This window comes from Phocoena sinus, chromosome 1, assembly GCF_008692025.1.
Source record: "Phocoena sinus isolate mPhoSin1 chromosome 1, mPhoSin1.pri, whole genome shotgun sequence".
NCBI classification, from domain to species: domain Eukaryota; kingdom Metazoa; phylum Chordata; class Mammalia; order Artiodactyla; family Phocoenidae; genus Phocoena; species Phocoena sinus.
In genome coordinates, this window is record NC_045763.1 from 127,774,864 (window position 1) to 128,007,044 (window position 232,181).

Genomic DNA, 232,181 nt, shown 5'->3' on the forward strand with positions numbered 1-232,181 from the left:
TGAGCTACATCCATTCTACATCTGAAGAAGGGCGACCCTCAGGGGTAGGGCATAGTGGTTTAATCTTTTACTCATCAGGTACACATCAACACTATAAACACACAAGTTCCAGTTAGTGGTAGTCTATGCCAAAGGCATGGCAGCCTGCCACACCATCCAAAAACACTCTCAGAAATAACTCAAGTGTTTCCTGTCAGGAAAGCTTTTTTCTGTGCTAAGTTTTAGATATTCAGCTTAGTGTGGATCTAAAACAAAAATGAGGAACAGGAAAAATTAATAATTTTACACTCCACCCTCCAAACTCCCTTTTCCTCTCTTAGCAAAGTTTCTTGTCTCAATGCTCTTTAATTCTCAAACTCTCTTCAATGAAATCATCTGTATAGCAAAGATTTGAAACTTATTAACACGGAAGTGCAAATGAAAGACAGGAGTGTAAACGTTACTTCTCCCAGGGGCATTTTTAAAAAAAATTTTAACCTCCATCCAATCTTTAAGCTAAGCAAGATTTAGAAAATTTTCCTAAGGGGTGTTCACCAGACAAAGATGCCTAGATGTTGGACGAGAAGTAGGGAGTTCCCAGAGGCTGAATTAGATCATATGGTGTGTGTGTGTGTGTGTGTGTGTGTGTGTGTGTGTGTGTGTGTGGTGGTGCACATTGGTGGGGGGTGGGAATCATTACAGCAGGTTGTGTGTTCAGCCTGATTCCCACCCTGATTTCATCTTCTTTCAGCACCTGCAGCAGGATTGATAATGCATGTTCATTCCTCCCTCCTTCAAGTACTCTAAAAGAGGGAAAAACTTTTACTTGTAAAAGCTTAGTACTGCTATGCAATGGCATCCCTCTCTCTCCCCCGCTCCCCCATGAAAACGAAACTATGTATCCCACTGTTACACCCTGGAAATGCAGGTTGTCCCCAATGCCCCATCTCTGCTCTGCTGGCAGACCACCTAGTCAGCTGCAGTCTCGTCTTTCAGATTTCTCAGGTGCGAGCCAGATGCCACTCTATGGGCTGAGCACCAGAGAACACATAAACACATATCAAACTCTCCAAAATGCCCGTTTCCCTAGAATTACTGTTGGAGACGTGGTGAGGACGGAATACACAGTACACTAATAGCACTTTCAAAAATCCTTTCTGATTTTACACTCCTCAGACACTTTAACTTCAAATGTTTTACGCAAACAAGTGGGTGCCAGGCGACGGTATTGAAGCCTGTAATTAGGCATCTTCTTGCAAACCCTGTTTGTATAATCTTACACTGGGGTATGGGAGGAGTTGGAGCCTATTTTCTTGGAGCCATGGGTAAAACTAAGACTGGAATCATTTCATTTTGACAACCTGTTACTTGTGGGTATGTTGGGGGTGGCACGGGGTCCCATGACTAGAAGCAGTGTCCACAGGAGACAAGAACCAGCCTATCAAAGCACAGTGTTCGGAAGAAATCAGTCCTGGAAGAACCATGGCTCCTTCTGGTTCTTTGAAAAATAGGCAAACATTTAGTTTACACCTGAAGAGGAGGCTTTCCTCGTCTGCATTTTACTGTTTCATGTTGGCTTTCCTCGTCTGCATTTTACTGTTTCATGTTGGCAAATTCAAGAGCACATGCTGCTTTCTTTATTGGACACTTAGAGTGGCACATCCCTGTTGATGGGGTACACATGGTGGGAAGGAGAGGCTGAAGAGCCAGAGGGGAAAAGAGGCAGAGGTGTTCCCAGAAGTTCCTTTGGAGAAACTTTTATGTTAGCCAGCAGGAGCAACAACAACGATAAACCATCCTGCAGGGGACTGACTTAGGTTTCTGTTCTAAAACAGAACTTTTGCCATCAGAGGGTTTTTAGTATTCCGGTCTGCAGCAGGAGTGGCTTGTGGTCAGTCTCAACATTGCTAGAGAAGCACAGAGTTTTCTTAAAAGTCCCAAATTGTTTGTGTTCTTTTTAAACAGAATCAAATATAGAGATATCTCACTTATCCAACCCCACAGGGAACTGGATAAGGCCATTCCACAGAAATGCATTTATTCAGATAATATTTAAGTCTGTGCCATGATTTAATAAAGTTTGTAAAAGTGGTTTTGGTGGGGTTTTTTTTTGTCCTCCCTATTTTATTCTGGTCCTTACAACAAGCCATAAAATAAGGCATGGGAGGCTTTATTATCCCACTTGTAGCCTGCCTTGCCCCCATGACACAGGCAGAATACCTCGTGTTTGCCTTCCATGGCTCTGGGTCTTCTGATCCCAGGTGTAGTTTAGAAGTCTTTTCAATATATCACATATAGGATACCTTGGTAAATCCCATTTTTATTCACTATTAGTGAAGAGAAGAGTTGAAGTAAATTCATTAAGTGTTTTCAGCCAACTTTTTAAGTGCCAAGTTCTATTAGGTACTGTTGAAGTTATTTAGGTTTAATCAAGAATAGAGAGAGAGATATTGGATTTAGAAAACTCTGGGACGCAATTAGTGGTGTGGCTGGAATGCCACTGGCTGTGGCAGAGGCTGGGAGGCAGGTCACTACTAGGGGGGCAAGTTAGGAAGGAAAAACAGAAGTGAGAATTGGATGGGCAGATCAGGAACCTGAGAGAGGGGGGCAGAGTAGAATGGAGTCTTTATTAAGACAAGCCAGAGCTTCTGGAGTTTTAAAAGGATACTAATAGAATGACAGACATGGCTCCTGATGTCAAAGTTTTTACCATCCTAGGTTGACCCAGAAATTTCTTATTTCCTATGACTATATCATCAAGTTTCATTAGCTTTTGAAAAAAAATGAAATTATCTTACTGGAATTTTTGGAAGTCTCTTTCTATTTTAAGTATTTTCAATACCCTCATTTGGAAACATGTAAATCCTACTCTATCAAACATTTAAAGTTGAATCTTGCGTTCTCTATTGCCCTTTTGAGAGGTGGAGAGCAGAGACATTTGCTGAAAAGAGAAAAGGCAGTACTATATCAGACTTCAAAAGCAGCATATTCCAGGGAATTCCCTGGTGGTCCAGTGGTTAAGACTCCTCGCTTCCACCGCAAGGGGCTGGGGTTCAATCCCTAGTCGGGGAACTAGGATCCCACAAGCTGTGCAATAACCCTCCCCCACCGCCACAAAAAGCAGCATATTCCTGAGATAAATGTCTAAGCAGAAGGAGAAATAGGCGCATCCTTTGAACACCAAAGAAAGTCTGCCTTCGTCACACTTGGTATATTTCTTCCACATAAAGAAATCCATGTCTGCCATCTCCTGACCCCTCTTCTGTGCTTTTGCCTTCTCCTTTTCCTCCTCCCATGGGCCGGCTACATTCTTGAGCTGACTTAATCAGCTCCAGTGTTGACCGAAAGAGTTCCTACCTTAGTTCAGGACTCCCAGCTCCTTCCAACAGTGACTTCATACTGATGATGGAGCTTTGGGAGACTGAGGTTCTTGTTTTTGAGTCTGAGTCTGTATCAGCACTTTAAACACACCCTCCCAGCTATTATACTCTCTCGGAAACCTACCAGCTGTCCCAGTTCACTCTGGAGCTTCTGTTCTGAGCCTCCTACTGAGGAACTAGTTTCCCAGGTCCTTTCTTCAGATCCTGGCTTTTTCTTCTCCAGACAAAGGAGTTCTTCCCCTGAACCCAGGCCAGGGGCTAGTGCCTGGGTACCCAAGTACTCAGCCCCTGACAACTGTCTGCAAGTTGGTCTGTATTACAGGATCTGAGTGTCACATGTTGCCAGGATTCCCAGCTGTTGGGTCCTACAGGGTGCTGCATTATCATGTTGGGTCCTTGGTGCCAACCATGTGTCTGAAACTTCACTGAAGATCAAAATAATTTTTCCCTCCCCTATTTCAGTCATGATAAAACACCCCTTTTAGTCCCTGACAGTGGCATACCATCATCTGTCTACTGCCAGCCCTGGACCCTTCTCCTTATAGTTCCTATCTTACTTGTTTACTTAGAAATCCTGATGGAAAATAGTCTTTATGGGTTATTAAAATCCTCTCTCAAATGTCTTCTTAAAAATACAAAGACTTTCAGGAAAATATAAAATAGGGTTACTTTAGTGTTAACCGACATAAATTATTTTCACTGGAAAATTACAGGCAGCATTGAAGTGTAATAAGAAAGCTGGGTTTATGTTTGTGTTGAGGGATGGAAAGAAATCTGAAAAGATGAAAAATTGCAAGTATAGAAGATTGACTTTTCTCAATTTTGCCAACACTGGCATGAGCGAGTTAAATTTCTGCCTAATAAATGTATTAAACCATAAAAATACTTTTCTTGTCAGTTAACTTAGTGCTGGAAATTCTAAAGGGAGACTTTCAAATAAGCACAATTAATCACTCCCAATTCAGCCATTCTGAAACACTTAAAGTATTTCTGAAACAATGGAAGAGTCAGGTAATATCTTCTATGAAAGTTTTTTGATATAATTTCCGTACCCTAAATTGTAAACTACTTTAGAAGAGAGATAATTTCATGAAGATTTGCATCTTGAGAACTCTGGAATTGAATAGTACAAGTTCTATGTTGGGAAATGGGAGCTGTTTGTTTCTGGTTTCTAGTCTATACTTTGTCTTTTACTTTTTCTCTGCCTTCTATCCACTTCTGAGCTGAATGCTCATTTTAAAAATCCCCTTAGAGCACCTAGTTGTATGATTAAAACTTGGTAGGTGCTGAATAATGCTTGTTAAAATGAATTGAAGACAACATGACTACATATGGACCCATTTTACCTATAATCCTAGGGCAAGACTGACTTTTTGTGTTTCTGTTGTGTGATGAAAGCCAGTTGGCAGAGAGCTAGCAGCCTTTCATTCCATGGAATCACTTTTATTATTTATTTACTATTTGTAGCACAAACATGTTTCCAGGAACTTAAGCAACTAAAATGTAGTTTTCTACTTAAATTCAATCCCTCTGTTTAGAAACCGTCTATCTATCAGGGAGAGTTTGGCAAAATTCAGAAACTAGGAAGAAAAAAATGACTGCAACTATTCTTGGGATAGAGGAGAACAGAGAGAAGAAGTATTGATTGAATCCCTTCATGCTTAACAGACCCATAACTGTTTCCAGAACCAGTTCAAACTAATTCTGTGTCTTGCACTGTTTTATTTTGGGTTTAACAAACTTTAGGACCACAGAAGGGAAACCTGGTTTGGCAAAACATTTTAGACTATTCTTTTCTCTCCACTCTTATTCTCTCTTTTTCTTAAATAGTTTGGGTCTTGGCAAAACCAAAAAGTGTTTTTTCCTAGTGCTTTTTAGTTTTTTGTGTTTAATTTTTAAGTAAATGTACATTTCAAAGGAAATGTAACCCAGCTGTTTCTTATTCTTTTGCCCTCAACAAAATGGTACTTTGTAAAAGCCATTCAATGTCCAAGAAGCCATGAGCCCCTTTAAAAAAAAAAGCAAGGCTTTCCTTTCTTTGAACCAAGAATGTAAGCTTCGCCAAAAGAGAAGAGCTGGAACCAAGAAAGACTTGGATTTGGTTTAATTTAAACTCAGAATTTATAAGTGAGAGAATGATTGCAGCCTTGGCCTGATGTAGGTATTTCCAGGTAACTGAAATTTAACTCTTTTATTTATGAGCCCCGACCACATCCAATAGTGGCACTTCTATATTCCCTTCCCTGGGGACTTAATAGTCTATGTGTCTGTGGATGCTGGGGGTGGAGAGGCATGGGAAGGAGGGTGTAGCGGGAGGGGTAGTAATCCTACATATACAGTTGCACTGGGGAAAAAGAAGTAGAACGAACCCTGATGATTATTATTTGTGTTTATTATCTTTATTTTCACAGAAATAAAGATAAAATTTACTTTTAAAGAGTTACAAGTAGTTTACTAAACAAATGTAACTCAATAAAAATGCAAAGAGATATGCTTAATTTACTTATGAGAGAGGAAATTTCCAAATTTTGGAAAGACTTATTCGCAATACATAAATCTGTATTTTGATTACAAACTTTTATGTTTTTACTAAAGTAGTTTGCTGAAGTTCCTCCACTTGGCAACATTTTGTTGTCCTAATTAGAAGTTATTGAGTAATTGGGAGAAAAAAATTATTTCTTCAAAGACATTTTATAATTCTAACTTTCACTCATGGAGAACAAACTTTCCTCATTTTCCTATTGCTCTCAATTAAATTTTGAGTTAAAAAGAGATGTATAAAATATTCTTGCAGACTTTGCTTTGAAAAAATGTTGTTCACATGATAAACCCAAGTTTAGTAAGAATTCTGTTGATGCTGTGGCAAATTTTGCCAGCACACATGATTTCTTACTGGTATAATATAGGAGCACTCAAAAACATACCACTTTCTACTATAAGACTACTTTGCATCTCGTCTCTAATATTCTTTTAGTATCGTCTGATAACGTCTTATACTTGTTCTTACTTGTAAAACTTTTATTCTAAATGAGGTTCAGCACACATGTACTGAGAGGGCAAAGAGGTACCAGGGCCTCTAAATCATTAGACCTTTTGTGGGAAGTAGGAAAAGGTTCCCGTTCAGGGTACATGTAGCTGCCAGGCATGGTTTGCAAAGTGGACAGTGCCTACGTGCAAACAGAAAGGAGCTCATTCTTTTTGGTGGCTACAGCCCTCAGCTTTGAGAGGATTTCAGGGCTGGACTTCAGGCTTTGCTTACCCCACTGCTGAACTAGCACAACTGCTCAGACCTGAGAACTGCATTCACTGTCTGGGGAGATGAAAGGAATTTGGAGAAAACCCCTGTCTCATGAATAACTTTAAGAAGTTCACTTGTGGGCTTTAAGATTTAAACCCCCATATCAACCTCTCCTGCAAAAACCTCAGGAAAGTCTCTATTGTTCAATAACACTGTTGGTGCTGGGGATTCCTTTCCTCTGGGGAATATAAAGTAGTATTAAAATTTGCATCAAAATGAACTCAAAGTTTCAACTGAGGACAGGAGACATCTGAATCAGAAAGTTAACTAAGCCACTTTCCTGCCTTGGAGTAAATCACTGTCTAGTGATGGGAGATGGACAACCTAAACAAGTAATTTGAATCAACCTGGTAATATTCATATACTCCATATGCAGAGGGTATGCTCTCTCAGAGAGCAGAAGCCAGGTCTAAGCTGTGTCCTGGGCAACCCCTAGCAATGTTGCAGGTGTGTGGTAAATACTTACAGAACTGAATAAAAGAAATATTGCCATTCTAGGTCTATGTACTAATCCATGTTTCTTACCTTCAAAAAGTTTGCTTGAAGTAAATGAATTATCATTTTATTTACTTTCCCTCAGATCCAAAGGAAATGAAATATTTTGAGAAAAAAAGTGACTGGGCAACTCTGAGGCATTTTTGGAAACCATGTGTGTTTCCTTCTTTCCTTATTGCTTAAGAAATAAATACCTGAATGAAATTTAAATTTGATAACATGTGCAGATTTTTCTTAAATTAGAAATAGAAAGCACTATGGAAGCTTTGCATTATGAGAAATTTGGGCTATTTTGGGCATTTATTTCATAGTAATGAGTGTGTGACAGAAGGAAAAGGATAAAAAAGAGCTATGACAACATGGACTTATCATCCTTCCAGCCTGGTGCACGAGCTCCCAGAACAGCTGAGTGACAAATGTAGTGAAGGATGGAATCTGTTAGTAAAGGGACTAGGGTCGGTGGGGCCACATGAGGGCGGAGCAGGTTGGTGACAACTGGCTTGAGCAAAAACGGAGGATCTGGAAAATTTAGAGCCCTCGGGCTATCTGGCTAGTTGATATTGTGGAAAAGATGGAAAGGCTAGAAAGGGTCTGCATATAAAAAGTCTTTCTAAAACTTTTCATTATCATTATAGTGCCCATAAGTCTTTAAGACTTTCCTTTCCTCCTTGGGGTTTTAAAATTCCAGTACCCTTGGTTTTCATAACCTTTTCAGCCATTATGAGTTAACGACTTAACCAAGTGTTGCTTTTTACCTGTGACATCAATTCAAAAAGGCAAGTCTGTGTGGAGGCTGGAAGTAGATGTGGCTGGATGGAGAAAGGAGGCTAAGAGGCAACATGGGAGGAAGCCAAAGGAAATCTATGCCTGCTTCACAAATTTATGCAAGAATAGACTTACTCTGCAAAACTGACACCACCCTTGTGATGTGACACTGTGATAATCAAGATTTAAACTCTAATTTTTTTCTGCTTGCTTGGAAAGAAGGAAGAAAATACACATATATTTAGCAGCTGCCAAGTATTAGGTGCTTTCATAAATGATTTCTTATGTATTTCTCACAACAGCCACACGGAATGCATGTTTATCATTTCCATAGCGAGCAAAGAAGAGCTAGAAGTTAAACCAGGACTTCAAACTCTAAGCCCAATTCTCTTTTTGCTCTTCCAAGGTTTTCTGAGGCTAAAAACAAGCTTGTTCACCTCTGCTTCTACTTCTTTTTTCCCCTTTTGATTATTCTACTACTGGAATTTTGGAAATTCTTAGAGTGAAATTTTCTCAGAACAACTCCCTGAGTTAGGTATTATTGTCCCAATTTTTAAGTGAGGCAGTTGAGGCACAAAGATTAAATAATGGGCCCAACGTTGCACAGCTAGATAACAGTGCAGCCAGGACGCAGTTTCAGGCATGCTGACTCCAAAGCCCATGCTCTGAACCACTGGGGACTCCTCCACATTGATGTCTCTAGGGAGCCACCTCTCAGTGTTGACTGTGACCTCCCTGGCATCCTGGGGACCCACTAGCTGATTGGTTGTGTGTATCAGCACAGACTCGAGAAAAGTATCTAGTGACCTTCACACTGAGGCTTTCTGCACCTAGATGCACACAGCATGCCTATTGCACATTCCCTTTAGCCAGGTCAAATCAGTGATGGGAAAACTGAAGAATCTTGTCTGGTGTTGAGTTCCTATGACTGCTTTCACCCTTGTCTTGTCCAAGACGGATCCAGAATTTAATGGGAACCAGAGTGATTGGAAACATTTTGCAGAGAAAAGGGAACTATTTCAGACTTCTCATTTTATTATAATGAAAAAACTATCAAGGAAAAACGTCAGGGAGTGAACATTGCCATCTTCTCTCCACCCCCATGGAAAGCAATCCAGCAGCAGGATACAGGGTGTCTCTCATAACTCTACCCCTCACTTGCACATAAATCATCCTCCAATTGCAGATCAGGCATAAATCCTTCCGAAACCACGGTGCTCACTAAATGTTATTGTGTTATTAAGACATAAATACTGTGTCAGCTTGATGAAATGTCTCAGGCCATCGAGTTAAACAAGTCAAGGCAGCTACCTAATGATTTCCAAACATTCGATTATTAAAGTTCAGACAAGAGGTTTGAGAGAAAAGCCATGTTAAGATGGACTCTACCCAGCTGTTTATCACATTTGTTCAGCGACCAAATAGCCATAATGACTCCCCAAACTCTGAACTCCATCTCAGAAAAAGGGTCTAGAATGGACAACATAGGTCACCAAGGAGAAGAAGCCCAGAATTTGGGGAGCCTTTTTTGACCTTTGCAATTTTCATTACATGAATCACAGGCTTGCTGCCACTCTCAGATATCTCTCTTTCTTAAGTTTGTCTCTAGGGCATCTTCTACAAGGTGGAGAGTGAAAAGTACTCATTTTGCCAAAGAGATGCGATCCTAATGAGCTGATTATAGCCCCAACTTACATAAGTACAAAATGGTGCCTTATAGCTGGATAGCTCCTTAGAATTTTGTCCACATCTTCTCCTCTCTCCCTGATACTTCACAGGAAAATTGAGATGATCAAAAAAGAACCTTCCTGACATCTTGCCTCCACAGTACAAATTTATCTGCATCTCCTTTTCCATCCCAGATGTCAGGATGGGAGAACTCTTCTTCCTCCTCCACCTGTTCCAGAATCTCATTATTTTTCCCCTTCTCTTTCCTGAGATAATTCACTCTATGAAAGAGTTTCTCTCCTGGCTCTATTTGCAGCCTCTTCTTTTTACTGGCCCCTTCCCATTAGCATTTTAACAAGCTCAAGTCATCCACATATTTGACTAAACAATTATACTACTGTCAAACTCGATCCCCATCTACTGCCTTATCTATGTCCTTCTTTCTCTGCTAAGCTTTTTGAAAGAGGCTCTCTCACTGTCTTCTATGCTTCACCTCTCATTCAATCCTCACACCACCCCAGTCTGACTTCTGCCCCTAAAAACTCCTCTGGAACTGATCCTGCCAAAGTCACTGTGTAGGTTAGAAGTCTCTGGATGCAGGTAACAGAAAATCCAACGCAAACTGGGTTAAATCACAAGGGAGATTTGAGACTCATGTAATTGGGAAACCAGGAGTAGAACAATGGTCAGTGGCTCCAGGTCTATACTCCCACATGAATTAGCTGGGTGCAAAATGGCTGCAGTAGATCTGGACTTCACATCAACACACAATGATATTCAGACGAGGAAAAGCCATCTCTTCTTGCATCTCTCTTTTGGAGCACAGAATGATTTCCTAGAAACTCCTAGGAAACATTTTTTGTTATTTCTTAATGTGAATTTTATGTGTGATACTCATTCCTGAAACAAGCCTTAAGGCCAGGGGACTACCATGTGAATGCCTTATTTATACGTGCTGAAATTCTTCTAATATCAGTGGTTCTCAACCTGGAGTTTTTTGCCCCCAAAGGGACAAATGGTCATGTCTGGAGTCAGTTTTGATTGTTATGACTGTGACTGTGATGCTAATGGTATCTAGTGGGTAGAAGTAAGAGATGCTGTTAAATATCTTATGGTGCATAGGACAGCCCCCAACAACAAAGGATTATCTGGCCCCAAATGTCAACAGTATCATCATCTGTCTTTATTTTCCCACATCTCATCAATCACAGCCTCTGTCAATGCCAAATCCACAGAGTAGAAGGACTCGAGCTCACCTCCTCTCAGGAAAACACCAAAATCACAAGTAACTGCTGAAAAACTACTGACAAAAAAGACAGAACCTACCAAAAAAGGTACAGTCTACATCCAAAGACAAAGAAAAAGCCACAACGAGATGGTAAGGGGGCGAATTTGCGATACAATCAAATCTTATACCTGCCTGGTGGCTGAACCACAAACTGGAAAAAATTATATTGCAGAGGTTATCCCACAGGAGTGAGAGTTCTGAGCCCGACGTCAGGCTCCCCAGTCTGGGGGTCTGGCATCAGGAAGAGGAGCCCCCAGAGCATTTGGCTTTGAAGACCAGCAGGGCTTGATCACAGAAACTCCATAGGATTGGGGAAAACAGAAACTCCACTCTTGGAGGGCACACACAAGGTCTTGTGCACACCAGGACCCAGGCAAAAAGCAGTGACTTCATAGAAGCCTGGGCCAGACCTACCTGCTGGTCTTGGAGTGTCTCCTGGGGATGCGGGGGTGTGGCTGTGGCTCACTATGGGGACAAGGACACTGGTGGTGGATGTACCAGGGAGTACTCATTGGTGTGAGCTCTTCTGGAAGCTGCCATCTTGACATCAAGACCTGGCCCCACCCAACAGCATGTAGGCCCCAGTGCTGGAACATCTCAGGCCAAACAACCAACAAGATGGGAACACAGCTCCACCCATTGGCTGACAGGCACCTAAATTCTTCCTGAGCCCACAGCCACCTCTAAACACACCCACTGACATGACCCTGTCCACCAGAAGGTCAAGATCCAGCTCCACCTACCAGTGGGCAGGGACCAGTCTCTCCCACCATGAAGCCTGCACAAGCCTCTTAGACCAGCCTCACCCACCAGAGTGCAGACACCAGAACTAGGAGGAACTACAATCCTGCAGCCTGAGGAATGAAGACAGCAAACACAGAAAGTTAGAAAACTGAGATGGCAGAGGAATATGTTCCAGATGAAGGAACAAGATAAACCCCCAGAAGAACAACTAAGTGAAATGGAGATGGGCAATCTACCTAAAAAAGAATTCAGAGTAATGATAGCAAAGATGACCCAAGATCTCAGAAAAAGAATGGAAGCACAGACCAAGAAGGTACAAGAAATGTTTCACAAAGAGTTAGATTATATAAAGAACCAACAAAGAGAGTTGACTAATACAATAACTGAAATGGAAAATACACTAGAAGGAACAGCAGAATAAATGAGGCAGAAGAATGGATAAGTGAGCTGGAAGACAGAATGGTGGAAATCACAGCTGCAGAAAAGAATAAAGAAAAAGGAATAAAAATAAATGACAGTTTAAGAAACCTCTGAGACAACATTAAATGCATGGACATTCGCATTATAGGGGTCCCAGAAGGAGAAGAGAGAGAGAAAGGGCCTGAGAAAATATTTGAAGAGATAATAGCTGAAAATGTTCCTAACACAGGAAAGGAAACAGTTACCCAAGTCCAAGAAACACAGAGGTCCATACAGGATAAATCCAAGGAGGAACATGCTGAGACACATATTAACCAAATTGACAAAAATTAAAGACACAACAAGGGAAAAGCAACAAATAACATATGGGAGAATCTCCAAAATGTTATCAGCTGATTTTTCAGCAGAAATTCTGCAGGTCAGAAGGGAGTGGCTTGACATATTTAAAGTGATGAAAGGGAAAAACCTACAACCAAGAATATTCTACCCAGCAAGGCTCTTGTTCAGATTCAATGGAGAAATAAGAAGTTTTATAGACAAGCGAAAGCTAAGGGAATTCATCACCACCAAACCAGCTTTACAAAAAACGCTAAAGGAACTTCTCTAAGCAGAAAAGAAAAGGCCACAACTAGAAACAAGAAAATGACAAATGGGAAAGCTCACCAGTAAAGGCAAACATACAGTAAATGTAGGGAATCATCCACACACAAATATAATATCAATACCAGCAATTGTGAGGAGAGCACAAATGCAGGATATTGGAAATGAATTTGAAATTAAGAGACCAGCAACTTAAAACAATCTTGTATATACATAGACTGCTATATTAAAAACCTCATGGTAACTGCAAACCAAAAATCTACAATAGATATACACACAAAAAAGAAAAAGGAATCCAAACACAACATTAAAGACAGTCATCAAGTCACAGGAGAAGAAAATAAAAAAAGAAGGTAAGAAAAAAGACCTACAAAAACAAATCCAAAACAATTAATGAAATGGCGCTAAGAACATACATATTGGTAAATACCTTAAACGTAAATGATTAAATGCTCCAACCAAAAGACACAGACTGGCTGAATGGATAAAAACAGGACCCATATATATGCTGTCTACAAGAGACTCACTTCAGATCTAGGGACACATACAGATGAAAGGGAAGGGATGGAAAGAGGAATTCCATGGAAATGGAAAACAAAAGAAAGCTGTAGTATCAATACTCATATCAGAGAAAACAGACTTTAAAATAAAGACTGTTACAAGAGAAAAAGAAGGGGACTTCCCTGGTGGAACAGTGGTTAAGAATCTGCCTGCCAACACAGGAGATACTGGTTCGAGCCCTGGTCTGGGAAGATCCCACATGCTGTAGAGCAACTAAGCCCGTGCACCACAACTACTGAGCCCACGTGCTGCAACTACTGAAGCCTGCACACCTAGAGCCCGTGCTCTGCAACAGAAGCCACCACAATGAGAAGCCCACACACTGCAATGAAGAGTAGCAGCCAAAAATAAATAAATAAATAAATGTATTAAAAAAAAAAAGACCCTTCCTCGTTAAAAAAAAAAAGAGCAAAAGAAGGACATGACATAATGATCAAGGGATCAATTCAAGAAGATGTAACAATTGTAAATATATATGCATCCAATATAGGAGCATCTCAATATATAAGGCAAATATTATCAGACATAAAGTGAGAAATCTACAGTCACACAATAACAGTGGGGGACTTTAACGCCCCACTTGCATCAATGGACAGATCATCCAGAGAGAAAGTCAATAAGGAAACACAGGTCTTAAATAACACATTAGATAGATGGACTTAACTGATATTTATAGAGCATTCCATCTGCAAACAACAGGATAAACATTCTTTTCAAGTGTTCATGAAACATCCTCCAGGATAGATCACATGCTGGTGACATGAGCCTTGGTAAATTTACCAACATTGAAATCATATCAAGCATCTTTTCCAACCACGACACTATGAGATTAGAAATCAACTATAAGAAAAAAACTGTAAAAAACACAAACACGTGGAGGCTAAACAATATGCTACTAAACAACCAATGGATCACTGAAGAAATCAAAGAGGAAACCAGAAAATACCTAGAGATAAATGAAAACAAAAACATGATGATCCAAAAACCTATGGGACACAATAAAAGCCATTCTAAGAGGGAAGTTTTTAGCAATATAATCATACCTCAGGAAACAAGAAAAATCTCAAGTAAACAACCAAGCCTTACACCCAAAGCAACTAAAGAAAGAAAAACAAACAAAACCTAAAGTTAGCAGAAGGAAAGAACTCATAAGGATCAGAGCAGAAATAAATGAAATAGAGATGAAGAAAACAATAGAAAAGATCAGTTAAACTAAAAGCTGTTTCTTTGAAAACATAAACAATTTTAGCCGGGCACATCAAGAAAAAAAAGTGAGAGGGCTCAAATCAATAAAATTAGAAATGAAAAAGGAGAAATTAAAATAGACACCACAGAAATACAAAGGATCATGAGATTACTAAAAGCCACCATATGCCAATAAAATGGACAACCTAGAAGAAATGGACAACTCCTTAGAAAGGTACAATCTCCCAAGAGTGAACCAGGAAGAAACAGAAAATATGCACAGACCAATCACAAGTACTGAAATTGAAACTGTGATTAAAAATCTTCCAACAAATAGAAGTCGAGGACCAGATGGCTTCACAGGTGAATTCTATCAAACATTTACAGAAGAGCTAACACCTATCATTCTGAAACTATTCCAAAAAGTTGCAGAGGAAGGAATACTCCCAAACTCATTCTATGATGCCATCATTACCCTGATACCAAAACCAGACAAAGATACCACACACACACAAAAGGAAAATTACAGGCCAATATCACTGATAAACTTAAATGCAAAAGTCCTCAACAAAATACTAGCAAACCAAATCCAACCATACATTAAAAGAATCATATACATGATCAAGTGAGATTTATCCCAGGTATGCAAGAATTTTTCAATATCTGCAAATCAATCAGTGTGATACACCACATTAACAAATAGAAGAATAAAAACCATATGATCATCTCAGTAGATGCAGAAAAAGCTTTTGACAAAATTCAACACCCATTTATGATAAAAACTCTCTAGAAAGTGGGCATAGAGGGAACCTACCTCAACATAATAAAGGCCATATATGACAAACCCACAGCTAACCTCATACTCAATGGTGAAAAGTTGAGAACATGTCCCCTAAGATCAGGAACAAGACAAGGATGTCCACTATCATCACCTTTATTCAACTTACTTTTGGAAGTATTAGCCATGGCAGAGAAGAAAAAGAAATAAAAGGAAACCAAATTGGAAAAGAAGAAGAAGCAAAACTGTCACTCTTTGCATATAACATCATACTATATATAGAAAATCCTAAAGATTCTACCAGAAAAGTACTAGAGCTTATCAATGAATTTGGTAAATTTGCAGGATACAAAATTCATACACAAAAATCTGTTGCACTTCTATACATTAACAATGAAAGATCAGAAAGAGAAGTTAAGAAAACAATCCCATTTACCAACACATCAAAAAGAATAAAATACCTAGGAACCTACCTAAGGAGGCAAAAGACCTGTACTCCAAAAACTATAAGACACTGATGAAAGAAATCAAAGATGACACAAACAGATGGAAAGATATACCATGGTCTTGGATTAGAAGAATTAATATTGTGAAAATGACTATACTACCCAAAGCAATCTACAGATTCAATGCAATCCCTATCAAATTACCAATGGAATTTTTCACAAAACTAGAACAAAAAAAGTTTTAATTTATATGGAAACACAAAAGACCCTGAATAGCCAAAGCAATCTTGAGAAAGAAAAACAAAGCTGCAGAAATCAGGCTCCCTGTCTTCAGACTACACTACAAAGCTACAGTCATCAAAACAGTATAGTACTGGCACAAAGACAGACATTTAGATCAATGGAACAGTATAGAAAGCCCATAAGTAAACCCACACAACTATGGTTAATTAATCTACAAAAAAGGAGGCAAGAATATACAATGGAGAAAAGACAATCTCTTCAATAAGTGGTGCTGGGAAAACTGGACAGCCACATGTAAAAGAATGAAATTAGAACATTCTCTAACCCATATACAAAAATAAACTGAAAATGGATTAAAGATCTAAAGGTAAGACTGGGTACTATAAAACTCTTAGAGGAAAACACAGGCAGAACACACTTTGACACAAATCGCAGCAATATCTATTTGGATCCATCTCATACAATAATGAAAATAAAAACAAAAATAAACTAATGGGACCTAATTAAACTTAAAAGCTTTGGCACAGCAAAGGAAACCATAAACAAAATGAAAAAACAACACGTGGAATGGGAGAAAATATTTGCAGATGATGTTACCAACAAGGGATTAATCTCAAATATAAACAAGCAGCTCATACAGCTCAATATCAAAAAACAAACAATCCAATCCAAAAATGGGCAGAAGATCTAAATAGACATTTCTCCAAAGAAGACGTATAGATGGCCAACAGGCACATGAAAAGATGTTCAACATCGCTAATTATTAGAGAAATACAAATCAAAACTACAGTGAGGTATCACCTCACATCAGTCAGAATGGCCATCATCAAAAAGTCTACAAGTAATAACTGCTGAAGAGGATGTGGAGAAATGGGAACCCTCCTACACTGTTGGTGAGAATGTAAATTGATACAGCCACTGTGGAGAACAGTATGGAGGTTCCTTAAAAAACTAAAAATAGAACTACCATATGACCCAGCAATCCCACTCCTGGGCACATATCCAGAGAAAACCATAATTCGAAAAGATACATGAACCCCAATGTTCATTGCAGCACTATTTACAATAGCCAAGACATGGGAACAACCTAAATGTCATAGACAGAGGAATGGATAAAGAAGATGTGGTACGTATATGCATTGTAATATTACTCAGCCATTAAAAAGAATGAAATAATGACATTTGCAGCAACATGGATGGACCTGGAGATTATCATACTAAGTGAAGTAAGTCAGCCAGAGAAAGGTAAATATCATATGATATCACTTATGTGTGGTATCTAAAAAAGTTATACAAATGAACTTATTTACAAAGCAGAAAGAGACTCACACTTAGAAAACAAATTTATGGTTACCAAAGGGGAAAGATGGGAGGGAAGCATAAATTAGGAAATTGGGATTAACGTATACACACTACTATATATAAAATAGATAATCAACAAGGACCTAGTGTATAGCACAGGGAATTCTACTCAATACTCTGTAATAACCTATATGGGAAAAGAATCTAAAAAGGAATTGATATAGGTATATGTATAACTGAATCACTTTGCTATACACCTGAAACTAACACAATATTTAAATCAACTATACTCCAATATGAAATAAAAATAAAAAACTACACCTAAAAAAAAGAAGAATTCAGGGCCCTTTGTGAAGATGATTTTCTCCTAAAATAGTGGTTCCCAAACTGAATCCCAACAGAGTATTGAGAAGTGTTCAGCTCCTAAAATAATGGCTCTGTTCTCACAGTTCACTGAAAAAAAAAAAAGAGTGAATAGAATGTTTTCCTTTTTAATTTGCCTTAAGCTTTTGCTCTCTTGGAAAAACAGAAAGTACCTATAAACAACCACAGGTGCTTAGCATAATACCTTGTTTTTCGGTGGACAGTGTCTTGTGGCTATGACTTCACATTGCTTATATATAACAGAGTCATTTCTTCTGATAGCAAAAATGTTCATATATGTTTGATGGAATGAGATAGATCAGTGTACGCTGGTGCTTTCTTTACACAGAGCATCATGGTTTCTAGGTATTTCCCTGAACAGGTTTGAGGATCACTACTCTACTTAAGAATCTAACGGATGTGGCTACTGAGTTTGCATCACACCCACCTCTTCTACCATCAAAGAGGTGTAGCTAAGCTCTTACCCAAGAATATTGCAAAGTACAGAGCCGGAGACAGCTCTGTGCCTCATTATGCTAATGCGACCTTGCACCCAGGATTTTTCCATTAGCAGTAAACTTGCTTCACCTGATAATTAGAGACTGTACCAAAGCTTCATGTGAACACTATCATTTACCATCCTACTTAATGGTTGTCTAGTATAAAGACCTGCCTTTGCCTTTCACCAGTTCTCTCACTCCTGTTTTCATTTGGAAAGTTATTTCTGACAATGTCTTTAAGTTTGAATTTGTGACTTTGAGCTGAGTATTTACTAAAGGTCTCTTTTTTTGTTGCCTTTGCTAAATTAGAGGTTTATTACTCTGTGTAAACATTCTGAGTAATTGCAGCTAATATAAAAACATAAAAATTTTCAAAAATAAAAATGGGGACTTCCCTGGCGGTCCACTGGTTAAGACTCCATGCTTCCACTGCAGGGGCCATGGGTTCGATCCCTGGCCGGGGAACTAAGATCCCACATGCCCCACAAAGCAGCCAGAAATAAATTTTAAAAATGGAGGTTTATTTTAAAAAAATAAAATAAAAATGGAAAATTTCAAAAATGAGCTTGACAACTTATGCTATGCTATTTAAGTTTGAGGTTAGACGTTGGAATAACCCAACTTTGAGACACGCACATAAAACAAGTACAGGGAGACTTGGGGCTTCATAGATTAGTGGCTGGAAGATAAGTGGGCTGCACAGTCAGAGCATCAAGGGAACACATTCCCACTTTGGTCTTGATGAATCCCCTGTACACTAGAAGAGAGTTCATGGTCCATAGGACCAAAGTTATATACCGCCACCAGGCCTCAGCCCATAGAAGGGCAAGGTAGTGGAGTACAATAGAAAATGGACTGGGCCTCAGGAGGCCAAAGTTCTGGACCCAGATCTGGTACAACCAGAAAAATCATGGAATATCTGAACCTCACTTTCTTTATGTGCAAAATAAGGAATTTGAGCTAGATGATTGTAAGAGTCCCTTCCAGCCCTCAAATTCTGTGATACTGTTTTGTGATTTTTGACTGGATGCCGTTCATTTCTTATCTGAACCTAATTCCATGAGAATTAAAAACAGAATTAATTGCCAATTAATTAAATTGTAGTGAACATGTTTAGAGAAGACAAACTAAATTTTTCTTATAAAAATTCTCATACACTGTTCAAAAAAGGAAATTAGAAATTGGCCATAGAACACTGAGTCTTTTCTTATAGATCACTTATATCTTTTTAAGAGAAATAAATTATGGATAAAGACAATTTTTAATTGCTATTTCTGTGTCCTAAACTGGTCCAATCTCCAAGTGACCTGAAGTTTCACTTTCCTGCAGGTATCTTTCAACTGACTTGAAACAGATACCTAAAACACCCACTACGCATCTCTTATTTGTGCACATTGACTTCAAAAGACCTGGGTTGAATGTGTACAAGTTCCTTTCTCATACAAATAGTATGAGGATACATTGAATTGTAATTGTTTAACTTATAATGCTATCTGATGCCCATTAACAAGAGAATTAATAAACAGATTTATGGTTTATCTTTATAATGAAATACTACTCAGCAATAGAAAGGAACAAACTGCTTTAACAACATAAGTGAATCTTTAAAACATGCTGAGCAAAAAAACTCAGAAGAAACTCTAGAAAAGACAAGTCTAATCTTTGTCAAAAGAAATTAGCATAGTGGTTGCCTGAGGTGAGGTGGACAGGGGGCAGCTGGTAAGGAGCATGAGGGAATTCTCTGAGGTGATGGAAATGTTCTGCATCTTGTTTGGGGTGTTGGTTACACAGGTGCACACATTTATACAAACTCATTGAACTGTGTATTTAAAATCTGTGAATTTCACTATTTGTAAATTATAACATTAAAGTTGTTCATACTTTTTCAAAATGCTATCCTAACAGTCTCAGTGAATACATTCATACCCATCACTTTAATTCTACCAATGAAATTTTCTTTTTGATTTATCATATATTTATCCCACTATCCTTTGAAGTTAAAAGTCAATATGTGGAAATTTGACATTTTTTACAATATTGAGTTCTACCATTCAGGACTGGAGGAAATATTTTGAAACTCTAACAGATTTTTTTTTCTTCCTGTGTAATAGGATTCCACAAGTTTATAAATCCTATCATAGGTGACCAAAATATTTTCTTTTTTTTTAAAGGAAGGAAATTCTTTAATATTTATTTATTTTTTTGAAAAAATTATTTATTTATTTTTGGCTGTGTTGGGTCTTCGTTTCTGTGCGAGGGCTTTCTCTAGTTGTGGAAAGCGGGGGCCACTCTTCATGGCGGTGCGCGAGCCTCTCACTATTGCGGCCTCTCTTGTTGCGGAGCACAGGCTACCGACTGCGCGGGCCCAGTTGCTCCGCAGCATGTGGGATCCTCCCAGACCAGGGCTCGAACCCGTGTCCCCTGCATTAGCAGGCAGATTCTCAACCACTGTGCCACCAGGGAAGCCCTATTTATTTTATTCTTGGCTGCACTGTGTCCTTGCCACTGCGCGCAGGCCCCCTCCAGCTGTGGTGAGCCGTGGCCACTCCCCACCATAGCGTGCAGGCCTCTCATTGCAGTGGCCTCTCCCGTTGCAGAGCACGGGCTTCAGGTGTGCAGGCCTCAGGAGCCGTGGCACATGGGCTCAGTAGTTGTGGCTCACGGGCTCCAGAGCTCAGGCTCAGCAGCTGTGGTGCATGGGCCTAGTTGCTCCACGGCACGCGGGATCCCCCCGGACCAGGGCTCAAACCCGTGTCCCCCGCATTAGCAAGCAGACTCTTAACCACTGCGCCACCAGGGAAGACCCCAAAATATTTTCTTAAATGTACTTATGGAAGTAGAACTGAATTTATCCAGAAAGAGATCAAGTAACTATCTCTGTGTTCTAATATAAGGGAACGACGAAGATACCTTCTGCATTCAGACACCCTCTGTAATCTTCCCTGTTTCCTCAAAGTTACACTAATAAGTAGTCATTCCTTTGAGTTAATGCATTAATTCTAGAGTTAAAAATATGACTACTTCTAGGAGAAAAAAACACATTAAGCCACTCTTGCTATCTACACATTTATACATTCAAATGAGCAGCTAGCTACTAAGCAGAAGGGGTCAAGGGAGTTGGGCAGGCAAGCTTTAAATTGGGAGGATACAAAGAAAGCTTGGCCTAGCACTGGTGAGTCAGAGTGGGGTGTTGGGCAGTAGGATTAAACCTTTTTGGGTTTAACCATTTTGGGGGTGGGGAAACAAGGCATCAAAGTTCATGTAAGTGCTGAGGACATTGTAGTGTGGAGTTGGCTCTGTATTCTGGAAGGACCATCTGCAAGAATGAAAACATGATACCTAAACTTGTAGCAAAGGGTTTGTGGATAGTTAAATAAAGCTTTTACTTCCTTTGTAGTTACTAAAAAGTCTGGGCTACCTCCAAATGCTAAATAAATTATGGCTTGTGTTAGATATTTGGGGGTGCCTAGAGGTTGCAATCCATTTGGCTGAGTATTTCCTAGTCTGTATGTTATGTCATCTTGATTTTCTGTTGAAGGGCTGTGGGGACTTGGAATGGGCATCCTCAGGGGGTTCATAGGGATTTTCTGCCAATCTAATCAACAATAGCTCTGGCTTGGTTAGCTTGTTTTCAAAATTGTAGACACTTTTGTTCCAAAATTAATATTTTTGAATATTCAGCACATCCCTGGGGGAGAGCAAAGGGCCTCCCCACCTTTGTTTCCCCTGCAAAACAAGTTAAGATGAAGTCTTTGCTGATGAAACTCTTGGCTTCCTCTTATTCAGCTGCGCTTCATCCCTGCAGCTTTCCCTCTTGGAAATCCCAAAATAGTCATGGAGGCTGGCCTCCAAGTCTAGAGTTGACCCGGCCTGTCTGGCTGCCTTCCAAAAAAGATTTTTATGAAAATGTTACTTTGTTTTTTTTTTTCTCATCAGAGACTTTAAAAAAATTGTAACCCATGCAAAGCTGTATCCTTCCCCTCTTTACCATTCTTTCACAGTTCTAAAGTCTTTTTTTACTTTCTTTTTTTAATCAAGGATACAAGCTTCCTTCTCTAGGCCTAATAGTTTCTGAGAGAAAATTGCGCAGTAGAGAAGCATGATTCCTTGATCATAAAGATGTCAAGATATTTGAGGTAACGATAGGAAGATATTAAAACCCTGAAAAAAATTGTCCTTCTATCCAGCAATCAACTCCCTCCTTGCTTCAGTGGGAACTTGGTTATACTTTACTTTTCACACATACAAAAAAAAAAAACATTGCTGTTGACAAAGCCTGGGATATAATAAGGAGTCCTACGACCTATACCTTTATCGTTCTGTTAAGGGAGACTTCATTTCCAAATTCCCTATCAGAATGCTGTGGTTGTGATAACTAGGAGGAATAAGGGCTTGGTACCTCCCACTGTAATTTTCTGGTGTATTTGGCTGCATCCCCTATTAGGCTATGAGCTCCTTGAGAAGCAAATCTGGGCCTCATCAACCTCTACATTCCCAGTCCTATCACAGCGCTTGACATATAGGAACTGCTCAACAAATGTTGAATTTGATCTACAGTTAAAAGATCAAAAATGTGGCTCTCCTTCATGGCTAACTAGTTAAGTATTATAGGGAGAGTCAGGTAGCCTTTCTGAACTTCTTTTTCATGTGAAAAATGGAAATAATATGACTGAATGCCTGCATGAGTTGTAAGAGGCTTAAATGAAATAATTGTATGTGGAAATGCTGTAATTATAAAGAGTTGTGCAAATGTTGATGTCATCATGCAGGCCCAGGGCAAGGGGGCTAACTGTTCTCCTTTCTTCCTGTTTGACTATCACTCCAGGAAGGTTGGGGCTCAAGAAAAATAGGGCGTTCTGGTGCTGACCTCAGTATGTACCCGTTGTGTGAGCTTAGGCACGTCACTTTTTAAGCCTCCTCTTCCTTCTCAGTGAATTGAGGAGATTATATTAAATAGACACATGGCCTAACACACTGCCCCCACCCATTGTAAGCTCTTAGGAGTTCGTCACGGAGGGGACTCAAAGTAGTGTTGTGAAAGTTACAGACTTTGGAGTCAGGCATACATGAGTTCAAAGCTCTGTTCTGCCACTGAACTAGCTGGGTAACCTTGAGCAAGTTACTTTTCAGTTTCTTCAGCTGTAAAATAGAGATAATATCAATATCAACTTCATGAGATGGCTGTGATGATTGCATGAGACGATGGATGTTTAGAGAGTTTCCTGTTTCCCCGTCCTTCCCCCCAACGTCAACAGTCTGTCGTCCTCTCAGACCTGACTTTTCCTGGCAGAGTGTTCTAACCCCAAACACAGTGAACAACAGAAAAGAAAGGCTGAGCCCCACCCACCTCAGGTTTCCAGATGTGCCTCCTTACTATTCCCAGGCCTTCATCTATATTCTACCTGATACCAACTACACTGTTCTCCTTTGGACCAAATCCCAACATATGAAATGATTAATGGCTCTACCAATTTGACCCGCTATATTGGTAAGCACCCTTCTCTTGCATGGACCAATTTCCTTGCAGCTGCAAAAGTCAGTAATCCCTTCCTGATTCTTTTGTCAGACCCTCTCAGGGCAGTGGCCAGGGCACATAGGGAGGTGGACAGGGAACACGACTGGCAAGTTCCCTTCTGGGTTTGATTTCTGCAGACGAGCCCAGGAGCTGCCGTGGAGGACAGGCCTACTCTCTCTGCTGGGGCATCTTCCTCTGCTGCCTGAGAATCCTGGGCTCACTAACTTGTAGTTACCTATTTTTGCCTCAATTACAGTTAAAGGCAGAAATTGCCCAAATTGTCTGACTTCGTTTGCTTTGAGCAGATTGACCCAGGAGTCAATTACTTAAACTGTACTATCTTTTCACTTACATTCTGATATTCCACATACTTTTTAAGCCTGAATTAATTGCTTAAGCAAAGGACCACTGGGATTTTTATCTAACTGGTTTCTGGAATGTAAAATTATGAAAAATCACAAGGAGAGAAGAACTGAAATTCTGATTATGATGGTTTCATGTTAGTCCAGGGAGGGCTGTGTATGTCAATGAATAAAAGTAATAAGAACAGCAACAATAACCATAACTACTATTCATTGAGTGCTTATTTTGTGTACCACATGGTTTGAATAAAGCCATATTAAAGTAGTTGCCAGGCAAAGTACCCCAAACCTTTCCTATGTGCTCTATCAATAGTTTGAAGATGGATTTCAAAAAGGTCTGATAATTGTGCTATTAGGCTAGCCTATATCAGTCAATGGGAATAGGAACATATGGTAACAAGACAATTTTAAGTATTAAGAGGGCCAATGACAATTTTGTGGGTTAATGAAAGTTTTAATAGAGTTTTATTTTTTAGCACAAATGCTGACCTATCTTATCCATGCCAGCCAATCATTCCATACTCCAGAACTCTTCATTATCAGCAAATGCAATCCTCTGAAATTTCAATCTCAAACATACCATGCTTTAACCTAAATTCCTACTCTTTTCCTTTAGTACCCAAGTCAACCATCCTTCAATGTCATTGTTCCTTTAGTTTATTGACGCTATGAACTTCTCATTATTCTCACTCCCCTCCACTTTCCTTTGTGTAGCCTTAATTCCATGATCTATCATTATAAAGAGTCCCTTTCACACACTCTCAAATCCCCTGCCCCTCTCTTACTTCAGCATACTTGCTTGGCAAACCACAACCTTGGTTCTACCTAACACTCTGGCCCCTCTTCACCAGCACCCATGCAGCTAAGTGTGGCTGGAGAAAGACACAAGCCACACTGACCTGTCTTTGTTAAAGACATTGCCACCAGGTCGAGTGGATCCTTAATGCTGCTCAACAGCCATATTTTATTTCCCTTTTCTATTCCCACTCCTGGTCTCCCAAACAATGATCTTAACACTCTCCTCCCACCACTCCACTAAAACTGCCTTATCAAGGTCTCAAATGACCTACAAGATGATAAAACCAAAGATTCTATCTCAGTTCTCATCCTACTTGATTAAGCAGAAATATTTGACACAAATTTTTAAATTGGGCTTTTAGAATAGCTTTGATCCTTATAGCTATTCCTCCTCAGTTTCTTTTGCTGTTTCTTCCTCACCTCTCTGTCCTCTAGACATTGGAGTGCCCCAGTCTTCAGTTGTTGGCTGAAGTCACTCCCCAAGTGATCTCATTATCTCTAAAGGCTTCAGATGCCATTTATATAATGATGACACCCAAATTATTACCCCCTAACTTCCATCCCTGGCAGAAACTATCGTCACGTCCTATGTGGATGACTTCAGTAACTTCATAACCCCTCTCCTGCTTCTGCCCTTGTGGCTCCTTAGGCTAAAATCACCATGGTGGTCAGAATAATCCTATTAAAATGTAAGTCAGATGATGTCATTCCTCTGCTTAGAACCTTCCATACTTTCCCATACCATTCAAAGTAAAATCCAAAGTCCTTATTGTGGCCTATATGTCCAGTCTTCCTGCCTGCCTCACTCCACATCCCACACTCACATTAAATCTCCAATCCTATCTACTACTTTTCTCAGGCAGAGATATTTTTCTGTTTTGTTCTTGCTGAATTCCCAGTGTTTTGCATGTAGAGCATAATTAATCAATAGTTGTTGAATGAGCTAATCAATGGATCGGTGCTCAATCCTAGAAAGCTAGGTAAAGTGTAGGTTTAGGGCTCTTTGGGGAAATAGTGATGAGGTGCAAAGAGGCAGTGAGTTTTCTTCCTCTTCCCATCTTTACCGTCCCACTTACTTTCAAACACACAGTTAGTCAAGGAGCCTGAGTGTTCTATAATACCTGCTGCAAAGTTCTCTTTCCATTTATTCTGGCTAAGCTTCACTGACGTGTTACTGTGACCCTGCTTCATACTGTCTCTCTTCCTGTAAAAGAGGAGAGAGCAGTTGTGGGGAGGGAGAAGTACAAACATACTGTGACGTGGCTGCTGCTGTGATACAAAGGTGCCATTACAGACAGTAATTCTTTATTATCCTGATATAGATCCAAGGGCTGTATTAGCTCATAATTGGACTCCTGGTAAGAAACGGAAAGGAATATGTAGAGACCCAAACATGTTGTCTCCCCGAGAGAGAAGCAGCTCACCTATGACCAAGCCTACCATGGGCATCAGGTCCATGAGCCTTAGGTTGAGTGTGCCAAATGATACTTGTACCACATGGCACCTATATTTATTGCCACCACGTAATGACATACTTCTCTGCAAATAGGCTGTACAATTTATCTGATATACTTTCTTCTAACACAATTACCTGTTACATGAAAACTATATTTTCCCCCAAGTTTATACCGCTCCCTTTTGAAAATCAAACTTACTTCTAATCTTTCCTGATCACATGGTAGGCAGCGATAGGTCAGTGTCCCAGGCTGAAGGAAAGGAGAGCTGCTAGTCCTTTGAACTGCTGGTAGCAATGTCTGCATGTTCTTGGTGCACAAGTGAAGGATCCACTCAACACTTCTACCTGTCTCTCTGTACCCTGCTTTTTGTCTGTCCATACATAGAAAGGCAGATGAAAAGATCCTCTTTTTTTTTCATGCCTACACCTTGATTGTGAATTATGGGTAAGTGAAATTTTATTCATAAACCAAGATTTGTATGCATTTCAGCATCAGGATTGGCAAGAAATGTGGAGGAACAACAGTCTGTTGTCATGGTGTTGTTCTTGGCTTGCTCTGCTTCAGATCTACTCCTAGGCTTTTTCCTGTTCCGGGTCTTGCCTTCAGTCTCAGCTGTCTATTGGATGGTGATATCATGATAGAATAATAATAATATTTGCTAGTATTTATTAAGCACTGACTATATGACATGTGCTGTGCTTAGCACTGTATTTAATCAATCACAAAACCTACAATTTGGGCACTATTATTATATGTATTTTACCTAAGAGATATGGAGATTTTGCAAAATCAGGCAATGTGTCCAAGCTCAGGCAGCTAGTAAGTGAGTAGGTCATTAACACAGTGACCAAAGTTGCCACCATTAAGCCTGTTCCCCTGCCCCCTTTCACTGCTGGCTAACCACAAATAAAGGAGGGGAGATGGGTGCCAGGGCAGGAATAGTGGTGCTGGAAAAACAGGCTTGTTTTGAATGACTAGAAAGTCATGGGACAGATTTTTCAATTCCTTATATGTATCATTTGTGACAACACTACAGAATAGAATTACACGCAGATTCAAATTATGCCCATGCTGGCGATCTGCTGGAATGAACACAATTAGCCAATCCAAATCTCTGCTGACCAGGTCCTGGGGAAACACAACTGTATCCATTTCAGCATCAAGGAAAGAGAAGGGCTGAATAGGATTCCTGAAAATTGAATCCCAATGTGGGAGAAAGAAATCCACCTCAAGCAATCAGATATTAAGCCTGATACTTCCCCCCCACCAGGAATACAAATTACTCCCCACTGCAGTTCTCTTTTGAAAGGACTATTGTGTCATTCATCACTCTATCTGCATTAACTCCTGGCTCTCACAACACATATATTTTCTAGGGTTGCTAAATTGTGATAAGTTACAGTGTGTGTATAGTAAACACTGGATAATAAAACCAAGAATAAAAGTCTCTGATGTAGATAGCTCTAGGATACAAGGGCAGTTAGTGTAAAGAGTACATATGGGACCTGTGAGATATGCCAAAATGAATAAGAAGAAACATTACAGATAGCAAGAAAAACCTCCACCTTTTCCTGTCCTGCCCCACATGAGACCATCATGATTGCAATGCAATCAGATTTTAACTGTAGTGAGCAAAGGCACACTGGGAACCACCTGATAAAACTGTAGAGAGGTGAAATTACCTTTTTGATGTCTTCCTTCTGTACTCAATTGTGAACTCTTTGGCACAGGGGCTGTTGGTTATTAGATTCCCAGTTCTTTGAGTTTAGTTTCCTCATCTGTGAAACAGATTGAATAATATCTCAGAAGGTGGTCGTAGGAGAAGACGAGCCCCCAGAATGTTTAGCTTTGAAGGCCAGTATGGCTAACTTTGGGTAGAGCCAGAAGGCTGTAAGAAATAGAGACTCCTCGGACACCCCTGGCAGTCAAATGGTTAAGACTCTGCACTTCCAATGCAGGGGATGCAGGTTTAATCCCTGGTTGGGGACCTAAGATCCCACATGCCGCACAGTGTGGCCAAAAAAAAAAAAAAAAAAAAAAAGAAAGAAATAGAGACTCCGCTCTTAAAGGGTGCACACAAAATCTCACATGCTCCAGGGCCCAGGGCAGAAGCAGTAATTTGAAAGGAGCCTGGGTCAGACCCAACTGCTGGTCTTGGAGAACCCCCTAGAGAGGTAGGAGGCAACTGGAGCTCACCCTGGGGACAGAGATGTTGGTGGGCAGTCACTTTTGGCCGCTTGTTCTACCACAAAGACAGTGGTGCTGGGAAGAGCCATTTTGGTATTTTTCCTCTAGCTTATTAGCATCGGGGCCTGGTCCTGCCCACTAGCCTATGTGCACCAGTACTGGGACACCTCAGGCCAAGTAGCTAGTCAGGCAAGGACACAACCCCACCCACCAGCAGGCTGGCTGCCTCAGGACATCCTGAGCTCCCAGGCACCCCAGGACATAGCTCCATCCCCCAGAGGGGCCAGACAGAGACCTGACTACCAGCAGACAGACACCAATTCTGGGACACCTAGGGTCCCACGGCCAGAGGTGCCAACACCCAGCTCTTCATGCCAGTGGGACAGCACTGGCCCCAGGACCAGCCTCACTCATCAGTGGGCAAGCACCAGTCCCAGAACCTCCTAGGCCTTGGCCCTGCCCACCAGTGGGTCAACACCAACTACGGGACCCCCAGGGTCCTGCAGCCAGAGATCCTGGGACCCAGGTCTGCCCATCAGTGTGTCGGCACTACTTCCAGGACACAGCCCACCAACCAGCTGGCTGGCACCTACCCTAGACTCCAATCCTGCCCAGCCAGCCACCCTGGGATCCAGCCCCACCAATCAGTGGGTCTACACCAGCTTCAGGATACCCCAGAACCTGTAGCCAGCCATGTCAGGAACCAGCCCCTCCCACCAGCAGGCCAATACAGGCTCTGGGACACCCACGGCTCTCTAGCCAAAGACCCAAGGACCTGGCTTTGCTCAGCTGGCCCTAGCTCTGTGACGCCCTGGGCCCTGGCCTCATCCACCAGCAAGTCAGCAGCTTCTGCAAAAGGCAGGGCTTGGCAACCAACAAGACCAGGGTCCAGCCACACATACCAGACCTTCCACCGAAGTCACCCACTACAAAAGGAAGGTTCATGCAGCCCACACAGGGGCACCCCTAGAGCATATAGCTCTGGTGACCAGAGGGGCATGCACTGCTGGGATGCATAGGACATCTCCTTCAAAAGGCCACTTCTCCTTTGATCAGAAAACATAGCCAACCCACAAAATACACAGAATTAAAAACAGTGAATTAGGCAAAATGAGGTGATAGAAGAATATGTTTGAAACAAAGAAACAAGATGAAACCCAAGAGCTAAGTGAAGTGGGGATAAACAATCTACCTGATAAAGAGTTCAAGATAATGATCATAAAAATGCTCAAAGAACTTGGGAGAAGAATGGTTGAACAGAGTGAGAAAATAGAAATTTTTTAACAAAGAGAAAATATAAAGAAGAACCAAACAGAGGTGAAGAATACAATAACTGAAATGAAAAATACACTAGAAGGTATCAACAGTAGATTAGATGATACAGAGGAATGGATCAGCAAGCTGATAGAGTAGTGAAAATCACCTAAGCTGAACAGAAAATAGATAAAAGAATAAAAAGAATTGAGGACAGTTTAAGAGACAATATCATGTGTACTATATTCATATTATAGGGATCCCAGAAGAAGGGGGAGGGGGCAGAGAACATATTTGAAGACATAATAGTTGAAAACTTCTCTAACCTGTGAAAGAAAACAGACATCCAGGTCCAGGAAGCACAGAGTCCCAGATGAGATAAACCCAAAGAGGACCACACCAAGACACATTGTAATTAAAATGGCAAAATTTAAAGATGAAGAGAAAATGTTAAAAGCAGCAAGTTACATTCAAGGAAACACCCATGAGGTTATTAGATGACCTTTCAGCAGAAACTTTGCAGAAGGGAGTGACATGATATATTTAAAATGAAGAAAGGGATGAAATTAAAACCAAGAATATTCTACCTGACAAGGCTTTCATTGAGATTTGATGACGAGAGCAAAAGTTTTACTGGCAAACAAAAGCTAAGAGATCAGAAACACCAAACCAGCTTTATATGAAATATTATACCACAACTAGAACTATAAAAAGTATTAAAGGAAAAAATATTATCAGCAAAGGTATGCAATAAATCTTATACAGTAAAGGTAGTAAATCAACCATGTATAAAGCCAATAGGAAGGTTAAAAGGCAACAGTAGTAAAGTCACTATATCCACAATAAGTCATTAGGGTATACACAAAACAAAAAGATATAATATATGACGTCAAAAACAGTAAACATAGGGGGAGGAGTAGAGTAAAAATGTAGGGTTGTTGAAATGCATTCAAGCTTAAAAGATCAGCAACATCATCATATCTCACTATATCTATCTACCTATCTATCTATCTATCTATCTATCATGGTAACTACAAACCAAAAATCTGTAATAGGTATACAAACAAAAAGAGAAAGGAATCTAAACATAGCACTAAAGATATTCTTCAAATCACAAGGGAAAAGAAAAACAACGGAACAAAAAAGGACTATAAAAACAATTAACAAAATGGCAATAAGTACATACTTATCAATAATGACTTTAAATGTAAATGGACTAAATGCTGCAATCAAAACACATAGAGGGGTTGAATGGATACAAAAACAAGACCAGTATATATGCTGCCTATAAGAGACTCACTTCAGGTCTAATGACACACACAGACTGAAAGGGGAGGGGGTAAAAAATGGTATTCCATACAAATAGAAATCAAAAGAAAGCTGGGGTAGCAATACTTATATCAGAAAAAAATAGATGTTAAAACAAAGACTGTAACAAGAGACAAAGAAGGACATTATGTAATGATAAAAGGATTAATTCAACAAGAAGATATAACAATTGTAAATATATATGTGCCCACATAAGAGCATCTAAATACGTAAAGCAAATATTAATAGACATAAAGGGAAAAATTGACAGTAACTCAATAATATTAGGGGACTTTAACACCCCACTTGCATCAAAGGAGAGATCATCCATACAGCAAATCAATAAGGAAACACTAGCTTTAAATGACACATTAGACCATATGGGATTTAACAGATATATAGAGAGAACATTCCATCCAAAAGCAGCAGAAAACACATTCTTTTCAAGGGCACATGGAACATTCTCCAGGATAGATCACATGCTAGGCCATAAATGCTAGGCTTCTCAGTAAAATGAAGAAGATTGAAATATCAAGCATCTTTTCCAGTCACAACATTATGAAACTAAAAATCAAGTCCAAGAAAAAAAAATTTCAAAAAACCAAACATGTGAAGACTAACCAATATGCTACTAAACAATCAATGGGTCACTGAAATCAAAGAGGAAATTTTAAAACACCCAGAGACAAATGAAAATGAGAAAACACAATCTAAAATCTATGGGATGCACCGAAAACAGTTCTAAGAGGGAAGTTTACAGAGAAACATGCCTACCTCAGGAAACAAGAAAAAGCTCAAACAACCCAAGCTCACACCTGAAGTACCAGAAAAAGAAGAAACCAAATCCAAATTTAGTAGAAGAAAAGATATCATAAAGATCAGAGCAGAAATAAATGAAATACAGACTAAAAAACAAAAACAATAAAAAAGATCAATGAAACTAAGAGCTGGTTCTTTAAAAAGATAAACAAAATTGATAAACCTTTAGCCAGACTCAACAAGAAAACAGAGAGGATTCAAATACATAACATTAAAAATTAAAGGGAGAAATTACAACCAACAGCACAGAAACACAAAGGATCATAAGCTATTACTACAAACAACTATATGCCAATAAAATGGACAAACTAGAAGAAATGGAAAAAAATCCTAAAAATGTAAAATCTCCCAAGACTGAACCAGGAAGAAATACAAAATATAAATAGAACAATTATCAGTAATAAATTTGAATCAGTAATTTAAAAAATTCCCAACAAACAAAGTCCAGCACCAGATGGTTTCACATGTGAATTCTACCGAACATTCAGAGAAGAGTTAACATCTATTTTTTTCAAACTATACCAATTTATTGCAAAGGAAAAAATATCTCCAAACTTATTCTATGAGGTAAGTATCACTTTGATACCAAAACCTAAGACACCTCAAAAAAAGAAAATTATAGGCCAATATCACTGATGAACATAAATGCAAAAATCCTCAACAAAATATTATCAAGCTAAATTTAGCAATACATTAAAAAGATCATATACCGAGGGCTTCCAGGAAGATGGCGGAAGAGTAAGACGCGGAGATCACCTTCCTCCCCACAGATACACCAGAAATACATCTACACGTGGAACAACTCCTACAGAACACCTACTGAACGCTGGCAGAAGACCTCAGACCTCCCAAAAGGTGAGAAACTCCCCACGTACCTGGGTAGGGCAAAAGAAAAAAGAAGAAACACAGACAGAAGGATAGGGACGGGACCTGCACCAGTGGGAGGGAGCTGTGAAGGAGGAAAGGTTTCCACACACTAGGAAGCCCCTTCGCGGGCGGAAACTGCAGGTGGCGGAGGGGGGAAGAAGCTTCGGAGCCACGGAAGAGAGCACAGCAACAGGGGTGCGGAGGGCAAAGCGGAGAGATTCCCTCACAGAGGTTCGGTGCCGACCGGCACTCACCAGACTGAGAGGCTTGTCTGCTCACCAGCCGGGATGGGCGGGGCTGGGAGCTGAGGCTCGGGCTTTGGTCGGAGCACCGGGAGAGGACTGGGGTTGGCGGTGTGAACACAGTCTGAATGGGGCTAGTGCACCACGGCTAGCCGCGAGGGAGTCCGGGGAAAAGCCTGGATCTGCCGAAGAGGCAAGAGACTTTTTCTTCCCTCTTTGTTTCCTGGTGCGCGAGGAGAGGGGATTAAGAGCACCGCTTAAAGGAGCTCCAGAGACGGGCGCGAGCCATGGCTAAAAGCGCAGACCCCAGAGAGGGGCATAAGACGCTAAGGCTGTTGCTGCCGCCACCAAGAAGCCAGTGTGCCAGCACAAGTCACTATCCACACCCCCCTTCCGGGGAGCCTGTGCAGCCTGCCACTGCCAGGGTCCCGGGATCCAGGGACAACTTCCCCGGGAGAACGCACGGCATGCCTCAGGCTGGTGCAATGTCACGCCGGCCTCTTGCCGCCACAGGCCCGCCCCACACTCCGTGCCCCTCCCTCCCCCCCGGCCTGAGTGAGCCAGAGCCCCCGCATCAGCGGCTCCTTTAACCCCTTCCTGTCTGAGCGAAGAACAGACGCCCTCCTGTGACCTACACGCAGAAGCGGGGCCAAATCCGGGAGCTGTGAGAACAAAGAAAAGGAAATCTCTCCCAGCAGCCTCAGGAGCAGTGGATTAAATCTCCACAATCAACTTGATGTACCCTGCATCTGTGGAATACCTGAATAGACAACAAATCATCCCAAATTGAGGAGGTGGACTTTGAGAGCAATATTTATGATTTTTTCCCCTTTTCCTCTTTTTGTGACTGTGTATGTGTATGCTTCTTTGTGAGATTTTGTCTGTATAGCTTTGCTTCCACCATTTGTCCTAGGGTTCTATCTGTCCGTTTTGTTAAACAAATTTTTTTTCTTAATAATTATTTTTTATTTTAATAACTTTATTTTATTTTACCTTACTTTATTTTACTTTATCTTCTTTCTTTCTTTTTTCCTTCCTTCCCTCCTTCCTTCCTTACTCCCTCCCTCCCTCCCCCCCCTTTCTTTCTTTCTACTTCTACTAATTCTTTTTTTTTTTTTTTAAACATCTTTATTGGGGTATAATTGCTTTACAGTGGTGTGTTAGTTTCTGCTTTATAACAAAGTGAATCAGCTATACATATACATATGTTTACTAATTCTTTCTTTCTACTTTTGCTCCCTTTTATTCTGAGCCGTGGGGATGAAAGGCCCTTGGTGCTGCAGCCAGGAGTCAGTGCTGCACCTCTGAGGTGGGAGAGCCAACTTCAGGACACAGGTCCACAAGAGACCTCCCAGCTCCACATAATATCAAACGGCGAAAATCTCCCAGAGATCTCCATCTCAACACTAGAAGCCAGCTTCACTCAACAACCAGCAAGCTACAGTGCTGGACACCCTATGCCAAACAACTAGCAAAACAGGAACACAACCCCACCCATTAGCAGAGAGGCTGCCTAAAATCATAAGTCCACAGACACCCCAAAACACACCAACAGACGTGCACGTGCCCACCAGAAAGACAAGATCCAGCCTCATCCACCAGAACACAGGCACTAGTCCCCTCCACCAGGAAGCCTACACAACCCACTGAACCAACCTTAGCCACTGGGGAAAGACACCAAAAACAACGGGAACTACGAACCTGCAATCTGTGAAAAGGAGACCCCAAACACAGTAAGTTTAGCAAAATAAGAAGACAGAGAAACACACAGCAGTTGAAGGAGCAAGGCAAAAACCCACCAGACCTAACAAATGAGGAGGAAATAGGCAGTCTACCTGAAAAAGAATTAAGAATAATGATAGTAAAGATGATCCAAAATCTTGGAAATAGAATAGACAAAATGCAAGAAACATTTAACAAGGACCTACAAGAACTAAAGATGAAATAAGCAATGATGAACAACACAATAAATGAAATTAAAAATACTCTAGATGGGATCAATAACAGAATAACTGAGGCAGAAGAACGGATAAGTGACCTGGAAGATAAAATAGTGGAAATAACTACTGCAGAGCAGAATAAAAAAAAAAAAAGAATGAAAAGAACTGAGGACAGTCTCAGAGACCTCTGGGACAACACTAAACGCACCAACACGTGAATTATAGGGGTTCCAGAAGAAGAAGAGAAAAAGAAAGGGACTGAGAAAATATTTAAAGAGATTATAGTTGAAAACTTCCCTAATATGGGAAAGGAAATAGTTAATCAAGTCCAGGAAGCACAGAGAGTCCCATACAGGATAAATCCAAGGAGAAATACGCCAAGACACATATTAATCAAACTGTCAAAAATTAAATACAAAGAAAACATACTAAAAGCAGCAAGGGAAAAACAACAAATAACACACAAGGGAATCCCCATAAGGTTAACCACTGATCTTTCAGCAGAAACTCTGCAAGGCAGAAGGGAGTGGCAGGACATATTTAAAATGATGAAGGAGAAAAACCTGCAACCAAGATTACTCTACCCAGCAAGGATTTCATTCATATTTGATGGAGAAATTAAAATCTTTACAGACAAGAAAAAGCTGAGAGAGTTCAGCACCACCAAACCAGCTTTACGACAAACGCTAAAGAAACTTCTCTAGACAAGAAACACAAAAGAAGGAAAACACCTACAATAATGAACCCAAAACAATTAAGAAAATGGGAATAGGAACATACATATCGATAATTACCTTAAATGTAAATGGATTAAATGCTCCCACCAAAAGATACAGATTGGCTGAATGGATACAAAAACAAGACCCATATATATGCTGTCTACAAGAGACCCACTTCAGACCTAGAGACACATATAGACTGAAAGTAAGGGGATGGAAAAAGATATTCCATGCAAATGGAAACCAAAAGAAAGATGGAGTAGCAATTTTCATATCAGACAAAATAGACTTTAAAATAAAGACTATTACAAGAGACAAACAAGGACACTACATAATGATCAAGGAATCGATCCAAAAAGAAATAACAATTGTAAATATTTATGCACCCAACATAGGAGCACCTCAATACACAAGGCAAATACTAACAGCCATAAAAGAAGAAATCGACAGTAACACATTCATAGTAGGGGACTTTAACACCCCACTTTCAGCAATGGACAAACCATCCAAAATGAAAATAAATAAGGAAACACAAGCTTTATATGATACATTAAACAAGATGTACTTAATTGATACTGACAGGACATTCCATCCAAAAACAACAGAATACACATTCTTCTCAAGTGCTCATGGAACATTCTCCAGGACAGATCATATCTTGGATCACAAATCAAGCCTTGGTAAATTTAAGAAAACTGAAATTGTATCAAGTATCTTTTCTGACGACAACGCTATGAGACTAGATATCACTTACAGGAAAAGATCTGTAAAAAATACAAATACATGGGGCCTAAACAATACACTACTTAATAATGAAGTGATCACTAAAGATATCAAAGAGGAAATTTAAAACTACCTAGAAACAAATGACAATGGAGACATGACGACTCAAAACCTATGGGATGCAGCAAAAGCAGTTCTAAGAGGGAATTTTATAGCGATACAATCTTACCTTAAGAAACAGGAAACATCTCGAATAAACAACCTAACCTTACACCTAAAGCAATTAGAGAAAGAAGAACAAAAAAACCCAAAAGTTAGCAGAAATCATAAAAATCAGATCAGAAATAAATGAAAAAGAAGTGAAGGAAACAATAGCAAAGATCAATAAAACTAAAAGCTGGTTCTTTGAGAAGATAAACAAAATTGATAAACCATTAGCCAGACTCATCAATAAAAAAAGGAAGAAGACTCAAATCAGTAGAATTAGAAGTGAAAAAGGAGAAGTAACAACTGACACTGCAGAAATACAAAAGATCATGAGAGATTACTACAAGCAACTCTATGCCAATAAAATGGACAACCTGGAAGAAATGGACAAATTCTTAGAAATGCACAACCTGCCAAGACTGAATCAGGAAGAAGTAGAAAATATGAACAGACCAATCACAAGCACTGAAATTGAAACTGTGATTAAAAATCTTCCAACAAACAAAAGCCCAGGACCAGATGGCTTCACAGGCGAATTCTATCAAACATTTAGAGAAGAGCTAACACCTATCCTTCTCAAACTCTTCCAAAATATAGCAGAGGGAGAAACACTCTCAAACTCATTCTACAAGGCCACCATCACCCTAATACGAAAACCAGACAAGGATGTCACAAAGAAAGAAAACAACAGGCCAATATGACTGATGAACATAGCTGCAAAAATCCTCAACAATATACTAGCAAACAGAATCCAACAGCACGTTAAAAGGATCATACACTATGATCAAGTGAGGTTTATTCCAGGAATGCAAGGATTCTTCAATATACGCAAATCAACGTGATACACCGTATTAACAAATTAAAGGAGAAAAACGACATGATTGTCTCAATAGATGCAGAGAAAGCTTTTGACAAAATTCAAAACCCATTTATGATAAAAACCCTCAAGAAAGTAGGCATAGAGTGAACTTACCTCAACATAATAAAGGCCATATATGACAAATCCACAGGCAACATCCTCCTCAATGGTGCAAAACTTAAAGCATTTCCACTAAGATCAGGAACAAGACAAGGTTGCCCACTCTCACCACTCTTATTCAACATAGTTATGGAAGTTTTAGCCACAGCAATCAGAGAAGAAAAAGAAGTAAAAGGAATTTAAATTAGAAAAGAAGAAGTAAAAGTGTCACTGTTTTCAGATGACATGATACTATACATAGAGAATCCTAAAGATGCTACCAGAAAACTACTAGAGCTAATCAATGAATTTGGTAAAGTAGCAGGATACAAAATTAATGCACAGAAATCTCTGGTATTCCTATACACTAATGATGAAAAATCTGAAAGTGAAATCAAGAAAACACACCCATTTACCACTGCAACAAAAAGAATAAAATATCTAGGAATAAACTTACCTAAGGAGACAAAAGACCTGTATGCAGAAAATTATAAGACACTGATGAAAGAAATTAAAGGCGATACAAATAGATGGAGAGATATACCATGTTCTTGGATTGGAAGAATCAACATTGTGAAAATGACTCTACTACCCAAACCCATCTACAGATTCAATGCAATCCCTATCAAACCACCACTGGCATTTTTCACAGAACTAGAACAAAAAATTTCACAATTTGTATGGAAACACAAAAGACCCCGAATAGCCAAAGCAATCTAGAGAACGAAAAACGGAGCTGGAGGAATCAGGCTCCCTGACTTCAGACTATACTACAAAGCTACAGTAATCAAGACAGTATGGTACTGGCACAAAAACAGAAAGAAAGATCAATGGAACAGGATACAAAGCCCAGAGATAAACCCACGCACATATGGTCAACTTATCTTTGATAAAGGAGGGAGGAATGTATAGTGGAGAAAAGACAGCCTCTTCAATAAGTGGTGCTGGGAAAACTGGACAGGTACATGTAAAAGTATGAGATTAGATCACTCCCTAACACCATACACGAAAATAAACTCAAAATGTATTAAAGACCTAAATGTAAGGCCAGAAACTATCAAACTCTTAGAGGAAAACATAGGCAGAACACTCTGTGATATAAATCACAGCAAGATCCTTTTTGACCCACTTCCTAGAGAAACGGAAATAAAAACAAAAATAAACAAATGGAACCTAATGAAACTTGAAAGCTTTTGCACAGCAAAGGAAACCATAAACAAGACCAAAAGGCAAACCTCATAATGGGAGAAAATATTTGCAAATGAAGCAACTGACAAAGGATTAATCTCCAAAATTTATAGGCAGCTCATGCAGCTCAATAACAAAAAAAACACAAACAACCCAATCCAAAAATGGGCAGAAGACCTAAATAGACATTTCTCCGAAGAAGATATACAGACTGCCGACAAACACATGAAAGAATGCTCAACATCATTAATCATTAGAGAAATGCAAATCAAAACTACAATGAGATATCATCTCATACCAGTCAGAATGGCCATCATCAAAAAATCTAGAAATAATAAATGCTGGAGAGGGTGTGGAGAAAAGGGAACACTCTTGCACTGCTGGTGGGAATGTGAATTGGTACGGCCACTATGGAGAACAGTATGGAGGTTCCTTAAAAAACTACAAATAGGACTACCATATGACCCAGGAATCCCACTACTGGGCATATACCCTGAGAAAACCATAATTCAAAAAGACTCATATACCAAAATGTTCATTGCAGCTCTATTTACCATAGCCCGGAGGTGGAAACAACCTAAATGTCCATCATCAGATGACTGGATAAAGAAGATGTGGCTCATATATACAATATAATATTACTCAGCCATAAAAAGAAACGAAATTGAGCTATTTGTGATGAGGTGGATAGACCTAGAGTCTGTCATACAGAGTGAAGTAAGTCAGAAAGAGAAAGACAAATACCATATGCTAATACATATATGTGAAATTTAAGAAAAAAAAATGTCATGAAGAACCTAGGGGTAAGACAGGAATAAAGACACAGACCTACTAGAGAATGGACTTGAGGATATGGGGAGCAGGAAGGGTAAGCTGTAACAAAGTGAGAGAGAGGCATGGACATATATACACTACCAAACGTAAGGTAGATAGCGAGTGGGAAGCAGCCTCATAGCACAGGGGGATCAACTCGGTGCTTTGTGACCTCCTGGAGGGGTGGGATAGGGAGGGTGGGAGGGAGGGAGATGCAAGAGGGAAGAGATATGGGAACATATGTATATGTATTACTGATTCACTTTGTTATAAAGCAGAAACTAAAACACCATTGTAAAGCAATTATACTCTAATAAAGATGTTAAAAAAAAAAGATCATATACCATGATCAAGTGGGATTTATCCCAGGGATACAAGAATCGTTCAATATCTGCAAATCAATCAATGTGGTTCACTACATTAACAAACTGAAGAGTAAAAATTATATGATCATCTCAATAGATGCAGAAAAAGCTTCTGACAAAATTCAACATCCATTTATGATAAAAACTGTCAACAAAGTGGGCACAGAGAGAACATACCTCAACATAATAAAGGCCATATATGACAAGCCCATTGCTAACATCATTCTCAATGGTGAAAAGCTACCATCATTCCCTCTAACATCAGGAACAAAACAAGGGTGCCCACTCTCACCACTTTTATTCAACACAGCGTTGAAAGTCTTAGCCACAGCAATCAGAGAAAAGAAATAAAAGGAATCCAAATTGAAAAGGAAGAAGTAAAACTGCCACTATTTGCAGATGACATAATACTTTACATAGAATATCTTATAGATGCCACTAAAATACTATTAAAAATAATAAATGAATTCAGTAAATTTGCAGGATACAAAATTAATATACAGAAATCTACTGCATTTATATGCACTAATAACAAGCTTCCAGAAAGAGAAATTATGAAAACAATCAAATTTACAATTGCACCAGAAATAAAGAAACACCTAGGAACAAACCTAGTCAATATAAAAGACCCTAAATAGCCAGAGCAATCTTGGGAAAGAAGAGCAGGACTGGAGGTATCACATTCCCTGACTTCAGACTATACTACAAAGCTACAGTAATCAAAACAATATGGTACTAAAATGTACTGAAAGGGGTTTCCCTGTTGGCACAGTGGTTGAGAGTTCGCCTGCTGATGCAGGGGACACAGGTTCGTACTCCGGTACGGGAGGATCCCACATGCGACAGAGTGGCTGGGCCCGTGAGCCATGGTCGCTGAGCCTGCACATCCAGAGCCTGTGCTCTGCAACGGGAGAGGCCACAACAGTGAGAGGCCCACGTGCTGCAAAATAAAATAAAATAAAATGCACTGGAAAACGAATTTCTTTTAAAGCACAAAAGGTGGGCTTCCCTAGTGGCTCAGTGGTAGAAATCCACCTGCCAATGCAGTAGACATGGGTTCGAGCTCTGGTCCAGGAAGATCCCACATGTCATGAAGCAGCTAAGCCCGTGTGCTACAACTACTGAGCCTGTGCTCTAGAGCCTTTGAGCCATAACTACTGAAGCCTTTGTATAGAGCCTGCGCTCCACAACAAGAGAAGCCACCACAATGAGAAGCCCGCTTGCAATGAAGACCCAACACAGCCAAAAATAAAATAAAATTTAAAAATAAATAAAGCACAAAAGGCAAAACAGTGTAAATTGAAATGCAAAATTTCCATGCAAGAGTAAAATGTTAAATCACTTTTGCAGGAGTATAAGTTACCTATAGAGAATTCATCCATTATAAGTGAACAGTTCAGTAAGCTTTGACAAATATATACAGTCAAGTGATCAGACCATAATTAAGATATAGACGAGTTACATCAACCCTAAAATTCACTTAAGACCCTTTGGAGTATGGGTTATCTTTGATCGAATCGTATTCCAAATTCTATTCAAGAAAAAGGCACAGACTTGCTGAAGGATTGGGTGTAAAGTATGGGGTAGGTGAAACAAGGATGCCTCCAAGCTTTTGCCCTGAGAAACTGGGTGCATTGAAAGGCCACTATTTGATAGAGATGTTGGAAGGCAGAGCAGTTTTGTGGGTAAAGTCAATAGATTAGTTTTGAACATTAAGGAAGAGTTAATTTATGCAAGACAAAATTTAAAAAGTGGATAAGCATTTAGTAGAAGGGTCACAATAAAAAAGAAGATTCTTACTGAAATAACAATGGGGTGCAATTTTACACCTGTTAAGTTATCAGTCATTGAAAGAGATGATGCTCTCCAGTACTGGTTGTGTTGGGAGAACTTGCACATGCAGAAACTGCAGGTGGCAATGCAGATAATAACTGTCATTTGAAGAAAAGTGGTCCAGAGATATGAAATGTCCATGCCTCTTTAATGCTCTCATTCCAGTTCTGGGACTTAATACTTTTTTTTTAAAACATCTTTATTGGAGTATAATTGATTTACAATGGTGTGTTAGCTTCTGCTTTACAACAAAGTGAATCTGTTATACATATACATATGTCGCCATATCTCTTCCCTCTTGCGTCTCCCTCCCTCCCACCCTCTCTATCCCTCCCCTCTAGGCGGTCACAAAGCACCGAGCTGATCTCCCTGTGCTATGCAGCTGCTTCCCACTAGCTATCTATTTTACGTTTGGTAGTGTATATATGCCCATGCCACTCTCTCACTCTGTCCCAGCTTACCCTTCCCCCTCCCCATATCCTCAAGTCCATTCTCTAGTAGGTCTGCATCTTTATTCCTGTCTTGACCTTAGGTTCTTCATGAGAACTTTTCTTTTTTTTTAGATTCCATATATATGTGTTAGCATGTGGTATTTGTTTTTCTCTTTCTGACTTACTTCACTCTGTATAACAGACTCTAGGTCCATCCACCTCACTACAAATAACTCAGTTTCGTTTCTTTTTATGGCTGAGTAATATTCCATTACATATATGTGCCACATCTTCTTTATCCATTCATCTGTTGATGGACACTTAGGTTGCTTCCATGTACTGGCTATTGTAAATAGAGCTGCAATGAACATTTTGGTATATGAGTCTTTTTGAATTATGGTTTTCTCAGGGTATATGCCCAGTAGTGGGATTGCTGGGTCGTATGGTAGTTCTATTTTTAGTTTTTTAAGGAACCTCCATACTGTTCTCAATAGTGGCTGTATCATATTACATTCCCACCAACAGTGCAAGAGTGTCCCCTTTTCTCCACACCCTCTCCAGCATTTATTATTTCTAGATTTTTTGATGATGGCCATTCTGACTGGTATGAGATGATATCTCATTGTAGTTTTGATTTGCATTTCTCTAATGATTAATGATGTTGAGCATTCTTTCATGTGTTTGTCGGCAGTCTGTATATCTTCTTTGTAGAAATGTCTATATAGGCCTTCTGCCCATCTTTGGATTGGGTTGCTTGTTTTTTTGATATTGAGCTGCATGAGCTGCTTGTAAATTTTGGAGATTAATCCTTTGTCAGTTGCTTCATTTACAAATATTTTCTCCCATTCTGAGGGTTGTCTTTTGGTCTTGTTTATGGTTTCCTCTGCTGTGCAAAAGCTTTCAAGTTTCATTAGGTCCCATTTGTTTATTTTTGTTTTTATTTCCATTTTTCTAGGAGGTGGGTCAAAAAGGATCTTGCTGTGATTTATGTCACAGAGTGTTCTGCATATGTTTTCCTCTAAGAGTTTGATAGTGCCTGGCCTTACATTTAGGTCTTTAATCCATTTTCAGTTTATTTTTGTGTATGGTGTTAGGGAGTGTTCTAGTTTCATTCTTTTACATGTAGCTGTCCAGTTTTCCCAGCACCAGTTATCGAAGAGGCTGTCTTTTCTCCACTGTATATTCTTGCCTCCTTTATTAAAGATAAGGTGACCATATGTGCGTGGGTTTATCTCTGGGCTTTCTATCCTGTTCCATTGATCAGTATTTCTGTTTTTGTGCCAGTACCGTACTGTCTTGACTACTGTAGCTTTGTAGTATTGTCTGTAGTCAGGGAGTCTGATTCCTCCAGCTCTGTTTTCCTTTCTCAAGATTGCTTTGGCTATTCGGGGTCTTTTGTGTTTCCATACAAATTGTGAAACTTTTTGTTCTAGTTCTGTGAAAAATGCCAGTGGTAGTTTGATACGGATTGCATTGAATCTGTAGATGGGTTTGGGTAGTAGAGTCATTTTCACAATGTAGATTCTTCCAATCCAAGAACATGGTATGTCTCTCCATCTATTTGTATCACCTTTAATTTCTTTCATCAGTGTCTTATAATTTTCCACATACAGGTCTTTTGTCTCCTTAGGTACATTTATTCCTAGGTATTTTGTTCTTTTTGTTGCAATTGTAAATGGGAGTGTTTTCTTAATTCACTTTCAGATTTTTCATCATTACTATATAGGAATGCAAGAGGTTTCTGTGCATTAATTTTGTATTCTGCTACTTTACCAAATTCATTGATTAGCTCTAGTAGTTTTCTGGTGGCATCCTTAGGATTCTCTATGTATAGTATCATGTCATCTGCAAACAGTGACAGCTTTACTTCTTCTTTTACGATTTGGATTCCTTTTTTTTCCTTTTCCTCTCTGACTGCTGTGGAAAAAACTTCCAAAACTATGTTGAATAATAGTGGTGAGAGTGGGCAACCTTGTCTTGTTCCTGATCTTAGTGGAAATGGTTTCAGTTTTACCATTGAGGACAATGCTGTCTGTGGGTTTTCATATATGGCCTTTATTATGTTGAGGAAAGTTCCCTCTATGCCTACTTTCTGGAGGGTTTTTATCATAAATGGATGTTGAATTTTGTCCAACACTTTCTCTGCATCTATTGAGATGATTGTATGTTTTTCTCATTCAATTTGTTAATATAGTGTATCACATTGATTGATTTGCGTAAATTGAAGAGTTCTTGCATTCCTGGGATAAACCCCACTTGATCATGGTGTATGATCCTTTTAATGTGCTGTTGGATTCTGTTTGCTAGTATTTTGTTGAGGATGTTTGCATCTATGTTCATCAGTGATACTGGCCGGTAGTTTTCTTTCTTTGTGACATCTTTGCCTGGTTTTGGTATTAGGGTGATGGTGGCCTTGTAGAATGAGTTTGGGAGTGTTTCTCCCTCTGCTATATTTTGGAAGAGTTTGAGAAGGAGAGGTGTTAGCTCTTCTCTAAATGTTTGATAGAATTTACCTGTGAAGCCGTCTGGTCCTGGACTTTTGTCAGAAGATTTTTAATCACAGTTTCAATTTCAATGCTTGTGTTTGGTCTGTTCATACTTTCTATTTCTTCCTGGTTCAGTCTCGGAAGGTTTTGCATTTCTAAGAAATTGTCCAGTTCTTCCAGGTTGTCCATTTTATTGGCATAGAGTTGCTTCAAGTAATCTCTTATGATCCTTAGTATTTCTGCAGTGTCAGTTGTTACTTCTCCTTTTTCATTTCTAATTCTATTGATTTGAGTCTTTTCCCTTTTTATTCTTGATGAGTCTGGCTAATGGTTTATCAATTTTGTTTATCTTCTCAAAGAACCAGCTTTTAGTTTTATTGATCTTTGCTATCGTTTCCTTCATTTCTTTTTATTTCTGATATGATGTTTATTTCCTTCTGCTAACTTTGGGGTTTTTTTGTTCTTCTTTCTCTATATGCTTTAGGTGTAAGGTTAGGTTGTTTATTTGAGATCTTTCTTGTTTCTTAAGGTAGGACTGTATGCTATAAACTTCCCTCTTAGAACTGCTTTTGCTGCATCCCATAGGTTTTGGGTCATCGTGTTTTCACTGTCATTTGTTTCTAGGTATTTTTTGATTTCCTCTTTGATTTCTTCAGTGATGTCTTAGTTATTAACTAGTGTGTTGTTTAGCTTCCATGTGTTTGTATTTTTTACAGATTTTTTCCTGTAATTGATATGTATTCTCATAGCATTGTGGTCAGAAAAGATACTTGATATGATTTCAGTTTTCTTAAATTTACCAAGGCTTGATTTGTGACCCAAGATATGACCTATCCTGGAGAATGTTCCATGAGCACTTGAGAAGAATGTGTATTCTGTTGTTTTTGGATGGAATGTCGTATAAATATCAATTAAGTCCATCTTGTTTAATGTATCATTTAAAGCTTGTGTTTCCTTAATTATTTTCATTTTGGATGATCTGTCCATTGCTGAAAGTAGGGTGTTAAAGTCCCCTACTATGAATGTGTTACTGTCGATTTCCCCTTTTATGGCTGTTAGTATTTGCCTTATGTATTGAGGTGCTCCTATGTTGAGTGCATAAATATTTAACATTGTTATATCTTCTTCTTGGATCGATCCCTTGATCATTATGTAGTGTCCTTCTTTGTCTCTTGTAATAGTCTTTGTTTTAAAGTCTGTTTTGTCTGATATGAGAATTGCTACTCCAGCTTATTTTTGATTTCTATTTGCATGGAATATCTTTTTCCATCCCCTCACTTTCAGTCTGTATGTGTCCCTAGGTCTGAAGTGGGTCTCTTGTAGACAGCATATATACAGGTCTTGTTTTTGTATCTATTCAGCCAGTCTATGTCGTTTGGTTGGAGCATTTAATGCATTTACACTTAAGATAATTATCAATATGTATGTTTCTATTACCATTTTCTTAATTGTTTTGGGTTTGTTATTGTAGGTCTTTTCCTTCTCTTGTGTTTCCTGCCTAGAGAAGTGCCTTTAGCATTTGTTGTAAAGCTGGTTTGGTGGTGCTGAATTCTCTTAACCTTTGCTTGTCTCTAAAGATTTTAATTTCTCTGTCAAATCTGAATGAGATGCTTGCTGTGTAGAGTAATCTTGGTTGTAGGTTTTTCTCCTTCATCACTTTAAATATGTCCTGTCACTCCCTTCTGCCTTGCAGAGTTTCTGCTGAAAGATCAGCTGTTAACCTTATGGGGATTCCTTCGTGTGTTATTCATTGTTTTTCCCTTGCTGCTTTTAATATTTTTTCTTTGTATTTAATTTTTGATAGTTTGATTAATATGTGTCTTGGCGTGTTTCTCCTTGGATTTATCCTGCATTGGACTCTCTGTGCTTCCTGGACTTGATTAACTATTTCCTTTCCCATATTAAGGAAATTTTCAACTATAATCTCTTCAAATATTTTCTCAGTCCCTTTCTTTTTCTCTTCTTCTTCTGGGACCCCTATATTCGAATTTTCACGTGTTTTATGTTGTCCCAGAGGTCTCTGAGGCTGTCCTCAATTCTTTTCCTTCTTTTTTTCTTCTCTGCAGTAGTTATTTCCACTCTTTTATCTTCCAGGTCACATATCCTTTCTTCTCCCTCAGTTATTCTGCTATTCATCCCTTCTAGGGAATTTTTAATTTCATTTATTGTGTTGGTCATTACTGTTTGTTTCATCTTTAGTTCTTGAAGGTCCTTGTTAAACGTTTCTTGTATTTTCTTCATTCTATTTCTGAGATTTTGGATCGTCTTTACTATCATTATTCTGAATTCTTTTTCAGGTAGACTGCCTATTTCCTCCTCATTTGTTAGGTCTGGTGGGTTTTTGCCTTGCTGCTTCAACTGCTGTGTGTTTCTCTGTCTTCTCATTTTGCTAAACTTACTGTGTTTGGGGTCTCCTTTTCACAGATTGCAGGTTCGTAGTTCCCATTGTTTTTGGTGTCTTTCCCCAGTGGCTAAGGTTGGTTCAGTGGGTTGTGTAGGCTTCCTGGTGGAGGGGACTAGTGCCTGTGTTCTGGTGGATGAGGCTGCATCTTTTCTTTCTGGTGGGCAGGTCCACGTCTGTTGGTGTGTTTTGGGGTGTCTGTGGACTTATTATGATTTTAGGCAGCCTCTTTGCTAATGGATGGGGTTGTGTTCCTGTCTTACTAGTTATTTGCATAGAGTGTCCAGCACTGTAGCTTGCTCGTCGTTGAGTGAAGCTGGGTGTTGGGGTTGAGATGGAGATCTCCGGGAGATTTTCACCATTTGATATTACATGGAGCTGGGAGGCTTCTTGTGGACCAGTGTCCTGAACTTGGCTCTCCCACCTCAGAGGCACAGCCCTGACTCCTGGCTGGAGCACCAAGAGTCTGTCATCCAAATGGCTCAGAATAAAAGGGAGAAAAGAAAGAAAGAAGAAGATAAAATAAAATAAAATACAGTAAAATAAAATAAAGTTATTAAAATAAAAAATAATTATTAAGAAAAAAATTTTAAGTAAAAAAAAAAAGGACAGAACTCTAGGACAAATGTTAAAGCAAAGCTATACATACAAAAATCACACACAGAAGCATACACATACACACACACAAAAAGAGAAAAAGGGAAAAAAAAAAATATATCATTGCTCCCAATGTCCACCTCCTCAATGTGGGATGATTCGTTGTCTATTCAGGTATTCCACAGATGCAGGGTACATCAAGTTGATTGTGGAGATTTAATCCTCTGCCCCTGAGGCTGCTGGGAGAAATTTCCCTTTGTCTTCTTTGTTCGCACAGGTCCCAGGGTTCAGCTTTGGATTTGGCCCCGTCTCTGCATGTAGGTCTCCTGAGGGCATCTGTTCTTCGCTCAGACAGGACGGGGTTAAAGGAGCCGCTGATGCGAGGGCTCTGGCTCGCTCAGGCCGAGGGGAGGAAGGGGCACGGAGTGCAGGGTGAGCCTGCGGCAGCAGAGGCCGGTGTGACGTTGCACCAGCCTGAGGCGCACCATGCTTTCTTCCGGGGAAGTTGTCCCTGGATCACGGGACCCTGGCAGTGGCGGGCTGCACAGGCTCCTGGGAGGGGAGGTGGGGATAGTGACCTGTGCTCGCACACAGGCTTCTTGGTGGCGGCAGCAGCAGCCTTAGCGTCTCATTGCCGTCTCTGGGATCCGCGCTTTTAGCCACGGCTCGCGCCCGTCTCTGGAGCTCCTTTCAGCGGTGCTCTTAATCCCCCCTCCTCAAGCACCAGGAAACAAAGAGGCGAGAAAAAGTCTCTTGCCTCTTCAGCAGCTCCAGGCTTTTCCCCGGACTCTCTCCCGGCTAGCCGTGGTGCACTAGCCCCCTTCAGGCTGTGTTCACGCTGCCAACCCCAGTCCTCTCCCTGTGATCCGACCAAAGCCCGAGCCTCAGCTCCCAGCGCCTCTCGTCCCGGCGGGTGAGCAGAAAAGCCTCTCGGGCTGGTGAGTGCTGGTTGGCACTGAACCTCTGTGCGGGAATCTCTCTGCTTTGTCCTCCGCACCCCTGTTGCTGCGCTCTCCTCCGCGGCTCCGAAGCTTTCCCCCTCCACCACCCACAGTCTCCGCCCGCGAAGGGGCTTCCTAGTGTGTGGAAACCTTTCCTCCTTCACAGCTCCCTCCCACTGGTGTAGGTCCCGTCCCTGTTCTTTGTCTCTTTTTTCTTTTTTCTTTTGCCCTACCCAGGTACGTGGGGAGTTTCTTGCCTTTTGGGAGGTCTGAGGTCTTCTGCCAGCATTCAGTAGGTGTTCTGTAGAAGTTGTTCCACATGTAGATGTATTTCTGATGTATTTGTGGGGAGGAAGGTGATCTCCACGTCTTACTCTTCCATCATCTTGAAGCTCTTTGGGACTTTTATTCTTAAGGAATTATATTTTAAAATTAAACCAAATAATCATAAAGAAAAAGTTTTATTTGCACCAAATACTGACTGCAACTTTTTTATAGTAATAAAATATAGGTACAACTTAAATGTCTAGGAAAGGAGAGTATATAAGTAAGATGCATTTAAGTAGAATGCAGTAAAAGTAGCTAACATCTATTGATTGTTTACTATGTGCTTGCCACTGTTCTAAGGATTAATTTACATCACTCATTTTATCTTCATAATAGCCTTATGGCATAGATTCTATACTATCCCCATTACACTATAAGTTATATTTTAAGTAACTTCTATCACAGGCCAATAAGTAGCAAAGATAAGATTTTATACCACTTTTTATCCACTTTTGTTTTTTTGGTAACTCTAAAGCCCAGGTTCTTAACCATAATTAAAACTATTCAATGGCATGCAAATGTTGAAAGTGATTATAATGGGTAGGGAGTAGAAGTAATGAAGGTAATAGTATTATGTTAAAAGGGAAATAAAATACAAAAAAATGTTTCTATACTATAGGTACAGCTATGTGAAACATATGGGGAAAGACCAGAAGAAAATACAAAAATAAGTTTTCATAGGAGACCATTGGATTTCTCAGTTAGAAGTTTACTACTGATTTTGCCAGATCAATTTCCTTTGAGAGGTAAAGGCAAAACCCAGGTTGAATAAGGGTGAAGAGTGAATGGAATTAAAAAGGGAGAGTAGAAGGAAATGAAAACCATGAGGGTAGACTGATCCGTCAGCTGTTGGTGGTGTACAGAAGAAAACTGCATATGTTCTTATATGAAAAGAGGTAGAATTAGGGGATTTGAAACAAGCCAAGGGGAAGAAATCAGAGGAGAAAAGTGTAGGAAAGGTAGATATAGAAAGGCGATGAGAGGAAAGGGAAGAATAGGATGGGAAGGGAGGCAGAATGCTGAAGAGCTAAAGAAAGATTTAGGAATATAGTGCCTTGTACATAATATTTACTCAAAACTGTGTGTTAAATTAAGAGTTAAAGCCATTGGTTGAACAGTTCAGTTACCAGGGCTTGCTTATTATTTCCAAGAACTCAGTTTTTTGTGTTGTGTTTTGTTTTGTTTGCTGTGTGTAAAATAAAAATAGCTTTCTTTTATTTTTCTGAAGATATATACATAAATATACTAATGTATATTCTGAAAGCACAATAAACAATTAAGAAGAAAATAATCTATAATTTTATCTAAACAAAACTATGGTTAGCACTTTAGTATTGTAACCATTTTGGTTATTTCTATTCATATATGTACACATGTATAAATTCATATTTCTTTCTGCAAAGGTATCAACATTTGTAACCTTCTTTCATCACTCAAAACCATGCCACGAACATTCTCCATGTTAACAAATATATTCCCCTTTAGTTGTTTTATAGTATTATGTTGTATGGATGGATAGAACTTATTTAATCAATCCTCTATTGACGGACCCTGGGTTATTTTGAATTTTTAGTTACTATAAACAACATTGTGTTGAATATCCTTGAACATATATCCCTGTACAAAGGTCCATTTGTTTCTTTAAGATAAACTCTGGGGTAGAATTGCAAGGTCAAAGAGTTTGCACTTGGTTAAAGTTTCTTTTAACACAAATTACACAAGTGGCTTCCAGGAAGTTTGTGGAATATCTCCTTCCAACCAACAGAGTGTAAGAATGCCTATATCCCCCATAATTTGCCACTTGGGGCATGAGCCTTCTTTCTAACTTTTCAGAAGGACATTGTTGACATGCACACTCAAAATCTCCTCTTTCTCATTACATATTGCCTCATGAATATACAATTTGTCATAAGATGTATCTGGAAACTCTTCCAGAGGATATTTCTAGCAGTAAGAAATAAAACTCTATTTGGTTTTAGGGTTCTTCCAGAGAACAGAGAAAACCAACAAGTCAATATTTTATATGTTTTATACCCTGAAAACTAGTACCCTCTGATTGGAAAATAGAGCAATTAAACTTATGGAGATGCTTAACAAACATGCAAAAATAAATCTTTTTTTTTCCCCTTCCCATACATTTAATGTACATAAAATATCTTTATACAACATGGTGAGGAAATTGCTCTGACATTTAAAAAATTTTTCTTTAGTTAATGCTACCGTTTTAACTCTGATTTAAGTGCTGTACTTAGTTGGGAATAGGTTTTATATAACATGATGCAATCTAGGGAGCCACGGATTTTCCCTCATGTGAGTCTAAAATTATATGCAAGTTTTTTCTCCTTCCTTTTTTTAAAGAACAAATATAAAAGCATTGTCTCTCAACCCTTTGAAAATAAGCCTGGGAATCACACACAAAAAAGTTTCATTCTTTGAACTCTGATTTGAGTTTGGACAAACATTTATGTATTAATTTAATTTCAGACAAACTACAGAATTCTGTCAATTCATTATAGGTCTAATTTGCAATAAGGGATATCAGTAATATTTCTACCAGTATTTTAGTAGAAATGTAAAACGTATACATGCAACACTTATTCACCTCCCTTTAAAAATAAAATATTTTTGGCCTGCATGTAAAGTGGCCAGATGCCTAATTAGGAATCCTGAAATTCAGCTGTACTGAGTTAATAAGTATCTGTGGGACGTATTAACCAGAATTTCCCATTACTCAACATTGAGAAAAACTCTTGTTAAGTTCAGAAAATGAGCTATTAAAACTGCAAAATTTAAAATGGGGAAATTTTACGATATGTGAATTATATCTCAATAAAGCTGTTCTTTTATTTCATTTTTATTTTTTATTCTTTTGGCCATGCTGCACAGCATGAGGGATCCTAGTTCCCTGACCAGGGATTGAACCTGGGCCCCCTGCAAATGGAAGCACGGAGTCTTAACCATGGACTACGAGGGAAGTCCCAAAGCTGTTATTTTAAAAAGAAAAAAAAAATGATTTGGTAAATTTCTAAATAAGATCATTATATTTACAGGTCCTTGCTAACCTATACCGTGATTAGAAATGTATCTCCCTTATTTTTTTGCTGTTTCCCCTCAACCCCCCACTCCTCATTCCTATTTTTTTTGGATAGAAGGAAAGGCTATAGATTGTTGGAATTTATGGGGTTTTGTTTGTTTCTTGAAGATAGAAAAAGATTAGCATATGTATATATGTAATTTCCCTACTTTAAAGGCTTTGTGGTATATTAGTGAATCAAAATGCATGAAATTTCAGTAGTCCTAATCAGTCATTCGGCCACTCTTCCCACAGATTTTTTTTTATCTGAAGAGAAGGCAACAAAGATTACAAATATATATTTTTAATTTCTACTAAAATGCTGGATGAAATGGAACTGATATACCTTATGAGGAAAAATGCACACTCTCATGATGTTTAGTAAATTACTTGCAGTCTGGAGCCTAGTCAGGTCTGAAGTTAAATTAATAAATCCATATTTGCATAAATCTCTGTGTTTACTTCAAGCAATAGAGAGGTAGATGCATTTGTATTTTGTTAAGAAAGGCTAGTAAACTCCTACAGGAAATAAAAGTAACATAAAGATAGTGGTTAGTACTTAGTTGAAATTGTTAGCATGAAAATTAACTAACATAATGCATGCAAAGGGCATAAACACTTACTTGACGTGTGTCAGGTAAGTGAGTACTCAGTATCAGCTGCTATTATAAGTGGGGTCACACTACCTGCCATGACCTGGCCACCTAAATCCCCCAGGTCTCAGTCTCCTCACTTATAAAATGAGGATACTAATAGTACCTACTCTATAGGGATTCTTATGAGGATCAAATAAATGCTTAGAACAGCATCTAGCACACAGTAAATTCGCACTAAATGTTAGTTTTTATTTTTGACTATTAGTACCCAACATAAGAGCATCTTGCCTGAATTATTACTAGTTGGATTTATATATATTTTTTATTTTCCTAATTAGATTTCAAATATCTTAGACAATAAAGATAGGGTCTCATTTTTCTTTTGTAGCTCTGTCCTTTTCTAGCTTTGTATAATAAGCACAAAACTCAAAGTCTGTAAATGCCACTGTTTCAATACATAAGTGATTTAGTGAATTAATGTGTAAATTCAAGTGGTATGAGTCATGGTTAAATTGGCACTAACAGGAATCAAGAGAAAACAAAGGAATTCCTCCTCGGTTCATCCAGCGGAATCAAAAGGGGGAACGTTAGATATTTCTTATCATTTACTAATCCTATATAATTAAAATGACTCATCAGCCATATATGGCTTCTCAAAAACAAAGTGGTTCTGCAAAGAGGGATATCTGTGCTCCTCACATCTGTCCTATTCTTTAACAACAGGTGTAATTAAAAAACAAAACAAAAACAAAAACAGCAATAACAAAACCGACGTTGGTGGTTGCTTAGCCCCTGTGCTGGTCCTAAGGCCATTTATAAATCAACAATGCCACCTGTTGGATAGAAGAAGCAAGCCTGATACAATTTTTTGTTGTTCACTAGACAAGAGTTTATTTCTGCCTCCTCTAGGCAATGCACCATGTTGGACTGCAGTATGAGAAAGAAAGAAAAATAAAAACCAATCCCAACTTTCAATAAGCCTCCTGTTTAGTAAAGCAAATGAAAGGTTGTTTCCACTCATAGCTAATAGATGGGTTTCTATTTTAAAACCTGATCTGATTATTCTCTATCTTGGCATTTGCTCTATTGCTCCTTCACGTTCCTTCATTCTTTTTATGGGACTGCTGAAAGAAAAAAATAGCAATCTCTAATATCTGTCACTTAATTAAGAGGAGATATTATTTTTAATAAACCAGATTAATTGCTTTAAAAAGTTAACAAAGGTGGTTCCATTTGTGGGGCTTCAGCAGCTATACACTGTCCTGTCCTTGTCATTTCTACATAGTCATAATCTCTGAAATGTCAAGAAAGAAAAATCAGAGTTTGATATTCTGATAGTGAGATGACATGTGGACCTTATTCCCTGACCTGGAAACTCAAAACAATTTCTTTCTAAAAACAGTTTTAGAACGTCCTCAGAGTTGGAAACTCATCACTACTGCTCAAGATGGCACCTTGTCACTCACTAATGCAGTAATCTAACAATGAAACACTCAATGCTATTGCTTTTCCATTGCTAGCAAGCACATGAAGTTAACTTTTGGTTTGGCTTCAGCAGCAGAGAAAATCTGCTGCCATTGCCACACTTATTGAAAAGCCTAGTGGGCATGGCAGGAGGGAAATAAGAGGCATATTATCAAAGAACAGAAGGAGTCTAAAGGAAACAGGCATCTCTGTTTTTTTTATCTTCAGGCAGGATAATTACCCTAGGACCTATTTGGATTGACTTCCCGGCTGCAAAGACCAACCTAGTGGGGTAAAGGAAAAGACAGGTGGCACACTGAGAACAGCACATGCCACTTGTGTGTCTGTACAAAAATGATGACAATATAAGGTAATGTGCAATGTCGTATGAGTGGCATAAGTGATTCGGGAGTTTATAGGTCATAAATATTCCAATTAAGATAAACAGGGAAGACCTATGCAAATGGAATGGTGAAAGCAAGGAAACTCTGAGATCCAATCAGAAATAGCAAGCCAGATTATGGGAGTCATTAGGACGGTTCAATTATTTTTCCACTTCCCAGTCTTTCAGGAACATGGTACAACTGCATTTTCCTGCCTCAATCAAGTGAGGCATGGCCATGTGACTTACACCAGTGACATATGAGGGAAAACAGTGTGTGTTATTTCTGGGCAGAAGCTTTCAAATCCAGTACAGCATTTTTCATGAATCCTTTCCTACCTCAGCAATTATAGATCCAAATATTGAGATGAAGCTTCTCTCAGTCTGGTCTCTGGATAACGAAGAGGATCAGTTGCCTGCTAATCCACACTGGATATATACTTTTATGGTGTTAAATTGTTAAAATTTTGAGGTTTATTTGTCACTGACCCATTACCTAGCCCTTCTGGACTAATACACAGGGTTCCCATGGAATATATATAATAATTAGCTAAGAAAAGAAAAAGTCTTAAAGAGCCTAAAATTAGAAGGCATTAGTTTGGAGGGAACTAAAGGACAAGAATTTATTTAGTAACCTGTAGACAGAAGATAGATAGATAACTCTATATATACACACAATCTGTATATATATATATACACATATATATGTATATATATATATATACACAGAGATTTATATATAGAGAGAATATATAGACATATACTGGTTTAGATATGTATTTCCAAATCTTAGCCTTCCTCCCACTGAGTACCATATTGTTTCCCTATTTCCCTCACCCTTGAAATAGCAGCAGCAACAACAAAAACAATAGCCACAGTACCACCACGGGGGTATCTCTCTTTTCTGTTATAAAATATTCTTCTTCACTGCCCAGACTGAAATTATAGCATCAACTGGATCCCCTGCTTCTACTTTTGTCCACAGAGTCTCTTTATACAATAGCAGAGCAAGTTTACGAAAACATGAGTCAACTATGTCGCTCCTCTACATAACGCCCTTTGATAGCTCACCATGCACTCAGAGAAAAGGCAGTCCTTGCTGGAGCTTGTAAGGTCCTGTATGCTCTTGTCCTCAACTACTTGTGATTTCCTTTTCTTTCCTCTTACCCTGTGCATAGCTTTTCCTCAACACTATCAAGCACACTCTTGCCTAAGGGCATCTGTAGTTACCATTACCTCTATGAAAGGTGCTCTTCCCTTAGACGTCTACATGGCACATTTCCTGCCTTTTCTTCTAGTGTCTGCTCTGGGAGACCTTCTCTGATAGCTTTTCACGCTTGAGTGACTCTACCTATCAGACTTACCGTGCTTTATTTTTCTCTATAGTATTTAAGGCCATGTGATACACTATGTATTTGCTGTGTCTTTGTTAATAATCTGGTTCTCTTAACAACATAAGTTCCCTGGAGGCAGCTCTTGTGTTTGTTTTGTTCTCTATGGAATTCTATCACACAGAGGAGTTCCTGGCATGTAGCAGTTGTTCAATAATAATTAGTTTCCCAGTGCTGAATATCTCTGCTCTGCAGTGTGGCTTCTACTTTCCCTCTGAGTCCTTGAATTTGCCATTCAACATCCAGTATGCTATCGGGGGTCAGGCTCACGATCACAGCATGCCAGCATGATAGCACCAGAAGGGAATGTGAGAGAGCTTACTGCTGAGGTTCCCAAATGCAGTCCATGGCGAATGTGTACTTGTCCATGGAGGAAAGAGACAAAGAAGGGCAAATTTTGAGAGTTTTTAACATAAAGCTAATTTTTTAAATGTGAGATTGTGTCCTTACACTTTTGGTGCTAATGTGTCCTTTCATTTGTGAAATGATGATGGAGTTTGATGACAGTTTTTGGTTTGCAGTTTGTTGGTTTCCTTTTTCCTTTTCATTGTGCTTGCTTGGCAAGGTTAAAAAATTTAGCATCCTCAATAATTTTCAATTTTAAAATATTCTAAAATGAGTTCTTTTATAAGGCAAGAAACTGAAGCCAAGAGGGACACCATGACTCCTGCAGTTTCACAGATCTGTGTGTTCACAGAACTGGAACTAAAACTCATGTATCCTCACTTCCAGCCAGTTCTGCTTTCTCTACACAAAAACTCCTTCCTCTGAGAAGCTGTCGAGAAAATCCCTTTCCCGACGTGGAGTGTTCTTCATCCCCTGATACTTGCTCTTTTGATTATTAAGCACTCTGGGACTGTAGGAGAAAATCAAGGCTCCTCTTTCTCATTTTTCTTTTCTTATTCCTCTCTAGAAAAAAAAGAAGTTTAGGATCAAGACTGAATACTTTCATTTCTTGCCATGCCCCCAAGGATGAGGACTACTGCAATAAATCAGAGTGAAAGAACAGGCACTTTTTATTGGTAACTGCATAGGAAGTAGAGATTTTACTTTTCCCTTTTAGAAATTTTACTAATTTACCTAAATACGTCTTTGTTGTTTAAAATAATAACATAGAAGTGCACAGAATAAAAAAAAAAGTGCCAACACCCTTCCTTTTCCAGAGAAGACCACAGTTACCAATTTTTCATATATCCTTCCAGATCTTTACATATATAAATTAGTGTTCTAGGAGTGGCAAGTGAAAACCCTGTAAATTTGTGAAAGAAAAGAATACATATAGGGCTTCCCTGGTGGTGCAGTGGTTGAGAGTCCGCCTGCCGATGCTGGGGACACGGGTTCATGCCCTGGTCCGGGAAGATCCCACATGCCATGGAGCGGCTGGGCCCGTGAGCCATGGCCACTGAGCCTGCGCATCTGGAGCCTGTGCTCCGCAACGGGAGAGGCCACAACAGGGAGAGGCCTGTGTACCGCAAAAAAAAAAAAAAGAAAAAAAAAAAGAATACATATAGAAAAAACTGAGAGAATACACATCACTATGCTAATGGTGGTTATATCTGAGTGGTAGGATTAAGAGTGATGCATAAATTTTATACCAATAAAATTGTGATAAAAATGACTTCAACAGACAGCAAGCTAAGGTTACATGGAATATTTAGGAGAGTCAATTGACTTAAGAAAGTCAATTCTAATAGGGCAGAGAGAGTATCAGTGTTGAAGTGAATTGAGAGGTTAGGACAGGCTAGGAGGGTGAGTGGGAGGGTAGACTGTGTGTAATACATTTCTGGATGTCATATTGTCCAGTCACCCCCTTTACTGTTTTGGATGTTGTTCTGAACATTTCTCAAGTACCGTGTGTGTGCACATGTGTGTGTCTTGCAAATATTCCACTCTAAACTCTAAAGTTTATTGTAGGCCAGAACCTTGTCTCCATGTATTTATTATTCTCCTAACCACCAGAGGGCCTGTCCAGTCCCCAGTGCTAGGTAAACAATGAATGTCTGCCATATTGAGTTCTGCTTTTTTTTTTTTTTTCAGTACGCGGGCCTCTCACTGTTGTGGCCTCTCCCGTTGTGGAGCACAGGCTCAGCGGCCATGGCTCACGGGCCCAGCCGCTCCGCGGCATGTGGAATCCTCCCGGAAGGGGGCACAAACCCGTGTCCCCTGCATCGGCAGGCGGACTCTCAACCACTGCGCCACCAGGGAAGCCCGAGTTCTGCTTTTGTTTATTCTCTTTCTTAAAGATTGTTTGAGCTAAAGATTATTCCAGCTGTTAAGAAATTCCTCCCCCACCTCTGGCACTATATTGGCTCATGATCTTCCTTCAGTTATGTTTCTTATCCTTTTGCCATCTGACTGTAAGCAGGCAGAGAATGCCAAGCCCATAGCAGGTGACAATCGGCAAGAACTGGTCATCACAGCTGGCGTGGAGAATGGAATGTGCTCCCTTCGTAGAGGCTATGGCCCTGAAAAGAAGGTTTGAATTTTCATGATTCAGACCGTTGACTCTAGCACCTTCCCACCACCTGGATGGTGCATGAAGAGTTGACCTTAACTCCAGTCTTAATACCATATCCCTTGCCAGGATTCCTAAGCTAAGCCTATCAGTGCATAGCATTTCATGGATGACAATTACTGTTTAAGAAGTGGGAACGTTATGAAGGGAAAAATTAAGTTCAAAGCTCATGAGTGGCAGGCTCTCTTTCATTTTCTCTTTCCAGAAATGAATAAGGAAACATGTAGCCTATTTTCTACTACTGAACGACTTATATCCTTAATGAAGCTGACACTGTTATCAAAATAGAGAGACAAAAAGAAACCTGGATCCTTGATCACGTTGTTGAACTGCTAGATCAACCAATTCTGACATACACTTCCAAGCATGTGAGCCAATAAATGTGCTTACTTTTGAAGCCAGTTTGATTTGGGTTTTCTGTTACTTGCATGTAAAAGCACCTTAAGTGTTTAACTGCCTAAAGACTTATTAAAATGAAAGGGTGTGATGTATATTTTTTTCTCCAAACAACCAGTCTAATAATTTTAAGAAGGGAAAGAAAGTTTCTTTGGTATTCCTTGTTTTTGTGAATCAATTATGGTTCCTTGTGTCCAAAGGCACATTTTCCTAAAGAAATGTTCTTGATTCACTTAGAGTATGGTTAACAGTTGGAAGCAATTCAGCTCCACAAGTCTTGATTACATACTACTCTTTGCCCTGCATTATGCTAGGCACCAAGGTATATGCAAAGTGATTCTGAACAAGATATGACTCCTTTCTTTAAGAAACCTAAAATCCTTTGGAAATCAAATGTAATATAAGGAACTTGAGCTTTGTTGTCATATATTCAGTTTCAAATCTTGTGCTGCCTATTATATGTCTGGCATTATACATATGCTGTCTCATTTAATCTTCGCATCAACCGTTAAGGTCATTATTTATGAATGAGGAAATTAAGTTCAAAGAGGTAACTAACTTTCCCAAAGTGACTTGTCAGACATAATGGCGCTGGGAAATGAATGCAGGACTGAGTCCAAAACCAGAGAGGTATGACCAATGTTTAGGTGGAATCTGAATGTGCCATTAATAGGCAAGCACCCCAGACAGCCAATTTATGTCTATTGTAGTTCTGTCTTGGAGATATGCTCTGAAGTCAAAGGTGGTGATGTTGGTCTTGTAAGGGCAAAAAAACCCCCTCAAACCAGGCAAAAGCTCCATCTGATGGCAATTAGGGCAAAAGGCAAGAGCATTAAACAAGATGTTTTGGTAATTCATCCATTCAATGAAGATTTATTATACCTAATATATGACAGGCATTGTGCTAAACACAATGAAGAATACAAAGATTCACGAGATCTAGTTTCTGCTCTGAAAGAGCTATGGCCTTTTAAGTAACAATAGCTGCCCTGTATCATATGTCTACTAACTGCTAGGCATTTTTCATAAACTATCTGTAATCCTTAAATGGCACTGCAGTGTAAGTATTTTTGTTCCCATTCTATGGATGGGGAATCTGAGGCTTTGAACAACTAGACCCAGGTCATACAAGCAAAGTCAAGATTTGAGAGCAAGTCTGACCCCGGAGCTTGTGTTCTCAGCCACACATATCTGAAGTCTAAACTTGATTGAGAGAAGCAACATCCAATAGGTCTTCTTTTTTATTCTCCTCTCCTACCATCTAACTCTCATTCCCCGCTGCACTGAGTGCCTACCAAAGTGCTAAGTTCACTTAGGGACTCAGTGAATTCATATCATGTGTTTCCAGCTCTGTAATAGAACTCTATCATCTTCTCCTGATGCTGTCAAATGACTGATCTTGAGAAATCTGAGGTCGGAGCATTATGTTTCAAGTTCAGTTGGCCATAATACGAACTCTTGCTTCTAGTGTAGAATTGGTTGTATTATTTAGAGTCAACAAATACATTTTAAACATTTACTATATATGCTAGGCACTTCCACACATGTTGTTTCATGACTTCCATTTTGCAAATAATAAATTCAAAGCTGTAGAAAAATTGTTCAAGATCGCTCAAATTGTAAATAAGTCCAGGATTCAAATTCCAGTTCTCTCTGTCCAGTATAGTTTTATGCATATATCCAAGTTTTTAATATATTTTCAAGGATATGTCCTAGTCAAGTATAATTCTGCTATACCAGATGTGGATGCTGTTGGGTTTTGTATGGTGAGAACTACTTTTATTTAAAGAATTTACTCTCTTTCTTCCTCTCACTCCACTTCCATGATTGCTTTTGGAATATTTTATGTCTACACAACCTCTGCTTTTTTCCTTGGTGTCTCATAATTGCTGGTCCTGGCTCCAAGCTCTCTCCCATAACTATTCCCAGAGGCCATCCCTCACCATGCTACTGTCTGTCTATCAGTTAAGTTTTCATGAGAAACGTCTCCTTTGTGGCATTTACCAAAGGAAAAACAAATCTCCCAAGCTTCTCTAAATAGCACAAAGTAATGTTTTTCTCATAGTCTTTAAAAAAATGTATTTTCCTTTTCTTTTTTTTTTTTTTTCAACTTGTATGACTTGCTTCATCAGTAGGACCTAGATAGCTTGCCACATGAAAACTTTTAAGTAAACTTTCTACAAGCCTTTGGTGTGACTGAGACAGAGATTTGCCCTCCTTAGCCCCAGGTAATCTCTTGGGAATAGTTTAGTATTTTCAGAAAGAAGAAAATATCAAAATAATGGGTGAGATTTATTTAAAAAAATGATGTTTATGATAAAACTCAATAGAGGTAAGGAGCTCATTTGGGTAAGACCACACTGGTTCTTATGTATGTTGCCTTATGAAGTTCTCGGCAACAAATTAGATCTTTCTACATTTCTTCCATAAACCCATCCTGCTTGAAGGCTTCAGTGTGGTGACCCTTGAATTGAACTGGAAGAGGGAATTTAAATAGGAAAAGAGCAGGAGTCACCCACTGCTACATTTAGAAGCTGTTAAGTGTTTTGGGAGTTCAATCAAGAGAAAGTTGGAGCAAAGTAAGGGTAAGACTACTCTCCACCTGTGGAAAAGACATGTAGAAAAACAATGTCCTGGGCTTAATACCTTTCAGCAAACTAGTGAAGATATATGGACCAGAAATAATAGCTTCCCACCCCTCAAACTGGGTGAACTTGCTCTGAATTTTAAAGAGCAGAGTTTTTAGCTAAGCAAGCAAGACATGAACTTCACCTAGTCAAGGAAGGCAGTCAACCACTGGGCAGACCAGCCATTGCCTGATAGCTGTCTCTCCATAGATTATGGAGAACCAGGGAAAGACAGCCAGAAAAGGATGCCCATTGCCAGCTCCACTCTCTTCCTCCCTCTAGACACCACCATTTCTTTTGCAATGCCTTAATTATCTTTGACACAATATTTCTGAACAAGAAACGACGCCAAGACTCAGTGGCTTAAAGGAACAATCTTTTTTTTTTCATGGGTCTGTGGATTGGCTGAGCTGGGAGTGAGACTGGGCTCAGCTGGGTGCGCCTGCTTCTTACTGCAGGTCTGTGGGCAAGCTGGGGTGGCTCTGCTCCATATGTCTCTCGTCATCCTGGAGTAGAGAGCTAGCCAAGCCATGCTTCTCTCATAGAAGGAGCAGAAGCAAAAGGAAGCAAGTAGCAGCATGTGAGGCCTCTGAAAACCTAGCTGTGGAACTGGTCCCTATCACTCCTACCCATGTGGTCAAAGCAAGTCATGTGGCCAAGCCCAAAGTCTAAGAAGCAGGGAAATTCGCTCCACCCACAATGAGCTTGTGGCAAGTGTATATAGATGCAGGGAAAATGGAAGGATTGGGGTCAATTTAGTCTACAAACCTGAATCACCCCAACCCTAAAAAAAGGTGCTTTACATGAAGAATTTGAACTTCCTTTATTAAAATGATTTTTCTTCCTCACTCTTTACATTATTATCAAGGTTCTAAATCCCTTCCACTTCTCCCTTGGCCAGAGTCCAGAATTCTCTCTTCTCTTCATTTCCTGCCTCAAATTGGAAACTTTCTCCCCTTATTGCTTATCAAAGTATGATCACTTTTTGTGCTGTATTTTCTTCATAATTCTTTGGGAACCAATCTGTATAGCATCTTACTGAACAAATAATATTAATATTTGTGGTACTGCCTGTTTCCTCCCCATAAATAATAAAGGAGATAGGGTGTGTGCACACACATGCACGCACACACCCACAAACTACGGAGAGCAGTCAAAAAGAGGAAAAGTTAATTATTGGGTGGGGTTAATCTGAATGACTTCATGGAGAATTTGAATACTGAGTATAGTTTTGAAGGAAATTACCAAGCTTCTTAAGGGCTTAATTACTCAAAAAAAATTTTTTAATAGTCCAAAAATCCAATTGCAACATCCTACTCACTATCCATGTGATGAGGAAATAGATGTGTGGACTGATTAGTATTTTGCTCTTGTACTTGTTACTCACCACAAGCCTTTGTCCAGCCTTCTCAAGAACAGAGACCATTAGGGTAAAGGCAAGTGAGTGAGAGTAGGGATAGCTCACACCTAACCCATCGCCACAACCAGACAGAGCTTAGAGCCCATGCAACTTTCGGGCGGTGGTGGTCAGTGGTACGGTTCGTGAGTGTCCTCTGTGTCTCTCTCCCCATGTGTGCACACATGTGTGTACATATAATAAAAAGTAAATTTATGCCGTGCTTGTTGATTAATTAATACCAATCGATGATCAATAAATTGTATCATATCTGCCAGATTGTTGTTCTCATCATTAGGAACTATTAGTACATCCAAAAGTATATGTGTTTGAGTCACTAAGGTGATGTATTGTACAGTTGCTTTACTATTCTGTTTCTAAACCCAAGTTTAAGGTAATAGGGTAGAAGCCTCTTCTTGGGTGAAGTACCCCTATTCAGTGTTTCTATGCCACCCTGACTACCCTTCATCATAGCATTTACCATCCTATATTGCAATTGTTCCCTTGTCTTTCTATCCACCATTTGATCATAAGCTCTAGGAGGGCAAGTAAACAATTGTATCTGTTCATCATTTTATCTCCTGGTACAGTACCTGTCATGTGTTAGATGCTCAATAAATAAGAAAGTATTTATTCAGAGAAATAAACACCGTTCCAATATATTAAAAAAGGACAAGTGAAGCATTTTGTAACTTGCCAAAGTTATATAACTTCTTATAATTGTTATAATCTCCACTAAAATTACCTAATGAGAAAAATTACAATAAGCAAACCCCAGATTATGAATGTACCAGCCCAGGCAATCTGATGAGTTTGCATATTATCTAATTTGGGGGTTTTATGTATAGATCTCAACATGAATGTATTCAGTGTATACATGACAACATGGGCTACAGGGCATATACACATGCTTCATGGCGGGGGGGCAGGCCTGTACCCACTGCCTACACACGGACAGACAACCACAATAGGGACAGATAAGCTTGGAGTTAACATTGAGATGGTTTCACTATGAAAGCTCCTCAAAGTTGTAATATAGGACTGAGATTCAAGTGCAAAATAAAATACAAGCCTTACCAGAAGGGGAAAAAAGCAGTTTTTCTCTGCATTAAAAAAATGAGAAGTCTATTTTATTTTCCCCCTGAATGATAGGACCATAATGATTCAATTTCTTTTGCACCAATCGGCATCAGCCGTGAGATCCAGACCTGGCACATGGAAATTTCAGCCTTAAGTCAAATATTATTTCAAAGTTAATGACAAAATCTATTTTTGCAGTGGTCTTGTTTAAAATATTTCCCCTTAATACTCTTGAAATGCTGTAATTGAAAGCAGTTATTTGAGATGCCAGTGCATACTTCTTTAATTATGTCCTGTACCATCTGTTTCCAATGAAAGGGCAGTATCTGTTTGCAGTTACCAATCTTATGAAAAACAGGCTTGTCCCGAAATAGATTGGAACTAAAACCAGAAAGCATTTCTTTCAGAGGCATCCTTTCAAGCCAATTAACTTTAATCATTATAGAAATGTTTATTTCCCATCTTAGTCTCTCTTCACATGTAAATTCCTTCAGGGGAAAAGATCCCTTTTTGTGACTGTTTGAATAGTTCCAATTTGGGTTAATCAGAACCTGCTGGCCCGTTTATTTTCCAATTGTGAATGCTGGCAGATTTCTTGATGAAGGAGGCACAGAGTCCCCAAGGGGAGCAGATCTAGAAAAGCAGCAGATACACACCTACTGGTCAGAGAAAGTTCGCTTAACCTCCAGGGTTCCATGCTTGACTCCATGTTGTCTTCTAGGGTGGGGACCAATGAAGTGATTTGATAGGTGGGAAACCAGGACTCCTAAGTTGCATCAGGATGAAGCCCATCTCCCCAAAGGAGCCAGACATTCTCTTAGACCACACACTCACATGTCATTCTCATACAAGCTGTAAGAAAGCTTGGTGACCTTGCAAAATGCAACATCTGTGGTGGTGGCTTATAAGTGGCATCACACTACCTAGGGAAGAGTTATTTCTCAATTGCTCTGTTCTTCAGGGAAATTTTCAATCCACAGGTCAAAAAAATGGTTCATGGCATGTTTTTGGATGTTATTATTAAGTAGCTTCGTTTGTCCATCAGAGAACTTTGACTGATTTGTCCACTGATATATCCCAAATACCTACAACAAACAGTACCTGGGACAAATAGATCCTCAGTGAATATTTGTTAAATTTATTCCCTCTTCTAGACCATAACAATATGTTAATATAAGCCATAAAATCTCTGCTCTTATGATGTCTCGGAGATGAAAACAGAAGGGTCAAAGACAAGACATATTGACCATAAGCATCTTAAAGATAGAACAACAAGATCATCTCTGTGCCTAGAAGGTATCTGATGCAAAGGGTCTCGGTCAGAGTTGGTGTTTATTAAATATTTGGTTAATTTAGCTCAGCAAGCGTATGTGTCTTGGCCAACACCTAAAAAAGCTACCATTTACTGAGCCTTTAATAAGTTCCATTCACTGTGATGAATGTTTTATACACATGAGCTCCTATGGTCCTCAAAACAAACAAATAGACACCCTGTGAAATAGATATAAACTATTTCCAATGTTTAGATGCAGAGCTGAAGCTTATGTATGGACAGTAATTTAGTGAGATTGAGCAGTTAGTAAATGCTAATCTGAGATTAAGAATTCAGGTCCATCTTAGTTGAAAGTCGATATTCATATGAGCTCTCTATTTTCTCACATGCAAAGCTCAAAGTGTCCAGGAAGGCCTCCTTCTAACACACCAAAGCTTAGGGATTTCATGGTCACATATTTAAAAAATCTGAAACCATGTTATCATTTGGGAAACAACAATTTCCATTCCCATTTCTCCCTTGAAGTTTCTGGAGTTGAACATTGACTGGACCTCCTAATAACAACATCCTTCAACTTTAGCTTCCTGAGCATCTGTAGCTTTTGGATCTTATGGGCTCCATCCAAGCAGATATTTTCCTTGTTTCCCAAGAATCATGAGGGTAAGTAATATATTTTTTTCTGTTTGGAATTGAAATGTTATCCTGTCACGTTGGATGAACTTGGCAGGCTTGAATTAAAAAAACCACCCATATATCCCACGCTCTCTTCCTCTGATGATTTAAATGGAAGTGTAACAAAATCCCTTAAACCTTCATAATTTAATCCCATCCCCAACTTTTCAGAAAGCCATCAGAATTCCTGTGGGACTGTCCAGTGAGAGGCAGTACAGGATGATGCAACAATGGGAAATGTGGAGGGACGTGATGGAAAGTTGGGAAAGAGAACAGAGACACCCTAATTATGCAGTGGCTGAGCATCTTCACATAGTCACGCTAATGAGTGGCTTCTGATACTGTGTGGTCAAGGAGGAAGCTGGCCTCCATGTTCTTGAGCCTGACATTCAGGAGCTATGACTCATGCTGGATCTGTAGCAGACTAACTAGTTATGAACAAACTACTAACACTACCTCTACATTAGAGTTGCTATGATCTATTTGTCAACTGTTCATTTATCACTTAATAATATCAATCACCACTTCTCAGTCTTCATGCACAGTGTACTAGATGTTACCCTAGCAGCAAGTGAGATGTATCTTTATTCGGAAATGTCGCATTTAAGTTCATTAAACACACACATACATAAATATGGGATGAAGATAAGAGCTCCCTCAAAGAAAATAAGAATGTCAGAGTACAGGTCTTTTGCCTCCTTAGGCAGGTTTATTCCCTGATAAAAGAAACTGAAGATGACACAAAGAGAAGGAAAGATATGCCATTTTATTAGATTGGAAGAATCAATATTGTTAAAATGACTATACTACCCAAGGCAATCTACAGATTCAATGCAATCTCTAACAAATTACCAATGGCATTTTTCACAGAATTGGAACAAAAAATTTTACAATTTGTATGGAAACACAAAAGGCCCTGAATAGCCAAAGCAATCCTGAGAAAGAAAAATAGAGCTGGAGGGATCAGGCTCCCTGACTTCAGACTATACTACAAAGCTACAGTAATCAAAACACTATGGTACTGGCACAAAAAGGGACACATAGATCAATGGAACAGGATAGAAAGCCCAGAAATAGACCCATGCACTTATTGTTGTTTAACCTATGATAAAGGAGGCAAGAGTATACAATGGAGAAAAGACAGTCTCTTCAATAAGTGGTGCTGGGAAAACTGGACAGTCACATGTAAAAGTATGATATTAGAATACTCTCTAACACCATATACAAAAATAAACTTGAAATGAATTAAAGACCTAAATATCAGACCAGATACTATAAAACTCCTAGGCAAAACACAATTTGACATAAATTTCAGCAACATCTTTTTGGATTCATCTCCTAGAGTAATGGAAATAAAAACAAAAATAAACAAATGGGATCTAATTAAACTTAAAAGCTTTTGCACAGCAAAGGAAACCACAAACAAAACAAAAAGACAACCCACAGATTGGGAGAAAATATTTGCAAATGATGCAACTGACAAGGGCTTAATTTCCAAAATATACAAACAATTCATAAAACTCAATATCAAACAACCCAATCAAAAAATGGGCAGAAGACCTAAGTAGACATTTCTCCAAAGAAGACATACAGATGGGCAACAGATACATGAAAAAATGCTCAACATCACAAATTACTAGAGAAATATAAATCAAAACTACAATGAGGTATCACCTCACTCCAGTCAGAATGGCTATCATCAAATAGTCTACAAATAAAAAATGCTGGAGAGGGCGTGGAGAAAAGGGAACCCTCCTACATTGTTGGTGGGAATACAAATTGGTGCAGCCACTATGGAAAACAGTATGGTGGGTCCTTAAAAAACTAAAAATAGAACTACCATATGATGGAGTTACCAGCAACCCCACTCCTGGACATATATCCAGAGATGCACCCCAGTGTTCACTGCAGCACTATTTACAATAGCCAAGACATGGAAGCAACCTAAATGTCCATCAGTAGACGAATGGAGATATATATATACACATATACAATGGAATATCATTCAGCCATAAAAAAGAGTGAAATAATGCCATTTGCCACAACATGGACAGACATAGAGATTATCGTACTAAGTGAAGAAAGACAAATATCATATGATATTGCTTATATGTGGAATATGAAAAAAAAGATACAAATGAACTTATTTACAAAACAGAAATAGATCCACAGGCATAGAAAACAAACATGGTTACCAAAGGGGAAGGTGGGGGAGGGATAAATTAGGAGGATGGAATTAACATATACACACTACTATGCACTACTATGTATAAAGCAGATAACCAGTAAGGACCTACTGTATAGCACAAATACTCAATATTTTGTAATAACGTATAAAGGAAAAGAATCTGAAAAAGAATCTATCTATTTATATCTGAATCACTGTGCTGTATACCTGAAACTAACATGACATTGTAAATCAACTATACTGCATTAAAAAGAAATAAATTAAAAAAAAAGAATATCAGGATAGGGCAAAAGTCAGTGTGTTAAAATGAAAAAACTAATAATTAACAATAACAAAATTAATATTTATTTAGTTTCTACTGTGTGCCAGGCGCAATGCTAGAAGTTCCATAGTAACTTTATAAGAACCCCTTTGAGATGAATATTCTTATCTATATTTTACAAATGAGAAAATTGAGACTCAAAGAGACTAACATTAGGTTCCAGAGCTAGTAAACGATAGAAGCAGAATTCAAACCAGCTCTTCCTGACTCCAAAACCTCTGCTCTTTCCATATCAATGCAGTTTGTCTAAAGGATCATTAGTAGAGAATGTGGTACAGAAAATTTTGTCCTCAAAATTTCATTCATAGTGGATAACACAGATGGAGGTGGCAGAATTAGAGAAGGAAAAAATGCATTTAAGAAATAAAATCTTATACTTCACAAATTTCCATGTCCTTTGAAGTCTTGAAAACGATTTTTATGAATCAATTTAAAAATTTCCTGTGATAAGTGGAAATTTTAAATATATGCACTTAATACTTATGGGAGCAATGAAATGAAGCATTGAAATTGCACCATCCTGAGCTTCCCTATGTAATCATGCCTCCATCGTTCAAGCTCCTGAGATTTAGTCCAATGGCAACAATGAAAACAGTCAACATGCCTGGTTACGATTCTCTCCAATATCACCCTTTAGGTCACTTTAAACTTGAGCCTTGTCATCCTGTTTTACTGATCTACAGGGAGTGTCCATTGTAACACATCAATGAGGAATCTCCAAACATTACCAAGACTGTCTTTTGGTTTTACTGAAGATGGTGGCAGAAGCAATGGCATCAGTTTTCCTATTCAGTCATCATAATCATTATCGCCAAATTAATATGCAAGTCATTTTGGGAGCTCTATATATTAGCTACAAATTTTCTATGCAGTAAACATGGTTTATATATAAATTGTAAATTTATCCAACTAATTTGTTGAAATAATTCCAATGAATTGGAACTGCTAGGACTAAGGATATCAAAAATTTATAGTTTTGAGTCCACACTAGATTTTCCCCTACTATATAGACAGGACCTCATTAATCTTGTCCCCCAGTGTTTATGTGGGTATGTTTCCTAAAACTGTACAAATGTTAAATATTTAATCTTTGGTAATATGATATTACAAAGAAATTGCTTTTCTTCTGTTACTGTTAAGCTCAGTCATCTTCATATATGCTTAATCCTTACTAGTCACTTGTGCTATTTCATTTTCTTCTGTTTTTTTTCATTTCCCTTGGTATACCAATGTCTTTGTTACTGGTTACTAAGAACTCATTTATGACTAAGGATGTTAACCATTTGCCATGCAATGCAAATGAAATACCATATTTTATTGCCATCAATTTACTATGGTGTTTTGTACTTTGGTTGTGTACTAAAATAGAATCATGTTGTGTTTTTTAAAAAAAAGTAAATTTTGTTCTGTTAAGGAAGGAGATTGAGAAAATAGAGAAGTTAAAAGCTTACCATTGGATCCTGGAAATATTCCTGAGCTGGAAATTAAAGTTCTATTTTCTGCTGCTTCACTAATTAACTTTCTACTTGGGTGAAGTCACTTCACCTCTCTGGGCTTTAGTTTTATCAGGTATTCTATCAAATTAAGGAGATGAATTTAATGCTGTTAAAGATTTCAGTGGGAAGTTTTGGTATCCAAATCTCACCCTACTCCTACCTCAGGGTTCTCTGCTGAAGGAGATATTTCAGCAAGGCTAAATAACCAAATGGGAAATAATATGCCAGCATTTCAGGAGTGGAGCTCCTTGATTAAGTCATTCTAGAGCATCTTGGACTTTGAGACTATATTGGGCCTTCCTTTCCCTACTCCCATCTAGCATGACTGGATCTGGGCAGCATATTCCAAATTTACGTAAATAACTAACCTCATGGGTAATAACAGACAACTTGTCTCAGCCATCCAAGTGCAAGGAAACATTAGGTCAAAGTGTGGGTGAACTTTCTCTTCTGAATGGACCAAGGCAGAAGTAGTGGATGGAAAAGAAGAAGAAGAGAAGAATAATCTCTCTCCTCCAAAAATGACTTCTAAGGTCATTCCTGGTATTAAGCGTCCATGGATTGATGAAGCCACTGCCTATTAAAAAACCAGGGCTAGGGCTTCCCTGGTGGTGCAGTGGTTGACAGTCCAATCGCCGATGCAGGGGACACGGGTTCGTGCCCTGGTCCAGGAAGATCCCACATGCCGCAGAGCGGCTGGGCCCGTGAGCCATGGCCACTGGGCCTGAGCGTCCGGAGCCTGTGCTCCGCAACGGGAGAGGCCACAACAGTGAGAGGCCCGCGTACAAAAGACAAAACAAAATAAAACAAAAAAATCCCCCCAAACCAGGGCTAACATATAATGACTATCATTCAAACTGAGACATGTAGTGAAATTGAGGATTATATATAAAGAAATGAGAATGAGGTTAAACGCAGAGTTTTAATCAGGACAACAGATATCAGAAGACAATGGCATAATATATTTAAAGTGTTAAAGGAAAGTCAGTAAACCTAGAATTTTTCAGTCAGCTTAACTATTATTTAAGAGCCAAGGGGGGAAACACAGTTTATCATACACAGTCTTTCACTGAAAAAGTTATCAGAAGATGTGCTTCATGACATTATCACCTTTTTTTTAATCATGAAGCACTATGTAGCATTATACCAGGTTAAGATGGAAAGGAGAAGCAGGGGTACAGGTTTTCCCTCTCAAAATACCTAAAAATGAACAAAAATATTTTGAAAAGGCCAAAACTATACATAATACATATGTTGTGTGTGTTTAATGAAGATAAATTGTTACATTATTAATATAGCTTACATGTGGTCCTACAGGTAAAGAGGATAGACTTAAAATTTTTTCATGTCCATTCCAAGGCCTGAGTAAAAACAACTTAAAGCATTGTGTTATCTGAATTTTACAGTTGTATGTATGTGTCTATGTATAAAATTATCTGTTTCTATAAAGGTAAATTGTACAATCCAATATAATTTATTTTAATCTAGTTCAAGTCGTTTATACCAATTCAGTCCAGGTCAGATCAGCTCACTTAAATTTAATTGAATACAACTGCTTGCTCTAATCTTGGTCCACTTTCATATTAGTATGAGAAAGTAAAAATCCAGCCCCAGATAATAGCTCTCTGTTGCCAGTGTTTGTTCTAGCCACCTTCCCAATTCCCCTTTACTCACTTGACTAGCTTTTTCCATTTCTCATCTTCTGAATCTTTGATCTTTTGGCTTTGTGGCCCTGATCCTATTACCTGCTTTAGATCTCTCTTTATTTTGACAACTTATTTGGACCAGTTTCTGTGTCCCATTAATTTTAGTCTGTTGACTTCTTATGATCCGTTCAAGTTTGATGACTTTGCAAGTCAAAATAAGAGACACTTGGTTAAAGACTAGTTTTAAAAAAAGTCACCAGACTATGAGACTATACGTTGACCTCCCCACAAATTTATAATGCACTACTGTGCAGTGAGACATAAAATGGCAAAGAAAGACCATGTATATTGTGAACTAAAAAGACAATGATGCCTCAACTCGTTTACCTCTGTGCTTCTTTGTCCTTGATTCTTTATACCCATAGCTTCCCCTAACTGGATAGAGCCCAAAAGGCTAACCCAACCTAGAACTCTTTTTATGTGTGCCAATGCAATTCCCAAACACATTGGGAGAGGCAGGCGCATAAATGAGGCCCAGCATCAGTCCAAAGTTCTAAAAATAAATAACTTTCCAAATAGTTCAAAGAGATAAAGAAGGCAGACAGGCTCTATATGGCTGGTAAAAAGTTGGCATCAAGGGCAGATGATGGATTTGAACTACAGTTTGCTGTATTTTTATGCTTTGAGTGACAGCATAAGTATCTTCCTGCTATTCTTGGCAAGGCAAAAACTCAAATTTTGCCTTTGGTGTTTTTTTCCTTACTTTATTATTTTTTAAACTGTGGTAATGCAAAACTGAGAAAAAGCATTAAGTCATCCTCTCTATTGCTCTGGCCAAAGAATTACTTCCTATGGTGTGTATTCTAGGACTTCTATGAACTAAACTAACCTTAAATTATGGTAATGTTTTCACTACTTTCTCTGGGACATGTCTCCCAAATCTAATTATTATTATGTATTAGATATTTATTTCTGATTCTGGTTTCCAAATTTTCTACTCATATTTCTCTGAGCTACATGTATATTATTCAGTAATCATAACATGGGGTTACAGCCTTCATATTAAGAAAGGCATTTAAGCATTTCCTCAGTTAATGTACTGAGAGTGGGGATAGGTACGTATAAGGGAGTGGGATGTTACAGAATCTCAGTGAGGACCTCTTAACCCCCAAGATGTGACATCTGTTTAAAGGTAATCATTGCATGTTATATTGAAAGGAAAATAAAACATCAAAAGATAGCTTGGTGGATGACTGAACTGGGACAGTTCCAACTCTTCATTATAGTTGAGAGAGCCGTTCACCAACTATCAATAATTAGGCTCAGCCTTTATTGGATTCTCAAGCTGTTCTATAAGGTCTTTCTATTCTTTCTGTCAAACCTTGAACATTTTCCACTCCTGTGTGAGCTGAGATGGTTTTTTAGCTCACAGCTTCTTGATAGTTGTTCTTCCCCCAGAAGAACGACTGTACTTTGCCCAGCATTGTAGAATCTTGCCCTAAGCATGCACAGCTTATGATTTGGCTAACTAAAGTTTCAAGATAGATTTCTGGAGCTGATAAAAAAGATATCCACTTTGACACTTCTATTTAACATTTTACTGGAGATCTCAGCCAATTAAATAAGGCAAGGAAAATAAAGATATGCATGTTGGAAAGGAAGCTATAAAACAGTCTTTATTTCCAGATGATATAATCACGTGCATAGAAAAATCATAACTCCTCAATGTATTATAACTAATATGTAAATTCAGCAAGGTCACAGAATATAAGGCCAATATACAAAAATTTAACTTTAAGTCTAAATACTAACAACAAAATATGGAAAATAAAATTAGGAAAACAATATTTACAATAGCTTTGAAGAATATAATATACTTAAAGACAAATACAGTGGTATATATGTGAGACCTATGCATGCAAAACTATAAATACTGCTGAAATTAGAGTCAAATAAATGGAGAGATGTGCTATGTTCATAGAATGAAAGACTCGATAGTGTTATGATACCAATCCAGAAATAAACCCATACTTTTACAATCACCTGATTTTTTAACTAAGAATCCAAAGCAATTCAATGAGGGAAAGAAAGTCTTTTCAACAAATGGTGCTGGGTCAACTAGCTACCTATATGAAAATAAGTGAGCCTCACTCAACCTACACCTTACATGATCACACAAGTGATTATTTTGAAATGGATCACACAAGTGATTATTTTGAAATGGACCACAGACTCAAATATAAAAATCAAGTATATATAGTTTCAAGAAGAAAACAAAGGAAAACACTTCCATGATGTTGGTGCAGGCAGTAATTTTCACTAACCATAAAAGAAAAAATGTGAAATCAACTTTATCAAAATTAAAACTTTTGGAAGATTCTGTTAAGATAATCTAAAGACAAACCACAAATTGGGAGAAAATATTGTGTGTGTATATATATATATATATGTGTGTGTATATACATATACGTATATATGTGTATATACATATACATATATACGTATATATATACGTATATATATACATGTATATATATACGTATATATATATAACTTTAAAAAAAAAGATTTGAACAGGCAGTTTACAAGGACAATATGCAAGTGGCCAATTTGTATATGAAAAAGTACAATGTACTCTACACCATCCATCATCAGAGAAAAGCAAACTAAAACCTCAATTAAATACTGATTGATACTCACTAGAATGGTTAACACTTAAAGACTGATAACACCAACTGCTGAGGAGCACATGAAATAATTTAACCTTTTATACAATGCTAGTGGGAATATTATATGGCAAAACCACTTTGGAAACATTCTGGCAGTCTTTCATAAAGTTAAATATATACCTATCTATGATCCAACTATGTCACTTTTAGCTACTTACCCAATATAAATGAAAGGATACGTTTTAAAAAGGGAATGTTCAGAGGCTTCCCTGGTGGCACAGTGGTTAAGAATCCACCTGCCAATGCAGGGGACACAGGTTTGAGCCCTGGTCCAGGAAGATCCCAAGGGTTGCAGAGTAACTAAGCCCGTGCACCACAACTACTGAACTTGCGCTGCAGAGCCCACATGCCACAACTACTACAGCCTGCGCACCTAGAGCCCGTGCTCCACAACAAGAGAAGCTACCGCAATGAGAAGCCCGTGCACCACAACAAAGAGTAGCTCCTGCTCGCAGCAACTAGAGAAAGCCCGCGCAGCAACGAAGACCCAACGCAGCCAAAAATATAAATAAATAAATAAATAAATTTATTTATTAAAAAAAAGTGAATGTTCAAAGCAACTTTGTTCATAATAATTAAAAAGCTGAAAATAACGCAAATATCCGTTAACCGATGAATGAACAAACTGTGGTATATCCATGCAGTGGAATACTACATACAACACGGCTGGACCTCAAAAAAACAATTATGCTGAGTTAAAGAAGCCAGATACAAATGAGTATAGTTTGATTTCATTTAATAATGTGATTTTCATTCAACTGTTCTGTAATAGTGAAAACAAATCTACAGTTCCCTGGGGTGTAGCAATGGGTGGTTAGCAGGAATGGACTGTGAAGGGTCAAGGAAAGACATCTCTGGTGTGATTAAAATGTTCTACATCTTGGCGAGGGTAACGGTTACATGGGTGTATACATTTGGACAAATTCATCAATCCTTAAATCTGTCCATTTCATTGATATAAATTATACTTTAATATAATTTATATTATACTTTAATTTTAAGAAAAATTTATAATGAAAAAATTCATACTATAATTTTGCTCTTTGATCTCAACTCTCCATATATGCCTACCCCATATTTTTTCACTCTGGATGAGTACTTGAGTATAAAATTAAATTTTATTTACTTACAAAGTTTGTGGCCCTCTTTATTTAACCACAAGTATGCATTTAGTACCCACGCCAGGCATTGTTATGTGTCCTGGAAATACAGCAATAGTTTTTTCCCAGGGATCAGCCTAGAATCATCTTCAAAGAAGCCAATCTGACAGGGGCTGTAAACCAGAGATGTACTTGGCCAGCCAGAGGAAATGCTGACTACATTAAGGGAACTCTTGGAGTTTTCATTATTAAATGAAATTAGACAAAATAATTACTGAAATAAGTTTCGTGAGTAAAATCACATTTGAGAGTAACCAGAGAAGTCATGGGACCTGCTCTAGGTTTCATCCAAGAAGTGGGGAACAGCAAACCCCAGAAAGACAATTTTACCTAGTAGTGTAGGTAAAGGATAAAGACTGTTGTTAATATTGGTGTTAGTATTGATGGTGATAGTTGACTTGTTTGTTTATTTTGCACTTTATCAAGATCTACTCTTTCAATATAACAGTTATTTTCTGTTCATTCCTCATAAAAGCATTGTCCAATAGAACTTTCTGTAATGATAAAAATATTCTAGAGCTGAGCTGTCCAATTTGGTAGCCACTAGCCACATTTGGCTACTCAGCACCTGAACTGTGGCTTGAATGACTAAGAAACTAGATTTTAAATTTTATTTAGTTTTATCAATTTAAATTTAAGTAGCCATCTGTGGCTAGGGGCTACCATATTGGACAAGTTATTCTCAAAGGTACATGTGTACTGATTGATGTAGTTACAGTGCCCAAAGACCTGAAAGGCATTGGAGTTCTCTGTAAAATGTTGCCTTGGCTCTAGAAGGTGAATTAATACACTATTTTCCCATGCAAATGTACTTGGCTTTATTGGATAGCACACATTTTTAACCTCTACATCTCAGTCTCTGTAGGGTAGCTCATGACTTTTCTTTCCTCATTTCTCATAAGGCCACGGGGTCTCATTCCTGAGCAGTCAAACACTTACAACACTCATTGTTCCTTCAGTAATTTTTACTTGTGCTTAAAGCACTGGGAAAGCCATTGGTGATTATAACTGTGTAGTTCCTACCTTCATGGAATTTACTTCCTGCTTCAGAGGTCTTCTACCCTGTGAGCCTCAAGGAAAACCAGGTTAAGTAGTTCTACTCTAGACCTCAAGGAGAAACTTGTATTCTTCCCCTTCTACCTCTTTCTTCTTCTCCCTTTCCTTCACTCAGTATCCTTATCCTTAGGCTAGTCTTCATGGATTTTATTTTTCATCACAGTGGTACAATCTAAAGCAACGTTTCTGCAGGCTCTTTGTTGAACATTCAGTTCACACAATCATAAATTTTATATCAATTTAAAATTTAGTTATCAAAATTTTAAATAAAACTCCTAGTATTGAAAATCATACATTATAATGAGTACATTATTTCATTGATATTATTTACCAATTGTGATAGTACATGTGTTTACTTCTTGATCAGTGGAGTCAGCTTGACTCATAGGTCAGTTGATTCCATCCTAAATGGAATAAAACATAGTAGTTAAAAGCAGGGTGCATTTCTTAGTTCCCTCTCACATGTGTTGTTTTGTTTTCCTCTGATTTGCTTTGTTTTCCTCAGTTCTTTTTTTTTTTCATTGCTCATAGCAGCTTTAACTGTAATAGCCCAAATTTGGAAACAGCCCAGATGTCCTTCAACAAGTAAATGGTTAAATAAACTGTAGTATGTCCCTACAATGGAATTTTGTTCAGCTAAAAAATAAAATAAAATTTAAAAACAACAAACTACTGATACATGTAACAACTTGGATGGATCTCAGGGCATTACGGTGAGTGAGAAAAAAAAACAATCTCAAAAAGTTGCATAATGTATATTTCAATTTATGCATCATTCTTGAAAAGACAAAGTTAAAGAAATGGAGAACAGATCAGCGGTTAGGCAAGGAGGGAGGTGTGACTTTAAAATGGTATCTCCAGGGACTTCCTTTGTGGTGACATTAACAGTTCTATATCTTGATTAGGATGGTGGCTATATGAATCTAAACATGATAAAAATACATAAAGCTGTACACAAAGACATACCAAAAAAGGAATTTGTGCAAAAACTGGTAAAATTGGAATAAAGTCTGTAGGATAATTAATTGTATTTAATCAATGTCAATTTCCTGGTTTTGTACATGTATAGTACATGTATAGTATAGTATAGTACATGTATGTACTATAGTAATCTAAGATGTTACCACTGAGGGACACTAAGTGATGGGTACATGGGACCTTTCTGCACTACTTTTATAAGTTCTGGAGTCTATAATTATTTCAGGATAAAAGTTTTAAAGCATGATTAACTGTATAATTTTGAATACTAGAAAAACCAGAAAATGTAATTTAGAAAAATATATATATACCATAGCAATAAAGCATACATATTACCTTAATAATAACTATAAAAATATACTGAAGGGAAAATGAATCTATAAGACAGTTAAGAGAGAAAATCTTAAACCTTTTCTTTTTGAATTTATTTATTTATTTTTGGCTGTGTTGAGTCTTCATTGCTGCATGGGGGCTTTCTCTAGTTGCAGCGAGTGGAGGCTACTCTTTGTTGCGGTGCGCGGACTTCTCATTGCGGTGGTGTCTCTTGTTGAAGAGCATGGGCTCTAGGTGTGTGGGCTTCAGTAGTTGTGACTCACAGGCTCTAGAGCGCAGGCTCAGTAGTTGTGGCACACTGGCTTAGTTGCTCCGCGGGTATACCTGTATTCTTGCCAAAAATCAAATCTGGGCTTCCCTGGTGGTGCGGTGGTTGAGAGTCCGCCTGCCGATGCAGGGGACACGGGTTCGTGCCCCGGTCCGGGAAGATCCCACATGCCGTGGAGCGGCTGGGCCCGTGAGCCATGGCCGCTGAGCCTGCGTGTCCGGAGCCTGTGCTCCGCAACGGGAGAGGCCACAACAGTGAGAGGCCCGTGTACCGCAAAAAAAAAAAAAAAAAAACCAAACAAACAAAAAATCAAATCTGCATCTCATCAAGCTTCTAGATCAAATTTCCAGTTTGTAGGAACTACACGGGACAGAGGAACATGCTAGTGACACCACAGAATGCAATAAGCAAATCCAGACTATAGGAAATTCTACCAAATAAACATCTCATTTCCTTCCACAAATATATGGCAAGGGAGAAAAAAAGAGGGAAGGGAAACCTGTGATTTGTAAGAGATTTAAAAGACATGTCAACAAAATGCAATGTACAAACACTTTGGGGTTCTGATTTGAAAAAAAATGTAAAAAATTTTTAAAATTGTGAGACAATTAGGAAAGTTTGAATACTAAGAATTTGATCATATTAAAGAATTATTGTTAGTTCTTTTAGGCATGACAATGGTATTGGTAGAAACCTTTTAGAGATACATATTGAAGTATTTACAAATAAAGGATATGATCCATGGGATTTGTTTCAAAATAATCTAGTTGAAAAACGTAAACCATATATAGATAAACCATATTTGGTTGTGTTTGATAATTACTGAGGCTGGGTAATAGGTATATGTAGATTTATTATAATGTTCTCACTACTTTCATGTATGTTTTAATATTTCCATAATAAACAGTGTAAAAAGAGGGAGAAAACAGGCAGAAAAGAATAACGGAAACAGTCTAAGCTTGTGGTTAAGAATGCACCTCTCTAATCGACTGCCTGAGATTGAATTCCAGCTCTCCTACTTATTAGCTGAGTGACCGGAGCAAGTACTAAATTTTCTTGTGCCTCAGTTTCCTCATCTGTTCAATGGGGTAATAATGGTACTTGTCTAACAAAGTTGCTGAGAGTCAGTGAATTAATACACATAAAGCACTTAAAACAGTGACACATACCTATATATGCTAATACATGTTAGCTATTTAATGAGAAGTCATCCTAATAACAAGGAATTAATTTTGAAGCTCAGCTAGAAAACGTTCCAACACCAATCATTTGGTAGTAGCTTCCTGAAGTCTTGAAATGAGTATGATTTTGAGACCAAATGTGGGCACAGCAAAAGATAACTTAGACTTCGGTCTGCAAGGGTGGGGAAAGTGGATGCATGTGGAGGTATTTACCAACTCTCTTCTGTGAAGCCCAAGAACCAATGACAGGACAATTTCCATAAAATTACAGAATTTTGTTACTGGAATCTACTTTATCCTTTTCTTTTACTGAGGTGATAACTGGGGACCAGAGAGGTCAAGTAATTTGTTAAAAATCACACAACTGGCAATTAAACAGTCCCTAGAATCCAGATCTCAAGATTCCAGTAAGACAAGTTACGTTTCTTATATCCCAGCATGGCATGTGTGGGGAAGTCCATTCATCCGTGAAATCAATTATGACTAGAGCTGTAAAGTACCTTATTTGGGGAGTTCCCTTAATATTGGGAAACAGAGAAAGAAATAAGTGTGGTAGGGCTGAATAGATCTAGAACAGACAACCAGACCATCATTTCTGGGTTTTTAGGAAACCAAATCATTCCCTGCCATTCAATTCTTTGTTTTACAGGATCAAGTTTCCAAAGGATTTTATAGGTCAAACCTTAGGCAGTAGTGCCCAAAGGTCCTACTTCAGGTCTCCGGTTTTCTTCATGGCTGATGAGACCCCTCCAAAAACTCAAAAATGACAGTGGTGTGGATCATTTTTGAGGTCTATTCAGAGACATCTGAAAATATCATTTATTTGCCTTGAAATAAAGGAAACATTTATTTTATTTGAGAGTGTCCTAACAGTTCACAGGGAACATCCAAAGTAAGCATATTCTTTCCCAAAAACAGTTTTCAAGAAGGGTGTATATTTCTTGCACTGCCAAGAACAAAGCTTTCATCTGTGAGGAACTTGAGAGCTAAAGTGTATTTCAAAGACATATTAAACCTATGTCCTAATAGGTCAATTATTCTTGAGAAATTTCAGTGGCTGAATTGAAGAAATGTTCACAAGGAAATTAAAAATTGAAGTTGTTATTCAAAATTTTGCCTTTTAAATGCGCTGTTAATCAAAATGGGCCTTTACAAAAGTCAGTCAATGTTTTTTATGTCCCCTCATCGTGTAAATTGTTGATGGGGAAGAAAACCATGAAGCAGTTACTACTCTTAGCTACCATTTGCAGAGAAGGAAGCATTTTGTAAACTAAGCAGTAATTTCAACAAAGTAGTTTAGTGTCTTAAAGACAAATTTTTCAATAGCAAATATGCCTACAAAAGGACCACTGTTCGGGCTTCCCTGGTGGCACAGTGGTTGAGAGTCCGCCTGCCGATGCAGGGGACACGGGTTCGTGCCCCGGTCCGGGAAGATCCCAGATGCCGCGGAGCGGCTAGGCCCGTGAGCCATGGCCGCTGAGCCTGTGTTCTGCAACGGGAGAGGCCACAACAGTGAGAGGCCCACGTACCGCAAAAAAAAAAAAAGGACCACTGTTCTAGTAATTATTGAAATACTTGTAGTCCCCTTAACATCATGTCTTTCCTTATACCTTTTCACATATTTGTGGTTATTCTTTGCTACTATACTAAAATTTGATAAGCAGTGATTTATTAAAGGTTAGTTACAGTGTGGAACTTGAAATCCTATCAAACTTTTCACACTCTTTTACATTAAAATCCATTGGTCTGTCTTGCACTTTGAGGAGATTTTTCACTCATGTCCAATTTTGTAACATCATAGATTGGTAATTTGGAACACACTGATTTACTTAGTTATGCAGATCTTCCAAATGCTGACACAAGGTCACATTTATTAATATCACCGCCAAGCACCAACTTCATCAGAAAAGTCTTTAAATATTGGGAAGCTGTCAAACTCATGGTGGTGGATAAAATTTTCCAAGATTCGAATTTTCTCTTTAAAACTTTAATTTTATCATTGGCACCAGATACTTGTTTTCCCCAAAGTGACATACTCACTTCACTCGTTTTTGAGAAAATGTCTGCCAAATACCCAAGTCTGAATAACCATAGTGTGTCATTCCTTCTTTCAAATTAAAAAAGAAAATGTGTTTCATGAATAAAACATTGAGTTCAACTCACAACTCAGATAATCGCACAAGTGCTTTTCCTCAAAAATAAGAAGTCATTGCATTTTACTTTGTACAGAAGTGTTTTATGCGTCCTTCCCATTTCATTACACAGAATATTTAAAAGACTTGTACTAGCTTTGCCTGTTTTGTTTGTTTTATTTACTGTGACTACTAACACAGTTTGGTGCCACTGCATTGATTCATGCTAAAGGACTTGCAGTTTTACCCATCAATGCTTTTGTACCATAAGTGCATTATTATGAAAATACTTTTGACCTCATGGACTCCTGATAGGATCTCAGGGACCTCCAAGACTCTGCCAATTGCTGATGATGCTTTGAAAACTCCTGCCCTATAGTATATTAATTCTGATAGAGTACGATTTGAAGTAAAGATTACGGGAGAGTGGCAAGGAAGCAAAAGCTTAGGCTCTGAAAAGGAGAGCTTAATTCCTATTTGGTTTATGTTCAAAGTAACCTTGAATGGAAGATACTTAAAGAAGAGTATCTTAGGGGCAGGCTATAAACCTTATCACTGCAGTTAATGAAGGAATCGAATGAATAAAAATCTAATATAAAGTAAGAAACTAAATTAAATGATAAAAGCATTTTGCATTTGAAATGTGAAAAATACATTTGGATTCTCCCTGTTATTACTTACTTACTACCATGGGAATAATCTTGATTAGACAATACCTCACTGGGCAAATTTAGGAAAGTTCTTGTAGAGTATACAAGAATGAGAATTCCGTTTTTTACAATTGCACTTTAATGTTTAAAAGAAATGTAAACCTGTGGCTTCGACTTATCAGTATTAGATAGCAACTAACCTAAGCATTTGGGGAAAATTTATCCACAAAGTAATGCAAGATATAAAGCCAATTTTAGTGCAAATGTACCTAGTTTGATAAAATAAGTGTGTGGATCAACTGGAAAGTACATTTTTGCACACTGACACATTAAATATTTATCAAGAAAACTTGGTTTTGAAAAGATTTCTCAGGTGAACTTTTCTCAAGCAGGTAATCACTTCCTATTGTTTAAAACTTTTACAGTTGTCTTTTCTGGGTACAAAAGTAAAGCCTTTTCCTTGTATGCAGAATGTGTTTTACATTTTTTTTTTTTCTAGTAGAAAAAAGGAAAGAAACAAAGGGGGGAAAGACAATAGAAAATTTCTCCTAATGCCACATTACTATTTTGTATATTTTGGATCTTTTTAAGAGAAAAATACACATTCACTGTAAAAATAAAATAGGAAATATACAAATAAAAGTTGACATAAGAAAACAGGAATAATAAAAAAGTGGTAACCACTGTTAAAATGCTCTCTCTCTCGTTAAACTAACTAATTAAATATTATGAACTCAGTAGGAATACAAAGCATGAAAGAGTTTTGTATTTTTTTTCCTCATCATTGCCTTCAACTAAGCTAGGAAACAGCTTTATTTTCTATCTCACATTGATATATAGAAGACACAAAGTTTTTCCATTTTAATCTCACAGCCAGTGCGCACTTCAGAACCTCCTGCCCCGCAGGTCCAGCCAGGTGAACGAAACTTGAAGTTGACTGGAGAGGGTATTCTCTACAGCTTCACTCCTTCACTACTTTCCACTTTTCCCCAACTATGGTCATTGCTAAGGTACTTTCTTGTGTTTTTGTTCTCCTTGCTTGCTCTTTCTCCATATGGAAAAGTTAATATTATCTAAGTGTTTTTCTTATGTCTTTAATATGTTTTGAGCACAATTTTAATGCCTATGTATTACACCATCTGTCACATGATTGTTCCATAACTCTCCATTATTGTTGTGTTCATAATTCTGACTTCCACTCATCAGATTTTTTGTTTAAGCAGGTATATTCAATGTGCATTGAAACCCTAGAGCACACTTCTGTGAATTACTCCTTCCCTATAAAACCTCAAGAGTTTTGCTGAGTGTTACGTGAGAAAAAAATTTAGTATCACAAAGGGAAAGTAAAAAAAAAAAAAAAAAATCACTTTTAAAATTGCATCCAAAAAAAAAAAAAAGTACTTAGGAATAAACATAACCAAGGAGGTGAAAGACTTATATGCTGAGAACTACCAAACGATGATAAAGGAAACTGAAGGTGATTCAAAGAAATGGAAAGATATCCCATGCTCTGGGATTGGAAGAACTAATATTGTTAAAATTGCCATACTACTCAAAGTGATCTACATATTTAATGCGATCCCTACTAAATTACCCATGATATTTTTCACAGAACTAGAACAAATAATCCTAACATTAATATGGAATCATAAAAGACCCAGAATTGACAAAGCAATCCTGAGGAAAAAGATGAAAGCTGGAGGCGTAATCCTCCCAGACTTCAGACAATACTACAAAGCTACAGTGATCAAAATACCATGGTATTGGCACAAAAACAGACATATGAATCAATGGAACAGAAGAGAGAGCCCAGAAATAAACCCATACACTTATGGTCAGTCTTCAGCAAAGGAGGCAAGAATATACAGTGGAGAAAAGATAGTCTCTTCAGCAAAAGGTGTTGGGAAAGCTGTACAGCCTCATGTAAATCAATGAAGTTAGAACATTCCCTCACATAATGCACAAAAATAAACTCAAAATGGCTTAAAGTCTTAAATATAAGACATGACACCATAAAATTCCTAGAAGAGAACATAGGCAAAATATTCACAGACATAAATCTTAGTAATATTTTCTTAGGTCAGTCTCCCAAGGCAAATAAATAAAAGCAAAAATAAACAAATGAGACCTAATCGAACTCATAAGATTTTGCACAGCAAAGGAAATCATAAAATGAAAAAGCCTACGGAATGGGAGAAAATATTGAAAATAATGCAACCAACAAGGGCTTAATTTCCAAAATATACAGACAACTCACACAACTCAAAATCAAAAAAAAAAAAAAAACCTAATCAAAAACTGACAGAAGACCTAAACAGACATTTATCTAAAGAAGACACACAGATGATCAACAGGCACATAAGATGCTCAACACCTCTAATTTATTAGAAAAATGCAGATCAAAACTAAAATGAGGTATCATCTCATTGGCCTCAAACAGCCATCATTAAAAAGTCTACAAATGATAAATCCTGGAGAGGATGTACAGAAAAGGGAATTCTCCTACTCTGTTGCTGGGAATGTAAATTGGTGCAGTCACTGTGGAAAACAGTATGGAAGTTCCTTTAAAAACTAAAAATAGAGTTATATGATCCAGCCATCCCACTCCTGGGCATAGGTCCAGAGAAACCTCTAATTCAAAAAGATACATGCACCTCTATGTTCACAGCAGCACCATTTACAATAGCCAAGACATGGAAGCAACCTAAATGTTCATTGACAGAGGACTGGATAAAGAAGGTGTGGTATGTATGTGTATGTTCACTTATTTTGTCAAGCAGAAAATCAATAATTGATACCGCAGATTTAAGCAAAAATTTATGAGAAAATTATTTCAAACTAAGGCAATGCTCTCCATGAGCCTAACTTTTATCTGCAAATTAGGAAAGACTGTTTTGATTCAATCAGTGATCAGACCCATGGATCATTGCCGCAGAAAGCGCAAGGAGCTCACTGTAACAGCCTAGGATGCAGAGGGTGCTATGCTAATATGTGTTAATAGATGCTATAGGATAAAAGCGTCCCAGGGCTTCCCTGGTGGCTCAGTGGTTGAGAGTCCGCCTGTTGATGCAGGGGACATGGGTTCGTGCCCTGGCCCGGGGAGATCCCACATGCCGCGGAGTGGCTGGGCCCGTGAGCCATGGCCGCTGAGCCTGTGCGTCCGGAGCCTGTGCTCCGCAACGGGAGAGGCCACAACAGTGAGAGGCCCGCGTACCGCAAAAAAAAAAAAAAAAAAAAAAAAGCGTCCCATAATCAAATGAGATCGGAAAACGCTAGGTTAAAGAAAGTTAAATACATTTCTGAGAGTATCTCAGGGGTACTCTGCTATTTAATATGCGAAAGTGCAATATGAATTTGCAAAAGGAGGCAGTGACTATAGAGGCTTGTTTTCATGGAGCATGTCCTTACCCTGGAAGTCACAGAGGGAAATATTCTCAGACTCTGACAGGTAATTCACCAGTTTAGGAAAAAAACCCTAATTTCCTATTATAACTTTTTATAACACATTACAATATACAATTTATCTAAGAGAAATAGAATTATAGGAAGTTAAGCATGAAAAAACTATGGTAACATTATTTACCTATTTATTTATTTATTTCCCCAGATGTCAAAGATATTCTTGGAATTTAATAAGAATAAAACAAAGGCTTGCTGCCTCAGAGAACAGAGAAGCAGCAGCTATGAAATGCTGGAGAAGAAATCAGCCTCAGGGTGTTGATCCAATGTCTGGTACAGGAAGGACAAGAAGGGGATGAGCGTGACCTCTTGTGGGCAGAACCTCCCTTATTTCACCTTTGTACACTCTTCTTCCAGAACCTCACACAGTGTCATGTACGTAAGGTGGTAAAAGTCAGGATGCATGAGTAAAGGCTATTTTTCTAATCTTGGCTTTATTAACAAAGCTTTCCTAAAATTAAATCTTATTTGTTTGTGTATTTCTATCAGTTGGGATTTTGTTTGTCTGCAAGTGATAAAAACTGAAAGCAGGAGACTAGAAGTTTATCTTTATGAAAAAAGCCTACATATCAATATACAAAGCTGCCAAGTCAGCTTGATGATTGTCAGGCCCTTAGCACAGGGCTTCCACCTCATCGTCCAGTCTGCAGTGACCATGTCCTTTCTGCAGCCGATAGGAAAGAAGAAAGGAAAAACAAAGCAAGCGTCTCCATTTAAGGATGCTTCAAGAATTCGTACATGGACCATGATAAGGGAGGCTGGGAAAGGCAGTCCTATTCCAAGTCGCCATGGATTCAGCTTAAACTTGGGAATTCTATTATTATAGAAGAAGGAGGGTATGCCTCAGTATTTAATACAGAAAAGTATATGAAAGAAAAATTTTAACGTACAATAAAGAAAATAAAAGTATATGAAAACCTGAGAGAGAATGGCCAGCCAGAAGAAAATGCTTAGTTTGCATCTTTGGAAGTGCCATCAAATGTTTCTAGTGGGGACATCTGAATATCTCAAAAGCACCATTCAAAGAAAGATAATTTACTTCCCTCTTCATCTCTTCTTCTTTCCCACACTCTCCCAAGTATGTTAGGGAGTTGGGGAGGAGTTGAGTATGAAAAAGAAACATACTTTAGCCCCTTCTGGAAACTGCCAGACCACCACCAGCTCTAGCTTGGGGAGGAGAAGTTGTGATTTTGAGTGAAATAAGTAGCATTATTACATAAAATTGGACAGTTTTTATTACTAAATTGTGATAGTTCTATTACTTAAAGTGATCATAGGACATTTGAGTAGCAACAGGAGATCAGAAATGTTATATGTGCTTGAAGATTTTATCCAGGAGCAGGGAAAGAGCTTTCCTACTGAATAAAGTTTAAAGGAAAAATGAGAAATAAAAGTAAAGATTATTTGTCATTATATCTCATGAGTATTGCTTGTACGCAGCCATGACGACAATAATTACCTCATAGGATTTTTGGTGAAGAGTATGTTCAAAAAAAGGAATGCAAGAAAGCAGTAGAGAACAAGGTATAAAAAGCAACTAAATAAATGTTAGTTTCCTTCCCTTGTTTCGTACTATTCATCCAACAAATATGTGTTGAATTCATACTGTTTTCCAGTTATGTTTTTCAGAATAAAGACATAAAAGGGGGGAAATCATTGAGAAAAGTAGAAATTAATTTGAAAAAAAATCATATCTCAATTTTCCCTGTCTGAAGAGAATTCAATTTATCTGACTCACTGCCACCTGGGGGCAGCTGTTGAAACTTTAGACGTAAGTCCCAGGAGGACTCCAGCACTTGAGGCTTGGAATTTTAACCCCATTTTATTAACAGAGTCATTCTATAACATATTTCTTGAGTTTTATGAGATCATTTAGTTACTTTTCTGCTAAATGCTTTTGCCAGTCCAAATGGGTCCACACACAGATATGACAGGCTCTGAAACCATTTCCTGGGGGTATTGGGCTAGAGAGAAGCCACTTTCCATTGTGTCAACTGAAGGTGGAATTTTCAGTTTTCTCCATTAACATGATTAATTTCACTTGCGTTTTCTGCTTTCCTAGTTGTAATCTCTAATGAATACAAGTTTTATATTTAGTGACACCTAGTGGTTCCATGTGGTAATGAGAACACTTGCTTTGATGCTTTCTCTGGCTGCGTAAAAGGCCAAGAGGGGCTAGGCTTGGGTTTGTTTCTCATTTTTACCCTTGTCAAATAGTCTGTGAGAAAAATTACTTTGTATCATAGTAGATCAGATTCTCCCATTCCTGTCTGTAAAATAGAACTGATATTTGTGCTCCCATATCATCAATGGGATGTCAGAAATTTCTGGAAGAGAGGTGCTATGTTCTTTCAAGTTGTTATAAATTGTAAAGCAACTCTCTTTCTCTCTGCTGGAATCTATGGAGGTGCTACTAACCAAGAGTGTGGAGGAAAGAAGACAGATAACGTCAATTGTTTCACTTCCCTGACTGGAGCAGAGACATAGTATGGAGATTTTTAGGGAGGAAGAAGCCAATGACTCACATTTTTCTGTAATTTTTTAAAAGCAATATAAAAAGCAGAATATGACATTCCATATTTGAAAGCCATTTCAAAATCATTTTATAACAGACCCAATTGTGATTCAGCAGGTATTTATCTTACTCTTGTCTTTTGTTTTCTAACCACCCATAGATTATGAAAAATTGAGCAGAGTCAAGTGAGTCCCCAGGGAACAGAAGAATCCAACCCATTATGACTTTCTTCTTTCTTCCTAAGTTTTAAATATATAAAAACACAAAAATAATATAGTATACACTCATGTGTCCATAGTTTCTTTAATAAAATAAATAAAAATATTATGGGAAAAGTTACTCTTATTTATTTCATTCCAAATCCCCATCACTATCATGCATAAGATGTTTATCCTCTCAGCTCATGTTTTGTAAAAATAATTTGCTTTCAATATATGCACATATCAAAAATATTAGTTGGTGTGTTTTATGTTGTAATTATGTAAATATTATTGTTCTGTAGGTATCATTCTACAACTTGTTTTTATAGCTAGCCATTTATAGATATATAATCTTAGTCCATTATTTTAACTGCTGAGTTCCATTGTATAAAGAGATCACAATTTACTTGTCCATTCTCTTACTATAACATATTGTTTCCAATTTTTTTCCTACTAAAAATAAGGTTGTGCAAGTACTTTTATAATGGTGGAGTAAGAACCTCTGAAAATCTTTTCCTCCATAAAAGCAATGAGAACACTGGCAAAATCAACATTTTTAGAACTTGGGGAATTAACTGAATGTTTGCAATCATCTAAGAAGTGTTTATTTTCAAAAATGGGTGAAAACCAAAAACCCCAAAACCACAGTAGCTGTGAAAATCAGAAGCCTAGCCACTGCTAGAGAGGGCAGAATATGTTCATAGATCCCACAAATCCTCCAGGGAACCATCATTATTTGACATTTTTGTTATCTCCTTGAAAAAGTACCATTCATAGAGCCTGTCATTATTTTACCTGACTCAGAGGTCCTTCAGTGCAAACTCAGAGGTCCTATTCTCAGAGCATTTGCCAAAACCAATCCGTGGCAGTTGTCTAACACTGTAGCTCCCAGAGGTGGCAACAACAGTTGGAGCAAATAAGAGGCTGACCAAAAAAGGAAAAATAGGGAAATGAGGTGCCCATAGGACGCTTTGAAAGCTCTGATCTATTTCTGGAAATCATGTTCAGAGCTCTGCACACACCAAGGAAAGACATGAGAAGGTTCTAATCTCTTCCCTCTGGGCAACATTAAGGCTCTGCAATCAGGAAGCAAAGACTAAGGCAGTGTTGTAAACTGCTGGAAGTATGGAAAGCATTCAATAACAACAATATACACACACACACGTACAAACATATGGAGCTCCTTGGCAAAGGTTGGGAGACCTACTGGTTCAAAACACTTTAAAAAAACCTCTATCCAATCATTAGCTAACTGAACAGAGAATTCAGTGGCCATATATGACAAAAAAGAAAAAATACAGGCTTTACAGTATTAGTCCAGGAAAGTCACTACATTCTCAAAATAAAACCACCATCAATAACAATAATGAGCATAACAACAAACTCTGAGGGGAGAGCAATATGATTTCTAGAGCTGCTATGTTAAATTTTTTTAAATATCCAGATTTTAATAAAAATTATGACACATGCAAAGAAAAAGGAAATTATGGCCCATATACAGGAATAAAAAACAATAGAAACTGTCACTAAGGAAACCAGATGTTGTACCTACTAGACAATGACTTTTAACAAACTGTTATAAATGCAGTGAAAGAACTAAAGTAAACCATGTGTTTAAACAAAGTATAAAAACAATGTCTCGGGGGGACCTTGAAGATGGCGGAAGAGTAAGACGCGGAGATCGCCTTCCTCCCCACGGATACACCAGAAATAAATCCACACGTGGAACAACTCCTACAGAACTCCTACTGAAGGCTGGCAGAAGACCTCAGACCTCCCAAAAGGCAAGAAACTCCCCACGTAACTGGGTAGGGCAAAAGAAAAAACAGAGACAAAAGAATAAGGACGGCACCTGCACCAGTGGGAGGGAGCTGTGAAGGAGGAAAAGTTTCCACACACTAGAAGCCCCTCCGCGGGCGGAGACTGCGGGAGGCAGAGGGGGGAGTTTCGGGACCGCGGAGTAGTGCACAGCGACGGGTGCGGAGGGCAAAGCGGGGAGATTCCTGCACAGACGATCGGTGCTGACCGGCACTCACCAGCCCGAGTGGCTTGTCTGCTCACCCGCCGGGGCGGGCGGGGCTGCGAGCTGAGGCTCGGGTTTTGGTTTTGGACGGAGCTCAGGGAGAGGACTGGGGTTGGCGGCTTGAACATAGCCTGAAGGGGTTAGTGCACCACGACTAGCCGGGAGGGAGTTCGGGGAAAAGCCTGCACCGGCCGAAGAGGCAAGAGACTTTTTCTTCCCTCTTTGTTTCCTGGTGCGCGAGGAGAGGGGTTTAAGAGCGCTGCTTAAAGGAACTCCAGAGACGGGCGCGAGCCGCGGCTAAAAGCGCGAACCCCAGAGACGGGCGCGAGCCGCGGCTGAGGGCGCGAGCCCCCGAGACAGGCGCGAGCCGCGGCTGAAAGCGCAAACCCCAGAGACGGGCGCGAGCCGCGGCTAAAACCGCGGACCCCAGAGACGGGCGGGAGACGCTAAGGCTGCTGCTGCCGCCACCAAGGGGCCTGTGTGCGAGCACAGGTCACTCTCCACACCCCTCTTCCGCGGAGCCTGTGCAGCCCGCCACTGCCAGGTTCCCGGGATCCAGGTACAACTTCCCCGGGAGTACGCACGGCGGGTCTCAGGCTGGTGCAACATCACGCCGGCCTCTGCCGCAACGTCACGCTGCCTCTGCAGCCGCAGGCCCGCCCCGCACGTAGTGCCCCTCCTACCCCCATCCCCCAACCCCTGGCCTGAGTGAGCCGGAGGCCCCGAATCAGCGGCTCCTTTAACCCCGTCCTGTCTGAGCGAAAAAACAGACGCCCTCCAGCGACCTACACGCAGAGGCAGGGCCAAATCCAAAGCTGAGCTCCTGTGAGCTGTGAGAACAAAGAAGAGAAAGGGAAATCTCTCCCAGCAGCCACAGAAGCAGCGGATTAAAGCTCCACAATCAACTTGATATACCCTGCATCTGTGGAATACCTGAATAGACAAGGAATGATCCCAAATTGAAGAGGTGGAATTTAGGAGCGAGATCTATGATTTTTTTCCCTTTTCCTCTTTTTGTGAATGTGTACGTGTATGCTTCTGTGTGAGATCCTGTCTGTATACTCTTGCTTCCACCATTTGTCCTAGGGCTCTATCCGTCCATGACTTTTTTTTAAAAATTCTTTTTCTTAATAATTAAGTTTAATTGTAATAACTTTATTATACTTTACCTTCGTTCTTTCTTTCCTTCCTTCCTTCCCTCCTTTAGACAACGAATCACCCCAAATTGAGGAGGTGGTCTCAGGGAGCAGGATTTATGATTTTTCCCCCTTTACCTCTTTTTGTGAAGGTGTATGTGTATGCTTCTGTGTAAGATTTTCTCTGTATAGCTTTGCTTCCAACATTTGTCCTAAGGTTCTATCCGTCCCTTTTTTTTTTTTTTTTTCTTTTTTTTTCTAAATATTTTTTAATTCAATAACTATATTATACTTTATTTTATTTTTACTGTATCATCTTTCTTTCTGTCTTTTTTCCTTCTTTCCCTCCTTCCTTCCTCCCTCCCTCCCTCCCTCCCTCCTTTCTTTCCTTCTTTGCTTCTTTCTTCCTTCCTTCCTTTCCTCCTTTCCTTCTTTCTTTACTCATACTTCTACTAATTCTCCCTACTTTTTCTCCCTTTTATTCTGAGCTGTGTGGATGAAAGGCTCTTGGTGCTCCAGCCAGGAGTCAGGGCTCTGCCTCTGAGGTAGGAGAGCCAACTTCAGGACACTGGTCAACAAGAGACCTCCCAGCTCCACATAATATTAAACGGTGGAAATATCCCAGAGACCTCCATCTTAACACCAGCACCCAGCTTCACTCAACGACCAGCAAGCCACAGTGCTGGACAACCTATGCCAAACAACTAGCAAAACAGGAACACAACCCCACCCATTAGCAGAGAGGCTGCCTAAAATCATAATAAGGCCACAGACACCCCAAAACACATCACCAGACGTGAACCTGCCCACTAGAGAGACAAGATCCAGCCTCATCCAGCACAACACAGGCACTAGTCCCCTCCACCAGGAAGCCTACACAACCCACTGAAACAACCTTAGCCACTGGAGACAGACATCAAAAACAACGGGAACTACGAAAGTGCAGCCTGCAAAAAGGAGACCCCAAACACAGTAAGATAAGCAAAATGAGAAGACAGAAAAACACACAGCAGATGAAGGAGCAAGATAAAAACCCACCAGACCTAACAAATGAAGAGGAAATAGGCAATCTACCTGAAAAAGAATTCAGAATAATGATAGTAAGGATGATCCGAAATCTTGGAAGTAGAATGGACAAAATGCAAGAAACAGTTAACAAGGACCTACAAGAACTAAAGATGAAACAAGCAACGATGAACAATGCAATAAATGAAATTAAAATCACTCTAGATAGGATCAATAGCAGAATAACTGAGGCAGAAGAACGGATAAGTGACCTGGAAGATAAAGTAGTGGAAATAACTACTGCAGAGCAGAATAAAGAAAAAAGAATGAAAAGAACTGAGGACAGTCTCAGAGACCTCTGGGACAACATGAAACGCACCAACATTCGAATTATAGGGGTTCCAGAAGAAGAAGAAAGAAAGAAAGGGACTGAGAAAATATTTGAAGAGATTATAGTTGAAAACTTCCCTAATATGGGAAAGGAAATAGTTAATCAAGTCCAGGAAGCACAGAGGGTCCCATACAGGATAAATACAAGGAGAAACACGCCAAGACACATATTAATCAAACTGTCAAAAATTAAATACAAAGAAAGCATATTAAAAGCAGCAAGGGAAAAACAACAAATAACACACAAGGGAATCCCCATAAGGTTAACAGCTGATCTCTCAGCAGAAACCCTACAAGCCAGAAGGGAGTGGCAGGACATACTGAAAGTGCTGAAGGAGAATAGCCTGCAACCAAGACTACTCTACCCAGCAAGGATCTCATTCACATTTGATGGAGAAATTAAAACCTTTACAGACAAGCAAAAGCTGAGAGAGTTCAGCACCACCAAACCAGCTTTACAACAAATGCTAAAGGAACTTCTCTAGACACGAAACACAAGAGAAGGAAATGACCTATAGTAGCGAACCCAAAACAATATATAAAATGGAAATAGGAACATACATATCGATAATTACCTTAAATGTAAATGGACTAAATGCTCCCACCAAAAGACACAGATTGGCTGAATGGATACAAAAACAAGACCCTTATATATGCTGTCTACAAGAGACCCACTTCAGAACTAGAGACACATACAGACTGAAAGTAAGGGGATGGAAAAAGATATTCCATGCAAATGGAAACCAAAAGAAAGCTGGAGTAGTAATTCTCATATCAGACAAAATAGACTTTAAAATAAGGACTATTAAAAGGGACAAAGAAGGACACTACATAATGATCAAGGGATCGATCCAAGAAGAAGATATAACAATTGTAAATATTTATGCACCCAACATAGGAGCACCTCAATACATAAGGCAAATACTAACAACCATAAAAGGGGAGATCAACAGTAACACATTCATAGTAGGGGACTTTAACACCCCACTTTCACCCATGGACAGATCATCCAAAATGAAAATAAATAAGGAAACACAAGCTTTAAATGATACATTAAACAAGATGGACTTAATTGATATTTATAGGACACTCCATCCAAAAACAACAGAATACACATTTTTCTCAAGTGCTCATGGAACATTCTCCAGGATAGATCATATCTTGGGTCGCAAATCAAGCCTTGGTAAATTTAAGAAAACTGAAATTGTATCAAGTATCTTTTCCGACCACAACGCCATGAGACTAGATATCAATTACAGGAAAAGATCTTTAAAAAATACAAACACATGGAGGCTAAACAATACACTACTTAATAATGAAGTGATCACTGAAGAAATCAAAGAGGAAATAAAAAAATACCTAGAAACAAATGACAATGGAGACACAACGACCCAAAACCTATGGGATGCAGCAAAAGCAGTTCTAAGGGGGAAGTTTATAGCAATACAAGCCCACCTTAAGAAGCAGGAAACATCTCGAATAAACAACCTAACCTTGCACCTCAAGCAATTAGAGAAAGAAGAACAAAAAAACCCCAAAGCTAGCAGAAGGAAAGAAATCATAAAAATCAGATCAGAAATAAATGAAAAAGAAATGAAGGAAACGATAGCAAAGATCAATAAAACTAAAAGCTGGTTCTTTGAGAAGATAAACAAAATAGATAAACCACTAGCCAGACTCATCAAGAAAAAAAGGGAGAAGACTCAAATCAATAGAATTAGAAATGAAAAAGGAGAAGTAACAACTGACACTGCAGAAATAAAAAAAATCATGAGAGATTACTACAAGCAACTCTATGCCAATAAAATGGACAATCTGGAAGAAATGGACAAATTCTTAGAAATGCACAACCTGCCAAGACTGAATCAGGAAGAAATAGAAAATATGAACAGACCAATCACAAGCACTGAAATTGAAACTGTGATTAAAAACCTTCCAACAAACAAAAGCCCAGGACCAGATGGCTTCACAGGTGAATTCTATCAAACGTTTAGAGAAGAGCTAACACCTATCCTTCTCAAACTCTTCCAAAATATAGCAGAGGGAGGAACACTCCCAAATTCCTTCTACGAAGCCACCATCACCTTGATACCAAAACCAGACAAGGAAGTCACAAAGAAAGAAAACTACAGGCCAATATCACTGATGAACATAGATGCAAAAATCCTCAACAAAATACTAGCAAACAGAATCCAACAGCACATTAAAAGGATCATACACCATGATCAAGTGGGGTTTATTCCAGGAATGCAAGGATTCTTCAATATACGCAAATCTATCAATGTGATAAACCATATTAACAAATTGAAGGAGAAAAACCATATGATCATCTCAATAGATGCAGAGAAAGCTTTCGACAAAATTCAACACCCATTTATGATAAAAACCCTCCAGAAAGTAGGCATAGAGGGAACTTTCCTAAACATAATAAAAGCCATATATGACAAGCCCACAGCAAACATCATCCTCAATGGTGAAAAACTGAAAGCATTTCCACTAAGATCAGGAACAAGACAAGGTTGCCCACTCTCACCACTCTTATTCAACATAGTTTTGGAAGTTTTAGCCACAGCAATCAGAGAAGAAAAGGAAATAAAAGGAATCCAAATCGGAAAAGAAGAAGTAAAGCTGTCACTGTTTGCAGATGACATGATACTATACATAGAGAATCCTAAAGATGCTACCAGAAAACTACTAGAGCTAATCAATGAATTTGGTAAAGTAGCAGGATACAAAATTAATGCACAGAAATCTCTGGCATTCCTATATACTAATGATGAAAAATCTGAAAGTGAAATCAAGAAAACACTCCCATTTACCATTGCAACAAAAAGAATAAAATATCTAGGAATAAACCTACCTAAGGATACGAAAGACCTGTATGCAGAAAATTATAAGACACTGATGAAAGAAATTAAAGATGATACAAATAGATGGAGAGATATACCATGTTCTTGGATGGGAAGAATCAACATTGTGAAAATGACTCTACTACCCAAAGCAATCTACAGATTCAATGCAATCCCTATCAAACTACCACTGGCATTTTTCACAGAACTAGAACAAAAAATTTCGCAATTTGTATGGAAACACAAAAGACCCCGAATAGCCAAAGCAATCTTGAGAACGAAAAAAGGAGCTGGAGGAATCAGGCTCCCTGACTTCAGACTATATTACAAAGCAACAGTAATCAAGACAGTATGGTACTGGCACAAAAACAGAAAGATAGATCAGTGGAACAGGATAGAAAGCCCAGAGATAAACCCACGCACATATGGACACCTTATCTTTGATAAAGGAGGCAGGAATGTACAGTGGAGAAAGGACAGCCTCTTCAATAAATGGTGCTGGGAAAACTGGACAGGTACATGTAAAAGTATGAGATTAGATCACTCCCTAACACCATACACAAAAATAAGCTCAAAATGGATTAAAGACCTAAATGTAAGGCCAGAAACTATCAAACTCTTAGAAGAAAACATAGGAAGAACACTCTATGACATAAATCACAGCAAGATCCTTTCTGACCCACCTCCTAGAGTAATGGAAATAAAAACAAAAATAAACAAATGGGACCTAATGAAACTTCAAAGCTTTTGCACAGCAAAGGAAACCATAACCAAGACCAAAAGACAACCCTCAGAATGGGAGAAAACATTTGCAAATGAAGCAACTGACAAAGGATTAATCTCCAAAATTTACAAGCAGCTCATGCAGCTCAATAACAAAAAAACAAACAACCCCATCCAAAAATGGGCAGAAGACCTAAATAGACATTTCTCCAAAGAAGATATACAGAATGCCAACAAACACATGAAAGAATGCTCAACATCATTAATCATTAGAGAAATGCAAATCAAAACTACAATGAGATATCATCTCACACCAGTCAGAATGGCCATCATCAAAAAATCTAGAAACAATAAATGCTGGAGAGGGTGTGGAGAAAAGGGGACACTCTTGCACTGCTGGTGGGAATGTGAATTGGTTCAGCCACTGTGGAGAACAGTATGGAGGTTCCTTAAAAAACTACAGATAGAATTACCATATGACCCAGCAATCCCACTACTTGGCATATACCCTGAGAAAACCAAAATTCAAAAAGAGTCATGTACCAAAATGTTCATTGCAGCTCTATTTACAATAGCCAGGACATGGAAACAACCTAAGCGCCCATCATCGGATGAATGGATAAAGAAGATGTGGCACATATACACAATGGAATATTACTCAGCCTTAAAAAGAAATGAAATTGAGCTATTTGTAATGAGATGGATAGACCTAGAGTCTGTCATACAGAGTGAAGTAAGTCAGAAAGAAAAAGACAAATACCGTATGCTAACACATATATATGGAATTTAAGGGAAAAAAATGTCATGAAGAACCTAGGGGTAAGATAGGAATAAAGACGCAGACCTACTGGAGAACGGACTTGAGGGTATGGGGAGGGGGAGGGGTGAGTTTTGATAGGGCGAGAGAGAGTCATGGACATATACACACTAACAAACGTAGTAAGGTAGATAGCTGGGGGGAAGCAGCCGCAAGGCACAGGGATATTAGCTCGGTGCTTTGTGACAGCCTGGAAGGGTGGGATGGGGAGAGTGGGAGGGAGGGAGACGCAAGAGGGAAGACATATGGGAACATATGTATATGTATAGCTGATTCACTTTGTTATAAAGCAGAAACTAACACACCATTGTAAAGCAATTATACCCCAATAAAGATGTTTAAAAAAAAAAAAAAAAAAATTTTAAGCCAAAAATAAGTTGACATCAAAGTGCAATGGAAATGTAAGGCCAGACACTATCACACTCCTAGAGGAAAACATAGGCAGAACGCTCTATGACATAAATCACAGCAAGATCCTTTTTGACCCACCTCCTAGAGAAATGGAAATAAAAACAAAAATAAACAAATGGGACCTAATGAAACTTAAAAGCTTTTGCACAGCAAAGGAAACCATAAACAAGACCAAAAGACAACCCTCAGAATGCGAGAAAATATTTGCAAATGAAGCAACTGACAAAGGATTAACCTCCAAAATTTACAAGCAGCTCATGCAGCTCAATAACAAAAAAACAAACAACCCAATCCAAAAATGGGCAGAAGACCTTAATAGACATTTCTCCAAAGAAGACATACAGATTGCCAACAAACACATGAAAGAATGCTCAACATCATTAATCATTAGAGAAATGCAAAACAAAATTACAATGAGATATCATCTCACACCGGTCAGAATGACCATCATCAAAAAATCTAGAAACAATAAATGCTGGAGAGGGTGTGGAGAAAAGGGAACACTCTTGCACTGTTGGTGGGAATGTAAATTGATACAGCCACTATGGAGAACAGTATGGAGGTTCCTTAAAAAACTACAAATAGAACTACCATACGACCCAGCAATACCACTACTGGGCATATATCCTGAGAAAACCATAATTCAAAAAGAGTCATGTACCAAAATGTTCATTGCAGCTCTATTTACAATAGCCAGGACACGGAAGCAACCTAAGTGTCCATCAACAGATGAATGGATAAAGAAGACGTGGCACATATATACAATGGAATATTACTCAGCCATAAAAAGAAACGAAATTGAGTTACTTGTAGTGAGGTGGATAGACCTAGACTCTGTCATACAGAGTGAAGTAAGTCAGAAAGAGAAAGACAAATACCATATGCTAATACATATATATGGAATCTAAGGGGAAAAAAATGTCATGAAGAACCTAGGGTTAAGATGGGAATAAAGACACAGACCTACTAGAGCATGGACTTGAGGATATGGGGAGGGGGAAGGGTAAGCTGTGACAAAGTGAGAGAGTGGCATGGACATATATACACTACCAAACGTAAAATAGATAGCTAGTGGGAAGCAGCCGCATAGCACAGGGAGATCAGCTAGGTGGTTTGTGACCACCTAGAGGGGTGGGATAGGAAGGGTGGGAGGGAGGGAGACGCCAAGAGGGAAGAGATATGGGAACATATGTATATGTATAACTGATTCACTGTTATAAAGCAGAAACTAACACACCATTGTAAAGCAATTATACTCCAATAAAGCTGTGGAAAAAAAAGTAAAATATTTATCATAAAAAAAAAAAAAAAAAAAAAAAAAAAAAAAAAAAAACAATGTCTCTTACCAAATAGAGAATATCAAAAAGGAAATAGAAATTATACAACACAGCCAAATAGAAATTCTGGAGTGAAAAGTATAACTGAAATGAAAAATCTACTTAGAGGGGGATCAACAGCAGATTTGAATAGCAGATGGCAAAATCACCAAACTTGCCAATAGGTCAATCGATGTTATCCAGTCTAAAGAGCAGAAATTTAAAAGAAAGAAGAAAAATAAACAAAGACTCAGTGACTTGTGGTACATCATCAAGTATACCAAAATATGCCTAATATGAGTAATAGATGGAGAGGAGAGAAAGGAGCAGAAATAATATTTGTAGAAATAATGGCCAAAAACTTCCCAAATTTAACCCCAAAATCCCATTAACCTGCACACACAAAGCTCAAAGAATGTCAAGTAGCACGTCTAAAGCCAAAAACAAAGAGAAAATCTTAAAAGCAACAAGTGAAAAGCAGCTCATCATGTATAAGATATTGTCATAAGGTTAACAGCTGGTTTGTCATCAGAAACATGGATGGCAGAATGTAGCAGGGTGACATATGCAAAGGGCTGGGAGGAAAAAATTGTCAACCAAGATTGCTATATCTGGCAAAACAATGCTTCAAAAATTAAGAAAAACCTTACAGAAATTGAAAAGATTATAAGGGAATGCTCTGAATAATTGTATGCCAACAAATTACATAACATATGAAGTGGAGAGATTTCTAGAGAGACACAAACTATCAAAACTTGCTCAAGAAGTAGAAAAAATTGAATAGAACTATAAGAGATTAAATTAGTAGTCAAAAACCTTCCTACAAAGAAAATGTCAGAACCAAATGACATTAGTGGTAAATTCTACCAAGTATTTAACAAAAAATTGACAACTATCTTTATAAACTCTTCTAAAAAATAGAAGAGAATTGAACATTATCCAACTTATTTACGAGGCCAGCATTACCCCCGATACCAAAACCAGACAAAGACATCTCAAGAACACTACAGACCAATCTCTTATAAATATAGGTGCATAGATAGTGTTGATGGTTGTACCCGTCTGTAATTACATTTAAAACTACGGAGTTGTACACTTTAAAAGGGTGAATTATATGGAATACAAGTTATATCTTAAATTTGTTACCAAAAAATGCTGCAATGAACACACTTCCCCGTGCCTCCCAGTACACAAATTCTATAAATGTTTCTATGCCTATGCACCTACAGGTGGAAATTCTGGGTCGCAATTTTTCAATTTTACTAAAATGTGACAAATTGCTCTACAAAGTAGCTATATCATTTGTACTTCAGTGATGTGAGAAAGTTCCAGTTTCTTTTATCTTTGCCAATATTTAAATAATCAATTAAAAAATTTTTACTTATTTGTAGTTATTCTTTTACTTATTTCTTGTGAAATGGTATTTTATTGGTTTGCATTTCCGTGACTTTGAGGACGATTAAGCATCTTGTAATATTTATTGACCATTCAGTTTTCCTCTTCTGTGAATTTTCTATTCATATCCCTCACCCAACTTCTAGCAAGCCTGTTGGTTTGCAGAGCTACCTTTCAGTGCTGATAACATAAGAACCAGAAGCTTCCCTCCTCAGGAGTGACAGTGAGCATTACCAGCCACTTGAGCATATCAGTACTTTCTAGGCAAGTACATCCATTCCAGAATGGAATCTTTGAAATATATGGTTGTCATGACGAATGACAACATCTCAAAGGATTCCTTTCATTGTTAGAATATTTTACCTTTGGCTAAGAGGTAAGACACTTGAGTTTATCTTCACTACCTTGCCTCCTATCAGTTGCAGAGAAGTCACACACGAGTAAGTGATTTTTATTCTATTAGTCCTTCAGTCAGTCAAAAGTCTGTCTTCTTTCTAACTTTGACTACTTTTCTTAGTTTTTGTTCTGTTAAAAGAAAGAACTATGGGTATATTAGAATTTACTTCACTATGGCCCTCCTCTAAAGTTCTTTCCAAATTTGCCAATTGGAAGAGTTCATCTTTGTTAATGAATCTCCTAACTCCATGTCTATCTTCTTTTCCACCATCTGACCACATCTCTCCTGCCTCGAAGGCATCTGGAGCACTTATCTTAACCTATGGCGGTCTACACCATCAAATTTTGGTCTCACCTCAAGCACTCAAGTTCAAAAATTGAACCCCCCTCCAGAAAACATTTTATTTTTCTCAATGAAGCTGGATTTCAAGGAGTCAGGAAATAGAAAAATTCATCAGGTGGTGAAAAGCTCATGAGACTAAATAGTTTACACATCAATTTTTTATTAAAATAAACCATGCACACATAAAAACACAGACTAGCAAAACTTGGGAAAATTCTAGATCTGTTCTAAAATTTCTTCACATATGTATTCAATCCTGTGAGAATTTTAAAGGGGAAACTTTTGCTAAAGCTAAATAAACATTTAGTAAATATGGAATCTTTGAAATTAACAATGAAAACACTCCAGTGGTGAAATAGCTAAATTGTGAGTAAATATGACATCTCTGGAATGAAGCTTTTGTTCAGATATTTGGATCCAGAGGTACTCCCTGGGAAGATGAATGATGCTTTTTGGTGGGGATGGAGGCACGAGGAAAAGCAAGGTGAGCAGCTTAGACAGAAAAACGGAAATGGAATATGCAACTGAACACCTTTCTTTCGTTCTGGTTTTCAACCAAGAATCTACTGTTGCAGGTAAGTCATGATAGAGGAGGTAAATTCTGAAGCTGCCAAGATCAAATAGCAAGGGTAGAATAAACCTGAAAGGGCAAATTTACACACACAGTTCTGGGTCAAGAGGAGAATTTCTCAATCTGAAAGTCCAGCAAACATTTGATCTGAGAGTAGCTCATCTCATTCAATACTGAGTAATCATCAAAATGGAATCAATAGAGGATGTAAAAAAAAAGAAAGATTTTACAAGAAAAAAGCAGAAATGTAATATAAAAATAATGACAGTTAAATAATTCTAGGAAAATATCACAGAGCAGATAAAAAAGACTTTATAATTTAATGAAGCAATTTTATCTGTAAAATGTAATCTTGAAATAGAGATATAAGAATTTAGGAAAAAACAGTGCCGTTTAGGACAGAAGTGGAGGGGAAAGGATATTCTCACAAAAACAAAGGTCATGTTGGAAACGGTGCAAAGAAAATAAGCATTGCTGAAAATATGGTAAGGAGCATGAAGGACAAGACTGAGATAAGCTAGAAAGACATTAAAAAAGAGACCAGGGTTTCCCTGGTGGCGCAGTGGTTGAGAGTCCGCCTGCCAATGCAGGGGACACAGGTTCGTGCCCCGGTCCAGGAAGATCCCACATGCCGCGGAGCGGCTGGGCCCGTGAGCCATGGCCACTGAGCCTGCGTGTCCGGAGCCTGTGCTCCACAACGGGAGAGCCCACAACAGTGAGAGGCCCACGTACGGCAAAAAAAAAAAGAGAGAGAGACCAATATAAGCATAATTGGTGTCACCAAATAAGAGAAACAAAAGAAGAAAATATTTAAATAAAATTTTTAATATAAATTTTCATGAAGATATAGGTCGAAAAGCAGACTATGTCCCTAGAAAAATTAACTCTATACAATCAAAGGAGCAGTATCCTAGTAAAATTACTGATTTCCAAAAATAAAGAATGCTTTGGAAATCCAGGAAAAGGAAAAGTATTCGACTAACCTTTCTAGGAGAAGAAAATATCCAGCTCACCATAGCATTTTCCACAGCAATACTGGATGACAGTGGAACAGAACACATAAAATTCTTGAGGAAAACATTGTGGCCCAAGAATGTTATACTCAGGCTAACTTTAACTCAGAGTGAGTGTGAGAAATGTTTTGTAACATGAAAGAACTCGAGGAATGTGTTTCCCTTCAAGAGACTAATAGAAAATGAACTTCAGCTCAACGGGAGATGACTAGAGAAGCCAATGCAGTGTGTACTGAATCTATTTAAAAGAAAGTGGGGATTATTGTTACAGAACTGAATATAAATATTATAAACTTTGTAAGTATGAAATTTATATAACTAATAACCCAGGAAAATTAGGAAATAAGGAGGACGGTAATGTAAGGACATTGATTCTTTATTATTAAAACTTGGGGATTAATAAGTCATCAAGTAGTATAAACAAAAAGGCATAAAGGTTTCACTAAGTAATTTAATCAACTAAAATCTATAGGGGTTAAGGTAGGGGAGGAAACAGAGATGAACAAATTTCATCTTTGCTCACAATTGGGAATCATATTTGGTCTAAAGTTTCGTCTACAGTTTTGAGGAATAAATATATTACAAAAAGTTAGAGTCATCTTAATCATAATCACAACAGGAATATAAACCTTTCATATAAAAGAAACACACAAAACACACCACTTCACACAAACACACAAAGAAAGTCAAGGAAAAAATACCAAGTAATAAAGGACCTAAAAGTAGCCACAGCTACAGAAAAAGCATAAAATATAGAACAAAATTAAGACCAAAATATGTTCCATAAATAAATCAAAATGGATTGAACTCATCTATAATGAGAAAGGAGTCTGGTTAAATTACAAATAAAACCCAGCAATATGCTACCTACTAGAGACATTTATAAAACAAAATACTCCACTGTAAAGCAATTAGACTCCAATAAAGATGTTAAAAAAAAAAGTTGTGAATAAAAAGATGGGAAAATGTATACCAAGAAAATGTAAACAATAACAACAAATTAGGAATCAGGATCTTAATTCAGACAACTTTGACTTTTAAGCTTGAATTAAGACTTAAAGAATTAAATGTGATTTTTTAACAGCATCACATAATGAGAAAGTCTATAACTCATAATAAAGATAAAATAATTATAAAAATTCATGTGGTAAGAAGAATTTTAAGATGTCCTCCAATATTCCTGTCTCTTGGTATACATGCCTTATATAAATCCCTCCTCTTGAAGCTGAAAAGTTAAGGAAGGATAAAGGCTGGAGCTCTGATATGATGGGATATGATTATGTTACACAATACGGCAAAAGGGATTTTATAGATGTAATTAGGTTACTAGAGAGCTGGCTGCGAGTTAATCAAGAAGAAAATTATGAATGGACCTGATGTAATCACGTGATCCCTTTGAATCTGGGTCTAGATGTTGGAGACAGAAGTCACATTGGTAGTGTGAGAAGGCCTTGTGAAGGGGCCACAGAGCAAGGAACTCAGACAGTTTCTACAAGCTGACAGATGCCCTCAGACTCAGCCAGCAAAAGAGCAGGATCCTCAGTCTTTCAGTCTCAAGGAATTGAATTCTGCCACCAACTTAAATGACCTTGGAAGAAGATCCTGAGCCTCAAGTGAGATGGCAGTTCATACTGACACCTTGATTTCAGCCATGTGAGACCCTAAAGAGAGCCTGACCTTCTTGACCCACAGAAACTTTCAAATAATAATAAATGGGTGTTTTTTTAAGCCATTACATTTGTGGTAACTTGTTACATAAACAGCGATCGAAAATTAATATGATCTACTTATATAATATAGTAGCATCAAAATTCATAAAGCAAAAAAAAAGCTATAGGAAAGTTACTGGTTTATGTACTAATACAAAATACTCTTTTGCAGCATTAGTAGTAGAAGTCTTTAATTCACCTTTGTCAGCGTGTCGTCAAGGAGTATTAAAGCAAGTATGAATTTAGGATGTACTTCAGACAAAGGTAACTGTGTGTATTTGTGCGTGGGAGAGCGAGAGAAACCCATATATCAATCTCTAGCCCTGAATACAAAGAACATATCTTTTTTTCTAATGCCCACAGAAAGGTGTACTCACAAAAGATAACCATATGTTAGGCTAGAAATTTCTGTATAAATTCCAAAATTTAGAAACAGAAGAAATAGTCTCTAATCACAATGCAAAAAAAAAAAAATTAGCAGTCAATAGTAAACTTATGAAACGAACAAAAATCCTTACCATGTGTCATATAAGGTATTCTGTTAATTCTTAGGTTAAAGAGAAAATTAATACACAAATTACAGAATGTTGATAGCACTACATATTGGAACCTATAGCATATAGCTGAAAGAGTACACAGAGAAAAATCCATAGCTTTGAATACTTAGAATTATAAACCAGAAAGGATAGAAATAACTGAATCAAGTATCCACAACAAGAATTTAGAAAAAGAACCTCAAAATAAATCTAAGGAAGGCAGAAGGAAAGAAGGAGTACACAAAGATGAAGCTGCATCCCTGAATCTGATAAGAGAAAAATAGTAGAACTATTGAATAAATTCAAAATCTGATACTTTCTCATGATGAGAAGGACACTTCACTTCTGTGATATTTTTCCCAAAACCTATATTTCCAATCAAATCTTGAGAAAAACATCAGATAAATGCAACCTGAGGGGCATGCCAAAATATCTAACCAGGTACCCTTTTCAAAATAGTCAAATTCACAAACAAGGAAAGATTACAAAATAATTACAGAACAGAGGAAACAAAGGAGAAACGATGACTAAATGCAATGTGGGGTCCTGGTTTGGATCCTGGAACAGGAAAAGGACATTAGTGGAAAAATAGAGTCTACAGTTTAGTTGTTAAAATTGTACCAATATAACTTTTTCAGTTTTGACAAATGGTCCATGGTTATGTAAGATGGTAACACTACGGAAACAAGGTGAGGGGTATATGAGAACTCTAAACTATCTTTGCAACTTTTCTGTAAATCTAAAATTATCCCAAAATAAAGACATTATTTAAAAAAAAAAAGAATTACAGAAGACCTAGAAAATTGAAACAGAACAATTAAAATGAAAGAAATAAAAATAATTATCAAAGGGCTACACCGTCAAAGAAAGACATATCAGGTTCTAAAGGTTTTCTAAGGGAATTTTACCAAACATTTCAGTCATTGATAACTCCAATTCTAGTTAAATCATTCTGATATCATAGACAAATTTAAAAGGCACTCATATTCTTTCCCATGAAGTAAATAATTTAAAAATAATATAGTCTTTTTCTTTCCAATTTTAATACACTTATTTATTTCTATTTTCTAACAATACTAGCTGGAATGTCCAGAAATGGCAAATGATAGTGGTATAATGGTCATCGTTGTCTTGTTCTCTACTTTAATGAGAATGCTTCTAATTATATCCTTATTACATCTGGCTCTGGCTTTTGTGTTTATAAGTCACATTAAGAAAATGACTACATATCAGTTTTATTAAGAATTTCTATCAAGAATAGATTTAAAATTTTATCATAATTTTCTGCCTCAATATAAATGATCATGTAACAGTTTTAGCAATTAATATTGAGAATTATATTATGGGTCCTCCTTTATCTAACCATCCTTGTAAGTTTGGAATAAATACCTCTTGGTTAGGGTTCATTATACTTTTAATGTGGCTGTGTATTCTGTTTGTTAATCTTTTAGTTAAGTGTTGCTTAGTAATATTTGTAATGAATTTGTCTGAAGTGTGTGTGTGTGTGTGTGTGTGTGTGCGCGCGTGCACACACGTGCACGCATGCGCACGCACATACTATCTTCATTGGGCTTTGCCATTAAGGTCGTATAAAACTTTAGATTTGGGGATATGTTCCAACAGGTGGTAAAAGTTCATTTCCTTTTAACCACTCTCCCTCTTCTCCCTGACTAGCAAGTAATCTCCAGATTCTGCAGTCCAGTGTCAAATGGCACCGCATGGTAAGTGATATTCTATGAGGAAGTAATGTAACTGAAATCTCTTGGGGGGAAAAAACAAACAAATTTGTTCACTGTCTCCATTACAAGCCTGTCATAATTAATGTTTAAAATATATTTTAACATAGGTGAGTAGGTGGAACGGGGAAAAGGGCAGTTTGATTGAAAACTGTTTTTAGCTTTTCCTTCCCGGCAGAGTCATATTCGTGCTCACCCTTCTGTGCCCCTGCAATGACCTTCAACACTAATTCAAAAGGAAGGAAGTTTTGACCCATCCCACTATTTCCCCATCCACCCTCATCTCCTGATTGCTCTGCCACAACAGCTTATTATCCTTCCTCCTTCCTCACTGTGGAAATCCTTCCCACCAAAATGGGTCAGAAGTAATCACCACTCAGAAGAGGACAACAAGTCATGTCATGGGCAGATGAGAAAAGAAAAATATTTTTCCCAGGTCACAGCCACAACCTCAGAGAAATAAAGACAGGGGAGACAAGGGGAGCTGTGAGAGAAGGAAATCCCATTACCCACTCCAATAATAGTAAAAATAGCTAACACTTATGTAGCATTTATAACGTGTAAGTAATGCTCTGAGTGCTTTACATGAAAAACTCATTTAATCCTCACAAAAGTCCTACAGAGTAAGTGCTACTACTATCCCTGCTTGACAAATGAGGAAACTGAGGCAAGAGGTGACCTGCCCGTTGGCACATAATTTACAAGTGGCAGAGCCAGGGTGCAAATTCATGGAATCTGGTTCCAGAGTCACTGGTCTAAGCATCAAGCTGTAATGTGTCAACCCTAAAACCAAGAATCTTGCCTGCCCTTGGGATCAAGGAAGACCTGTGAATAAACTATGAGGTTGAAGATTTTAAATAAACAGGATTCAGTACTACTAATAATGGTGAAGCTGTTTTAATAAAGGGATGGAAAATTCATGGAAATCAGACTTAGAAGTCAATAAGGGAGACAACGATCTAGGAGGGAATCGAGGGTAGGGGATCAGTGAGAAGAAAGTGAATAGAGGACAGTGGAAGACTTACAGGAAAAAACAGAACAATTTCCTAGTCGCCTCAGCTGAAAAAATGTTATTAGTGCACCCATATCTGTGCATTCTGCCGCTAGATAGATAGAAGACAGACTTGGAATCTTTGTCTGCTATTTACTCTTTTGTGCTGTACTGTACATGTGTGTGCATTATTATTATTATTTTTCTTTTTTTATACAGCAGGTTCTTATTAGTCATCAATTTTATACACATGTCAATCCCAACTGTCGAATTCATCACACCACCACCACCACCCCCCCGCAGCTATCCCCCTTGGTATCCATACGTTTGTCCTCTACATCTGTGTCTGAATCTCTGCCCTGCAAACCGGTTCATCTGTGCCATTTTTCTAGTTCCACATATATGCGTTAATATATGATATTTGTTTTTCTTTTTCTGACTTACTTCACTCTGTATGACAGTCTCTACATCCATCCATGTCTCAACAAAAGACCCAATTTCGTTCCTTTTTATGGCTGAGTAATATTCCATTGTATATATGTACCACACCTTCTTTATCCATTCATCTGTCAATGGGCATTTAGGTTGCTTCCATGACCTGGTTATTGTAAATAGTGCTGCAATGAACATTGGGGTGCATGTGTCTTTTGGAATTGTGGTTTTCTCTGGGTATATGCCCAGTAGTGGGATTGCTGGATCATATGATAATTCTATTTTTAGTTTTTTAAGGAACCTCCATACTGTTCTCCATAGTGACTGTATCAGTTTACATTCCCACCAACAGTGCAAGAGGGTTCCCTTTTCTCTACACCCTCTCCAGCATTTGTTGTTTGCAGACTTTCTGATGAAGCCCATTCTAACTGGTGTAAGGTGATACCTCATTGTAGTTTTGATTTGCATTTCTCTAATAATTAGTGATGTTGAGCAGCTTTTCATGTGCTTCTTGGCCGTCTGTATGTCTTTGGAGAAATATCTATTTAGGTCTTCTGCCCACTTTTGGAGTGGGTTGTTTGTTCTTTTAATATTGAGCTCCATGAGCTGGTTATATATTTTGGAGATTAATCCTTGATTTAATTAATTTAATTAATCTGTTGATTCATTTGCAAATATTTTCTCCCATTCTGAGGGTTGTCTTTTCGTCTTGTTTATGGTTTCCTTTGTTGTGCAAAAGCTTTTAGGGTTCATTAGGTCCCATTTGTTTATTTTTGGTTTTATTTCCATTACTCTAGGAGGTGGATCAAAAAAGATCTTGCTGTGCTTTATGTCAAAGAGTGTTCTTCCTATGTTTTCCTCTAAGAGTTTTATAGTGTCTGGTCTTAAATTTAGGTCTCTAATCCATTTTGAGTTTATTTTTGTGTATGGTGTTATGAATTGTTCTAATTTCATTCTTTTACATGTAGCTGTCCAGTTTTCCCAGCACCACTTATTGAAGAGACTGTCTCTTCTCCATTGTATATTCTTACCTCCTTTGTCATAGACTAGACGACCATGAGTATGTGGGTTTATCTCTGGGCTTTCTATCTTGTTCCATTGATCTATGTTTCTGTTTTTGTGCCAGTACCATATTGTCTTGATTACTGTAGCTTTGTAGTATAGTCTGAAGGCAGGGAGTCTGATTCCTCCACCTCCGTTTTTTCCCTCAAGACTTCTTTGGCTATTTGGGGTCTTTTGTGTCTCCATACAGATTTTAAGATATTTTTGTTCTAGTTCTGTAAAAAGTGCCATTGGTAATTTGATAGAGGTTGCATTGAATCTGTAGATTGCTTTGGGTAATATAGTCATTTCCACAATATTGATTCTTCCAATCCAAGAACATGGTATATCTCTCTATCTCTTCATATCGTCTTTAATTTCTTTCATCAGTGTCTTATACTTTTCTGCATACAGGTCTTTTGTCTCCCTAGGTAGGTTTATTCCTAGGTATTTTATTCTTTTTGTTGTAATGGTAAATGGGAGTGTTTCCTTAATTTCTCTTGCAGATTTTTCATCATTAGTGTATAGGGATGCAAGAGATTTCTGTGTATTAATTTTGTATCCTGCAACTTTACCAAATTCATTGATTAGCTCTAATAGTTTTCTGGTGGCATATTTAGGATTCTCTATGTATAGTATCACGTCATCTGCAAACAGTGAGTTTTACTACTTCTTTTCCAATTTGTATTCCTTTTATTGCTTTTTCTTCTCTGATTGCCAAGGCTAGGACTTCCAAAACTATGTTGAATAATAGTGGTGAAAGTGGACATCCTTGTCTTGTTCCTGATCTTAGAGGAAATGCTTTCAGTTTTTCACCATTGAGAATGATGTTTGCTGTGGGTTTGCCGTATGTGGCCTTTATTATATTGAGGTAGGTCCCCTCTATGCCCACTTTCTGGAGAGTGTTTATCCTAAATGTGTGTTGAATTTTGTCAAAAGCTTTTTCTGCATCTATTGAGATGATCATATGGTTTTTATTCTTCAATTTGTTAATACTGTGTATCACACTGATTGATTTGCGTACATTGAAGAATCCTTGTATCCCTGGGATAAATCCCACTTGATCATGGTGTAAGATCCTTTTCATGTGTTGTTGGATTCTGTTTGCTAGTATTTTGTGGAGGATTTTTGCATCTATATTCATCAGTGATATTGGTCTGTGATTTTCTTTTTTTTGTAGCATCTTTGTCTGGTTTTGGTATCAGGGTGATGGTGGCCTCATAGAATGAGTTTGGGAGTGTTCCTTCCTTTGCAATTTTTTGGAAGAGTTTGAGAAGGATGGGTGTTAGCTCTTCTCTAAATGTTTGACAGAATTCACCTGTGAAACCATCTGGTCCTGCACTTTTGTTTGTTGGAAGATTTTTTTTTTTAATAAATTTATTTATTTATTTTTGGCTGCAATGGGTCTTCGCCGCTGCGTGTGGGCTTCCTGTAGTTGTGGTGAGCGGGGTCTACACTTCATTGTGGTGAATGGGCCTCTCATTGTGGTAGCTTCCCTTGCTGCAGAGCACAGGCTCCAGGTGCACAGGCTTCAGTAGTTGTGGCTTGCGGACTCTAGAGCACAGGCTCAGCAGTTGTGGTGCACGGGCCCAGTTGCTCTGTGGCATGTGGGGCCTTCCAGGACCAGGACTCGAAATGGCGTCCCCTACATTGGCCGGCAGATTCCCAACAACTGCACCACCAGGGAAGTCCCTGTTGTAAGATTTTTAATCACAGTTTTAATTTCATTATTTGTGATTGATCTGTTCATATTTTCTATTTCTTCCAGGTTCAGTCTTGGAAGCTTATACCTCTCTAAGAATTTGTCCATTTCTTCCACGTAGTCCATTTTATTGGCATAGAGCTGCATGTAGTAGTCTCTTAGGATGCTTTGTATTTCTACGGTGTCTTTTGTAACTTCTTTTTCATTTGTAATTTTACTGATTTGAGTTCTCTCCCTCTTTTTCTTGATGAGTCTGCCTAATGGTTTATCAATTTTGTTTATCTTCTCAAAGAACCAGCTTTTAGTTTTATTGATCTTTGCTAATGTTTTCTTTGTTTCTATTTCATTTATTTCTGCTCTGATCTTTATGATTTCTTTCTTTCTGCTAACTTTGGGTTTTGTTTGTTCTTCTTTCTCTAATTCCTTTAGGTGTCAGGTTAGATTATTTATGTGAGATTTTTCTTGTTTCTTGAGGTAGGCTTGTATAGCTATAAACTTCCCTCTTAGAACTGCTTTTACTGCATCCCATAGGTTTTTGACTGTCGTTTTTCAATTGTCATTTGTCTCTAGGTATTTTTTGATTTTCTTTTGATTTCTTCAGTGATCTCTTGGTTATTTAGTAATGTAGTGTTTAGCCTCCATGTGTTTGTATTTTTTACATTTTTCCCCTGTAATTCATTTCTAATCTCATAGTGTTGTGGTCAGAAAAGATGCTTGATATAATTTCAATTTTCTTAAATTTACTGAGGCTTGATTTGTGACCCAAGATGTGATCCAGCCTGGAGAATACTCCGTGCGCACTTGAGAAGCAAGTGTAATCTGCTGTTTTTAGATGGAATGTCCTATAAATATCAATTAAATCTATCTGGTCTATTGTGTCATTTAAAGCTTCTGTTTCCGTATTTATTTTCATTTTGGATGATCTCTCCATTGGTGTAAGTGAGGTGTTAACTTCCCTCACTATTACTGTATTACTGTCGATTTCCTCTTTTACAGCTGTTAGCAGTTGCCTTATGTATTGAGGTGCTCCTATGTTGGGTGCATATATATTTATAATCGTTATATCTTCTTCTTGCATTGATCCCTTGATCATTATGTAGTGTCCTTCTTTGTCTCTTATAACATTCCTTATTTTAAAGTCTATTTTGTCTGATATGAATATTGCTACTCCAGCTTTCTTTTGATTTCCATTTGCATGAAATATCTTTTTCCATCCCCTCAGTTTCAGTCTGTATGTGTCCCTAGGTCTGAAGTGGGTCTCTTGAAGACAGCATATATATAGGTCTTGTTTTTGTATCCATTCAGCAAGCCTGTGTCTTTTGGTTGGAGCTTTTAATACATTCACGTTTCAGGTAATTATCGATACGTATGTTCCTTTGACCATTTTCTTAATTTTTTTGGGTTTGTTTTTGTAGGTCCTTTTCTTCCCTTGTGTTTCCCACTTAGAGAAGTTCCTTTAGCATTTGTTGTAGAGCTGGTTTGGTGGTGCTGAATTCTCTTAGCTTTTGTTTGACCATAAAGCTTTTGATTTCCCCATCGAATCTGAATGAGATCCTTGCTGGGTAGGGTAATCTTGGTTGTAGTTTCTTCCCTTTCATCACTTTAAGTATATCATGCCACTCCCTTCTGGCTTGTAGAGTTTCTGCTGAGAAATCATCTGTTAACCTTATGGGAGTTCCCTTGTATGTTATTTGTTCGTTTTTCCCTTGCTGCTTCCAATAATTTTTCTTTGTCTTTAATTTTTACCAATTTGATTACTATGTGTCTCGGCATGTTTCTCCTTGGATTTATCCCGTATGGGACTCGCTGAACTTCCTGGACTTGGGTGGCTATTTCCTTTCCCATGTTAGGGAATTTTTCGACTATAATCTCTCAAATATTTTCTCAGGTTCTTTCTCTCTTCTGCTTTTGGGAACCCTATAATGTGAATGTTGTTGCGTTTAATGTTGTTCCAGAGGTCTCTTGGGCTGTCCTCGTTTTTTCTTTTTTTTTTTTGCAGTACGCGGGCCTCTCACTGTCACGGCCTCTCCCATTGTGGAGCACAGGCTCTGGACGCCCAGGCTCAGTGGCCATGGCTCACGGGCCCAGCCGCCCCACGGCACGTGAGATCCTCCCAGACCGGGGCACGAACCCGTGTCCCCTGCATCAGCAGGCAGGCTCCCAACCACTGCTCCATCAGGGAAGCCCCTGTCTTCATTTCTTTTCATTCTTTTTTCTTTATTCTGTCCCACAGCAGTGAATTCCACCATTCTGTCTTCCAGTTGACTTATCCGTTCTTCTGTCTCAGTTATTCTGCTACTTATTCCTTCTAGTGTAGCTTTCATTTCAGTTAATATATTGTTCATCTCTGTTTGTTTGTTCTTTAATTCTTCTAGGTCTTTGTTAAATATTTCTTGCATCTTCTCAATCTTTGCCTCCATTCTTTTTCCGAGGTCCTGGATCATCTTCACTATCATTATTCTGAATTGCTTTTCTGGAAGTTTGCCTATCTCCACTTTATTTAGTTGTTTTTCTGGTGTTTTATCTTGTTCCTTCATCTGGTACATAGCCCTCTGCCTTTTCATCTTGTCTATCTTTCTGTGAATGTGGTTTTTCGTTCCAGAGCTGTGCATTATTTTTTAAAATGTTTAAACAAAATGGGTATAATGCTTTAAAAGTTTATTCAAAAAGATGTTTCTATAGATAATCTAAGTTTCGTCACTGGATCAATCTATGCATTTGTATCTAAATTTGAAATCCATCTCTTGCTCTTGTAAAGGTGCTGTTTACTATGTATGTCTGTGAATGTCCCTCATCCTCAAATCATCAATTTTATCTTAATTTTTATCTTTATTTTAATTTTATATCATTGGATTTTTGTCTTTGCCTGTAAGCCACCCCCAATCCCTTTTATTTCCCTGGGGAAGAGGGATTTTAATTAATAAAGTAAGTTAATAGAGAGCAAAGTATCTTACTGTGTGAATTTGAAACTCTTTTTTGTTTTATTTTGTTTCTTTCCTAGTAGGGATTGCAAAGTGGATATTTGCCATCAGTGAGCAATAAATATACTTTGTTTTGACCTAGTGAAATATATACACTGTTAGAGAAATAGAGTAGTCTAAACACAGTCATTGCCAATAGAGTGATGAAGAGTTTTACTGACAATATGAAGTGAACAGAAAATCTAGAAAACATAAAGAGCTAATTTATGCCATTTATATTATAGAAACAAGTTTATTAGACACCAATTTATCTCTGGAGGCATAGCAGGAATCAGTAAGACAGCTGCTAAGCCTGTAAAGTAAGAATATGGTCCTAAGAAGGTTAAAACTGCACTACAATTTCAGTTCTTAATTTGTTTTTCAGAATCAGGGTTTATATTTCACTTAGCTATGGACAAGATCAAATCCAAAAACCAAATTATATTCAAGAGAATGACATAGACTTAGGCTGCATATAGTTGTCAATAGAAAGGAGATGGTCAAATGGTTCATGGGACAAAAAGCAAACTCGTTTCATGTAGAGGTCACAATTTGAGCCTAAATTGAATTCTTGCTAGAATTCGGGTATGTCTGGACCACTCCAGATGAGACAGAACTACCAGGAATGAAGAGCCTGCAAGGGAAGAACATATCTTGTGTGAAGATATTATCAAGGTGCATAGTGTGATTCAAGGACAATAGGCTGGTAGAAGAGGGGGAAGAATCTCGCAATAGCACAGTCCCAGCTTCTGAGTCCCAGAAAGATTGGGCTGCTGTAAAAAAGAGAGAAACAATGAGTAGCTAAAATGTTGAGAGGGAATGAGGTCACCTGTGGCTTTTGCTATGAAGTGAGAGCATCTTTTGTGCAATCCTAGTTTTCTCTATCTTTTTAAATTGAAATATAGTTGAATTACAATATTATATTAGTACGACCCAGCAACTCAAATCCTTTGTATTTATTTGAAGAAAACAAAAACACTAATTTGAAAATATATATGTCCCCCGTGTTTATTGCAGCATTATTTACAGTAGTCAAGATATGTGAGCAACCTAATTGTCCACTCACAAATAAATGGATAAAGAATATGTGGTACATATATACAATGGAATATTAGTCCTAAAAAAGAATGAAATCTTGCCATTTGCAACAACATTGATAGACCTGGAGGGTATTATGCTAAGTGAAATAAGCCAGTTAACTTGATAATGGGTATCAGCAGTCATGGGACTCCATCAGCAAGCACTAGCAATATTACCAATGCCTTTGACAGGTGGCAGCAGCAGCTTCAGCAGAATCTTTTGGTTTCAGCCAGAATAGTCAATGTTATCTTACCAAATCACAGCAATAAAGAAACTGTCACACTTTTAAACTATTATAGATAGCTCGGCTATATAACACAAACTCTTTCTGCATCTAATTTGGTGAAAAAGAGTTATTCCTCTTTTTCAAAAATGTCTTGGCTAAGGTCATGGAAGCAACCTAAATGCCCATCAACAGATGAATGGATAAAGAAGATGTGGTGCATATATACAATGGAATATTAGCCATAAAAAGGAACGAAATTGGGTCATTTGTAGAGATGTGGATGGACCTAGAGACTGTCATACAGTGTGAAGTCAGAAAAAGAAAAACAAATATTGTATATTAACGCATATGTTAATGCGTTAATCTAGAAATCTAGGAATCTAGAAAAATGGTACAGATGAACCGGTTTGCAAGGCAGAAATAGAGACACAGATGTAGAGAACAAACATATGAATTGGGAGATTGGGATTGACATATATACACTAATATGTATAAAATAGATAACTAATAAGAACGTGCTGTGTAAAAATAAAATAAAATTCAAAATGAAAAGAAAAAAATGTATTGGCTAATTTTACTCATTTACACTTTCAGAAGAATTTCGGACTGTGCTTGTGAAATTTCTCCCAGAATGTCTTTTGGCATTTGATTAGAATTGTATAAATTTATAGATTAGTTTATGGAGAATTTATTTAAATTATTGTCTTGTCATCAGGAACATGTTTTTTTCTCTCACTTACTTGAATCTTCACTAAAGTTTTTTCTTCATGTATACCTTAAATATTTCTTAATCATTTATCTAGGTGTATTTTATAGATTTACAGTTATTGAGTGTAGAATATATGATTTGCAAATATTTTCTCCCAGTACATTGATTTTTTTTTCCTTTCCTTAATTGTGTCTTTTGAAGAGCAAAAAGTTTTAGTATTGATCAAGTCCAATTTATCTTTTTTTTCTTTTGACTGTGCTTTGGGGACTATACCTAAGGAAATTTTGCCTAAACCAAAAGTGACAAAGATTTTTTCCTATGTTTTCTTCTAAAGGATTTATAGTTTTAGCTTTTAGATTTAGATCTATTATCTATTTTGAGTGATTTCTGTGTAGGTGTGAGGTAGGAATATGAATTCATCTTTTTGCATATAGATATCCATTATTCCATTCTTTTATTTTTAACATATAATCTCATACCATTATTGCAGCAGAATATGACCTGCACAATTTCTGTCTCTGGGAACTTAGAGATTTTTTGTTTCTGAAGTGGATATATGATCAATTTTAAATGCTTTTTTAGTTTTACAAAAGTACTATGTTTCCATTTTTAAAAATGATGCGATATAGATGAGCTTTTTAAAATACCACCATAAGAACAGCTATCATCAATTATGATTCCAGCCATTTCCCTAGGTTGCAGATCATTTTCTCTAAAAAATAAAATCTGAGGCATAACTTACATTTTTTCTGGTATCCAGTATAACCAATGAAGAATCTGACAATGATCTGATTCTCTAGCTTTTGTCACCTGTTTTCTCTTTCTGGAAGCCTTTAAGATTTTTCTTCATCTTGGCTAGACTGAAATTTCATAAAAATAGTTTTAGGTGTACTTTTTATTCAAATATGTTAAGCACTTACTCATGTTTCAGTCTAAAGATTCCAGCCATTTATCTTTGAGAAGATCTTGCATTATTTATTGGAAAATTTTCTTCCTTGTGTTTTCTTCATTCTTTCCTTCTGAGATTACTATTAGTTAGGCATTGTATTGTGACATTTTAAGAAATCCCAAGATCTCATGGCTTTGATCTGAGACACATGAAAACATACTGAAGAATCAACTCAGGACAGAACCAAAGAGTTTCTCCTTGTGGATGGATTGTTGTGTGTGTATTAGTGATCTGGCACATCAGAATGTTCACTGACAAGACAGTTTAAATAATGCTCTAGAAGGATGGTTTGAGGAGAGATTAATGCCTTAGGTATTCATATAATTAAAATGTACTTTTGTGGTTCATTCTAACTGCTATTGTTAAATGTCTACCCAATAATAATAGTAAAAAGAAATGTGGAAGTTTTTTTAATGTGTGCATATTAACATAATCACTGAGCTAATACTCTCTCTTTTGCCTTCAGGGGTCACTAGACTACCTACTGAAATGTTTGTGGTTCTCCGTGGGTTAGACTTACTAAGTCAGTGTTATCACTTCCAACAACCAGATAACATTGACTAATGAGGATAAAAATAAAGACTTTTTCTGCCCATTAGAGATCTATTCATTTAAAGGGGAACCTTTCGATACTGAATAGAGAAGCAGTTTGTTAATATGACCTATCCAGAATTATTAGTGTCCATAGATAACATTAATATTGTCAAAGTGGATAATAAAAGGCATAACAGATGGCAAATTAAAGTCCTAGATGGACTGGGTAAAGCTGACTTGAAATTGTTCCAAAATAAGGGCCTGTTCCATAGGCCTTTCTAAAATGTGGGGATTAGGAAACAATGTCTGTATCACCAGCTGGCTAAACCTTATTATTAGGAATAAAAATTTTGGGCTTCAATGGATATCATAGAAGAGTTGTGAAGAATGTTAATGTTATTACAATAATCCATTATGACCTAACTCAGAGGTCTAATCCAGGTCTAAATTAGGGATATATTAGAGAAAGGAGTTTTAAGTAGGCTTGGAAAAGGAAGAGAGTAACTAGGAATCCTCATCCTCTTGGACCACTGAAGTTGATGTGAACATGATGATTTTCATCACCTATTCTGCTCAGGGTTTTTAAAATTATATTTACATACTAATAATACCAGGTATTACTAGTTCTGAGGGTTTATACAATTATATTAAAAAGATGAGAGGGAAAGAAACCAGTAAGTTTTATCAGCAGAATTCTATCAGATATTGAAATGGATATTTATGAATATAAGGCACCAAAGTAGGCAGTCACCAACAAGTTTTTGAATGAAGTCACATTGAGACTTGGACTTAAAACAACACTCTAGATTCCACAAGGTTGCCATAGGGGAGGGAGGGTGGAAAAGGGAAGCACTGGGAGCCTGGGATTAGTAGATGTAAACTATTGTATATAGGATGGATAAACAACAAGATTCTACTATATAGCACAGGGAACTATATTCAATACCCTGTGATAAAACCATAAATGTAAAAGAATATTTAAAAAAAGAATGTCTATATGTGTACAACTGAGTCACTTTTTTGTACAGCAGAGATTGGCACAACACTGTAAATCAACTTTACTTCAATTTAAAAATAAAATAAAAAAAAAACAACAACACACTACTAGGTTGATATTACTAGGCAGTGATACTGGACATACTACCTGGTTATGATGTCCATGTATACCTAAGCTTTAAAAAAGTTCCTCTCTTTGCTGTTCCCAATGAAAAAAAAGTGGAAAACTTCCCCATTAAGGAAATGAGAGATGTTTGGGTCTCTGTGTTCGTAGAGGTTCTCTGCTTTTACTGTCACGCTATAAATTTTGAGTTATCTCTATACTCTAGTGGCCATCAATAATAATGCAACTCAACAGAAGTGCTCGCTTCTCTGTTTTGGGTAAAGAAAGCACAAGGGGCAGAAATCCAGCAGAGAAAAATGATAAAGAGAAAGGTATAGGTCTCTAGGCATAAATATCAAGTTTCAATGAGTATTAATATGTCACACCAGAATCAGTAAAATGACAAGTATTGTACCCAGCACACATGGTTCTGAAATGGAAACAAATGGTTTTGCCTCAATTATACAATCTCACTTCTTTTTGACAGTCTCACTTGTTGACTTTGGTCATGTAAAAAGGAAAAGTAAGCTTTGGCTAGTAGAGTCTTTCTCTTTGTTCATTTGTGTCTGCAGATAACTGAGGACCTCACATCCAAATGTGAGACCTGAGCTGATTAGTCAGCATGATGACCTGCCAGCCTGAGCATCTACAGAAACCCTCTACTGAGCTACTCCCATCTAGGTCCCTAGTGGTTTTCATGTCTCAAATCCAAATAATAATTTTCTTTTTCTTGTGTGACCTTTAAGCAGCATTTGATATTGCTACCAGTCACTACTTATCTCTCTTTTTCCACTGCCAGTATTCTAATCCTAGTCTGTTACAATCTCTCGCCTCGGTAACATTCTCTTGGCAACAATTTTATCATATTCAATCAAATCTCTACAAAGCAGCCCTGTGATCTTGTCCCTCCTTCTATTAAATGCCTCCCATGGTCCTTAGAGATGAGTAGTAATCTTTATTACTCACAAAAGAGCTCACAAAAGGACCAGCTGTGATTCAACCTTTCTGGCCCCATGATTTTCCACTGTCCTTACTCTCTTTGCACCATCCACGTGGTTTCCTTTCACGTCCTCTGATATAATGGTTCTCAATCCTGGCTTCATATTAAGATTATGTGTGGAGATTTTTTTAAAAAATACTGTTGCTAGGGCCACACCTTCAGATATTTTGATTCACTTGTGTGGGGTGAAGTCTACGCATTTGTATTTTTGGAAGGGATCCAAATGATTTTAAGGCTCAGTGAGGGTTGAGAACGGTGTCTGTAATGCAACAAACCCTTTCTCAAGTCAAGTCGTTAACCCATAGTGTTTCTCTGAAAAACTCTTCCTCTGCTCTCCTGACCCCCATAATCTCTAAGTTTGAGCTTAAAACTTCTTCAGAAAACAAATTTTCCTTGATACCCTCTGCTAGTTTAGCTTCCCTTAATCATCCCTATAAATCCTCTTTTGTTGAATACTTACTGATTTCCTGTGTTTCAAGTTTGCTTTCCCATGAGATTACTGGCAGAAATTATCTGTCTTGCCCCTGTTCTAACCCCACTGCTTAACACAGCACCTAGTAGTACATAGTAGACACTAAACAACTATCTGATGATCAACTGAAAATGTTTGCATCCTGGGGATTCAATCTTGCAGAGATATTATATTTAGTTCTTCATCTTTCCATAACAAGATTTTTGGTCGAGAGGGGGGATTTGTACGGATGGCAAAGGATTTTTGATGAGGGAAGTGTGTATTTGGGGTACCCTCATGAGGCAAGATATGTTGATGCTAAGACCCTAAAATGTCTGGAGATTTGGTGAAGTAGGCTTTCCAGTAGTATGCAGAGATGAGGGCCCCACATCTCCCTGGAAAATAACTTTCTAAGGAAAGACAGTGGAGGCACAAAACTAGTTTAAAGAGAATGATTAATTAGAAAAAAAAAAAAAAAAGGAGTAGGGCAATTCTACATAATATAACAGCACAGTAACTTTCTTTCAGGGATTTGTCCCATCAATCTTCCCCAGAGTTTAAGTCAAGCAAGGAATGAATATAAGAACAAGTAAAATCTGTTAAGAACTACAATACTGAGAGTGCACAGTGTAGTTACACTGGTTCTGGTGCTTTTTGCAGTAGTAGAAAATAATTTAACTGGATTTGGGAGTAGGCAGTGAATTTATTCTGGGTGTAGCCTTCACCTATCACGGTATCTGGCCTTGGCAGTGTTGGTAGGGACACAAGAGCATCAGCAACAGCAATCACTACCTTCAGTAAGGCACTAGCACAAGACAGAAAGCCTAAGAGGTAAGGGCATTGGATATTCATGCCCTCAATTCAGATGCCCCATCTCTCTGAACTTTTGACATTTTGCTATTATCAGAGAAAGGAGACATTCTAGTGAGCTAAGATTAAGGGAAAAGTTCAGACTCACATAGTATTCTAGAAGATCAAGTCCATAGCTCCCTTTGAACATTCCCAAGATAGTTTGGGAATTACCAGAGGGAATTCAAATTCCCTCAGAATAATGATTATTATGATAATACCATTTTCTCCCTGGCTAAGGTGGCATAAGAAAACACACATTATCCATATGTGATTTGAAACATCTGAGATTTAAGAAACTAGTCAAGTTGGCACAACTCCAATTCTTCTGGCCAAGAATGACAAGCGATATTGAACAAAAAATGTCAATGATATAAGATATATATAAAAAGCACATGGATAGTTTAGAGAACAAAGCCAAAATAATAAATATGGAAGCTTAAGGCCCACCAGACTGGCCCTAGAATCCAGTATGAAATATATTACAAAGTACAGATTTCCAGGATTGTGAGCATTTTTTAAAATTTATTTATTTATTTTTGGCTGCGTTGGGTCTTCATGGCTGTGCACGGGCTTTCTCTAGTTGTGGTGAGTGGGGGCTACTCTTAGTTGCGGTGCGCGGGCTTCTCATTGCAGTGGCTTCTCGTTGCGGAGCACAGGCTCTAGGCGCACGGGCTTCAATAGTTGTGGCATGCGGGCTCAGTAGCTGTGGCTCGTGGGCTCTAGAGCGCAGGCTCAGTAGTTGTGACGCACGGCTTAGTTGCTCTGAGGCATGTGGGATCTTCCTGGATGAGGGCTCAAACCCGTGTCCCCTGCATTGGTAGGCAGATACTTAACCACTGCGCCACCAGGGAAGTCCCAGGATTGTGACCGTTTTATCAGTTACTGCGGGTTTCCAGTGAAGACCCAGAGTGATTAAGGAGTCACTGAAAATGATATAAAAGAGAACTTATCCATATAATAGAAGTTAAAGCCAGAATGATAATCATATCTCCCCAGAGGAGGCACTGAAGAATTTCTGGGAACACTGGTGAGCATGTTATATATTTGAAACAATAACAAAAAGCCTAATTGGGAAAAGCAGGTGAAATTCCTGGCTAAATCCTATAACTCCCTATACCGACACCACTGGAGAATCAGTCTATACATGTTAGACAATCCTTACTGCTTATCAATGTGTGCACTGGCTTTTGGAATTAGATAAACATTAGCAGTATATATGGCACAGGTGAAAGCATGCTTATAACAAGGAAGGGATATTGCTGTAAATCAGTGAATCAACAAAAGATGTGACACTAAAGTAATATGGGCAGAACAATAAACTGGTGATGGATTTGTGGTAACAAATTTGGCTCCATGAAAAAGAGAGATCCTAGCTAACAGAGGGGAAGCAGAGGTCCATGTTATTAGAGATCAACCTAATGATGATTATTACTGTACAAGCAAGCTACAGGCTTAAAAATGGCTTCTCAATTCTGGCTGTACATCAAAATTTTCTGGAAGGCTTTTTTTTTTTAATGTTGATGCCTGGTCTTGAATACAGACCATTAAATCCAGATCTCTGGAGGTGTGGCCCAGGAATCAAAATCAATATTTTTTAACCCCTTAATGTACTGCCAATGTTGAGAATCAGTGCTTTAAATTTAAAGTGTTACAAATTAATTTCTAAGGACTCAAGCCCAGTTAGAACATATTGTATAAGAAAAGTTCCCATTGAAACAATACTACCAAAGGATCATTGCTTATATCAAACAAAATGTTCAGTTAGTCACTGCCCAGAGAAACACAACTAGTAGATTTCTGGCTAAATTAGATGAAAGTGGTGACGAGGACAAAAATGTCTTTCCAAAATACACCAATCACCATTATTCTTCCATGTTACAGTGAGAGTTGTCTGCCATATAGAAGATTCCATGCTCTCTAAGTAATAATAATGTGCAGTATGTTAATAAATAACATAGCAAAGAATTATTCTCTCAAGATTAAGTAAAATCATGTTTGGCATTGTTAGGAATCAATGCTAGATATGAATATAAATATTTTAGAGAAAGGAGAATAAGTCCTCTGAACCACTCAGTCTGAGCACAGCCCAGAGAAGAGGTGTTAGACAATGATCAGTGTGGTGACTCCCAGGAAGGTCATGGCAGGATGCTTATCCCTAGTGGGGAGATGCCATTTTTTAATTCAGATCCCCAATCAGGAAGTTTCTCTGACTCTCTCATCTGTTTGGGCTGGTTTACCATGGAACCAGAGAATGGGTGGCTTAAGCAACAGAAATTTATTTCTCACAGTTCTGGATGCTGGGAAGTCCAAGATCAAAGAATGATAGATTCAGTATCTGGTGAGATTCTTCTTCCTGGGTTTCAGACAGCCATCCTTTCCTTGCATCCTCACATGGTGGAGACAGAAATCGCAAACAAGCTCTCTTATGTCTCTTCTAATAAAGGCTCTAATCCCATCATAGGAGTTATCTCTCATGACCTCCTCTAAACCTAATCACCTCCCAAAGGCCCCACTTGCTAATATCATCATACTGGGGGTTAGGGTTTCAACATCAAAATTTCTCAAAATTCAAACACGCAGTCCACAACACGATCTTAATAGACAGGCATATAGCTGTATCCATCAAGATTGCTCTTACACTCCACAGAGGCAAAACAGAGATCCCACAGGGCACTCAATGCTGGAGTCAGCAAAGCAGCACTTAGCAAACAGAGAAGGGCTTTTTTTTTAATGTGTGAAGTATTCAGGGGCAGTCATTTGCCATGCACTAGAGGAATAAATTCCCTTTGAAATACCATTATTATACAGCAGTACCTAAAAGAGAACTTTGAGCTATTTCAGAAATAGAGGCTGAGAATTTCTATAAACAGAACTAATGGGCCTGATACAAGAAAGTGACATTGCAACAGAGGCTTGCATGAACAAGAGTGGGATGCACAGAAGAAAAGAGGTGCTATTCTATTAGGTCTTCTCCAGTTCTCCAACTTCTTGAATAAAGAAGTGGAGATTCTTGGGCTTCCCTGGTGACACAGTGGTTGAGAGTCCGCCTGCCGATGCAGGGGACACGGGTTTGTGCCCCGGTCCGGGAAGATCCCACATGCTGCGGAGCGGCTGGGCCCGTGGGCCATGGCCGCTGAGCCTGCGCGTCCGGAGCCTGCGCGTCCAGAGCCTGTGCTCCGCAATGGGAGAGGCCACAACAGTGAGAGGCCCGCGTACCGCAAAAAAAAAAAAAAAAAAGTTGAGATTCTTAATGGAATCCCATTTATTATCATTTATAAATTTAAATAGTTATATTAGACAGCTATACATTGACCTGTACATGGTTCCCATTCTATAGTAGTGTGAGTTTGGACATTTTTCAGTAAGGCCTGATTTAAATCACCTTGCTGATATGTTTATGGATAGACTCCACACTGAGCAGATTGCACTTAATGTTGTATAGGAGGGCACCCGGTAAAGAGCATTCCTAATAAATTTTTGTCTGGAAATGCTAATTATATAAGCACAGTGGTTGGCTGTAAAAGGCCAGCATTTAATATCATGCATAGGTTTAAATTACAGTTTGTCTGGTCTCATCACTTCTATAAACCCTTGGGCTTATATTTCAAGTCCAATTTGGTCCCTTTGGTTTCTGTAAAAGACAGAATTACACATGATGTTATGAGCCCCACAGGTCTGTCATCATTGATTCTTTTCTCTCTCCTGGTACTTACAGGCGCAAACAGCTGCCAGCCTATGGGATGCATACTCAGGCCTGTTAAGTAATCAAGCCATGATCCTGGCCATGAACTCCAGGTATAATAAGTTTTAATGCTTTCATAGCACTGATTGAATACCTTTTTAAAAATGTAATAAATACATATCAAAAATATGAGAAATAAAAAGTTACTCCAAATTCCACCACCCTAATTCAGCAACTATTAGCTCTTTCTTTCTCATGTTCTTTTAAATCATTCTGTATTGCAGGAATAGGCAGATTATTTAACTACTGCAGAATCATAAGCAGGTTGCACATTCAATTTTCTATACTACTTTTCACTTTTGCTTTGTCTTAATTTTTAATTTCTCTGTAAAATCATATTTTCATTTTAATGGCAATGGAATATTCCAAAATTTTGACATTTTCTAAATTATATTATATTTTACCAACATTATGATAATCATCCTGGTACGTAAAAGATTGTATCTGCTCTGAACTACTTCCTTGAAATACCATTCTGAAAGTGAGGTCCCTGATTTAGGTGATAGGCAACCATGAAAATGCCCTGCTGTGGGGGAATCCTCATTGGTCAACAACTCCAGCCCTGCCTGTATAGATTCACCAGCACGGTCTGTGAGGTGTCACTTCCTGTAGGCTGATCTCACCAATGACCCAGAATGGTAGGACAAATAACTCCAATGGGTGACTTCAGCTTGAGGGATTGCCATCAGCCAAGCTGAACCCTCCTTGGAACTTGTTGCAGTCCAAGACTCTTCCTACCCTATTCCTCCTTCCTTCCTTCTCTTGGAAATCTCTCGTACTTCTAATCCTGTATTGGCATCTGCTTCCCCTGAACCCAAAGTAATGCAGATGAGATGAACCTTCTTAGAGCTTTTGATTGTGTCAACTTGTTTTCCAGAAGAACTGCACTTATTAATAAGTGTTTTGTCAAAGCCTAGTCACCTAGAAGATACATGTATACATAGATCCATATAAACAAAATTTGGCATACTGTATTATTTTACAGGGTTCATGGAAAGGCAGTCCCTGGATTAGAATCCCCTTCTCCATATTTTAATTTTTTGGTCTACTTAAATGTCCTAAGAATCCCCCACCTAATAGTTTTTCCTTTATCCTTTAAAATTTGTTACAAATTTTGCTTTTCATATTTCAACCAAGTATAATTTGGTACATAAAGATTTACATGTGTTATACCTTCATATATACTTGTATAATTTAATAATATAAATAACTTTTATTTGTTACTATTAAACTCATATAATAGCTTACTTATTTTTTTGACTAATTTAGTCTTTATTAATTATTATTTAGTTTCTGCTTACTCTTTTGCTTGTCTTTTTTTTGTTGCTGTTATTGGAGTATAGTCAATTTACAATGTTGTGTTAGTTTCAGGTGTACAGTAAAGTGAATCAGTTATACATATATCTACTCTTTTTTAGATTCTTTTCCCATATAGGCCACTAGAGATTATTGAGCAGATTTCCCTGTGCTATAAGTAGGTCCTTATTAGTTATCTGTTTTATATATAGTAGTGTGTATCTGTCAATCCCAATCTTCCAATTTATCCCTTCCCCCCTACCCCCCGGTAACCATAAGTTTGTTCTCTACATCTGTAACTCTATTTCTGTTTTGTAGATAAGTTCATTTGTACACATTTTTAGTTTCCACATGTAAACAATATCACATGATATTTGTCTCTCTTTGACTGACTTACTTCACTCAGTATGACAATCTCTAGGTCCATTGATGTCACTGCAAATGGCATTATTTCATTCTTTTTTATGGCTGAGTAATATTCCATTGCATATACATACCACACCTTCTTTATCCATTCATCTGTCAATGGACATTCAGGTTGCTTCCATGTCCTGGCTATTTTAAATAGTGCTGCAATGAACATTGGGGTGCATATATCCTTTTGAACCATGTTTTTTCTCCAGATATATGCCCAGGATTGGGATTGCTGGATCATATGGTAGCTCTATTTTTAGTTTTTTAAGGAACGTCCACAGTGTTCTCCATAGTTGCTGTATCAATTTACATTCCTACCAACAGTGTAGGAGGGTTCCCTTTTCCCCACACCCTCTCCAGCAGATAATGTTTCTAGATTTTTTGATGATGGCCATTCTGATTGGTGTGAGGTGATACTTTATTGGAGTTTTGATTTGCATTTCTCTAATAATTAGTGATGTTGAGCAGCTTTTCATGTGCTTTTTAGCTATCTGTATGCCTTCTTTGGTGAGATGTCTATTTAGATCTTCTGCCTATTTTTTTGATTGGGTTGTTTGTTTTTCTGATATTGAGCTGCATGAGATGTTTGTATATTTTGGAGATTAATCCCATGTCAGTTGCTTCATTTGCAAATATTTTCTCCCTTTATGAGGGTTGTCTTTTCATTTTGTTTATGGTTTCCTTTGCTGTGGAAAAGCTAAGTTTAATTAGGTCCCATTTGTTCATTTTTGTTTTTATTTTCATTACTCTAGGAGGTATATTGAAAAAGATCTTGCTATGATTTATGTCAAAGAGTTTTCTATGTTTTCCTCTAAGAGTTTTATAGTATCCAGCCTTTTAGGCTTATAGTATCCATTTAGGCCTTTAATCCATTTTGAGTTTATTTTTGTGTATGGTGTTAGGGAGTGTTCTAATTTCATTCTTTTACATGGAGCTGTCCAGTTCTCCCAGGACAACTTATTGAAGAGACTGTCTTTTCTCCATTGTATATTCTTGCCCCCTTTGTCATAGATTAGGTGACCATGGGTGCATGGTTTTATCTCTGGACTTTCTATCCTGTTCCATTGATCTATATTTCTGTTTTGTGCCAGTATCATACTGCTTTGATGACTGTAGCTTTGTAGTATAGTCTGAAGTCATGGAGCCTGATTCCTCCAGCTCCATTCTTCTTTCTCAGGATTGCTTTGGCTTTTGTGGTCTTTATGTTTCCATACAAATTGTAAAATGTTTTGTTCTAATTCTGTGAAAAATGCCATTGGTAATTTGATAAGGATTGCATTGAATCTGTAGATTGCTTTGGGTAGTGTAGTAATTTTCACAATATTGATTCTTCCAATCTGAGAACATGTTATATCTCTCCATCTGTTTGTATCATCTTTGATTTCTTTCATTAGTATTTTATAGTTTTCTGAGTACAGGTCTTTTACCTCTTTAGGTAGGTTTATTCCTAGGTATTTTATTCTTTTTGATGTGATAGTAAATGGGATTATTTCTTTGATTTCTCTTTCTGATCTTTCATTGTTCGTGCATAGGAATGCAAGAGATTTCTGTGCATTAATTTTGTATCCTGCAAGTTTACCAGATTCCTCGATGAGCTCTAGTAGTTTTCTGGTAACATCTTTAGGATTCTCTATGTATAGTATCATGTCATCTGCAAACAGTGACAGTTTTACTTCTTCTTTTCCACTGTAGATTCCTTTTATCTCTTTTTCTTCTCTGATTACCATGGCTAGGACTTCCAAAACTATGTTGAATAATAGTGGTGAGAGTGGACATCCTTGTCTTGTTCCTGATCTTAGAAGAAATGCTTTCAGTGTTTCACCATTGAGAATGATGTTTGCTGTGTGTTTGTCATGTATGGCCTTTATTATGTTGAGGTAAGTTCCCTCTATGCTCACTTACTGGAGAGTTTTTATCATAAGTGGGTGTTGAATTTTGTCAAAAACATTTTCTGCATCTATTGAGATATTATATCATTTTTATTCTTCAATTTATTGATGTCATGTCTCACACTGATTGCTTTGCAGATATTGAAGAATCCTTGCATCCCTGGGATAAATCCCACTTACTTGATCATGGTGTGTGATCCTTTTAATGTGTTGTTGGATTCGGTATGCTAGTATTTTGTTGAGGATTTTTGCATCTATCTATGTTCATCAGTGATATTGGCCTGTCATTTTCTTTTTTGTGATATCTTTATCTGGTTTTGGTGTCAGGGTGATGATGGTGTCATAGAATGAGCTTGGGAGTGTTCATTCCTCTGTAATTTTTTGGAAGAGTTTCAAAAGGATAGGTGTTAACTCTTCTCTAAATATATGATAGAATTTGCCTGTGAAGCCATCTGGTCCTAGACTTGTGCTTGGTCTATTCATATTTTCTCTTTCTTCCTGGTTCAGTCTTGGAAGGTTGTACCTTTCTAAGAATTTGTCCATTTCTTCTAGGTTGTCCATTTTATTGGCATATAGTTGCTTGTAGTAGTCTCCTATGATTTCTTATCTTTTAAATCTTTTTTTAAACTTGCCATTATACTATTATGTCTCCTTTTCCTTTTTTTTTCATAATGCATTTATTTTGCTTATGTCCTTCATGTCTTTGATTGTATTTTTAGTCCTTTTAAAATCTTAAATTATATGTTTAGTTTATTATTTTTCCCTCATTTTAAATAAGAAAAATATCTTGACAGTATTTAAGTACTTTGAATTTTCTAATTTTTAAAATAGACTTCTCCTTGTGATTTGAGAATGAAATATATATCCTTTTATATTTTGAAACTTTCTATGGCTAAGTATATGGTAAATATTTGTCAGCATTCCATGATTATCTGAAAAGATAATCCTTGTTATCTCAATTAATACAATTTATACCTCCATATTAATTATATTAAAGGTCTCTCCTTTTGCAGAATTTTTATTTTTATCTACCATATACTAATAATTGAATGCTTAATCATCTCCTATATCTGTGTATCTATTTCTCCTTATATCTTTAATATAATTTTTCATAAAATTATTATATATATTAATAATTCTGTTTAATAATTTTTCAATTTTGTTTCTATGTGGTTTGAGAGCTTTTGTATTAATAACTATGTCTTTTATTATTTTATAATAATTGCATATATCTCTCTTAATACTCTTTCATTTGTATTAGACTTGTATCATATTGACATAGCCCTCCTGATTTATTTTTGATCATGTTTAATATAATTTTCCCATGCTTTTATTAGGAGGCATCGACTTTCCTTTATTCAATTGTGATTCTTGAAATTATAATTGTAAAAATTTTGCTTACTGATCTTATATAATACTTATTGCTTCATAATAGGAAGAAATAAAACATTTTCAAGAAATATTTTAGTACATTTGGCTTACCTCTACTTCTCACTTCACTCTAATATCTGAAAAAACATTTCACTCAAAAATTTAACAAAAGCATACAGTAATTTGTGAGGGATGCTTATTCTTTCTTCTCAAGTTTCTTTCTATACCACCTGGTTATATATCTTGGAATATAAGAAAGGTTTCACACTGCCATTCTTATTTCCAAGATGTCATTTTTTGTAAAACACATTAGTAATTTAATACTTGTTTTTTTGAAAAATCAATTACATGTAGCCCAAAAAACAATGTATACTTGCTGATAACTGCCAATGTTGACCTATATATTTATATTGGACTTTCTTTAGTATCACCGATATCTGACTCTCAGCATTCTTCACACGTAAAATGTGAAGATTCTTTAGTCCATCAGCAGTTATAAATGGCATCAGAGTATCACACTACTTTCCTAATCCTTGTTCATGACATGGACCATTTTAGCATTTTTAGGACTGGCAATATGATTTCAAAGTACATTAAAAGACAGTATTTTCTATTTTATCAAAATATTAATCTTGCATTTTTCTAAACAAAATCATATATCTCTAGAAACCTACAACTGAAAATACTACTGGAAGCTTTTGATAGGTAGCTGTTCAGAGTCTGAAAATCCATTGGAGCCCATGAATAAGTCAAATCAATCTTCTCAAGATTTGAAAATTATCTAATATAATCCAAGAAATGCCGTTTCAAACAATGGATATCAGATATTTAGGTCTTCTTCTCCAGTAGAGGAAGAAGATTCTGAGTTCAGCACAAGATTTCCTACCTTAACAACTATATTACCATCTTTTTTAAAAAAATTATTTTTAACACAAAAAAATCAGGAGGCACTGTTATCCAGAGGTCACACTTATTGAAGGAACAATAACTGTGTCACAACTTATCTTTTTAGCTGCTGATGGGAAGGTTTCTTTTGCCATAAATTGGAAGATGTATCCCAATATCAGAAACATTAAATGTAAGAAACATAGTATCATGGACTAGAGAAAATGTGGCAGTAATATATTTCAACTACCTAAATCTCAGCATGGCTTTACGGGCTTGGCTGGGTAGGTAACCACCCTTTACATTATGTCTATGCAGAAATATATTATGAACTCTAAATAACAGATTATAAATGATTTTTACCAAAAAATATGATTCGTTTATAGTTAAAGCACCATTGTTATTTTTACACTAATATTTAAAACCCTTGTTATATAAAGCCAAAAGTTGTGCCTCATTTTCTAGTACACTGTCTCTTAAACTAAGAAAAAAACCACTAAAGTTAGGTTGTATCTGTTCTTTTCTCAATTTAATAATTATACCTTTTTCTTGTCAGCTTTGTGGATCCCTTATTGCAATATAAAACTCAACTGAAGATAGTAGAGTTGTCCTTTAAAATGGCATTTGCTATACCAAGTCTTGACAAAGTGAAAGGAATTGGGAAGAATGAGGATGACCAAGAGGACCTGGAGGTAAGACTTGCTTCCTTTAGTCATAATGAGACATCGTCACGCACCACAGCAATCCCACAGAAAGTCTGTCCAAAAGTTGTAATCTTTGTTTTCTCCTTCATTCTCTTTAGATATAATAGATAAACAGCATATTCTAGCACTAATCTCTATCCCTGGACTCCTTGCGAATTCTATAACCCATGGGATTTAAAGGATTGTATAGGATCTATAGGAACAAATGGGTGAAGAGATTTTGGTTAATTTGTTTGACAAAAACAGCAAGTTTACTGGCAAGTGTTGCAAAGAAGGAAACAGGAGCTAAGAAAAGTGTAGGTAGGAAGAATCCTGTAGTAAGATCAGCAACATCTGTGGTTTTTATTTCTCAGCATAGCTACACAGTTCACTTGCCCCGCAAGGTATTAAAGCAATTCATGGCATACTGTATTGAATGAGGTCTCATCTCCAGAGCTACCTCTCTCCTTTCTTACCTTCAGTTTATGGGGAGAACTCAGGACCCCAGGATGCAAAACTATAGGCGTTGGTAAAATTTTATCTAAGGCAGGCTGGCTGGTTGTGCAAATTTCTTGTTTTTCAGAATTTATACCGAACTATTTTAAACACATTTGAGGACACTCTTCTGATCTTAGTGTCTAAAGACCTCTACAAACTGCAAATCTTAAAGGTAAAGGGAAAATAAGTAGTCTCATTTTCTTGTCATAAATCTAAAGGGTATACTACCTTTTACTTATTATTTACCATTTGCCATACTTACATCTCCTTCAAGTATTTGGCAGCTGAAAATTTTTCTTTACCTTTCAGAATGTGTCATTATCTCCCAAATAAAATCACTTTCTTTTATTTGAATTACAGAGACACAATTTTAAGAAGCCAATTTTGGGAGAATGGCAACAGACACTTAAGAAGCCAAGGGTTATGTAGCAATGTAAGAGTAAACACAATATGGGGTAGCAGAACATACGATGATTGGCCTAAACCACCTTCAGGTCCACCTAACAATGAGCCATATTTTGATAATATCTTATATGCATGTTCTTCCCTAACAACCCTGGGCTAGGGAATCCCATGAGCATCCTATCTTCATGGACACCATAGTATCAAAGGAAGTTCTAATAACCATCCATAACCCTACTATTCACATCCAAGATTTCACTGTGTTTTTAATGTGCCGGGCAGAGACAGAGACTGATCTGGACATTTTATGACCTTTAATTTTGCATTTTTAACATGATGGCATCAGGAGGAAGCTGTCTGAAAATACTGAGAAACTACATTTACTTACTGTACCATGAGAATCATGGGATTTGCAAATCATAAAATACATTCAAGGAAAGAAGCAGAACTGGTATATATGAAGATTAGGAGAAATGGGGGGAGGATAATAAAATATACTGAGGTAACTTGTGCCTAATTTTAGCCAAATATTTTCCATGCATTTAAAACATTTTAACCTCACAATCCTGTAAATTGGTTATTACCCCATTATTACAACCCTCTCCCCATGTGTGCTCTTTCTACCACCCTAGGCTACTTATTGAGGATTTACTCTATGTCAGGCACTAAGCGAAATACTTAATATATGGGTTTTTAAATTTAATCCTTAAAATAACCCTATGAGAAAGTTAAAATTACTTCTCTCATTTGCAGATAAGGAAATGGAAGCAGAGAGAGGAGAAATAATATGTGTGCATCTAATGAGTAGAGGATCTACTCTAACTTGGGAGCCTGTTACTTAACCACCTTGTTCTTATACATACCACATCTAGAAACTCCCCTGCTCCTCAAAAAGAGGTGACCCTCACTCCTGGAAAAGGAATAGGCTGAGCCCCCTGAGATTTAGAGACTCTTCTGCCCTAGGAAACAAACTTCAGAGCAGTTTTACACAATGGGAGCAAGAGAAGGGGATGAGATTTGGCCAACCATTGGCATAAATACTAAGGACTCCAACAATCTGTCTTAAGAAGTCTACTAATGGTGGTTAACATGTAAGGCATATGCAGTCTTCTTCCTTGCCCAAGGTTGTAAATATGTCCCTGCATCTGAGGATTTAGAACAAATAGGTAGAAGCTACAGCAAGACAGACCATATTTAGCAATGAATCAAAATTAGCAAGAACTTTCTCATCGAGCTGGCTCCAGGAATATACTCTAAACCATGAGTCAGAAAATATCTGGATGGTAAACTTACAGAGGCAATTCTGGGATAAAATGACATTTCAGGATCAAATAACATTTGATTCTTTTTTAAAACTGCAAATCAGATCTTGTGGCTTTGAAAAAAAGAGAGAATATGTATTTTGAAAGAAAAAGAGAAGGAGAAGCAGCTGGTGATAATCAGCCTCATAGCCTCATGTTAAACTTTTCATGATGCCTGGCAAAGTGACTGTTATAGTGGATATTAGTAAATACTTATTGGATAGAATTAAATAAAATAAAACCCAGGTGTAGCTATATGGCAGATGAAGTATTATACTAGACAGTAATATACCAGCTTATTGTCATATTTTTAAAATAAATATAGGATAGGTGTGAAACCATTGGGAGGACATGGGGAACCTTGACTTGGTGAAGGTGGTGATCAGAAGAAAGGGACCTGTGGAAATGGAAACACCATGGCTCTAGGATAGTTCTTGTGTTTTCAACAGGAAATGGCTGTGTGGATGAGTGAAGATAATTTGTACATGCAGGAGAGAGCCATGGTGATCATCAGCAGAGTGCTAAGCTTTGCATCCAGGAAAGTCAAGGGATGTGTAAGTCACAGAGTAATCATGCCACGTGCTTCTGAAGACTGCATTTCCGCAGTGCTGCTTTCCAAGTCTTGGGTCTAGAGAGTGTTAGACGCCTGTTTTGTCATACTAGTAGGTTGGGATACTGGGAAAGGAATTAATATCCTACATGACTTTACGTCAGTTAGAGCAGAGTTTCTCAATTGATTAAGATGCCTCATGCTTTCCACAAACAGTATGAGTGTGTCAAAACCAGGCTTTTGCTGACTCTCTGGATTCTCCTCTTTGGACCACAATCAATGTTATTTGTAAACTTACAAATTCTTCCATCCTTACTTTCCTTCTTATTTTTCTTTTTCCTAGAATATTTTTAAACCACCATTTATTTTAAATGTATAACAAGTAATTCTTGAGTACTTTCATTGTAAAACATGCTAAAGACATAGCAGAAGTCCTTCTTTACTATCCTCTCCATCCCAACCTCATCCCTAGCCATGTCTGTGTGATGTGTGTCCTGCCAAACAGCTATGTACACATACAAATATACAGGCACACGGATATACATAGATTTGTTACTTAGTTTTTCTTTACTAAAGTTACATCATATTTACATATGGTTCTGCAATTTTAGTTTTTCACTGAACAGTATGCCCAACAGATGCTTTCACAGATTTGCTTCATTATTTTCACTACAGCTTATATCTTATAGTGTTGATGTATTATGATCTACTTAACTATTCTTCAGTTGATGAACACTGAGGTATATTGTGGGTTTTTCTGCTTCAAACAATACAAAAATGTTCATCCTTTTGCATGTATGTGAGTATGTACTTAGAAATGCTAAGAAAAACAATAGGCCAAAAAGTATGAATAGGTTAAAACACAGTAATGCACAATTGTCCTTCATTCTGCATTCCTGTGAATATTAGAGTGCCCGTTTCCTCAACCTTCACAAACACCTGGATATTATCAGACTTTTTAACTACTGCCTTTCAGATGGGGAACAAATAGGTATCTCATAATTGCCAATATTTACTGAGGTTTTCTATATTTTGAATAACACTATTGCCTGCCTTCTAAGAAGCCTCACACTATCTCTGAACATTTTTCTCTCTTATGGATACTGTGTTTTCAGTCTCTGTTCCATAACTCACCCTTCACTGTGATTTTTAAACATACTCTACTAATTTTATATCTGATTGCTTAAATCAGTTCAGGAGTTCAGTATAAGGGGGTGAGAAACATGCATTTGTGACACTATCTTCATGTATCCATTTCTAATACTTGTACAGTCTCTAGACATATTGAGACGAAAAGCCTAAATCAGCCTTATAACATAGCTGAATTTTTATTATTTTATTTAAAATAAACTTTGGGAGATAAACCCATGCACTTATGGTCACCTAATCTATGACAAAGGAAGCCAGAATATACAATGGAGCAAAGATACCCTCTTCAATAAGTGGTTCTGGGAAAACTGGACAGCCACATGTAAAAGAATGAAATTAGAACACTCCCTAACACCACACACAAAAATAAACTCAAAATTGATTAAAGACCTAAATGTAAGGCCAGACACTATAAAACTCTTAGAGGAAAACACAGGCAGAACACTTTATGACATAAATCGCAGCAAGATCTTTTTTGACCCACCTCCTAGAGTAATGAAAATAAAAAACAAAATAAACAAATGGGACCTAATTAAACCTAAAAGCTTTTGCACAGCAAAGGAAACCATAAACAAGATTAGAAGACAACCCACAGAATGGGAGAAAATATTTGCCAACGAAGCAACTGACAAAGGATTAATCTCCAAAATATACAAACAGCTCATGCAGCTCAATATCAAAAAAAACAAACAACTCAATCAAAAAATGGGCATAAGACCTAAATAGACATTTCTCCAAAGAAGACATACAGATGGCCAACAAACACATGAAAAAATGCTCAACATCACTAATCATTAGAAAAATGCAGATCAAAACTACAATGAGGTATCACCTCACACAGATTACAATGGCCATGATCAAAAAAATCTAGAAACAATAAATGCTGGAGAGGGTGCGGAGAAAAGAGAAACCTCAGGCATTGCTGGTGGGAATGTAAATTGATACAGCCACTATGGAGAACAGTATGGAGATTCCTTAAAAAACTAAAAATAGAACTACCATATGATCCAGCAATCCCACTACTGGGCATTTACCCAGAGAAAACCATAATTCAAAAAGTCACATGCACCCCAATGTTCACTGCAGCACTATTTACAATAGCCAGGACATGGAAGCAACCTAAATGTCCATCAACGGAGGAATGCATAAAGAAGATGTGGTATATATATATACAATGGAATGTTACTCAGCCATAAAAAGGATTAAATTTGTGTTATTTGTAGAGACATGGATGGACCTAGAGACTGTCATACAGAGTGAAGTGAGTCAGAAAGAGAAAAACAAATATCATATATTAACACGTATATGTGGAATCTGAAAAAAAAAGCAGAAATAGAGACACAGACGTAGAGAACAAATGTATGGATTCCAAAGGGGAAAGGGGGGTGGGATGAATTGGGAGACTGAGATTGACATATATACACTATTTATACTATGTATAAAATACATAACTAATGAGAACCTACTACATAGCACAGGGAACTCTACTCAGTGCTCTGTGGTGACCTAAATGAGAAGGAAATCCAAAAAAGAGGGGATAATTGTATACATATAGCTGATTCACTTTGCTGTACAGTATAAACTAACACAATATTGTAAAACAACTATACTCCAATAAAAATTTAAAAAGAAAGTGAGAAAAAGCCAAAAGCTAAATAAATAAAATAAGCTTTGGAACATAATACAATTTACTTACATGGAAAATACAGTCCATGATGTTCTTTGCATCATGCTAATTTCCCATCTCAGTGTCCAAAAGAGAGACTGAGTGGCTTGTTTTAAATATTCTGATACTTTGGCCTGGGAAGTCAGTCTCCCTCTATTTCTGAGATGGTTTGGAATGTCCATTCAAATGGACACAAAATTTTGCAAGTGAGGCTTGAGATTAAGTGTAGTTCAACACTCCAGTCTGTTTTCTGTATAGTTCCTAACATGTTTTATATATTCAGCAAGCATTTGATGGAGACTATTCACATGCTTCTCTTTGCCCTTCAATACACATATATATTTTCTATTTATATATCTAGTGTATATTTATATACTAGATATATACTATATGTGTGTATAAATATATATATATATATCTACTAGTGAGTTCCACTCAGGTAGCAGGTATGACATTTGGGGGTTTCATCTTCTGCTATCACCTCTACTCTCTTTCAATTACAGTTGTAAAGTTCATTCTCCCCAGCACATAGCCCACCCTTCAACTGTGAAACAATAAATGTGTAAATTCATATGTACAGCAGAAGGCTCTCATAAATCGTTGAGGGTTCCTAAGCTATAACTGAGACCTTTGAGAAGCCAAGTGGTTAACGTATTCCTCTGTTCTGCAATGCTTGCTGAATGCCACCAGGTGGAAGCACACCAGCATTTTCCAGAAGGTGGGAACTAAGCTAGCCTCAACCGGCTTATCACAGTCATGGAAGCATAAACCTTTAATAAGTTAATTTTCCCTTTAAAATAAGATAATTATCTTATAAAGATAATATAATTATCTTCTGAAGATAATTAAGTCAGTGAAATTAATGGATATGGAGGAACAAATATATAAAACAATCAAAAATATTATTAATAAATTAAAAGCTAAACTACCCACAAGCAAGGTCTGTATATCTCTATATTTGACACATTGTAAATAATAAATGAAGATTTGTTCTGCCATTCTCTAACTAAACGTAGCTACCTATTCTGTTCTCAGGTTCTGCCCATTCACTGGATAAAAACTATTTTCTTCATAAATTACCCTAGTCTATGTCTTCCAGACTCTGAGAGGCCCTTGTCCTATTGAACAATACTTTCATTTGTATTCTACCAGAATTTAAAGTGGTATTCCTCTTATATGACCTGTGTGCCCATCAGGATGAAGAAACTGCTACACTCAAAGAATATTTGTCCTTTCAATTAAACTGTTAATTTCCAAACAGGTGAAGAAATGTGAGCTAAACATGTCATATTATCTCATTAACAGATTTTTCCTAGGTTTGTTCCTTTGGCACATCAGCATTTAAAAGACAGGTGGAAGATTTCCAGTCAAAGCTAACAGATTGTCCACATGTCTATCTCCTCCCCCTCCACAAAATGATAGTAATAAAATTTGTTAAATGTTGCCATTGCAACAAAGAGAATTAGTAACGGGTTCTCAGTGGGCTAGTGATGTCAGAAAACTTCGGCATGACAGAATAGATAGAAGATGGTAACTGATAAAGTCTGGCAGGGGAAGCTGAAAGGCAGGGGCATGTGAACATTAGAATGGAGGACAGCTGAAAAGGGAGAGAGTATCCCTATGGAACCCTGAAGAGTCTGGAGCTATGGAAGCCCAAGTAATGATGAAGAGTGGGAGGCAAAGGAAAGCTGAAGAGATACACATGCACTGAAAAGACTCATAGAAAGTTTATACAGAAGGATCTATAGTGCCTCCCATCCCTGTTTACACACACACTCTATATTCCACAGGGACATGAGTCCATTGGTAGGTAAAATTTGAGGACATTTTTCTCAAAACAATTGTAAATTCCCTGAAACGATCATCTTGGTTCTGTTGTTTAGATACACTTCAGCATGACCCTAGCCTACCCACCCAACTACTCTAAAGCCAAGCCCACCAGTTGATAAGCCTTGGTCAAAATCCCACCAGTGGCATCACGTTCTTACATATGACTAGACAACCAAGAATTTGCCAGACATTTGAGAAAACCCTCCAAATACAAACACAAAAGAGATAGCCCCAAAACCCTCCAAATACAAGAGATAGCCCCAGGTAAGTAAAGAGAACAAAAATGATTATCAAAAATAGATAATTCTGAGTACAGATGAGAATTTAGTCTCAAAAGGAGTAGAGAGGACATATTTATATGCCAAAAGGAAATATAACTAAAAATGAGTATGGCCTATGCACTGATTCATCACAGCAGGAATAGATAGGCAATGTCCCAAAGTGATATTGGAACTGAAGTAGAAGTCCATTGTTTAGAGGTGTACAGTTGACTTCCAAAAGAAGCAGCTAAAAAACTTAGAAGTGGTTGCTTCTGGAATTTAGCACCTAAAACTGTCATAATTGTTAAGATAAGGAACTGGAGAGGCCAGATGTACACAGAAGAAGGAATCCAGTAAGAAAGGGCCAGAAAACTAAGCAGGAGCACTTAGACTTAGGAACAAATACAGAGAAGCTACTTTTCTCCAGGTCTTAACTCTCTCCTTCTTTCAGCACTTTAGATAGATTTTCTAAAAAAGCAGGACTATACTGTAGTAATGTTCCCAAAGTCTTGTGTTTGAGGGGGTGTGACTTGGTTGGCACACTTCTGAAGGGACTGTGCAGGGCATCATCAGTGTGCCCCATGGTTCACACAGCTTTATTCCTCTCTTGGCCTGTTCTAAGTCAGGTCTCCCCTCCTCCTCAAACACACTATGCAATCTAGACATGGCCACAGCTACTCTGCTAGAGACACACATCTAGACAGACCCTATCTGGCATCATTAGCAGCTTCCTTTACAAAGACACCTGCTAAGAGTTACACATCCACAAGTTCATGAGAAGGGATAATCAGAGAGAACGCTCAAGGCAAAAACTATAACACTTTAAAACCAATCCTCTGCAAATGGTCCCCAGGTTCAGTGAGCTAAGCTGTGAGAAGTACTCCCCTGGTTCTAGGTTCTTTCGCTATAAAGGTCTTTGCCATAGACATCTTTGTAGCATAACTAATTGGCCGTAAGGCAATTTTTTCATAAAAGATAAAATAACGAAAAATAAAAGGGGGACATTATAAAGGTCATAATGAAACATGAAAAATTAATAACAAAATTAAAAAGGCTTTCTTGAGAAATACAATTTAAATATTTACATACAATTTAAATATATTTAAATTGTGTGTAAATTCGTGGCAATCCTGCCAAATAACTGATTTTATTTTGTGGTTGTACTTAAGCACTTGTCTTTGAAGTCTTTCATTCATAATATGTTTTTTGCTTTTTGATTCATCTCCTCATTCAGCATGATAGTTTTTCTTTTTTGCTAAAACTTCTTCCTTCATTTCATCCTTCATTCCAAATACCAGGATGCATATTTCTAACTGAGCTTTGTATTGCATTATAAAAACCTCTGCACTGTGTTTTGTTCTTGGCATTTGCTACATGTCTGTTCATAGATGTTCCATAGTTCTATGGGAAATGTGGATTCAACTCTGCACCTCTGAGACCCTTAGCCTCTTTCCCCTCCAATGTAGTATGCTTCAAAATAAGAAACCAACTCTTGGGGCAAATCATTGTCATCTCTCAGCTCAATAAAGCCATCAATAAAATGGCTAACTGAAAGAAAGTCTAACTCATTTCAACCAGTTAAAACCAAAGTGTCAAACCAAACAGTCTACTAGTTATTTTATCTTTCACAGCAAAATTGCCTTACAGACAATTAGTCATGTATTAAAAGGGTTTGCAGCAAAAATGCTCGTGGCAAAGATGTTTATGGCAGAGAAGCTTGTGGCAAAATACTGGACACATACTCCTCATACTCCTCCATCATGCACAACAGAGAAACAGAACACCTTACCCTTTTTCTTAAACCCATAATGCAAAGGTGGTTCTTAAAATCTTGCCATTTGATAGAAAAAGAAATCTGGAATGCACACCAAAAGAAGAGAATAGCCAGGGGAAAATAAAATACTTCTTCCTAGGGCCTAGAATAAATAGCAACCCCTACTGTCTGCTTCTAGATTCTTCTAAGTCATAGGACTCCTAAAATAGGGGGAGCCACAGGTACCCTTACAAAGAAATATAGGCAGAAAGAATCCAAGGAAGACATCCACAGAAGCAGATTATCTTCCCTTCGTCTACTAAGACCATCACTCTCAACAACCTAATTCAGTCATATCCTTGGCCCATGACCTAGGTCACCTCACATTCTTCGTCAGGAATGATTCCGTATGTGTGTGTGTGTGTGTGTGTCTGTGTCTGTGTGTAAGACTGAGACAGGCAGACAGACAGAGAGACGTGAGTGGGTCAAGCAACAAGAGAGGCAAGGATAAGGGTATATAAGAGTAATACAAAGAAGGAGAAACAGGTCTTGGGATCTCCCTGGAAGGTTGACTTGAACTCTAACTTTTAGCACCAAAGCATCTACCTAGGAAAAGTAATCATTTGTCTTAGAGATAAGAAGGTTCTGCAGGCCTACTAGTTTAGCAAACCTACATGTGGGAAGAGTCCTTTTTGTTTAAAGAAAATTGGTAATAATTCTTATACCTTCACAAAAGCAAAATGTCTCTTCCATCTCTCCTTTCTTCTTTTATGTGTCTACTCCTCTCTCTATTTGCATTTGATCTGGCTAAACAAATCAGTCAAGGTAAAAACCTAAATATTTGAGAAGCCTATGTGTCAAGGAAGTTGTGTGTGTGTAGGGGGAGAATATATAAATGTTCTGGCAGTAGGTTTGATACCAGAAGCAAATGTTTTGAGTTTTTTAAAAAAGTAATTTCCCGGGCTTCCCTGGTGGTGCAGTTGTTGAGAGTCCGCCTGCCGATGCAGGGGACGCGGGTTCGTGCCCCGATCTGGGAAGAGAAGATCCCACATGCCGCGGAGCGGCTAGGCCTGTGAGCCATGGCCGCTGGGCCTGCGCGTCCGGAGCCTGTGCTCCGCAACGGGAAAGGCCACAGTGGTGAGAGGCCTGTGTACCAAAAAAAAAAAAAAAAAAAAAAAAAATTAATTTCCCTGGGAAGAATCAGAGCAATTCTCGGAAGAAAAGTTTTCTTCAGTGACTTACAGAGTCATCTGAAGTGTTCTCCAGTGACTTACAGAGTCATCTAAAGTGTTTCATACATGGAGAAGGAAGCATGAAAGTTTTTGGATATTGACTCCCCCACCCCAGTATCCTAAGAATTTTATACCTACAAATAGCTACCTAAAATATAGACTGGAAACTAACGTTAGTTGAGTCTCTATTATTGCCACGCACTTTGCTAGGAACTTTCTTTTTTGTCATAAATGTTACCCCCTTAGTTCCTACAATAACTGTTACAAGGTAATATTTGTTATATGCATTTCATAGATGAGAAAATTGAGGCTCAGTAACAGAGTGAGGATTTTAATACAGATTTTGCGAACTTTGAAGCTCAACTCTAACCGTAGTCTGATACATACATCAGACACAAACATTTAATGTTGACCGTGCATAGCAAATACATTTTTCTACTTTGTTTTTTCACTAGACAAGTGTTGATGTTCCATGTTTGGGTGTCCTGGCAGCAGAACTGTCTCTTTTGTGTTCCCATGCTGATCCCTCGATCACACAACAAGCATCCTTGGGAATGTATCACCTCCTCTGTATTGCAAAGTGTCAGAATGGTAAGAAAGATTCATCTTTTCTAAGGGTTACTAATGATCTGTTCCTAATTATTATACTTGTGGGTCCCAAGGGGGCTCTACGTCTGTAGATTTCAAAATCCTGGCCCAAGATCTATAGCTTCACTTTTTAAAATGTATCTTTAAATCTTTTTTAGAATTATTTTTATAATGTTATAGTTGGTTCTTCAATGTCTATAACATACTATATTTAGATTAGTGTTGGGTGTTAATGGTGGGAACAGGAATGCTGGGTGGAGGCAGAGAAGAGAGGAAGAAAAATTACCAATGGGACTTTTTAAAAAGAGGCATACTTTTTCTCTGTAATGGAGTATCAAATAGAATACTCAGATTCTTGCTTCAATGGTGGGGAAAAATTAGCCCAAGACCTAAATAAATGCTGCTCTGGTCTGCCTAACAAAGCATAAGAGCAAGACCTTATGGTATCAAACTATTTCCAAATACTTTAACAGAGAATAGATTTACTATCCCATAATAACTATTTAAAGATTATATATACTAATTGTTCTCAAGTCATTGGACATCAGATAACAAAGGACAATGATTCCTAATGAGATGGGAACAAATGAACAAATAAGGCAGAGTCTACAACTGACTGAGTTTACAACCTAGAGTAAGTTTCTACGCTGCAGCCCAGAAAGGAATAACCCAAGAGTCTCACCAAGTTGAAGAGACAGAATTGGGAATCCAGATAGATCAAGATATTTAGAGTTCACAGGGCAAAGCGCCAGAAAGGAGTGCACAAAGAGAGAGCTCCAGAGATGTGCAGAGAGCCCTTTAACTATTTGGCTATGTAAGGATCAGAGCACACATGTGAGGAAACTACCTGAGGCTTGCAGGGGAGAGGGTGGGGGTAACACCCAAAATGGTTAAAGGATCCACTGAATCCCAAAAGACTGGAAATGGTGCCTATGCCTATAAGCTAGAATTTAAAACTTCATAATTCATAAGTAATGAAGCAGAGTACAAAGAGATTTTGTCTCATCAAGAGGAAAAAATTATCCCTGAATTATTTTAGTGCCACTTAACAAAAGTTAAAAGCAAGACCTAAAATTATCAACTGATCTCCAAATACTTTAATTGCTTATCAGAAAAAGCTCAAGCTTACTTCTAGGAATATAAAAATTCCATCACTTAACAAGTTAAAATGAACAGTTTGGACAAGTTAAAATTAACAATGTCTGACATGCAATAAAAAATTACTAGGCATGCAAAGAAATAAAATACAACCCACAATAAAAAGTAGAATGAATAAAAACTGACCCAGAAATAATACAGATGATAGAATTAGTAGAGACATTAAAACAATTATTATAACATATTCCATTTAGTTAAGAAGTTAGAGAAAAAGATGAACATGTTAATGAGAGACAAAGAAAAGTCTCTATAAGACCCAAATTAAACCTCAGAAGATGAAAACTACAATATCTGAGCTGAAAAACACTCTGGCAGGGATTAACGGTATAATCTTTTTTATTTAGGTATAGTTGATTTACAATATACACAATATACATTTATAATAGGTGTACAGCATAATGATTCAGTATTTATACAGATTTTACTCCATTAAAATTTATTATAAGATAATGGCTATAATTCCTTGTGCCGTTAATATTTCCTTGTTGTTTCTCTTTTATACATAGTAGTTTGTATCTCTTAATCCCATATGCCTAATTTGCCCATCCCCTCTTCCTTCTCCACTTTGGTAACCACTAGTTTGTTTTCTATATCTGTGAGTCTGTTTCCATTTTGCATATACATTCATTTGCATTTTTAAATTTTTTAGATTCCACATATAAGTGATATCATATGGTATTTGTCTTCCTCTGTCTGTCTGACTTATTTCATTAAGCATAATATTCTCTAGGTCCATCCATTTTGCTGAAAATGGAAGAATTTCATTCTTTTTTATGGATGAGTTTTATATATCTAGATAGATAGATAGACGATATATCACATCTTTATACATTCAACTGTTTATGGGCACTTGGGTTGCTTCCATTTCTTGGCTATTGTAAACAGTGCTGCTATAAACATAGGAATGCATGTACTTTTTCAAATTAGTGTTTTCATTTTTTCTTCATTTTACTTTACTGGATATATACCCAGGAGTGGAATTGCTGGATCATATGGTAGTTCTATTTTTAGTTTTTTGAGGAACATCCATAGTGGATGCACCAATTTACATTCCCACCAACACTGTACAAAGGTTTCCTTTTCTCCATACTCTCTCCAACATTTGTTATTTGTAGACATTTTCATGATAGCCATTCTGACAGGTGTGAGGTAACATCTTATTGTTTTTTGACTTGTATTTCTCTAATAATTAGTGATGCTGAGAATCTTTTCATGTGCAACAGTGTAATCTTAAAAGGAGCTGGGGCTGGGAGGGGGGGAACATTTCATTCAGAGTAAAGGTAAGGTAAGGATTATAGCAAATTTCTCATGAGACAATGCAAGCTATAGGCAATGAAGCAACCTCATAATGTACTGAAAGAAAAAGCTGTCAATCTAGAATTCTTTAACCAGCAAAAGTGGTACTCTTTCAAAAGCAAAAGTGAAATAAAGACTTTTTAGATATACAAGAGCTGGTAGAATTTATCACTAGCATATCTGCAGTATGAAAAATATTTTATGAAATTATTCAAGAAAAAAATGATGTCAGATGAAAATCTAGGTCTACATAAAGGAATAAGGAGCATTGGATTGCAACTATGAAAGAAAATATTAAAATTTTCTTCCCTACTTTTTAAATCTCTTTAAATGAGAATCAACTATTTAAAGCAAACAAACAAACAAAAACAATGTAAGAGCTAAATATGTGACAACAATATCACAGAGGCTTGAAAGAGCGTGAAATATGAGGTTCTTACCCATAAATTCATAAAATATCACTTCAAAGTAAACTGTGATAAGTTAAAGATGTATAATATAAATCCTAAAGGAACTACTTAGCTAATATAACGAAGAGTTTTATATAATAAGTCAAAATGGAGATAAAATAGAATCATAAAAAATACTTAATAAAAATAGACAAAAAAAGGAGAAAAATATAAAGAAAAACAGATGGAAAGCAAAAAGTAAAATGAAGACTTAAATCCACTCATAGTATATATAAATGCTCTAAGTATCTCCAATGAAAAGGCAGAGATTATCACACTGGATAAAGAGCAAGACTCAACTATATGCTGCCTATGAGAAATCTACCTTAAATGTAAAGACACAAATAGAATACAAGTTAAAAGTTGGAAAATGATATAACATGCTAACACTAGTCAAAAGAAAGCTGAAATGACTATATCAATATAAAAAAATACACACATTTCAGAGCAAAGAATGTTTCCAGGGAAAAAGAGGGTCATTTCATAATGCTAAAGGGGTCAATTAATTAAGAAGACATAATCCAAAACACTTATGTACTTGAAAACAAAACATACTAAGATAATCAAAATACATTAAACAAAAGCTGATAGGACTACTATGAGAAATAGATCTACAATTACAATCAGAGAATTCAATACCACTTTTTCAATAAACTATTACACAAAAAATCAATAAGGATACAGACTGAACCAGCTAGATCTAACTGACATTTATAGAACACTCTACCAAAAATGGAAAAATAAACATTCTGTTCAAGAAAAAAACAGAAAATTTACCAAAATAAACCATATTATAGACCATAAGACAAGCTTCAAGAAATCAACAGGTAGTTAAGTCATACAAAATATGACGAAAACAGAGTTAAATTAGAAATCAAAAACTGAATTAACACCATACAGAAAAATAAACTCAAAACGGATTAAAGATCTAAATGTAAGACCAGATACTATAAAGCTCTTAGAGGAAAACATATGCAGAATACCCTTTGACATAAATCGCAACAATATCTTTTATAATCTGTCTCCTATAGTAACAGATATAAAAACAAAAATAAACAAATGGGACCTAATTAAACTTAAAATCTTTTGTACAGCAAAGGAAACCATAAACAAAACAAAGACAACCCACAGAATGGAAGAAAATATTTGCAAACAATGCGGATGACAAGGGATTAATCTCAAAATTTATAAACAGCTCATGCAGCTCAATATCAAAGAAAACAAACAACCCAATCAAAAAATAGGCAAAAGACGATACAGATGGCCAACAGGCATATGAAAAGATGCTCAACATCACTAATTATTAGAGAAATGGAAATCAAAACTAAAATGAGATATCACCTCACACCAGTCAGAATGGCCATCATCAAAAAATCTACAAATAATAAATGCTGGAGAGAGTGTGAAGAATAGGGAACCCTCCTACACTGTTGCTGGGAATGTAGATTGGTACAGCCACTGTGGAGAACAATATGGAGGTTCCTTAAAAAACTAAAAATAGAGCTACCATATGATCCAGCAATCCCACTCCTGGACACGTATCTGGAGAAAACCATGATTTGAAAGGATACATGCATCCCAATGTTCATTTCAGTGCTGTTTATAATAGCCAAGACATGGAAGCAACCTAAATGTCCATCAACAGATGAATGGATAAAGAAGATGTGGTACATATATACAATGGAATATCGTCCATTAAAAAGAATGAAATAATGCCATTTGCAGCAACATGGATGGACATAGAGATTGTCATACTAAGTGAAGTAAGACAGAGAAAGACAAATATCATATATCACTTGTATGCAGAATCTAAGAAAAAACATGATACACAAATGAACTTATTTACAAAACAGAAACAGATTCACAGACTTAGAGAATGAACTTATGGTTACCAGTGGGGAAGGGTGGGGAGGAAGGATAGATTGGGAGTTTGGGATTGACATATACACATTGCTATATTTAAAATAGTCAACAAGGACCTACTTCATAGCAAAGGGAACTCTGCTAAATATTCTGTAATAAACTAAATGGGAAAAGAACTTGAAAAAGAATAGATACTTGTATATGTATAATTGAATCACTTTCCTGTACACCTGAAACTAACAAAAGATCGTAAATCAACTATACGCCAATGTAAAATGAAATTTTTTTAGATTTTAAACAAGTTAAAAATAAATAGTAGTGGGGAAAGGATTTATTCAAGTTAAACTTTTATCAACTTTTTAATAAATGGAAACTCTGGAGATAAATTTTAAAAGAAAAAAAGATATCTGAAAATTCAAAATATTTGGAAGCTAGATAACCTGTTTCTAAATAACAAATGTGTCAAAAAAAAGAAATAAGGGAAATTTAAAGCATTTTGAACTAAATGAAAATGGAAATATAAAATTTCAAAATTTATGGAATACAGCTAAACAAGATTCCAGAGGGGAAATTCTTAGCACCATATGCCTACATTAGAATAGAGAAAAGTTCTTAAATCAATGACCTTAGCTTCTGCCTTAAGAAAGTAGAGAAAGAAGAGCAAATAAAACCAGACATAAGAAGATGAGAGGAAATAATAAAGACCAGAACAAAACCCAATAAAACTAGAAAGCGGAAAAACCTTAAGGGAGCAATGAAGCCAAAAGCAAATTCTCTAGAACATCAGGGGAGAAATAAGAGAAAAGACACAAATTACCAATATAAGGAATGAGAGAAATAATATCACTAAAGATTCTATGGGTATTAACAGAATAAAAAGTGACATTATGAACAACTTTAGACCAATAAATTTGACAAGTTAAGCAGACAAATTGAAAGACACAAATTACCAAAGCTCACTTAAAAAGAAATAATCTGAATATTCTGTATCTAGCAAAGAAGTTGAGTTTGTAGTTTAAGTCTTCTGCAAAGAAAAGTCCAGATCCACAGAGAAAACTCCAGACTGAAATGATCTATCAAACATTTATGAAAGAAATTATACTAATTCTATACAAATTCCTCCAGAAATGTGAGGATGAGGGAATACTTGCCAACTCATTCTATGAGGCTGGCATTATTCCAAAACCAAAATCACACAAAGACATTACAAGAAAAATAAAAATAAAAAACTACAGACCAATGTCCCTCAAGAACACTGATGAAAAAATTTAATCAAGCTTAGCAAATCAAACAGTACACTAAATAAAAAGAATAATTTACCATGGCTATGTGGAATTTATCCAGAAGTGCAATGTCAATTTAACCTTTTGAAAATCAACCAATGTAACATACCACATCAACAGATGAAAAAAATAACCATATGATTATTTCAGTAGATACAGAAAAAGTACTTGACAAAATTCAACATCCATTCCTAATAAAAACTCTCAGAAAATTAGGAATAGAAAGGAAACTTCCTCTATCTGCTAAAGTACATCTATGAAAAATCTACACCTAACATCATACTTAATGGTGGAATACTGAATGATTTCCCCAAAAGACCTGGAAAAAGACAAGGATGTGCACTGTCATTAGTTCTGTTCAACATTGCTTTGGATAGAATAGAATAAAGAGTCCAGAAATAGATCCACACACGTATGGTCAACTGATTTTCGACAAAGGTTCAAAGGCAATTCAGTGGAGAAGGGATAAACTTCAATAAACATTGTTGGAAAAATTGGTGATTTGTATGCAAAAAAAGAACTTTGATATATATCTCATAAATGCATAAAAGCTAATTCAAAATGGATCATAGGACTACACGTAAAACCTAAAACTATGAAACTAGAAAAAATCTTTGTACCTTGGATTAGGCAAAGATTTCTTAAATATAACACCAAAAGCACGACCCATAAATGAAAAAAAAATGATAAATTAAGTACCTCTGCTCTTTGAAAGACACTTAAGAGATAAGCCACAGACAGTGAGAAAATATTTGCAAATTACATATCTGATAGAAGAATTGCATTCATTATTTTAAAGGAACACTCAAAACTCAGTAAAAAAAAAAAAGCAAGCAACCAAATTAAAACAATAATGTAGATTTGAGTAGTCATTTCACTAAAGAAGCACAGATGGCAAGGATGCACATCAAAGGATGATCAATATACAGTCATAAAAGAAAGGTATATTAAAACTGCAATGAGACACCACTGTACTCCAGTTAAAATGTCTAAAATTGAAAAGACTGACCATACAATGCGTTATTAAAGGTGTGAAGCAACTGGAACTCTCATACATTGCTAGAGGGAATGTGAAGTGATACAACAGCTTTGGAAAATAATTTGGCAGTATCCTAAAAAGTCAAACACACATCTACCATATGATCCAGTCATTCCACAGCTTAGTGTTTACCTAAGAGAAATGAAAGCAAATATCCATTCAAAGACTTGTACATGAGTGTTGATAGCACCTTTATTTGTAATAGCCAAAAACTGGAAACAACCCAAATGTCTACCAAAAGGTGAATAAATAAGCAGATGATGGTATATATGTACAATGGAATCGTATCCATCACTACGACTACTGATACAAGAAAAAACATGGATGGATTGCAAATAATTTTGCTAAATGAAAGATTCCAAACAACAAAAGAGTATATACTAAATGGTTCCACTTATATAAAACTGGAAAATACAAACTTGACAGAATGTAGATCAGTGCCTGCCTTTGAATCAGGGAGTGGGATCTGGGAGCAGGTTTGATCAACTACAAAAGGACATGACGAAACTTTTGGAGGGAATAAATCTTTTTTTATTGCAGTGATGTTTATGGGCCCATACATATATAATAACTTACCAAATTAGACACTTTAACTATGTTGCATATTGGTTATATCTCTATAAAGCTGTTAGCAAACAAGCAAAGCCATTTAAAACCTACCTTCTCTAGAACAAAAGACATCTGCACCTGAAGCTTATGTTGAGGGCTTTTCTCTTTCTTGCTGTATCACTCCCCTAGCTCTTTGCAAAATGCCTCCAAGTCTGCTCTTTTACCAATAGACACCCCAACTTAGCAGTAGCTCTTCCATTGCACTGAACAATGCATTTGATGGCCTAAATGTACTTGATATTTGGTCAACTTATTAAAATTACCTATGTCCTTTATTCATATTTCAAAGAGGCCTCTCTTAAACACTTTTTAAACTCTGGGTCAATGTAGTCATAGTATTTTATGTGACTAAACTGTTAGCAGAGAGTTAAACATTCAGAAACTTTAGACTTCCAGAATTGGGCAGGAAGAGGAAATTGGAAATAGCAATGTTATAGAGGAACCAGTGATCAAATAAAAACCTTAAACTCTTTTCCTTAATACAGCGGATATTGCAAAAAATAAAAGTACAAAGTATGATAAGCCTGGAAGTCATTGCTTTCTGCCTTCTCCCTCTGATATAGAATTTCTACCCAAGATCTTGCAAAGAGACAAAAGTAAAATTGCTCAGGTAACTTAGCCCCCACTTTATCCTATGGCTTTTGTTTCATGTGTATTATTACTTTTAGTGGTAACTTATTTCAATAAAATTTATATTTTTAATAGATTTTTTTCTGTTTTATTTAAATTCAGTAAAGCAAAGAGTAAATGATAGAGTATTTGGCTTCCTGATTTTCATCTCTGTTAATAAGAATTATGCCTATTATTCCAGAATATAGCAATTTATATTACTTTACCTAATCCTTACAGAATGCAAATGAGATAGGTGTTTCCTAGTTGTTATGCTTCTTATTGCTTGGCTAATAAGTTACTAAAGATGGGAAACTTCTGATTTTCTAGCAAAATTAATGAAGTCAACAATTAACAGCCTTTTCAATGTTATTATAATTTATTCAGCAAACATCAAAATAATGCAATTTACATTTTAAAAACCTCTTAAATTTGAATTTTTTTAAAAGTTCAAGTGATAAACCTCAGTACCAAGTAAATAATTTTTACATTGACCCAACCTTTGGGGAAAATCATGAGGCTCTATAACTGTATACATTCCCTCACCTTCTTCAAAGTATATGGGCTTATTCATACGCTTGAGAGGTCACTGGCGCCTAAGTTGTGCTGTCTGACAGATGGCTGTCTAGGATTACACATTGAGTCAACAGTTCAGCAAAGCCTGCTGGGGAGGCTCTTCAGGCTAGCTCATCTCTTGTGTTGGGAGGGTCTTATGGCTCCTCCTAAAGATACATGCATAAAGCAGTGCCTTGCCCTTCCATGGCTGAGGCAGATAGAATTGTGGGAGGCTGAGGAGATATGAAAACAATATACCTCAAATAATACAATCAAAAATACCACATAGATATCCTAAATATGCATCTTCATGATGATGCATCTTTCCAAAATCAAGCATTATTCATAATCCACCTCCCCTCAAAAGTCACAAACCTGGTTGACTACAAAGTTGTCTATTTAAGTGAAGAAACCAGGCATCTGTAGAGGTTTACTAGAAAATCCTTTTACATCCTTCCATGCTTCACTCCAGAGCCCTAGAACTGAAATCCTGAGCCCCACAACTAGGCTAGTTAGGCTAAGACTGGCAGCTTCCTCAGGGTCTCTTCCAAGTGATTCATGGGTCTTACTATCTCCACTTACAGTTTAGCATCCTCTCTTTTCTGAGTTTAATGTCCATCAGATTTAGAAATCCTTGGATTTGGGGGAGGGTGTCCTGGGTCCTGTGTTCATGACCTGTTATTCAGTTCTCAATTGTGAGATCAAAGCAGGTCTAGTACTAGCACTGTGTGCAAGAGTGGTAGCTGGAAAATCCTGAGGTAGGTACTTTCAGAGGTAGATTGGGACAAATGGGTGAGAGAATCTAAGGTTGTAGTAAGGAAACCAAGAGGACCATATCCAAAGACAAAGTCCTAAGGATGCAAATAGGAGGAAAAGCATCAAGGTTTTTAGCCAAGAGAGCTAGATCACATTTTACAAAGGGAGCCCTATCATTTGATACTCTACTGTCATATCTATACCTTTGTTACTGAGTCCAAACTCATACTGTTCGCTGCACAATAGACCAATAAATCAAAAGACAAGGTGTTGGGGCAAGGAATAGTGACTTTATTTGAAAAGCCAGCAGACCAAGAAGATGGTGGACTAGTGTCCCAAAGAACCATCTTACCCGAGTTAGAATTCAGGCTTCTTTTACATTAAAAGGGGAGGGAAGGTGTGACTGGTTGTTACAAACGAACTGGTGCTGAAATCCTTTGTTCTTGCAGCTGTCCAGATAGGTCTGGTAACAATGTTCCTGTAAACCTCCAACAAGACAACTATAATTTTCTATTCTGCACCTTTTTATCTCTGTATGAATGGAAACGTGTTATACATTTAAAGGTCAAGCCTGGGAGGCAGAATATTGAGAAAGGGTTATTATGTATATTCCAGGCTATAGGCCACATTCTCTTACTGTTTGAGACAAAGGTGCAAAGCTAGCATGACTAAGCACAGGCAATGGAGCACAAAGGCTAGAGCTAAAGGAATAGATCCAATATGGAGTCAGGTTTGTTCTTCTTTGTTCAACCTTGACATACCAGAAACCTCTAACACTATCTCTAAGTTTCACTAGGAATTGCTCCTTCTACAACATGTTACTAGACACCAAACTAAAATATTTTGTTGAATAAAAAAATATGCAAAAGAGAATATTCCCTCTTCCAATGATTTTTTAAAATTCAACATCTTATATAATTAAATCTGGCTTTCTCAAAGTAGAGCAAACTATTTATAATATTCAGTTCACCTCACCAAGCCTTAGTGACCCTCCTTTATCCATCTTTCATAGCTTTCCAAAAATACTATCCCTCACCCCTCTGTCCAGTAGGAGGGAGCCTGGTGGTCATCAATTTTCACTCAGACCTCAGTCCTTCCCTATTGACCTAGAACATAGAAAGAGCTATGTTCAATTCCTTTAATCGGGATGGAGAAAAGCTTTTATTAGCAATACTGAGTACTTTCTGTATTTTAGAGAATGGCACACACACACACACACACACACACACATAAAGGAAAATTTTGAATATATATATATTTTTTGAATATATATATATATACACACACATATACAAAAGGAGGAAATGTGGTTCATTCATCTTTCTTAATTGAGAGATCCATAATATTGTGATTTTTTTCACATTTTATGGCCCATGGATATTCCTCTAACTTCAAAGAGACTGTTTGAATTGTAGTTGTTGTATCTCAATCGTGGACATATGGGCCTTTTTTTCTCTTCCCGCTTCTTGATACTTCTCTGAGAAAAAGTCCACAGACTTTTTCTTTGAATGACCCTGCCTTTCTTACCCCATCCTTTCCTTCATCTTCTACAAATCATGCTTGTTTCTGATCTGAGCAAATTCATTTCCAAAGCTGAAGTTCACAATAATTTCTAGTATTTGAATAGCTGAAATGGGATAAAATCAATATTTTATAGTTCTTCTGAATTGCAATGCCATGATTTTCCATTTCTCCCTGGCTTGCCCCCAGAGCTGACTTATTCAGATAAAAATGTTTTAATTGCTTTAAAAGTCAGATGAAAAAATATATATAATTCAACTTGAATTACAGTCATCTTAATAGCAACACAATTGTAAAATATAATTTTTAATATTTTTTAATGGAGGAAAAGGCCCATAGCAGCAAAGGTGCCTAGGGCCCACAAAATTCATATGGCCCTGCCTGGCCCTGAAGCTTCCCTCAAGATGTCTGGGTTCAGCTGTCTTGCTTCTCTTGATATAAGTAAGGCCTGAGATCATGACTCTCCTTTTTGGTTTCAGAGTGTAGGAAAAACCTTATTGCCATGCTTGCTAACTGACTTTGTGTGGAGTCTCCTGATGAAACTCTCTGCACCTGATCAAACAACTGCATCTGAGGCAGCAACCATACTGAAACTGACTCTGGAATATTATGCCCATAAGGTCACCATGGTAAGATACTTGACAATGAGCAGGGGAGTGCAGAATGTATTCTCTAATGGGCTCTTACTGCCTTTGTTTTATGCCTACTTCTTTTCATATATATTTCTTGCCATTGTTCATTATGTCACTTCAATAAAATGAGGCTTTTGTGTGAAATATTTCAAGCATACAGAAAAGTTTCAAAATAATGTAATGAACATTCACTCACCAATCACACCAAATTGTACATTTTGCTATACTTGCTTCAAATTTTAAAGAAATGCTTTAACAACAATAAAATAGTACAACTGTAATTGAAATCCCCTGTGTAACCATTAAGGAAAGTTTTAAGAACCCTCAGCTAGCTGTAGGGCTGGCCACATAATTTGTGGGGCCCAGTGCAAACTGAAATGTGGGGCTTCTTATTCAAAGCATAGAAAAAAACTACTATTAGATGTAGAAACATATGAAGATTTTCCTCTCTCTCTCTCTCTCAATTCATCATGGTGTTGTTATTTTCTAAGTTAAAAAAAAAAACTAAAATTTTATAATATTAGCATGCATTTTGCCATCCATCTTTCTATTGTGCAATGTCAATCATAACTGCAAATATAAGAGCACACAACTTAACAAAATACTACAATTCAAATTTCATATTTCGTGCATGCATATGTATTTTATTCTTACCAGAAGAGTGGTAAACACTACACAAAACTACCTTAATTGTCTTTATTTCACTCCTTGTCATTCACACATTCTATTAACACTCTCTATCTTCATTTTGTTCGTGAGTAAGGAAAGATTGAAAGGAAAAGAATTTATGGATTGCCACATCTTTCTCTTCCCTTCTATGTCACCATTTTCAGCCTAAGTGGTTGAGGCATCAATAAATGTTTATCTTATACCTGCTTTGATTTCCCACTTAACCCCTGCACATCATGGGTCTACTGGAATTCTGTGTTCTTAGGGAATTGTGAATGCTGCCTCTGAATGAGGCTGCAGGAACCATAGCTGACTCTCATACAGCCACACACACACACACACACACACACACACACACACACACACACACAGAGGCTCCATTGTCCCATGGGACTTCACTTACAAAACACAAACTCAAGGAAAACCTCATTAAAAATTTCAATATGACGACAGCAGAGGTTTAAACAAAGTGAAGGACCTTCTGAATGTGGGACCTTGTGCAAAAGCATAGGTCACATGCCCATGAAACCAGCCCTGATGGAGACATAAGGGCTGAACTCCCAGTTCCCTCTCCTGACATAGCAGTGTTATGTGATTGTAGATAAACTGAGTGCTTGCACTCAAACTCAGAGAGCAGGAAAGGGGAAATAATGCTTCTTACAAACTCTCATGCTTCTACAGACAGGAGCATTCCAAAAGGCATGCAGACCAAGGGGAAAGCTGGAGGGCAACAGTTATTTCTTTAACAAAATAAAAGTTCTCCTCTCATGCAGTGAGAAAAGGAGGCTAGGTAAAACCATATCAGGTCCTAGAGAAGACAAGAAGCCAATTGGAAAACTAGATGTGTAAACCTAGCCTGTGCTACAATGAAATCATTAAACATGGAGAAATAAACTGAACAAAAATGGGGTTCAGCAACTTATTTCCCCACCCCAGCTCCCACAAACAATTGAACTACTGAATACACTGGATTCTTGGCTTAAACAGGGTTGGATTCTAAAGTCAGTTATAATGAAAAATTGCATTAAAATTATCCTGAAAACCTGAAAATCTCCTAAATTACAAGTATAGTTTGTGGGCTTACTATTTCTAAATAAATCTAACACAGCACGTCTTTCCTTGAGGACTGAAGGAAATCATCATTTCTACAATTGAGCATACAGTAACATAGCTGGCTTGTTTTAGGGGCATGCCGCATTTAAAGTAGGAGGAGGAAGATGAGAAGAAAAAGCTCTAAACCCAATAGGTTAAGAGAAGTCTGGAGAAGATCACTGGTTTATGTCTCCCATTTCATGTTTACCTTGGAGCATATGTGGTGGGATGAATGTTTTACAATAAACACTTCATTTTGTTTGTTTAGAGTAGAGGGTTGGACACAGATAATTCAATTGTATACGAGGCAATTGCAATGGAATGTAAATTTACATCAAACAACTTTTCAGCTTATGGTCTCCGAGAAGTACTTTCGAAATAAGAAGTGAGGTGATCTGGGTAGATTAAATTTGATGTTGAATATACAACCATTGGTTTGAGAAAAATTCCAGGTCTAGCTAAAACTCTCCTTATTCAAACATGAAGAGGGATTGGAGACAAGATGGTGGAGTAGAAAGACCCGAGTTCACCTCCTCTCACAAGTACACCAAAATCACAACTGCTGAACAACAATTGACAAAAAAGTCGGGAGCCTACCAAAAAAGATATTGCAAGGCAGGAATAAAGAGGTAGACATAGAAAATGGACTTGAGGACATGGGGTGGGAGGGCGAAGCTGGGGCAAAGTGAGAGTAGCATCGACATATATACACTACCGAATGTAAAACAGTTGGCTGGTGGGAAGCAGCAGCATAGCACAGGGAGATCGGCTTGGTGCTTTGCGATGACCTAGAGGGATGGGATAGGGAGGGTGGGAGGGAGGCTCAAGAGGGAGGGGGTATGGGGACACGTGTATGCATATGGCTGATTCGCTTTGTTGTGCAACAGAAACTAGCACAGTATTGTGAAGCAGTTATACTCCGATAAAGATCTATTTTAAAAAAGATATTCTACATCCAAAGACACAAAGAAGAAACCACAATGAGATGGTACAAGGGACACACTAGTGATATAACCAAATCCCATACCATCCAGGTGGGCGACCCACAAACTGGAGAATAATCATATCACATAAGTTCTCCCACAGGAGTGAGAGCTTTGAGCTCCATGGGAGTCTCCTCAGAATCAGGAGGTGGAGCCCCCTGAGTATTTGGCTTTAAAGGCCAATGGAGCTTGATTGCAGGAGCTCCATAGGACTGGGGGAAACAGAGACTCCAGTCTTGGCACACACAAGTTCTTGTGCATACTGGGACCCAGGGCAAAACAGTGATTTCATAGAAGCCTGGGCCAGACTTACCTGCTGGTCTTGGAGGGTCTCCTGGGAAGGCAGGGAGCAGCTGTGGCTCTCTCTGGGGTCATAAAAGCTGGTGGTGGACATATCAGGGAGTGTTCATCTATGTGAACTCTGGCTGGAGGAAGATATCTTGCTTGGGTCCTTGGCACTGAGATCTGGCCTCACCCAACAGCCTGTGGGCTCCAGTGTTGGGATTCCTCAGGCCAAACAACCAACAAGGTGGGAACACAGCCACACCCATCAGCAAACATGCTGTCTAAAGACTTCCTGAGCCCACAGCCACGAACAGACACACCCCTTGACATGGCCCTGCCCACAAGAGGACGAAGACCCTGGTCCACCAACCAGAAGGCAAGCACTGGATCCTCTCACCAGGAAGCCTGCACAAGCCTCTAAACCAGCCTCACCCACCAAGGGGCAGGCACCAGAAGCAAGAAAATTATGATCCCACAGGCTGCAGAACTGAGTGTGCAAACACAGGTCAGAACCTACCCTGGGACCCGTTAGTCCCTGGCCATTTGGTGATAAGAGGAAAGTGTATTGCTGTGACACAAAGGACATCCCCTACTGAGGGCCACTTCTTCAAGGTTGAGAAACATAACTAAGCTACTACATAAATAAAATACAAATAGAAATTTTTAAAAAAAAAGAGATGGCAAAGGAATATATTCCAGACAAAATGAACAAGATAAAACCCCAGAAGAACAACTAAGTGAAGTGGAGATAGGCAATCTACCCAAGAAAGAGTTCAGAGTAATGAACTTGAAGATGATCCAAGAACTCGGGAAAAGAATGGATGCACAGAGCAAGAAATTACAAGAAGTTTCCATCAGAGAGTTAGAAAATAAGAATACAATAACTGAAATGAAAATACACTAGAAGGAATTAATAGCAGAATAAATGAGGCACAAGAATGAATCAGTGAGCTGGGAGACAGAGTGGTGGAAATCACTGCTTCAGAGCAGAATAAAGAAAATAGAATGAGTAAATGGAGACACTTTAAGAGACCTCTGGAACAAGGTCATAGGCACCAACATTCACATTATAGAGGTCCCAGAAATAGAAGAGGGAGAGAAATGGCCTGAGAAAATATTTGAAGAGATAATAGCTGAAAACTTCCCTTACATGGGAAAGGAAACAATCACCCAAGTTCAGGAAGCACAGAGAATCCCATAAAGGATTAACTCAAGGAAGAACACACCTAAACACATAGTAATCAAATGGACAAAAATTAAAGACAGAGAAAACATTAAAAGCAACAAGGGAAAAGCAAAAAATAACATACAAGGGAATCAGCTGATTTGTCAGCAGAAACTCTGCAAGCCAGAAGTGGGTGGCATGATATATTTAAAGTGATGAAAGGGAAAAACCTACAACCAAGAATACCCTACCCAGCAAGGCTCTCGTTCAGATTCAACAGAGAAATCAAAAGCTTTACAGACAAGCAAAAGCTAAAAGAACTCAGCACCACCAAATGAGCTTTACAATAAATGCTAAAGGAACTGCTCTAAGTGGAAAAGAAAAGGCCACAACTAGAAACAAGAAAATTATGAGAGTGGTAGCTCACCTATAAAGGTAAACTTACAGTAAATGTAGGAAATTATCCACACACAAATATGATCTCAAAATCAGTAATCATGAGAGGAGGAGAATACAAGTGCAAGATATTTTAAATGCATTTGAAATGAAGATATCAGCAATGTAAAACAATCGTGTGTGTATATATATATAGAGAGAGAGAGACTACTATACCAAAACCTCATGGTAACTGCAAAACAAAAATCTATAATGGATATAAACACAAAAAAAGAAAAAGGAATCCAAACACAACACTAAGGATAGTCATCAAATCACAAGAGAAGAGAACAAAAGAGGAAAGGGAAAGAAAAAAGCCCTACAGGAAACAAATTCAAAACAATTAACAAAATGGCAATAAGAACATCCATATCAATAATTACCTTAAATATAGATGGGTTAAATGCTCCAACCAAATGACGCAGATTGGCTGAACGGATACAAAAATAAGACTCATATATACGTTGCCTACAAGATACCCACTTCAGATCTAGTGACACATAAAGACTGAAAGTGAGGGGATGGAAAAAGATATTCCATGCAAATGGAAATCAAAAGAGAGTGGGAGTAGCAATACTCATATCAGACAAAATAGACTTTAATATAAAGACTGTTACCAGAGACAAGGAAGGACACTACATAATGATCAAGGGATCAACCCAAGAAGAAGAAACAACAATTGTAAATTTTTATGCCCCCAACATAGGAGCACCTCAAGGTACAAGCAAACATTATCAGACATAAAAGGAGAAATTAACAGTAACACAATAATAGTGTTAAATGACTCATTAGACCAGATGGACTTAATTGACATTTAAAGAGCATTCCATCTGAAAGAAGTAGAATACACATTCTTTTCAAGTTTATATGGAATATTCTCCAGGATAGATCACATGCTGGGCCACAAAGCAAGCCTGAGTAAATTTAAGAAAACTGAAATCATATCAAGCATTTATTCCACCCACAATTCTATGAGATTAGAAATCAACTATAAGAAAATACTGTAAAAAACACAAACACGTGGATGCTAAACAATATGCTACTAAACAACAAATGGATCACTGAAGAAATCAAAGAGGAAATCAAAAAATACCTAGAGACAGATAAAAATGAAAACAACGATCCAAAATCTATGGGATGCAGCAAAAGGAGTTCTAGCAGGGAAGTCTGTAGCGATACAAGCTTACTTCAGAAAACAAGAAAAATCTCAAATGAACAACCTAAACTTACACCTAAAGCAACTAGAGAAAGAAAAACAAAACAAACCCAAAGTTAGTAGATGGAATGAAATCATAAAGTTCAGAGCAGAAATACATGAAATAGAGACCAAGGAAGCAGTAGAAAAGATTAATGAAAATAAAAGCTCATTCTCTGAAAACATTTTTAAAAGTGATAAACCTTTAGCCGCCTCACCAAGAAGAAAAACTAGAGGGTCCAAATCAATAAAATTAGAAATGAACAAGGAGAAGGTATAACAGACACCACAGAAATACAAAGGACCATAAGACATTACTACAAGCAACTGTATGCCAATAAAATGGACAACCTAGAAGAAAGGGACAAACTCTTAGAAAGGTACAACCTGCAAAGACTGAACCAGGAAGAAATAGAAAATATGAACAGACAAATCACAACTCATGAAATTGAAACCGTGAATAAAAATCTTCCAACAAACGAAAGTCCAGGACCAGATGGCATCACAGGTGAATTCTATCATACATTTAGAGAAGAGTTAGCACCCATCCTTCTCAAACTCTTCCAAAAAACTGCGAAGGAAGGAACACTCCCAAACTCATTCTATTAGGCCACCATCACCCTGATACCAAAACCAGACAAAGATACTACAAAAAAAGAAAATTACAGACCAATATCACTGATGAATATAGATGCAAAAATCCTCAACAAAATACTAGCAAACAGAATACAACACCACATTAAATGGGTCATACACCATGATCAAGTGGGATTTATCCCAGGGATGCAAGGATTCCTCGATATATGCAAATCAATCAATGTGATACATCATATTAACAAATTGAAGAATGAAAACCATATGATCATCTCAATAGATGCAGAAAAAGCTTCTGACAAATTTCAATACTTATTTATGATAAAAACTCTCAAGAAAGTGGGCATAGAGGGAACCTACCTCAGCATAATAAAGGCCATATATGACAAACCCACAGCAAACATCATTCTAAATGGGGAAAAGCTGAAAGCATTTCCTCTAAGATCAGGAACAAGACACGGATGTCCACTCTCACCACTATTATTCAAGATAGTTTTGGAAGTCCTAGCCACAGCAGTCAGAGAAGAAAAAGGAATCCAAATTGGAAAAGAACAAGTAAAACTGTCACTGTTTGCAGATGACATGATACTATACATAGAAAATCCTAAAGATGCCACCAGAAAACTACTAGAGCTAATCAATGAATTTGGTAAAGTTGCAGGATACAAAATTAATGCACAGAAATCGCTTGCATTCCTATACACTAATGATGAAAAATCTGAAAGAGAAATTAAGTAAACACTCCCATTTACCACTGCAACAAAAAGAATAAAATACCTAGGAATAAACCTACGTAGGGAGAAAAAATAACTTTATGTGGAAAACTATAAGACACTGATGAAAGAAATTAAAGATGATACCAACAGATGGAGAGATATACCATGTTCTTGGATTGGAAGAAGCAATATTTTGAAAATGACTATACTACCCAAAGCAATCTACACATTCAATGCAATCCCTATCATATTACCAATGGCATTTTTCTACGGAACTAGAACGAAAAATCTTAAAATTTGTATGGAGACACAAAAGACCCCAAATAGCCAAAGCAGTCTTGAGGGAAAAAAACGGAGCTGAAGGAATCAGACTCCCTGCCTTCAGACTATACTACAAAGCTACAGTAATCAAGACAATATGGTACTGGCACAAAAGCAGAAAGATAGATCAATGGAACAAGATAGAAAGCCCAGAGATAAACCCACACACCTATGGTCAACTAATCTGTGACTAAATAGGGAAGGATATACAATGGAAAAGAGACAGTCTCTTCAATAAGTGGTGCTGGGAAAACTGGACAGCTATATGGAAAATAATGAAATTAGAACACTCCCTAACACCATACACAAAAACAAACTCAAAATGGATTTGAGACCTAAATGTAAGACCGGACACTATAAAACTCTTAGAGGAAAACATAGGAAGAACACTCTGTGACATAAATCACAGCAAGATCCTTTTTGACCCACCTCCTAGAGAAATGGAAATAAAAACAAAAATAAACAAATGGGACCTAATGAAACTTCAAAGCTTTTGCACAGCAAAGGAGACCATAAACAAGACCAAAAGACAACCCTCAGAATGGGAGAAAATATTTGCAAATGAAGCAACTGACAAAGGATTAATCTCCAAAATTTACAAGTAGCTCATGCAGCTCAATATCAAAAAAACAAGCAACCCAATCCAAAGATGGGCAGAAGACCTATATAGACATTTCTCCAAAGAAGATATACAGATTGCCAACAAACACATGAAAGAATGCTCAACATCATTAATCATTAGAGAAATGCAAATCAAAACTACAATGAGATGTCATCTCACACCAGTTAGAATGCCCATCATCAAAAAATCTAGAAACAATAAATGCTGGAGAGGGTGTGGAGAAAAGGGAACACTCTTGCACTGTTGGTGGGAATGTAAATTGATACAGCCACTATGGAGAACAGTATGGAGGTTCCTTAAAAAACTAAAAATAGAATTACCATATGATCCTGCAAACCCACTACTGGGCTTATATCCAGAGAAAACCATAATTCAAAAAGACACATGTACCGCAATGTTCATTGCAGCACTATTTACAATAGCCAGGTCATGGAAGCAACCTAAATTCCCATTGACAGACAAATGGATAAAGAAGATGTGGTACATATATACAGTGGAATATTACTCAGCCATAAAAAGGAACGAATTGGGTCATTTGTTGAGACATGGATGGATCTAGATACTGTCATAGAGAGTGAAGTAAGTCAGAAAGAGAAAAACAAATATAGTATATTAACACATATATGTGGAACCTAGAAAAATGGTACAGATGAACTGGTTTGCAGGGCAGAAATTGAGACACAGATGTAGAGAACAAACTTATGGACACCAAGGGGGGAAAGCGGCGGGGGGTCGGGGTGGTGGTGTGATGAATTGGGCGATTGGGATTGACATGTATACACTGATGTGTATAAAACTGATGACTAATAAGAACCTGCTGTATAAATAAATTAATTAAAATTCAAAAATTAAAACAGAAAAACTCCCAACAAACAAAAGTCCCAGACCAGATGGCTTCACAGGCAAATTATACCAAACATATAGAGAAAACATCTATACTGCTGAAACTGTTCCAAAAAAATTGCAGAGGAAGTAACACTTCAGAACTCATTCTATACTACAAAGCTACAGTAGTCAAAACAGTATGGTCCTGGCACAAAAACAGACATATAGATCAATGTAACAAGATAAAAAGCCCAGAAATAAACCCACCTATGGTTAATTAATCTATGACATAGGAGACAAGAATATACAATGGAGAAAAGACAATTTCCTTAACAAATGGTGCTGAGAAATCTGGACAGCTACATGTAAAAGAGTGAGATAGAACATTCTCTAACACCATATAAAAAAACAAACTCAAAATGGATTAAAGACCTAAACATAAGATCAGATACTATAAAACTCCTAGAGTAAATCATAGGCAGAACACTCTTTGACATAAATCTCAGCAATATCGTTTCAGATCAGTCTCCTAGATTAATGGAAATAAAAACAAAAATAAACAAATGAGATCTAATTAAATGTAAAAGCTTTTGTACACCAAAGGAAACCATAAGCACAACAAAATAGAGCGTACAGAATGGAGAAAATATTTGCAACCAAAAAGAGTTTCATTTCCAAAATATACAAACAGCTCATGCAGCTCAATATCAAAAAAACAAATAAGCCAATCAAAAAATGGGCAGATCTAAATAGGCATTTCTCCAAAGAAGATATACAGATGGCCAACAGGCAGATGAAAAGATGCTTAGTATCACTAATTATTAGAGAAATGCAAATGAAAACTACAATAAAGTATCACCTCACACCATTCAGAATGGCCATCATCAAAAAGTCTACAAAGAGGGACTTCCCTGGTTGTAAAGTGGCTAAGAATCCTCTCGCCAATGCAGGGGACACGGGTTCAAGCCCTGGTCCAGGAAGATCCCACATGCCATGGAGCAACTAAACCCATGCACCAAAACTACTGAGCCTGCACTCTAGAGCCCGCAAGCCATGACTACTGAGCCTGTGAGCCACAACTTCTGAGCCCACGTGCAGAAACTACTGAAGCCCACAAGAGGAGAGCCCATGCTCCACAACAAGAGAAGTCACCACAATGAGAAGCCCACACACCACAACAAAGAGTAGCCCCGGCTCGCTGCAAGTAGAGAGAGCTCACATGCAACAATGAAGACCCAATGCTGCCAAAAATAAATATATAAATAAATAAATTTATTTCAAAAAAAAGTCTACAAATAATAAATGCTGGAGAGGATATGGAGAAAAAGGAACCCTCCTACACTCTAAGTGGGAATTTAAACTGGTGCAGCCACTGTGGACAACAGTATGGAGGTTCTGTAAAAAACTAAAAATAGAGTTACCAGATGATCCAGAAATCCCACTTCTGGGCATATATCTAGATAAAACTGTAATTCAAAAAGTAACATGCAGCACCATTTACAATAGCTAAGACATGGAAGCAACCTAAATTTCCATCGACAGATGAATGGATAAAGACGTGTGGTGTATATATATATCCAATGGAATATTACTCAGCCGTAAAAAAGAATGAAATGATGCCATTTGCAGCAACATGGATGGACCTAGAGATTATCACACTAAGTGAAATAAACCATACAAGTAAGAGAAATATCATAGGATATCGCTTATATGTGGAATCTAAAAAAAAGAAGATACAAATGAACTTATTTACAAAGTTGAAAGTGACTCATAGATATAGAAAGCGAAACATGGTTAGCAAAGGGGAAGTTGGGGGGAAGGATAAGTTAGGAGGTTGGGATAAATATATTTATACTACTGTATGTAAAATAGATAATCAACAGGGACCTACTGTATAGCACAGGGAACTATACTCAATATTTTGTAATAACCTATAAGGAAAAAGAATCTGAAAAAGAATTACTGAATTACTGTGATGTATACCTGAAACTAACACAAACTATATTTCAATAACAATTTTTTGGATTAAAGACCTAAATGTAAGGCCAGACACTATCAAACTCTTAGAGGAAAACATAGGCAGAACACTCTGACATAAATCACAGCAAGATCCTTTTTGACCCACCTCCTAGAGAAATGGAAATAAAAACAAAAATAAACAAATGGGACCTAATGAAAGTTCAAAGCTTTTGCACAGCAAAGGAAACCATAAACAAGACCAAAAGACAACCCTCAGAATGGGAGAAAATATTTGCAAATGAAGCAACTGACAAAGGATTAATCTCCAAGATTTACAAGCAGCTCATGCAGCTCAATAACAAAAAACAAACAACCCAATCCAAAAATGGGCAGAAGACCTAAATAGACATTTCTCCAAAGAAGATATACAGATTGCCAACAAACACATGAAAGAATGCTCAACATCATTAATCATTAGAGAAATGCAAATCAAAACTACAGTGAGATATCATCTCACACCAGTCAGAATGGCCATCATCAAAAAATCTAGAAACAATAAATGCTGGAGAGGGTGTGGAGAAAAGGGAACACTCTAGCTCTGTTGGTGAGAATGTAAATTGATGCAGCCACTATGGAGAATAGTATGGAGGTGCCTTAAAAAACTACAAATAGAACTACCATATGACCCAGGAATCCCACTACTGGGCATATACCCTGAGAAAACCATAATTCAAAAAGACTCATGTACCAAAATGTTCATTGCAGCTCTATTTACAATAGCCAGGACATGGAAGCAACCTAAGTGTCCATCATCAGATGAATGGATAAAGAAGATGTGGCACATATATACAATGGAATATTACTCAGCCATGAAAAGAAACGAAATTGAGATATTTGTAGTGAGGTGGATGGACCTAGAGTCTGTCATACAGAGTGAAGTAAGTCAGAAAGATAAAAACAAATACCGTATTCTAACACATATATATGGAATTTAAGGGGAAAAAAAAGTCATGAAGAACCTAGGGGTAAGATGGGAATAAAGACACAGACCTACTAGAGAATGGACTTGAGGATATGGGGAGGGGGAAGGACAAGCTGGGACAAAGTGAGAGAGTGGCATGGACATATATATACTACCAAACGTAAAATAGATAGCTAGTGGGAAGCAGCTGCATAGCACAGGGAGATCAGCTCGATGGTTTGTGACCACCTAGAGGGGTGGGATAGGGAGGGTGGGAGGGAGGGAGACACAAGAGGGAAGCGATATGGGAACATATGTACATGTATAACTGATTCACTTTGTTAAAAAGCAGAAACTAACACACCATTGTAAAGCAATTATACTCCAATAAAGATGTTAAAAATAATAATAATTTTTTAAAAAAAGAATACTGCCAGAAAACAAGGAAAAAATAAAACTAACTTGGAGCCTATAAAGAAAATTTGAAAGATTATGATTCAGTATTTACCATTCTAGTCCATTCCCTCAACACCTAGTTCATTCCTTCAAAATATAGATTCATATCTCCTTTAATTGTCAAAATGTTTTCAGAAGTATATTGTTCTCTTGTTATTCTGTTCCATTATTTTGACTTTCTTTTTAAAGGACTCAAATTATATTGTACATTTGCTTTTTGAATTGAGCTTATATATTTTATACAATAAAGTCTACCCATCCAAAATAAACTTTTTTAAAAAAAAAAAGGGTATTCTCCCACTATCCATAAATGCATATAGATTGGGAGGCAGCCAAGATGGCAGAATAGGAGGGCCCTGAGCTCACCTACTCCAACAGGTACACCAAAATTACAACTATTTACAGAGCAACTATTGATGAGAAAGACCAGAAAACTAGCAGAAAAAATCTACAACTAAAGCTGTAAAGAAGGAAGCACAATGAGATGAGTAGGAAGGGCAGAGACACTGTATAGTCAATATCCACACCCCCAAGGAGGCGACCCACAAACAGGAGGATAATCACAATTTCAGAGGTTCTGCCCAAGGAGCGAGGGGTCGAAACCCCACATTGGGCTACCCAGCCTGGGGGTCCTGCACCAGAAAGATGGGCCCCCAGAACATCTGGCTTTGAAGGTCTGTGGGGCTTGCTTTCACGAGAGCCAGAGGGCTGTTAGAAACAAAGACTTCACTCTTAAAGGGGACATAGTAAACCTCACATGCTCCACAAGACCCAGGGCAGAAGCAGTAATTTGAAAGAAGCCTGGGTCAGACCCACTTACTGATCTTGGAGAGCCTCCTAGAGAGGCAGGAGGCAACTTGGACTCACCTGGAGACATAGACTCTGGTGAGTAATGGGGACAAAATGTACAGTGTGGGAAACTTATAAAATCAAGAATAATATAGTATCTTTGCACAGTGATAGATGGTAACTACACTTAACATGGTAAACATTTTGTAACGTATAGAAATACAGAATCACTATGTTGTGCACCAGGAATTAACATAGTGTTATAGGTTAATTATACTTCAAAAATAAATAAACAAACTCATTGAAAAGGAGATCAGATTTATGGTTACCAGAGGCTGGTGGGAGGGGTAATTTCCAGTTAGAAGATAAATAAGTACTAGGGATGTAATGCACAGCATGATAAATGTAATTAACACTGCTTTATGTTATATATGAAAGTTACTGAGAGAGTAAATCCTAAGATCTCTCTTCATAAGGAAATATTTTCTCTTTTTCTTTTATTTTGTATCTATATGAGGTGATAGATGTTTACTAAACTTATTGTGGTAATAATTTCACGATGTATGTAAGTCAAATCGTTATGCTATACACTTTAAACTTATACAGTGCTTTATGACAACTATATCTCAATAAAATCGGAAGAAAAAAATAAATGCATATGTTTATTTCTCATCCAAATAAACATTTTCATTGTGTAGTAATACACATAAATATGCTTTCCTCTAGTACTTATTTGTGTGTTAATTGCTGCCTTGGTCATTCTGAGAAAGACTGAATTCTTTTGTCTAAGAAACGCCTCGGTTAGAGGTGGCTGTGCAACTAGAGACTCTTGTTGACCTGTGAAATTGCTTTTCCAGGTGTCTAAAATTGTGGATGTTATTTATAAGCAATTGTGTGGAAATGCTTCTCCCATTTTGAAGCAAGTTATGTTGAGGGCCATTACCTTGTTGACACGTACTTCACCAAAGAAGGTCATCTTTCAACTTATGGACTACCCAGTCCCAGCAGACAAGTAAGGCCCCTCTCACCCCTTCCCCAGAGTTTGTTCAGTCTCCAGAGTCAGACAGACCTGAACAAATCAGATCTGGTTTCTTTTTTTCTGAAAGAGAATATCTATTTTTATACCACATAGGATGATTGTAAGGCTTAAATAAGACCATCTATAGTATTCATATCTTCGTAAAATATGTGGCACACAGTAGACCATCAAGAAATCATAATTGTTGCTATTATTTATCTGAGGATTTAAATTGTGTTCTGCTGCATATCCCACATTGAAAAACCTCTTCTCAAAGTTATAGTGGTTTTTTCCCCACATGTGATAAAATTCATAGTGTTTTTTTCTCATTTATGAAGGACAGACATATTTGCAACCACCAATTAAATCATAAAACATTTAAAATTCCCAGGTATAACTGGGAATTTTACCTGTCCTGTCCCTTAACTGTTTATCTGAAATTCATGATCCAGGGTCATGAGAAATATTTAAGAAGAAAGTATGCTAAGGTGAGCCTACGTGACACTATGAATCTAACAGCCACGTTAGAGGAGCTTATTAAATCACACCACTGCATTTCTATAGTTTGTACATTGGAAGGGAAGGTATTACTTCTCTACTATTAACAGTATAAAAGGCAGGAAATTACATTATGGAAAGGATTCAGGCTTTGGAAACAAATGAAAATGAATTGCATCCCAGCCTTGACCCTTATATCCTGTGTGACATCATGTAAGTTTCATAAACTCCTTGATCCTCAATTTCCTCATCTGTGAAATGAGGAAAGTTCTTTTCATCTATAAAGCTGTTATATGGATTAAATTAGTTAATGTCTGTAAGAGGGCAATGAAATCAACAAAATGCTAAACAAATTATATGACCGACTTTCTATTTCCAACTTAAAGATTGTATTTTTTAGGAAGCTTAAACTCACAAAGTATTTTACTATTTAGAAAATTCTTGGAAACTAAAAATATTCATAAGACTCAGTGTTTTCTCATTCAGGAACTAAGTACCCACTGTGTGTAAAGTTACCAGCCTTCAAGCATTTTGTTGAGGAGAGTGAATATACCCACATGGATGTAAGATAAAAGCTTCCAATGAATCCATTACAAACAGTGTGTACTGAGGAGGTACAGAAAGCAAACATAATTAGAATTAGGTGAAAATTAAAATAGTCACTAGCAGGTCTTGTGCAATAGTAGGTGAGGATTGAGGTAGAAAAACTGGGATTTGTAGGTAAGCTTAAACAGAGAAACAGAAAGAAGGTGTGATCAAGAAGTAAGAGAATGAGACAGGGCTTGAGAGATTTGATGTCCATGTGGTTCTAAGCATGGTACTATGAATAAGCCCTGCAGATAAAAGCAATTGAGTACTGGGGTTCTAGAGAGATAGGTGTGTCCATGTTCTGAGGGACCAGGCCCCCATATTAGGAACCTAAATGCAAAGAGAAAGAACGACAGAGTTCACAACCCAGCATGGCTTGACATATAGCAGTTTTTAAGATGAGCAATAGTAAGAATAATCTTGACGTGTGACAGGTATGTAGGGAAAGGAGCTCAGGAATTGGAGATTGAGAAGTCAGGGTTCTAGTTACATCTGTGTCACTGACTATATGTGTGACATTTGGGGAAATGGCTCAGTGTTTTGTTTTGTTTTTTTTGCGGTACGCGGGCCTCTCTCACTGTTGTGGCCTCTCCCGCTGCGGAGCACAGGCTCTGGACACGCAGGCTCGGTGGCCGTGGCTCACGGGCCCAGCCGCTCCACGGCATGTGGGATCTTCCCAGACCGGGGCACGAACCCGTGTCTCCTGCATCGGCAGGCGGACTCTCAACCACTGTGCCACCAGGGAAGCCCTAGTTTTTAAATTTAATTTTCTAATTTTTAAGTTATGTAGTTTTTCTTTAATTTAGTTAGCTTTTTACCTAGTTTTTTAAATTGATATATTTATTTATATATTAATTTGTATTTCCGTACCAGTTTTTAAATACTCTATTATCCCTAGACAAACAAGGTCACAAGGTGGGAGGGAAGAGTATGGAGTACAGAAAGCTGATCAGTTCCTGATACTGAGCTGGACAGGTATTTAAATAGCAGTAGGAAATGAACTTGCAGACTTACAGTCTGTATTTTCCACAAGACCATATTGAAATTCTTCCCCTATTTTCAAAGACAAGAAACTTAATGGGATCATTTGGAAATGGGAATATCAGTTAGTTTTGGACTTGTCTGCAGTTTCTTCACACTATAAAGATGTAAAACCAAGACTCTTTTCCTGATTTGTGTCACAGTGTTGAGTAGGAAATGAAAAACATATGATTTTCATTATCGGGGATGGGGGGCTGTGTTTGCAGCACTCTGATGCTGATGTGGCAGGCGGCTGGTTCTGAGTCAAGTGTGGCTCCACTTGTGCTGAAGACAATCTTGTTGATACTGAAAGGAAAGCCTGGGACAATGGAAGAAAGAATAACGGAAAGAAGACATTTCTCTCTTGCCACTACTAATATGATGCCCGTGGTGGTAAATAATACAATGAGTGTTTCTTTTTCCTGGTGTTGTTTTCTTAGTCGTGAAAATCCCTATCTGCTCGCAGTCTCAGTCATACTTCCTTGACACAATCTGGCTCTCATTCATTCATTCATTCATTCACTCAACACATATTTATTGAGTGCCTACTACATGCCACACCTCGATCATGAAGCTTACATTCTTTTAAGAGACACAGACAATGAACCAAAAAAATGTGTTATGTGTCAGATGATATAAAGCTTAGAAGAGATATAAAGTGGGGTGGGGAAAAGAAAGTGGCAGGGAAGGTTTAGGTAAATTGGTCAGGGCAGGTCTCTCTGCTGCAGTGACATCGAATCAGAGACCTGAATGAGGTGAGGGAGTGATCCTTGCAGATATCTGGGCATGAGAGTTCTAGACAGAGAGAAAGGCAAAAGCCACGTGGTGACGGGAGCTTACCTGGTATATCAGTGAAGCAAGGAGGCCAAAACATCTGGAGAGTACTGAGCAGGGGTGAAGGTGTAGGAGATGGTATCAGAGAGGTAGCCACCAGCCAGATCACACAGACTCTTGATAGGCATGTGAAGGCCAAACCTCATTTGTGTCCATCATTATATATCTCCCAAGCACCCAAATCGCCACTCCTGAGAGTAAATTCAAGTCTTACAGACATATAATAGGGGAAAAACTGGATAATTCTCCACAAATGTGAGGTGGTGAGATGTGTTTCTCTGATAGAGTGGGTACTGTAGTGGTCAGTAGACCAAAAAATTTGTTAGTTGACCTGGCATGCCCCTCCTTAAATATTTCACTGCCCTGGATTGTTGAAGCACTGGGAAGACCTGGGTTACTGGTAAGACTATTCTTCATGACCACATAGGCATGGAGCCTTGGGAGGTATGCCTTCCTTGAGAATCAGCTTGCTTCCTGCTGGTTTGGCAATCAGGCACTGTTGATAGTGATTTGGGAGCCCATGGCCAGAGAATGCTTGGTGCAGTTCCTGCTTCAAAATGGACTGAGTAACTGTTATTGAATGAATGAATACACATGCATGTTTCAGGCTTCCTTCAAGGAATTTGGGGGAGGAGTTGCAGAGTCCCTGCCTTTCCACCCACCTCACCGCTGCTGACTGGGTTTAAAGGGAGATGGTTACATTGACTCCTTTTTCCTTCCCTTATAGGCATCCCAGGCCCTGTGCACATTGCTGCCTATTGGTTCTTACAAGAAAGCAGTGGCCCAGTTTTTCCCTCAGCTCTTGATGGCCCTCATGCTTCAACTCTATTACACTAGCAACCTGAGACTGATGACAGAGGACAGGACTTTGTGAGATACTAGTGGTATAAGAAATGAGCTTCCAGCTGTCAAATATCTCTACTCCTTTGGGTTCATGTGGAACTAAATAATCCCTTGTGCAGTATATTCATTTATTACAGTTTTCTTTCCTCTGCAGGGTAGGATGCTTTTGGAAAAGTAACTATCCTAAGTACCTAGAAGTAAGCTGGGACCTTCCCTGAATGTGTATGCAGTGTATAAAAAAACCACTCCCACAGAACATGGTTTATTCCTGCCACAAAGGGAAGCCACCACGCAGAGAAAGAGTAGGGAGGAACAACAGGTCCAAAACCGGACATGTACTAGCTCTGCCATTTACTCTGATAGTGATCTCTCAGGGTAAATTACGTGTAAGGTAAAAATAATGTGCACAAATGTGCTTTGTGAACTGTAACTTTATTTTGCGGTTGGTGATGTGATGTGTGGGCTTATGATAGCATGCAGTCATTCTGTCCACATAAGGTAAGGTTCGGCTCTTCTCTTTTGCCCAAGAGATTACAGTAAGCTTTCCTGCTCTCCAGGGAAATCAGGACCCAACTTTCTGCTATTTGCCCTCATCTGGTGTGGACTTCTAAGTCAGGCAGGACTCTAAAACACAATCCCATTAAGATATTTAATCCACTCTCTGTCTTTCAAGCAGACAGACACCAAATCATACCAAGTAGATATGAATGTATTCTATTTATTTAAAGCATTCAAAGAAGACAATCAACAGGCACCTTTAGCATGTCTTCACATCACTTAACATCTTTTGCTAACAAGCTTTTCATAAATGAATAAGCTGCTCTATGATTAATCCTAGATTTTACATGCTACAATTTCAGTTTAACCCCGCATCCCATGTCCTGTTAATCAGGGGAGATGAAGAGAATTTAGTGGTCTTTTCTTTGAAACACCCCCCTTTCCCAAAACTGGCATCCTGCCCAACATAGAATGAAAAGGCAAATAATCACTTGTATCTAGTTATGTGAAGGCCACTTGCAGGTGATGACTCTCCTCTTCTTTGGGACCTTAGCTATGCTCAAGATGCACTGAGAGTTCTGCTGAATTGTTCTGGACTGCAACAAGTGGATATTGCTCTAAAGAGAAAGAATTGCTGGAACCAGTTTTCCCAAGCACTGTTTCACCATCATGGAGTCTACCTTGTTGCCAAGTAAGAACAGGGGCATTGAGAAATGTTCTCTCTTTCCCACCTGTTTCATCTTTCTTCAACTAAGCCACTGTGGGAACACAGTCAATAGCCACTCCAACTTCCAAATCTCTCCTAATGATCTGAATTGCCATTTGACTTCTTCTTTTTCACTTATTTGGGGGGGTTTTACTTTTCCTTGCCTTGCTCTCTTACCTAGTGATGTAGACACCAAATTATTCTCCCTCCACAGAACAGATATGGAGAACTAGAGGTGAATCTGCTTTTTCCTTCCTCTGTTGTTAACTGATTCCTCCTCTGCAGGCATCAGACATGTGGTCCCACTTTAAAGAGGTCTGATAAAAACCTGGACCCAATGAGACAAATTTGGGAAAGTATAATAGAAGAGGACTTTTATCCACAGAGTCTGCGTAGAACTCATACTGAGCCTGCAGTTTACCTTGGATTAAGGAATATTCAAGAATATCTTTCTTTTTATCTGGTGATACAAAATATGAGGATAATGTTTCCCTCTTTTCTACCATTAGCATTTGCTGATGCAGAAAGTGTTTTCATCTTCTTTGCTAATTCAGTTCTTTATTCTTCTTTACAGAACTCTCAGTGACTATAACTTTCCACAGTTTCCAGACACCTTGCATTATCTCTATAAGCTCGCAGTGGAAGGTCCTAGAAGGTCAGAAGACAAGGTCATCACAATAATATTCCTCACTGAAGTGAGTTTTATTATGAGACTGTGAACAACCAAGTTCTCATTCCCTTTCCTTATCCAAACTTAAATCAACTCTCTAATGGTTTGTCTCCCTCTCCGAATATTGATTCTTACCAAAAGTTAAGACAATAACAGATAGCTGAAGCTGAGGGGCGTAAGGCGAAGATAGATTTATGAGAGGGTTGTCCCTTTAGACTGTTTCAGGAGTTGGCCTTTGTATTTTCCTAGGGGGTGCGGATTTGCACAAACTAATTATTTTTGTAGTCCTAGTTCATATTTCTTTACAAGCTTCTTAAAGTATATAGGGATAATTAAGTTTACTAAAGGTGGTAGGTAACATCTAGTGTCTAAACGATACTTCAGACTGTCTAGGGGAAAAAAGGAATGGGCTAAATAACTGGGTAACATGAAGATATAGAACTATATTACTTTGTATATGAATATTACATCAAATATTGGAATGCCATACCAGAGTTAAGCAAATTGAGGCAGTACTTTTGCTTACAAAAGGCATGTAAAAAGTTCTATAAATTGAAATTATCTGAGTCAAATCTAATTTTCCACAAAAGTAATATATAATAAGTATTGATCTAAGGTACGATGCCAAATATTTCCAAAAGTTTTACATTTCAAACTTCATGTCAAAATAGTTAATAAACTATAAAAGGCATACCCATACAGTATACTATATACTTCTTTTTTTCTTTTTTCTTTTTTTTTTTTTGCGGTACGCGGGCCTCTCACTGTTGTGGCCTCTCCCGTTGCGGAGTACAGGCTCCGGACGCGCAGGCTCAGCGGCCATGGCTCACGGGCCCAGCCGCTCCGCGGCATGTGGGATCCTCCCAGACCGGGGCACGAACCCGTGTCCCCTGCATCGGCAGGCGGACCCTCAACCCCTGCGCCACCAGGGAAGTCCTACTATATACTTCTAAAGCTTTCACAAGGATACATGAATTAGTTTAACTTAACATTGCAGTAGCAAATCAGTATTTTTCTAACTTGCTTAATCCATTTGAACCTCTCATTATTTTATTATGTGACTCATTATTTTTATTGTACTACCCTTTAAGTATGTACAAACACCAAATAGGTCTAAACATGAGATACAAAATCCCTTCCATAAAATGCTACATTTAAAAGAAATTTACAAACTACATAAGATTTATGTAAGCATCATTAATATACCTAGATGGAAACCTAGTTGCCTCTCTCATCATGAATGTAATGCTTCCTGCTACTGGAGATTGGCATGCCTGTCTTTCCAGGAACTCAGCAATGACCACACTCTCCCACCACTTTCTCTGTTTAGAAATTCTGGGCAATCGTCAAATTTCCAGTTCAACTGTGAGGTCCCTTGGCATTTTGTTGTTCTGAACACACAATCTATGCATTTTACCTTATTTTGGTCTTATCAGCCAGTGATACCTAAGATAGTATTACCAATGCCTATGCCATTTATTTATATATATTTGTTATTTCTAGTTTTCTACTGATATAAATAGCAATCAAGTTCTACTGATATAAATAGTAATCAAGTTTACATCTTTGTGCCTAAATCTTCTTTCTTTTGGTATTTTAGATTATTTTCTTATAATAGATTCCAAGAATCTGAAATAATAACCAAAGGGTATAAACATTCTCAAGGCTAAGGATTTTTAATGCCAAACCGCTATCTGGAAAGCAGTGCCAATCAGAGCTCCCCACACAGCTCATGGGTATGCTTACCCCACGGCACTCTCACCACCAAAAACAAGCTTTCCAATGTGAGAGGCAGATGTGATGTCCTGTGGGGTGATTTGATTTGTACTTATTGTTTAAAATTTTAGAGAGTTTGAACATTTTTAAAATATTATTTATAAATTAAAGTTCCATATTATGAACAACCTGATCTTTCCTTTACCTATTTAACTATTATGATCTTAGTGTCTTTCTCTGTGAATTGTATGCTTCTCTCTTCTCTCTCTCTCTCTCTCTCTCTCTCTCTCTCTCTCACACACACACACACACACACACACATACACACACACACATATACACACCCCACAGATTTGTGAAAGATCAAGTAATACATGAACACTGTGCTTTGTACATCCTTAGTGAGATAAATTGCAAGGACAAAAAAAATCTGTAAAGAAATATTTATTTTTCCTCAGGAGGTTTATTGATGTTATATGTGTTGATATCATAATTTTAAGACTAGTGTATGCATTATATGGTAGAAAACGAATAAGTAAACATATTAATGCTATTAGGCACCGAAGTTTTCCAGGTAAGAGAAAGATGAGGCAACATAAAAGTATAAAAAGTTAACGTAAACTCTGTTATTCCACGTGTAAAAATTTCTTTCATCATATATATAAAACAAAGCATGTATTTCCTATTCCATCTGCTACTTCTCCTTCCCTCTATGGGCACAGAAATATATGTAAAAATATGTGTAAGTATTTAGAGTTTTAGTGTGATTTGTGTTTGTTTTACTGAAAATGTCTTGATTTTTGTGACTGAAGCAAGAACAATGCCTGGCCATTACTCTGCCTATGAACTTAATTGTTTTCTTTTAGCTTCTCAATAATTTCTTCAAGGACCCATTCCCAGAAGAATTTTTGGTTCTCTTCAGAAACTGGGTCAATGACTCTGATCCTGCAGTTAGCAAACTGAGCCTTCAGAAAATTGCCAGCATGGCACCGGTTATCAGTGAGGTATGTGTGTGTGTGATCTGTGTCTGCCAGCACCATCGAAGTCATAATCTGAGATTTGGTAGAACTCAGTATCCTTACTGACAAAACATTGATTATTTTTTAGTTTATACACCACCAACACAATATCAAAGCTGAGTGTTTTATCAATAAGGAAACTGGGTTGAATGGAAAGCATGTGTTAAGTCAATTTATTGGCTTTATCACCTTATTTATATTTTTCCCAGAAAATCACTCATTACACTCAGAATTTATCAGCATTGCTCTACATAAACACTCTTGTTACACTCTAAACCACACATACGTTATTTTCCACTCCAACATACACACATGCATACACATTAATTTCCTGTCTCAGAGCACTCGCTCAAGCTTTTTCTTCCTTTATACCACTTTCCTCCTTCACCCATTCACATTTTTCTTATTTTCCAATGATCAGCTCAAGTCGAATTTCACTGGATATTCTGGTCTCTAGCAGCCTCATCCCTTTCAGGGCCACACCAACTATAAGCATTTGCTTATATAATATTTCATATTTATGGCTCTCTACCTATGACTCTTGAACCAACAGCATCAGAGTCTCCTGGAAATTTGTTTAAAATGCACACTGTCGGGCTTCCCTGGTGGCGCAGTGGTTGAGAGTCCACCTGCCGATGCAGGGGACACGGGTTCGTGCCCCGGTCCGGGAAGATCCCATATGCCGTGGAGCGGCTGGGCCCGTGAGCCATGGCCGCTGAGCCTGTGCGTCTGGAGCCTGTGCTCCGCAACGGGAGAGGCCACAACAGTGGGAGGCCCACGTACCGCAAAAAAAAAAAAATGCACACTGTCAGGCCCTATCACAGGCCTATGGAATCAGAAATCCTGGGGGTTGCGCCCACCAATCTATGTTTTCAAAAGTCCTCCAGGTAATTCTAATGCAGGTTGAACTTGAGAACTACTGTCCTATATCATTTCCCACTAAGTCATGTGATACTTCTTGCCTTCCAGGAAGAGTGTGTCAACGCATACACCTATGTGTTGTAATTCTTTTGTAAATTTCAAAGTAGCCTGCACAATGCTGAGACTGTAGATATTCCATAAATTATTACTGATTTAATAATAAATCCTAGTATATCCATTAAGCATAGTCTCTGAAAGCTTAAAGCCTGTCAGTGGGCACTCATTTTGCATTTACAACAAAATGAGCCATAGTTTATTTGCTTTAGATAAATCATACAAGTCAGTAGGATGTATTGTGAACAGAAAGTTATTTATTACCTTGTCTAGTCCTCTTACCAATGCGATTAACAATGTAACAAAGTTGTCTAGGAAAGTGGGAGAGAAACAGTGGAGAGGGATCTGTATTGAGGTTTCACGTACTATCTATTGGTAAAGACTCCAGCCAGACACAAGTGTCCTCTGGCTGTTATTTTGGCAAATATTATTTATTTCTTTTACTTCCTTTCTTTCCAGCCTTTCTTTCCCTCCTTTTGTGTCTCCTTTTCATGCTTTAATTGCCTGATATTCTGCTTGTCTCTTATCTGCAACTGATGCCCATGACCTAGCTCAGCAGCTCAGGGGCTCTCATGTCCAAACAGGTCATTGTCCCCTAGTTTCGAGGTTATACTGCCAGTGGTGTGTTGGTAAATGTTTAAACAAGCAGCTCTGTGAAAATAAGACCAATTTCTCTGGTGTAAATACTCCCACTATGGATGATTTCAATCTATCAAAGGGACATCAGTAGACATGGATTTGGGAGGAGATGCACAGTAGTGCATCATTATTTAATATCCCCACCATACAGATACACTACGTGTAAATAAGCTCAAAGGCATAAAAGAGCAAAATGTAGCAAAAGAACAGGAAGTGATGAGTCTTCAGTATTTATTACCATTGTTTTTATTTATTTCTAAATTTATAAAATTTAATTTTTTTTTTTTTTTTTTTTTTTTTTTTTTTTTTTTATGCGTTACGCGGGCCTCTCACTGTTGTGGCCTCTCCCGTTGCGGAGGACAGGCTCCGGACGCACAGGCTCAGCGGCCATGGCTCACGGGCCCAGCCGCTCCGCGGCATGTGGGATCTTCCCAGACCGGGGCACGAACCCGTGTCCCCTGCATCGGCAGGCGGACTCTCAACCACTGCGCCACCAGGGAAGCCCTAAAATTTAATTTTTAATAGTGACTTTTAATGATCAGCTTGCAAAATTTTTGACAATTTGGCAATTGACTCTTGTAAGCTAGCTCCAGCACATCACTGCATGCTGCCCAAACTCAGAGGCGTGTGTACCAAATGCTACCTCAAGTCTCCTTCTAGTTCTTAAATCCCACCATTTTCTTCCTTTTATATATAGATAGAAAATGTCTGCAGCTTATTAATAGCCATCTTGGATGCCTTCCTTTCCCAAGACAAGACTGTTGTAATTCGGGCCTTGATGACCCTTCGAAGACTTTTAGGCAAACTGGACAAGGTGACCTACTCCTCCCTGTGTACCAGAATTGCTTGCAGCTACTGTCCTCTGATGGATCATGTGAGTTACACAGTTAGATATGTGAGATCATTAGGTTTTATCATTAAGCTGAAGCCCCAGGTAAGGCAATGCTATTACATCCCAGAATAAGTCAACAGAAGGCAGTCATTTTGTGCAGAGCTACCTTTTTCTTTCCAGAGATAATAATATTAAGTAAGCTCTATGTTTGTTTGTTTTTAAACTACACTATGAGAACCTGGAAAAGTCTGCCCATAGGAAAAGAGAATCAAAATGTAGCCTCTGTTCTTAGATGAAAGAGGAATTATAGTTTAGTGGCTGTGTTTGTTAACCCTGAATCTGGACTTCCTAGGTTCAAATCCCTGTGCTGCCACTGACTAGCTGTGAAATCTTGAGCAGGTGGTTCAGTCTCTTAGTGCATCATCTGTAAAACAGAGTGAATAGCAGGCATATTATGGGTATTAGAGTTGACATGTGTAATGCCCCAAATGAATATGATATTTTCATAGAAAACTTTAATTAGAAAGTATTTCATCAGAAAGTTGTGCATTTTGAAAATTCTCATTTTTTACGGTAAACGTGTTCCAGAAAAGTTGGATGACAGTAATATAGTATTTTAATAAACAAGAACATTTTGGTATGCTATGGGAAATCTATTTGCTTTTAAAGATTCCTTTGATGAGTGTTTGTGAACCAGAGAATTATTTCATAGTAAATTATCTTGCCAAAATGTGTAACTTTTTAGTTCTGCAGATTTCATTGAAGAAAGGCCCAATATTATTAAATTATAGAAAAAGGAAACAGTGGCAGAAAATATTTTCATAAGGACATAATGATAAGAATAGTAATAATAATAGTGGCTAAAATGTATTGAGCATTTACTATGTACCAGGCACTATTTTAAGGGATTTACATGGACAATTTCACATAATCCTGTAACAAACTCTATTGCTATTATCCAGTTTACATATAAGGAAACTGAGGAAAACTGAAATGAATATTTGGCCAAGTTCACACAGCTAATAAGTAGTTGGCATGTCCACGTAAAGAATTATTTTCAAAATGGAATCATAAACTTTTTTTAAAAACTGAAGGTGATATTATATTTTTAAAAATTAACCTCTTCCTCTGACTTGCAATTTTTCTCTTCTAGAATCTTTATAATCCAATCACCTTCCTATTTGGCATAAGTAAGCCCTTGGAAACCTAATACTATGCCATTATGCAAAGAACTTGCATTGGTATTCACTGGCAATTCTGCAAAGTCCTCCAGCATTTGAAGACATCATGGTCATATTACCCTAAGTATTATTATAGAAATCATCTCCAAGTTATATAGATTTTTACATGTTATAATTTTAGGATGTTATTAAATACTATCTTCCTAAATTTAAGAAACTCACTTTTCACAGGGGATTTTCTTTAAGGTAATCTGAATTTTGGTAAGCAAGTCTTATTTTAAAATCAAAAGACAAGCTTAGACCCAAAGTGAATCTTCTTAGACCCTTAGACTTCTCAGACCCAAAGTGAACCTTTTCTAAAAATAAATGATAATAATTATATATATACGGGCTTCCCTGGTGGCGCAGTGGTTGAGAGTCTGCCTGCCAATGCAGGGGACAAGGGTTCGTGCCCCAGTCTGGGAAGATCCCACATGCCACGGAGTGGCTGGGCCCGTGAGCCATGGCCGCTGGGTCTGTGCATCCGGAGCCTATGCTCTGCAACAGGAGAGGCCACAGCAGTGAGAGGCCCGCATATCGAAAAAAAAAAAAATTATATATATACATATAGACACATCATATATAGTATATATACGTATAAATATATATATACTATATAGTGTATATAAGTATACATAGTATATATAGTATATAGTGTGTGTTCATATATATAAATATCCTCAAATGAGGTCTTTTCTGTGTGCATATTTCAGAGTAATGGAGGCATTCGGAGTATGGCCATTCGACACTTTGGTGAGTTACTCAGGGACATGAGTCAGTACACATGGATGCTGAATGATGTGGTTTTCAGAGGCTTGGTGCCTCTGATGCTGTTCCTGGAAGATACAGAGGCAAGAGTAGTTAAAGTAAGTCCTGTGATTTTGTTTTTCTTAGTTTTGCTGAGAATCGCAGTGCTTTATGTAACATCAGATGAATAGATTTTTACTGACCTTTTTCTACTTCACAGGCATGTAAATATACATTAGAAATCTGTGCCTCAGAATTAAAATGGCCAACATCATATTTGCTCAAGGATGAACATTGCAGTTTTGAGCTGGTAGTGCTCAACATCTGTAACAATCTTGTAAGTGACCCCTCAGGGTTTACTACCACAAGAGTTATAGAAGGAACTTTAAAGGATATCCAAAGTGATGAAAAGCATGATGAGCAAGGAATATAAAGAAAAGATAAATGAACAATTATAGCTAGAACTTGAGACAAGAGAAAATTAAAAATTTCCACTCTCTTTTCCTCAACATTTTCCATCTATCGTTTCTTCCTCCAACCTACCTACTTTGAGCAGTGTAAAGGTAGGAACAACATTTCAGATCACCAGAAGAAAAGCTGGAATTTCTTTTCCATGGCTGAATGAGCCGGTTCTCTGAAAACCAGCATAAACTGCAATGATAGACAAATGGGGATGGAAGGATGTTAAGCAAAAGTTGGAAACCCAAAGTTTGGATATCATGTAATAAGCTGAATAATACCTGCAAACAAAAGAATAACGTTCATACACAGAAACCCCCAAGTTTTAAACTGGCCCTGATTTGGTATAAGCAACCAAGTTCTTTTCCCTGAAAGCCTCTCTAGAGAGAGCAAATGTGCTCTTTCAATAAGTGAGAGAATTTTTTTTCCTTTTTTATTCTCAGCTTATTTCTCATCAGAAATATATTATAGATTTGATATCTGATACCTTAGGATTCCTGAGGAGTTCCAGAACATATCTGAGAAGAGGATCAGTTATTTTAATAGGTAAGTAAAATTCAATTCTAATTTCCTAATTTGTCTTAAAAGGTAAAGAATGGGGTAAGCAGCTAGAAATTTTCCTTGAAAAAATTATAAATTTTCTTTCTTTATGATAGACAGTACTTTTCATGGTGATATCTAAGATGAACAGAAGTTAAAATATATCATGAGTATAGAGTTCTACTTTATAATACACAGTGGGTATAGCTGTGTGATTAAATTATCATACAAAGTACATTCAACAGGATGAATTTCAAAATTTTAGATGGTGGCAAACCACTACAGTTTTCCTTCACTGCTTAAAAATCACCCCCCAAAGAATAAGAATAATGTATTTTTTAAATGTCATCTTCAACAAAACATGAACATCTATAACCACAGACTACAACAGATGAGGAAGAGCTACCAAATCCAATAAAGTTTGAAGAAGAAAATGTAAAGTTGTGGGAGTGCAGGAAGATTCTAAAAGAAAACTGTAATTTTTGACCTTGGACAAACCTGACCAATCAGTTTTTTCCCCCTAGATTCTCGCCATGAAGATCAAAACTAGTAATCCTTTATTTGGAATGATAGGAACTGAATTCCCAACTTGGTAGTGGGATATTCCCTTGACCCCATTTGGCATCCTCGAATAGCTGGGGCCCCAAGGAATGAGGAAATACTTAGTCACATTATACTTGTACAGAAAAGTCTGTCATTAGTCAGGGTAGAAGACAAGTTGTATTATGATCAGCACTACAGTTCATGATCTGTGTTGATCAGAGTGGAGTAGAGGAACACACACACACAGAGAACCCTGTATTATAAGAACTTTGTTTCAAACCATAAAGAATTCATGCTATTCTGAATTCTACACTGGAAATTTCCACAAACTTTCCACAAAGAAGAAAATCAAATTTTAGAAAATGTTTCTACAGAGTAGTTGAAAATCATGGTAAATATATTCATGAATCCAAAACTTTTTAAAATAAAGATATAAGCACACAGGGAATATATAATGGGATAACGGGAATACATGAAGAGTAAGCTTTGCATTTCTCTAGTAATTAGTGATGTTGAGCATCTTTTCATGTGTGTGCTTTTTGGCCATCTGTATGTCTTCTTTGGTGAAATGTCTATTTAGATCTTCTGTCCATTTTTTGATTGGGTTGTTTGTTTTTTTGATATTGATCTTCATGAGCTGTTTGTATATTTTGGAGATTACTCCCTTGTTGGTTGTTTCCTCTGCAAATATTTTCTCGCATTCTGAGGGTTGTCTTTTTGCTTTATGGTTTCCTTTGCTCTGCAAAAGCTTTTAAGTTTAATTAGACCCCATTTGTTTATTTTTGTTTTATTTTCATCACTCTAGGAGGAGATTTGCTGTATACCTAAAACTAACACAACATTGTAAATCAACTATAATCCAATAAATTTTTTTAAAAAAAATAGACAATGGAAGGCGAACATCAGGAGATCCAGATACTAAAGTTATCTGACATAGATGTGAGACATATGTTTTTAAAACTGATTAATATGTTCAAGAAAATAAATGGCAAAACAGAGAATTTCAAAAAGTAAAAGAAGCTTTCAAAGCATGATGGAAAGTGTAAGAAAAAATACATAACCATTGCAAAAAACTACATTGCAGCCAATGGAAGAGCAAATATATATTGTAGATAACCCAGTAAGGAACAAGGAGTAAAGGGTTGAAGAATGTTAGCAAAATAAAATATAAACCAACAAGAAACAGTTTGAAAAATTAGGGAGCAATGATAGATATAGAAGATAGATGAAAGAAATGCAAGTATGCATAGATAATATCCACAAAGAAAAATGAACAATTAGACAGAAAAAAAGTATTCAAAGATAGAATTTAAGAACTAAAAAAAATTTGATTAAATATATTGATGGTATAAATTGTTCAAGAAATATTTTATACAGAATGAAACATTAAGACATTTCCTAACAAAGTTATGGAACTTCAGAGTTAAAGAATTCGTTGTGCAGTTGAGCAAAAAAAAAGTCACCTATATGTTACAAAATAAATAAATGTGGCATTAGATTTCTCCACTTCAGTATTCAACTCTAAAATGTAGTAGAATAGAGCCTATAAATCGTAAGTAGAAAAAAATTATGACTGAAGAATTTTATACTCATCAAAATTATATCCAACTATAAAAATAATAAGAAAACATTTCTAAAACATAAAAACTCAGCATAAGTTCATTACCATGAATCCTTCTTGAAGAAATCATTGATGGATGGAATTCAGCCAACTAAAGAAGGAATGGATAAACTATCACATAAGGACATACAGTATCTACTTAACTGTAGGACTTCCAGCTCCCAATCCATTCTTCACTATGTTTTACATTTCTCTATGCCTCAAAAACTGACCTCTATGGTCTACTTGCTTTCAGGTTGGTATAGCATTTAATGTCCATTAATGCATTTAATGTTACAGGAGTATGCTTAATATTCATCAGTAATAATTGTAACAGTGTTAGTCACAAATTATCCCATCTAGAATCCCCAGAGCCCCTACTGAGAAATACTGATCAATAAGTTCAATCCAGTTATAATAAAAAATACCAACAGATAATTTCATAGATCTTGACAAGTTGATTCTAAATGTATGTGGAAGAACAAAAGACCAACATAAGAAGATATAACTAACCAATTTTAGACAATCCGTTACTCACTCAAGGAAAGACAAGACCTGTGAGACTGTAATAGAAAGCCTAGAAACAGATCCACACATATACAAACACCTAATATAAAGATCAGAACTGGTAGTATATATCAGATCAGAAATGATGGGCTGTCTAATAAAAGGTGCTAGGACAATGGGAATACACACACACACACACACACACACACACACACACACACACAAATTCCTACCTGACACCCTACACAAAAATCAATTCTAGGTGTATGAATTCATGTATTGAATAGATGGAAGGAAGGAAGATCTAAAAAGAAACTTTAAAATGTATGCAGTATTTCTATGAAGAAAACCTGCAAACATTACTGAAAGACACAAAAAAATTTTAAATAAATTGAAAGGTACAAACCATATTTTAGGAAAGAATCAAAATTGTAAATGTGCCAGTCCTTTCCTAAATTAATCTATACATGGAATAAGATGCCCATTGAAATATCAATAGAGCTTTTTTTTTCAAAATTGACATCCTAATTTTAAAATTAATATAGAAAAGTTACCATGCAAGAATATCCAGGAAGTTCTAACCAAAAAAGAATGAAAGAGGACTAGCCTTATCAGATATTAATATAGCTACAGTAATTAAAATCACATGGAATGAATAGATAGACAAATGGAACAAAATACCATCTAGAAATAACTGCCAAAACATGCAATATTTTACAGTGAATCACTGGCTTTAACTAATAGTGATGAAAATATGGAATATTCCTTAAATGGTTTGGGGACACATGGTGAGCCATCTGGAATTTTTTAAATTATTTTATTCCTATCCCACTCTTTACACTAAATAAATTCCAGATGGTCAAAGGCTCAAATGCTAAAAATAAAACCATAATAATAAATAAGATTAGATAAAATAGTGTAGAAGAATTTGCTTTATAATCATGGGGTAGGTAAGATCATTCTAAGTAAAAATAAAAATCATAAAAGATTGACAAACTATGTAAAAACAAATATTTTTGCAAGGCAAAACCACTATAAACAAAGTCAAAATCCAAATTGTAATAAAATATTTATGGCACTTATCACATATAAAGGGTGCATGAATTCTTACTGTCTAAAGAATCCTTACAAATCTGTAAGAAAAGCCAAACAACCCACTAGGAAAATGGACAAAGTACATGAAGAAAATTACTTGGCTCATATACATAAAATTTTCACAGCCTCATCCAAAAAGTGATGCAAATTGAATTGATAAAGTGCTTCCATCCATCAAACTGACAAAGAACAAAAATGATTATACTACATAGTTTTGTCCAGGTTGCAGGAAGTAGGCAATCACTTATATTACTGGTCAGAGTGTAAATTACTACAATCTCAGAACAGTTTGGTAATTTCCATCCAAATGTGAAATGTATATTCTTTTGACTTAATAATCTCTTCTCAAGAGAATTTATCCTCTGATATAGTCACATATGAGAAGTGATGTGTGCATGTAGATATTCATTGCATCATTGGCTTTATAATACCATCATCCTTAGCATGTGACTTGTATCCTTATTTGTGTTTTCTGATTACCCTCAGCATTTTCACAGTGTTACACCAAGGAGAAAGAAAAACGTAAAGAGCAAAAGGTGTCTCTGGGTCAACCTAATTTTACAAAGCTTTCTTCAAAATCCCAACCAGTGATTCATCTTATACCTCCCAATGACCAGAACTGTCACAATGCCACCATCATTTGCAAGAGCTGCTTGGCACTTTTTTTATTGGGCAAGAAGGGGACAATGATATTAGATTGACAACTAGCAGTGTGTCACAATTGCCAAATTTAAAATTTAAGAGTTTTCGCATAACTATCTGTATTTCCAATTATTTGATAGGGGGAGGAGATAAGGCTACACTGAACCTGCATTTCTGCCTGGTAGCAACTGAGCAGAGCTGACTGCTTGTGGTTGGAGCTTGTAGTTTCTGTCTCCACGCTCCCCACCACTACTAACTGTATTCTTCCACGTGCACCTTGTTGGCATTGTGGTTAGTCTGCCGTGTTTCAAAACTTTCAAAACATCAAATTCTATTTGAAAGTTCATTTGTAACTTTCAAAAACACCATTTCAGTAGAGTCATTTAATTTTCAGTTGTTTTTGCCTAATTTTACCACCTGTTCTGCTCCTTTGGTGGTAATGTTGTATTTCTGAAGTTCCTACAGTATAAGAAAGACCCAAATATAATTACGGCTTAAACAAAATAGTAGCTTATTTCTCTCTCATTTAACAATCCAAGTATACGTAGACTAGTGTCAGCTCTTCTGTTGCTCTAGTATTCTCATCACACAGTTTCCTACTCCTGCAACCACTTCTACATACCAGTCAATTGGAAAGGGGAAAATATCAAGAGGTCACAGGCATCTCTTTAAAGAGCAACTGTAACTTCTGCTAAATGATCATTAGCCCGGAACACAGATGTGGCCATACCTAGCTGCAAAGAAGTCTTAAAAGTCTAGTCATCTGCTAGATGGCCACGTGTCCAGCTAAAAATTGGTAGTTTTAGTAAGAGAACTAAAGATAAAGAAGTAATTTGACAACAGGGGAAATTAGTACTCTCTAGCATAAGAAATTTTCATTCATTATTTGTACCCGCCATCTAATTCTGAAAGGAATTGCATTGATTTACAAACTTAAGCAAAAGTATGCCAATTAAGGATACCTCCACAACACAGGGCTTTGTTTTTAAGCATTATTCTTAAATTTTTTTTTTTTTTTTTTTGTACGCGGGCCTCTCACTGTTGTGGCCTCTCCCGTTGCGGAGCACAGGCTCCGACGCGCAGGCTCAGCAGCCATGGCTCACGGGCCCAGCCACTCTGTGGCATGTGGGATCTTCCCGGACCGGGGCACGAACCCGTGTCCCCTGCATCGGCAGGCAGACTCTCAACCACTGCGCCACCAGGGAAGCCCTATTCTTAAATTTTTAAGTCCATGTTCCACCTGTCAATAAGAATATCTTGAGCTTTACTATCTGTAAATTGTATTATGAAAATAATGTATTATTGTGATTTCTGTGGTCACTATTTTGACTGAAGCAGAGGCAGTGTGAAATATTGGTGAGAGTAGATACGTTTCCATTGAAATCTCAGAATGAACACCCACTAGCCGTGTGACCTTCACCAAGTTACTTAATCTCTATGAACTTTTATTTTATCACATGGAAAATGAGGATAATAAGAACAGCAATAAAAATATTTCTTAAATCTATCTGAAAACATGTAAGAGCTTTTATAAAGGCAGTGAAGAGAAAGTAGAAAAACCAAAAGAAGTAGGCCTGAGATTTGGGGATTATTTTCCTTTATAAATTTTCTTTTATAAATTTATAGATCAATTCTAAATGCAAAAAGGGTATTTGGGAGGCTGATAAACTGTGCAGAAATTTTAGCTGTCTCACTGAGCTGGAGGAATAAAACTTGGAGTGGACTGACAATGAGGAGGAACCCTGGTAAATACCCCCAAGTTTTCAGCTGGGATCCCTGATGTCTCTACCCTAAGAGTGAGAGTAAACTAAAAATAGGCCAGCTCTTAAAATTACTGAACCTTTGAATATCTAACTCCCTGGTTGGATTAAGGGGATATACCTCTAGCCTAACTGCCTGCCAAAAAAGCAAAAATAAATCCTCTCTGGAAGAAGATAAATTGCCCAGAGCCTAAAAGTATCTACACAAAATTGTATACACAATAGCTGAGATTTAATCAAAAATAACCAGAGGTTTAGATTTTTTTAATTACAAGGAAAAAAAATAGAAACAATCTAGTATATGCAATTATTGAAATTTATCAGATAGGAACTTTAAAATAAATATGATTAGTATGTTCAAAAGATTAAATAATGAGATGGAATGCAGAACTCAATGGGTAAAATTAGCAACAGACTAGAAAGAACTGAAAAGAGATAAAGAGAATTAGAAATGTCAGAATAAAATATTCAGCCTCAAGATCAAAGCTCAAAGAGTTAAAAATGGAAAATATGAACAGAGCATAATAATATGAGATATGGTTATAAGGTCTAACATATGCATTCCATAAGGATAGTGGGGAAAGAATGAGACAAAATAAATAGTTGAGGAGATAATGACCAAAAATTTTCCAAAACTAAAATAAGGTAATAACAAGAAATAAAATGTATAAGTCTGGAAAAAAGAAAATAGAACTTCCAAAATTTGCAGATAAATAATTGAGTATTTAGAACACTGGAAAGAATTCAGAAAAACTATTGGAATTAAATAAATTTAGCAAGTTTTCTATATCAATATACAAAGATCAATTGGGTTTCTACACACTATCAATAAACAACTAGAAAATCGATTTTTTGATGCCTAATGCATTGTACCAAAATTCATCAAATACCTCAAAATAAAACTAAGGAAAGATGTACAAGACTGATACACAAAAAAACTAGAAAATGTTGAGAAGTTTTTAAGAAGACTTAAATAGAGTGATATATCATGTTTATGGATTAAAGAATTAAGTATTGTAACAATGTCAACTCTCCCCAGACTGTTCAGTATATTCAATACAACCCCAAACAAAATTTCACCAGAGGTTTTGGGTGTGTGTGTGGGTGTGTGTGTGTGTGTGTGTGTGTGTGTGTGTGTGTGAAATTTGAGAAGTTGATTCTAATTTTTACATGAAAATTTAAAGATTAGAGAATAGCCAAGATAATCTGAAGAAGAATCACAAAGTTGAAGAACTTATACTACTGGATATCAAGACCCATTTTACATTAAGGTACTATGGAAGTGGCACAATGTTAAGAATGGAGTCAAGACACTGACCCCTGCACAATTCACGATATAAATGACCCTGCAAAGCATTAGGGAAAGGACTTTGTTTTTTTTCTCTTAATGGTGCTCGATTAATTTCATAGGTAAGTAATCTCAACCCCTATTTTATGCCATATAATTCCAGTTGGGCTTGCAATCCAAAAATGTGAAAAGGTAAAACAATAAAATTTCCAGAAGTAAATATGGGAGAATATCTTTATGACCTTCAGACAGCAAAGATTCCCTATCAGGACTCCAAAATTCACTAACCATAAATTGGACTACATTAAAATTAGGGACTTCTGTTCATCAAAAAAAAAAAACCAAAAAAACAATACAAATGGAAAAGTTTAGCCCTGGGGTAGGAGAAGATATTTGTAATGGGTGTAATATCCTAAGAGATTAGTATCCAGAATATAAAATGCCTAAGAATAAATAATTTAAAAACACCTCAATAACAAGTGACTTACTAGAACAGACATTTCACTAAAGAAATATCCAGGGCTTCCCTGGTAGCTCTGTGATTGAGAGTCCGCCTGCCGATGCAGGGGACACGGATTCGTGCCCCGGTCTGGGAATATCCTGCATGCCGCGGAGCGGCTGGGCCCGTGAGCCATGGCCGCTGAGCCTGCACGTCCGGAGCCTGTGCTCCACAATGGGAGAGGCCACAACAGTGACAGGCCCACGTACTGCAAAAAAGAAGAAATATCCAAGTGGCCAATAAATATACAAAAATAATACCACCAAACCCATGAGACTGACTGAAAGCTAAAAGACTAACAATTTCAAGTGTTAGAGAGGATGTACAGCAATGGAAATGTAAGAGTGAAAATTGGTACAACCACCTTGGAAACTGTTCTGCAGTAATGATTAAAGGTGAACATAAGCACATCCATTAGCCAATAAGTCCACTCCTAGCTATGTACCAAACAGCAATGCACACAAATCTACGCAAAAATTCACGTACAAGAATGCCCACAATAACCTCATTATTCATAATAGCCCAAAATTGGAAACAACACATTGTCCATCATAAGCAGGATGGCTAAAAAGTGCTGCATTAATAAGATGGAATATCATATAAAAGCATTCTGCAAATTCTTTCTGTAAAGAACCAGATAGTAAATATTTCAGGCTTTGAGTACCATATGGTCTCTGTCGCAACGATGCAACCCTGCTGTTGGAGGGTGAAAGCAGCCATAGATAATCCATAAGCAAATGAGCCAATAAGCATGGCTGTGTTTCAAGAGAACTTTGCCAACCTCTGTCATGTAGCAATGGAAATGAATGACCTATTGCTATGTTTAAAAACATGGATGAATCATACAATATAACGTTGAGCAAAAGAATGTATTCTGAAAGGTGAAGGAGGAGGCTACAAAGGGCATGAGGAAAATAGTAATATTCTATTTAATGACCTAGGTGGTAGCTAGACGTATTCACTATGTGGTCATTTATTGAGCTGTACAATTATGATTTCTGCACATTTATAAACACATGTACATCTCAATAAAGAATTTTATTAATTATTTGAAAGCACTAAAAGATGATTCAAGGATAATCTAGAGATGCTTTGCTTTGAAGAAAGCAATGAAGGTAGCCAGATAATATCAGATGATGTATTTTCATAACGTATTTTGGAGTAACTTTAATTTTACTTTGTGCATAGGGTACTTGGCAAAATTGGGTGGCCATTTACTGCTCAGAGATGAAATTCAAGTCATGTTTGAGGGTAAGTGTTGAAGTTATAATGAAATCTTTATGTATAGGCCTAAATAACTTCACTGTTTGTGATTCAGTTTATATCTGAGCTCTATAGTGATGCCAGGGATGGGAAGAGGGTGGTAGACGTAGCTAGGCAGTTAAGGGGAAATCAGTGGAAGGAATGGGCTAAGGGACATCTTCTTTATTTTTTATTCTTCCTCTCTCTGTTTCAATCTCTCCATCTGTCCCTCTCATTAGTTGAGACCTAACTATTATCCTAGAGTCCTTAGGATACAGAGAGTTAAGAATTCATTCACTCATTAATCCATTCAACAAACATTTTTCCAGCATCTACTATGTGACAGGACTATTCTATCTGCAGGATATACAGCAGCAGACAAAGCAAAGTCCCTTCCCTCAGAGGATTTACATTTTAGTGGAGAGCAATGTACACTTGCACCAGAAGAAATTAAAGAAGGGTAATGTTTATCCTTTCAAAATGTTTGGATCTTCAGCATCTCTCTCTTAGCCTCTGCCTATTTCCCCTTCAGGATCAGAATTACAAACAGGGGAGGCAGAAAATAAGGTGGCTGCCTTCCTTCCCTTTTTTGGTAATAGACTTTATATTTTAGAGCAATTTTAGATTAATAGAAATATTGAGTGGAAGATACAGAGGTTTCCTGTATACCTCCTGCCCCCACACATGCAGAGCCTCCCCCAATTACCAACATCCCCCAGCAGAGTGGTACCTTTGTTACAGTTGATGAATCTACATTGACACATCATTATCTTCCTTTTTTATCCATTCATATTTATTGACTGCTGGCTAAATACTAAGCACTCCCTCCATGTCACTCAGAATATTTTTCTTCTTTCGCTCTTCCTCCTCCTTCTGTTCCTTCTACTTTTTCCTCTCTTTTCTAAATCTGTCCTTTTTTCCTTCTCTATTTCTTTTTATTAAGAAAGAAAATAATAACTTCCCGCAAGCTCAACATATGAATATAATGATATTAGCATTTTGGTATATATCTTATTGCAGATATTTTTAAAGAATATAAACTATTACCTATTTATTTTTAAAACTATCATAACTGTTTTATAACTTTTTCACTTACTCATGTGTCAGAAACATCTTTTCATGCCAAGAAATATGGGTCTACATCATCATGTTAATATGTATGTGCTACTTCACTTTATGATATCTCTAATTTTTAAGCACTTTCATATTGATGAACATTTAGACTGATTCCACTTTTTTCATTATTATGAGCAATATTGAACCTCTTCATGAATATATGTTTATGCTGTCTACCAGAATGCTCAGCACATAACAGGCACTCAGTAAACACTTAGTGACTATTTCCTTTTTTCTTTTAATGAGGTCTGGTGAGGATAGAGCATAAAAAACTTCCTGGACGCTATTTGCCAAAGTAACAAAAATTGGGGGAGGGGGGCTTTTGTGAAAGGTGGTGAGGCTATTTAGGGTTAGAGCTTCTCAGACTATGAGAGTGATGCCTTGAATTAATGGCCTTTCTGCTGTTACAGCTATTGACCAAGTGCTTCGGGATGAAGATCCTGTGATCAGGGAGTTTGCAGAAATAACAAACAAAATTTTTATGGAAATAGCCCATAGATTGACCTCCTCAAATATTAAACAAAGCTTCCAAAGACTGTTTAACTTAATCTACATCAAAAAATTGAAGCCTCTTTATAATTATAACCTTCCCAAGGACCTGACAGGCAGTCCTATGGGGATTAAAGAAACCAAGAATGATAAGCCATTACAGACAATAATTATGAAGACGTATTGGTAAAGAACGAAGATGTATCGGTAAAGAATGCAAGGCTCACGAGTGCCTTGGAGCACACCTCCGAAGAGGAATGATTTTCCTTTCCCTCTTGATAACTTGAGTCCGTTTGTAGATGCTTTTCAGAAGGACACTAGAAGCCTTTACTGTCTCTTCTTGATTCTCTACTCAAATATAGAAATGTGTTGCCTCTCTCTGACAGTGATTAGAAGACTTACTTCATCAAAGCAACTAACAAAATTGAAAAAACATACAAGCAAAGTGTTTGATGAGAAGCTCTTGGAGCTTGAATTAATCAATACATAGCTACTGAACATCTTCTAAGTGCCAGACACTATGCTAGATAGTGAGGATATCTGGATGATGTAAACAAGGTTCCCATCCTCAGGAAGGCCACAGTCTAGTGACACACAGTGTGGTTATTTACACCCTGCTCTGAATGCTGCCGAGGGCAGTATTTACAAAGGAAGAAATGGAGCTTGCAGGGGAAGAGGATTTAAAGCAGGCAAACTATTCCAGGTAGAGACACGGAGGCAAGAAGAGTGTTGGGGGAAGCTGGAGAGTTTGTTGTGGGTACAGGTGGTTAAGGAAAGAATAGGGAGAGCTGAGACCTGAGGGGAAGATTGTGCTGTGCCAATGGTTTTAAACTTTTTGAAATGAAAATTGGAGAGTCAACATAGTGGTTCCCATGGCCGTCAGGATCCAGTTTAACACTTCGTCCTGGTTTATAAGAAAGTTGATATATAAATGTTGAACTGCAGTGATCTTGCTTGACTTAAGGCTCCAGGCTCATCTTTCACTCATCTCACCTTACCTTCCCTCCCACCCCTGCATCCCACCCTAGCATAAACCACTTCAGCCACAGGGAATTACTTGCTGGTAGATGAAAGCCCCATTTCCTCTGTTGACTCAGATGTTGTGGCTTTGGAATGTGTCAACTTGCAGTTCACACATGTTCTCATTTCTCTGCCAGCTCGCCTTGCTGGGAGTTGGGGCAGCAGCCATTCTACCTTCCCTTGGGTCCTTCTTCAGCTTCTCTGACTTCTGGGCCAGGTGGGTTTAGTAATGTTGACAAAGGACACCAGCTTCTCCTGCAGGACAACTGCATCATCAACATCATCAGTGTTGGAGGCAATAAGAGACTGATACAGTCACATGCTTGTGGGTTCTACCTTCTCCCTGCTCTCCACTTCACACACACACTCCTTTCCCAATTGCCTGCCCTGCAGACTTTGAGCTCCAGCACAAGGTGTGAAGATGACAACTTTGCAGAGACTTCTTAACCCGCTCCCACAATTGCTTAGTCAAACCTCTGGTTGTGCCTCTCTAATTGAACCCTTATATATCTGAGATACATTTCCAGTCCTCTATTTTTCTTTTAATTGGGGTAGAGTTGCTTAACAATGCTGTTAGTTTCTGCCATACAATGAAGTGAATCACCTTTATGTATACATATGTCCCCTTGCTCTTGGACCTCCCTCCCACCACCCTCTATCCCACCCATCTAGGTCACCACAGAGCACTGAGCTGAGCTCCCTGCTCTATACAGCAGGTTCCCACTAGCTCACTGTTTTACACGATAGTGTATATATGTCAATCCCAATCTCCCAATTCATCCCTCCCCTCCTCCCCCCACACTGTGTCCACACGTTTGTTCTCTACATCTGTGTCTCTATTCCTGCCTTGCAAATAGGTTCACCTGTACCATTTTTCTAGATTCCACATATATGCATTAATGTACAATATTTGTTTTTCTCCTTTTTTTAAACATATTTATCAGAGTATAACTGCTTTACAATGTTGTGTTAGTTTCTGCCGTATAACAAAGTGAATCGGCTATATGTATACATATATCTCCATGTCCCCTCCCTCTTGCGTCTCCCTCCCACCCTCCCTATCCCACCCATCTAGGTGGTCACAAAGCACCAAGCTGATCTCCCTGTGCTATGGGGCTGCTCCCCACTAGCAATCTATTTTACATTTGGTAGTGTATATATGTCAATGCCATTCTCTCACTTCGTCCCAGCTTACCCTTCCTCCTCCCTGTGTCCTCAAATCCATTCTCTACAACTGAGACTTTATTCCTGTCCTGCCCCTAGGTTCTTCAGAACCATTTATGTTTTTTTAGATGCCATATATATATGTTAGCATATGGTATTTGTTTTTCTCTTTCTGACTTACTTCACTCTGTATGACAGTCTCTAGGTCCATCCATGTCTCAACAAATGACCCAATTTCGTTCCTTTTCATGGCTGAGTAATATCCCATTTTATATGTGTACCATATCTTCTTTATCCTTTCATCTGTCGATGGACATTTAGGTTGCTTCCATGTTCTGGCTATCATAAATAGTGCTGCAATGAACATTGGGGTACATATGTCTTTTTGAATTATGGTTTTCTCAAGGTAATGGCCAGTAGTGGGATTGCTGGGTCATATGGTAGTTCTATTTTTAGTTTTTAAAGGAAGCTCCATACTGTTCTCCATAGTGGCAGTGTCAATTTACATTCCCACCAACAGTGCAAGATGGTTCCCTTTTCTCCACACCCTCTTCAACATTTATTGTTCGTAGATATCTTGATGATGGCCATTCTGACTGGTGTGAGGTGATACCTCACTGTAGTTTTGATCTGCATTTCTCTAATAATTAGTGATGCTGAGAATCTTTTCATGTGCTTTTTAACCATCTGTATGTCTTCTTTGGAGAAACGTCTATTTAGGTCTTCTGCCCAGTTTTTGATCAGGTTGTTTGTTTTTCTGATATTGAGCTGCATGAGCTGTTTTTATATTTTGGAGATTAATCCCTTGTCAGTTGATTCTTTTGCAAATATTTTCTCCCATTATGAGTGTTGTCTTTTTGTCTCATTTATGGTTTTCTTTTGCAAAAGCTTTTACGTTGAATAAGGTCTCATTTGATTATCTTTGTTTTTATTCTCATTACTCTAGGAGGTGGGTCAAAAATAGATCTTGCTGTGATTTATGTTAAAAAGTTTTCTGCCTATGTTTTCCTCTAAGAGTTTTATAGTGTCTGGTCTTACTCTTAGGTCTTTAATCCATTTTGAGTTTACTGTTGTATATGGTGTTAGCGAGTGTTCTAATTTCATTCTTTTACATGTAGCTGTCCAGTTTTCCCAGCACCACTTATTGAAGAGACTGTCTTTTCTCCATTGTATATTCTTGCCTCCTTTGTCATAGATTAGGTAACCATAGGTGCGTGGGTTTATCTCTGGACTTTCTATCCTGTACCATTGATCTATATTTCTGTTTTTGTGCCAGTACCATACTGTCTTGATTACTGCAGCTTTTTAGTATAGTCTGAAGTCAAGGAGTCTGATTCCTCCAGCTCCGTTTTGCTTTCTCATGATTGCTTTGGCTATAAGGGTCTTTTGTGTTTCCAAAGAAGTTGTAAAATTTTTTACTCTAATTCTGTGAAAAATACAATTGGTAATTTGAAAGGGATTGCATTGAATCTGTAAATTGCTTTGGATAGTGTAGTCATTTTCACAATACTGATTCTTCCAATCCAAGAAAAATCTCCATCTGTTTGTGTCATCTTTGATTTCTTTCATCAGTGTCTTACAGTTTTCAGAGTACAGATATTTTACCTCCTTAGGTAGGTTTATTCCTAGGTATTTTACTCTTTCTGTTGCTGTGGTAAATGGGATTGTTTCCTTAATTTCTCTTTCTGATCTTTCATTGTTAGTGTATAGGAATGCAAGAGATTTCTGTGCATTAATTTTGTATCCTGCAACTTTACCATGTTCATTGATTAGCATCATTGATGGTGGCATCTTTAGTATTCTATGTATAGTATCATGTCATCTGCAAACAGTGACAGTTTTACATCTTTTCCAGTGTAGATTCCTTTTATCTCTTTTTCTTCTCTGATTAACATGGCTAGGAATTCCAAAACTATGTTGAATAATAGTGGTTGAGAGTGGACATCTTTTTCTTGTTCCTGATCTTAGAGGAAATGCTTTCAGTTTTTCACCATTGAGAATGATGCTTGCTGTGGGTTTGTCATATATGGCCTTTATTATGTTGAGGTACGTTCCTTCTATGCCCACTTTCTGAAGAGTTTTATCATAAATCGGTGTTGAATTTTGTCAAAAGCTTTTTTTGCATCTATTGAGATGATCATATGGTTTTTATTCTTTTATTTGTTAATATGGTGTGTCACATTGATTGATTTACATATATTGAAGAATCCTTGATAAACCCACTTGATCATGGTGTATGATCCTTGATCATAAAACCCACCTGTTCATAGTGTATGATCCTTTCTGTGTATTGTTTGATTCTTTTTTTAATAAATTTATTTATTTATTTATTTTCTTACTTATTTATTTTTTGCTGCATTGGGTCTTCGTTGCTGTGCACAGGCTTTCTCTAGTTGAGGCGAGAGGGGGCTACTTTTTCTTTGTTGTGGTGCGCGGGCTTCTCATTGCAGTGGCTTTTCTTGTCATGGAGCATGGGCTCTAGGCACATGGGCTTCAGTAGTTGTGGCACATGAACTCAGTAGTTGTGGCTTATGGGCTCTAGAGCACAGGCTCAGTAGTTGCGGCACAGCAGCTTAGTTGCTCCGCTGCATGTGGCATCTTCCTGGACCAGGGATCAAACCCATGTCCCCTTCATTGGCAGGCAGATTCTTAACCACTGTGCCACCAGGGAAGTCCTGGATTCTTTTTGCTAGTATTTTGCTGAGAATTTTTGCATCTATGTTCATCAGTGATATTGGTCTGTAATTTTCCTTTTCAGTGATATCTTTGTCTGCTTTTTAGTATCAGGGTAATGGTGCCCTCAGAGAATCAGCTTGGGAGTGTTCGTTCCTCTGCAATTTTTTGGAAGAGTTTGAGAAGGATGGGTGTTAGCTCTTCTCTAAATATTTGGTAGAATTTGCCTGTGAAGCCATCTGTTTCTGGACTTTTTGTTTGTTGGAAGATTTTTAATTGCAGTTTCAATTTCACTACTTGTGATTGGTCTGTTTATATTTTCTATGTCTTCCTGGTTCAGTCTTGGAAGGTTGTACCTTTCTAAGAATTTGTCCATTTCTTCCAGGATGTCCACTTTATTGGCATATAGTTGCTTATAGTAGTCTCTTATGATCTTTTGTATTTCTGAGGTGTCAGTTGTAATTTCTCCTTTTTCATTTCTAATTTTATGATTTGAATCCTCTCCTTTTTTTTCTTGATGAGTCTGGCAAAGGTTTATCAATTTTATTTTTCTTCTCAAAGAACCAGCTTTTAGTTTCATTGATTTTTGCTATTGTTTTCTTCATTTCTATTTATTTCTGCTCTGAATTTTATGATTTCTTTCCTTCTACTAACTTTGGGTTTTGTTTGTTTTTCTTTCTCTAGTTGCTCTAGGTGTAAGGTTAGGTTATTTGGATTTTTCTTATTTCTTGAGATATGATTGAATTGCTATAAACTTCCATCTTAGGACTGCTTTTGCTGCATCCCATAGGTTTCGGGTCATCACGTTTCACTGTCATTTGTTTCTATGTATGCTTTTATTTCTTTGATTTCTTCAGTGCTCTTAGTTATTTAGTAGTGTATCATTTAGCCTCCATGTGTTTGTGGTTTTTACAGGGTTTTTTTCCTGTAATTGATTTTTAATCTCATAGCACTGTGGTCGGAAAAGATACTTGATACAATTTGAATTGTCTTAAATTTACTGAGGATTGATTTGTGACCCACGATGTGATCTATCCTGGAGAATGTTCACGTGTGCTTGAAAAGAAAGTGTATTCTGCTGCTTTTGGACAGAATGTCCTATAAATATCAATTACGTCTATCTGGTCTATTGTGTCATTAAAGCTTATGTTTCCTTATTAATATTCTGCCTGGATGATCTGTCCAGTGGTGTAAGTGGAGTGTTGAAGTTTCCCACTATTATTCTTTTACTGTCAATTTCCCCTTTCATGGCTGTTAGCATTTTCCTTATGTATTGAGGTGCTCCTATATTGGGTGCATAAATATTTACAATTGTTATATCTTCTTCTTGGATTGATCCCTTGACCATTATGTAGTGTCCTTCCTTGTCTCTTGTAACAGTCTTTATTTTAAAGTCTATTTTATCTGATATGCGTATTGCTACTCCAGCTTTCTTTTGACTTCCATTTGCATGGAATATCTTCTTCCATCCTCCACAGGATCCTCCAATTCCTAATCCCCAGAATCTACGAGTATGTTACCTTACATGGAAAAGGAAGTTTACATATATGATTAAATAAAGAATCTTGAGACAGGGAGAGGAAACTGTATTATCTGGGCTGGCCCCATGTAATCAGAAGGGTCTTTATAAGAGGAAGGTGGAAGTTAGAGAGGAAAGATTTTCGAAGATGCAATGATGCTGGCTTTGAAGAGGGAGATGAGGAACATGAGCCAAGGAATTCAAGGAATGCAAACCTAGAAGCTGAAAAAAGCAAGGAAATGGATTCTCCCCTAGTGCTCCCAGAATGAGCATAGTCCTACCGACACCTTGGTTTCAGCCCAGTGAAAGCCAGTTTGGACATTTGAACCCCAAAACTATAAGATATTAAATTGCTATTGTTTTTAGGCATTAATCTGTGGTAATTTGTTAAAGCAGCAATAGGAAACTAATATACCTACCTAGATTTCTACAAAACAAAGCAAACCAAACCAATTCATAACTCCTCACCCTTCTCCAACTCCCACCCTCCCAAAGAAACAGACATAGCAACAAGTATAGTGGACCTTATACAAATGTTGAGGGTTTTGTAAAAGGTCAGATATTCTGTGATATTTACATGTTCTTCAAAGTCCTTTAGGCTGGTGACCAAGGATTTCTTCCTCACCTTCAACCTACTACAGTAACCTCCTCCATCATCTCCTGGTTCTCTCTGCTCTTTCTCCTTCTCTAATTTTTGTCATTTTAATTACAATGTGTCGTGCTGTATTCCTCTTTGGGTTAATCCTGTATGGAGCTCTCTGCACCTCCTGGACTTGGATGTCTATTTCTTTTCCCAGGTTAGGGAAGTTTTCAGCTATTATGTCTATGACTATCATAGCAACTGAGATATCTTCATTTTTTTCAAAGAATAAAAAATATAACTTCTGAATATGGAGTCAAGTGGTGGTGGAATATATAAGGCAGGTCTCAGGAAATAATTCAAGGCAAAGGAAAGCCCTCCATAGCTGAGTCAGCTAATTACCCAGCATAGGCACATGGCTAATCAACCAGAGACCAGTCCCCTTTGGTCTCTGGATGGCCAAAGTTCTCACCAATAGAAGGTGAGCAGAAGCAAAGTATAAGACTTTAATCACTTGCTTAAGAAGGAAATCTGCCTTATTCCTTCCTGATGGTTGAATGTGGATGTGGAACTCAGCTTCAAACTTGCAGAAAATAATAATATACTATGCCCTTTGGAATATGGAAAAGCCCCTAACAGCCTGGATATCTGGATGGCTTCTCAGAGCAGGTCCTACCCATGCTGGACTTTTACATTAAAGGGAAATAAATGACTACCTATTTTAGTCTTTGCATTTATAGATCTCTCTATTGCAGTGATTTAGTCTTCACTCTAATTAATACAGCCCCTCTCCAAACTCCCAGGTCCCTAAAGCCTGAAATTACACTTTTAAATCTTTACCCTTTGCCATAAAAACAACTCTGTTAAAATGCAAACACTGTATCTCAAGAAGCAGTAGCATAATGAGGTAGCATTCAATTGTGTCTACAAATAAATGAGTCTAAAGGATCCTTTCTGGGGGAGAATGTAAAACATAACACAACTCTTCTATTCAACCAAGACATACCCCTTCCCTGAGGAAGACAATGGTCTCATCCAGTTACTGCTCTTAGCTCCAATTCTGTGACCTCTGAGTGACACGATACCCCCACTCCTTAGTCAAGTGTGGTTTCCCATGGTCTGGCCCAATATACAATGGAAAAATTCTTCCACTGGACTGACAAGAGTAAAGTTGTATTTTGATCCTTTTTTTTGTTTGTTTTGCTTTTGCTTTTAATGCTCTAGTTTCACTAGACTCTGCTGATTCCTCTTCAAGGAAACCTCCCTTCCTGCCCTCTTCCTTCACCACTTCACCAAGACATAGACAGAAAATCTAGTGGAACTATGAATCTATAGAAAGGAGAATGGTAGGAAATATTCTTCTTGGAGGTCCTTTGTCAGAGGACATGGGAACTGCAATTCTATAATATTATATTGATTGCAACTGGATCACCACTTAGAAATATATTCATGAGGCCAGAAACACCAAGCTGTCCCACAATGTCAGGGAATTTAATTGCTGATATTTTGGAGTCCTATTTCTTTACAGCTTGATTTCAGTTAATGCCTTTCTCCATTCCTTTTATTCTCCCTTTTTACCACCAGCATATATGAAATTTGTCCCAAATATGTTCACAAACTATCAGCTACAGAGGAAAGTATTCCATTAAGGGGTGTAACTGCGGCCAAGTGTAACCCCCCAAAAAATGACTTTTTAATTGAAGAGAAGGGATGAATGGAGGAAAACCCACAAGTAATAGTCTTCTGGGCCAACAGTGGCTAAAATGAACATGACAACCACTACAATAAATGAGTTTGGTAATTCACAGCGTTCTTCAGGAAGATACTGAGGATATAAATCAATAAGGCCTGATATGCATGCAACATTAATTGAATAAATCGTTACAAAACATCTTGGAGTTTGGGAGTATATTAGGTCATTCCTTGCTCTTAAACTGTTCTACACTTTACAGATGTGTTTACTGAAAATCATAAAATAACCCCAACAATGAAATATTATCTAACTACTTCAGAAAAGTTTAAAATAAGCAGAATCCACACATTCAGAGGATATTACAGGTATTTCAAACACTTGTTTTTACTAAATGAAGAAATATATTTTTAATACTATTCTCTCAAAGCATTAACATTGACTTCCAAAATTTCTTCGCAATTTTTTTAATTTGCCACGATTACAAAGTAACAGATACCTGCTTGTCTTTGTAGGTTCTATTGGTTTCCCACTCCCTTCCCCAAATTATGTTTCTATATCTAAAGCTGAGCCTAAGGAACTTTTATTGAACTCTTTGAGTAAACTCTTCCCAAAAGCCAAGCACTTTATATGTATTATATGATTTCATCCCCAACCTCTGAAGGTAATTTTTTTGTTCTCTTTTTATAGACAAAGGAATGAAAGCACAAAGACAGAGATTAATTTGCCCAAGGATACACGACTAGTACATGAAGTTCAAGGGTTCAAACCCAGATTTCCTGCCTCTAACCCACCCAACTCTTGACTGATAAGCTCTGTTGCTTCTAATCTTATGAGGCTTATCATATGAGGTCATCACACTTTGTGGTTACAGTATCTTATTCATACAAAGATCCTGATTATCAAAAACATTTTACATCTCTTACCTTCACAACAACTTTATTCATTGTAGATAGGATATATCCCTTTTTAAGATTTTTTTAAAAATAAACTTTAGGTTTGTTACCTTTCCTAATTAAGAGCTGGTCACAGACTGACATAGCCCAAGGAGATGACATAAACTGGTTAGAACCAACAGGTCCAAGATGGTGGACATTTTGACTTCCACTAGACATTGAGCCTCAGTATATGCTCATTGTAACACATCAGCATGCTAAATGACACACCCACAGTCACCATGACAGTTCCAAGGCTGACCATAAAAAGTCAAAAAGTGGGTAGCAGCCCAATTCCTGGAAGTCCCCACCCCTTCCCCAAAATAGCTGGAATACTTCTCCCACTCATTAGCCTGTGAAATTACCCACCCCTATACCCTGAAAACCCTATACCCTGGTGCCTCTCACCTTCTGAAATGGCCCACACTCTGTCTGTGGAGTGTTTCTCTCTAAATAAATCTACTTCTTAACTATCACTTTGTCTCTCACTGAATTCTTTCTGCAACAAGAACATCAAGAACCTGAGCTTCATTACGTCCTGAGACCAGGTGTGTGATCTCAGTTAAAAGACCGTGGGGGGCTTCCCTGGTGGCGCAGTGGTTGGGAGTCCGCCTGCCGATGCAGGGGACACGGGTTCGTGCCCCGGTGCGGGAGGATCCCACATGCCGCGGAGCGGCTGGGCCCGTGGGCCATGGTCGCTGAGCATGCGCGTCCAGAGCCTGTTCTCTGCAACGGGAGAGGCCACAGCAGTGAGAGGCCCGCGTACCGCAAAAAAAAAAAAAGACCGTGGGTTCAAGTCCCAATCTGGGTTTTGGCTGGGTTCAAGTCCCAATCTGAGTTGCACGGTTTCAAGTATACAATTATAAACTGTTAACATATGCTATGAAAGGAAATACATTGCACTCTGTGATCTAAAGGGACCTACTATGAAAGGTGGATTTGAGAGGTTTCTTTAAGTTGAGATATGGGGGTTATAAGGAATGTAGCAGTGGAAGAACTGGAGATCACTCAGGCAGCTGGAACATGTGTGAAGGGATGGAGGCAGCAATGAGTTGGCACATTTAAGAAACAAAATAAATCAACTGCACTCCAATAAAAATTAATAATAAAAAAAAAAAGAAACAAAGACGGCCAGGGTTGATGGAGCACAGTGTGTGCAGGAGGAATAGCACAGGATGATACTGGAATTATTGACAGGGGTGAAGTCTGTGCCAAGAATTTGGTGTTTTATTTCAAGTTTAATGAGAAGCCATTGAAGAGTTTTAGGCAGGGAAATGACATCCAATCTGAGGTTTTAAGAAAGATCGCTTTGGCTGCTTTGTCAAGACAGCACTGGAGGTGAGAAAGTGTGAAATCAGGGAGACTAATCGGGCTGTTACACAAGGCCAAGAAAGAGGTGGAGGTAGTGAACTATGCTGCGACTCATGAGATAGATAAAGCATCCCAACTAGGATGTGTACCACAAACCAAGGTCAAATAGTTACCAGCTCATTGCGACCCACACGCTCCAGGAGAAGACCACTGATTAGCTGTTCTAGCAGTAACTGCATAGACCCATGCTTTCCTAAGACCAGCATCTCCTGCCAAGTTCACAAATTCGGACCAAGACCTTGCTTTCTTCTTCTGTCTTAAAACCTCCCTTTGATAATTCCAGCACCCGAAATGTGTAAGTACCTTTCGCAATTCCCTCCTTTTAAGACTTTGTGAAACTCTGTGAAGGCAGACCAGCTTTCCATGGTCTGCAGGCTTCCCTCTGGTATGTGGCAGCTTTGACAGTAACGTGGGCTGTGCGCTATCAGGGAAAACAGAAAGTGGATGGAGTCAATGTGTATCTTAGACATAGACTCCATAGGTCTTGAAATCGAACATAAGGGTAAGAGAAGCAAGGTGATAAAGATCAGTCCCAAATTTCTGCTATTTCAACTCTAAGAAAATAAATCTGAGTAACTGATATAATATTTAAGAGCAGATGCTTTGGATCTGGTGAGACAGAAACTGACTCCTTACCCTGTGACCCAGTTGTAATTTTGGGAAAGTTACTTGCCTATTACAAGCCTCAATTCCCATAAATGTGAAATGGGGGAACACAAATAGAACCCCTGTCCTAAATTCATTATGAGGACTAAATGAAAAAACTATTATAAAGTACTTGGCACAGTTCTTAGCATACATCCAACAGTAAATGCTACTTACCGTACTGAAGAATATTCACAAGCACAAATTCTAATATGCAAGACATTTAGTTTAATATGTTACCTGCATTTTTGTCTATAACAACTTAATTTTTATCACAAGCCCTCCCTTTTCTGCCTGGTAACAGAAACGTCTTCTCAGTTAATTCAGGTTGCTACCCCAGCTTCATCCTGTGGGTCTGATCTTTAGGGGCTCATGTGGCACCAAGCCATCAGGTGCTTGGGCAGGGGACACAGAAGAGTGATGCAGCTGGTCCTGAGCCAGCATCTCCACAATGTCATCTCTGAGACTGCCTCATGTCTGTTAGGTGTTCAGTCATTCCTCCTGATGGGGAGGAAAAACTGCTTCCTCTATCCTTCTAGGTTTTTTTGACTGGTCTAATAATTAAATTGACATTAGACAAATTAAGAGGAGAAAATAAAATGTTAATTTCATATGTACAGGAGTTCATAGAAATGTGAAACTCGAAGAAATGATCAAAGCAGGCAGCTTTAATAAGTTTTAGACAAAGAAACAATAAATTTGTGAAGAACTGACAAGACAAAGAAACTTAGGCTTGGGTACTAATTATTGAAGAAACTACGCAGAGATACATAACTTCACAGCCCTGAATTCCCTGTCTCTGGCAAAAGGAGGTCTCTCTACCTCCTAACGCAGGAAGGGTAACTTTCACATGAGAGATTTATTTTCTGCTTTCAGGGGGACAGAGAGGAGGGTCGGAATGTCCTTTCTGCACCAGCTGTTTCTCAAGTAACTTCAATTAACAATAATCAATATGCCAAAGTGATATATTTGGGGGTGGCCTGCCCTGAACCCCATCAATCCATTAGGTCACCACTGCGCCCTGTTCATTCCCATGCCAAGATCTCATGACACTCAGCTCTCTCTGCCACTCATGCCTCTTTGACATATGATAAAGAATCAGTTCCTGCTGCTAACCACCACTGTGAGAAATTAGGTAGGGCTGCCTAAGGCATTTTGCCCTTTATGCTCTACTGTTCCCACTCCATGTTGGGCCAGGGAAGGTCTGGGGTCTTACCAGCTTCCATGTACTTTCCTGGGTCTATAAGGATGGGTGCGAGGCTCAGGTTCTCTGTCACAGATCTGCATTTCTCCCTCTCTCCCATGGAGGGAACTTAAGGGACGGGTGGCTAGAACCAGAGGTTCCAGTTCTCTCTCCTCCACTGAGAAGACAAGCTCACCTGGCCTGATGGATGAGACAAAATTATGTCCTTTCATATCTTTTATGTCCGGAGCTCACAATTTAATTTTTGTTTATTGTGTTCTATTCTGTTATGCCTTTCCTGAGGGCACTAAGTTGTAGCTGCTATTGGAAGGAGGGAAAAGATCATAAAGCTCGGGGGATATTGAGAACAAAAAAATTGGTTAATTATCAAAATATTATCCCGTTATATAGTTATTATCATTGTTCATATTTACTGTGAATTCGTTGATTTAAGGAGGGTTTATAAAGCTGTGAATAAGCACTTAGGCTCTGGAGCCAAATCGCTTGGGTTCAAATCCTAGCTCCACAGCTAATTATTTCTTTGGGTGACTATGTTTTTAGTGCCTCGATTTCCTTATTTGTCATCGAGATGATCATGGTACCTTCCTCCCAGTGTTGTTTTGCGTGTTGAATGATATAACAAAGGTAAAGTGGTCAGAACCGTGGGCATAGTAAATGCAGTAAAAGTGTTTGCTACTATGACTATTAAGCTTGTCATGCTCTTCTAACACCTGGCACAGATTCACTGAACATATGGGAATTGGTTCTATAACTATTGGGAGAAAACAAACCACTGTGTCACTCCCCAAAGAAATATGGTATATGAATCCATAAGATGGGACTAAAATCTCTGTTCTTACCAGCATTAAAGTCAGATACGAAGCATAAATTTAAACTATTTAACTAAATACAGCTTGAAAAGACTCCTCATCGTCATTTATTTGTTCTATTTTTATTCAATTAAGTATATGTTTACTAGCACTAGCCACTGCACTAGAAACAGGAGGCACAGTTTAGATTTCATGGTTCTCACAATCTCCTGGCGGAAGACAAACATAAATAAACTGAGAAAGAAAAAACAGCCCTGACAGCTTCCCAGCCTTTCATGGTTCACAGTTCCAGGTGACCAAAATGATACTAAGTCTATGCTAAAACAATAAGGTTCATTCTCTGCTCTTTCTCTAAGAAATTCTATAAGTTTTCCATAATCTTGACACCAGTGACCAGACAATAGAGAAAAATTTGTCAAATCCAGCCATGCTCTACCGGGGAGGATGAAGGAGTACTATTCTTAAAACGATCAGATTTGAAAAGAAGACAGATTTCCAGATTCATTATGCACATTTTGGCATAGCTTGTGATCCATTTGAAATGTTAAGCTAGCTGTGGCTTAGTAATATTTAGTATACCACAGGGCCAGTCTAGTTAATGTAAAGTATCTGTGCCCAAAGTGCTGAGATTTAACATTAACAATGTGAAAAAGAAGAATGAAATATTGCCATCTGCAGCAACATGGATGGACTTACAGATTATCATACTAAGTAAGTCAGACAGAGAAAGACAATATTATATCACTTATATGTGGAATCTAAAAAAATAATATAAATCAACTTATTTATAAAACAGAAACAGACTCACAGACATAGAAAACAAACTTATGGTTACCAAAGGGGAAAAGGAAGGGGAGGGATAAATTAGGAGTATGAGATTAATAGATACATACCAGTATATATAAAATAGATAAACAAAAAGGATTTATTATATAGCACATGGAGCTATATTCAGTATCTTGTAATAACCTATAATAGAAAAGAATCTGAAGCTGTACACCTGAAACTAACACAACACTGTAAATCAACTATAGGTAAATAAATTTTTAAAAAAATCACTGTGACTTGTGAAGTCACTTAAACTGCTCTGAGCTATACTGCTTGTTGTAAAATGGAAGAGATAACATCTATTTTGCAGGACTATAGTGAGGATTAGAAGCAATGCATGTACATCTCTTAATATGGTGTCCGGCACATGGTAGGGACTCAAGAATTGTGTTCTACTCTGAATGCTTGTAGGGTACTGGGTAATGCCACATATACCTCATTTAATCCCCAGGGCATCATTGTAATGTAGGTATTATTAGCATGGTTTTGCATTGGAGGAGACTAAGACTCAGACTGAATTGTTACAGACCCTTATATGCTCTGATATGCTCACAGGTCACTGTAGGGAAACATACTTGCTACATAAATGAAACAGTTCCAAGTAGCATTGTGGCTCCAGTGCAAGCACAGCATTAGTCCTCTAAAAACTTCAGAATGCCTCACTTGGCTTAACTCTTCCTCAGACCCTAGAGAGACCCAAAAACTAGCTCCCAAATCAACCTCCTGGTGAATGGGTCAAAATGGACTCTTGGAGTTGGGGGCAAAGGGAAATATTTTCTTAGGGTTTTCAGCTCACATTACCATTGAGTGTTTACTGTATGTCCAGCACTGTTCTAAGTGCTGGGGATACAGCAGCAAAAAAAACCCAAAAAAAACCCTCGCCTTGATGAAGTTTATATTGTAGCAGAAAATAGGAAAATAGACAGTAAACAAAATAAATAAATAAAAGATAGACAATGTTGGCTGACGGGGTGTATTGTAGGGAAAAAAAATAAAAGTAGGGAAGGGGGAGAAATGTGAATGAGAGTGAGCTGTTCTAGCAGCCTCTTTTACTCTGCACGTGCCTAGGGTGTAAAACCAGAAAAGGACATCTCAGTACTGGATGTATCAGAGCAGGGCTCATTTGCTTTTTCCCTACCACAGAAGATCATGGCTAAGAGAGCTACTCTTCTTGGAGTTGCTTGAATGAAGAATTTGAGCCTACCTGCTTGAGAAATACAGTGGCATCAGGCGACTGTGGACATTCAGGATGGAGGCTTTGCTTACGTGGGTTGGTAACTTTCTGTTATTGCTAAGGTTGTTTACTTTAGGTGGCCCAGATAACTTGGCAAGCATACTACTGGAAGGGACAATTTGAGGGCACTCTCCTTGCAGAGTCACCTACCAGTTCAACAAACACACCATGCTCCATGCCAGGCTCTGTGCTGTCCCTGGGAACTCTCTACCCATATAATTTAGTTGCCCTATCAAACCATTTAAAGGCAAGGAGAAGTCGAAGGAAGAGAGTACTTTATAAGGCAAATAAATCAGTTCATGCTATACTGGTGCATACCAGGATTCAGAGATTTTATTTTATGATTTGAAATAAAACGGCACTTTCACATTTATCTCATGACCATTTTTGTTATAAAAGATATTTACAAAGCACATTGTAAACTGATCCCTCAATTGCCATCAATTAACTTTCAGTTTCTTACCTCATAATACTGGTTTTGAATTATTTACCTTTACACTGTCTGCTTTGCTCTCTCTGCAGCCAGTGACTTTCACCTCCTTATGACTTCAGTCCCCAGTCCCACAGCAACACCCCGGATGTTGTTATCACCAGGAATTACCCCACCACTCGTATAAACACAAGCAATCCTGCTTTGGGACCTCAACTTCTTATCTTTCCAAAACCCTGACACCTTCTGTATTAGCTGTTAAAAGCTGCCATAACAAAGTACCGCAGAATGAGTGCCTTAAACAACAGAAACTTATTTTCTCACACTTCTGGAGGCTACAAGTCCCAGAGGAAGGTGCTGGAAGTTTTGATTTCTTCTAAGGCATCTCTCCACTGGATTAGTCAGGGTTCTTCAGAGAAACAGAGCCAATAGGATATATGTAGATCTGTACAACAGGAGATTTATTGTAGGAATTGGTTCACATGGTTGTAAAGGCCAAGAAGTCTCACTGTCTGCTCCCTGCAGGCTGAAGAAACAAGACAGCTGGTGGGATAATTAGGTCTGAGCCCAAAGGCCTGAGAACCAGGAGCTCCAACGTTGGAGGGCAAGAGGAAATGGATGTCTCAGCTCAAAAAGAGAGAGCGAGGGCTTCCCTGGTGGCGCAGTGGTTGAGAGTCCGCCTGCCGATGCAGGGGACACGGGTTCGTGCCCCGGTCCGGAAGGATCCCACATGCCACGGAGCGGCTGGGCCTGTGAGCCATGGCCACTGAGCCTGCGCGTCAGGAGCCTGTGCTCCGCAATGGGAGAGGCCATAACAGTGAGAGGCCCGTGTACCACAAAAAAAAAAAAAAAGAGAGAGGAAAATTCACCCTTCCTCTACCTTTTTGTTCTATTCAGCCCTAAATGGATTGAATGATGCCCACAGGCATTAGTGAGGACAGGTCCTCTTTACTCACTCTATTGATTCGATAGTAATCTCTCAAAAACACTCTCACAGACACCCCCAGAAATCATGCTTTACCAGCTATCTGTGCATAACTTAGCCCAGAAAAGTTGATACCTAAAATTAACCATCACAGGGGCTTCCCTGGTGGTGCAGTAGTTAAGAATCCGCCTGCCAATGCAAGAAACACGGGTTCGAGCCCTGGTCCGGGAAGATCCCACATGCCACGGAGCAACTAAGCCCATGCGCCACAACTACTGAGCCCACGTGCCACAACCACTGAAGCCTGTGCACCTAGGGCCCGTGCTTCGCAACAAGAGAAGCCACCGCAATGAGAAGCCCGCGCACCGCAACGAAGAGTAGCCCCCGCTGACCACAACTAGAGAAAGTCCGCACGCAGCAACGAAGACCCAACACAGCCAAAAATTAATTAATTAATTAATTAACCATCACAGTTGCTTTCTCTCTGTGTCTTCACATAGTCTTTCTTTTGTGTGTTTCTGTGTCCTGTCTCCTCTTATAAGGGCATCTATCATATTGCACTAGGGCCTGTACTAATGACCTCATTTAACTTTAATTACCTCTTTAAAGATCCTGTCTCCAGATAAAATCACATTCTGAGATCCTGGGAGTTAGGACTTCAGCAGCCGAATTTGGGGGGACACAATTCAGCCCATAACCTTCATTCCTACTACACTTGGTCTTTCACTTTAGTAGGACATTCAGACTCGAGCCCATCCTCTCACATCTTCATTTTCTTCTTTGCATGGGTAGGACTCTTGTCTTTCATTTCAGCCACCCTGCTAACAAAAGCCACAGTTCCACCATCCCTCTTCCATTGAACCCATCTAAGAAACACATACCATGGATCAATTCATCTCTTGTACCTCCCTTCTCTGCTCCCAGATTGACGTTGCTCCTGGAGAAAAATCACACAAGCACATCCAAAATGGTGCTACTGCACATGGACAAGTCATGTTCTGTTAGAAATTCATGCTCCTCCACCCCAACTAGACCCTGGGGCCCCAGGCACTCCTGACAGCTACTTCCTACATTTCGCACTCTCCTGAAGTCTACTCTTCTACCACTTGCCACTCATTCTCAACAGATGACTTTGCTCTCTGCATTGAAGAAAAAATAGGAGCCATCACCCAGGAAACCACTCAACTCCATGCTCCTGATCCGTGAACATTTGTTCCTATTCCCATTCTTAACCACCAATCTACTTGACTTGGAATCAATTTTATTCCAAAATTCATGCATTCTATTTCTATTGGAGGGAGGGGGTAGCAGAGGTGGTAGGAGAGAGGGAGAAAGGAGTTAGCAAGATTATTTCTAATCTGAAGTCAAGCATAAAAATAAAATAAAATATTGTGTTCATGTTTTAATGCACAGTTTTGTATTTTATTCATTCTGTTTTAGGAGCTTTGATATAAAATCATATCCTATCAGGATTAAAATATGTAGGTTTCTTCTTTCTTAAGAAGCTATCAGAAGGTCTTATAAAAGTTACAAGTCAAATTTGAAAACCAACACTTAGGAAGTTGAGCAATGTTTGCATATGTGTATGATATGCACTTGAAACAGTTATCTACTGGGCCCTGGAACTACTTATAGGTCCAACATCTAAGCCTATTAGACCAGGTATCAATTGTGTAGCAGTTGGATGAGGATTCCAGGTGTCCCTGGCCCATCCCTCCAGGCCTCTCCTTCCTTTTCAGCTCTTTCCCCACCCTTTGCTTTTCTTAAACTTATTTTTAAAAAAAACAACAGAAACTTCCATTCTAATATTTAATAGCTCCTTGTACTCAGTTTTCTTAGAGGTGATCACACATAAATCACTTTTTATCTCCAGTATAGCCATCAGCTTAAAGATATAAATATGAAATAATTTAACTCAATTATTATGTTAGAAATGAAAAAAGAATCTGAAAAGAAGTTTAGCTGCAAACTTGGAGGAGTTTTTAGATTGCATACATGATATTTTATCAATCACATATTTTTTATAGTCAAAATTTATCTTCTCAACCAAGAAAAATGATTCTTTTCCAAACATTCACCATGCAGTATTGCAGATCTACATATCACTAACATATGAAAAATCTGGCAGTCTTTTCTAAAGTCAATTTCAATATCCACCACATTTTTTACTGACTTTGTTTTTTATTCCAAAACTTCTTTCCATCTGTTAATTTCCCTTCAATATGTACACATTCTGTGCTTATTTTTAAGGCTACATCCTTGTAAGGAGAGCCTTAAAAAAAAAAAAAAACTCAGAAGTAATGTTTCTGATTGTCCTTCCACACCTGGTCAAGGAGAGATCCCCAAACTCCATACACAGATTCCTCATGTTAATACCACTGCACTGTCCCTAGTGCCTTTCTATTTTCAAAGGCCTTACGTGTAATATCTCATTTTACTGTTACACTAACAGCATGAGATACATTCTAATGAATGAGGAATCTGAAGTCTAGAGAATCTAAATGAGTTGTGCATGATGAGGTAGATAGCTGGTGAAGAGAGTTAAATCTTTTAACTCCAATTTCCAAGGTTCAATCTACTAAATTCATGTTTCCAATTTGAACTTTATTATAATTATTATTTTAAAGTGTGGTGATGCCTTTACCTGTCAGACTGTTAACTGATAAAGAGGCATAGTCTGAGACTCTAAACATCCAATAGGATATCTGGATAGTCTATCACCTTTTCTTGAAACCTAGAAAATCGACAATTATGTGTTGAAGAAAAACTTTATTTTGCTATCCTTAGTCTCCTAGAGCAGCTCTAATGGAGGACAGAAGTATATTAAGTACCTGCAACTCAACCTTCAGCATATATAAAGCAGCCAGAAATGGGTTAGAACTAAAGATCCTAGAACCAGAGAACGTCAGAAAGTAGAAATAGTACCAACCAAGTCTTATGTATACTTATCAGACGCTTTCACTTTTCCCAGCTCTTGTTTCCCATAAATTAACACAAACTATCTGACATTTTATTACTTCCTACACGAGCGTGATACCAAGGACAGAGCCAGAGGGCTGCCATTCATAAATCTCTATTATCACCTCTAAGGAGATGATGACTTCTAGGAAACCATTATAGGTCATCATTTCAGAATATTATCCTAGTTACATGCCTAATAGACAAGTCATGAGGGATTTCCACACATATGCCAAGCACAGTGGCCTACTGACATATATTCAACTTAAGGGAAGACAAGGAAGAATTTATTAATAAAAAAAAAATAATAAATCATAATATACTTGATTAAGGACTCTTCCATTTACAGTGAAATTATATTAGTTTCATTTACAGCAATAAAAGCACTAGAGACTTGGCATTTTAGTTCAGGGTTCTTCTACATGAAGGAACAGAGACGGTGACCTTCCTGCAGGCAGAATGGCTCTGAAAGAGAGAGTTCAAGGGGCTAAACCCAGCAGGCTCAGTTCTTTACCCCAAATGCTACTGGGACTGCATCTCTCACTCTCACTTCCTGGTCTAGGTTAAAGTGCAACTCTTCTACTTCCTTATAACTTCAATTCTGGCACTGCCTCACCATTACCACAATGCCACTGACTGCCACCAATGCCTATAATCTGACATAACAGCACAGGCAATTGTGTCTATGTGACCCACTCATAGGACTACAGGAAAAATCACCCAAATGCCTGCCCTCTTTTGGAGTTGTGCCTTAATCTTTTCATGAAGGAGAACATATGTTTTAAACAGTGTGTAAAAGAGTTGTACCTACTGACTAGATGAGTAAAGCACAATTTACACCTGAATGAAGAGCCAATACATCTGGAACCCCAGACACCTTCTCTCTTTAATTTCAACAAACAAGCTGCCCAGAAATTTCCCATAGTAGTAATAATCATCCCAATGCTATTCTCTCAGGCTGTGTTATCACGAAGTCAAATACAAAGGCCTTTACAGAAACAGTAACACCTTTGAAAGTGGCACAAATACGGAAAACACTGATGCTGTCATCTTTGCCACTGGTGATCCCTTCTCAGGTAAAGCGTCATCTAGTCTAAATCCTCTCCTATGTCCAATTATACTATTTGCCTGCTATATACAGCTGACAAGAGTTATTCCACTCCTCAGGATCCCATTTCCACACCCCCATACCCTCAGTTTGGGCTGATCATTCTCACCAACTGCATCCATGACAGTCTGAATTTCATCAGTCTGAACTCTTCATCCAGTTCCTGCCTTTGAAATCTAGCAAGCCTTGATCCTCCTTGTTCAATTATCCTCCTGTTGACAGCCTTTCACCATATTCCCTATCTATGGGAAGATTTTGTTGGCACTATCCCTGTTGGTCTTTTCTATATTTGTATAGTCCTAGAAGGATCTCCCACCACCCTGATTTGCATTGACACAAAGGCACTTTAATGGAAGAGATGATTTTTTTTTTCTTCAAATGGAGATGAGAGTGGTACCTTCAATGTAACTGAATAAATGATATTTTTTTCTTTCAAAGACATTTTTCAACTTTCCTCTGTTCTGCTAATCTGACTAAAAATGAAAGAATGTTTCAGAAATTACAATTCTTAGTAGTGAGCCTACCTACTTTTATAACCCAGCTTCATAAACAAATTTTATCTGAGTCATGTTCTTCCCCTTCTTTGAAATAAGACATTTGATTCAACTCAATTTATACAATACTTTCATGCCACTCAATTGCTGGCGGTATATCAAGTATAGGTGTATCTGCCTGTCTACACGCCCCAGGTCCCATCTATCATATTTAGCCATATTTAGTAATGTTAGCTATATTTAATTTAAAATTATTTATCATAATTTTAGCTTCTAATATGTATCTTTTGAAAATAGTTACACTATTTAAATGCTTTTCAAATATGTATTTAAATTAGGTGATTACATAAAGTTTGGGTAATTATGATAGGACTTTGCAGAAGCCAAAGCCTAGCTGTTGGGAGAAATTAAACATCCCTAGCGTTAGGCTACTCTGTATCTGACATACTTAACTCTGCTTACCACAAACTCCTGTCTTTCCTTTCTATTATTCTTTTTTACTATTTTTATCCCACATCAATTGACACTTTTATTGAGCACTTTCCGTTTCAAGGTCCTGTGCTAGGCACTGGGGATATCACCATGAGTGCAGTATGTATTCCCTTCCTCCAAAGAGTTTAAAGGGTAATTTAAAAGACAAGACAAATAAGAAATTAAACAATACAAGAGATAATAATAACTCAGTACAAAATAACAAGCAAGGCAGAACATAAAAAGTTGTCATGAGTTAGGGAAAGGGAGTCATAGAGAGAACTGGGACTTCTGAGAACCTGCTTTATGGTGGGCTCTGTACTGGGTAGTTTTACAATTTAAAGCATCTCTAATTGGCAAACAAATTTTGTTAATCAGCATTACATAACTAATGCTGCTTCCTTGAGTTTTACCTATTTGAGACTTCAAATTACTGATTGTAATTGAAAATAGTAATTTAATGTAGGAATTTACTATTATAATACGTTCCTATCTAGCTGCTACTATTAATATCCTCATTTTATGAAAGAGAAAATTGAAGCTCGGAAATACTAAGTAATTTGGCCAAGGTCAAATATCCAATAGGTAGAAAAAGCAATTTTTTAAATTCTAGACTTTATGTAAGTCACACAAAAATTTAAGAGTATCTCAAACCCACACTCTGGAATAGGAACCAGATGACTCTCCCTGTAGCTAAGATAAGCATAAATATAAGTAGCATCACGCTAAAAGACATGAAGCAGAATGATGATATGAATGTGCAGTACTCCTTACTAAGATACTGGCCAAGGAAGCCATAACTCCTAGCCTGTGTGAACAAGGGAACCAAATCTAGTGTGGTCTGGTCAAGTTTATGTACTTTCCCTGATCCTTAAACTCAGCAGTTCTCACATCCAGGGAAGGTTTTTTTTTCTTTCAGGGCTAGTGGGTGAGGTCAGGTACTATGGGGAAAGTGATTAATTCCTGGGCTTCACCCTTCATTTTTGATCTAGTGATCAGAAATGAAACCTAATCATGGTAATCTGTTTTATTTTGATTTGTAATCCATTCAAGTTATCTTGATGTTCACTGCTGTTTAAGAACAGTTGCTCTAATGCATGTTTCAGGGCAAAACAGATTAGGTTTGGCTTTGGCTTAAGTGACTCAATAAAGATGACTTACAGTGATTTATCACTTGATTTCTAGGGCTGTTTGCTTACTTCTACCAAGAGCTACAAGGTGCACTGCCTTAACCTAAGAAAGGTTCTCTTAAACAGAAAAGTATACTTTTGTGCCTATATTTTTCTCCCCAGCTGTGCTTTCTTCCAGGAAGATCAAGTTTTGCTGCTAAATGAGTATGTGTGCAAAAATACTCTCTGACAAGAAGCTTATGCTTATGTTCCATATATATCAGCTTATTTGTCCCTGTGGCCACATTTTACAGTCATCATATTCCATACTTTGCTGATTAAGAAATATACAAATGAAATCACTTTCTTAAGGTCATTCTGCTGAGTTTATATATGCTGGAGCTGAGTTTCAAAACAGCTCTGTCTGACTCTAAATCATCCTCCTTGGATTCTTCCCTCTTTGTCTTCATTTTCTCTCCTGCCCTATTCCCTGTCCAAGTCTTGAACCCCATAATATTAACCACAAGCATAGGACTGAAGACGTTGTCAACCTTGGTGTTAGGGAGATTTCTAAACAGACTTTCTGCTCATATATGAGTGTTTGGAATAATTTATTGATTTAATGCATACTAAAAAGACCAACAAGATTGTTGTTTGGTAACCTCAAGTTTCGTTATAGAGATTATGCATAAATGTTGTCTACTCCTCATTCATTCATTTCATGCTTATCCAATAGTATGCTTCTGAGACCAATTCTGACATGTGTAATAACATGCAATCTATTTTTATAAATGAAATATTATTATTCAATGGTAGTAATAACTAAGACATCATAGTAAATGACTCTGATAATAATAAGCAAAACTGTCATCTTCCTAAAATAGTATAAGATAATCACTTTTAACCAATCCCCTGCCACCTGGAAACCCCTATTGTAACCATCATCATCATCATCATTGTAAAGATTAAACACCTTCCTCGTCTTCACTTTATAAGTCATCCTGTAACATCCTTCCTGTGAGCTTCATACCACTGTTGAGTTTGAAGTCTCCCTGTTCAAGAAAAGTTTGCTTCTCACACAATAAAGTATTAACATCAAGCAAAGCTCTCTGAATTTTATTTCAACAGTAGATAATGGGTACAGTGATAATTCAGATGTCAAAATAAATGGGTGTGTCTTTGAGACTAAGTAATTCCTTGGAAAGAAAGAAAAAATCACTTTACTATAAAACAGGGATCATACAACAACTTTAACTTTTTAAAATGTTTTTCAATTGAGACATAGTTGATTAACTTTAACTTTTATCACACCAGAAAATGCTAAGTTTTGTGCTTTACAGGGGTTCATTTTGTTCTCTGATGAGAGATCAAAGAACATTTGATCCCCCAGCACCTTCAGAAATCAAGCCAACAAAACTAGTTCACAAAGTTTCATATAAACAAATGGAGCTAATCTTCAGACCAATTTAATTAATCTATAGATAAAATCCACAGTAATCATAACTATACCATTTTTCTTATTATATGTAACATTTTCATAAACTTATACTTTCTAAAGCAATTTCAAAACTTTTTATTATAACTTCTTCCTAATTGCTTCTGTATTACTCATGGACCAATAAGTGATGGGTCTCCTCCTCTTGATGATATTCTGGGGTTGCAAGAGATAGTGAAATTAAAGAACACTTATTTTAAAACTTACTGGAAATATCCTAAATTTTACAGATGTACCACTGTTGTCAGTCATTTAGGAGTAGAACTGGAAAAGTTGCAACAAAGGAGCTCACTCAGATGTAAGCTACATGAGGGAATGTATCTCTAATGCTTAGAACATTACTGGGCTCACAGTAGGCACTCATTTACTAGATTAATGAATGAAAAGTACATATTAATATAGTTTAAGATACAGATGAAAGATATCATGTGCATTCCCCATGGTTATAAATTCCAACCAGATCCATGAACCTTATCTATTTGCTATTTTGCCTATTTAATATGTCATCCAACTCGGCACACTGGCAATGTGTGTGTATGTGTGTGCGTGTGTGTGTATGTGTTTGCCATGTGTGTATGTGTATGTGTGTGCTCTGTGTGTGTGTGCATGTGTATGTATGTGTGTGTGTATGTATTATAGTGAAGTTAACTATTTATGTGTCTGCCTCCTCTGCTAGGCTCTGCACTCTGTCTTATAAATCTTTATATCATCAGCATCTAGCTCAGTTCCTGACATGTGGTAAGAATTATGAAATATTTGTTGAACTCGTCAGCTAAGATTTGAATAAATCAATTAACATCTTTCACATTTTTTGTCTCAAAATAAAGTAAGTGGGTTGATCAATAGGTGATTCTCAGTGGCAGCAGTACTTCTACATAGGATCACCTGGTAATGTATGGAGACAGGTTTTTTGTTTTCCTAATGCCAGAGATGTATCACTGGCATTTATTGACGGAGTACCAGGCAAGCTAAATACACTGCAATCACTAAGATAGTCCCACGCATTGAAGAATTGCCCTGCCCAAAATGTCATAGTGAGGCCATTCAGAATTTTAATCCTTAATGTCCTTTCAAACTCTAAAATTCTATAATTCTAAGTGGAAAGTAAATTTTGAAAATTATTGTTTTAAAATGCAGGCATGAGTATCAAGGTAACATCAGCTAATAAGGTTCCTGTTTTGCTTCCTATTTGCCTTTAGGTATGTTCCTAGCTGGCGTATTTCTCTCAAGTACAGTATATGGACTCTATGAGTGAAATGGCCAGCTTTTCTGGTGAGAACCTCAAACTCATGTCCTTGTTCCTCACGGATCAAAAACCAGCCTGGGAAATCTTTTTGGCCCTTGTACATCAACCCAGTTCCAGCTGAGAGAATCTGGGAAATGGAACAGGGCCAAAAGGCTCTCTTATTCTCCCAACCCCCCCAAAATTTATCAAAGCCACCAAGACAAGGAATCTCCCTCTAATGAGTCATAAAAGTGATGATCCGTATTCCTCAAGCCTCCTGCTCTAGATGGAAGGCTGGTGGTAATTGCTGCCATTTTCCTGGTGACTTACAGTTATTTGTAACTTGTGCAACTGATGGAAACTCAGAGATGCACGATAAGCTCTTTTTTATTTAGCTTCTTTCATAACAACCCTTTGATTTTCCTGCTCCTGGGGTAATATTAACAGTGTGAGTAACAGCAACCTTGCCCTTTTGTAAAAGAACACCAGGTAGAGGAACGACTCAGTGCCTGTGGTTAGATCCAACTTTCAAGTCTATGTTTCTCAACAGTGCACCCAAGGGTCAAAAATCTGTGCAAATCACAGCCAAACTTTGTCATGGACTCCTGTTCTAATTTTTACCTATTTCTTAGCTCCCAGATGAAATGTAATCTTTTATTACCTAAGTTCTAAAACATTTTGGTTTTATTATTTTCCTGATAAAAAATTTTAGTTGTTTTATTTTTTAAAATTTTATTTGTTTATATATTCATTCATTCATTTACTTAGTCTTAGCTCTTTCATCCATTCACGTATAATTACCCCCCAAGGTAAAATATGTATACAACTTGGTATATATCCATTCACATTTTTCTCCCAAATTAAAATCTATTACAGATTATATCAATCCTTATCACCACGTTTCTCATAGCCATTATCTTTCCTTAATTAACAAGTTCTGAGAAACCAATAAGTCGTTTGGGTTATACCCCTCTTCTCGCTCCGGGCCCAAAATATGTGAAGGTTCTAACGGGAAACTATAGCTAGCATATGGTTCTTACTTCAGGATCATTCCACTTAAAATTGTCCATCCATTCCCTTAGATAAGACATCTCAATGGACTAATGACTAACCATGCCAGGCTCCCATGTAACTGTGGTGTCATGCATTTGGTATCTTTTTTAATTTGAGGGGATGCTGTGACTCAGCTATGACCATCAAAGGCCTTAACACAGTCAAGCAATTTGTAGCTGAGCTTAAATTGAACGTTAATTACCAACAGCATAACCATAAGGGGTTAATTAGTCAATTCTTGTAGGATGTAAAAAATGTAATTATAAACTTGCACACATATTATCATCAAACGAAATTATCTTAGCAAGCCCTCTTAACCTTTAGCTGTACATATTGTACAGGTATCCACCCTGCTTCTCGAAAGTTTGTTTTATGCTACTTTGCCTTTACGAAAGACCTACAAAAGTACCTGTCACTAACCAAAAGAAATACAAAGAAGATTTTCACTTTTATAAAGAAAGACAGGAAGTGAAAATAGCGTTCAGCATTTGTTTTGCAGGAGCCCTTAGAGAGGCAGCACGCACCCCAAGCAGAGAGAGTGGCACTGGCAAGCTCCTTCCCTGGGAACTATACTCAGCATCTCAGCATCAAGCCACCATAGCTCTGAACTGTGTCTGTGAGCATCTGTGCTTCATCTCTATTTATTTTGTGCATCCATTAGCAAGGTAATTGCTTCTTCCCTTTAAGCCATTGGCTTATGAAAGATTTCATAGGAATGCTCTATTTCTGAATAAGGGGACCTGTATAAGTTTATCTTGCCAAACCCCCAAAACAAAACTCTATAACAACTCATACAAAGCCTAAATAATGTTAATTATTCCATAATTTATAACATATTTTCTCCAGTTATAATCTCAACCAAACATATTCTAGCCTAACTCCTAATTAAATGAAATTTTAAAATGCTAAAATATTTCTAAAAGTTAAATTTAATGGGCTAGAATTTTTTTTATTCTCTAATAGGTTTAACATGACCCCTCCCAATACTGACACAGCATTTAAAATTTCAAGATTTTTATGGAAAGGAATTTCTTTAGATCTGATTTAGTTAATGTAGCTTAACAATTAAAACAAGGCACCGAAAAATGCCTAGATGAGTTTATAAAACTTCATTAACGCACAGGACTGGTCCTAGTCTTTCTATTAATTTTTAATAAAATTACACATGCAAGTATCTGTATCCCCTTGAGAATGCTCTCCAGATCAGTAAAAATTAAAAGGAGCAGGAATCAAGCACAATAATAAACAGTTCAAAACGCCTTGCCTAACCACGCCCCCACGGGAGACGTCTATAATCAAAATTAAGCTATAACGGAAAGTTTAACTGTTATATTAACTTAATGTTAGGGTTTGTAAATTTCGTGCTCGCTACCACAGTCATGCAATTAACCCAAATTTTAAAAAATTTGTCATAAAGCATGTTTAAGATAATTTAATGCTAGTTAAGTTTTAATTAAAACGCTCCAACTAAAATTAAAACAACCTACAGGGGCTTCCCTGGTGGCGCAGTGGTTGAGAGTCCGCCTGCCGATGCAGGGGACACGGATTCGTGCCCCGGTCCGGGAGGATCCCACACGCCGCGGAGCGGCTGGGCCCATAAGCCATGGCCGCTGAGCCTGCGCATCCGGAGCCTGTGCTCTGCAACGGGAGGGGCCACAACAGTGAGAGGCCCGCGTACCACAAAAAAAAAAAAAAAAAACCTACAAAAGTGACTTTAATATTTCTGGTTACACAATAGCTAAGATTCAAGCTAGGATTAGATACCCCATTATGCTTAGACCTAAACTCAAGTAATTAATATAACAAATTTCTTGCCACAGTACTACTAGCAATAGCCTAAAACTCAAAGGACTTCACAGTGCCTTTTACATTCCTCTAGAGGAGCCTGTTCTATAAGTGATAAACCCAGAAAAGCCTCACCACTCCTTGCTGATACAGCCTACATACCACCATCCTCAGTGAATTACAGTAAGCACAACTATCAGCATAAAAACACAAGGTCAAGGTGTAGCTGATGGGTGAAAAGAAATGGGCTACTTTCAGAACATTGAAAATTATATGAAAGGCTTTATGAAGCCAAAGACTAAAGAAGGAGTTAGTAGTAAATTAAGAATAGAGAGCTTAAATGAATCATGGCCATGAAGCATGCACACACCATCCGTCACCCTCCTCAAATATTAATTTCATATTTATAATTAACACATGAGACAAGTCAATGTACAAGATAACATACTGGAAAGCGTGCTTGGACAAATCAACGTGCAGCTTAAGTCAAGCATATAGTTTACACCCAGGAGGTTGCATCTTCAAATGACCACTTTGAACTAAAGCTAGTCCAAACTTAACTAAACTTAACAATTGTATTTAAATTAAACATTTTTTTACAAATAAAAGTATAGGCAATAGAAATCTTAATGGGTGCTCTAAAGTACTATAAGAAAATGATGAGACAAGCATTTAAAGTATTAAAGAGTAAAGTTTACCCCTTTACCCTTTGCATAATGAATTAAATAGAACAATCTCAGAAGGAAGACTTAAGTCAAATACCCCAAAACCACATGAGCTACCTAGCAGGCAGTTTAAAGAACACACTCAACTACGTGGCAAAATAGTGAGAAGATGTATTAGTACAAATGAAAAGCCTACTGAGGCCTGGTGATAGCTGGCTATCCACAATAGAATTCCAGTTCAACTTTAAATTTACCTAAAAAAAAAAAAAGTAAGTCCTATGTAAAGTTAAATGTTATTCAAAAAGGTACAGCTCTTTAGACATAAGAAATAACCTTCCTTAGAGAGTAAGTATTAATAAATCCATAGTTGGCTTAAAAGCAGTCTTCGGTTAAGAAAGCATTCAAATGCAACAATTTTAATAGTAATAAAAATTGACTCAATACTGAATTAATCAACTAATAGAAGAGAACTGTTAATAACAGTAACAAGAATTATTTCTTTGTAATAAGCTTAGATGAGATAACTATTGATACCTAACAATAAATTTAACCTAATAATTAACTATTAAATCAAGTGTTAATTCAACACAGCATGTGCCTAAGAAGATTTTTAAACATAAAAGAAACTCTGCTAACATAAACCCTGTCTGTTGACCAAAAACTCTACCTCTAGCATTTCTAGTATTACAGGCATTTCCTGCCCAATGAAATATGTTTAACGCTGCAGTATCCTGACCATGCAAAGGTAACACAATCATTTGTTCTCTAAAGACTTGTATGAAAGGCCACGCAAGAGTTTTACTCTTACTTTCAATCAGTGAAATTGACCTTCCTGTAAAAACAAAGGCATAACAAAGTAAGATAAGAAGAACCTATGGAGCTTTAATTAATTAATCATCCAAATACAAACGTTTTAACCAAACTGAGGAATAATAAAAATTTAAATGGATTAATAATTTTGTTTGGGGTGACCACAGAGTATAAAAATAATTTCAGAGTGGTTTAAATTTGGACCAAAGTAGTCAAAATACATTTTGTCCCTTATTGATCCAAAAATTGATCAACAGAACAAGTTACTCCAGGGATAACTGCAATCCTGTTCAAGAGTTCATATTGACAGTAGGGTTTATGACCTCAATGTTGGATTAGGACATCCCAAAGGTGTAACCCCTATTAATGGTTCTTTTGCTCAAAAGATTAGTATCCCACATGACCTTAGGTCAGACCGGAGTGATCCAGGTCAGTTTCTATCTATTTAATATTTCTTCCAGTATGAAAAGGCAAGAGAAATAAGGCCAACTTGACAAAAGTGCCTTCAACATAATAAATGATATAATCTAAATAATTTCTATCAACCCTGACCAAGAACAGGGCTTGTTAAAGTGGAAGAGTTCAGTAACAGCATAAAACTTAAACCTTTATAACTAGAGGTTTAATTCCTCTTCTTAACAGTATGTTCAGAATTAATCTTCTGTTAATTGTTCCTATTTCACTTGCCATAGCATTCCTTTATGAATCAAACAAAAAGCACTGGGTTATATATAACTTCATAAAGGACCAAATATTGTTGGTCTTCATGGTCTGCTTCAACCCACTGTCAATGTTTTCAAATTATTTATCAAAGATACAACCTCACACACGTCAGAATGGCTATCATCAAAAAGACAATAACCAGTGTTGGCAATGATGTAAAGAAAAGGAAACACTTGTACACTGTTGGTGGGAATTCAATTGGTGCAGCCACTATTAAAAACAGTATGTAGGTTCCTCAAAACATTAAAATAGAACTACCATATGATCCAGCAAGTCCACTTCTGGCTATTTACTGGAAGAAAACAAAAACACTAATTTAAAAAGATATACACACCCCTATGTTCATTGTAGCATTATTTACAGTAAACAACTGCCATTTGCTACAAAATAAATGGACCTATAGGGTATTATGCTAAAGTGAAATTAAAAAAGAATATTTGGATATTTTTGTTATAAAACTGGTCACTAAAATTAGCTCTTATACATTTTTAAATGGCTAGGGATCAGCAGGTGTGTAAATGAATTCATATAATGTTGATTATAGAGGAGTTTTGTCATTTTTAAATTTGTAAAGGTGACATGAAACGTGTTTATAAATAAAAACAGCTACATAGCAAAAAAAGAGGTACAAATTTTCAGTTGTAAAAACATGTCATGGGGATGTAATATACAGCATAAGGAATATAGTCAATAATATTGTAATAATTTTGTATGGTGACAGATGGTTACTAGACTTACTGTGGTGGTTGTTTCATATTGTATTTGATTGTCAAATCATTATGTTGTACACCTGAAAGTAACATAATATTGTGCATCAACTATACTTCAATTTTAAAAAATGGGAAAGATGGAAAATAGTTATTAGTCAAAGAAATTTTATGACCATTAACATCATCAATATGAATTTCACTATGCATACCATATCCATTATTCAACAAATTTAGGTGTATTATTCTTATTATCTGTATCAAGTTTAGCTATTTATTCTCTGATCAGGATGAGCTTCAAGTTCAAAATAGCCCTGAATTGGTACACTCTGAGCCATATCACAAACGATGTCATATGAAGTTGTTGCACTAGCGATTATTCAATTAACTGTACTACTTATAAATGGATCATTTCCACTATCAACCCAATTATTACTCAGTAATACTTATGACTAATTTTTCCATCGTGACCACCAGCCATAATATGATTTATTTCTACCTTAGCAGAAACCAACCGAGCCCCTTTGTTATTAACAGAGGGAGAATCAGAATTTGTCTCCGGTTTTAACGTCAAATATGCAGCAGGCCCCTTTCCCTATCTTTTCCAGCAGGATATGCCAACATTATCATAATAAAAATTTTACCTCTCTCTCCCTCTCTCTCTCTCTTTTTCTCTCTTACTCCTCTTCCTCTCCCTCTTTCTCTTTCTCTGCTATGTGAGGACACAACAAGAAAGCAACCATCTGCAAGCCAAGAAGACAGCTCTCACCAGAGCCCAACCACGCTGGCACCTTGACCCCAGACTTCCAGCCTCTAGAACTTACGCGGGCCTCTCACTGGCGTGGCCTCTCCCGCTGCGGAGCACAGGCTCTGGACGCGCAGGCCCAGCGGCCATGGCTCGCAGGCCCAGCCGCTCCGCGGCATGTGGGACCCTCCCGGACCGGGGCACGAACCCGCGTCCCCTGCATCAGCAGGCGGACTCTCAACCACTGCACCACCAGGGAAGCCCTGAATGTGGATCTTGATGTTTGAATATGTTTTAACCTTGCACAATGTCTGTACTAACAATGTATGGGTTGTCTGATAAATATTTAAAACTATTAAAAAAAAATTTACCAAAAACTGTTTTCTGAGGAACATTCTGCAATCCCTATATACCAGAAAATTATACAATTATCTTTATTATCAAAACCCTTCTATTGGGCTTCCCTGGTGGCGCAGTGGTTGAGAGTCCGCCTACCGATGCAGGGGACGCGGGTTCGTGCCCCAGTTCGGGAGGATCCCACATGCCGCGGAGCGGCTGAGCCCGTAAGCCATGGCCGCTGAGCCCGCGCGTCCGGAGCCTATGCTCCGCAACAAGAGAGGCCACAACAGTGAGAGGCCCGTGTACCGAAAAAAAAAACCTTCTATTTTATTTTTATGAACTCAGGCATCTTACCCACAGTTCAGATATGACTAGTTTATGCATCTCTTATGAAGAAATGTTTACTCTAACACTAGCCTCATGTACATGGCATATGTCAAATACCGTTACTATAGCAAGTATTCCACCACAAAGAAATATGCCTGATAAAAAAGTTACTTTGATAGAGTAAATAATACAGGCTTAAACCCTCTTATTTCTAGACTTTTAGGAACTGAACCTAGTCCTAAGAAATCAAAAATCTCCGTGTTACCATATTACATCACACTCTATAGTAAAATAAATCTTCGAGCCAATACCCCCAAAATGTTGGTTTGTATCATCCTCATACTAATTAATCCTCTTATCTTTATTACTATTTCATTTACCATTACTACAGATACCATAATATTATATTAAGCTCACACTGATTAATAATCTGAATTGGCTTCAAGATAAATATAATTAATATTCCAACCCTAATCAAAAATTATAATTAGTAACATTAAATCCATGACGCATCCACCAAATATTTCCTAACACAAGCCACTACTTCTATACTTCTCATAATAGCTATCATTATTAAAATAATATATTCTAGTCAACGAACAACTACTAAAATTTTTAATCCAACAGCATCTTCTATTATTACAGTGGCCCTTATTTATAAAACTTTGACTTTCCCCATTCCATTTTTGAGTACCCGAAGTTACACAAGGTATTCATTCCGTTAATATGAAGCTTAGTCTTATCAACATGACAAAAACCTGCACTCATGTCAGTTTTATATCAAATTTCATCATCAATTAATCTAGATATATTCATTATTGCTATAGTATCAATTACAGTTAGGATACTGAGGAAGGCTCAACTAAACACAACTGCAAAAAATGTTGGCCTATTTACCAATTGGCCATTTAGGCTGAATAGCAGCTATCATGATCTATAACCCAACTTTTATAGCTCTTAATCTATTCATTTATATTATGTTAACATTCACTACATTTGTATTATTTACAGTTCATCCATCACAACACTTCCACACATATGAAACAGAATACCTTTAATTACTACCATAGTTCTTCTAATTATATTATCCCCAGGAGGCCTCCCACCAAAAATAGCAGCATTATTATACCAACATTAATACCTATTGTAGCATTACTTAATCTACATGATTAATTTATTCTATCTAACGTTATTCCTATCAGTAAATAAAAATAAAATGACAATTTGAAAATATAAAGCAAATTTTTTTTTAATCTCTATCCATTACTGTATCAGCATCAATATTGCCCCTAACGCCAATATTATCAGTACTGGCCTAGGGATTTAGGTTAACATAGACCAAGTCCCTTCAAAGCCCTAAGCAAGTGTTATCTACTTTGTTTCTGAGACATGGATTGCAAGACTCTACCTTGCATCAGCTGCATGCAGATCAAACACTTCCATTAAGCTAAATCCTCACTAGATGGGTATGCTTCCATACCATGAAATTTTAGCTAACAGTGAAATACTCTAGTCAGCTGGCTTCAGTCTTCTCCAGCTGCTTAGGGGAGAAAGGTAGGAGAAGCCTGGCAGAATTAAAGCTGCCTCTTTGAATTTGCAATTCAATCTGTTATTCACTATAGGGCTTGGTAAAAAGAGGATTCAACCTCTGTCTTTAGATTTAGTCTAATCCTTACTCAGCCATTTTACCTATGTTGATAAACCTCTTATTATTCTCAACAAACCATAAAGATATTGGCATATCATATTTACTATCTGGTGCTTGAACCAGAATAGTAGGAACCTTCCCAAGCCTTCAATCCATACTGAATTAGGTTAAATGACAGCTTTATTAGGAAATGGTAAAATTTATAATGTTATTGCTTACACATTCTAATAACCTTTTTTTATAGTAATATCTATTATGATCAGGAGCTTTGGCAGTTGATTAGTAACATTAGTCATTGAAGCCCCTGATATGGTAACTCCTTGAATAAACAATGTAAGCTTTTACATCTCATATCATCACTTTTTTTTTTTTGGTTGCACCAGGTCTCAGTTGTAACAGCCAGGCTCCTTAATTGCAGCACATGGGCTCCTTAGTTGTGGCATGTGAACTTCGGCATGCATGTGGGATCTAGTTTCCTAACCAGGGATCGAACCCAGGCCCCCTGCATTGGGAGCATGGAGTCTTTTTTTTTTTTTTTTTAACATCTTTATTGGAGTATAATTGCTTTACAATGGTGTATTAGTTGCTGCTGTATAACAAAGTGAATCAGCTATACATATACACATATCCCCATATCTCCTCCTTCTTGCGTCTCCCTCCCACCCTCCCTATACCACCACTCTAGGTGATCACAAAGCCCCGAGCTCATCTCCTTGTGCTATGCAGCTGCTTCCCACCAGCTATCTATTTTACATTTGGTAGTATATAAAAGTCCATGCCACTCTCTCACTTTGTCCCTGTTTACCCTTCCCTCTCCCCGTGTCCTCAAGTCCATTCTCTACATGTGTCTTTATTCCTGTCCTGCCCCTGGGTTCTTCAGAATCTCTCTTTTTTTAGCTTCCATATATATGTTAGCATACGGTATTTGTTTTTCTCTTTCTGACTTACTTCACTCTGTATGACAGTCTCTATGTCCATCCACCTCACTACAAATAACTCAATTTCATTTCCTTTTATGACTGAGTAATATTCCATTGTACGTATGTGCCACATCTTCTTCATCCATTCATCTGTCAATGGACACTTAGGTGGGAACACGGAGTCTTATCCACTGTGCCACCAGGGAAGTCCTCTCCCATCATCACTCTTACTTGCTCTTGCCTCATCTATAACTGAAGCAGATGTTGGAACAGGATGAACAGTATGACTGCCCTGAACTGGTAATTTAGCTCACAATGGACCTTCTATAGATTTGACTAACTTTTCATTACCTTTAGCAGGTGTCCCATCAATTTTAGGTGCAATCAGTTTTATTATTAGAATTATCAATATAAAACTACCAGCCATATCTCAGTATCAAACACCACTATTTGTTTCATCCATTCTAATTATAGCTGTACTATTATTACTTTCACTCCCAATGCTACCAGCTGATATTACTGTATTATGTATCTTTCCTTCAATACTGAATAATAACCTTGCTGGGTAGAGTATCCTAAGTTGTAGGTTTTTCCCTTTCAGCACTTTAAATATATCATGCCACTCCCTTCTGGCTGCAAAGTTTCTGCAGAAGAGTCAGCTGATAGTCTTATTAGGGATCACTTGTACGTGGCCCTTTGTTTTTCTCTTGCACCCTTTAAAATTCTCTATGTATCTTTTGCCATTTTAATTTTGATATGTCTTGGTGTTGGTCCCTTCGAGTTCATTTTGTTTGAGACTCTCTGATTCATGTACCTGGAAATCTGTCTCCTTCTTCAGCATGGGTAAATTTTCAGCCATAATTTCATCAACTATATTTTCTCCTTTCTCTCTCTTCTCCTTCTAGTACCCCTATTATGCAAGTGTTAGTAAGCTTGATGTCTTAGAGGTCCCGTAAACTATCCTCATTTTTAATTTTTTTTTCTTTTTACCGTTCTGATTGTGTGTTTTTCGTTATTCTATCTTCCAGATCCCTTACATGTTCTTCTGTATCACTTAGTCTGTTATTAATTCCTTCTAGTGTGTTTTTCATTTCAGTAATTGTATTCTTTAGCTCTGACTTTTTCCTTTCTATATTTTCTAGTTCCTTGTTAAAATTCTCACTGTGTTCATCTCTTCTTTTCCCAAGTTCAATTAGCATTCTTATTACTAATGCCTTGAACTCTTTATCTAATAAATTATTTATCTCTGTTCCATTAAGTTTTCTTTTAGGGTTTTTTTCTTATTCTCTCCCTTGAAACATGTTCTTCCGTCTTCTCATTTTGTTTAACATTCTCTATCTCTACGAGTTAGGTGAAAAAGTTACCTGTCCCAGTCTTGAAGGAGTGTCTGTGTGGAAGCATTCCTATGCAGTCCACGTGTACTCAGTGGCTTTGGTGGGAGAGCTGCTGTGTTAGAAATCAGTGATCTCTTACAAAGTAGGATTCAAAGAGTTTTCTGGGATTCAACTAATCTTGAAGAGAATGTATAAACAGTGGAACATGTTAATTAAGGACACATTTGACTTGGATTTGTCTTTATTTTGTTGGACTTTTTAAACTTTCATTTTACATCATCCTTGGCCGTTGTCACAGTCTGTTGGGATTCATGATCTCTGTGTATAAGCAGATAAGTAAATAGATGGAACTGATAACTTAATTATAGTCCCAGAGAATGGGTAAAGTTCCCAGCCATTCCTCAACTGAAGGGTAATTCTGCCTCTTCTCATTTAGGAAGCAGGCAGGAGTGTGAGAACACCTACTACAGAGGAATACATCAACATAGGTACATTGAATTCGCAAGAGGCATATCCACTTAGAAATTCTCTTCCCTAGGAAATTTCTTAAAAACACAACGACATCCTCACACTTTGAAGTTTTTTAGTAAGATCACCTCACAGAAGACCGGTAACACCCTGAACAACGGTTCACTTCAACAATGTTGTTTCTCTAAAGCAGGGGTAGAGCTGTAACCAAATCTGGTCCCATTTGTTTTGCACAACTTGCAAGCCAAGAATTGTTTTACATTTTGAAATGGCTGGAAGAAAATCAAAAGAAGAAGAATATTTCATAACACATGAAAATTATACAAAATTCACATTTCAGTGTCTAGAGATAAGTGTCATGGGATTACACCCATGCCCATCAATTTTCTATGGCTGTTTTCACACTACAGCATGGTGTGGAATAGTTGCAACAGAGACTTTATGGACCACAAAGGCAAAATATCTGCTATTTGGCCCTTTGCAGAAAAAGTTTGTCAACCTCAGCTCTAGAGCTCATGTGAGGAAAGGAGGCGCCGAATCTCCCTGGGTATGTACAAAATGAGCATCTCTTTACAAGCTTGTATGGGCATCTTTGTATGCAGTTATGGGGATTGTACAAGACAAGGAATAGAGAAGAGAGTGAGCTAGCAGGGTCGAGGTGCTTAGTCCCAACATTCCTTCAGGAAATCAGTTGTCATTCCTCTCACTGATACACCCACTTTTAAACTACCTCCTAGAACCTTGAAACTACAGGATCTGGGAGAAGAATAGTCGAATAGTGTGTAGGGAATGTGGCCAGGAATCAAGAGTAATCTTATGACCAACGAGGGATGCCTCCTTGGGGTGCCACATGCTCTAAGCTAAATCGTTCTTCCTAATGTTCTCTCTCACCCAGCCCTACTCCAGAGAACATGGAGGAAACCATGTAAAAGAGTGTGGAAAAGAGGGGCAATGAAGCAGGTAGTGGCCACTCCCCCAGCCAGGTCCTGGGCATCTGGCATTCTGAAGATGAAAGAGGTCTTTGCAGAAAGATGCAGCAAGTAAAAACTAGGCAGAGGTGTCCAGGAGAGGGACTGGGGTTAATAAATGGGTCTGTTACAGATGAAATATACTCCTGCAAAGGGAAGAATTGGGAAGAGTAGCCTTTTTTACCTTGTGGAGAGAGACAATAGCATTAGAGGTCAAGCTAGAATTGGGTGTGTTCTGCTCATCCTTAGATGAATAAAGCTATAGGAATGGTACTGCTTCCTAAGGAAGGTATCCAGAATCACTATAGTTTGAGTAGCATTAAAAACTAAAAAGAGCTCTATGTAAAATGAGAGGAGATAAAAACATGTGATCCGAATTGCAGCTTAGAAAATTTAGTGAGCCTGTGATTAAAAAAAAAAAAAATTTTACCTACAACATACATTTACCATTTGGTAATTGCTAACTACATGCCAGGTTTACATATGCATATATATAAGTGTATAGATATAAATACATATATATATATATATATATATATATATATATATATATATCCTCTAAGCCTTGTAACAATTGAGCAAGATAGATAGTATCCTCATTTTATTAATGAAGAAAACAAGAATTGGAGAGGTTCAATGACTCACCCAAGGCCACACAGCTCTAAGTGACTGAACTAAGATTTGAAGTGTCTCTGACTCTCCACTTCACCACATTTACTTTATAGATGAGCATCACCACCTCCAAGAAACATAAAAAGGCAATTCCTCCAGAATTAAATATATGCCAGTTTATGCTAAGTATTACCTGCTTAATGAGGGGACTCACTGAGTCAAATAATTGAGGTATCATCATTTTAAGTGATAGAGGAATATGGCTGGTAGGGAAACAATTTTTAGAAACTTCATTGACCGGGAGTTAAGTACAGTTTATTTAGTCTCATCACCAACATAATTTTACCTGGTGCTAATGGATCAATTTATGGAATTTGATCTTTTCCATGACTACACACTGACCAAAATCAAAGAAATACAAATTTGAGAAATCTAGGCTTTTGACCACAAAGGTCCAAAGAGAGGATAAGAGGAAAGAGAGAAAACCCATCTTCACTGCTGGGATATCTCAATTAAACAGCTAGTTTTCAACAGTATTGGGGGGCTACTATGAGATACCCAGAGAAGAATAAGAAATGAGAAATATAAGGTAAATTTTGAATAACACATCATAAAATGGAGCAGAAAACTGCAGAGTCATCTATCTGGGACAAATGCCGGAGTCCCAGGCCAAGAGTCCAAGAGTGTAAGCAGTAGATTGGGTTTACTAGGCCTAAAGGGAAAGCAAGGATTGGGCAGCCAAGAGACTAGAGCAGAGCCCCACCCTTGGCAGGGAGCTGATGGTGTCCTCACTTGCTGGAGGACTGGGAAATGAGTTCCTCTTTAAGAGCAGCTCCTCCCATTTTGCAATAATCCCCCCTGGAGTGTTGGTTCAGGGAAGCATTTTTTCTTTCAAACTGCCCAAATATCTTGGAC

General features: G+C 37.7%; 1 protein-coding gene across 1 annotated transcript; it reads left to right on the forward strand.

Annotated features, from left to right (window-relative positions):
* The first annotated feature begins 28,705 nt into the window (after nt 1-28,705).
* On the forward strand, nt 28,706-193,742 carry MROH9 (maestro heat like repeat family member 9). Its single transcript, XM_032654056.1, has 22 exons — nt 28,706-29,273; nt 57,987-58,135; nt 124,042-124,121; nt 130,480-130,615; nt 131,190-131,276; nt 133,257-133,361; nt 141,703-141,838; nt 150,018-150,142; nt 153,453-153,602; nt 167,530-167,684; nt 170,024-170,189; nt 171,358-171,500; nt 172,525-172,662; nt 173,252-173,372; nt 175,930-176,067; nt 178,394-178,570; nt 180,462-180,614; nt 180,716-180,832; nt 181,398-181,500; nt 190,617-190,679; nt 192,197-192,461; nt 193,433-193,742. The coding sequence occupies exons 1-22, from the start codon at nt 28,706-28,708 to the stop codon at nt 193,740-193,742; spliced, it is 3,585 nt and encodes a 1,194-aa protein (XP_032509947.1).
* Nucleotides 193,743-232,181: the final 38,439 nt, after the last annotated feature.

What these genes read in the sequence shown, in the direction of transcription:
- MROH9 (XM_032654056.1), top strand. Translation starts at nt 28,706, where the DNA reads ATGCCAGTGGGACAGCACTGGCCCCAGGACCAGCCTCACTCATCAGTG. An exon ending in CTAATATGATGCCCGTGGTG is followed by an intron (nt 170,190 to 171,357) that starts GTAAATAATACA and finishes CTTCCCTTATAG; the next exon opens with GCATCCCAGGCCCTGTGCAC. An exon ending in CAGAGGCAAGAGTAGTTAAA is followed by an intron (nt 180,615 to 180,715) that starts GTAAGTCCTGTG and finishes TCTACTTCACAG; the next exon opens with GCATGTAAATATACATTAGA.